This window comes from Parasteatoda tepidariorum, chromosome 8 (assembly GCF_982258835.1).
Source record: "Parasteatoda tepidariorum strain Cologne lab strain chromosome 8, Ptep-v5.0, whole genome shotgun sequence".
Lineage (NCBI taxonomy): Eukaryota > Metazoa > Arthropoda > Arachnida > Araneae > Theridiidae > Parasteatoda > Parasteatoda tepidariorum.
The window spans coordinates 23,558,609-23,819,902 of record NC_141762.1 but is presented as its reverse complement, the minus strand read 5'-3'; the positions used below and the strand labels follow the sequence as shown (position 1 = coordinate 23,819,902).

Below are 261,294 nucleotides of genomic sequence, written 5' to 3'. Positions count from 1 at the left end.
CCTTAGTCGTTCACCAGTCGAAGAAAGAATTTGCACACCATTGCATGAAATAGACATTACGAGTCCTGTGGAACTAACAAGAGAGCCTACGGTATTTTACATCTCTACTGAAGAAGACAGGGTAGCCCTCATACAAGCTCAAGATCAAGATTTGCAAAAAATTGTATTTTCCTTAAGAAAACCGAAGACAAATATGTAGATCACTAGAAGAAAAACAACTAGCCGATAATTTCGAGTTGATTAACGGAATACTTTATCGCCTCCATTATGAATCAGGTGATAGAAACAGGACACGAAAGTTGTTTGTAATGCCAAAATCAATGAGAAAGTATCTTGCTGTTCGTTTCCACGACTTTTCTGGTCATTTTGGAGTTGAGAAAGTAATTCAAATGATATGTCAACAGTTTTGGTTTCCTCGTATGGCAAGTTATATCAAGCAGCATATACGACAGTGTGTCGTATGTGCATTTACAAAAGTACCAGGTGGGAAAGCTCAAGGTAAACTTAATGCCATTCCACCTGGTAGTCGCCCGTTTGAAGTTGTGCATATGGATTTCCTTGGCCCATTTGTAACAAGTTCAGCTCGCAACAAGGAGCTTTTGGCTTCTGGATGGCTCAGTTGTAGAACCGTCGGTACCTGTGAAAGACGCCAGTGCCGAAGCGGTCAGTGAGTACAACAAAGAGCTCGTATCCTTCACAAAGACGAATGCAAAAGCCGCAATAATTATTAGATCAAATGTATCGGCGGATATTTTAAATCTAATTCGTATGCATGGTAACTCTGCACAGGAAATATGGAAGGAGTTGCTGAACAACTTCGACAAAGTGTCGAGTGTAAAATTGGATACTCTCCTTCAACAATTTTTCACTTTCAAAATAGAGAAGGATGAAGACGTAATGAAGTCTCTCGCACGTTTGCGTACGCTATGGGTTGACCTGCAACGAGAACAGGAGGCGAGCGGCGAAGGGAAGTTGCCTCAAAATCTGCTTATGCCGCGCATATTATCGATTCTTCCGGATGACGAATACAGGGAGTTCGAGTCACAGTGGGACTCCATACCAAAAGCCGAAAAGTCATCAGAGAGACTGATGGAACAAATAAAGATGCGCCTTCAAAGGCAAAGTGTATGCATGAAAGAAGATGCTACAACAGCTTTTGTAACAAGCGGTGCAAGGTACAGTGCCAACGGAGAAAAGAAATGGAGGAAGGGGACCAGGTCCCAGATGGCGAGAAAATTTCAACCTTCAACAGCTACATGTATGAAACTTAGTAAGGCCAATGACGGCGTGAAAAGCTTCCGTGGCAACTGCTTTAGGTGCAATAAGCCAGGGCACATGGGAAAATTTTGTCCTGATTTTCCAGACAAGCCGAAGATGTCAGGTAATAAAACCGAAACTTTTCTTGCTCATTGTAGTGCTTTTATTTGCCAAAATGACAGTAGCCGAAATGTGTGGCTCAAAGACGATGGAGCTACAGCACACATCACAAATTCAGCCGATCATTTTAAGACGTATCGTCATTTTGACAAGCCAGTGGAAATCGTAGTTGGTAACAAACAGACAATGCCAGCGTATGGCTGCGGAGAAATTGACATGTGCGCAACTGTTGGAACCCTGCAAAAGTATAGTGAGCTCAGTGATGTATTATATGCACCAGACATCAGCAAAAATTTACTATCAGCGTCAAAGGCTATGAAACGAGGAATATCAAACTTCGGAGATTCGGATGACATGGTTTGTCGTTTCTTTCGTAAAGAAAACCCTGAAAATGTACTTTTAGACGCTCCATGTTCATCTAGTGGACTTTTTGAATTACGTGCAAAACCGGTCAAGCCAGAAGGAGGTTCTGCTGCTTCAGCTTACCTAGTCGACGATGACGTAACAACACCTTACCCAGATACAACAAAAGTGACAACGACAAAGTTGCCATTTTCAGTTTGGCCCAGAAGACTTGGGCATCAGGGAGTACAATATGTGAAACAGTACTTGCGCCAAAATGGTATAGACTTCACTGATGATGGACTCTTTTGTGAACCTTGCAGGTATGGTAAACAGTGCCGACGGACTTTCAAATCAAAACGATTTAAAACGAAGGAGCCAGGTGAGATCATACATGCAGATTTACTCGAATCGCCAGTTTTATCAAGAGGAGGAAAGAAGTACATGCTAGTAATCAAAGATGATTATTCAAAATTTCGAAGTGTAGAATTTCTGAGACACAAAGATGAAGCTGTTGATAAAGTTAAATCGTTTCTTGCTCGGGCTAGTAAGGACGGCATAAATGTGAAAGAACTGGTTACAGACGGCGGCCGTGAGTTCGACAATGCTAAGATGACAAGACTGACTGATGATGAAGGCATCAAGTTAAGAATCACTATGCCGTACTCGCCAGAACAAAATGGTGCAGTTGAGAGAGAAAACCGCACAATAATGGACTCAGTTCGTACTATGCTCAAAGATACAGGCCTACCGCAGTTTTTATGGGCAGAAGCAGCATCGACGGCTGTTCACATTCTTAATCGAACTGGACCAAGTAAGGTCACAGGAAAATCTCCATTCGAAGTATGGTTCGGACGCAAGCCGAAAATCGACAAGTTTCGAATTTTTGGATCAACTGCTTTTGTGCATGTACCGGATGGCAACAGAAGTAAACTGGACGACAAGGCTGTAAAGGGATATTTGGTTGGATATTGTGATTGTGATGGCTATCGTGTTTTTATACCATCAAAGAATGACACAGTCAAGAGCGCCAATGTGGTATTCAACGAACAGCAGATAGGTCCCACTTCCCTGTCTTCAGAAACTACTTCTAGTGCCAGTACATCAACTGGTATGCAGTTTGAAATTTCAGGCAGTTCTGACGGTACTGACTTGCAGGAGGGTGAAAATCTTCGCAATGTAGAAGATGAACCATCACAGATGACGACGCATGGATTGCGTGACCGATCAACTATACGCCGCCCACCCAGATTTAACGACTATGAAGTCTACAGCAGCATCCTGAATTTGACAGAACCCCAATCATATGCAGAAGCTATGAAGTCTTCGATGCATGTCAACTGGAAACGAGCCATGGACGAAGAGATGTCTTCGCAAAACAAGCACTGTACGTGGAAACTTGTTGAACCACCTGAAGGAAGAAAGATTCTTGCAAATCGCTGGGTTTACAAAGTGAAGACCTACCCAGACGGCTCTATCGAAAGATTTAAGGCTCGATTAGTCGCGAAAGGATATACGCAGACGAAAGATATCGACTACGGGGAGGTTTTTAGTCCAGTGTGTCGCTACGACACTATTCGAGCTCTAATTGCAACAGCAGCTAAGGAGAAATTAAAATTATTTCAAATTGACGTGAAGACAGCTTTCCTTTATGGTGATTTGACTGAGGATATATACATGTATCAACCCGAAGGATATGATGACGGAAGCGGACGTATATACAAGATGCTCCGACCTTTGTACGGTCTTAAACAAGCTGGTCGATGTTGGAATGCTAAGTTTACAGACGTGCTAAAGAAACATGGTATGTCCCAAAGCAAATCTGACCACTGCCTGTTCACTCGTAAAGACTCGGGACACAAGATGCTGATGGCAATTTATGTAGATGATGGTATTGTTGCTGTACAAGACGAAGCATCATTCCTCACCTTTATGAATGAACTCAAGCAACATTTTAACCTTAGAGTGACAACGTTGAATTGTTTTCTTGGTCTACAAGTTGAACAGTTGAAGGACGGCTCAATCTTCTTGCACCAAGAAGCATTTACTAAAAAGATGCTAGAGCGTTATGGGGATGCTACTAAGACATCGCGCATTCCGGTGAAGAAGGCAAATCTGAAGGTTGAATATGAACTTCCGAATGCTGATGGGATGATAAAGGTCAAGGAGGCAAATCCTCTTAGCAGTCACATTCCATATAGATCAGCAGTAGGTAGCTTGCTTTATTTAGCGATGGGAACCCGACCTGACATTGCTTATGCAGTAAGTTTAGTATCTCGTAAATTAGACAATCCCACGGAAACTGATTGGGAAATTGTGCAGACTACATTCAGGTACCTTCGTACTACCGTTGCACATGGCATCGTATATAGCAATACAGATGATAGAAGCCTTATGTTGTTTAGTGATGCAGATAACAACAGTTGTGCGGAAACTCGGAGATCTCGCACAGGTGTGATATCTTTCTACGGTGGAGGTGCAATTACTTGGAGAAGTAAATTGCAGGAGGCTATATCTAATTCAACAACAGAAGCAGAGTTTATGGCAGCAGCGGATGCGACAAAAGACCTGATATGGTTAAAGCGCCTGTTTGCCGAGATAGCCAACGACGTCTCATTACCAATCCTCCAGATTGATAATCAAAGTACCATCAAGTACATCAAAAATCCGATGTTTCACGCTCGCACTAAGCACATCGATCAAAGATACAAGTTTGTCCAAGATGAGTTTTCGAAAGGACATTTTGAATTAGGTTACGTCAGAAGTGATGAGCAGCGAGCAGACATTCTGACGAAGGCACTTCCAGCACCTCAGTTTCATGCTCAAAAGACATTACTTAGTGACTGCAGTTCTTTGAGTGACAATATTGACTAGTGACAGTTTTCATGCTCGAAGGAGGCTGTTATAAATCGAGCATGCTATCAGCGAGCCTCACGCTATTTTTGTTTATCTTGTAGAGTTGCACTTTGGTAATCTGGCAACTTCTATTTCTTGTATATTCCGAGTTTATTTTTCTAATCGTTCTTTTCCTTTTTTTATTTCTAAGTTCATATTAAATACTATTTAAAATAGCTGTCACCTTTATTTTGCTAATATTTACAACAGTAAGCAATTAGGAATCAAGCATACATTAAATTCCAGTCAAAGACCACAAGCTAATGGACAAGTTGAACGCATCAATCGTATACTTATTCCAATGATATCTTCCAATGTCCAAACGGAATCTCACAAGGATTGGGATAAAATATTACCAGAAGTACAACAGTGTATTAACTGGTCTCCGAGTAAGTCGACTGGAAAACCTCCTTTTGAACTCTTGTATGGATACACGCCAGTAAAGCCTGGATATTTTCCTCAAGATCTACTACCAGCATCAAATGACTACGTAAATTCAACGAAACTGCAAAGAGATGCCCAGGAACGTATTATCATTGCACAGGAAAAGATGAAAAGGAATTATGACAAACATCGATGTGATGCATTTAAGTACAATATAGGTGACGTTGTGGTCGTAAGACGATTACCTGAACAAACTGCCTTATCTAACACTAAAACCCAAGTTAAGTACAGAGGTCCTTTAACAGTCATCAAAATATTACCATCCGAGACTTATCAAGTAACTGATTTACGCGCAGTTGGACAAGGAAGAAGAAGGCAACATAATTATACGACTACCGCCCCCGCTTCGCAAATGAAACTATTTCATCTGGTCAACGACGAAGATCTGTCTGATGATGGGGGCAATATTACTGGAAGTAAGGAAAACTTCATTGCTTGTGAACTGTAAGCAGTCAAATGTTTCATGGGCGAGCATAAGTATGACTTGTCGTAAATGTTGTTTTTGGAATTATTATGTTTTTATGTCGAGTTTAGATTCGAATACGATTGAATAAAGATATATTTAAAATATACGTTAAATATCTCTTACAATTCAGAAGTGGGATTAAAAGAACGGTAATTTGTAGTTTATGTTTCTTTTCTTTCTAAATTTACGATGTCCTATTTATGTAAAGTTCGTAAGTCAGAGTTACAGGTTATTGCAATGGAACTTGGCGAAGAAGTACACGATGCTTTTAAGGTTGTAGATCTAAAAAACTTGATTTTAAATAGTAAAAACTATGATGAGGATTTGGTACAAGGACTGATATTCAATTTAAATGCGGATAGAGAAGCCGCCGCTGCTGAGAAAGCTGCTGAGAGAGAAGCCGCCGCTGCTGAGAAAGCTGCTGAAGCCGCCGCTGCTGAGAAAGAAGCTATGCGAAATCATGAATTAGAAATGAGAAAATTGGAACTAGGGAACGTTGGCACTGGCACTTATTTGCCTATTGATTCTCCAAAACCGAAAATAGACTGGCAATCTCAGTTAAGATACTTTGATTCGAAAAATGACGACATAAGTTTATTTTTAGTGCATTTCGAAAGAGTAATGAAACGAGTTAAAATGGAGCTAAATTTATGGGTGGCTTGTTTGACTAGTGCTTTACCAAGAGATATAGTTGAAATAATTATGCGAGAATCAGAAGAATTAGCGGAAAACTATTCTCATGTAAAGGAATTGTTACTAAAACGATATAAATTAAGTCCTGAAAAATTTAGACAGTTGTTTTATTCGCATAAAATTAAAATTAATAGCACTTGGCGAGAATATTACTATGAACTTGAAACATTTTTTGACGGATGGATAAAAGGTTTAAATATAAAAACAGTGGAAGATTTAAAAAATTTAATTATATCAGACAGAATTAAGCAAAGTGCACCAGCAGCAGTTCAAGAATATTATGTCAGTGAGTGGTCCTTGTTGAAGTCACCAATGTTATTAGTGAATAAAATTGACGATTATATTGAACTGAAAGAGTTGTACAAAAATAACTCTCAGGTACCCTCTCTATGTGATCAATATGGAGTAAAAGGAAATGATCAAGTTATTAGAATCAAAGGGTTAGAATCCATAATATGTTATAATTGTTCTGAAAAAGGACATTATTCTCGTGACTGCTCTAAGCCAAAGCGTCCAAAATTTTGTACATTTTGTCGCACAGAAGGACACGGTACGAAAGATTGTCCAAAAAAAATTAGCAAACCGTCAGTAAATGTTTCAACGTTATCACCTCTTGAAAATCTTACTACTAGTAACACTGTTCTTGTACATGGGATAGCTACAAGTGCTTTAATAGATACAGCTGCCGACATATCAATGATTAAATACACATTCTCTAAAGAGATAGGAGTCTATAATACGCATAATGGTGACGTTATGATCATACGAGGAGTTGGTGGCTTGAGAAAATCATTAGGCGCTTGTGCAGTAAATTTAACCATTGACAGACTGGTACTAAATGATGTAAAACTACATATTGTTGCAGACGAAACGTTTCCTGGACCTAACATACTCATTGGAAAAGATATCCTAGATATACCAGATCTAATGATGGTTAGAAAGGAAGGAAAATCAATGCTGTTTAGTGTAAATGAATTTCCATGCTTTAAGAATTTTGAAATTGAAGACTTCAAAGACGCTGTTCTCAAAATATCAGAACCAGTAAAAATTCTGCCAAACACAGTACAAATGGTAGAAGTAATCAGCAATAGTAACCAAACCGGTAGTGAGGAAATTTTTATAAGTAAACATGAAAGTGATTATGCCTACTTGATAAAAGACGGAAAAGCTAAATTACCAATCGCGAATTTCAGTGAGAGCAAACTTCATCTTAAGAAAGATCGCATTCTTCTAAGAGGCAAATGGCTGACAGACTTTACTCCTGATAATACAGACATCTGTGAAGAGAGTAAATTGGTTTTAGTTAACAAAAATATTAAAAGAGAACCTATTCGATGTGACGATATTAAAGTTGGTCCAACTGTAACAACAGATCAGAAGCAGCATATAAGTAATTTGTTAAATGAGTTTAGAATGTGTATAGCTCTGAAGCCTGATGAGCTAGGTTGCGTTAATAATACAGTTATGCACATTGCTGAAAAATCTGGAAGTTCACCAGTTTCTCGGTCGCCATACCGTACTTCACATCATGAAAGAGAGATTATGCGTGGCATAGTTAGCGATATGAAGGAACAAGGTATTGTTCGAGATAGTTCATCTGAATATAGTAGTCCTGTATTGCTTGTAAAGAAGAAAACTGGAGAATATCGAATGGTTATCGATTATAGGAAACTTAATTCTCAAACCGTGAAAGACAAGTTCCCTTTACCGTGTACAGATGATCTTTTAGATCAACTATCAGGATTCAACTTATTCTGCATACTTGATGCTTGTCAAGGTTTCAATCAAATACCTATGGATAATGAATCATCTCGAAAAGCCACATTTACTACACCTGATGGTCACTTTGAACCCACACGTTTATTTTTTGGATTGTCTAATGGTCCAGCTGTTTTCCAACGATGCATGTCAAAGGCACTCGGTGACCTACTGTGGAAAGGCGTTACATGCTTTATTGACGACATTTTTTTCGGATCTGTGGATTTTAAGGATATGATTTTAAAACTTAGAGCAGTACTTCAAAAAATAAGTGATGCTGGAATAACGTTGAAGCTGTCCAAATGTGAATTTGCTATGTCTGAAGTTGAATATTTGGGATTTATTGTCAGTTCAGAAGGAATTAAACCGGGTCCAAGAAAAGTTGCTGCAATTGCAAAATTCCCTGCTCCGCGATCAAAACATGAACTTCGACGATTCTTAGGCTTAACTAGTTTTTTTCGCCGTTTTATAGAAAGATACGCTGCCATCGCATCCCCACTTACACGTTTGCTTAAAAATGGTCAAGCATTTGCATGGAATCCCGAGCATCAGATGGTGTTTGAGAAATTGCGGACCATGTTAACGTCTGAGCCAATTTTGAAATTATTTGACCCTCGTGATGAAACTGAGCTTCATACAGACGCAAGTTCTTCAGGATTAGGAGGAATGTTACTTCAACGGGATTCAAATAATGCACTACGTTTAGTTTATTGTGTAAGCAGGCGCACTTCTCCCGATGAAGAGAACTACCACTCAAGCAAATTAGAACTGTTAGCTGTAGTGTGGGCATGTAGTCGTCTTCGACCATTCCTTCTTGGCATTACGTTTACTCTTGTAACAGACTGCAGTGCGATTATTTATTTAAAGAGTCAACGTAATATGAAGCCACAAATGGCTCGATGGACTGAGCAGCTAAGTGAGTTTAATTATGAAGTCAAGCACAAATCTGGTTCTCAAATGGCTCATATTGATGCCCTTAGTCGAGCTCCAATAATGAATGAAGAAGTGGAGCAATTGTCTGACATCGATAAAATAAACAAGATGAAAACAAAAATGGAATCAGTCGTATTGTATATTAGTACAGAAGAAGATAAAGTAGCTTTGATTCAAGCGCAAGATGAGGAACTTCAAAATATCATCAAGTGTTTGAAAAATTGTAAGCGTCGGACAAAAACCAAGAACTTTGAAAACAAATACCAACTCATAAATGATATACTTTATCGCCTAGAAATAATTAATGGGAAGTATATGAAATTATTCGTAATGCCGAAATCGATGAGAAAATATCTTGCTGTTCGATTTCATGAACTCTCTGGCCATTTTGGGGTTGATAAAGTAGTCTTACTTATCAAGCAACAATTCTATTTTCCTCGAATGAGAGAGTATATAAAGCAGCATATACAGCAATGTGTTAGTTGTGCCTTTACGAAAGTACCAGCAGGAAAAGTTCAGGGTAAATTGAATCCAATACCACCAGGCAAACGACCATTTGATATAATTCATTTAGATTTTATAGGACCTTTCAATATTACTGTAAATCGTAACACAGAACTGTTGGTTTTCGTAGACAATTTAACGAAATTTGTTTTCCTTCGGCCCTGTTCTAGTTGTTCAACAAGATGCGTATTAAGGTGTCTTGAAAATTTTATTAATGATTTTGGAAGCCCCAACAGGATAATAACGGATCGTGGAACTTGTTTTACGTCTTCTAATTTTAAGGAATACTGTATGACGCATGGAATAAAACATACTTTAAACTGTAGTCAAAGACCAGCAGCAAATGGGCAAGTAGAGCGAATAAACCGCATTTTAATACCTATGATTTCGTCAAGCTCACAATCCGACACTCACAGAGATTGGGACAAATTGCTTCCAGAAATTCAACGTTGCATTAACTGGACTCCAAGCAAATCTACAGGAAAAGCTCCTTTTGAATTATTGTATGGATTTAAACCTAATAAATTTGATAATTTTCCCAAGGAGTTGCTTCCGACTTCTGATGAGTATACGTCTCCCGAGTTGCTGCGCCACGAAGCACGAGACAATATTTTGAAATCACAAGAAAAAATGAAATTATCTTTCGATAAAAGACATTGCGACGCACATAAATATTCGGTCGGAGATGTAGTCGTTGTAAAGAGACTTCCGGAGAAAACTGGATTGCGTACAAAAACTCAATCTCGCTATAGAGGCCCTCTTGTAGTAATGAAGGTCTTGCCGTCCGACGTATATCAAGTCACAGATTTTAGAAAATCTGGACAAGGCCGCACAAGACGAGCTTACACTACAACTGCTCATGCATCTCAAATGAAATTATTTCATATTGTAAATGATGATGACGTATCACAAAATGATGACTCATTGTTTTACGAAGATGACGATGATAATGAACCATCGATAATCACCGACTCGCTAAATCTGTCTCAGATTTCCGAAGACACATCTAGAGATGAGTTACATGTTCAACAGAAAAGACCAAAAAAATTGCCTTCCTATTTAAAGGACTATATACTTTAGTTGACTCTTTTGATTTTTGTTGTTTTCATGGATGGGGTCATCCATTTATAGGATGGCCGAATGTAAGCAGTCAAATGTTTCATGGGCGAGCATAAGTATGACTTGTCGTAAATGTTGTTTTTGGAATTATTATGTTTTTATGTCGAGTTTAGATTCGAATACGATTGAATAAAGATATATTTAAAATATACGTTAAATATCTCTTACAGAACCCATAAACGACAACAACAGTACAAATCAATACAACGACGATCCAAATAAAAATTTAAGCCGAGATAACAGTAGACCAAAGAGATTTAAAAAAGTGCCGCATTACTTGAAGGATTATAACTTGTTTTGAATGAACGAGGTCGTCCAAAAGTCAGGATGGTAAAGTGTAAAAGTGTGCACGTGAACATTAATTATATTCTTATTACATATTTAGTATTCCATGTTTTGGCAACAGCAGTTCTTGTGTACGATTTAGAATTTGAGTTTTTAGAATAACGGTGTGCGTAAATTTTAATAAAAGTATTGTTTTGTGTTTCTTTTAAAAGTTGTTTCTTACACAAGTAACGAAAGTAAAAGTACTGCCATATATGGTGAAGATGCAATTTGATTTCTGTGAAGAAGACTGCTGGCCATGAGTTGTTCATGAGATCCAATACCGATATTATTTAATGCTTCCGGTAGGTGTTTTAAATGTTTAAATGCGTTTTTTTTCTATTTGCGATATTTTCGTCTGGCTTAAGATAAATTTCGCATTAAGATGGCGACTGTAGGCTCTATTCAGGAATTTGTCACTTCAAATTCATTCGAGTGATATGCTTATCAAATTACTTACTTTTTGGAGGCTAATTCTATCGTAGATGATAGTAAAAAGCGTGCGACTCTTTTAGCTGTTTGTGGAATTAAAACTTTGTTTATAATTCGGACTTTAGTTTCGCCAAAGAAAGTTACAGATATTAAATTTCAAGAAATAATTAAACTTTTAAAAGAACATTTTTGACCTAAATCTTCAGAAATATTTCGACGTTATACGTTTCATAAAAGATTTCAATCAAAGTTAGAATCTGTGAATGCTTACGTTACCGAGTTAAGACAACTGGTCGAAGATTGTAATTTCGAGGAAACTTTGTCAGAACGTTTACGAGATCAATTTGTCTGCGGTATTCGTGATGAAGAGGTTCAAAGAATATTGTTGGCTGAACCCAAATTAACTCTTGAAAATGCAATTTCTGTTGCCGTAGCATCTGAGGTTGCGGCTTCCCAATCAAAGCATATTCATACCCAAAATTCTTCTTATTCTGAGAATTCGGATGTAGTTAATTTCGTACGTGGTAGAAACAAAAGAAATAATGCGCGATTTAGTAAACAAAATTCTAATGTTTCAGGTAGTAGCATAGCGCAAATTCAAAATTCTAAAGTGTGTTTCGGTTGCGGTGGTAAACATGAACGTTCAACGTGCAAATTCAAAAATGCAATGTGCCATTATTGTTGTCTTAAGGGTCGCATTGTAAAAGTTTATCGGAAGTAAAATAAATTTGAAAAACAGCGTGCAAATGAAATTGAAGTTCAACCTGAATATTTGAATGCTTTAAGTTCTCAATCTCAGTTTAAGAAAAACGTTATTGTTGAGGTTGATAAGACAAAATTAGAAATGGAAATTGATTCGGGTTCCTATTATTCAATTATTTCTTTGCAAACGTTGAATAAAGTTTTCTGTTCTAAGAAACCTGCGATCGAAAAAACTTTAATTCGACTTTTCTAAAAATGGGAAAAAAAGTATGTAAAGTTGAAGTTGTGCATAACTTTTTCAAATCTAAGTTAGAATTGTTAATTTCAAATAATCACTGTTCGAATATTTTAGGGTATTCTTGGTTTGAACCTTTAGAAATTTCAATAACAGGAGTAAACGAAATGAGAACTGGAATTATCGAAAAAGTTCTTAAAAAATACGATGATATTTTTGATAACAAATTGGGTTCGTATACAGGTAATCCAGTATCGCTTCCTATAAATTCGGATATGGCGCCTGTTAGATGTAAAGCAAGAAGCGTGCCTTTGTCAATGAGGCTCAAGATTGAAGCCGCCCTAGCAAAACTTCAGTGTGAAGGAGTAATTGAGGAAATTTCAAATCCAAAATGGTCAACACCAGTTGTTCCAGTGATTAAACCGTCAGGTGAAGTACGTTTGTGCGGTGATTATAAAATCACGTTAAGCAAAGCAATGAACGCACATCCTTATCCAATTCCCGCGGAAAATCATCTTTCTAACCTTAAAGGAGGAGGTTATTATGCTAAGATAGATTTGGCTCAAGCATATTTACAATTACCGGTTGATGATGCTTCCGCTGAAGCTCAGACTATAATCACTAGACAGCGGATTATATGCACTAAAAACGGACAAAATATGCATGCAGATATGCACTAAAAACTTTAATATATGCTCTTAAAACTAGAAATATGCATTTAAAATAGAAATTAAAAGTTCAACTTATTTAAATACTACTACTTACTTTTTCCAACAAACACAGCTAAAACATTTTTTTGTTAAAAGGAAGAAAATCAAAATATTTCTTACTTGAATCTACACATTTCTGAAGAAAAAGCCTAAAACTGAAGTATGATAAATGAGAGAAGAAAAATCATCGCATTTTCCGGAAAGATTTTATTAAACTGAATAATTTTTGTTGCAATACACAACTAAGTGTTTTTCCAAATTTTCAAGGGTGAATTGATGTCGTCGGTCATCAAAGGTAATTTTGAAAGCAAAAAATGACCTCTCCACGTCAACCGATGTTATTGGACAAAACTTGTACAATTTCGTACTCATTGGTTTTACTTTCTCTGGAAGTTCAGTTCCGTTTCCATTAAGAAAATCATTTATCTTCTTCACTGCTGCAAAACCCGAATTTTTGTTTTGAACGAAACACCATTTTTCTTTTACTTTCTTCCCAACTGAGTCTGGAAGAGCATTGATGCACTGTTGAATTTTTTCAATTTCGGATATGGCCTCAGCCAGGCGAAGACCTCGTGTTTCGAGCTTTGTTATTGCTCCACTTAAGAAAGAAAAGTGAGTGTCAATTATGGCCAAGTCCTTTTGCAAAGAGATATCCTGTAGTAATTCTTTTGTGACATAAACTGAAGAAGCACAGGAACTGTCAATTGCATCTACAACTGACTTTATTGCATCAAAATTATTAGCGTAAAAACGTGCAGCTTCAATCCATGTACCCCACCTAGTTATCACAGGCTGTGGAGGTAAGGGCAAATCAGGATACATTTCTTTATACAATTTTATGCGCACAGGAGCCTTGAGAAAAACTTTCTTGATACTAGAAATAAAATCATTCACAGAGGAGAATACTTCTCGAACAGTCTCAGCCAGTCTGTGAACAGCATGAGCCAAACATGTAATATGAAGCATTCAGGGATAAAAAATTCCCAGTGCTGCTGCAGATTTGACCATATACGGAGCGGCATCACTGACAAAAATCAAAACCATCTCTATCAGGCCATAATAATCTGATAGAATCATTGACAAACCTTGCTACGGTTGAATGATTGACTTTTTCAAGGGCTTTGCTTGCTAGAAGATGTGGTCGAGTATAAATATTATCCATTTTTCCACAAATAAAATGAGCATTATAGCGACCGCACTTATCTGTCGTCTCATCGATTTCAATCCATATAGGGCCATCTCCAATATCTCGTCGAATATCATCCAGTACTTCTTTATATATCGGTTGAAGGTAGTCCTTTCTTAAAGTCGATTTATCGGGAATGATCTGATTGGTACAATATTTTTTTTAAAAACTGTCTTAAGTTTGGATTATTTAACTTTCTTAAAGGAATATTGCTGCTTACTAAGGCTTTGCATAAATCACTAAAAAATCACTTTCCTTTTTAGCTGCTTGAACAGGAATAGTTAATAAACTTTGAACAAATCCTTTTGTATTCTGCTTTTTCTTCGCGGAGTGAGCATTAGTCTTTATATGTTGATCGATTCACAGGAAATGTGTTTTTGACAAATCACACAAAATACTATTTCCCCATCGGTCGTAAAGTCCTTCCCATAGTCCGAAATCCATGTCTTCATTAAATTTTATTTAGTCGACTTAATTTTTGGCATCTATATATATATTTCTCTTACACGGCGATAAAAAAAAGCCTCATTACAACTCCCCGAATGGCAACGATAGAAAATCTACCAATGATTGCTACTAAAAATGTCACATGCCAAATTTAGCTGAGATGGCTCAACATATAGCGCTTTTAAAAACGGAAACTGAAATAACCAGAGAGAGCATAAGCTAGGCAGAAGTGAGTTGTCTTTGTCGACAGATCTCTATTTTAGTATTTTGTCGAAAGCGCTTTTGTTCACGAATTTATTTGACGATTTTTGATTTATATCACGAATTTATTTGTTTTAATTCACTTATTTATAGCCAAAATTTTAACCTTCTTAAAGAGATATCAGTCTTAGAAATTTTATCTTAAGATTTTATATTATAGCACATTTCTAATAGGTTTTATGAATTACATGTCATGAATTACATGTACCTAAGTCAGTAGCGAGCGAAGCGAGCTTGGTTTGCGAAGCAAACCATATAAGATTGCGTAGCAATTTTCGGGGGTTGGCGAGCGTTAGCGAGCAGGGGGCGCAGCCCACTAGTATTATAAAATTCAGCAGTCAAAAATCACGTTCGAAGCTTCACTAACTACGTATTCAACTGATGGATGTCGAAACTATCTATCTATCGGATGGACTATCGAAATATGTTAGAATAGCAGCTCTCTCCGAAAATGTATTCACTCCACCTTTTAACTAATCAATCACAGGAAAGGGAGGTCATTTTCTACCTACCACAGAAGCCTTATTTTTCCCACACAGATTGACAATTATTTATTCCAGGAAAAGACATCCCTTCATAGAATATCTGACCATCCCTTTCTGAGGTTTCTAAGACGAATGTCTGTTTGAGTGGGCCCTTTGTACCCCCCTTCCCGACACACCTCAGTTCTACATCTTTTTCACGTGATTGCAATCACCCCCAGCAACATCAATCCAGCTGACCCTTTCAGGTGATAAAGAACGACAAAACAAAATTTAAAGCGTTCCTTACGCTAACATAAAAATAATAGTGATATGGTTTTAGGAGGGAAAAGCCATAAAATGCTGAAAATATGCATTTATAAGAGCAAATATACCTTTTTATGCATTTATATGCACAAATGGCAAAAGGTGCTGAAATATGCAATTGCATATGCACGTATGCAATTGCATATTATCCGCTGTCTTATAATCACGCATAAGGGTGCGTATAGGGTAAAAAGATTTCAATTTGGAATTAACGTAGCCCCAGAATTTAATCGAAGATTTGTTTCGAAATTTAGAAGGGGTTGTTCCTTGTTTTGATGATGTACTTGTCAGAGGAAGTTCGGAAGAAGAGTTAGCCGCTCGCTTGGAACAAGTAAGATCATTTGAGAAAAGCGGGACTTAAGGCAAATGGAAACAAATGCTTATTTGGGGTAACGGAAGTAGATTTTTTGGGTTACCATGTCGATGCGAAGGATATCCCCTCCAAAAGTAAGGTAGAATCGATTCATGCTTTTCTGGTACCTAAAAATAACGTTCAGTTACAAGCGTTTTTGGGTTTCATAAACTTTAAAATAGTTTCCTAAAGGGCAAAGCTACTAAAGCTGAAGTATTACATAGGCTTCTAGATAGGGATTCAGTGTGGAAATGGTCTGAAGTCCACCATGAAGCTTTTCGATATTTAAAAGAATTGTTAAGTTCCGAAGCGGTTTTGGTTCCGTTCGATGAAAAATTGCCGATAACTTGCGTTGGAGTTTGCGATGCATCTCCGTTTGGCGTAGGAGCTGTCTTAAGTCATGTTCTTGAAAATGGTTGCGAAGCATCAATAGCTTTCGCATAGCGTACGCTCACGTCGACAGAAAGAAATTATGCGCAAGTCGACAAAGAGGCGTTGGCAATTGTGTTCGGTATAAAAAAATTTCATAATTTTGCTTATGGACATAAATTCACTATTATAACTGATCATCAGCCTCTGCTAGGAATTTTTTCAAAAAATAAGCCTACTAAAGAAATTTTGTTTCCGCGTATGCTGAGATGGTCTTTAATACTTAATGCATATGAGTATACTCTAATTCATAGACCAGGGAAAAAGATTCAAAACGCAGATTCTTTAAGTAGACTTCCAAAAGAGACTGATAAATTTGAGGTTCCCGCTCCTTTAGAAGTATTGTTTACCGAGGATTTAAGAGATCCTCCGTTTCAGGCAGCAGAGATTGTAAAATTAACATTGAGTGATCTAATTTTGTCAAGAGTAACAAATTTGGTTTTAAGAGGATGGCCAAATGAAAAACCGGATAAAAAATTTCAGACTTTTTCCTCGAAAAGCAACGAACTTTCTACCCATGGAAATTGCTTGTTATGGGGTAATAGAGTAGTTATTCCAGTGTGTGGAAAATCACGTGTTCTCCAGGCTCTATATCTGGGACACCCAGGGATCGAAAGAAGGAAAGCTCTCTCACGTTCATACGTGTGGTGGCCAGGCATGGACCTTGACATAGAAGTGCATGTTCAAAGATGCCAGGAATGACAGCAGACACGACATGCCCCTCCTAAAGCTCCAGTGAATCCTTGGGAGATTCCAGAGAAACCTTGGTCTCGTTTTCATATAGATTTTGCAGGTCCGTTCCAGGGACAAGGATTTCTCATCTTAGTAGATGCCATGTCAAAATGGATAGAAGTGCGTCATGTGACTTCTACGTCTGCTTCTGCAACAGTCGACGTCCTGCGAGAAATCTTTGCTACCCATGGGATACCTGAAGTCATCGTTTCCGATAACGGAGGCCAGTTTCGAGCATCGGAGTACCAGATTTTCTTAGAAAAGAATCTCGTCAGAAGGGTTATGATTGCACCAAGACGTCCGTGCGGAAATGGTCAAGCTGAAAGAACAGTTCAGACCGTGAAAGATTCCCTAAGACGTATTGTGAAGGGAAATTGGAGTAGGGAAGGGAATATATATATATATATATATATATATATATATATATATATATATATATATATATATATATATATATATATATATATATATATATATATATATATATATATATATATATATATATATATATATATATATATATATAACATAAAAAGCTTCTATTATTCTTTTTATGTTCGTTTCTTTGCTACAAAACAACTCCTACTTTATTACTAATTAATTATTCTATTCGAAATACTTTCTCACACTTTTAAAAGCCACATCGTGTTCTTAAATCTATTTTTGGCTCAACTATGCATTTAATTAAGAGCAGGACATATTTCCCTTTGCTCTGTGTGGCAAACGCTCGATCTCTTTCATAAACCAATAGTAATCCTTGGGATTTCCCTTTCCCCCTCAAATATAATAAAATAGAGGGAAATTCCTTTGCTACTTTCCCTAAGATAAAAACTTAAGCACACAATTTTTGAGTGCGAATTTGAGCTCCGCCTTTGCTAGAAAATGTCTTAAATATACTATGTGAAGCTAACAAAATATTTTTTGCCTTCCAACTGCTATCTGCGTGGCCTAACAACACTCACCATAACTACTACCCTTTCAAGCCTTGCAGGATAAATTTTGCAGTTGGTTTGGCATTTTTTTTCACTGGTTCCATTTTAAAAATGCTTTTTTCAAATAAGTAGAAAAAAAATATATAAATACAAAAGGAAAGAAGAAAACAATCGAATGAAGTTTTGGGAGATGCCGGCGTTGCTCGTGAAACAGATATTATCCTACTAAAAGAATATGATGCCATAAAATTAAAAGAAGAGAATTTCGGGACCTTCCTTCATAATGGGTCCAGACGTTGCCTCTATCGTTGTACCGGAATCGCCGTTAAAGAATTGATGTCTTCGCTGTTTTGGTTTCGTTTTCGCCTACCGTGTGTTACCATCAACAATTAGCCTCTTGCGGATTTACAGCAGGTGCTTGCTGTGTTGCTCTACTTGTTGCTGCTTGTCGGTCTCATTGAGGGTTGATAAAGCTTCAGCATAGGAATTGATTTCGTTTTTCGGCGATTTTCTCAAATGTTCTTCTGTGTTTCCTTGAACGGAAGATGACCAAAAATGTGATCTCAAGTGGTGTCTGTGATTCCGCTCGCGTGTGCGCGTGATTCATCAAATATTAGATGTGATTTATTGGTGATTAAATGCAGATGTGATTGGTATTTACTCTCAAAATTTTCTATACCAGTTTAAGTTTTAAACGTAAATACTTTTGAATCATTTACGCTCATATCTTGAAATAGGAACATATAATTTTATGTTTATTGTTCCAAATATTTATTCCAGAAATTTTATATTTATCTATTGATATTTATATTTTGATAATAGTTCCATTTATTGATGCTATTATTCAATGGTTTATCATATTATTTGTTAAATTAAATAATGATATTAAAATTTAGTGCTATCACATATTTTTTCTTCACTTTTGATTCAGTATGATTATAGTTTTAATTATTATTTAAGGAATCACTTTTTATATTGCATTATATATCACAGTGTATATTATATTGATTGTAGGAGTAAAATTTAAATTTTTATTTTATTATGGTTTTTAAAAAAGCAAAATATGTGCTATTCATATATTTAAATTTTTTCTTTTTAAATGTTATATCTAGCTAATGAAATTTATTTTGGTTATTTGAATGCCCTTACGGAGTGGCAAAAACTACAAATTTAACATGGATGAAAACGCTAAAAGCAATGCAGAAAATTCTGTAAATGAAGTAAATGATAATTTACAAAAATGAAGTATAGATCAAATGTACAGGATAAACCAGACATACTAATCTTTGAGCCGGACATTGGTGTTCAATTCACAGCCTGGCTCAAACATTTCGAAAAACTAACTATCGATGCTAAATTAAATGACGATTGGAAATTTAAAAATTTTCAAAAATTCATTAAATGTTCAGCTTTGAAATTGTATATTAATAACTGCCTTAATTGTAAGACATATCAAGAAATAGTTGAAATTTTTCAAGAACATTATTTTTCACCTCCCTTTGGCTTCAACGATTTTCAAAATTTAAAATTTTCTGGGCAAGCTAATGACCTAAATTCATATTTTACTGAAAAGGTAGAGTTAGGTCGAAAAATAAATTTAAGTAATGATCATATAATTGAGGGTCTATCTATAGGTTTGCCTCCCCAAATTAAAACACTTTTGGTTTTAAAAGAACCCAAAACCCCAATTGAATGGCTCACAATTGTTTCAAAAATAATACATGATGTACCCACGGTCTTACCCCAAACTGAAACTGAAAAATTACCAGAATCCAAATTTAATGGATATAGGCCACAATATCAAGGCTGGATACCAAGGCGGCCATTCTTTAACAACTCAGGTAATCCAAATTTTAATCCTCGACAAAATCAAAATTTTCCCTGGCCAAGTCAAAGTTATAAACCAACAATCCCAATTTAGACCTAAAATTCAAAATGAAAAGTTTCATAAAAATAAACAACAAACTAGTCATTTCGCCCAGGCTTCCCAGAGTTGCCTCCTAAGCCATGTAAATACTGTGATAAGCTTGGTATAACCAATGCTTATCATTGGGGCGAAAACTGTATAAACAAACCTAATTCTTTTATGACTGAGAATCAAACTCAGCATAAACAAGAAAATGACCAACCACGAAATTGACAATTAATAGTATCCGGATACATACAAAATACTTATGACAACTATAAAAGTGACAAATACCCGATTTTGACAAATAAAACTATCCTGTTAAATACTGATACAGGTTGTACTTTAAATATCATCCCAACTAAACTTTTTGAAAAACTTAATGTCCAAAAAGAAAGGAAAAACTTTGTTAATGTAAAACAAACAAAAGGTATTTTGCAACTTAACCACACTTGTACTTTAAATTTAAGAATTGGAAAAATAGCTAGGTCAGTGGAATTTTATATTTTAAATACTGATCTACCTTATGCCATATTGGGTTTAAAGGAATGTAATGGGTTTAAATTTGTGATAGATTGTGTTGAACGAGTTGTAAAGCAAAATCAGAGAAAACTGATCACTTTTTCGGATTATAAAAGCAACTTGTCTGTACACATTTCTCCTGAAAACCAGGTTAATGATTGCAATGAAAATACCAATAATGAGAATAAAGATAAGAAGGAAAGTAGAAATAAAAGAAAAATGTTAACAAAGTTAGTTTAAAGAAAAATAAAACAAAAGATAGACTGAAAATAAAGATTTAAATAGCAAAACTGAAAAAATCTTGAATTTTTAAGTGTTCTTGAGACTGATTGTGACATGGGTGAAAGCCGTTATATAGCAAGACGGAAAAGAGAAAAACCTGGTACGAAAAATATTTCATTCCAGCATTTTTTTCGAAAAAAATGAAATATCTGTAACTATCAAGATTTCTTTTATAATTCTGGCATATATATAAAACTGCTTCTTTTCCAAGATAAAGTAGATATTGTTGAAAAATTTAAAAAAAGAATAAGTAAACTCCTCCCCAAAACTAGCTATAACTGAAATGGTTTTACTACCAGCCTTTCCTCTTTTCCGTCTCGCTTTCACCCCTGGATTGTGATAATGTGGGGCCGCATTGTCAAAATCATGTTGACGGAATTATGCAAATTCAAGATAATGAAAAAATTTTCCAACTTCAAGAAATTTTTCAGATATTTTTGCTAAAAACAAATAGTATATAGAGACAATAAAAGTTGAACCTCAAAGGGTAAAATAACTATCAAGTTTACCAGTGTCAAACTTTTTATTCTCTCATTGAAGTAAAAATACTGAAGTCTGAAACTTCAGATTAAAGACCATTGTGTCAAACTTTTTTTACATTTTATATTGAAATTTTTTTGATAAAAAGTGTCAATTTGTATTTTTATATCTCATATCACTTGCATTTTCATACTTTTTTTTTATCTTTCATGTTGTTGAATATGAATATTTACATCTTTTAGAAAATTTTTATAGATTTTCTTGTCTTAAGTGAAAAGTTTATTTTAATTGTGTTAGTATGAGGAATAACTTTATTTACTGTGATTATCAAGAAGGACTGAAAAAACTTAATCACAAAAAATTATTGAAAATGGAGATCTAACACTTCATTTTGATAGTAGCGCTACTTCAAAAAATTTTTTTCCTCTAACACTTTATGAAATTTTTTTTACATAGTGTGCAAATGTGTTCTTTTTTATAATTCATGTTACTTTATATTTTGTTGATAGTACATTATTATTTTAATTGTGTCATCATAAGGAAAGTTTTGCAAAGGGATAATTTTAAAAAATTTTTTTGATGTTAGCTAAAATTTTTCGGCGAGGGGGGATGTAACATAAAAAGCTTCTATTAATCTTTTTATGTTAGTTTCTTTGCTACAAAACAACTCCTACTTTATTACTAATTAATTATTCTATTCGAAATACTTTCTCACACTTTTAAAAGCCACATCCTGTTCTTAAATCTATTTTTGGCTCAACTATGCATTTAATTAAGAGCAGGACATATTTCCCTTTGCTCTGTGTGGCAAACGCTCGATCTCTTTCATAAACAAATAGTAATCCTTGGGATATCCCTTTCCCCCTCAAATATAATAAAATAGAGGGAAATTCCTTTGCTACTTTCCCTAAGATAAAAACTTAAGCACACAGTTTTTGAGTGCGAATTTGAGCTCCGCCTTTGCTAGAAAATGTCTTAAATATACTATGTGAAGTTAATAAAATATTTTTTGCCTTCCAACTGCTATCTGCGTGGCCTAACAACACTCACCATGACTGCTACCCTTTCAAGCCTTGCAGGATAAATTTTGCAGTTGGTTTGGCACTTTTTTTTTCACTGGTTCCATTTTAAAAATGCTTTTTTCAAATAAGTAGAAAAAAAAATATATAAATACAAAAGGAAAGAAGAAAACAATCGAATGAAGTTTTGGGAGATGCCGGCGTTGCTCGTGAAACAGATATTATCCTGACTAAAAGAATATGATGCCATGAAATTAAAAGAAGAGAATTTCGGGACCTTCCTTCATAATGGGTCCAGACGTTGCCTCTATCGTTGTACCGGAATCGCCGTTAAAGAATTGATGTCTTCGCTGTTTTGGTTTCGTTTTCGCCTACCGTGTGTTACCATCAACAATTAGCCTCTTGCGGATTTACAGCAGGTGCTTGCTGTGTTGCTCTACTTGTTGCTGCTTGTCGGTCTCATTGAGGGTTGATAAAGCTTCAGCATAGGAATTGATTTCGTTTTTCGGCGATTTTCTCAAATGTTCTTCTGTGTTTCCTTGAACGGAAGATGACCAAAAATGTGATCTCAAGTAGTGGCTGTGATTCCGCTCGCGTGTGCGCGTGATTCATCAAATATTAGAGTTGATTTATTGGTGATTAAATACAGATGTGATTGGTATTTACTCTCAAAATTTTCTATACCAGTTTAAGTTTTAGTTTAGTTTTACTTTGCTAGAAAATGTCTTAAATATACTATGTGAAGCTAATAAAATATTTTTTACCTTCCAACTGCTATCTGCGTGGCCTAACAACACTCACCATGACTGCTACCCTTTCATATATATATATATATATATATATATATATATATATATATATATATATATAAGTTCAAAATGAAGAATAAAACAAAGAAAAATTATAGACATATGAAAAAAAGGGGGGTGGGAAATAATAAGTAAAAAAAAAAAAAAAAAAAAAAAAAAAAAAAAATAAAAAAAAAAAAAACAACAAACAATATTTTATTTAAAAAAAAAAAAAAAAAAAAAAAAAAAAAAAAAAAAAAAAATGAAATGTTAATTAAAAAACCGGAAAAAAAGCCGGAAAAAAAAGATATAATCTTTTCTTCAGCCCACACGATTATATCCGCAAAACAGAGTGCTTTCTGATATTGTATCAATAAAGCCAAAGCAAAATATATTAATACAATAGTGTGAGGAGCACTCAAAAAAATTTTTATTAAATAACTACGTAAAAATAGATCATAAAAAGTAAATATAACATGTAAAAACAGATAATAAAATAAAATAAAAAGAAAAAATAAAATAAAAATAAAAAACATTAAAAAGGGGGGACTATAAAGCGAGTAGCAAAATCATAACAACTTACTTGGACAGTTATTTTTCAAGAATGATTTAAAAATGTTTTCGCAGAAAGATTGCCAGATTACAAAATATGAAAACAAAAGATGAAAACAAAAGCGCAAATTGAGTGTAACAAAAGGGTTCTAAAGTGTCGTTCTTACTGCACTGCTGAAGTGATTTGTTATTCTGAGTTTTGATTTGTTAGTTACCAAGGATGGGCCCGAAATGGATGTGCACAAAGTAATATTATACTGGATAATTTTAAAAATTGATCATAAATAGTTTTAGAAGATAGATGTTTATTTAAGAAAAAATATAAAAGAGAAACATAAATTGCCTGCTTTGTAAATAATTTTAGCCGCGGATTTGCACGATATGGATTAGTACATAGAAAAATGATTTAAATTATCAAAGAAAAAATTTTAATAGATAATTTTTAACACGGATTTGCCCGAAATGGATTTGCACATGGAAAAACTAACAAAGAAAAAATCTTAGCAGATAATTTTAACCACGGATTTGCCCGAAATGGATTTGCACATGGAATTGTATAAATTAATAAAGAAATATTTAGCAAACAATTTATCCACGGATTTGCCCGAAATGGATTTGCACATGGAAAAACTGTATAGATTAACAAGGGAAATTATTTAGCAAAGGAATTTTTAGTAAATAATTCTAACCACGGATTTGCCCGAAATGGATTTGCACATGGAAAGATTAACAAAGAAAAAATTTTAGTACATAATTATAGCCACGGATTTGCCCGAAATGGATTTGCACATGGAAAAATTACATAAATTAACAAAGAAATTATTTAGTAAATAATTTTGGCAATGAATTTTGGCCTGAAATGGATTTGCACATGGGAAAATCATAAAAATTAACAAAAAAATGTTTAGAAAATATATCCACCAAAATATACGATTAATTCAATGATTTTATATAAAATTTTATTACATTAGTTGGGTATCCATTGTTTTTTATCAGATTTTGAAAGAGTTTATCGATTTGTTTTTTGGATAAATAAATATTACTACATATTCTTTTAATTCTGTTCATTTCATTAAAAGTGGTATTTAAATAGATGCTCCTAGAAACATTAGAATTCCAAGTAACTAGTTTATTAATATTAAAATTAAAATCATTTCTTTTATCGTATAAATCAACAAAGCAGATATTTTCAACTTTCATAATACCCAAATCCAAAAAATTGAAATTAATATTATCATCATGATTACGAAGTAAGATTAATTCCTCAGGGTATATATCACTCAATAAAACAGTAAAATCTTGGAAATTGTTTATATATTGTTGTTTATTATTGTTTTTCTTAATTTTCTTAGTGTTTTCTTGTATTTATTTATATATATATATATATATATATATATATATATATAATGTGGAGAAAACAAGGGGAAAAATTACAGAACAATGAAAGAAGAGAAAAAAAATTATTTTATGTTCCGGATTTTGTTAAAACATTTATCCTTTCTTTTGGATTGTTTTTTTCCGGTTTCTCGTTATTTTTATTTTTATTATTATTTTTCCTTCTTTTTTCTCCCTTCTTTCACTGCTGTGTAATTTTTCCCTTGTTTTCTCTACATTTCGAACTTATTTTATGAGTTCTATTTATTGCAGCTTATGCGCAATAAATATAACTTATTGTTTTTCTTAATTTTCTTCGTGTTTTTTGTATTTATTTATTATGTTACATACAAACATATATATATACATACATATATATATATATACATATATATATATATATATATATATATATATATATATATATACATATATATATATATATATATATATATATATATATATATATATATATATATATATATATATATATATATATATATATATATATATATATATATATATATATATATATATATATATATATTTATATACATAACACATCGTCTGACAAGTTTCCGGTCTGACATACAGATGGTGCCCTAAATGCAGAATTAGTATTTTGTTTAGCAAGTCCTAACCTTCAAATAAAAGGTATCAAAATTTTATAACGATCTGCCGATTGATTTTAAAGTTACAGTAATTTAAATCGAATACCAATTTATATTATTGAAACAATGGATAACAAAGAATTTCGTGCTCTTATTAAACATTGTTATTTAATGGGGAAAAAACGGTAGAAACTAAAGCTTGGCTCGACAGGTGTTATCCGGGTTCTTCACCAGGAAAATCGACCATCATTGACTGGTTTGCTGAATTTAAACGTGGTCGTACGAATGTTGAAGATGCGCCAAGCTCTGGACGCCCTAAAGATGTGGTTAATCCGGAAAACATATTAAAAGTCCACAAAATTGCTATAGAGAACCACAAAGTGAAGTTGCATGACATAGCTGATACTCTAAATATACCAAAAGAGCGTGTGGGCTTTATTTCGCACGAACATTTGTTTACGAGAAAGCTGTTTTCGAAGTGGGTGCCGCGTGTGCTAACAGTTGACCAAAAACAACAACGAATTGATGATTCCGAGAACTGTTTGACGGGTAAGAGATTTAGCACGAATATCGAAGTGATTGCCGAAGCAAACGCCAATTTTGAGGCCAAAGATGGTACTTTTTTTTAAGAAAGGTATAGAGATGTTAGAAAGGCGATGGAGTGATCGTATATCTCTTAAAGGAGACTGTGTTGATGAATAAATTTGAATTTTACTAAAAACGTTGTGTTTACTTCATTAGACCGTGAACTTATCAGCCGGTGTGTGAGTGTGAGTGCGTGCGTGTGCGTGTGTGTGTGTCATAACAGATAATTTTTTTTCCTCTTTTCGAATTTTTTTCCGGATTATTTTTATTATTATTTCTCTTTTTTCCTTTTTTCATTGTTCTGTAATTTTTCCATGTCTTCTCTAAATTTTAAAAGACATTTGAAGCTCTTTAGTAACATAATAAATAAATTTCCCTCAATGTAAAAAAATACCATTTGGAGGGTAAAATAACTATTACTTAAAAGCATGCTACTATCCGATATGATCTAACCAGAGCAGATAAAATTGATCGGGTTTTCATTAAAAGAAGTTTAAAAATAAAAAAAAATTGTACAAATCCGGGTTTTTAAGTTTACTATTTTTTCCTAAGCTGCGTGAATGAAATCTTTAAATATTTATGTAAAGGGTAAATTAGAGCTCTTTAGTTCTAAAAATAAATTTTACTCAACTAAAAATAAATACCATTTGGAGGGCATAATAATTATTACTTGGAAACATGTATATACCCGATTGGATCTAACCTGATAGGATAAAACCGGGTTTATATTAAATTAATGATAATAAAGAAACGGAGTTTGATTTCATCCGACAACGCTGTTTTTCAGAAAGAAGGCATGGCACATTTTTAACGTAATGCAAAACCTGCTTTTATGAATAAAAATTATAATGAAAGGTGCTATGACGAGATGTGGAACTTACCGAAAGTAAAGCAATTTGAAATTACAGCAATTTGAAACTACTAAATTAGATCAAAGGTATAAAATTCGGAACTTTTCTAAACAAATTTTTTGTATACATTAGTTTTACTAAATAATTCGCCTATTGTGTCTTTCGTTTATCTCTAAAATGACGGTTTTTGATATTTTGGAAAAATGAGAGCAGTAGATAAGTTTAAAGTGCTTACCTGGTTTAATATAACTCTTTCTTATATATTTTATAAATTGAGCAATTGAGTGCAAATCCTCCAACTTTGGTGGCAAGTTTTGTTGTTTCAAAATTTGCAATTTAGTTGAATTTTTTATTTTTACTTGAGGTTGGTATTGTTTTACTGCACCATATCTCTTTTTTTTAACTTGTGTTATTTTACTTGTGTTGTGCTATACTATTGTCCTTCTTTTTCGCATTATTAATTTTATAAGGGCCTGTTGGCCTGATTTGTCATTATCTTCTGTTTTACTTTCGGTTTCAGTTGGATGTGTCACAACTATTTTATATAAGCACTGGTTTATTTTTTCACTGAATATTTATAATTCTGTTTTTGTTTCCACATCCTATTCTTATTTTTATGCTTGTTGTTTTTAGAGTTTTATGTATGTCTAATGTATTATTTTTGCATTTATAATGTATGTATCTTCTCTCTTATGCCCTTAAATGGGGCGGGTCGAGAGCCAAATAAGCATACTTGAGGAAGAAGTCCCTCAACTGTCAAATTCTTATCCAAAGGCAAAATTGGTTTAGGTCTAAATTGTCTAATTGCATGAATCAAATCTATTTGCCGAAGTCAAATTGTCTAAAGGCAAAAGGCTATTAAAGTGTCATGAAGGCTTAATAATTTGAAACCAATTGCATGATGGATGGCTGCCTTTACTTTCTATATCAGCGGGGGCCCATCGATTGGAAACTGTTAATATAGAGAATAGAAATCCCGTCTTTACGATTCCGAGAATCACAGTGGCTCAAAGGATATGCCTCTCAATGAGGAGAGCAGTATTTGAATGGTCGCTACGAATTCTGCACCCGGTTCACACCGACCAAAGTGCTTATGTAAAATATTCTTAGCGGTAGACGGATCGTGGATTAGAATCCTCTTGCCGCAAGGCTAACCATATGGAATTTTTGTGGTGTTCCTTTCCATTTAACGTGAATGCGGGTTAGTTTCATCAACCAAAAAAAGCTCTCCATAAAGGCTAATTTGTCTCATTGGTTGATCCAGGAGTTCTTTTATCTTAAGGACTCTTCTCAAAATTACTAGGTTAGGGAATTGAATATTTATAGTCGTAAACTCAAAATTGGGTCAGCTGTTCAATGCCGGTTGTAAAATAAAAGTAAATGGCACTTCTGAGTATTATAATTGATGAAGGTAATATACAACTTTCATAAGTTTTGAAATGCTTCTCACAGTTTTTAAATAATCAATTTCAAATTTCCTCAATCTTTATTGTTTTATTTTATTTATTTTTCGAATTGTAGAAAAATTATTTATCAGCGGATATAACGGAAATCATTGTATTTTTACAATTCATAAAGCATTATTTATAATCAAAAACTTTAAGAATTACAAATCAAAAATTTTATCATAATTAAAAAAGATTTTCATAAATCAAAAATTTTATCACAAATCAGAAAGTTAAATAATTAAATCGCAGTTTACTTGAGCATCGAAGACTTCCCAGCATTCTTTTTCTTCTTTGTGTACTTCTACAATAATAAGATAAGAGTAATTTTGAGTTTTTTTTTATTTCTAATGCAGCAGGCGATACAGACATTACCCTAACGCAGTACAGATATCAAAAGAAAAGAAAAATGCAAATACAGAAAGAGATGAAATATACAAAATACAAAAACAAAGGCAAAAACATCAAACACAAAAATTAAATCTAGAATTTAAATTGAACAAAAGGTCTCTGGCCTCCCAGTATCGGGAGTGGATGCAGTTCTTTGTGAGAACTGAACAGTTGAGGAGATGTTCAGCATTCATCGTCGCACCACTGCGGCAGAGGGGGCAGGCAGGATTATCCACTATTTAAAGACGGAAAAGATGAGCGTATAAGCAATCGTGCTTGGTAGCAAGACGAAAGGTAGCTGCAGCACTACTTCTTGGGCAATCGGGGAGATTAAGGATGTCATTTCTCCACGATTTTTCTTTTGTCCGTTATTTTATCAATGATATATGTGTGGTCTTAATTGCATGATTAATCATTAATGAAGTGGACTTATAGCTAACTAAGTTATTTGGGGCTTGATTAACAAAGCAACGGCCAGTGCATCCGCTTTTTCGTTGCCGGGGATACCACAGTGGGATGGGATCAATTGTAAGGCAATCGTTTTATATTTTTCACTCATCTCTGTCATTAAAGATCTACATATCACAATGGACAAAGAGCTAGGGGCTTGAGAGTAGTTGGCAATGACCAGAATCGCAGCTGCCAACTACTCTCAAGCCCCTAGCTCAGAGGTCGCCAAAGTGGTCTATATAGACCCCCAGGGGTCTATTTAACAAAAGCGGGGGTCGATCTGAGACAGGGGGGCGAATGGGGGTCAATCCGAATCGGAAGGGTCGATTGTGGGTCGGAAAAAAAACAGTTCTCAATACGCAAATCACACATACCTAATTAAGTATGTGAAATTTGTGATTTTTTTTTATAATTGACTCAATATCAGCTTCTTTATAAAACATAAATTAATAAACGTATATTTATTGGGGTGAAACAAGTATTTACGTACTACCGCGCAGTGGCACGAACTCAGCGCAGTTTATAAGTCATATGCATATGTGCGCTTGTCCAAATGTCACGTGTGACGAGCATTGACGTTACAAATGCAAATATCATACGCAGTTTCAGCTATCTTTGCAAACTGTGTTGAATATTTGCAGTGTCATTTTTAAAACTTTTGCAGTTTTGGATAATAAGTTATTGCCTCAATAAAACCATTCGTTTGGTTTAGATATCAATTTTAATTATCAATGCACAAAAAAGGTAAGCATTAATAATATGGATTAGTACAGCCAGCGACAAAACTATAGCACACTTGTATTTTTTTACGAAAATTACAAAATTTACCAATTTTGACTCAAATTAAAATTGACCAATTTTGAACCCAATATAGCGAACCTTGCAAAAAAACACCAGGCACACCCATCTCATTGATCAAGAAGCAGTAAATCTTTAGTTACTTTACTTATTATATCTACTTATGCATAATTACTTATTATTTAATAACTAGCTGTACCCTGCGTGCGTTGCAACGCTTTCAGTTTGAATTTGAATTTTGTATTTAAGTGTGTAAATGACATTTGCGATTATGATTTGAAATGCAAATTTTATTTAATGGTGAAAAAAACCAGTGATAGTCTCAGCAGTTAATTCTCTAGGATATCATTAGTGCATTTTCAAACAGACATGTATGGTGATGCACACGGACCATGAAACATATTTTGGACAATGATCTGAAATAAGACAGGATCTATGGCGACATCAGGAATTTCTGCTGATATCTAATCAATTTGGCATGGTGGGATTTTTTTAATAAGCCAAATCAAAATGTGTGCCTGTGGCAATCCTGTTTTTTGCCATTCAATAGAGTACATCCAACACAGTGTCTCTCTAAAAACATGACGTTTCGCAATGAAACCAAGTAAAGATTTTAATTTTTGTTTGAACACACGTGCTGTAATATCATGACGATCCGATGATGATTGTTCTGGTAACAAAAGCTCTTTAATTTCAACCCAAGCAGAATTGCATGCAAATGTAATAAATAAATCTGGGAGCCCATATGCGTTATTGCATCCTGTGAGTATTCATACATGTGCCTTGGACTCCCTGCAAATGTAGTCGGCAATATAATCATTTTCCCCACATCATTAGGATTATCGTTACCATCATTAATTATTGCATCCCGTAAATGAATGTATTCTTCTGAAGGTAATTTGGTTTGATTTAATTTAATATACAGTAGGCGTTCAGTTTAAATTTTTTGCATACATATCGACAATGTATTGATGAAATAATTGTCGACATATTAAAATATGATTATCAGCGTTTTGGCAATCATTAATCTATAAGCATAAAAACGCATTGCACTTGCTTTCTTATTGGTTTTCTCTCCTGTTTGTGGATTTCTCAATTTTATGTTAAAATAATATCCCTCCTCTCCTCCCCAAAATAAAATAGGATATTGCAATGCATCATAGGATCGATACGTTTCTGAGAACTCTTTGAACGTCACCATTTCTGCAATGAAGAACTGTATCGCGGGAGGTAAATTCTCCGCCAACTATAACAATAGCCACTTCATCCAATGTTGGCGCGTTGTATTTTCCTTTGTGGTGGCCTACATGTGTTTTTTCAGCTCTAATAACAACTTTGTAAATATCGTATGGCATTTAGTCAAGGGCAATTCTGAACAGCCTAATTAACTGATTATGTTGATCGAAAATTTTTTGTAATGCGGTAACAATTTCTCGTTTAGTGCCATTGTTTACCTGACATCGTTGATTGATTTGATCATTTGTGTTATCCATGAAATAAATCTGTGGTAATTTATGATCTGCGCCAGGCAAGGGAAGAAGTGATCCTGCACGATGATAAATTTGGCCTTGCACTTTGAATGTTGGCATGTAATTCTCGTTCACGATACGTGTAGCACCGAATGAAATCATTTAGAAACACGAATTGTACCGGCGTATATTCGTCAAAAAATGTTTCGATTGGTTTGTTTGACCTTATAAGAAGATTGGTAAGGGCTCGGCAGGCGACGTAAAATCTTGTAGTTTCAGTATGCCTCTGGAACAGCAAATTCCAGCTGTTTCACTTTTAAATTTGAGAGCATTACAAAACATACATAATTGATCTATTTCTCCGATGATGACACTTGGGGGAAGACTAGAGGAGAAGGTGTAAAAATGGGCACAGGTGTAAATATGGGCACCCCTCCCTAGTAGCTATGGGAGGTACTGAAGACTGGCGGCAAGGACTGTATATGGCGCCAGTTGCTAATATAAGATTGTACAGAGCAGTTGAAACCATTTTTTCAAGTAGTGTGGATGCAGCGTGAGTTATTGTGCAGATTGGTGCTTATTCTGGACTGCAAACTTTTGAGAGGTATGTGAAATCGTTTTCTTTTCATGTACTTATGTTCAGTTAAAAATAATTTGACAGTAATATCCGGAAAGCGGAGATCTTAAGCTATTTTTTGAAGCACATCTTTAGTCACGCACGCTTTTAGGTTACTTGTGATAGTGTCCATCCTTCTTAGGTGGGGTTGGTGTAAATATGGGCCCCCATTTAAAGGGTGCCCATAATTACACCAACTTTTTTTAGTGGAGTTTAGCACATCAGGCTCTAGTTATGCCAATTGATAAGGCTGCTGAAATACCTCAATGTTCCCCGGGAACTTCAAGTGCAATTTCTCCGTTCGACATATCTCCTGTTCCCAACATTAAGAAGATAATCTCTACTCGTGGACGCAAAGCAGCAAGGTCCAGCCTCATCACCGGATTACCATACAAGGATCAGTTAACCAAGACGCTTGACAAGTGCACTCAAGAAGACGTCCTTGAGTTTTCCCGGGGTAAGAGACCGGCCAGAGGGCAGGGTGGGAAGACGAAAGGCCTTCAAAAAAAGAAAATTCGGCCCACGCAACGATACGATTCATCATCGGACTCATCAGACTCGATGACCCTCCTCTTATCTACAGCGATGATGATAGGAATCTAATAAATGTCAACGGTGGGGATAAACCAGACTCAAGCGATGCAACTTGCACCTTTTGTGAAGGAAAGTTCTCTGAAGACACTCGAGGAGAGGTGTTATGTGCCAAATGTGGGCACTGTGCCGGGGGTGAAAGAGCCAGTTATGTTTGCGATTTCTGTAAATAATTTTTTTCCTGTAATAAATAAATTCTCTACCATTTTGTATTGTTTTATCCTGTTTTTAAACTATTTTTGGTGGCTTTTTTGATGAGGGCCCATATTTACACCCCATTTTTTCTGGTGCTTTTTAAAAGATTTTTGAAAATCGTCGTTTTTGAAATGAAATAATTGATGTTAATCATTGTTTTGCCTTTTCGCATTTAGGAAACTTGTTATAGTTGTTAATGAAAGAGAAAAATCTAGAAATTTTCAAATTGAAAGTAACTTTATCCAAAAAACAAAAGAGGGTGCCCATATTTACACCTTTTCCTCTATAGTTTGTTGTCGGATCATAGTGAAATGCACTGAGATTCAAATCAGAGTATTGGCAGCGTCTGAATAGCGAAATGCGTTCTCGATCGGTTTTCATTCTTGCTTCCCGTTGCTCTGATGCTTCCGACGAACTGGGCTTGAGTTGTGCGTTCTCGATCGGTTTTCATTCTTGCTTCCCGTTGCTCTGATGTTTCCGACGAACGGGCTTGCGTAGTGCGTAATTGATTTGTTGACAGTCTTCTTTCCTGTTGCTCAGACGTTTCTAAGGAACGGGCAAAAGCATTCTGTTCTCGTTTAGTTTCAAGTCTTTTTTCCCGTTGCTCCGATGTTTCTGAAACACGGGTAGTTCTCTTTTTGCGCGCTTGAGATGTCGATCGACTAAGAGCGATTTGCTTAGGCGGCATATTTTTGCAAATATTCTTTCGGACAAACAAAAAGAAATGTAAGAGTTGACAGTGGTCGCAAATTTGCTAAGCAGAAATATCACATATATATTTTAAATAATAAAAAGAGCAATAAAAATGAGAGGAATAAGAAATATGAAAATTATGAAATTTAAAACAAAAATCTAATTTTTAAATGAAGGAAATAAAATGGATGAATTCGAAAACTTTGCGTAAATAAACAATCTAATAGTTTTCAAATGATAACTGTCACAGCAATGAAATCTTCGAAAACTATATTTAATTGAGCTAACCTAAAATTACATACTAAATATAAATATTTTTGAAAACGTGCAATTGGGTATAATATAAAAAAAACACAACTACTTCCACTTAGTAGGAATAACATTTACCGTGACGCAATGCTAAATTCTATGCCACTATCCACATAAATGCCACTATCCACATAAATCAATTATTAATCAAAAATCGAATATCAATTACTTTTCTTTATAATGCAATAAAATCTGGCGAGCAGCTATTTGAACGATCAAACACTTCGTTTGTTTATTTGTGGCTTGAAGTTAGGCTCGCAGAAAATGCCGTTCGTGGGTTAAATTTAGTACGAATAACACAACCTGTGACGTAGGCTATAGTATACCCAATTTGAGTGAAATTTGCTTTTGTCTTTATATTTATTAAACAGTTTTCACAGTACTAAATCCGTGATACGATCAATTCGCGATCGCAACGCTCGAGTACGCCGTCTAGCGGGAGCCTGTAAATATCAGACATTAATTTATCACGTTTTCATTTAGTTCTATCAAAATCATTGACTGAATCAGACGCCATTTTTTAGCAGCAAATAAAAAACAAAATTTCCCTAAGGAAAAGGCCGAAGAACTTGAAAGAAATCTCCAGAATATTAGTAAATCTTTCAAGAACAGAACACGCCAAACATTTGAAGAAAAATTCCTCAATAATTTTTAATTTCTATTATCAACAAACTTGCAACTGATGACTTCCGATTTCGGATACTGTTACAGATGTGTGTATAAAGGTAAAATGCATTTCTTCTGTCTTCAATTCATTACGAATTAAAGTGAAGTCAACATTGCTTTCGTCATTCCAGTGAATAAATATGAATTCAGAACATAAAGAATTGTAATAGTTATAGCATATTCTTCTTCGTTATGGAATAGTATATATTTCTGTATCCATATAATTCGGAAAACAACAATAAAAAATTATCCAAGTTACTTGAAATAGTGCCGTTTGTGCTGATTCTTAATTAATTTTAATCGTTTTCTTGGTAAGTATTTTCTAGTTTTGAAAGAATAAGTTCAACTAGAATTCAGCTATTCTGTTTTTAGCTCCATATTCAAATTCACATCAATTATAAAATTTTGCTGTGTAATATGATATCTAAAAGTAATGAAGGGATAAACTATGTATCTATTATTTGAGAATAAAGTTTTCAAACAAGGAACTTATCATTTTGGAATTCTCCGGGAATTATAAATCAGGTAAGTGCAATGATTTTTACAATAAAAAATTTGCTTGTAAATATTTTTTTTTCATTTGATGATGGTTCTCTACAGAATGGTTTCTTAGGTCTGATTAAGAACTATAAGAATAATAAAAAAAGAAACAATATGAAAGTTTTTATTTCAATGTAAAGAATTCCTAAAATCGTTTTTTTATCCTAAGAATTCTTTATTTTCCGTTTTTTTAGTTTATAATTTTTTGATAAAAATTGTTCTAAAAATGCTTTTTTTGAAAAATTAAATGGTATAACATTATGTGTTTATGTATACTTCTTGTATATTCCAATGTTTGAAGTAATATGATTCAGAAAAGTATGGAATAAAAATTCGGTACTTACGTATTAACGCCACCGCCGCTACAGATTTGGCGGTTTTTAAGTGCCGCCAATCTACACATAAAATTTTTGCGACAATTCCTTAAAATAAAACACTTTATTTAAAATCAAAATAGTCAATCGGATTTCGGTGGAAAATGAGCCGATATAGAGTTTAGCATAGATTCAAAACAATCGTATCGCCATATGAACTCTGATAAATAAGATTCCAAATGAAATAACATTTCCAAAACGTACGTTTACCAAGATAAAGTTTCATGTTGTGGGAATTGGTACATTTTCGTGTTTTCGGTAAAATATTTCCCTCCTGAAAAAATAAAATTGCATCTTGTTTTGTTTTTGGCAAATCCCAAAGACGAATTTTCGTAGCACTAAAAATGGCGACAAAAAAGAATTGATTTTTTGTTTTTGTTTCGTCAGCATTCTTTATTTTACGTTTCTAAATAATGATTTTTATTGAAACTTGAAATTTTTTGATAAAAATTGTTGTCAAAAAACTTTGTTTACAAAATTAAATTTCATAAAATTATGAGGCTTATGTATACTTTTTGTTCATTTTAATTTTTGAAGTAATATGATTCTTAAAACTATGGAATGTAAAGTTTAAATAGGCCTTTCATGTTATATCATTAAATTTAGTACAACTATTTCTCGGGCATTAGGTTTTAACTCTTATAAGAATATACATATTTTTTTCTGTTAATGTACAAATATTTTTCCGATGTGTTTTGGATATTCCTTCTCTAATAAAAAGAGATACCATTTTGTTTTCGTTTGCATAAGTAAGAATATCAAGCATTTTTCTTTTTTAAATTTAATTAGCCACAATAAAGAAGGAACGTTGCAATGCTACGTGCTGCATTAACGACGTCTCTAGAATAACTGAATGACTGTTCATATAGAAATCGCAGGTATTAGTATCATACAACAACGCCCCCTATAGTTCGTTGCGATCGCGAATAATTAAGAAATCTATTCTCGTTGATTTTACTTGCTTGTGCTCACCTGACATAAAGTAACGCACGAATTAAAAATTAAAGTATATGCAATTTACTTTAATTTACTTTTCTAAATTAATAGAGCTATAAGATGGAAAATATCACTGTTGTTATCTTCAAGATATTTGAAAACTGAATCGTATATAGCAAAATTTAAAACAATGGCCAGCTTTTAACCAATCAGAAAATTCCACTTCGATTTTCGCTGATACCGCTGGAACGGCTTTTTGCATAATGTTCTAATGTCGACAGAAACCTTCCTCGTGCTTTGAACTATCTGTATGCCAAGTTTCATAGCTTTCTGTCGGATGGTTTAGGAGTCTATAGAGGACAGACGGACAGACACACATTCTCTTTATATATATAGACTAGCTGTACCCTGCGTGCGTTGCAACGCTTTCAGTTTGAATTTTAATTTTGTATTTAAGTGTGTAGATGAGATTTGCGATTATGATTTGAAATGCAAATTTTTTTAATGGTGAAAAAAACCAGTGATAGTCTCAGCAGTTAATTCTCTAGAATATCGTAAGTGCATTTTCAAACAGACATGTATGGTGATGCACACGGACCATGAAACATATTTTAGACAATGATCTGAAATAAGACTGGATCAATGGCGACATCAGGAATTTCTGCTGATATCTGATCAGTTTGGCATGGTGGTTTTTTTTCAATAAGCCAAATCAGAATGTGTGCCTGTGGCAATCCTCGTTTCTGCCATTCAATAGAGTACACCCAACACCGTGTCTCTCTAAAAACATGACGCTTCACAATGAAATCAAGTAAACATTTTAATTTTTGTTTGAACTTACGTGCTGTAATATCATGACGATCCGATTATGATTGTCCTGGTAACAAAAGCTCTTTAATTTCAACCCAAACAGAATTGCATGTAAATTTAATAAATAAATCTGGGAGCCCATATGCGCGAACATATGTCATTACATCCTGTGAGTATTCATACATGTGCCTTGGACTCCCTGCAAATGTAGTCGGCAATATAATCATTTTCCCCACATCATTAGGATTAACGTTACCATCATTAATTATTGCATCCCGTAAATAAATGTATTCTTCTGAACGTAATTTGATTTAATTTAATTTACAGTAGGCGTTCATTTTCAATTTTCGCATACATATCGACAATGTATTGATGAAATAAGTATCGACACTTTAAAATAATGATTATCAGCGTTTTTGCAATCCTTAATCTATATGCATAAAAACTCATTGCACATTCTTATTCTTGCTTTCTTATTGGTTTTCTCGCCTGTTTGAGGATTTCTCAATTTTATGTTAAAATAATATCCCTCCTCTCCTCACCAAAATAAAATAGGATATTGCAATGCATCATAGGATCGATAAGTTTCTGAGAACTCTTTGAACGTCACGATTTCTGCGATGAAGAACTGTATCGCGGGAGGTAAATTCTTCGCCAACTATAACAATAGCCACTTCATCCAATGTTGGCGCATTGTATTTTTCTTTGTGGTGGCCTACAGGTGTTTTTTCAGCTCTAATAACAACTTTGTAAATATCGGATGACATTTAGTCAAGGGCAATTGTGAACAGCCTAATTAACTGATTATGTTGATCGAAAAATTTTTGTAATACGGTAACAATTTTTCGTTTAGTGCCATTGTTTACCTGACAACGTTGATTGACTTGATCATTTGTGTTATCCATGAAATAAATTTGTAGAAATTTATGATCTGCGTTAGGCATTGAAAGAAGTGATCCTGCACGATGATAAATTTGGCCTTGCACTTTGAATGTTGGGATGTAATTCTCGTTCACGATACGTGTAGCACCGAATAAAGTCATTTAGAAACACGAATTGTACCGGCGTATATGCGCCAAAAAATGTTTCGATTGGTTTGTTTGACCTGATACGAAGGTTGATAATGTCTCGGCAGGTGACGTAAAATCTTGTAGTTTCAGTATGCCTCTAGAACAGCAAATTTCAGCTGTTTCATTTTTAAATTTGAGAGCATTACAAAACATACATAATTGATATATTTCTCCGATGATGACACTTGGGGGAAGACTATAGTTTGTTGTCGGATCATAGTGAAATCCACTGAAATTCAAATCAGAGTATTGGCAGCGCCTGAATAGCGAAATGCGTTCTCGGTCGGTTTTCATTCTTGCTTCCCGTTGCTCTGATGTTTCCGACGAACGGGCTTGTGTAGTTCGTAGTTGATTTGTTGACAGTCTTCTTTCCTGTTGCTCAGACGTTTCTAAGGAACGGGCAAAAGCATTCTGTTCTCGATTAGTTTCAAGTCTTTTTCCCGTTGCTCCGATGTTTCTGAAACACGGGTAGTTCTCTTTTTGCGCGCTTGAGATGTCGACCGACTAAGAGCGATTTGCTTAGGCGGCATATTTTTGAAAATATTCTTTCTGACAAAGAAAAAGAAATGTAAAAGTTGACAGTGGTCGCAAATTTGCTAAATCGAAATATCACATACATATTTTAAATAATAAAAAGAGCAATAAAAATGAGATGAATAAGAAATATGAAAATTATAAGATTTAAAACAAAAATCAATTTTATAAATGAAAGAAATAAAATGGATGAATTCGAAAACTTTGCATAAATAAACAAACAAACTAATAGTTTTCAAATGACAACTGTCACAGCACTGAAATCTTCGAAAACTATATTTAATTGTGCTAACCTAAAATTACGTAGTAAATATAAATATTTCTGAAAACGTGCAATTTGAATGAAATTTGCTTTTGCCTTTGTATTTATTAAACAGTTTTCACAGTACTGAATCCGTGATACGACCAACAATTAAGAAATCTATTCTCGTTGATTTTACTTGCTTGTGCTCACCTGACATAAAGAAACGCGCGAATTAAAAATTAAAGTATATGCAATTTACTTTAATTTACTTTTCTAAATGAATAGAGTTATAAGATAGAAAATATCACTGTTGTTATCTTCAAGATATTTGAAAACTGAATCGTTTATAGCAAAATTTAAAACAATGGCTAGCTTTTAACCAATCAGAAAATTCCATTTCGACTTTCACTGATATCGCTGGAACGGTTTATCGCAGAATGTTCTAATGTCGACAGAAACCTTCCTCGTGCTTTGAACTATCTGTATGCCAAGTTTCATAGCTTTCTGTCGGATGGTTTAGGAGTCTATAGAGGACAGACAGACAGACACACACACATTCACTTTTATATATATAGATAAGGTATTTAAATTTCAATATTAATATATTTTACATAAAACTATTGTTACACAATGAACTATTACTTTAATAAATGTTTAAAATCATAAAATAAATGTACAAACACAGTATCTAATATAGTTTTATTTTAATTAACAGAAAATTACTTTTGCGGGGGTCGATGGAGATTTCGAAAAATTATATAGGGGTCGATGATCAAAAAAGTTTGGCGACCCCTGCCCTAGCTCTTTGTCCATTGTGATATGTAGATCTTTAATGCAGAGTAATTTTGAATAGTTTGCATATATTTATGGCATCATACTATCATATATCACATCTAAAATGTCATGGTATGATGTATGTCGTAGGTCAGGGGTGGCGAACCTTTAAGCACCAACGTGCCATTTTTTTCTAAAAAAAAAAACGCTTAATGAGATCATGGACGTGCCGTCAAATAATTTTGACTTCGTGATTTTTGGGAAAATAATGATACAAAATAGTATCAACTCAAAACTATTTATTTACTATGAAAAAAAAACATTTTGCAATGTCTCAGTTATACGCGTAGTTCAACTTAAGTAACATTAGTGTGACTTCTGTTGTTGCAGATCAGATGACAAATAACTTATATTAGGTTGTAAAACGTTAGTTTAAGCAGGATTGTTAATTTTTTTTTTTGCTAGTCATTTATTGTTAGCTTGTTTTTTATGGTTATTAATTGTTTTTTGACATTAATTGTTACATTTTTTGTCAATAATTGCCTATTTTTTTGTTCTTTGTGAAATTTAATCTAATTGTTAATATGCTTCATAGTGAACTTTGTGATCGGTGGCGTGCCCAAAATACTGTGTCGCGTGCCATAAATGGCACGATTACCATTGGTTCGCCATCCCTGTCGTAGGTTAATTGAAGCCGGGATAGCCTGGTTGGTAAGACGTTTGGACTCGAGTTCGTGAGAATGGGATTTCGAATCCCGAAGAATTAAATGGTGACTAGTAGAAGTATATTAAATGGTGACTAGTGCACATTAATTCTGTTAGAGCCATTAAATCCTCCTAGTTCCAATAACAAATTGATACCTCTAGGGGTATTGAGTTGGAGATAGATTGTTCTGTGGTTCAGGTCAAACTTATGATCTGTGGATGAATGATTGGATGGATGCATGAATGGGTTCGTCCTGTAAAACGGGCTGGGATTAGCGTGCGTGTGACTGAAACTGTATTCTTGGCGACAGATAGCGTCACTGAAAAACAGGAAATGCACCCTCTGCTTTAAATTATTTTGCAATGTACCAGGCTAATTGGAAAGGTCCACAAATTTTTTTAATCACCCTGTTACTTTTTAGGTTTAGTTTAGGTAAATATTAGTTACTTTTCAGACTTTATTAGTTACTTTTTAGACTGCGAAATCTATTTTTCATAGCTCAATTAACATGGTTTATCACTGAAAACTTGCTGTAATAAGTAAGGAGCAAAATTCGGAAATTATGTTACTGGTCAGTGATCAGTTGTAGCATTTTTAGCCGGGGCCACTTTTTTCAATTTCTTTTGTGATTACTAGGTATTTATAATTGTGTAAACTCGGTACTAGATTGATATTTTGATATAATATTCTTCATTCGAGAGTTGTGGTGTTATCCAGTGACTCAGAAATTTGCATAGTTTGATTTTTTTGTAAAGGTTTTCATTATTCATGTCTTATTAATTCAAAAACTTCTTCGATTAAATGTTCTTTTATTTTATCATGTAACCGTCATTAAACAGCCGACCTAATTTTGAGCTTACGACTAACAAAGTTCAACGCCGTAGCCTTATAATTTTGAACCCAATCCGGAAGACGAGGGAACTCTTGGATCATGTTTTGGGAGAAATTTGTCTTCGTGGAGGTATTTTTTATGGAACTAACCCTTATTCGACGTTATATGGAAAAGAAAACCATGAACATCTCACAAGCTTAGCCTTTTAGGATCATGGGATAAGGTCGCAAGCAAAGGGACCCTAACCCATGATCCGACTACTACTGGGGATATTTTTCATCAGCACTGTGGTCGGTGCGAGTCGGATACGGAATTCGTATCAACCAGCAATCCCTGGGATCGAACCCGGGTCACTTCATTAGGAATAGGGTGCTCCCTCCCCAGAAATTTGAATTTAAAAAAATTGTGAATACTCTGCAGTCAGTTCAGGGGATAAACAAATATTTTTTAATAGATGAGAGCTGGCAAAATGCAAATATAGAGAGCGATTCTCTGATCAAAGTATAATAACACGCAAAATAAAGGGAAAATAATAACACTTAAATTGAAAATTTTGAGTGCTCTTTTTTGTTGTTGTCTTTTCTCATAAGAGAGTTTGACTATTTCAGGGTAATAGAAAGCCCACAATACCGAGTGATATTTCATATTCAGATGTTACTCTATTTTCCCGTTTATTCAGATGGAATAGAAAAATATTTTGATCTGTTAGGCTGAAAATGTGTTTCAGAAATTCGCAGAAAATAGGTCTAATCATACTACCCGGTTTAATTATCGCGTTTGTTTGAGGTTAATAGGGAGGTTTCTCTAAATTTACATTAGATTTAAAGTAACTGCGCATGCTCGTAATTTATTTATTAAGTTCTGAGTATCTTCACATTTTATTCGCGCTGTTTTACAAAGCCACAATCACGCTGTTCATAGCTGTTGAATGTTGTTTTAAGCAGACCTTCTAATTAACAGCTTGGACATAATACAGATAGATCAAGAAGAACGTCAACGCAAAATGAAGATGGAGGATACGTTATTACTAGAGCCCGGATTTTGATGACCTAAAAAATCTCAACTAATGACCTTAAAAAGTGCAAAAAATGCCATTAAAAAGGACAAAAAATGCCATTAAAAATCCAAAAATTGCGCAAAAAATGCCTTAAATAAAGTAAAAATATTGAATTAAAAAATGTTTTGCTCTTTAAAACTATTATGAGTCATTTAAAAAATATAAAGCAATGCAATACTTGTTCTGCGTTCATTAAAGTTTGAAAAATTTGTTTTATATCCTAAAATAACAAAAAAGGGAAAATATATTGACACCAAAATATTTTTATTTTGTATAGAAACTTTAATGGATATAACAACTTCCATCTCATAATATTACTGAATATCAGAATTACATTGGATTATTAAGTGTTTTTTGATAATTTGAAATGTAAACGAGAGTCTCTTGTCTGAAAGTAAATTTTCATTCCTGCAGAAGCTTCTTTCAACGTCTACTGATGTTATAGGTGCGTACTTGAAAAAGACGGTCTCACTTACTGACAATTCTTCTTCAATTTGAAAAGATTTTGCTTCACCTGTTAATATTCTATAGATTTTCTTCATTGCTTGGAGGCCAGTGTAATAATGAAAATTGATAAAAAATAATAAAAATTAGAAAAAATTAACAAAAAACTTTAAAAAATGCATTAAAATGCAAAATACGCCCCAAAATTTAAAGAAAAATGCCCTATAAATCTAAAAAAATGCTCCAAAAGACAAAAAATGCCCAAAAATGCAAAAAATGCAAAAAAAATGCAAATGTCTTCAAAATCCGGGCCTTAGTTATTACTAAGCTTTTGAAACGAACCGTATGATTTTACACTAATTGGTTGATTTAATAAAATGTTTTTTATTAGTTTATTCAGTTTAGAATTTTGGTTGTCTAATTCACTAGATTCATAAGAAACTAAATATTTTTTTCGTTACTTAAGTTTATAGAATATATTTAATTTAATTAAAATTTTTAGTTGGAAAAAGTGTAACCTCCATAATGTCCACTTAAACTGTAAATGTTGGTATTGGTTTTGTGATCGATGTTAAGATGATATTCCACAACGTTACAGCTTTTAACTTACGGGTTCTTTCAAAATATCTTATTTTCATAGTTTGATATTTTTTCACAGGAGCATGCGCATTTCGCGAAAATTGACACACATGCATTTCAATTGCACATGCGCAATTACTTCAAATCTTACGTACGGGAACGTACTAAATGTAACGTAAAGGAGCGAAATCTCCCTATTATTGAAGCAGGGAACACTCATGTTGAAATTAATACTTTTAAAACAAAACTCTTACTACTTTCGTTTCAGATAAATATGCAAAATAAGGGCCGGGATAGCCTGGTCGGTATGGGGCTGGGCCCATATCCAAGAGGTCGTGGGTTCGATCCTCGCCGGCCGAAGACTAAATGGTGACTGATGCACGTTAAATCTGTCGAGTCTCAAAGTCCTCCATGTTCCCACAACAAATCAATACCTCTGGGGGTACTGATCCAGGAGTTTCCTTGTCTTCTGGATTGGTTCAAAATTACAAGGCTACGGAGTTGAATGTAAGTAGTCGTAAACCCATGAAATTGGTTCGGCTGTTCAACGACGGTTATAAAATAAAATAAATATGCAAAATAAGAGACGAGGCGGCTCAGGGGATAGAGTGCTCGCCTTCCAATGAGATGAACCGGTTTCAAATCCTAGCAATGACTGGTCGATATGAATTTATCAACCGGCCCGTACAGACCACAGGGCCCACATAAAGTATCCACAGTGGTAGACAGATCAGGAGTTTGAGTCTCTTTGTCTTCAGGCTAACCGAAGGAGGTTTCTGTGGCTTTCCTCTCCATGCGGGTTAGTTCCATCAAACAGACCTACACGAAGACGAATTTCTTCTAATACTGGATCCAGGAGTTCCCTTGTCTTCTGGATTAGGTTCAAGATTTCAAGGCTACGGAGTTGAACATTAGTAGTTGTATAAAATAATTGGGTCGGCTGTTCAACGACGGTTATAAAATAAAATAAAATGTATAGTATAAAATAAAATGCAAATGTTGACGAATGCAGCAGAATCAATGTAGAACCACTGTGTGTTATAGTATTGCAAATGACACTACCTTATAATCGGGCAGCAAGAACAAAATGAAATTTGTGGAAATCCCCTGATCATTTTGAGCCTTATTTTGAAAGAGTACAAAAACTACATAGAAAATTACTCGAAAATTTTTACGTTTTCAAGATCTTCAAATAAGACTATTTTCGTTAGTTGCCAAATACGATTCCCTACAAAATTATAAAAAACTAGTGGGCTGCGCCCCCTGCTCGCTAACGCTCGCCAACCTCCGAAAATTGCTACGCAACCATTATTTTGGGGTAGTACAAATACAGTAATAAATACAAATACAAATTTGTACTTGAATCTTATACCTTCTAAACTATTAGTCAGATTGATTCGAAATTGCCAGTCTATTGAGAGTAAACGATACATCGGAAAATATACCTTACTCGCCTGTTTCGAAAAAATTCATTTCTCCCTCTGAAATTACCCCAATTTAATCTCTTAAAAGGGGGAAGCGTACTGAAAAGAGATAGGAAATATTCAGGTATTGTTTAATAACATGTTAAAGGCTTTTAATCAAAGAAATACACTTTGATATTAATTATTTCAAATAATGATTCTTTTTTCTGCTATGAATATATATATATATATATATATATATATATATATATATATATATATATATATATATATATATATATATATATATATATATATATATATATATTAACTCTGCTTAAATAAATAATCCTAAGAAACTGAAGTGGTAAGGTACAGCTTGATTAAAAATTTCATTCACTTCAAAAATATATGAATAGGAAATAACAGTTGACATACTTCAAGCTCTCAAATACAGGCCATTTCAAAACGTCTCTGTCAAAGACGTGAATGACTCATTCACATCTGGTAGTCTTGAAAATGGGCACCTATTTTCGAGCGCTTAAAAAATATCGCCAGCCATTTCCTATTTATTAATTCCTGTTAAATTTTTGAATCCAATGAAATTTTTAATTAAGTAATATCGGGCCGGGATAGCCTGGTTGCTAGAGCGCTGGGCCCATGTCTAAGCGGTCGTGGGTTCGATCCCAGCTGGCCGAAAACTCCCCGTATAGTAAATAGTGACTGATGCACGTTAAATCTGTCGAATCACAAGGTCCTCCATGTTTCCACAACAAATAGTACTTTTGGGGGTACTGATCCAGGAGTTTCCTTGTCTTCTGGATTGGTTGAAAATTATAAGGCTAAGGAGTTGAACATTAATAGTCGTAAACCCAAAATTGGGTCGGCTGTTCAACGACGGTTAGAAAATAACATAAAATGATGCAGTAACTGTTTTAATCGTATTAATAATTTAATAATTTCAATGATACTATATAAAGTAAAAAATTTATATTGTTACTAAATTTTAAATATATTTTTTCTTAGTCACATGAAGATTTTTAAAGCGTTTTATTTTGATTGAATTCCATTTTTTGCTTAAGTAAAGCTTCATAAAGTGCCCTTTTTTTAAGAGTGACTGCAAACAGGCTAAATGATATAAGATCTTTTGCTGTTTTTTAAAGCCTGTTCCAGTATCAATGAGAGTACATTGCAATTTCCAATAATATAATGCCATCAGATTGATTCAATAACGAAATTAATTGTGGTCACTAACGATGACAAGCGAAATATCAGCTCTAAGCATTTGTCTATCATTTCTAAGTCTCCATCCCATCGTTTAGTAATAATCCTAAAAATTTAAAAATGGTTAGAAAGTACTGGAGACTTTTCTAATCAGTAAATTTTAATACAAAGTTTTCAAGGATACAGATTTTTTTTAAAAATTAGTCTAATAGGAGCCGAGGCAGCTCAGGGGATAGAACGTTCGCCTTCCAATGAGGTCAACCGGGTTCGAATCCCAGCAATGGCTTTTCGATACGAATTTCGCATACAGCTTGCAACGACCACAGTGCTGACATGAAATATCCTCAGTGGTATACGGATCATGGGTGTAAGAGTCCCCTTGCCACCAGGCTATCCGTGAGAGGTTCTCGTTACCTTCCTCTCTATGCAACGCAAATGCGGGAGGGTTCAAACAAAAAGTCCTCCACGAAAGCAAATTTATCCCAATACTTGATCCAGTAGTTCCCTTGTCTTCTGGATTTGGCTCAAAATTGCAAGGTTACGGAGTTGAACATTAGTAGACGTAAACCAAAAATTGGGTCGTCTGTTCAACGATGGTTATAAAATAAAATTAGTAAAATAGAGAGCAGTGGTGGCTTAGGGGATAGAGCGTTCACCTTCCAATGAAGTGTACCGGGTTCGAATACCAGAGATGGCTGGTCCATACGAATTCCTCACCAGGCTCGCACTGACCACAGTACTGTGATAAAATATCCTCAGTTGTACGCGAAGCATGGATTAGAACCCCATTGCCATCACGCTAACCCTGAGAGGTTTTCGTTGGTTTCCTCACCATGTAACGCAAATGCCGGTTAGCTCCCTCAAAAAGTCCGGTGATGGTTACAAAATATAAAATAAAATTATTCTATTATACATGCAAATCCTGAATGCAATAAAAAATAATGGAAGTAAATGTATACCACAGTCACAATATTGGTGCAAAGTACATTTTGTCATGGTAGTTGCAGCTATGAGAATTAGTTGATCACGTGCACTTTTAAATAATTCAAATGCTCCACACAACTGTTGAAACGAGAATGCAACTTAATCTGTATTTGAGTAACATTTCTATATTGAATTCCAGTTTAAAGCGAGCACTGATTATAAAATCTTTATGCGAGAAATATGATGAAGGTTTTAGTTTAAATATTATTTTATTTCTCAACCTCCCTTTGAATTTTTGAAATGAGATACAACTGAATAAACGCATGTTTTTTTCCTAAAATAAAAAACGAAGGAAAAGAAAAACGGTGGGAGTTTTCATCGTTTGAATCCACCTCCCGAATTTCATCCAATCGCTTTAAAGTTCTGTTTGTTTCTCATTGTAAAAAGTCTTCTTTAAAATAAAATTTCAAAAAAAATATATAAATATTATATTTGAAGTCTCCCTCCAATGACTTAAAAAAAGAAGACAGCTTGACACTGTGGAGCAACAATATTTTTGTTTTCTATTGCACCAGAATTTTTTTTTTTTTTTTTTTTTTTTTTTTTTTTTTTTTTTTTTACATCGCTGATTTCAAATCTGCAATCAGTTTCTCTCTCCAATCTATGGTTTTTTAAAATGATATATTAGATCTATAGGTAATATATTTTGGTCGAAAGGTACAGGTTTAAAAACGTTATATTTAACAGAGGATAGCGCAAATCTTGCAACACGCTTCTAGGTGAGTAAGGGTGCATCATCAGGATTAAAACTACATAGGAACCGATGTCCGGAAACGTTGCCTTATGACGCTAGGTTCGTTTCCCTTTTATAAACTGTTTCTTCGTCGAAATTCAGAATTCCGATTCAGATATCCGAATCCGTTGAAAAAAAAGGTAATTTGATTCAGAGAAAATAATACGTTTTAGTGTGTATTTTCTTAATTTAAAGTATCGTCTGCGCTACTTCATAAGCATATTTGAGGTCACCCCTCCTAACTATAAAGAAACAGTTCTAGAATAAGAAGATCCGATCATTAGATCAAAAGTTAGTCTGGGTGGTCCGTTTTTTTAGAGCACTCTGCAATTTTCTCACATTTATTGCTGTTAAAAGTACTTGGTACCGTACTGAGAGGTTCTGAGAAGTACGATGGCAAGCAAAAGTACAGCAAGGTAAAGTGAATTTGAAACACTTTAAAAGCTACTGACTTGGAAATGGAAAGCAGGTCCGAGGGTTGCTATTTATATTTCTGGCCTAATAATGAAAAAACAAACATGTAGGATCGAAATTGGTTTTATTGTTTTTCAAAATATTCTCCATGATGATCAATACACTTTTGAATGCGTTTGAACCAATTTTCAAAGCACTTTTTCCAGTCCGATTGAGGTAACTCCAAAACATGCGTTTTGAATGCATCAACCGCTTCTTCTGGGGTCGAAAATCGTTGTTCACGTAATTTATTTTTGATGTGTGGGAATAAGAAGAAGTCATTGGGTGCCAAATCAGGGCTGTACGGTGGATGACCCATCAGTTCGATCTTTCGCTCCATCAGAAATGCCTTTGTTTGAGTCGATGTGTGAGAGCTCGCATTCTCATGATGAAGAATGATTCGCCTGTTCTTCTGCTTTCTTCGAATTTCTCCGATGACTTCTGGCAAACAAATGGTCGTGTACCATTCAAAATTGACCGTCCTGCGTTGCTTTAACGCCACTGTTGCTACATGACCGTTAATGCCGAAGAAACAGGCAATCATTTGTTTCTATGTGCTTCTTCCTCGAACAACTTTTGTTGGTTTTGCCTCGTCTTGGAAAACCAATACAGTTGATTGCTGTTTTGTTTCCGGCTCATAAGCATAGATCCATGATTCGTCACCTGTGTAGATGTTATACACAGCCTTTGATGTACCTTGAACTTATTTTTCCAACATTTCCTTGCACCAATCGACACGAGCCTTTTTTTGAGCGTTTGTCAGATTATGCAGGATCCAACCGGAACAAATTTTTTTTTATGCTCAAATTTTCATGCAATATTTTATTGATGCTAGACATACTAATGTCCAAAGACGCCTCTATCTCACGGTATGTCACATGACGATCTTGCTTTATCAGTTCACGCACAGCATCGATCTTTTCTGGCACAACAACGGATTTTGGACGACCTGCACGGGATTCGTCCTGGATCGAGCATCGACCACGATTAAATTCGTTATGCCAATTTTTTACAGTGCTGTAGGATGGCGCTTTATCACTGAATAAAGAATTAAGTTCATCGAAGCACTCTTGTCTTGACAATCCACGTCGAAAGTTATGAAAAATAATGGCACGAAAATGTTCACGATTCAATTCCATTTTTTGAAAGAGAAGAACTTTTCAATTTACTGTTAACAACACAAATGAAGCTATAATGGTAAATCGTCTGCTGAATTTATGTTTAAAAATATCAAACCTTCGATTAAAATCGTTTGCGGTCGCCTAGCAACACTTGCTGTTGCCAAGGCCAGAAATATAAATAGCAACCCTCGCATGATGGTATGATGAATCATTCCCCGAGATTAAGAAGATAGTATACTTTTAGCTTTGGGCCATTTGCATCATGAACAGTAATAAAGACTTGGTGTTCAGTATCTCTCATTACAGGCATTTTATAGAAATTATGAAAGTTCAACAGAAGTACATCCATCACCCATACCATAATTTGCTTTATCGCAAATTACAAAATCTTTCTAGCTACTCGCTTCCTCGTGAGTGGCTTTTAGAGTGGAAATTGGTGTTGTTTGTTGGTTAGCTGGTTAGCGAATATCCGTTTTTCACTTTCAAAGCATCTAGCTATAACCAATTTGACGTCATAAGAGATAGTTTCTGAAAGGGTACAGCAACACGACTCAAGGGAGTTCTTCCTGCTTCCTATGAGGGATATGAGCGTGAAGAGTTTGACTAATTTACGCCTAAAACAGATAATAGAGCCTCGTTCCTGTATTGACCCAAGAAAATTCAAATGTGTAAATTTCCTCTTAAGTTGCCTTCCCCAATAACACAATGATACCAGAATAAAATTTCTAAACTTTTTTCTAAATAGCAATTTAACACACTGAAACATTTAATTGCCTACATGGAAACCGTGGTATTTTTTATATCAAAAACGCTTTTTTGCACAATTTAAAAATGAGACCTTTTACTGTATTGTCACAAACAAATACAAAGACTAAAATTTCCTTTTAAATTTCTTTTCCCAAGGGAACAATGCATTAGGAAGAAAGTTTCTGGACTTTCTTCTAAATGGCAAGATAAAGCTCAAAAACGACTATTTGCCTACATGGAAACCGTTGAATTTTTCTATACCAAAAAGGCTTTTCTGCACAATTTATAAATGTGCACTTTAGCTGTAATGCTCCAAGCGAATTCAAATATGAAAATTTCCTTTTAAGTTACCTTCTCCAAAGAAACAATGTTTCAAGAAGAAATATTCTGGACTTTCTTCTAAATGACGAGACAATGTACAGAAACATCTTATTACATACATGGAAACCATGATACTTTATTTATAAATTTTTTTACTTAATTAGTTATAATGTTTTTTTTAAATCAAAAACGCTTTTCAGTTAAACTTGTTAAACCAATTTAAACTTGTGACATATTGCTGTATTGCCCCATGCAATTTAAGTAAGTATATTTCATTTTAACTTTCTTTTCCCAACGCAATAACAAAAAACGAAAAATTATCTTAATTTTTATACTAGTGGGCTGCGCCCCCTGCTCACTAACGCTCGCTAACCCCCGAAAATTTCTACACAATCTTATATGGTTTGCTCAGAAACAAAGCTCGCTTCGCTCGCTACTAACTTAGGTACATTGCAAATGCACAAAATTCTAAGAATTCAAAACAATCATTCAAATCCATATAAAAACTTTTTTTTTAAAAGAAAATTACTTCTTATTAGTAAATACTAAGTCATTAAAATAAATTTGAATTCAAATAAATGACATGTAATTCGTTAAATCTATTAGAAATGTGCTAAAGTATAAAATCTTAAGATAAAATTTCTAAAACTGATATCTCTTTAAAAAGGTTAAAATTTTGGCTATAATTAAGTCTATTAAAAATTGAAATGAGTTGCAATTAAAAATTAAATGAATTGCAATGGGAAAACCTGCATAAACAAAACATTATGTTTTTAAAAAATAATAACATGAGCGATTCACAACCTTGTTAAAAACGTAAGTATAAGTCTTAGAACTTTGACATACAAAGCTCTCTCTGGTTATTTCAGTTTCCGTTTTTAAAAGCGCTATATGTTGAGTCACTTAAGCTAGATTTGGCATGTGACATATTTAGCAGCAATCATTGGTCGATTTTCTAGCGTTGCCATTCTTGGAGTTGTAATGAGGCTTTTTTTGTCGCCGAGTAAGGGAAATATATATATATATATATATATATATATATATATATATATATATATATATATATATATATATATATATATATATATATATATATATACTAGCGGACCCTACAGACGATGTCCTGTACACACGTCTTTAATTGGAAAATTTAAAATTTTTTTGAATAAGCTGTAACTATCTGGATCGTTTTGATGCAAATTTTTATTAAAAAGTTATCATAGTATCTAACGTCATTACATATATCTTATCACAATTCGACCAATCGATAGCGTGTGAGTATGTGTATACTATCAGCGAAGTTAAATGTAGAGGTTGTTTTAAATCAAAACTGAAACTTATTTTAATTAAAGGTAGTGAAAACTTAAACTATTTTATAACAGATATATTTTTTCAATTAAAAGAAAATTAAGTTATCGTAATGCCATTAGATGTACAATATTTTTGGTTAATCCTTCAGGAGCATACACAAGCAAATTCGAGGGTTTTCCAACTCTGGAACACGCAACATATAATTGACCGTGAGAAAATCACGGGTTTTCTAAATCTAAGCCACAAATTGTCATTGTTTGACCTTGTGACTTATTAATAGTCATAGCAAATGCTAAGCGGATTGGAAATTGCAAACGTTTGAATGGTATTAGCGAATCTGAAGGAATCATTGGGATCCGCGGTAGAAGTACAACTTCACCATGAAATTTTCCACTTAAAATAGTGGCTTTCAAAATGTTACCCATGATTTATTTATGACCAGTCGCGTGCCATTACACAATTTTGGAGCATTCAAATTTCTAGGCAAAATTATAGGTGAACCAATCTTCAATCGCAAATTATGGGGTGGCATTCCAGGTAAATCCAGTGAATTTAAAAACTCGGCAGGATAGTTGACAACTTCATCAGGATCAACAACAGTGTCAATCGATTTGAATGTAATTTCACTACCAGGCAATGATTGTTGTACTTTAAAATTGATTGCGTCAACATCTAAATTTTTTGTGGCTAAAATAACAAATAACTCGCTCACGTAGCCATGCATGATTAGTATAATTATGTGGCAAATCCAGAAAGATACTTTTGATTAACTCCTCTTTGGTAGGCACCATGTTGCAAAAATTCTGTGGGAGTCGAATATATTGTGTATCTTCATACAATTGAATTTTATCATTGCCAATGTCTAACAGTTGTTCGGAGAATCTTGACGCTAATGGATCATTTTGAAGTTGAACACGCATATTAAGAGTAAGGCATAGTTTACTGACACTTCGCCACAGATAATATTCTTTCAAACATGCGTTTATTTCGTCCGCATATGTCGCACGTGGAATGACGGGTAATATTTGTCTGAAATCACCTGACAGCAGCAGTAGAGCACCACCAAAAAGCCGAGTATTATCTTTGATATCTTTTAGGGACCTGTCGAGAGCTTCAAGCGAATGCTTGTGGGCCATTGTACATTCATCCCAGATAATAATTTTAAATTTTCTCAAAACTTCAGCCATGCCTGAATGCTTCTTTATGTTACACATTGCTTCGGGATTGGTATGAATATTCAAAGGTAATTTAAGTGCTGAATGCGCTGTCCGTCCACCATCAAGTAAGGTTGCTGCAATGCCTGATGAAACAATTGCCAATGCAATATGATTTTGAGATCGAATGCACGCAAGTATTAGTGAGATGAGGAATGTTTTACCAGTGCCACCTGGTGCGTCCAGGAAAAAAAATCCACCTTGTTGTGCAGCAATTGACACGTTAATTTGATCATATATATTTCGTTGCTCAGCAGTAAGCAATCGTTCATTGTTAGCAACAAAAGTAGCCAGAGAAGTCAAATCGAACTGGTGTTCACGTTGAACGTCGCTGTTGATGATATCTGCTGCTTGGCGGATTGGAGCTGGCATGCCAAAATTTATGAGCGTCATGTTCGAAATAAGAATACAAATATCCTCAATCATTATTAATGCCTCGTTATATATTTCTGCGGAGAATTCAATACTGAGATTTTGATTAGTAATTCTTTGAGTCTTTATATTTATTCCACAGAGCAGATACTTCAGACGAAAAACACGTTGTCAATATTATTGAAAATAATTGACGAATTTGCTGTGGAGATGAGCTCTGTGCTGCATCTGCAAGTGTGAGGTCCCAGTGGTTATCAAACTCCAATAAATGTAAATGCCGTATAAAGTACCGTTGACTTTTCGCAAGTATTGGAAGGATGTCGGTCCAGGAACGTTAACCAATAACAAACGCAGAAAAAAGCATTCGCGTTGCTTAGGATGAACTGTATATAATCGTCCTAAAGTATTTGTCATAACTATGCCGGCAAATCCTGGGACTGGAGTGCCTCGTTTCCGTGGTTCCCAACTTTTTGATTGTTTATTCCATGTAAAAAATTTAGGAACATCAGTATACATTAATGTCTTTGCAAATTCACCAACAATATCTTGTCGATTACAAAGGTTGAAAAATTCAGTAAGAGTTGTTTTTGGAGCTGTTAAAGCTTGTTGTAGTGCATTCTGTTCTGTGAAATAAACAAGCTGTCCATTTTCAAGATGCACAGCCAAATGTACAACAGCAGGATCCCTTTCATGTATAGGAAATGCAAAAATTCGCCAAATAGCTTCATTACTACTTATGTATCGTCCCATTTTATAATGTGTTATTTCGTCATTCTTATTTACATTTTGAACAGCAAATGTAACTTTATCACTGCCCTTATGAACGTCCTTACAAATGTACTTGATAGACTTCAATGAACTGCATAACTCAACGTTTATGTGTGCTTTATAGGTTTTGCACAGCAATGGTCAGTATGGAACCACCCAGCGATTATCGATGTCAACTGTTACACCGTTTGATAGACGCAATTCATATGATTGACCGCCATTGTCTTCATCTCTACGACGGTTAGATAACCATCGATATTGGTGATAGTGTCAGTTTGACATGGTTTAGTAAAACGTGTCGTACATTTTCCATTATCCATACATGGTGACATCATGTTGAGAGAACCACATGGACCATGGATCATATTAGTAGTCACAATGTCAAACAATTCTTGATCAACATTCGGATTTGGAATTTCCGCTGAAATAATTTTGTCAATTGATTCTGGGCGTACTTTGTCCACCAACCAAATCAAAATATGCGCATGAGGTAAACCTCGTTTTTGACATTCAACAGAATAAAGCCAACATCGTGTTTCACCAAATACCGAGTGATGTGTAATCAATTTCATCAGAGATTTCAATTTTTGTTTGAACACACGTGCAATGATATCATGGCGCTGTATCGATGTTTGACCTGATAACAGCAAATTTTTAATTTCATCCCAGTTTGGATTACACGTAAATGTGATAAAAAGATCTGGTCGGCCGTATGCACGTACGTAAGTCATGGTGTCTTGAATATATTCTTGCATATGACGCGGACTACCAATGTATGATGATAGAAGAATATATGCGGTACCGATGTTGTTGATACCATTCGTTGCATCTACGTTACCGATTATGGCGTCACGCAAATGAATGTACTCCTCAGAACGAAGTTTCGCTTGATTGAATTTTATATAACGCAATCTCTCACTTTCGATTTTTACATACATATCAACAATGTACTGATGAAATAGCTGTCTGCATCGGAGAATGTTATTATCTTCATTTTCACGAATCATCAACCGGTGAAAAAAGGTTTATTCGTCTCGGGGAAATTAATCACTTACCATGCCGGTTTTAATTACACAACTTTATTGAGACAAACACATAGAGAACTAAAACTACATATACATAAAACAAAAATTAACATTTACTATTCACGTGACTTTATACTGCCATCTATATTTCATTTTGAAAACTACTTTAAGCATAAACATCCTCCCCCGCCATGAACCCTTAGGGGGTTCATAAAATGTTATACATTCATTCAAACTTTAATTTCAAAGATAAAGCAGCAATAAATCAATTACAGAAAATTTTAAGTTTAAGAATCTTCACACAAAACTAAATCAACTTTAAATGAAATATATGTGAATCGTAGACAAACAATAAACAAATTAACTATAACAAAAACAAAATTGATCTAATGAAATGCACTTACAGACAAATATCAACCATCATAAAATTTTGATTTAAAATGAAAATTAAATTTGACTGAAAAATTAAAATTAACAGTTCAAAGTTCGTATGAGTTCAAAGTTTGTATTCTATAGGCAGTGGGCAAAGTTTAACAATAGGACGTTTTAACTCACCATTTGCAGTTTTCAACCTTACCACTCTGATTTTACCATCTGCTCCAGGATAAGTCTCTAGCACACGTCCCAACTTCCACTTCAGTGGAGGTAAATCATCTTCTTTGATTAGCGCCAGTTCATTTACAGCAAGATTTTTCTTTACTTGGAGCCATTTCGGTCGCCTTTGAAGAGTGGAAAGATAGTCAGTTGACCACTGTTTCCAAAATTGTTGTTTCATTTTTTGCACTAACCTCCATCGTTGTAAAGGTGTAATCACTTCCTTTGAAAGATCAGAATCCGGTACTAATGTCAATGAAGTACCAATAAGGAAATGACCAGGCGTCAATGCCTCACAATCAGCAGGATCATCCGACAGAGGGGTAAGTGGCCTAGAATTAAGGCAAGCTTCTACTTCAGCAATCAGGGTTAGGAATTCTTCGTAGGTGAGGATCTGTTCACCGACAGTTTTTTTAAGGTGTGACTTCATAGATTTAACAGTAGATTCCCACAATCCTCCATGATGAGGTGCCGCAGGAGGATTGAATTTCCAAATGATATTATCCTTTGCAAGATAGCATTGAAAACCTTCATCTGAAGAGAGTGATGCAATCAGGCGTTTCAACTCTCTATACGCACCAACATAATTTGTCCCACAGTCACTGTGTATCTGATCAGGTTTTCCACGTCGAGATGTAAATCTTCTTAAAGAAGCTAGGAAGGCATCAGAAGTCAGATCACTTACAAGTTCTAAGTGAACTGCTTTTGTGGATAAACACACAAATAAACAAACATAGCATTTCATAGTCTTCACACCTCTTCCTTTTCTGGATTTCACTTGGAAAGGTCCGGCATAATCAGTTCCAACAATGGAGAAAACTCGGGAAGGTATTACTCTTACTGAAGGTAAATCAGACATAAATTGTGTCAAAATTCTAGCATTTTGACGATGACATTTTACACAACTGGAGATAGTCTTTCTGACAAGATTCTTGACACCAATTATCCAATATTCTTGCGTTAATGCTGATAATGTCATTTGAATAGTTCCATGTAGATGGCTTTCATGAAAATATCTCACAATTATCGTTGATAAATGATGACCTTTTGGGAGAAGTATTGGATGTTTTCGAAGGTCAGAAAGATTGGAATTCTTCAATCTTCCACCAACTCGGAGCAGTCCCGATGAGTCAAGAAAGGGTGCCAAAGGCAACAGATTGCTATTTTTTGGGAGTGTCTTCTCTTTATGCAGATATTCTATTTCAGTACCAAAAGCATATTCTTGAACTATCTTCACCAGAGATTTTCTAGAATTTTGAATCTCTGCAGTTGTTAAACAACCACTAATCTTTGCAGCTGGAAACTTGCAATTTAAAATAAATCTTCTACACCAGGCAAATACTCTTTGCAATTTAGTCCATGACGAAATTTTATTTATGACGTTCATAAAATCAGGCTGGCTTTCTTCCTTGCAATCATTCATATTAATGTTCATGGGCTTGATTCGTTTCTCAATACGAACTTCATCGTCCAAGTGTTCGCTATTCCAAGAGCTAAAACCTTTACCATTATTCCATTCTGACTCTTCAAGTGTCAGCCAAGGAGGTCCATGCCTGTATTTATCTCCTTCTTTCAATTCGTTTGCATTGCACCCACGTGTCAGCAAATCAGCAGGATTATCGATACCACAGCAATGTCTCCAATTTTCTGGTTCAGTTTTCGTTTGGACTTCCATTACTCTGTTCCCTACAAAGGGTTTCCAATTGTTAGCACACCCCTTGATCCAATGTAGAGTCACCATGGAATCACTCCATAAATAATAATTGTTCGTTATGTGGAAAACAGTTCTCAAGGAGTCTAGCACTCTTGCACCAAGGACAGCGGATAAAAGCTCTAGTCTCGGTAACGTAATTTTCTTAACAGGTGCAACTCGAGCTTTTGCAAGGACAAAGCTAACTTCATACTGTCCTGATTCATTGATGTATCTGAGGTAAGCTATAGTACCGAAAGCTAATTCACTGGCATCGCAGAAAATATGTATCTGAAAATCGATGTTTTCTTGACTAGACCTAGGAAAGTACCAACGAGGTATAATAATGTCTTCCAGTTTCGGAACTTCAAATGTCCATTTCTTCCATTTTCTTCTCAAATCATTAGGCAACTCATCATCCCATCCAAGTCCTCTTTGCCAAGTAACTTGCAACAATATCTTTGCTCGAATCGTGAATGCAGCTATAAACCCGATAGGGTCAAAAATCATGCATGATAGTTGCAAAATGGCACGCTTCGTGCAAATAGTACTTGAGAGAGAACAGTTTATGGAAGATAAATCCAATTTCAGTTCATCTTTCACGGTGTCCCATATGACACCTAGTACCTTAATAGGAATCAAACTATTTTTGGAAGGTTCTTCGAATTTCGTTTCTTGCCAATATTGCGACAGTTCGATGCTGTTAGTTTTAAAGGCACGTAAGTTCATGTTGGCAGACATAAGAATGTTCTTTGTGTCGTTACACAGTTCAATAGCGTCTTCTAAATTATTCACACTTGTAATTAAATCATCGACATAGAGGCAATCGTTTAACGCCGCGTATGCTAACTCGTGTGACCCTTTAAATTTCTCAATATGGTGCTTAACTGTAGCGGCTAATAAAAATGGCGAAGACTTAACCCCGAACGCAACTGTAGTGTTCCGAAAAATCTTAATCTCATTTGGCGGCATCTGATCAAACCAAAGAAAGCGCTGACAATCTCTATCGTTTTTATTTAAAGAAATGCGCAAAAACGCTTTCTCAATATCTGCTATAATTCCAATAAAATTCTGTCGAAACCGCAAAAGAAGATTTAACAAATTAGGGTTAAGATTTGGACCTGCCTCTAAATTATCATTCAATGAATAACAATTTTTATCTTTAGAAGATGCATCGAATACAATGCGTAGTTTTGTACGCGATTCCTCTTTATCCTTTCTGATAACTGGATGATGAGGCATGTAATACATATGGTCTGACGAAATCCCTTTCTCAATAGCAATAGGTTCAATTACACCCGATTTTAACTGTTCTCTAAACACTTCATTATAATCCTGAAAGAGAGCCTGATCTTTCTCAAAACGGGTAGTCAAACTCCAGAGCCTCCTCTTAGCATTCGAAAAATTATCAGAAAGATTCATGTTTTCCCTAAAAGGCAACCTAACCACATATTTTCCATTTTCAAATTTTATTTCATTTTCAAAGCGTCGCAAAATTTCCATATCATTAGTTAAAATGCTATTATCATCCTTCCCAATAAACAAATTATCTATTTCCCAAAGTTTCCTTAAATTAGCATTTAAATCACCATCTGAATTCGTAACATTTTTTCTTTCCGAAATACAAACGTTAACTGATTGAGTTCTTAAATTCATAGATTGCGTAACTCCACTAATACAATAACCGAATAAAGTTTCAATACAATATAGCCCTTTAGAAAATTCTAATTTATTTCCGGTATAAAATTTCCACATTAAATCGCATCCCAATAAAATGTGAATTTTCTCTTTTCCCTCAAAAGAAAACAATTCTTCAGATGATAAATTTAATTCCTTTAACATTCTTTTAATCATATCATTCGGAGCCTGCACGTGGCAATGAGAAATAGAATCAGTAATAAATAATTCTACTTTCGCGCATCTGCTTGGATTATTTATATGAGATAGGTTAACTGTCGTGACCCCGAAATCTTTTTGAATTGGGTTATTTCCAAATGTATATACTTCTAATCGCTCAGTTCGAGAAATCAATAAATTAAGACTATCTGCTAATTCCTTCGTAATGAAACTACAGCTACTAGCTGAATCATAAAGCATTAAAATATTTTTAGAATTACATTTTTTATTTGGATTACGCGCAGTTACAGAACACGTCGGCAAAATTATACTCTTGTTTTGACTATTGGCCTTATGCGCAATACTAGAAATAATTGATTCAGGATTTTGAGGCGCGGCTGCTGGCTCCTCATTTCGCTTTTCTGAGTGATTTGTTATTATCGGTTTCTCTTTCCCAAAACAAAACAGTTCGTTATGAATTTGACTCATACATTTTTTACATCGAACATTTTCCTGGCATTCTACACTCAAATGACCTTTACATAAGCATTTAAAGCAGCGACCTTCTCTTTTTAATTTGGCCCTTTTCTCAAAAAGTGATAATAAGCGACAATTTAAAGAATCGTGTCCCTTAAAACAAAATATGCATTTTTTATCTTTTATGATAGTAGTTAAGGCGGAAGTGTGCGGATTATTTCTTTTCGCGTATGATTCGTTTGCCGAACGATGATATGGAGGGGAATAATCAATTTTTGGTTGTGTTAGCTGTAATGACGATTCTCTCGATTCTAATTCGATTTTGATAAACTTCATTAATTCATTTACATTAAACTGACCTTTAGATTCTTTTATTTTGTTATATCCCAAGCTAACATCAGGAGGTAATAGTTTTAGAATTATGGGACACAAAAGCTGGCCATACGAACCAGATGCGACCTTCAAACTTTCAAGGGAACGAATATTAATTTCAAGTTGATCATACAAATTTCGAAACGCTCTCAAATTAGAAGAGTTTTTCACGGGTTCTAAATTAAGGAGCTTAGTCATGTGACCATTAATTACAAGATCCTCTCGTCCAAATCTATCAGATATTAATTTTATGCATTTGTCATAATTAGAATCTGTCAAACAAAAACCCTTAATAGAATTTAATGCCAAACCACCCAACGAATTTTTTAAGTAATGGAATTTTTCGACATTTGATAATTCGGTATTTTTATGCACTGCATCTTCAAATTGGGCCCAAAATTCAAGCCATAAACAGGGGTCTCCAAAATATTTAGGCAAAGTTAATTTCGGTAAAGAAATCAACTTTTTGTGTTCTATCATGGGAGTTCTATTTAATGAACTTAGAGGTAAATTTTCGTGACTAGAAACCGATTGCGTTTCTTCATTAATTTTATCAATTTTTCGTTTAACTTTACTTTTCCATTTTAAAATTTTCTCCGAATATTCATCAACCGAAATTATTTCCCTTTCAATTTCGTCAACGGAAATAAATGCCTCTATCTTTATGTTAAGTTTTACAAGCTCATATTCTTTTTCAATCAATTGATCGTATAAGGTTTTTAGTTCTTCATTTTTATTCTCATCATCTAAATTTTCATCTTTATAACAGGATTCTATTTTATTAAGCAGTTTAGTCGTTAATGCTCTATATGTTGTTCTCTTTTGAATGGTTTTTTTCTTCGAGTTTTCATCAATTTCATCTGTCTCATTATCACTGACCGACATGGTTATTCAAATTCAATTCTAAAGTTCCCAAATTCAAAATTCAATTCTATTCAAGTTTCAAACAAATTCAAAATTCAATTCTATTCAAGTTTCAAACAAATTCAAAAATCAAAGTCACTTACATGAGTCATCCACATCTGCCCCACGTAATGGCGCCACAAATGAAAAAAGGTTTATTCGTCTCGGGGAAATTAATCACTTACCATGCCGGTTTTAATTACACAACTTTATTGAGACAAACACATAGAGAACTAAAACTACATATACATAAAACAAAAATTAACATTTACTATTCACGTGACTTTATACTGCCATCTATATTTCATTTTGAAAACTACTTTAAGCATAAACAACCGGTATGCATAGAAGTTCATCGCACTAACTTTCTTGTAAATAAAACTATTTATAAGATACCTGTAAATAAAACTATTTATAAGATAAACAGAAATAATTGGTTCAAAAAGAATTATAAAATAATCTATAAGTTGTGCCTGTTGTTGGATTCCTTTGTTTAATATTTAAATGATATCCATCTTCTCCATCCCAAAATATCAACGGATATTGTACTGCGTCGTAAGAACGATGATTGTCTTGAATTATTTGTATTGTATTATCTCTGCGTTGTATGCGAATATCTCGACGTTCACATGGTTCGCCAGCCCTAACAACTGCAACTTCAGTAACAGTTGGAACATTATATGTGCCTGCGTGCTCTCCATAGGGCACTTTGTCTGCTTTAATAACAATGGCGTAGTTGTCGTTTTGCAGTCTGTTGGAAAGAGTCTTGAACAATCGTATCAATTGGTTATGGTTTTGCAAGAACGTTTCCAAAATGTCGACAATTTCTCGTTCCTCCATCTGCTCTATATGGTTGTATACGCATCGTGTATGAGTTTGTTGCTCCTCATCGCCCATAAAGTAAATTTGTAAGAATTTTGGATCGACATTAGTCATTGGAAGCAATGAACCAATTTAGTGGTATACTTGACCTTGAATCTTAAATGTAGATTCACAATTACGACCATCCTCATTATGAACAATTTTTGCTGCTCTAAATGATGTCATTTGAAAGCAAGAATTGAATTTACGAATTTTCCACAAAAACAATTTCGATTGAGATGCGGTTCCAGCTAATAATGTTTTCAAAGGTTCTGGTGGTGGATTTAACGGTGGAAGTGAAATTTTTCCAGATGCGCAACATAAACCAGCTGATTCACCTTTGTACTTTAAAGCATGACAATATTGACACTCGTTGTCCATACTACCGATTAAGATTAATGCATCTAACGAATAGTCTATTTCAGGGTCATATTCAAACGCAAGACGATTAACGCCCGTATTCACCAACACGGATTACCTCCGGGTAATCTATGGGTAAGAGTAAAATCACGAGTTTAGTGCGAAACGTTATTCTCCAGCCGAAATTTCGCCAAACTCGCAGATTTCATCGACAGTTCTGACTCTCCGGGTAACCCTCCGTTTTTGCCGAGTTATCGGAGGGTAACCTATTCACGAGGAGCTTGTAAACAAAAAAGATGGAGAATTCTATCGCTGCGTTTGAGCTTGAAAATCTTGAATTTCTTGAAACTGTTGAAAGAAGGGAAAGATATGTCCCAACTATCAGAAATAATGACCTAGAAGAGTTAGATGAAATAGACTTTTTTGAAAGATATCGTTTCTTAAAACCGACGATTGAAGAACTGATCTCCAAAATTGGCAGTATAAGTTGGAATCTGATACAGATCGGAACAATGCCTTAACTCCAACGGAAAAAGTTTTAACTGCTATAAGATTTTATGCATTTGGAAACCAGCAAATAACATGTTTATATTATATAACAGCACGTGTTTATATTATATACAAAGTCACATGGTTTTACCTTGCCCAATCAAAGGCCTCGTTATATTTCCTGCAAGAGTTAAACTCGAGTTGTGAAATCCTGTGTTGAAAACGGTTGGAGAATAAAAAGCGAGGGTTAATCCGAGAGTAACTCTGAACCTTGGATATTCCGATCCCCGAGTTACTCTTGAATTTAACTCGGCGTGGTGAATACGGGTGTAAGTGATGCTCCTATCAATGCTCGATTATCTTGCATTCGCCGTTGGTTACGTTCTCTATTTTCGTTGGTCGCTCGTTGGCGTGTCTGTCGTTGTGTTAATGCATTTGTACGAAGACGTTGATTGCGTTGCTCTGAATTTTCATTTTCACGTGAAGATGCAACTTGATTTCTTGAATTCACATTATCCGTCAAGTGTTCTTCAACTGTTCTATTCAATCGACGATCATGGACCAATTGTGCGTTTCGAGTGCGTCGACCAATATTTCTTGCTCTTCCACGAAGACGTTGCATTTCTTTGTAAAACAAAATACTGTAAAATAGTACACGAAAAATATGGGTAATTTAATGAAAATGATATTTTAATTAAGTAACAGGACTGAAAAAATTTATTGTACCAAATTTTAGATAAAAAATTTGTAATTTTATTTTTTTGCTTTTTTTAATTTAATATTTCAAATAAGAAATTTTAAATAAAAACAATTGAAACAGTTTTATATGAAATCAATTAGCTTCACAAATAAATTTATAGGTTAGAGTGGTTGTTAACCAACGCACGTATAAATTCGATCTAAAATTATACAAAATACTCACTTCAATTCCGCACTAAATCTACAAAATGTGTAGTTTTTTACATTTTTAAAATGCACACTTCAAAACTCTTCAAACACAATAATAACACGAAACTACAAATTCTATTCAACGACTCTTTTTCCTGTTCCCTATTAAATTATATGTGTATCAAAACAAACTAAAAAAATATTTACAGAAAAACAAAAGTTTTATGACTTTTATTATTTTTATGCTAGTGAGAACTGTGGTGTAACTACCACTATAAATAATAAATACCAATTCACTAGTATATAAGACATGTTAACTTGATTCTATCATGAGGTACCTTTTGATAGATGAAGGTTGACATAGTCGATAATTAATTCCCCCACAGAACCAAAACAATATGGAAATGAATGAGGGAAAACTGGATCCTACCACGTGATTTCCCGGCCAATAAAAATGTAGCGTTAAACGTTTAACGCTTTCTTGTTGGAAGTCGCATAAGAAGTATAACTTTTAAGAAGTAGAATTTTTCCCACTCAATAAAAAATTAATTAAAAAAACAATTGAAATTGGACCGAATTGTGAATCTAAACCATTCTCGAATCCTTCTGAATGTACAGTCAGCAAAAAAAAAAAAGATATCACCCTGAATAACTTTTGTTATAATGATCGGATTTTCACGATCTAAGTGTCAATCTTAATGGTTCCCGGGGGTGACCTCAAATATGCTAATTAATTAGTGCTAACTATTAATTAAGTTACGAAATCTGACACAAAAACGTACTTTCTCTGAATAAACATGTATTTTTTTTCACATATTTGGATTCCTAACCTTCAAAATATAGGGGGTAGCTGCAATCTGGGAAATGTGGTCCCCATAGTTTGGTCAGGAGAGCGATCCAAAGTTCGTACCCCTTAATGTTAATTTCGCTTTTTGCGTTTTCAGTCATATTTTCAAAACTAATGAAGCAATTCAAAAAAAATTGCACCCACTCATAAAACTCATTTACCTAAAGATAATTTCATGAAAAAAATAATTTTTAATAATTATTAATTATTTTTTATTATTTAATTAAATTGAGGATGAAAAAATTTTGAATTATAAGGTATGAATTTTTTTATACCATAATAATCTACATATTTTTCAATAGAAAAATCTAAAGTTTCAACTGTTTTTATTTATTAGAAGCTGAAAAAAATTAAAATTAATTATTTTTAAAAAAATAATTTGGCGACAATAAAAAAATGATTAAATGGGGCGATTAATATTAAAATGTGATAAACTTGCGAGGAACTTGACTTCGCGCGCGTAGTGTAAAATTTCATTCATATTTTTTTCGCTAATAATCGTTTGCTAATCTTTTTATTTTTATTTCTTTCAAACTATAAAATACGATGTTTCTTTTTAGTCATTTAATAATGTATTTGTAATTTAGTAAAGAAATTATGAATAAAACATTTTGAATAAAAAACACTTTATTCAACGAATGTCTAGTTTTATAAAGGCGTGCTTCTGATAGAATATGATTATGCACCAGATTGTGCTTACTTAATGTGATTATTTTTTAATTTTTGATTTTCTTTTTCAATAACTGATACAATTTCAATAATATACACACGTATGCATAGATTTGGAATAATATATTTATCAATTTCTTGAATATATATTTTATAATTATTAATACGAATGCGTAGTCAACATTTTTAATCATCTTAAAACTTCCCCCGGTGGCTAAGCGGTAGCGCTTCGCCCTGTCGTTCCTCGGGCCGGGCAAGGCTGACTCAGCCTTTCATCCCTTCAGTGGGTCGATAAATAAGTACCAAGCATGATTGGGAACTAAACACTGGGGGTTCCGCGTTCGGCTGACCACCTGACCGGAACATCTGCTCCTGCACCCCAGAGCCCTAGGTCCAGAAAACTGAGATGGGCATAGTAGGCCTTGGCCCTCCATGGGCTGTCGTGCAGCTGAGTTTAGAGTAGAGTTTTTTAAAACTTCTTTACATCTTATATATCGCCTTAATCTTAAAATAAATTTGTAAATTACCTGTCTATGCGTGTTTCGCAGAATTATTTTTCTAACTTTTTTATTGAATTTTAATGCAATTTTTTTTAAAATTCTATTATGTATATTTTTTTCCAATAATATACTAATCAATTGTTTAAGTACTTTAATTTATGTTTTTCTTTAAAATAAAATTACTTTTTAAATTATTGCTAAGTTCTTATTGAAAGAAAACTTAAAATTATTGCCAGCTATCTGAGAATTAAATCTTGTTAAGAAATTAAAAATATTCTACTGATCACACTCAATATCATTCGAAGCAGAACAGCTGACTATTTACTAAAAATACTATTTTTACGAAAAATGAAGATAAATTATTAATTATATTTTTTTTATTACTTCTTATTTATTCGAGTAATGAAAAGTAAATGCGTATGTGCGCACAGGGGAAAAATTTAACAGATTGTTTTGTTTTTTAAATGAACAAAAAACAATGGGCATGCAATTTTAATTCAACATTCAAAGTTAATCTTGTGCGCTAACCCTTTTAAGTTACCCTTTTGTCTTAAAAAGTTGAAAATATTTTCTTTAAAAGTTGTTTGTATAATTTCTCAACTTTTGCACAGTTCAAAAAAATATTGCTATATCAGGAAAATGTTCGATATGCCTTGTTTTGTTAAACAACTACTAAAATAAAAAATTGCAAAAATATTTGAAAAATGTGCTATTTTTAGAATCATCATCTCAAAAATTGTTCTTTTACTCCATTTGACTTTTTTCTTCTTAAATAACTTATAATCATAGTTTTAACACACGTTTTGAAGAAATTATGTATACAAATTTCTCCTAATATTTCGTAATAAAAAAACAAGAATATTAATGATTTATTTATACAGTGAAACCTGCCAAGTTGACCACACTTGTAAGTTTTACACCTGAATAAGTTGACCTCAATTATCAAGAACGGAAATTTTCCTACATAATAAAGAAGCAAAACCTTTGTAACTTGACCACCTGTCTATCTTGTATGTTAACCACTGAAATAAGTTAATTTTGTCTAGGAGTATTATGAAATTCTATTCTAAAACCCTCATAAATTGACCAGAAAAAAAAAATTCAGAAAACTTTCTGTCATTTCGCAATGTATGTTAATATTTCACTTGTTTGGTGAAATAGTGTAAAAAGCTAATCTAAACCTTTTTGTGAGTTGACCATCTGGGGAAACTGTAGGGAGTCAGCTTTTGACCATTTCTTTCATTCATTCATTGAAAACAGGTGTGTTAGTTGAAAAGTTGGTCTTCCAGTTGCAATAGTGAGCAAATAGGCTTGTATGCGTAGTAATAACAGAATAAATTTTAAAGTGTTAAAATAATTTTGTTTTGTTAAAGTTTTCAATGTTTTCGTGTTCTGATATTTTAAGAAATTATTTTTATTAAACACTTCACATGCATAACTAACAAAATAATTTTTTTTAAGAGTTAGTTAAATATTAAAATTATTTCTGTGTAACAAATTGAAGTTCGTTTAGGTTTAAACACATTTCTTGAGATATTCATTTGGCCATTTGCTAAATCAAATTTTTAAGTCAAGTAAAAAAAAAAAATTTAATGTATAGCAACATGTAGGAAACGAAAAAGTAAACAATGTCCCACCCCTTCTATAAGTTGACCACTTGTCTACGTTGGCCACTAAAACAATGCACATGAAGTGGTCAACTTACCCAAGTTTTACTGTAATTGTTTCATTGAACCAGAGTAGTTAATTGTTTTCGTAATAATCGGCCTTACAACTATTTAACTTAGATTCTTTGGACTAGGCGTCACTTCATGCATGTCTTTCGAGATTGAAATTTCAAAGATAAAATGTAAAAATTACAAGAATGCGTAAGCTGGTTTCAACTAACAAAAAAAAGGGACAAAATCGTTGGCAAAAGAAGTTATCTCATGAAAAGAGTGTCAGAGTTGAAAAATTATTGTAAAAACTGTAACAATTGTTACTCTTGTTTAATTAAGGGTATTATAAACCTAATTTTCGTTTAATCATGTTTTTTAAAGAACTAACGAAAGGAGTGTGTAAATAACATCAACTCTTTTTACTGCAAACTAAGTTTACTTAATATCATTTGCAAATATTAAGAAGTACAAATTCTTGACTTGCTCCTTAAAATAAAGTTTTATTTTAATCGTAGTTGAAGAAGTACGGATATAGTTAAGGGAGGTATGCGACATTCGGAAAAAAAAAGTCGTGTGATAGAGATAGTTTTAAACAGAACGAATTATTTCTTTTAATTGAAATGCTGACAATATCATTACAGCATTTTGGTTAACAAGTGCCATGAAAAAAGGTTCTGAACTTAAGATATGGATTTTAATATATTTTCCTATTTACATACCTCCTTGATCTCCGCACCGTTTTAATATTCTGTAAAGCATAAAATGAAATAATGTTGAATAAAAAAATAGATTTCAAATGAAATATTTTATTTTCCTTAATACAGGGTATCTGTTACATTTTAGATTTTCAAATTCATAACTTTTCATGTCTAATTCCAAGAATTTTCATGATTTAACGAAGTTACTATTTTCTCCGATAAAAACAGAATAATAAATTCAAAAAGCATTATAATCACATTATATAAAATAGGTATAACCAAAACACTGCAGTAAGAACGCACTTTAATACAAAACCCCTCTATTTAAGCTTTTAGCTCAATTTCCGCTTTTGGTTTCATATTTTGTAATGTGGCAATCTTTTTCGAAAATATTTTAAATAATTCTTTAAAAATTTCACGTTCATGTAATAAGTTCATTTGAATTCGCAGCTCGCTTTATAGATTTCGTTTCATGTTTTATTCTGTTTCTTCTTTATACTTAATTTTCTGATTTCGCTTGATATTTTTACTTATTGTGTTCCATTATGTTTGTAATTTTTTTGTAAAATTTTTTTGAGTGCTTCTCAAACTATTGCATTGATATATTTTACTTTGGCTATATTGATACAATAATAGAAAGTACTATTTTTTTGCTGATATAATCGTGTAAGCTGATGAAAAGATTATATCTTTTATTTTCCGGATATTTTTAGAATTTTTTTTTCCGGTTTCTTGCTGTTTTATTTTTTATTATATTTCTTCCCCCCTTTTTTATTGTTCCGTAATTTTTCCCAAGTTTTTTCTACATTTTGAACTTATTTACTTATTTTATGAGTTCTATTTACTTGCAGCTTATGCGCAATAAATAAAACTTATTATTTTTCGTAATTTTCTTCGTGTTTTTTTTGTATATATAAATATCAAAATGCTTTTAAAATGCCTTATAACATTTATTAAGTTTTACAATTTTATCGAAAATAAATACCGTGATTTCTATAAAATTTTGCGATTATGCATCAGAATAGCTATCTTTTTTCAGGTCCACCTTTGCTTGATCACTTTTTTTTCCTTTCCTAAGAAACTCGAAGTGCGGGGCAAAAGCATTTAACCCTACAACTCTTCATAAATTTATGATAACTTATGAAAATTTGGTTTTAATTCAAAACTGTCATACAAATTACATTAAAACAGCTTTACAAAAATAAATAATGTCAGATAAAAATTCAAAGATTCTATAATCTTGGAGAATCAAAAATAATTTATTAATTTATTTAAATTTCCTTTTTAAAGGAGATTTAAAAAAAAAAAAAAAAAAAGCCCAGAAAGCAACGTGAAAAATTCTTTTGGTTGCTTAGCAACGAGAAGCACTATCTTTTCCCATCTTGTCATTCATTCAGCTTCTTTATGGTTGTTATAAATTATTTCCCCTTCTATGGCGAGGTAATTTGGCATATTTTTAAACCATCGCCAGATATATAAATCCCTATTGCGACCTAATTTACAACCCATTTTTTTCGAAATTTTGTCTACCCCCCCTATTTTAAGGGTCAGGATTCCAAATATGTAAAAAAAAATACATGTTTATTCAGAGAAAGTACGTTTTTGTGTCTGATTTCGTAACTTAATTAATAGTTAGCACTAATTAATTAGCATATTTGAGGTCACCCCCGGGAACCATTAAGATTGACACTTAGATCGTGAAAATCCGATCATTAGAACAAAAGTTATTCAGGGTGATATCTTTTTTTTTTGCGGACTGTACACAGAAAATTTCATTTAAATCGGTCCTGCCGTTTAAGAGGAGTTCAGTGACAAACCCACGCACAGAAGAAATGTATATAGAGAGATGATATTTGTACTGTTTCGTGACACAATTGTCATTTTTCGATAAGCATGCACAATTTCCCTCTTTTCTATATGTTTGTATCAATGCAAAAGATTTTATGTCAAAGACATCATGCTATAAAAAGATAAAATTTGTCTACAGCGTGACCATCGTGTGTGAGTATTTTTTACAAATTAGGATAACTATTGTAATACATTCAAAGGAGATTTGTCCATTTCAAACAGAAGCATTCTTTTCAAGGAAAACTCAGTTATTTTCTTGTAGTAGTCCGTTGTTCGTAATCACGAACAAGTACCGTTTTTTTTTCCTACCAGAGCAGAATTTATACTAAAAAAATTGATCCCAATTATTAGAGTTATAGTTCATAAATTCAATAACACTCTGAAACAATTTTTTTAAATTTATACAAATACTTGATCTTGCTTTAATCGGGTGAGAGGATTTCAAATTTGGAATCAGTTTTTCTCCTAATACTACAGAATATTTTTTAAATGACATTTTTTGTAGATTTCGTGTCGAAATATTGAAGCTTAAAAACGTCGTGAAAAACAGGGAGTTGCGCAAATCTTGCGAGAAACTTCTTAAGGATTTAGAGCACATCATCAGTATTATAATTTAATAGTATTTTTGATTTTGAATTTTTTGAAAGAATTTTTTTCTTCTTCTTTTCGGATTATACAATAATCCGAGCATTTAAATTACAAGGACATATAAATCTATCCAATGAGTAGATTTAAGTATAAAAAAGTGTTCTATATTCATAATTTTATTTTTGATTATGAATGGGTTTATTATGGCATATCTTTAGCACACCCTCATTAATTTTAAAAATTTTCTTTGTTTAAAATTTACGAACAAAAATCTGTTGACGTTTGAGAACAAAATATAATTTTTTATATAGTGAATTTCAAGGGATACATATATTTACATATCATTTTAAGATATGATGTTTAGAAAATTTTCACAATAGGCTATTTTATTTTTGAACTATAGACACCGAAAGTAAAAACGAAATTTCGTAACATTTGGTAATTTTTTTATAAGACCTGGTATTTTTATCTGATATTTATGTTTATTTTTATATCTGACATGGGATATTGATTTTGGTTTAGTTTCTTGATATTTCCAATTATGCCAACTGTTACAATGAATTATTTAACTTACTTATATATTTTACAATTTTATAAATTTTAAGAGAAGTCATTTTTAAACCCTTTTCTGATATTCTGAAAATAAGAAAGCACTTTCGCATTTGTTTCTTTTTTTTTTTTTGAAAATTTTTGAGGAAGGACTTGGCCCTTGAGCTAATACGGTTAACCGGCGATCGGATAATCAGTTCTCTACTGTATAAGAAATGACTATTTTAACTTCATTAAAGAACCGGAAGAATGAGGGAATTTTAGTCATAGCAATTTCGCGTAAATGGCTATGCACCCTTGAAAAGTTGCCATTATTTGTTAGACGATCAATCATCTATTTGGCTTACTTTACCAATCTTCTACAAATATTGTATGGAAAAGGTGGTCGTTCATATTTAAAGCGCCATTGTCTTAAATTGCCGGATCTCCTGATTGCCACCGAGTCCAGGAGATTAAATTTAATACCTGAACTTAAAAAACGACTGTTTTATAATGTTTTATGGAATTTACAACTGTTTACTGCGCGGAAAACTCAAACATGTAACCTCCATTTTTACTTCACCCACAACAGTTACAAGAAAAAATAAGTAAAAGAGGTTGCGGTATCCTCAGTATTCGTCCAAACTGCCAAACAGCAACTGTCCCCTGACGCAGTTGTAAAATGAGACTGTATAATAATTCAATTTCTGATAATCTAACTTTGAACTGAAGTGAACTGTAGTTTGTTGTGAATTATTCATTCACGCACAAGTTCGTTCGCAAGATGTTGTTTATCTGTAAACCACATATTTCCCACTCGCAATCCTCGGAAAGATATGATTTTTCATTCAATGTAAGTTTTAGCCATTTAATTGTAATTACATTAAAAAGTAACATATTGGAGCAAAATTTGAGTGAGTTATTTTTTCATGTTTACTGCATAAAAGGCAAGATTGGACTTGATGATTGGATCTGAACCTGTAGTGGTGATCCTTGTGAAAATTATTCAAGGATGCAGTAGCGACAGAGGATCTTGTTGCATCCTCACTTTAATTCGAATCTTCCACTGTTAAAGACTTTCAAAGGACTGAGATGGTGCTATTGCTACTAAACATATATTCATTTTTTACACTTCACACGTTGTTTTCTCCACGAATGGATAATTTCACACTCCAGATGTTCTCCAGATGATGATTCGATAAACTGCATCGTCAAAGCCTCTTCAATAAAAGGTAGGACCTCATATCTGTCCCTTTTTCTTAACAGTTATTTGAGCTTTATTACCACGCCGAACGACGACATTCAACAAACGCAGGTTAACAGAATAGGGTTAAAATTACCACCCTTTTTGGATAAGCACGCCATACTTTGGTTCGCCAATATTGAAGCGCAGTTCGTTGTATCCAGAATTACTCAAGATGATACAAAGTTTTATTGCGTAGTATCGACCCTTTCCTCCGACATCTTGAGTTATTTTAGCGATATTGTGTTCTCGCTGACAGCCACGGACAAATATGCTACTCTTAAATCGCGGTTAATAAGCGAATTTTCAGATTCGGAGCAGAGAAGAAATAAAGCTGTACTATCAGAATTTACCTTGGGAGACGACAAACCTTCCCATTTATTGCGAAAGATGAAGCAATTGGCTGACAAAATTCTTAGCGCTGATGTACTTAAAACGCTTTGGCTACAGCGCTTATCAAATCAAGTATAGGCAAAATACTTTCAGTCTCTGACGATAATACGAAAAAGCTCGCAGTAATGGTAGACAAAATCCATAAAACCGTGGGTGGTAATGATGACGCAGTACGTTGCTCAAATCAATCTTCCGAAATGAATGATATCGAACACAATTATCAGAACTTACTAAGCAAGTTGAACGCCTTTCCCGAAATCGCGAAAGTAAAAATTCTTTTCGCCAGCGTAATCGCTCATAAACACTCAAAAAGTATGACCAGTATTGGTATCATTTTAAATTTGGAGATACAGCGAAACGCTGTAAGTCCCCTTTGCTGTTTAAAAAGCAGGAAAACTAGAGAAGAAATCACATACTTTGGAGCAATGTGATTTCAAACGCGATAATAAAAGTCGCCTTTTTCTATCTGACCCTATTTCAAAATTAGCATATTTAGTGGATAGTGGTAGCGATGTTTGTGTTTTTCCGTACAAGCGACCAAATTTTAAAGTTAGCAGCGAAAATAATATATGTTATATTGCACGAATGGTACAACAATCAAAACATATGGCGTTAAAATGGTAACGCTAAGTTTAAATTTACGTCGTAAATTTCAGTGGACATTTATTCTTGCTGACATAAGTAAGCCTATCATCGGTGGTCCCGCAGTGGACTGATCGTTAAGACACGGTTCCCAGAGGATCATCGAAGTCAAGCATCACTGGTTACGGTCAGTGTGCGGGTGGGTGACCACTTGGATCAGTCTGCGTAGGGACCGAGGGTGTGCGGTATTGGTCCTCGTTAAACTGTGCTACCGTAAAGTGCTCGACTTCACGCCCAGGTCGTCGGGCTACCGAAGCGGGGGTGCCGTCCCCTCCGCAGAGGATCAAAATTGTGATGGCATGTCTTCGGATCATCCTACAGGATGTTTCCCAGACCGTCGCCAATAGCCCATTGTGCAGCTCTAGTGCGACGTAAATTAACAACAACAACCTATCTTCGGGGCAGTTTTTTTGCGACATTACGGTTTGTTTATTGACCTTACGCACGGTTGTCTTAAAGATCCGTTGACCAATCTTGTCAATTAGGGCACTAAGTCCACGGATGACACAACCAAGGTGACTTTAATTGCAAATGATGCTGCTATCGGGGTATTTTGAACAAATACAGTGAGGTGATACGCCCCTATCCCTAATATAAGAGAGGTAAAGCATAATACCGTTCACAGAATCTCAACTCGCGGACAGCTGGATTTTGCGCGACCGCGTAGATTTTACCTTGCGAAATTAGCGGAAGCCAAACGCGAATTCGATTATATGTTAGAACATGGTATATGCCGCCCTAGTACATCAAATTGGTCTAGTCCTTTGTACCTACTGCCTAAATACAATGCAAATGATTATAGACCGACTGGAGATTCCAGAGCATTAAATCGGATCACAATTCCGGATAGATATCCTTTGCCCCATTTACAAGACTTTTTCAGCAAATTACATGGTAAAGTTATTTTTTAGAAAGTAGATTTAGTTCGGGCCTATTACTAGATACCAGTACACCCAGACGATATTTCCAAAACTGCAATAACATCCCCATTCGATTTTTACGAGTTTTTATTCAAGCCGTTTGGATTGTCCAACGCGACGCAAACATTCCAAAGATTCATTAAAGAATTTTTGCAAAGTTTTGAATATTTGAAGTATTTGGACGATATTCTTATAGCAAGCAGTGCAAAGGAAGAACATAAAAACACATCGCAATGGTTTTGAAAAGACTCGCGGATTACGGTATTCGCATTAATTTAAACACGTGTGTTTTTGGTGTCCCGGAATTATCCTTTTCAAGTTATTTGGTAAATAAAGATGGAATTAGGCCACATCAGGAACGCATTGAACCAATCTTAAAGTGTACATTGCCTCAAACGATAAAGGAATTGCAGCGTTTTCTTCAGTTATTAAATTATTATCGTAGAAACGTTAAATATGCCGCGCATATTCAAGCCCATCTTTACGATATACTTAAAGGCAAGAAAAGTAAGGGGAAAAATCATCCCAAGTGGAACGCATCTCAAAAGTTAGCATTTGAGGCATGTAAAAAGCAAATAGCCGAGGCCGCCATTTTTGCTTATCCTGACCCGGAAGCTCATTTAACGCTTTTGAGCTTCACTTAATCAAATTACAGATACTAACAATGAACAAGATATCTAACCTTTGGCATTTTTCTCTTCAAAATTATCACCGGCACAGCAAAAATAGTCTACTTTAGATAGCAAACTTTATGCGATTTACGGTGCCATTCGTCATTTTAAACATTTGCTTGAAGGCTGTCAGTTTACGATTTTCACAGATCATAGGCCACTCACATACGCCTTTCTCCAAAAATCGAATAAGTGTTCCCCAAGACAATTACAACATTTGGATTATATCGGTCAATTCAGTACTGATATTCGGTTTGTTAAAGGTTCCGAAAATATACCAGCTGATATGCTGTCGAGGTTAGATGCGTTAGAGCTTTCAGATATTTTAGATTTTGCATCCGTGGCACAAGCTTAAAGTACGGATTCCGAATTACAGGACCTCGTGAATTTCAAAAAATGATAGTGCCAGGAACTAATGTCCAACTCTTTTGCGATACTTTCACCCAAAACGTTCGTCCTTACCTTCCGCTCGAATTTAGAAAAAACATTTTTGACGTATTATATAATCTCGCTAACCCAGACATAAAAGCCACGGTGAAACTTCCCACATCGCGATTCGTGTGGCTAGACATAGAGAAAGATATCACAAGGTGGACACGATCGTGTATACCGTGGCAGAAAGCTAAGATATATAGTCAAACAAACAGCCCAGTTCAGGCTATAAAGGTCCCAGACAAAAGATTCAAACATATACATATGGATATTGTAGGGCCCCTTCCACCTTCTCGCTGTTATTCGTATTGTTTGACAATTATCGACCGTTTCACTCGTTGAATTGAGGCTCGTCCGATTTCAGACATTTCTGCCGAAACGGTAGCTAGTGCGCTATACGAAAGTTGGATCGCTGTTTTGGAATACCTAAAGTGGTGACAACAGATCAAGGTAAACAGTTTGAATGCCAACTATTTAAATCATAAATGACATTACCAGGTATTAAACACATCCATACGACGTCATATCTTCCCTTTTCTAATTGCTTAATCGAAAATTGGCACCACACATTAAAAGTCTCATTAAAAGATCATCTAACTGATCGTTGGACAGAGGTCTTACCCACAGTATTATTATTGGGAATGCGTTGTGCATTTCGTGAATCCATAAAAGCTACAACAGCTGAACTGTTTTACGGAACTACCTTGAAATTACCGGGAGAATTTCCATCGCCAACACCAAAGGATTTCAATGCAAGTGAATTTGTGCAGCACCTGAAAGAAACCATGACAAAATTGTCCCCTTCACCAACCAGGAATCATGACACCAAGGGTCGAACATTCCTCTCGACCGACCTCAAGTCGTGCAAGCAAGTTTTCATCCCACGCGATGCTGTTCAACCGCTACTTAAGCCAGCTTACGATGGACTCTTGGAGGTACTTGAAAGAACAGACAAAGTATACAAGGTTCAAGTCTGCAACAAAACCAAGTTTGTGACCATAGACCAACTAAAGCCAGCTTACATCTTGAATATTCCAGAGTCAGAACCAGAGCCTGCGGCCAACCTTCCTAGCCGAACTCCGGAAGTTGCTGAGCCGACAACAACTAATGTTGAACATTCAGAAGACAAGGCTCAACTTACACGTTCGGGGCGTAAAGTATGTTTCCCTGCACATTTCAGGTAACGTTACACTAGGAGGGGCTACTGCTGTATCTTCACTACTTATCCAAACTGCCAAACAACAATTACCCCCTGACGCAGCTGTGAAATGAGACTCTATAATATTTCAATTTCTGATAATCGAACTTTGAACTGAAGTGAACTGTAGTTGTTATGAATTATTCATTCACTCACAAGTTCGTTTGCAAGATGTTGTTTTTCTGTTAACCCCATATTTCCCACTCGCAATCCTCGGCGAGATATTATTTTTCATTAAATGTAACTGTCAGCTATTTAATTTTACTTATATTAAAATGTAATAAAGAGACAGGATTGGACTTGATGATTGGGCCTGAGCCTCTAAGGTTTAATTTTTATTTGCAAGTCAAAAAGTCACTTTAACCTTAAAGTGCCTCTGGCGCGAATTTGAAGGGCATAATAAGCTGATAATTGATTAACAAATACTAACATAAGCGATATGTTTATAATTCCTAGGGGATCTAGTAAACAGAGAAAGCAAACAATTAGGTTTTTTAAATGTGGTGAAAAAAAATTGATGATCCTAAATAACAACCTATTTATGCGAGTACTGAAAAAAAAGGCGTCTGAAAGCAGTTTCTTAATATCACAAGTTTTAAAAAAGGTTAGTCAACAGCATTCCTGGTGCTAAGAATGCCACATTGCCAGCATTGACGAAAAATAAATATGGATCGAAAATAGTCAATCATCAAGTGCCTGAATTCCAGCTTGATTCGAAGTCTTTTCGCTTGCAAAGCTTACATGAAACCAGGCTAGGAGAATCAGAGGACTTCACGAGATCTTGTGACGTCATGAACCTGATGTCATGCCCTGAGGGTAATTAAACGGAGAGTAAGGGAAACTGGACGAACCTTGCCGTGGATTGGACCAAATGGCAGAAACTACTTGGGATAGCCTGGACTAGTGACAGGCTGTAGTGACTCAGAAGAATAAGAAATGAGATGATTTTCAAATATTTTTCTGTTAATTGGCATTGAAATGCTTTGCATACTAAAACTATGTGCATTGAACGTTTAACTATGTATAAAATGAAAGATCGAACATTTTTATACCACATTTTTATTATCAAGTACTCTAATTTGTTTTGTTATCCTTAGTAACAAAATCTGTACGGAAAAAAAAGGAAAGAAGCTTAGGGAAACAGAAGATGTTAAAAAAGTCAAAATTATCAAAGATAGTTAAATCGTTTTCTGTGTATAATTTGAAATTCAGTTTTATGTTTATTCAGTTGCATTTGAATTCACTAACAATTAGGAGGAAAAAGTGTTCGTATTTAAGCGATACTCCTCTTCGTCAAGTCTGCAGAATTTTTTCTTTTTCAAAAACAATATTAATATCGACATAGGAGTACGAAAATGCTAACCATTTGCAAATTAATTTCCATCTTCGTTACTGTCGCATATGTCAAAGCATTTGATTTGGGTTTTTTGAAAAGTGCATTTAATCAAGCTATGGGATCTGCTATGGGACCTTTCTTAGATTGCGTAATATTACAATATTGTGATTGCGGTAAGATTTTTTTTCTTTTCTATTTATATCTTGTAAAAATGTTTTCTGTAGGTTTGTAAGAAGATTTTTATTAAATTGTTAGGGTTCCTGCCCCATGCTTACTTCGCTCACCAATCGCTATGGTTGCTATGCAATCATTTTTTCCCTTGACGATAATTCGATAAATTAAAGAAATTAATTATTAATGAATAATTAAAAATAATTTGTTTTCGAGAGTTTTTACATGGAAATTAAAAGTCATTTAATTTAAGGATCCCAAAAAATTCTCCTATAATAATAACAACACAAATTTAATTCCTGAGATAAATTATTTTATTTAATCATTTTGTTTATGTTGATTATTATTTTAATTGACTATTATATTATTTTTGACCGTTATTTAAGTTGCATATGTTGACAGGACACAGTTTTCTCAAACCTGATTTTGAAGTAAACATAACGGATCGCGTTCATTGGAGTAAGTCGATTCATTATGACAATGATATTTTGTCGCCGCTAGTTCATTTCATCGATAAGGTCAATTCATCGACAGGATTGTTTTTCCGACAGGGTCATTCAGTCGACAAGTTGATTATTCAACATGTCATTTCGTCGAAAGGGTAATTTCTTAAATATGACTATTTCGTCGACAGCGTATTTATGCAGATATGGTCATTTCGTCGACAAGATCATTTGTTCGACAGGGTCGTTTCATCAACACGGCATATCTATTTCATTGAGATCTTTTTGTCTATTAAAACTGCGAACATGAAAAAATTAAAACATTCATGAGTACTCTATCTTTAAAATTTTTAATTTGTGAATATTTAACTGAATTTGAATTTCTTCTTTAATATTCTTAAATTAAATGCAAACTATCTTATTAGTGTGAAATTTATTTGACGGAGTTAACTTAATAAAGTAAAATAGTATAGAAATTTATAAAAATAGCATAATGTTTAATAAAAACATAAAATGTTTATTATTCTTAGTACATGAGGTGAACAAAATATAAAGATACTAGGGTTATGCTGGAGTGAGGAAAAGGGGGATAGATTTACAGTGCTCACGTATGCTTGGTGACGCAATTCTCCTTTCACGGCCCACGGTTTTAGATATATGAGACGAGCCTTTCCAACTCCAGCAGTCCTCATGATCACATGGACGTGATTTCAATTTGGAACGTTTTACATCAGTTTTTTTAAGCGACACTAGAAGGTGTTTGAAATGCGTTATAATTTCGAATAATACCTGACAGGCATTTAATCTTAAAATGTGATTCCGGTTCCTAGTATTTGTTTTTCTCCTGATCTGGGAAATTTAGACAAGCAAACTGCGCGTGTTCAGTTTTTTCGAAAGGATAATTAAATTAGTCTAGTAAATTACTGCGTACCTGATTTAGTATTGAATTACTGCGTTTTATGTTTTTGTTTATATTTTGACGGAGTGGGAAAAGTGTAGAATGCTTATTTGGCGCAGATTTGTTTATGAATTATGTTATATATGAATTATGAATAATTCCTAATAAAAATTCCTAAATAAAAGTAGTTTAATAAAAAAAATCACCTGGTTACGAGAGTTATATTTATCTTAACAAAAGTGGAATTGTTCCTGAGATATGAGTATATTATTTTAAATATGAGTTTTTTTCAAGGAAAAAAAATTGATTTCTCAAGAACTGTTCGATTGATTTCGCTCAAATTTTGTATTTTGCCATGTAATTACCTTCTTTAAAATTATATGAATAATTGCATAATTAATTCAAAATTTCTTGACTATTGTTGAATAAAATAATAAAAATTCAATAAAAGTTTTAATTAGCATAAAATTATCTTTGGATAAGCGAATTTTACATCTGTGAGTAAACTTTGCAAGATATGCAAGATAAACTGTGAGCGAGATATGGCAAAATGCTCAAGAAGTAAAATTAACATTAAATGAGTCCAAACTTAGACCATTCTCCTGCCCAAACTATTGAAACCATATTTCTCAGATTCCTATAATTTTGTGGTCAGAAATCTGAATCCATCGGAAAAAAAATATTTAATCAGAGAAAGTGACTTTTTGTGTCTGATTTCATAACTTATGATATCGTCTTCATAACTTATGATCCTCATAAGTTATGATATCTTTGGTACCCTAAAATGTATTAATTATAAAAGCAAATTATAATAAAATAATAAAATTATTTGCTTATTTCTATTTTCATAACTAGGAGACAACTAAGAAAAAATATAATAGTATGTAGCGGGTTCAGAGAGGGACGCAACCATCATATCTTCATAATTCTTTCACAAATTTATAATTTCCTTTAAAAAAAAATTTAAAAATTAGATAATTTTTGACAATTTCAGTTATTTTTTAAAATTTATCCTTATTATTTTTCATGTTTTTTGGTGTTATAAACTTGAACAAAATTTATAAACTGCAAAATTAGTTTAGTTTTTAATAACACCGCTAGTTTTTACAATTTTAAGTAACTCAGCAATTTTGCCTGTTTTTAATTAACGTTAAAACTATATTTAGTTTCCAATGTACGCAGGTGTTTTCAAAATTTTACTGGGATTCAAAACTTTCCTGATGTCAATCATATTTCTTTAATTAGATATATAAATTTTATAATAAGATATTTTTCTGTTGAATTTTGCCAGTATGAAAAGTTTTCACCTTTTCTAAGAAATAACTAAACATGAAACAATGCAGAATTTTCCAAATTACTGTGTAAAATAATTTTTATATACTATACATATAGTTATAAATTTAGATACCATACGTAAAACTATAACAATTTTAGATACCATAGATAAATATATAAATATTTTAGCTACCATACATAAGTATATAATAATTTTGGAAACCATGTCTATATGTATAAATTTAGTTACTATAAATAAATATATAATAACTTTAGGTGTATTGCATATAGAGAGTTGCCAGTTTTGATTAGAAACTTAGTATTGTTAAAAATTATAGATGCTTTAATAAAATTATAAATGTTAATAAATGCTTTTATTATACATTTGTAGAAGTACTTGAAGAAGAAAGAATATGTTGGGATAAAGTGCCTCAAAATGTAAGTAAAAGACAGTTCTGTTTGAAATTTTCGAAAAAAAGCATTATTTACTAAAAATCTATTATAATTGCGAAGCATATAAAAGAAACTATTTTTCTTTTTTTAACGTTTTATTGCAGATTCATTTAGTTTATATTTCTTAACATAGAATCCCATAAAAGCATGAACTGTTTAAGTTAAATAACAAGCATTTAAAGTTATCAAACAAGGAAAAAAATCAAATCTGATGATACTTAAAAGCTGCAAAGTTGTAGATTTGATGCAAATGCTTGAAAATTCCAGTACTAGGACTCAAGCTTAATGGCTTATATTTTCATTTATTACACTGTTAAAAATTCCAAAAATTCCGTGCCACGTTATACTAAAAATTGGTATCAATTTGCTGGCTACCTAAAATGGAGCTCAATTTTACCATATTTTAGTGTTTTCTCTAGCTCTAAATATTGGTAGAAGGTTGCACCAAAAGTAGGAAATTTGAAGAAACAAAGCACCTTTTCATTCTTTTTTCTTCTTCTTTCTTTTACAAAAGCAGAGGAGGGTTGCGCCATTATTAGGTATTTTCAAATGGCTCCAATGCAGGTTGCTATTTACCGTAACAGAACTGTTTACCGTAAGTAGGTTATTTCATGACATACATCTAACTATTTTATCCCGCCAACCAAATTTAAGAAGGCAACATAAAGTAAATGAACTTTAATTAAACAAATAAAACATTTACCCATCTTTACCTAAGTTAATACTTGAAACAACATGCATTAGTCGTCCCGATACACCGACACAGAGTTGTAAAAAAAACATGGCGTCGTAAACAAATATCGTTCAGTTTACAGTCACCGTCAAAGTTTTGCGTCATTTATTAAATTTCGGTGCAGTTAATTGCACTATAGAAGTATTTCACAAATTATGTAGTACTATATAATTATTATATATGTATAGTGTATAATTATTATATACTTCACAATTTATGGTGCAACAAAAATAAAATGATTTTTCATTTACTATACTTTGGGATAATGAGACACTTTCCACCAAATACTGGCTAAAGATTTACCGAGTTTTCTTACCGTGTATTGTACTTTCATGTTATCATTTTCGTTGATTCCAGAACCATGCATTAAGGGTGGTATTTACGGAACACCCTTTACTTAAGCCATTCACTGATACTTTATGATTGTTATTGAAACTGTATAACATTTTTGAAGCTATTTATTGACTTTTTAAATTATATTTCAGGTCATTAACTTTGCTAGAGATACAGTGACTGCGCAATGTGATCTCGAAGGGGAACCTGAATTGCCACTTTGCGAAGAGGGAAACGTAACTTCATGCCTTTTGCCTTATATGTGTCCGTACAAACAGATATTCGTAAGGACGTTTCAAGCTATTTATTACCATTTCCAAAAATATATATTGTCAGTTTTTTTAAACCTAATATAACTAAATATTTATTGAACATTTTATTATCTAAAAAGTGAATCAAATTTCAGTACGCATTTCAAATTTTCCAACGTTAAATTATAAATAAATAATTTGTAATTACTATTTAACCTAACATTGTACTACAAAATAGTCTATAACTCAAGCATGAAAATTAGTGAGCCAAGATGGTTTTTTCCTTTTCTTTTCACTTGGGAGCATTTTTAAAAGTTTTCTTTTTCATTTACAGGATAATCGCATTCCTTTTTATGATAATAATTTATTTTTGTTTGTTACCACAGCTTTTTTTAACAATATTAACACTAACTATTCGTAGTAAAGAAACATTACACATGGTTACTATAACTTAGTAGAGAATCAATTTATATTTTAAACAATAGCCACTATCAAAAAAGAATTAACACCAAAATCAATTAGGTTGACTGATGAAGTTTGAATGTTTTTCTTATAACCACCTTTCAGTTTTTTTTCTGCTTCTTGTCTTAAGTATATATTCAATCAAGCAGATTTCAATCCTTTCAGTTCGGCCGATCATAGTTGTGATCTTATATATTTATTATTATATATTTTTCATATTTGAAATTTTATTTTATTTATGCTTTGCTTTAAATTTTCTACAGAAAAGTCACTTGATGGCAATTTTCGAGCCTTTGGTTCAATACAATGTAAGTAATTCTTCTTAAAAATGCAAAATCTTAGATACTTAACGAATAGTTTTTTATGCAAATTTTATTTGTAGTACGATCTTTCAAAGTCAACTGATCCAATAAAAATTGCGGACAATGATAAATTGGAAGAGTTTAAGGTAAGTTAAATTTTCTTTTAGTTTCCACAAACGTGCCACATTCAATTAAGCACACTTTAAGCATGCATTATGTGCAAAATCTTCAGATATGTCTTCTTAACAAGACAAGGAGATACTTTGCCAGTAATTGAAAATAAATAAATAAAATAAAAAAAATGAAAATACAAACAAATTGAAAAGGAGAAAATAATTTTATTATTGCCAATCTTAAAACGAAAAGCATAGAGGACATTAATTTTGAAAAAAAGACGTAAAGAAGTTTCGAGTGATGCTCCCTACATTTTCCATTTTCAGTTACGCAAAAACAAAATTATCTTTGGTTTGTTCTTAAGTCTACTTTGAAAAAATTGTTTTAATTATTTTCCGATTTCAACTATAAGTTTGTTGCTTCAAGTCAGAAAGTGGTTAAAGTGTTAATTTGTGAAAAAACTAGCGCCATTTGAAAAACAATTACTGCTTGTATCAGCATAAGGCTTATAGTTCTAGTTGTAATTTGAGTATTATTATGAATCCTTATTTAAGACTTTATTGTCCTTCAGAGCACCAGTTAACATTTTAATATACTTCCTGATTGGAAAATAGTCAAAATTTTGATGAACTATAAATTCTCTTTGGTTATTACATGAAAATAAATAAAGCTCTTTGAAAACAACTGAAAAGGCATTGTCATTAGACATTGAGTTCAAAGAGCTATTTGAGTTCTCTTGCTAGTTTGGAAGTAGTCGATAATTTTATCTAAAGATTCCATCCTTACAGAAATGAAAGCGAGCTTTTAAAAAACGTAGTGAAAATTGTTTGGCATGCTGACAAGTTATCAGTCCTATACAATATAGAAACAATGTTTCGAAATTTTTGATTCACGAAAATGATATTTTAATAAAGTTGGTGTTTAAATTTTTCGACTTTACTAGGTGTTTATATATCTTCATTTGTCCTTTGTTCGTGAATTGTAAAGTAATATTCTTTGGTGTCTGAAAAATGTGAAGCAGCTAAGTAATCTGAAATCCATTTGTTTTATTTAATACAGAGTAAAATCCCCTTCTAAAATGGAAAAAAAAACTAGCATTTGTTTTATAATAATTTAAGTTTTATACAATGTGCAAAATATATCGACTTACAATTATTAGACTTACAATGGACACTAAACAACTTTTGGAAGTGAAAGAAATTTTTGATCTATTGATTAACATTTTCACGTACCAAGATAAAATGTTTGAGTTTCTAAGGGTTTAACTTTACCATTAATAGTTGGCTCGGGAACGTTTGCCTTTCAGTGAGGTATTTGAAGTCCGAATCGTGACGATGACTGGGCTATACGAAATCCACACCCTCCTCGCACTGCTGACGTAAAATATACTCAGTTGTAGACAAATCATGGGTTAGAGTCCCCTTTCTGTCAAACTAACTGTGAGAGGTTTTCGTAGTTTTCCTCTCCTTGTTACGTAAATCTGAGTTAGTTCCATCATAGATTTCCCTAAGAAGGTAAATTTCTTCCTTAGCTTCAACCAGGAAATCCTTGCCTTCTGTATTGGATTCAAAATTACAAGACTACGGAGTTGAACATTGGTAGTCGTAAACTAAAAATTGGGTCCGCTGTTCAACGATGGCTATAAAATAAAATTACAAAAACCTCACGTTTCAAACTGACCTGAATACACAATACCTCAATTCATACAATTCAGGCGATAGAGCGTTCTCCTTTCAATGAGGTGAACCGGGTTCGAATCTCGGCAATGGCTGGTCAATACAAATTCCACATCTAGCTCCGATCACAGTGCGGACTTGAAATATCCTCAGTGGTAGACGGATCATGGGTTAGAGTCCCCTTGCCAACAGGCTAACCATGGGAGGTTCCTCTCCATGTAACGCAAATGAGGGTTAGTTTCATCAAAAAGTTCTCCAAGAAGGCATTTTTCTCCTAATACTTGAACTAGGAGTTCCCTTGTCTTCTAGATTGGGTTCAAAATTACAAGGCTACGTAGTTGAACATTAGGTTAAACATTATTAGTCGTAAACCTAAAAATTCGGTCGGCTGTTCAACGACGGTTATAAAATCAAATCAAATTCATACAATTGGGTGAGTAGGAGCCACGATGACTCAGGGGATGGAGCGTTCGTCTTCCAATGAGGGGAACCGGGTTCGAATCCCAGTCGATACGAATTTCGCATCCGTCCTTCACCGACCGCAGTGCTAACGTGAAATATCCTCAGTGGTAGACGGATCATGGGTTAGACTCCCCTTGCCGTCAGGCTAACCTTGGGAGGTTCTCGTGGTCTTCCTCTCTATATAACGCAAATGCGGGTTAGCTCTATCAAAAAAGTCCTCCACGAAGGCAAAATTTCTCCCAATACTCGATCCAGGAGTTCCCTTGTCTTCTGGATTGAGTTCAAATTTACAAGGTTACGGCGCTGTACATTAGCAGTCGTAAGCCCATAAAATTGGTTCAGCTGTTCAACAACGGTTATAAAATTATAAAATTGGGTGAGTAGCTATTAAGGGTAAAATGTGTTAAGTTGTAAATATTGACGATAGTTCATACTGTGAAATCAGATTTAAAAACTTTTTTTTGAATAAACTTATCTTTTTTTTTCCTCTTTTCAACATATTTGGATTCTTAAGTCTCCGATATATGAGAAGTAATTGTAATTTGAAAGATATTATCAAATATTAAATGCAAGAGAGAGATAAATAGCTTGGGTTCCTTAATGTTATTATATTTTTAAGCACTTCGCTTGATTCTATACATATCGTCTTAATAATTTAGTCAAGAGCGCGTTCGAATGCTTGGACCATATTAAGTTATTTTCAATTTCTGCAATTCAAAATATTTTCCAAAATTTTTTTTATATAATTAATAACTATTTTACATTATTAAATTTGATAATCGTCAAAAAAAAATTTATGTAATTTTTTTGTGTATATTTTCTTATTTAGAGGCTATTGCGGTAATTTCCTTCAAGTTTTAATTTTATTATTCAGAAATGTATAGCTGAAAATTATGTACAAAACTTTACGCCATAAAAGACAAAGTGTTTTCGATAATTATTAAATTAAATAATATATAAAAGATAATCAAAAAAATTATTAAAAGATTCATGTTTTTATAAATTAACCATTGACTAAACGAGTTTCATAATTGCATGAAAAGAACTTTTCAATTCGCATAGATAGTTCGGGAAACAAAATGAAGGGACTCGAAAATTGAAATTAACATTACAAGGTCCAATCCTACAATATATTGTTTTTTATTTGCGTAGAGGACCTCGCATAGAGACAGTTGATTACAAATAGATTTTTTGATATGAAAATCATAGACTCAAAGATAGGTTCTCTGTGGTTTTCACTCAAACACACCAGTAAATCAATATCATTTAACGTCGCAATATTGATTTTTTGAAGAAGAAAAATTAAAAAATTTTTTAATTATTCATTTATTAATTATTAAAAACAGTACATAATTTATTATTTAATATTACTTTATCAAATACGGTCTGTTCAGTACTAGCCAATATTTATATGGATTTTAAGTTTTCGGTAGAAATGCAGGGTGTTTCGCTAAAGTCACCCTTAATGTGCTTTTTCAGAATTTACATTACAAATAGAACAAAAAATATACTCATTGGGTGTCGCAAATTAATAATTACGTGAGGTAAAAATAAGAATGTTATCGAGATCAGACAGGTTACAGTAGCGGAAACCGCATTTAATAAACATCAAAAAAGGTTTAATTGGAGGTTGGAACTTGAAGGCGTTTATAATAATCGTCTTTTAACTCAGCTTAGTGTCTTCTAGCAATCAAAATGGTCTTGTTGCATATTAAATGCGTCTCCTGTACTGCGATATCGGCTTTGTTTTTTCCCAGTCAAAATATTACTTTGAAAACTCAAATATGCATACTTTTTTATTTTAATTTTTATATAAGGAATTTAGAAATATATATTAAGAGTGATCTCTGAAACACGCTCTGCAATGTTTCCTGTTCAATGCTTGAGAAGTAAATTTTCGATTTCTTTTTAGATCTGCTTCACCCCATTTGTTAGCTATTGCATGATGTTTCCCACATACTGCAAAAGGTAGGTTAACAAGTAAAAAAAATCTTTCTTTAAGTTTTTTCTTGCTTGATTAATATTTACAATAAATGTTTAAAATATTAAAAGTGTTTAGTGCACTTTCATTTAAGGAATAATTACAAAAAAGTGGGTAACTAGATTATTTAATTGCATTTTTGTTTGGAGTTAAAGTACATTAGTAACTAGGTTAAAATGGGGAATGAAATCTCGAAAATATGAGCGTGCATTATGTTGTTACCTATGCAACTTGCCAATCAGCAAGCCGGCTCGAAATCAAGCGAATTTTTTAAGGAAAGGGTGCTTCTTCTGTTTTTTATTATTGAATTTATACAATTTAGGAGATAGAGCGTTCGCCTTCCAGTGAGAGGACCCGGGTTCGAATCCCGGCGAAGGCTGGTCGATACGAATTCCGCATCCGGCTTGCACCGACCGCAGTGCTGACGTGAAATATTCTCAGTGGTAGACGGATCATGGGTTAGAGTCCCCTTGCCCGTCAGGCTAACCGTGGGAGGTTCTCGTGGTCTTCCTCTCCATGTAACACAAATGCTTGTTAATTCCAGCAAAAAAGTTCTCCATGAAGGCAAATTTCTCCCAATACTTGATCCAGGTGTTCCTTTGTCTTCTGGATTGGGTTCCAAATTACAAGACTACGGAGTTGAACATTAAGTAGTCTTAAACAGAAGAATTGGGTCGACTGTTCATTTCTGCTCTTTTTATTTGCCTAATTTACTTTTACATGTTTTTTTTTCAATTAAAGAAACGATAAAAAATATTATATATTTGAAAACGACGAAAAAATTCATCAGTATTCAATAATTAGTTGTTCGATTTAGGCTCACTCATAATTATTTGATAAAAAATTTCACGAATTAAAATAATTAAACTTTTTTTTCTTTCACCAATGTCTCATTGCAGTAGATAAATGGATAATAATTATTATTTTTTTATGACATCATTTCTTTTTCTTTTATTTGCCCAATTTAAATTTCTGTTAATAAGCGATTTCGGTTTTAATAATTTTCAAAATAAGAACTAATCAATATTATTTTTAAATTTTTGTACTTTTCGGAAGAAATTTTAGTGATACAGATAGTATTTGTAGTTTATGTTCTGAAGCTACTTCAAAAAAAACTATGAAAAATACTGTTTTCCTTGAATCAAAATAGTCAAGTTTGCCAATAATTTAGTAAAAGCGTTATACTTTCCTTTGCACATTTAGCATGTTTTATTTTGAAATTTAAAAAGTTGCCAAACTAAGCAAAAAGAAATAGCTATTTGGAGAAACTACTAGAAAATGATTTAAACGAGCTGTAGTATCCTTCAGAATGCTTAAAGGTTAATTTTGTTGTATTTACAGAGATTCGCAATTATGTTTTTTATTTCAGTCATTTGAACTAATTATTTAACTAATATTTTAAGAAAGAATTTTTTTGTTGCTTTAATTGGCCTAAGTGTAGCTAAGAAATGCATTATTCGCTACTATCAGAGTCACAGGTTTCGAAAAGGTCCAAAAAGTACTTTTCATATACAAGTAAATTTTTTTAAAACAGGCGGTCGTAGCCTTGATAATGCTTAAAGGTTAGTTTTGTCGTGATTATAGAGATCCGAAATAAAATCTTTTTTTTATTTCTGTTGTTTCAACTAATAACTAATATTTCGAGAAAGATTTTTTTTTCTTGCTTTGTATGGGCAAAAGCTTAGCTGAGAAACGAGAAATGCATTATTCGCTGCTATAAGAGTCACAGGTTTTGAAAAGGTCCAAAACGTATTTTTCATATGCAAGTAAGATTTTTTTTTTAGAAAAAAAGAAACCCCTCCTGTTTTAAAAGATTTGAAAATGAAAATTCAGTGTATGACGATCATTGTCTTACTACTATTTACTAATTTTATTTTTATGAAGTTTTCTATTGTCTTTCAGTGAAATGGGTTGAAGAATTGAGAGCAATCGTCTAGTCTATTTGAAGACCCTAGAGAAAACGAATGAAATGTCTGAAAACCCCTTCTTCCCAGATACTATTAAAGATAATTGTTCAGAATATATTTGGGTTGTGTAGTGTTTTCTTTTTACATTATGCAGATATAAAATTAGAATATAATTGATATGTTTTTATTTCTTCATAAATTTAAATAGTTTCAAGAACTAATGTATGACGCCCGGTGGCTGAGTGGTAGCGCTTCGTGCTCCCGTGCCACAGGTCCTGGGTTCGATCCTCGGGCCGGGCAAGATAGACTCAGCCTTTAATCCCTTCAATGGGTCAATAAATGAGTACCAAGCATGCTTGGGAACTAAACACTGGGGGTTCCGCGTTCGGCTGACCACCGGAACATCTGTTCCTGTACCCCAGAGTCCAAGGTCAAGAAAACTGAGATGGGCACAGTAGGCCTTGGCCCTTTATGGGCTGCCGCGCCACTGAGTTTAGTTTAAAGAACTAATGTATACTAGTTTAAAGAGCTTGTTGGTATGAGATGGGTATTGACAAATTAAAGATGCATTGGGATTAAGGAAACAGACATTTATTCAACAAACAAGCAACACCTGCATGCTTGGGCTATACATGAACACACGTTTCTCGGTAATACCTGTAGCGCCCTGTTGACTCCCGACAAGGGAAATTATTGGTCGTTCAAAAGACACGCTGTGCTTGCTGCTTACAGCGAAGGTTAATTGTTGCCGTCTAGTGGCAGGTTTTATAATATTATCATGAGCTTAGGGTTGCCACATGAGTATCCCCTCAGTGAAGGAGAGAATCGACAGAACGACACAGGCCTTACCGAGACATACAATGATACAATGTTAACAAATACAAAGCATGCTGAAAGAAGAAAAAAAATATATGAAAATTTGGAATGCATGCTACATGACATAATAGTTTGAGTAATAAAAAAAAAATAGAAAGTTGAAATTTCCGAATAAACATTATCATAATAGGCTGGTAAAGTATGAAACATATTGGTTGGTGAAGAAAATATCACAATATTATCACATTTTGGCAAAAAAAAGAATGGAAAGTTTCATTTTGCTTTTACTCAGTGATAAGTCTCTTAGGGAAACGTACACGTCTTCCAGATTTTGTCAGTTGTCGTGAGGGCAAACTTGGAAAATCACTCGTTGAAGTTGTGGGCACAATTGGAAAATCACTCGTAGAACTACCAATGACTGAGTCATTAGTTTCACTAATTAAATCATTAAAAATAAATGCGGGTTTAACCCTATCTAGTGACACACAAGTTTCCTTCCCATTTTTCTCGTTGGTAATGTGTTTATCAGTTCTTGACAAAACTTCATGGGGGCCCGTGTAAGGCTGTGTTAACGGTGGGACAATTTTATCCACACGAAGAAATACATGGGTGCAGTCCTTTAGTTGAGGATGCACAAATATTTTGTGTTGACCATGAGCAGATGTTGGTGTTGGTCTCATGCTGCTCATTTTCTCCCTTAATTGTTGCACAAAGGGATAATCACAAGGCACTGAAGGGGTGTCTGAGCATATTTCAGCTGGTAGCCGAAGAGGCATACCATATACTAATTCAGCACTGGAAACTTTTATGTCAGGTTTGACAGCAGCTCGTAACCCGAGTAAAATCACAGGTATGGTTTCAGTCCACTTAACATTTTCTTGAGCTTTAATGGAGTTTTTTAAAACTCTGTGGAAACGCTCTATCAAACCATTAGATTGAGGGTGGAATGATGTGGTACGAATGCGATTTGTCCCGATGAATCTGGTTAGTTCTTTAAAAAGAGAAGATTCAAACTGGCGTCCTTGATCCGTTGTTATTGTGGCAGGACACCCAAAACGAGATATCCAGCCATGGAACAGTGCACGACACACAGTTTCAGCCACCATGTCTGCCAAAGGTATTACCTCAGGCCACCTGGTGTATCTGTCGATGATGGTGAGACAATGCACTTTTTCGGAGGCAAGGGACCTATCAGGTCTATGTGTGTGTGTGAGCAAATCTTGCATCAGGTAAGGTGAATGTACCAAGGGGTGCTTTTGTATGCCTGTGTACCTTTGAACGCTGGCAGGCAGAACAGCTTTTGACCCATTCTTTGACATGTCTTTTCATGTTAGGCCAAACATATCTGGATGCAATTAAACTGAAAGATGTTGCAGCACCAGGATGAGCAAGATTGTGAAAATGTTCAAACACAGTTCTTCGAAATTTTTCAGGAACAAAAGGTCTAGGGGATCCGGTTGACAAGTCAGCTATCAGCTTAGTGACTGACACTGGAGATGGAATGCTTTTCAGGTTGAGAGAAGATTGGTTGCCTTTCTGGATACTTTGTAACTCTTCATCACTTTACTGTGCTCTGGCCAGTGCTTCAAAATAGAGAAATGAACTTGAAATTTGATCAATTTCAATTCGGGAGAGAGCATCAGCCACTGTGTTGCACACACCACTAACATGGCGCACGTCCGTACTGAATTGTGAGGTAAAATCAAGATGACGCCATTGACGTGGGCTACACTTGTCTGAATTTTGCTTGAAGGCATAAATGAGTGGCTTTTGGTCAGTGTATATTGTGAAGTTTCTCCCTTCCAGCATGTGACGAAGGCGCTTAACTTCTCTGGCAAATATGGCAAACTTCTCGCTTAACATGGCAAAGAGCTCTCTGTCATAGGTGGACCATTTTTGCTGACTTTTCGATAGCTTCATTGAGAGAAAGGCAATAGGCTCCCAGTCTTTGCTGTTAAGCTGCATAAGAGAACCTCCTATGGCTCTATCACTTGCTTCTATCCATAGGCCTAATTGTGCTCCAGGGATCGGATGACGTAAGAGAGTTGCATTGGCTAGAGCTTGTTTGGCATCAGCAAAAGATTGTTCAGCCTCTTCTGTCCAGTGAATCAATTCGTCTGACTTTTTAACCGCATGTTTAGATTTCGTTTTAGAGTTTTTGATTCCTTCCAAAAATTTATTTAACGTAGCTAATATATGAGCTGCTTTAGGTATGCACCGCCGATAAAAATTATACAATCCGAGAAATCGTCTTAATTGTGTGAAAGTGTTAGGTTGAGGAAAATTTATGATACAATCGACACGATCTGATAAAGGCTCTATACCTGATTCCGAAACTTTAAAACCTAAAAAATCTATTTCCGAAACACCAAATATGCATTTTGACGGTTTTAAGCTCAATCCAAAATCTTGTAAACGTTTGAATAAAATTTTAAGATGTTCAAGGTGTTCTTCGGGTGAGCGAGACGCGACAAGAATGTCATCGACAAAGACATAAACAAATGAGAGATCACGCGTGACTTGGTCCATAAATCGCTGAAGCGTCGCTGCGGCATTGCAAAGGCCAAATTGCATTCGTTTGCACTCAAATAAGCCAAAAGGTGTAATTATGGCACTTTTATGAACATCGTCTGGGTGGATAGGAATTTGATGGTACGCTTTAATTAAGTCGATATGAGAAAACACGCGAGTACCATGCAAATCGGCTGTGATATCTAAAATGTTTGGTACGTTATAGTTATCTTTAACCGTTTGAGCATTTAGCGCCCGATAATCCCCAACTGGCCTCCACTCGTTACTGTCTTTTTTAGGCACCATGTTCAAGGGAGATGCATAATTGCTTTTAGAAGGCTGTATATGGTCTAATTCAATCATATTTTGAAATTCCGCCTTAGCAATGCGGAGGCGATCAGGTGCAAGACGTCGAGCTTTGGCAGTTACGGGTGGTCCTGTTGTTTGAATATGGTGAACAACCGTATGATTTACTTCTTGGTCATGGTGAGGTGGTTTTGTAATATCGGGATATTTTTTTAAGAGTTCATGATAAATAGTATCACCTGTCACTGTTTTAATTGAATGAATATTACTGTTACGCACTATACAATGACAGTTAAGATTAGTTTTCAAATCAAGTAATGTTTGTTTACTTAAGTCAGGCACTAAATTAAAATTATAAAGAAAATCTGCACCAATGATTGGTGTCGAAACGTTACCAACTAAAAACGACCATTTGAAAATTCTTCTCAAACCTAAATCCAAAGAAAATGTTTGAGAGGTATAAACTTGTATCGGCGATGTATTTGCAGCCGAAAGCGTCATTTTTGGGGAGTGTCTCTTTTGAAATTTTGATGCCGGAATTATGTTTACATCAGAGCCTGTATCTACTAAAAAACGAACATTACTACGCCTATCCCGAACAAAAAGGCGACGAGAAGTATGTGGCACGGCGCTAGTCGCCACTACGCTTGGCCATTCTCGTTTTTTTTCAAATCGACAAGGAACAGTATATTTTCGGGCTTTTTTACCGAATTTGTAATGATACCAACAGAGGTCAAACTTTTTTTCTTTAGATTGGCTTCGCTGCCGATTAAAATTTCGATCGCGACTTTGATTTCTACCACGCGAAATTTGATCTATTCTCAAATTTATTTTTCGAATTTCATCCAAAATCCTATCTTCACTGGATGTAGAAGAAACTGAACAGGTACTTACTGGTGCTGGTGTTACTTCCAGGATACGATCTGCCACCTCAGCGGCTTTCTCCAGGGTCACAGAGGTAATAGCAGCAAGGATGGATTGTACTGATGCAGGTAAATGAGACAGGAAAAGTTCCAACATCAATTCATTTGAAACGCTATGCGATTCCGCACGCCGCTTCATGATCCTTAGCAATTCACTGGGTCGGCGATCTCCTAGCTTTTCCCCAACAAGCAATTTTCTTATTTCTTGCTGAGATGATTCCCCAGTTCGTTTTATGAGCTCAGTCTTTACATGTGAGTAGGGATCTGTAGCGTCAGGATTCAAAATTACATCTCTGATGATTGCGGTTGCTTCGAGCGGCAGGTGTGCTATGATGTAGTTGAATTTTGTTTTACTCTCTGTAACTGCTTTCGGGCATCCTAGTTGAAAAGTACTCTCACAAATCGTAAACCATGGAGCTGGGTCAGCGAAATTGTATGAAGGTATTTTTACCGCGTCGACCATCTTGATTGCAGAGTCCGGTTACAAGTTGAAATTCACGAAATTGGAGTCGAAATCGAAATTAGTAAGTCATAATTTAGATGTGTATATCTATTGTCCAGAAGGTCACCATTGTTGGTATGAGATGGGTATTGACAAATTAAAGACGCATTGGGATTAAAGAAACAGACATTTATTCAACAAACAAGCAACACCTGCATGCTTGGGTTATACATGAACACACGTATCTCGGCAATACCTGAAGCGCCCTGTTGACTCCCGACAAGGGAAATTATTGGTCGTTCAAAAGACACGCTATGCTTGCTGCTTACAGCGAAGGTTAATTGCTGCCGTCTAGTGGCAGGTTTTATAATATTATCATGAGCTTAGGGTTGCCACAAGCTTATGATCGTCATCGAAGATGTCAAGGCGCAAAATGACAATCGTTTTAACATTTTCCTTCCATTTTGAATAGATGGAAGATATATTATAGATAGAAGATGTATTATAGGTAGAGGATATACATTTTGTATAGATTTTTTTCAATAAAAAAATATCTGAAGATTTTTAATAATCTAATACATTATTTGAAATTTTCAGATTACATTAAGAAAAAATCTAATCTAAATAAGTATGTGGTGAACATCTTAGGAAGCCACTTAGTTCCATACAAATGAGTACATACTTTAGCCGAGAGGGCTAATCTTTCAACCTCATGACCGGCAGAACAGTGGTTCGCATCCCCGTGTTGACACCACATTATTTCCCTATTTGATCTACACATGAGGGGCATCCTGCACTCTTCAATTGATCACCCTGGAGTAATAGAATAATATGAAATTCCAATTCAGGCATACATGACTGTCTTTGAAAAATCCTTAAAGAATTTTTAAAGAATTTTGCGAAAAATTTTAGAGAAATAATTCAGAAGATTTTTTTTGAAAATAAAATCTGTAGATTATTTGAAGAAAAGGTAGACTTAAAGAATGGGCCAAATGCCTACGGATTTCTTTCAGAATATAAAAAAAAAAATTTTTGGTTAATTTTTTTTTTGGTAGCTTGACAGAATGCGATCAAACGCAAGTCAAAAGGGCTAATCTTTTGAAAGTTGCAATAGGGTTTTGTTCAAAATGCATTACTTTTGAACTGTACTTGTTATAAAAAAACACCTTTAAACTTTAAAACTACACTGGTTATCATAAATTAAGGAAAAATCACAAAAATAGCGATAACTCTTTCAAAAGTAAGCCAAACCGTGCAAAATTTGCATATGTTGTCCACTAAGAGTAGCTGAGTAAAATTGCAATATGCAAATTAGTGGCGCTGCACTCGGCTTACGTCATCTGCCTGGAGCATAAAAGTCCAAGTTTGAGAGAAAGCACACAAATTTTACTGTGATTGCGACATTGAAAATCTGAGATAGCCAATTCGTAATAATGACCTCTAGGCATCATTTGCCTGAAGAACTACGATGGAGAGCCATCGGGAGACTAGAGGCAGGGCAGAGTCAATCAGAAGTGGCCAGATGGCTAAATGTGAGTCCATCTGTGGTTCATAGACTTTGGAGGCAATTTCAAACCACAGATTCGGCATCTAGGAGGTTCAGTCAAGGACGGCCAACTGTTACGACCAGTGCCGATGACCGATATTTGACATTAAGTGCACGCAGGAATAGAACCGCTACTCCGACACATCTTAGATCCTCTCTTGCTGCAGCCACCGGAAGGTTGGTGTCAACGTCAACTGTGCGCAGAAGGCTCCACGAAGGTGGTCTGTATGCGAGACGACCAGCCATTTGCGTGCCGCTCACATCACGCCATAGGAGAGACCGTTTGCAGTGGGCCCGACAACATGTCCACTGGACGTCAGATCAATGGAGGCCTGTTCTCTTTACGGATGAGTCCAGGTTTAGTCTAGAAAGTGACAGTAGACGTTATTTGATATGGAGAGAACCTGGGACCCGTTATCATCCATCAAACATCCGTGAAAGAGATGCATACGGAAGAGGCAGTGTCTGTGTTTGGGGAGGCATATCCTTAGGAGGGCGCACATACCTCCATGTCTTTCCAAGGGGAACCGTGAATGCTCAGGTTTATCGAGACAACATCCTTGATGCTTATGTGCGCCCATATGCCGGGGCAATTGGTGATTGCTTCCTGTTACAGGACGATAATGCAAGACCACACAGAGCTCGCATTGTTGATGATTATCTTCAACAGGAAACAATTACTCGCATGGAACAGGAAACGATAGACCGCATAATTGAAAGCATCACACATCGCTGTTTGTGCTGTATTGCTTCTAGAGGCAATCATATTCCATATTAAAGGTACTTTTTCTATTGCAAACCGATACTTCCAATTTGTTTATATTATACATGTGCTAATTTCTATACTACTATTAATGTCTGATAATTTCTTTTTATGTTGTTTAATACCTTACTATGTGTTGTATATTGTGGGTAAGTTTCATAAAATTCCATGTGTAATTTCTTGAGTTATCGCGATTTTTGTGAATTTTCCTTAATTTATGATAACCAGTGTATTTATGCCGTTGACTCGAATTATATCTCATTTAATTCAACCTAAAAATTTACATCATAAAATGTACTTTAAGTGTTCAGATAGCCATTAGATAACAAAGTAAAAAGTGTACATAAACACATGTCAAAAGTTGCACTTTTCGTACATAAAAATATTGCAACTTCAGAATTATTCGATTTTTTTACAAGTGTACAGTTTCATTCGATTAAACGTAAAATAATACATAGGAAATAATGCCTCTAACGTTTAGATAGCAATGTTAGATTCTTAATTACGTACAAGTACAAAAATGTACAGAACTTCTAGTACAAATACAAAACTTCTAAACTGTTAGCCTCTGGGTTGGTCTCGTTCATAAAAAATACATCGGAAACAAAGTTTCACTTGCCCTCATTCGTCCCCTTAAGTCTCATTCGCCCCCTCAAATACTACTATACTCTGTTGCAAGTTAAGAAAAAGCCATTATCCTAATGGAGATAGCCTGTTTGCATCTAATTACACGCCAAATGAATGCCAAACTTCCAGTGCGAACGTATATCAACGTCGCCAACTCTTGAAACGACTTGCTTTTTGTTTGCTTTCTTACATAGTGTGAAGTAAGAAAAAAAGAACTTGCTGAATAAAAACTTTTTTTTTTATACAAGTAGAGAGTTGCACCATATTTAAATTAAACTTTCTGCTCTCATTTAAAGGAACTGATGAAAGAATAACATATATTGTTTCTTGGCGACTATTTTCTTCTGAAGCAAAACTAAAGTCAAAATTCTCAATCTCGCATATGATTTGTTAAGAGCAAGTCAGAATAAGACGGACAATTTTCAGAGGTCCAATCAAATCCAATGCTCTTGCAACGTCATATAGTTGTTTCTTTTTCAAGAATATGTACAAATGGTAAAAAAAACTATTAACAGTTTGAACAATATGATCTGTAGGTATTAAATATTTGCTTATGAATAGACATCTCATTCTGCTACTGTTTTTTCTACTGCCAATTACCAATACCACCGAGCCTGCTGGTGAAACTAAGCAAACTTAAGGCAGAAGGTGCGTTTCTTGTTTTTCAGTGGCACCCTGTATGTTCAAGAATACGACTTCAGTAAGAATCAGTAGACAAGAATACGACAGCCCATTTATAGGGAGGACACTTTATTCAGTTTTATTACCATTTATAGGGCGGAACCACGGGCAAGAGATCACACATCGGGGCAAGTTAACCTCTGCGGAGGAAGTTTTTGATGAAAGTTTATTGTATTTACGTTACATAGAGAGGAAACACACAAAAACCTCCGATCGCAAGTAGATTCTAAAACATAATCCATTATATCAGCTTTGTGGTCAGGGTCATCCGGAATCAGTATCAAGCAGCCATCACTGAGAATCAAACCTGGGTCTCCTCATTGGGAGGCAAGCGCTTTATCCTCCACAGCGGCTAGAATTCCACAGAACAGACCTAGCCTGATTGGTACAGTGTTGGACTCGCGTTCGGGAGAACTCGAGTTCAGTTCCATAGGGCCGAAGAATCCCCTTGCATTAAATAGTGACTGATGCACGCTAAATCTGATGGAGTCATAAAGTCCTCCAAGTTCCCATAAGAAGTCAATGCGTCTCAAGAAGCCGCGATGGCTCAGGGGATAGAGCGTTCGCCTTCCAATAAGGTGAATTCTGGTTTGAATCCCAACGATAGCTGGTCGATACGAATTCCGCATCTGGCTTGCACCGACCACAGTGCTGACAAGAAATATCCTCAGTGGTAGACGGATCATGGGTTAGAGTCTCCTTGCCGTCACTCTAACCGTGGGATGTTCTCGTGGTCTTCCTCTCCTTGTAACGCAAATGCGGGTGGGTCGGTTCCACCAAAAAATCCTCCATGAAAGCAAATTTCTCCCAATACTTGATCCAGGAGCTCCCTTGTCTTCTGGATTGGGTTCAAAATTACATCATTATGGGCGACTCCTTTTGCTAAAAATATGGGAATAAGCAAGCCAAAAAAAGTTTGCTTTATAACCGGAGTTGAACAGCTGACTAATTTTTGGGTTTTCGTCCATCAATCTATTTGCTTATTCGCCCTCCCTCAAGGGACATCCAGGGATTTAGCTTAAATAAATAAAAATCAAAAGATTATATAATTCCAAATATGTTAGAGGTGAATATGTACGGTTAGAAAAATTTAACAGTTTAAGCAACATGATCTGTAGAAATTAAATATTTACATATGAATAGGCATGCCATTCTGTTGTTGTTGTTTCTACTGCCACTTGCCAATACCAGTGAACTTGCTTAGTGAAACCAAGCTAATTTATGGCAGAAAGTGCGTTTCTTGTTTTTCAGTGACACCTTCTATGGTCAAGAATACGACTTCCATACTCATGTAATAGCCCGTTTATGGGGCAGACAAATTCAGACATACATTCATTCTTCCACAGTAATTTTGACCAGAACCAGAGAATGATCAATCTCCAATTCAGCACCACCAGGGGTATAATCTGTTCTGGGACCATGAAAGACTTTGTGACCTGACATATTTAACTTGCACCAGTCGCTATTTACTACACGAGAAGTCTTTGGCATGAAGGGACCGAACTCACAATCTTTTGGATATGGGTCCAATGTCGTAGCAACCAGGATTGATCATGCGTTGTTATTGCGTTGCTATGCGTCAACATTATCCATTTATTTAGCGGAGGGAGTACTTGCGTGACAAAGTTTATCATAAAATGCTCATTTGCTTTTTTTCCATGTATTGATGATAAAAACAAGAGTCACACGAAAGGAAGTTGTGCGAGGCTTAACAATAATTTGGTTCATTTTCATTTTTCCTTGGAAAAAAAGCTCACAGGTGTATCACTAAATACTGTTAGCTCTGCTTGTTTCATAACAGTTTTATTATACAGAAAACATATGGCTCATTTGTATTTAATAATACTCTTGATTCACAAAAAATAATGTATTTTTTGTGTGGATGTTTTTCAAATATTATGCTTATCACTTAGTTACACGCAAAGAAGAATGTTAGAAATAACGAGAATGTTAGTTTTTTTAAAACATGTTGTTGTTACACATGGCTTTATTGGAAATATTAATTCATATACAATGTTCAGCTTTAAATGGACATAAACAAGGAGTAAAAAGGAAAACACTTACATTAACAAACAAAGAAAACCCATGACAAACACATATTAACACAAAAAGAACACAAAGATAAAATTAAAGTAAAAAAATATATGCAGGGAAGAATGAGGAGTAGTCAGAGAGTTCATGTGATTTCTGGCATCCGAGTAAAGTTTACAGAGATCACGCCTCTCTTGAGATTGTTTGTCTAGTAAAGGGCATACAAGCAGGTGGTCAGAGTTCATGGTTCCCGAATTGCAGATTTTTCACTCACTAGATGGAAGGATACCTATTCTGTTGAGGTGCTTGCTCTGCCAAGCAGTCATGATCTGTTGAGAGTCTGAAGTTTGCCATAGCCTTCTTACGAGGACTGTGACAAAATTTCTTCCAACTGGTTTGGATGTTAGCCCAGGGTTTTCAAGTGGATTTTACTGCTTGGTTGCGCTTTAGAGTTTTTAATACAATTTTTTTTAACATTTTACTGCTCAAAAAAATTGTTTCTATATAGTTTGTGTGAAATTACTGGAACATAGCTATATTAACGATCCCATTCTTATATACAAGGGAGAAATAAGTAGCTACTGAAATATGCCGAATATTTATTGAAATCATCACGCAAACTTTGCAATTAAAACTGAGACAAAGTGAAAGGCGATTGAGGAACACATTCGAGTTACACTCGGAAAGTGATGTTCCTGTGCTGATGGATGACTTGGTATTGATGTTTTTAAGCATGATTCCAGTTTGCTTAATCTCGATAATGATTCGTCATACCTAAAATTGGGTCATCTGCTCAACGACTGTTATTAAAAAAAATAAAGTGATTCGTCTAGTTTGATTTTTTTTTTAATATTAGGCCCCTTTTTCCTACCACTCCCCTACTCCAAGGACTGTTTTACAATAAGATCCACGGATCGTAATTTTGACCTGAACCAGAGAACAATTAATCTCGTATTCAGTACTCCCAGAGGTATGATTTGTCATGGGAGCTTAATAACTTTTTGGCTCAACAGATTTAACGTGCATCAGTCACCATTTACTGCACTCTTTGGCCGGTGGGGATCGAAGTCATGACCTCTTGGACATACCAAAAATTGGGTCAGTTTGCTCAACGACGGTTAGAAGATAAAATAATAATGATAACAGTCTTTAACAGCAATAATAAAAATAATAATAGTAAAATTATTAATAATGACGATGGTAATGAGGTAACATCATAGAATTAATTTACAATTAAAAAACAACTCTCTTAGTTTTAAAATCTTTATTTAGAAAGCAATCAAAATCAAAAATTTTATAATATCAGAGTAAAAGAAGTAAAATTAATATTGCAGGTATATCTTTAAATTTGAAATGCAAAAATATTTTTCAGGAAAAAAATGCACAGTTTTGTAACTTTTTCAGATTTACGCTGATGTGAAAATATGTGAAAATTAATATGTGAAAAATATGGGAAAATTAATATGGGAAAACTGGTGACTTTCTGGCCAATAAAAATGCACCGATAACAATGAGGCATTAAATTTTGACAAGCAAGCAGGCTAGGAGAATTAGAGGACGTCACTACATCTTGTGACGTCACTACATCTTGTGACACTGATGTCAGGCCTCGCGGGTAAATAAATGGTGAGTAAGGGAAACTGGACGGACCTTTATGGGACAAGATGGCAGAGACTACATGGGATAGCCTGAGCTAGTGACAGGCGGTAGTGACTCAGGAGAAAAAGAAATGAGATTACTTTCCAAATTTGTTTCGGGGTAATAGGTATTGAAATTCTATACATACTAAAACTACGTGCAGTGTACGTTTATCCATGAATAAAACGGAAGATCAAAAATAACACATTTTTATTTTCAAGTACGACGACCAGGTGGCCGATTGGTTAGCGTGTCTGACAGTGGAATCATTGGCCACGGGTTCGAATCCAGGGCATGGATGTTTCTTTCTCTCTCTGTGTTCTTTGTCCTTTCTCCTTTGTGTGAATGTGACCCGCCCTATAAACGGGTTTGTGGTTGTGTGACGTGGGCGACGCTGCTCCACAGCCGCGGTTTCGCCACAAGTGCCCACTGGGTAACGAGAAGAGAGTAGCAGTTCTGGCATTTCTGTGGCCAATGGGACAAACCCCAAGTGCCCGCCATTAAATAAATAAAATTAAAAAATTTCAAGTACTCAAATTTGTTTTGTTATCCTTAGCAACAAAATCTGTAAGGAAAAAAATAGCGTGGAGGATGTAACTTGGTAAGAGAACGAAAGGAAAGAAGTGTAGGGAAACAGAAAATATTTAAAAAGTCATAATTATCAAATTAATCATTCATCCATTTTCTAAGTATATGTTTATTCAGTTGCTTTCGAATTCGCGAACAATTTAGAGGAAGAAGTGTTGATATTTAAATGATATTCCTCAACATTAAATCTCCAGAATATATTTTTTTGCGAAAACAATATTTATATCGACGTAGGAGTACGAAAATGTTAACCATTTGGAAATTAATTTCCATCCTTGCTACTGTTGCATATGTCAGCGCGTTTGATTTGGGTTTTTTGAAAAGAGCATTGAGTCAAGCATTGGGACCTGCTTTGGGTACGTTCCTAGATTGCATGATGTTACAATATTGTGACTGTGGTAAGATTTTCTATTATTTTCTTGTTATTTCTTGTAAAAATGTTTTCTGTAGGTTCGTAAGAAGATTTTCAGTAAATTGTTAGGGCTCCTGCCCCCAGCGCCAGCTTACTTCGTTCACCAATCGTTATGGTTGCTACACAATCATTTTTTTCTTTGACAATAATTCGATAAATTCAGTAATTAATTACTAATAAAAAGAAAATTTAAGAAATAGTTTATTTTAGACAGATTTAAAAATTATTTAATTAAAAGATCCCAAAAATTCTAATTGTAATAACGTAAATTTAATTCCCGATTTTATTGAGATAAAATTCAAATCTCATCATTTTTTGCGCGGTTGCCATTGCAGCTTCATCTACAGACTTGTTTTCTGAATTTCTATTTAATTTTTGATTACTATAAAAAAAAATTCTTTTTTGCAAAATTTATTATTAGGTACCTAATAGTGTAATTATGAATTACTAATAATTTTTTGAAAGATTCACTTAAATTATATTTTAATTGCATCTGTTGACAGGACACAGTTTTCTCAAATCTGATTATAGATATAAACAGTACGGGTCGTGCTCATTTGACTGAACTAGGTCGATTCGTCAACAGGACTCTTCGACAATAGGGTATTTCGTCGCCGCTAGGTCAATTCATCGATATGGTCAACTCATCGACTGGGTTGTTTCCACGACAGAATCATCGTGTCGACAAGTTGCTTTTTCTACATATCATTTCGTCGAAAGGGTAATTTCTTAAACATGAGCTTTTCGTCAACAGCATATTTATGTAGATATGGTCATGTCGTCGACAGACTATTTCCGTCAACAGGGTCGTTACATCAACACGGCATTTATATTCCATTTTGATCATTTTGTCTATTGAATCTGTAAACATGAAAAAAATAAAATATTCATGAGTTCACTATCTTTACATTTTTTAATTTGTGAATATTTAAACTTAACTTGGATTAATTTGTGAATATTTCTACATTAATTGCGATATATGTAATCAGGAGGGAATTTATTTGACGAAGTTAACTTAATAAAGAAAAATAGTACAGAAATTTATAAAAATAGCACAGTTCTTAATGAAAACATAAAATATTTATTATTCTTAGTACATAATGTGAACAAAATTGAAAGATACTGGGGTTATGCTGGAGTTAGGAGCAGTGGCAAGAAGGAGATAGATTTCATTCCTTCAGAACCGTGCTCACATATACGTGGTACGCGTGGTGACGCGATTCTAATTTCACGACCCATGGTATTATATATATGAGATGAGCCTTTCCTACTCCACCAGCCCATCATGATTTCAATTTAGACGTGATTTCAATTTAGAACATCTTAAAAAAAAATTTTTAAACAACTCTAGAGCGTGGTTAAAGTTCGTTATAATTTCGAATAATGTCTCACAGGCCATAAATCATAAATGTGATCTCATTACCTAGTATTTTTTTTTCTTTTTTTATCTTGATCCGGGAAATTTAGACAAGAAAACTGTACGCGTTCGGCTCTTTCGGAAGGATTATTAAATGACGCAAGTGAATTACTGTGTTCTGTGTTATTAAAAAAAAGTATGGAATGCTTATTGGGTACAGATTTTTTTATGAATTATGTTATGAGTTATGTTACACGAATTCTTAAATAAAACTAGGCTTAATGAGAAAAATTGCCTGGTTCGGAGCGTTATTTAATTGCCTTAAAAAAAATTTGAGTGAAATATGTCGAATTGTTCCTGAGAAATTATATTTTAAATATGTCCCCATTACTTTTAAGCCATTTGATGCCTAATTTTTCTCCGTTTTTTTGCTACCGTTTAAAAATTGATTTTCGGCTCAAAAAGTTGGCCTCAGTACAGACTGCGAAAAGATTTGAGACTTCTTTTTCCGCCATACTCAGTTTAAAACACCGTTTGAACAGATTACAGGCTCAAAAAATTGGTACCAGTACAAACGGATGAAAGATTTGAAACTTCTTTTTTCCCGTCATACTTAGTTTGCAACACCATTTGAACAGATTACATGCTACATAATTATGTTTTGGTTTAGCCAGTTCATGTGCATTGAAACCTACATTTAATATATCTAAAAGTATCTGGTGTCGTTTATGCTTTGCGCAGTATAGCCGATGCTACTGTATTCTCTAAATTATTCTTACTTTACATTCTTTATATCTTACATTATTAATCTTCATACATTTAGAGAACATAAATGCATTTTCTACTCTGACGAGTTCTCAACTCTGTCGAAATCTATTAAGGAAATCTTTGGTACCCTAAAATGTATTAATTATAAAAGCAAATTCTAATAAAATAATAAAATTATTTTCTTACTTCTATTTTCATAACTAGGAGTGAACTCAGAAAAAATATAATAATCTGTGGGTGGTAGAGTGAGGGACAAAACCAACATGTTTTCGTAATTTCTTCACAAATTTATTATTTCCTTTATAAAAATAAAAACATAGATAATTTTTGACATTTTTAGTCATTTTTTAAAATTTATCCTTATTATCTTTCATGATTTTTGTTGGTATAAACATGAAAAAAAATTTAAAACTGCAATTTTTTTAAGTTTTTAAATAACACCGCTTCTTATAAAAATAAAAGCATAGATAATTTTTGACATTTTTAGTCATTTTTTAAAATTTATCCTTACTATCTTTCACGATTTTTGTTGTTATAAAAGTGAAAAAAAATTATAAACCGCAAAATTTGTTTAGTTTTTAAATAACACCGCTTCTAATAAAAATAAAAACATAGATAATTTTTGACATTTTTAGTCATTTTTTAAAATTTATCCTTATTATCTTTCATGATTTTTGTTGTTATAAACTTGAAAAAACAATTATAAACCGCAAAATTTGTTTAGTTTTTAAATAACACCACTAGTTTTTACAATTTCAAATAATGCAGCAATTTTGTCTGTTTTTAATTAACGCTGCAACTATATTTAGTTTTTAATGTACTCAGTTATTTTAAAAATTTTCCTGGGATACGAAACTTTCTTGATGTCAATAATATTTCTTTTATTGTATAAATCAAGTTTATAAGAAGATATTTTTGTGTTTAATTTTGCCAGCATGAATTTTTTTTTACCTTTTCGGAGAAATAACTAAACATGTAAAGATGCAGAATTTTTTAAATTACTGTGTAAAATAATTTTATCTACCATACATATAGAAATTTAGATATCATAAATAAAAATATAACAAATTTAGATACCATAGCTAAATATATAAAAATTTTAGATACCACACATAAGCATATAATAATTTCCGATACCATGGCTACAGGTGCAAATTTAGATACCATACATAAATATATAACAAATTTAGGTGTCATATGCATATAAAGAGCTGTCAGTTTCTTTTAGAAATTTAGTTTTGTTACATTTAAAAAAATTATAAATGCTTTGAAAAATTCATAAACGTTAATGAATACTTTTATTATATATTTGTAGAAGTACTTGAAGAAGAAAAAATATGTTGGGATAAAATGCCTCAAAATGTAAGTAAAAAAAACAGTTCTGTTTGAAATTTAATACGTTTTTTCAAAAAAAGAAACATTGTTTATTAAAATCTATTATGATTGCTAAACATAGAGAATAGAAATTCACATAAAGGATTAAATATCTAAATATCCATGTACGAAATATTTTGTATTGACACCAAACACTCACCACTTACAGAGTTAGTTGGGTTACAATTTTAAAATTTAGAATTGGAAACCCCCCTTATTTTCAATTGTAGATTTAGATTCTCCAGAAAAATTCGCTCTGTTCGACTTCGGCATTACTGAATACATTTTTTAAAATATTTTACACGCGTATTCTTAGAAATTTGATCCAATACATTTTTCTCGAAATATTTGACCGTTTTCATACTTTTTGACACTCTGCATAATATGAGCATACTACATCCAAGGTTTTTTTCCCCACCCGATATTCTTAAAATTCGTATAAAAAGTGAAAAACAAAAGGGAAACACATTAGTGGTTTAAAGTTATTACTTAACTGAGGAAAAAAAAAGCAAAAGCACTTTCGAAATCTGACAAATTACGATCCAATGAGGCGAGAGTAAAAATCCACAAGACAGGATCAACAATTAGAGAAAAGTTTAAAACTGATTATTAAAAACACTTTCAAGTTTCAAACTCCTATAAAACCTGCCTTGTTGTTTATTGTATTCGCCTTCATCTATTGTAATTTGTTAGATTTCCATAGTGTTAAATATTGATTTGCAATTTGTACTTTCATGTTGCGATTTATATTTTCATGTCCTCAACTGTTAAAAAATTCCTTGGCACGTTGCACCAAAAATTGGTATTCATTTGCTGGCTATAAAAAAGGGAGCTCAATTTTACCATATTTTGGTGTTTCCACAAGCCCCAAATATCACTAGAAGGTTGCTCCAAAAGTAGGAACTTTGAAGAAACAAAACACCTTTTCATTCTTTCTTTTTTTTTACCAAAGCAGATGAACGTTGCACCATAATTAGGTATTTCCAAATGACTCAAATTCAGGCCAACGTTGCTATTTACCGCAAAAAAAATTTCCGTAAATAGGTTATTTTATGACATACCTCTCACTATTTTGAACCACCGATCAAATTTAAAAAGGCAACAAAAAAAAATGGGAAAAGGCAACATTAAAAATAATTAATGCAAATAAAACATTTACCCATCTTTACCTAAGTTAATACTTGAAGCAACATGCATTAGTCGTCCCGATACACCGAGACAGAGTTGTAAAGAAAACATGGCGTTGTAAGCAAATATCGTATCGTTCTGTTTATAGTCACAGTCAAAGCTCAGTGAGTGCCTTTTATCAAATTTCGGGGCAGTTAATTGCACTATGGAAGTATTTTTCGATCATACTTCACAATTTATGGTGCAACTGAAATAAAATGATCCTTCCTTTAGTTAAACTTTGGGATAATCAGACACTTTGCACCAAATACTGGTTAAAGATTTACCGAGTTTTCTTTATAGTATTTTCATGTTTTCATTTTTGTTGATTCTAAAAGCGCATATTAAGAGTGATTTTTACGAAACACCCTTTACTCAAGCCATTCACTGATACTATATGATTGCTATAGATGGTATATGAAATTGTTTATAGCTATTTAGTGAATTTTTAAATTATATTTCAGACTATTAACTTTATTAGAAATACAATGATTGCACAATGTGATCTCAAAGGTCAACCTGAAGTGCCACCATGCGAAGAGGGAAATTTAACTTCATGCCTTTTGCCTTATATGTGTTCAGACAAAGAGAAATTCGTAAGAACGTTTCAAGCTATTTATTACCATTTCCAAATACATGTATAATAGTTTTTTTAAATGTATATATATAATAGTTTTTTATACTTAAAGTTACTAATTATTTATTATACGTTTTATAACCTGAAAAGTGAATCAAATTTTAGAATACAACTTAAATTTTTCGACTTTAAATTAAAAATAAATAAAAAAAAATTTGTAATTTTCCATCAAAAAAAGTTTTTATTTTATTTATTCAATTAAAACGTCATGCTAGTACCAGTCTACTTTGATAACTATCATCCCTTAACTCACGGAATTACCATCGCGGGTTAAACAATTAATTAATTACTGAGGTGAATTAATTACGTGCTCAAATTACGTGCGCTACTACGCACGTAATTTGAAAAAACTAAGAAAGAAAATAAGTCGCGAAACTCCTCCCCAAACTACTAAAAATAGTGTCATTTAAAAGAAGGTGACCCATACAGTTTGGAAAAAAATTAAGCAATCCGAATAACTTCTGTTGTAATGATCAGATTTTCACGTACTAAGACTCAATCTTAACGGTTTGACAGGATGATTTCAAATATGCTGAATAATTAGTGCAGACTCGTAATTTCGCTAAACAGACATACCTTTTCTTAAGTTGGATTCGGGTTCCTTACCCTCAAAATATAAGGGGTTGTCGCTATCTGGATAATATGGGCCCGATTGTTTTTGTCAATAGAGCCGTACAAAATTTGGACCTCTTAATGTTAAGTATAATTTTTGCGTATTTTGCCATATCTCTAGAAAATTGTAAGTGAGTCGAAAAATTCTTGTGATTTCTTAGATTTAGATAGTGTTTTTGTTTTCTGTTATCCTTACTTAATTGTAAATTTACGATCCTAAATTTGCATTTTTTTTTAAATGAATGCCCTGTTAAAATGAAAGAAAAAAAAATTCTTAAAAATATGTCTGGAGCTAGTGTATTTTTGTGACCAGAAGATATAGCTCCAATAATAGGGAACATTATAATTTGAAACAATAGTATATAACAATGCATAAGAACAAATTTGCTTAACCTTCCCGGAACCGTTTAGTAAGTCTGGCAACACTAATTCCATAAATGTTACAAACCACTAGAAGTGTATAAATAATTGCTTTTAACGCTGTTTTTCGTTGTTCTGCCTCCAAGGAAATAAAAAAGCCATAGTCTCACTGAAGTAACGCTAGATTTAAAACTATGTCACTGCGAAAGACCGAAATCGGTGGTTGTTGACTTTCACCGGTGAATGTCGACAAACACCAAATACGTCGGTGAAAGATCGAATATTTCATTACATTCTTGTACATTCGGACGCTCACCGGTGTATGTCGACAATCACAGATATGCTTTGGTGAATGTCCGAAATATTTATTACATTCGATTTGATATGAATTTATTCGTGGATATAATTACATTTATTCGATATTTTAACCCTACACTGATGTTTTTTTAAGGTTAAGTGCCACTGCCCGGTATACCCTACACTGATATTTTTTGAAGGTTATGTGCCACTTCCCGGTATACATTTGACCGGTATATCCTACACGGATGTCTTTTTATGGTTAAATGCCACTGCCCGGTATACATTTGCCCGGTATACCCTACACTCATGTTTTTTTAAGGTCAAGTGCCACTGCCCGGTATATATTTGCCCGATACTCCAAACACTGATGTTTCCTCTAATCTATCGTCAGTAAGTATTAAAATATAGAATAAATATATCAAATAAATATAATAATATGAACGAATAAATTAATATAAAATTGGATATAACAAATATTTCGGACATTCACCAAAGCGACTATGTGATAGTTGACATTCACCGGTGAGAGTCAGAAATAAGGGTATTTAGCAAATATTTCGGACATACACCAAGCGACTACGTGAATGTTGACACTCACCGGTGAATGTCGACATTCTCCAGATTTCGGTGTTTCACCGTAACATATATAATCTTCTTGCGAAAATGTATCTGGGAATTAGAACAGACAAGTAACTTAAAAGTTATTAAACTTTTTTAAAAATTGACAATTTGATGACATTTTTCCACCGAAATGAAAAATATCAAAATCACTATCATAATCTCAGTTTTTGGCAATTTTTATGAGCTCAAGTTATCCAGCATTGGAGTAAGTTTTTAAGTATTAAAAAATTCGACCACAACTGCTTTTCATTTTCACAAAACAGTGGCTTTTCTCCATATTGATGATTTGCGCCATTTTCAAAATAGGAGTAGACAGTGCTGGCTTTAGATTTTCTAAATTTTAACCTAACAGTCGTGAGTAACAATTGCATCTTTACAGCAGTTATAAAAGTAGCATATTATTCACAAGAAAGCGTCATTTCATATTACGATGAAGCCTTGGATAATCAGTTTTAAACGTTTAGCCTTCACTATTCTTTAAACAACAAACAGCTTAAGTATGTCACTTCACTTAAAGTGCTCTGCCAAAGGTCATGCTTGCTAATGTCTTGTCTGACTAAAATTTTCAATCGAAATTCGCTGCTCTAAAAAGGGTTGAAAAATAGTAAACCTTTTCGTCAAATGTTTGATTTCCTCAAATGCTAGATTTCGTTAAGTGTTTGATTTTGGTGCAGCGATGGCTCAGGGGATAGAGCGTTCCCCCTACAATGAGGTTAACCGGGAATGAAGCCCAGTGATGGCTGGTAGATACGAATTCCATACTTGGATACTATCTGACAGCCGTAGTTCAATTCAACACCTCAAAAATTGGGCCCTCATTGGAGATAAAACCAGTTTTTCGATCTTACAAAAAGTAAAGCTCATTTCCCAACAGCATGAGGTCCACTTTCAATGGATCCCGTCCCACGTCGATATCCACGGCAACGAGTTGGCTGACACTCTTGCAAAGAAGGGACTAGACCATCCAGTCCCCTCCACCTCAGAGCTTACATACCTTGAACTGTTTGCAAGGCAAAAGTCCCAGAACAAACAAAAGTGGCTGCTTCCACCTATTCACTACTGGTATAAAGCAAAAAGACCAGGACTCTCTTTATCTCTCCCTGGTGACAGGCGAACCAACACCTGCTTATCCCGACTGGCCAGTGGACACCTGAAATGTCTCACATTTTCTGCAAATCAAAAAGTCTTTCCTCTTTGCTCTAAATGCCAACAAAACCAGGCATCACCTGAGCACATCTTGAACTGTTTAGGGCTGGACTGGAATGACATTCATTCCTCTCCCATTCTGGTTTCGGATTTTCTGAATGTCAACGGATTCATTGATCTGGTCTGACCCCGTCAGACCAGATGGGAATTAGCAACAACAATAACAACAGATACGAATTCCGCATCCGACTCGCACCGACCACAGTGCTGACGTGAAATATTCTCAGTGGTAGACGGACCATGGGTTAGAGTCCCCTTGCCGTTAGGCTAACCGTGGGAGGTTCTCGTTGTGCTTCTCTCCATGTAACGCAAATGTCGGTTAGATCCATCAAAAAGTCCTCCATGAAGGCAAATTTCTCCCAATATTCGATCCAGGAGTTCCGTAGTCTTCTGGATTGGGTACAAAATTGCAAGGCTAGGGAGTAGAACATTAGTAAACGTAAACACAAAAATTGGGTCGGCTGTTCAACGACGGTTATAAAATTATAAAAAAAAGATTTGATTTCGTAAAGTGTTTGATTTCGTGTAGTGCTTACTTTTGTCAAGTGTTTGATTTCGTGTGTGTTGATTTGTATTAGATTGAAAATTTAGCTGTTTACTAATTTTAGATTAATCATTTAATTAGGAGGTTAGAATGATTTCATTTTCTAAATTATTGCTATTTTGATTAACAATTTCACATTTATAATTTTATTTTCTTTATGCTTTGCTTTAAACTTGCTGCAGAAAAATAACTTGATGACAGTTTTCGAGCCTTTGGTTCAATACAATGTAAGTAATGATTCTTAAAAATGCAAAATTTTAGATATTTAACGATGACTTTTTTAATCGGTCTGCAAATAATATTTGACGATAAATTTTATTTGTAGACCAATCTTTCAACTTCAACTGATCCAATAAAAGTTGCTGTCAATAAGAAATTGGAAGAGTTCAAGGTAAATTCAATTTTCTTTCAGTTTCCACAAACTTACCAGATTCAACTAAACAGACTTTAAGCATGCATTATGTGCAAAATCTTCAGGTATGTCTTAACAAGACTACGAAATACTTTGCCGGTGTTGAAAATAAATAAATAAAAGAAAATAAATAAAATAAAAATAAATAAAATAAAAATAAATAAAATAAATATAAATAAAATAAAAATAAATAAAATGAAAATAAACAAAATAAAAATAAATAAAATAAAAATAAATAAAATAAATATAAATAAAATAAAAATAAATAAAATAAAAATAAATAAAATGAAAATAAACAAAATAAAAATAAATAAAATAAAAATAAATAAAATAAAAATAAATAAAATAAAAATAAATAAAATAAAAATAAATAAAATAAAAATAAATAAAATAAAAATAAATAAAATATAAATAAATTAAAGAGGAGAACATGTCTTAACATGTCTTATTATACTAATGAATTGGAATTATATCTTTGTATTGGTAGTAAATTTCACAACAAATTTCTTTACAACAAAAATCAATACAAATTTTAATTGACGATAATAATAACGCTGCATGTAGTGGTAAGGAAACGATTGATATTAGTTTTGTCATCCCGAGCACCTGTTAACATTTTAATATACTTGCTGGTTGGAAAATAGTCAAAATTTCGATTAACTATAAATTATAATTGGTTATGACTTGAAGATGAATAAAGCCCTTTGAAAGCTACTGAAAAGGCATTGTCTTTAGGCATTGAGCTCAAGGAGCTATTTGAGTGCTCTTGCTAGTCAGAAAGTAGTCGATATTTTTATTTTAAGATTCCATCCTTACAGATATGAAAGCTAGTTTATTAAAACGTAGTGAAAAATGTTTCGGTGTCTGACCATTTATCAATCCAAACAATATAGAAACAAAGTTTTGGCGTCTTTTATCCTACAAAAAAGATATTTTGAAGTTGGTGTTTTATTTTTTCGACTTTATTAGGTGCTTATATATTTTCATTTGTCTTTTGTTCGTGAATTGTAAAGTATTACTTTTTGGTGTCTGAAAAATGTCAAGCAGCTAAATAATCTAAAGGCCGTTTGTTTTATTTAATGCAGCGTAAAATCTCCCTTTAAAATTGAAAAAAAAAACTATCATTTGTTTTATAATAATTTAAGTTTTATACTATGTGCAAAACATAGCGACTCACAATATTTAGACTTACAATAGACTCTAAACAACTTTTGATCTATTGATCCACATTTTCACGTACCGAGAAAAACTTTTTAGAGTTTCCAAGGTCTAACTTAACCCTGAATAGTCCCGTCTTGGCTGGGTTGATAGAGAGCTTGCCCCTCATTGAGGTGACTCGGGTTCGAATCGTAACAATGACTGGTTGATACGAATTCCGCACCCGACTTGCACTGACCACAATGCTGACGTAAAATACACTCAGTGGCAGACAAATCATGGGTTAGAGTCCTCTTGTTGTCACACTAACTGTGAGAGGTTTTCGTAGTTTTCCTCTCCGTGCAACGTAAATGCGAGTTAGTTCCATCATAAATTCCTCCAAGAAAGTAAATTTCTCCCAATGCTTGATCCAGAAGTTCCTTGCTCTCTGGATTGGATTCAAAATTACAAGGCTACGGAGTTGAACATTGGTAGTCCTAAACTCAAAATTGGGTCAGCTGTTCAACGACGGTTATAAAGTAAAATAAAAAAAACATTAATTGCAACCCACGTTTCAAAATGATCTGAATACACATCAATTCATACAATTGGGTGAGAAGCTATTAAGGGCAAAATGTGTTAAGTTGTTAATATTGATTATACTACAAATTATGAAATTATATTTAAGAACTTTTTTCTGAATAAACATATTTATTTTCTTCTCAACTTACTTGGATACATTAATCTCCGATATATGAGAAGTAATTGTAATTTGAAAGAAATGGTCCCTATATTAAATGCATGAGAGAGATCAATAGCTTGGGTTCTTTAATGTTATGTGACTTTTCACGCATTTCGTCATCTCTCTCGATTCGATACATATCGTCTTAATAATTTCGTCAAGAGCGCGTTCGAATGCTTGAACCATAGTACGTTATTTTCAATTTCTGCAAATCAATATATTTTGCACAAAATTGAAGAAATTTTTTTCATTCTAAGATAATTTCATGTAAACTTTTTTTTTAATAATTAGTAATTATTTTACGTCATTAACTTTAATAATGATCGAAAATTTCTTTAAGTGTACGGTGCTTAAATTTAATATTTTGAAATAAATTATTTTAAATGACCACGTCCAAAATCTATAAAAGATAGGACGTGTAATCTTGAAATTTATCAACTCTTGAAACACAGGATTTCTTTCTTTCTCTTTTATTTCCTTATTTAGATGCTTTGTGGCAATTTCTTTCACGTTTTAACTTTGTTATTCAGAAATACATACTTGTAAATTATGTTCAAGATTTTGCACCATAAAAGATAAAGTATTTTCGGCCATTATTAATTTAAATAATATATAAAACATTATAAGCATTTTTTTAAAAAATTTATGTTTTTGTAAAATAATCTTTGACTAAACGAGTTTTATAATTGTATAAAAAGAACTTTTTAGTTGGCATAAATAGTTTCGAAAACAAAATAAAAATACTCGAAAATTGAAATTAACACACACACACACACATTACGAGGTCCAAACCTACAACCTACACAGCTATTACAGTATATTGTTCTTTATTTGCGCAGAGGACCTCGCATAAGAGACAGTTGATTAGGAGCCAGTACAAACAAATTTTCTGATACGAAAAACATAAGTAAAATTCTCTGTTGTTTTTACTCATACAAACTAGTAAATCGGTAACATTTAACGTAATATTGGTTTTTTGAATAAAAAATTTTTAAAATTTTTTTTTATTATTCAGTTATTAATTAATCAAAATGTTGCAGATTTTTTTATTTAATATTACTTGAGCGAATAGGGTCTGTTCAGTACAAGCCAATATTTATTCGGATTTTAAGTTTTCGGTAAAAAGGCAGGGTGTTTCGTAAAGGCCATCCTTAATGTGCATTTTTAAAAATTAACATTACAAAAAGAACAAAAAGTTTACTCATTCGGTGTCGAAAATTAATAATTACGTGGGGTGAAGACAAAAAAGTTAAGTTTTCAAGTTTGATAAGGATTTAAGAAATGTATATAAAGAATGGCTTCTATCAGGGTATTCAGTGTTTCCTGTTCAATGCTTGTGTGTTAAAAATTCAAGTTTTTTCAGGTTTGCTTTTCTCCATTCATAAGCTATTGCATGATGTTTCCCATGTACTGCAAAAGGTAGGTAAAACAAGTAAAAAAAAATTACTTTATTCTTGATTGATTAATATTTGTGATAAATGTTTAAAACATAAAAAAGTGTTTTGTGTTCTTTCATTGAAAGAATAATTACTAAAAAATGAGTAACTAGATTATTTAATTACATTTTTGTTTGGAGTGAAAGTGCATCAATAACTAGATTAAAACGGGGATTAAATCTTGAAAACATTTAACATTTGAAAACATCTAGCACTTTGTGAGTATGTTATGTTGTTACTTATACCGTACCACTTGCCAATCAGCAAGCCTGCTCGAAATCAAGCGAATATTTATGGGAGAAAGTGCGTCTTCTGCTTTTTCAGTGGCGCCATCTATGGCTGAGAATACGACTTCAACCAGTTTTACAGAGAGGTCCCTATGACATTCAATTCATTAATCCACAGATAGTAATTTTTATCTGAACTAGAGAACTATTAATCTCCCATTCAGTACCCCCAAAAATATTGATTTGTTACAGGAACTTGAACTTTGTGACCCCGACAGACTTATTATAAGTATATCGATCTTGATTATAAGTATATCTCATGAACATTTCATTTCTGTCATAGAAATAAGCAATATACAATTACTTTTTATAAATAAGTGCATAAAACATGACAAAAATTTCTATATCCATCTAAAGTACTGTTTTCTTTGAATGAAAATAATTGTTAAGTAATGAATATTGGTTTATGTTTGCCATTAATTTAGTAAAAGTGTTATATTCTCTTTTGTATGTTTAGCATGTTTTATTTTTAAATATAAAAGGTTTGACAAACTTAGGGAAACTAACCTCATTTGGGAAAAACATCAGAAAATGATTTAAACAGGTTGTCGTAACCTTGATAATGCTTAAAGGTTAGTTTTGTCGTGATTATGGAGATCCGTAATAAAATCTCTTTTTTTTAATTTCTGTTGTTTGAAGTAATTATTTAACTAATATTTCGAGAAAGAGCTTTTTTCCTTGCTTTAATGGGATTAAATTAGCTGAGAAACGAGAAATGCATTATTCCCTGCCATCAGAGTCACAGGCTTCGAAAAGAATCAAAAAGTATTTTTCAGACTTAAGTTAATGCTTTTATTAAATTATTGCAAAAATGTCATTTTTTTTTTAAAAAAAAAAAGAAGAAAGAAAGGAAAGAAACCCCTGCTGTTTTAAAATAATTTGAAAATGAATGACACTGTGTGAAGATCATTGTTTTATAACTTTGAACTAATTTTATTTTTATGAAATTTTCTTTTGTTTTTCAGTGAAATGGGTTGAAAAATTGAGAACAATCGTCTAGTCTCTTTGAAGATCTTAAACTAAAAAGAATGACATTCTTGAAATCCCTTCTTCCCAGATACTATTAAACATAATTGTTTAGAATATATATATAGGTTGTGTAGTGTTTTCTTTTTACTCTATGCGGAAATAAAATTATAATATAATTGACAATTTTTACATAACTAGTCGGTTTGCTCGCAAGGCGTCAAGCCTGTCTCTACTTAGAAATTCCACCTAGCAAGTAGGATAGTGGTCATAATAACAGATATGATTCATCAATGTGTCAAAAGGCAAGTGTGTTAAAAGCAGATTTTTTGAAGTGCAGACCCCTGAGTTTTAAGTAATGCCCATCGCCAAACATTTGCCAGCTTTGATTTGTATTCCTAAAGAAAACTGTTCTAGAAGAAGGATTTATATCATTAATGAAAATTATCAAGGTTCTCTTAATTTTCACATCCACTAGTTTTTAATTCCCACATCCAAGAACATAGTTTTTTTTTTTTAATCCTAGAGATAAATTTTTGCCTTTATTGCAGTTAAGTAAAGTAAATTATACCTTTTTTAGCTGATAGTTTTCCCTTTTTAAAATCAGTAGGGGATAGTGGGGTCAATTGTAACATTTTTTACTTAAATATTTTTAACTAACAAAAAATCCAATACATTATTAGCATTAATTGACAGACGAGTAAAGTAGACTATCCTCTTCTAGAAAAAAAAATAAATACCTTATTTTAAATGTTATTATATTAGTTATTAACAATTTTTGACAGTCGAGCACTTGTTACAATTGTCCCCACTTACGGGGCAATTGTAACAGTTCATTAATTCAACTAAAACATAGTTAATTATACATATTATCATAGTTGTGATACATAGTTGTGATAGTAGTTATACTTTAGGAGTAAAAATAATAATGAGCAGAGACCAAAAGCGTTAAACTTTTAACTTTAAGGGGTTAAAAATTTTAATTTATGCTGTGAAAGGTGACAAATAAAATAATGCACATACAACATAATATAAATGATATAGGAAACTATTGGTGGTTCTTAAAGAGTTAAGTAATGGTTTGTAATCATAAGATTATTTATTTTCAGCTGTTACAATCGTCCCTTTACTTATTGTTACAATCGTCCCCAAGACGCCATTTCAGCTTCATTTGTAAAAAACCAATGCTAGTTAATTAACAAAACTAATCTTTTTTCTTGTGAAATGTTATTTAAGGTGTCCACTTACATATTCGGTTAATAATTTTTACTTGTTTAAACAAAATTACTTTGTTACAATATAATATTCTAATACCAAAAAAAGTACTTACGTAGCGTGAAAATATCTTTTGTGTTGTAACTCTTTCAAAAGTACATAAAAATGGTTGCCAGCAGGGGTGTACATGTAGATTTATTAAATACACTTTGTACGCCACCTAGGAACCAAATCTAGAACCTGACACTCGAAATTTTTGCTCTGTTACAATCGTACCCTGTTACAATTGACCCCACTCTCCCCTATGGTGTATGTATACTGTTTCAAAAAAATGTCCGGATTTTTTTTTTCTTTTACGAAGGCCTGATATTGTTTCCCTTGAAGTAAAGACAGTTATTTTTTAAAAGGAAAAGAAAACTAGGACCCTCTTTCCAAAGAAAAAATATATACTATACAGAAAGAAAGAAAAATTAACAATAAAAATATTGACAAATATATTATCGTTTTTTGAATAAATAAATTAACACAATTAATGTAAGATACTTTGCATCTCGATTGTAAAAAATCATATCTGTGACGACAGTTTTGAAGTAGTCAATAGTTTCACCTGTTTGGGCTCTGAATTGAACACCATTAATGACTTAACACTAGAAGTACGTAATAGAATAACAACTTGTCTCAAGTGTGTTTATGGAGTACACAAATATTTAAAATCTAGTCTCCGTAACAGCAGGGAAAAAAACTATAAAATTTTAATGCTGATTAACGCAACCCACTTTTATTAATAACGTTTTTAAACTTTAATATTTCAACATGAAAAAGGCAACAAAAAATTTAAAAAACAATATCTAGTATTAGGAGCAAAACTAATTTCAAATTTGAAATCCCCTCAATCGATTAAGGCAAGATCAAGTATTTGTATAAATGCAAAAACTCTGTTCCCGAGTGTTATTGAATTTATGAACCATTAACACGAATAACTCGGTTTATTTTTTTTAGGATAAATTTCGCTCTCGTAGAAAAAAAAAGTACTTGTTCGTGATTACGAACAACCGACTACTACAAGTGAATAACTGAGTTTTCCTTGAAAAGAATGCTTCTGTTTCAAAGGAACAAATGTCCTTTGAATGTTTTACAATAGTTATCCTAATTTGTAAAAAACACATACATACGATGGTCACGCTGTAGACAAATTTTATCTTCTTTTTTTTAAATGATGTTTTTGTCATGAAGTCTTTTGCATGGTTACTAATATATAGAAAAGGGGAAAATTATGCATATGCTTATCGAAAAGTGACATTGCATCACGAAACAGCACAAACGCCATCATAGAAATAAAAATAAAAATTTCGTTTTACATTACGAAATATTGTTGCGTTGGGAAAGGAAACTTAAAATAAAATTTATCAATATAAATTAAATAGGGCAATTCAGCAATATGTCACTAGTTAAAATTGGTTTAACAAGTTCAATTGAAAAGCGTTTTCAATTAAAAAAATGATAAATAATTAAATAAAAAATAAATAAAAAAATATCATGGTATCCACGTAGGTAATAAAATGGTTCTGTAGATTGCCTTGTCATTTAGAAGAATATCCAGATTTTCCTTCTGGAAACATTGTTTCATTGGGGAGGGAAACTTGAAAGGAAGTTTGCATATTTGAATTCGCTTCGAGCAATACAGCAAAAAGGCATATTTACAAATTTTGCAAAAAAGCGTTTGTGTCAGAAAATTTAACGGTTTCCAAGTAGACAAATTGTTGTTTCTGTAAATAATGTCTTGCCATTTAGAAGAAAGTTCAGAAACCTTCTTTTAGAAACATTATTACCTTGCGAAAGGAAACTTAATAGTAAATTTAAATATTTGACTTTATTTGAGGAGATACAGCATAGATCCTCATTTTTAAATTGTGCAGAAAAGATGTTTCAAAGTGTTTTGCTGCCATTAAGAAGAAAGTTGAGAAATTTTGTTCTAGAAACATTGTGTCATTGGGGAAGGAAACTTGTAAAAGGAAATTTACGCATTTGAATTTACTTGGTGAAATGCAGCAAAGAGGCTCATTTTTAAATTGTGCAGAAAAGCGCTTATGATATAAAAAATACCACAGTTTCCATGTAGGTAATTAGAATTGTAATTGAATGTGTTGTGCTGCCATTTAAAAGGAAATTCTCAAATTTTGTTCCAGAAACATTGTTTAATTGGGGAAGGAAACTTAAAATTAAATTTACATATTTAAATTTTCTTGGGATAATAGATCAAAAAGGCACATTTATAAGTTGTGCAAAAAAAGGTTTATGTTATAAAAATACCATGCTTTCCCCTATCTAAAAGTTTCTATCAAAAAATCCTGCACGAAGGCAAATTTCTCCCAATACTTGATTCAGAAGTTTCCTTGTCTCCTTGAATGGGTTCAAAATTACGAGGCTACGGAGTTGAACTTTAGCAGTCGTACACCTAAAAAAGTGGGTCGCTGGTTCAAGGATGGTTATAAAATAAAATATTAATTATAAGAGCCGTGGTGGCTCAGAGGATAGAGAGCTTGCCTCCCAGCGAGGTGACCCGGGTTCGATACCAGTAATGGTTGGAATTCGAACTCCGCATTCGGCTCGCATCGACCATAATGCTGACGTAAAAAATCCCCAGTCTTAGACAGATCATGGGTTAGAGTCCCCTTGTTGTCAGGCTAACCGTGGGAAGTTTTCGTGGTTTTCCTCACCATGTAACGCAAAGGCGGGTTAGTTCCATCAAAAAGTCCTCCACAAAGATAAATTTCTCCCAATACTTGATCCAGGAGTCTCTTGTCTTCTGGATTGGGTACAAAATTTCAAGGCTACGGAGGTGAATATTAGCAGTCGTAAGCCAAAATATAGGGTCGACTGTTCAACGAAGATTATAAAATATTATAATAATGATAACAGTAATAACAATAAAGAAAAGTTAATAATAATAAAATTAATAACAATACGTAATCCCAAAAAACTGAAGTGGTAAGGTATTACTTGATTAAAAACTTCCTTCACTTCAAAAATATACGAATACAAAATAACATTTGACATACTTCAAGAGCTCAAATACAGGCCATTTCAAGACTTGCCAGACATGAATGACTCATTCAGGTCTGGAAGTCTTGATAATGGGCTCCTGTTTTTGAGAGCTTGAAACAATTTCTTATTTATTTATGCCTTTTAAATTTTTGAATCGAATGAAATTTTTAATCAAGCAATAATCTTTAATCAAGCAATAATACAACCCAAACTTGGGTCGGCTATTCAACTACGGTTATAAAATAAAATTAGTCTAATAGAGAGCCGTGGTGGCTCAAGAGGGTTCGCCTTCTAATGAAGTGAACCAGATTCGAATCCCAGCGATGGCTGATCCATACGAATTCCGCATCCGTCTTGCCCTGACCACAGTGCCGACGTAAAATATCTTTAGTGGTAAAGGGTGCATGGGTTAGTGTCCCCTTGCCGTTACTCTAACCATGGTTGATTTCCGTTGTTTTCCTCTCCACGTAAAGCAAATGCCGGTTAGCTCCCTCAAAAAGTCCGGTGATGGTTATAAAATATAAAAATAAAATTATTCTATTATACATACAAATCCTAAATGAAATAAAAAAGAATGGAGGTAAATGCATACCACAGTCACAATATTGGTGTAAAGTACATCTTGTCATGGTAGTTACAGCTACAAGAACTAGTTGTTCACGTGCACTTTTAAATAAATCAAATGCTCTACAATATACACCTGTCTAGACGAGAATACAAATTAATCTGTATCTGAGTAACATAACCATATTGAATTCCAGTTCAAAGCTGGCACTTAAGCGAGAAATATGAGGAAGCTTTTAGCTTAAACAGCTTAAATATTGTTGTATCCCCCCTTTGAATTTCAGAAATGAGATACAACTAAATAAACACATGTTTGTTTTTTTTTTACGGTAGGAGTAGCGGTAGGAGTTTTTATTCACTAAATCCACCCCACCGATTTAAACCAATAGCTTTGAAGTTCTGTTTGCTTATTATTTAAAAAGTTTTCCTTATAAAATAAAATTTTAAAAAAATTCATTGTACACGAAGTCTCTCTTCAACAACTTTTAAAAAAAAAGAAGAAAAAAACGTCAGCTTGACATTAGGTAACAACTATATTTTTGTTTTCTATTGCATGAGATTTTTTTTTCATGGAATCTTGGAAATTTTTACATCGCTGATTTCAAATCTGCAATCAGTTTCAAAATTTTAATTTAAAAACCAAAAATTTAATTTAATTCTACCAAAATTAAATTTTACTCTAATTTAACCAAAAATTTAATTAATTCCTATGACAAATAAAAATAATTTAATTTTAATGTATCAGCAATCATTGACGATAAATTAGTATTACGTCACTAAAGTCCTCTTCCAACATCCTTTCCAACAGTACAAGTTGTTATCAACAGTCACGTGACCTCCCTATTAGACCCTCCTCCCGTAGACTCACTCACCTTGCTATAGGTGATGTCATCCTCCCTACCCCCTCCCCAACAAGACATGTTCTTATCTGTATATCCTACCTAGCAGTATAGACAGCATCTGCGGCGCAAAGGGGGATAAAGCGCTTCACCCCCCCCCCTTTGTGCTAGTGCTGCCAATACTACTCACATCCGAATTTTATTTTATTTTATTTCATTTTATTTTATTTTATTTTATTGTATTGTATTGTATTGTATTGTATTGTATTGTATTGTATTGTATTGTATTGTATTGTATTGTATTGTATTGTATTGTATTGTATTGTATTTTATTTTATTTTATTTTATTTTATTTTATAACAGTCGTTAAACAGCCAACCCAATTTTCGCGTTTGAGATTACTAATGTTCATCTCCGTTGCTTTGTAATTTTGAACCAATCCAGAAGACAAGGGAACTCCTGGATCAAGTTTTGGGAGAAATTTGTCTTCGTGGAGGAGTTTTTTGATGAAACCAACCAGCATTTGGGTTACATGGAGAGGAAGACCACGAAAACCTCTCACAGCAAGCCTGTCGACAATGAGACTCTAAGCCATGATCTGTCTACTACTGAGGGTATTTTACATAAGCACTGTGGTCGGTGCGAGCCAGGTGCGGAATTCGTGTCGACCAGCCATCGCTGGGATTCGAACCCGGTTTACCTCATTGGAAGGTGAACACTCTCTCCCCTGAGCCACCATGGCTCCCCATATCTGAATCAGGCATGACCAAGTATTTGCATAAATGCAACAAAAAAAAAATTCCCCCAGTGTAATCTAAGGAAATGACTACTCTATTTAGCTTCGTCGATTTAAATTGATAAATAATAATTTTATAATGTATAAATATAATGTATAAACACCGTATATAAACATAATTTTATAATGTACATATAATATATAAAGACCGTGATCCTATACATAAAAAATAATTTTATTATGTATAGTATCGCGGTGAAATTGTTCACAAAATAAAATATTCCTAGAAATGCTTTTGTATACACCTAACGCCACATACTTACGAAAAGCATAAAATTTTTTTAAAACAGCAGCTTGGTGTACTTTCAAAGTGAGATTTAAATGTTCTTTAAATTTACAATGAAGGAAGAGACAATATTTCAATATTATGGCATTTGTGATGCTGTTTTTTATCAAGCGATTTAAATAACATGTGATTTTAAAACAACTTCCAATCAGTGAGAAATTAAAACAAAAAAATTTAAATATTTTATATACGTACTTACCTATCCTATTCACGCCAGCTGGCCGATAGGGTTCTTCTTTTTCCTGGGCCAGTCATTTTGTCTCATCCCATCCATTACGTATATCAAAATGCACATATCTTTGCCACGTAAGTATCTGCCCTTCCTCTTTCACGTTTAAAATGTTTTATGTAAGTAACATTTCATTGATTCATCAAATGAAAAAAAAAGTTATTTTTCATTTGAAATTAATTATTAATAATCATTAAAAAAAATTTAAAAGTTAGTTTAAAGTTGTGTTGCATAAATATGATTTACAGGTTTTTCATATTCAAATCAAGATATTTTTTAAATACCTGTGCAATATAATGAAATAAATAGTTAAACCAAAAGATACATTACGCAATGAACAAAAAAAAATTTTTTTTTTCAAAATTCCATTGCATGATCTCGTAATTGAAGAATTCTTAAAAGTCAATACTTTTGCAAAAATATTTTCATTGATTTACTTCTTAATTGACTGATTGGGATATCAACTATTGCTGATTTATTGACTGTTCGATATTGCAATATCACTATCAGGCAGTCCAAATTCCAAATTACGTCACGCTTTTCAAGTTTAAGAAACATCGTAAAAAAAAAAGGTGCGTGGAGTCCCTCCGCGCGGAAGAAGTTAAACTTCGCAACCTGCGACGTTAATTGTAGAAGAATCAGCAGTAGTAAAAGGATCACTAGTTCTATTCAACGACTCTTTTTCCTGCTCCGCTCGCTTCTGTGCTCTGCAATCACGGTAATATTGTGCATTTTTCCCTCGTGGACCACTTGAACCAGTGGAAGTGCTTGTGGTTGCCTCATCGTCTCGCCCTGGAAAATCTATTTGTATTAATAATGTATGTGAATGCGTCATAATGTAATTTCAGAAGAGAAAACCTAACAATCAATTGATATTCACAAGAGACGTACCTTCACATAACCTTAAATCCGTCGCATTGTCCGTGGGATTGTTTTTACTCATTTTTTACAATTCGCGATCGCAACGAACTATAAGGGGCGTTGTTGTATGAGACGCATACCTGCGATTTCTATATGAACCGTCATTCAGTTACTCTGGAGACGTCGTTAATGTAGCGTGTAGCATTGCAACGTTCCTTCTTTAATGTGGCTTATTAAATTTAAAAAAGAAAAATGATATTCTTTCTTGTACAACCGAAAACAAAATGGTATCTCTTTTTATTAGAGAAGGAATATCCAAAACACATCGGAAAAATATTTGTACACTAACAGAAAAAAATATGTATATTCTTATAAGAGTTAAAACCTAATGCCCGAGAAATAGTATTACTAAATTTAATGATATAACATGAAAGGCCCATTTAAACTTTACATTCTATAGTTTTAAGAATCATATTACTTCAAAAATTAAAATGAACAAAAAGTATACATTTGCCTCATAATTTCATGAAATTTAATTTTGTAAACAAAGTTTTTTTGACAACAATTTTTATCAAAAAATTTCAAGTTTAAATAAAAATCATTATTTAGAAACTAAGAAACGTAAAATAAAGAATGCTGACGAAACAAAAAAAAAACAATTCTTTTTTGTCGCCATTTTTAGTGCTACGAAAATTCGTCTTTGGGATTTGCCAAAAACAAAACAAGATGCAATTTTATTTTTTCAGGAGGGAAATATTTTACCGAAAAAACGAAAATGTACCAATTCCCACAACATGAAACTTTATCTTGGTAAACGTACGTTTTGGAAATGTTATTTCATTTGGAATCTTATTTATCAGAGGTCATATGGCGATATGATTGTTTTGAATCTATGCTAAACTCTATATCGGCTCATTTTCCACTGAAATCCGATTAACTATTTTGATTTTAAATAAAGTGTTTTATTTTATGAATTGTCGCAAAAATTTTAAGTGTAGATTGGCGGCACTTAAAAACCGCCAAATCTGTAGCGGCGGTGGCGTTAATACGTAAGTACCTAATTTTTATTCCATACTTTTCTGAATCATATTGTTTCAAACATTGGAATATACAAGAAGTATACATAAACACATAATGTTATACCATTTAATTTTTCAAAAGTATTTTGAGAACAATTTTTATCAAAATATTGTAAACTAAAAAACGGAAAATAAAGAATTCTTAGGATAAAAAAAAACGATTTTAATAATTCTTAACATTGAAATAAAAACTTTCATATTGTTTCTTTTTTTATTATTCTTATAGTTCTTAATCAGACGTAAAAAACCATTCTGTAGAGAACCATCATCAAATGAAAAAAAAAATATTTACAAGCAAATTTTTTATTGTAAAAATCATTGCACTTACCTGATTTATGATTCCCGGAGAATTCCAAAATGATAAGTTCCTTGTTTGAAAACTTTATTCGCAAATAATAGATACATAGTTTATACCTTCATTACTTTTAGATAACATACTACACAGCAAAATTTTATAATTGATATGAATTTGAATATGTAGCTAAAAACAGAATAGCTGAATTCTAGTTGAACTTATTCTTTCAAAATTAAAAAAAAACTTACCAAGAAAACGATTTAAATTAATTAAGAATCAGCACAAATGGCACTATTTCAAGTAACTTGAATAATTTTTTATTGTTGTTTTCCGAATTATATGGATACAGAAATATATACTATTCTATAACGAAGAAGAATATGCTATAACTATTACAATTCTGAATTCATATTTATTCACTGGAATGACGAAAGCAATGTTGACTTCACTTTAATTCGTAATGAATTGAAGACAGAAGAAATGCATTTTACCTTAATACACACATCTGTAACAGTATCCGAAATCGGAAGTCATCAGTTGCAAGTTTGTTGATAATAGAAATTAAAAATTATTGAGGAATTTTTCTTCAAATGTTTGGCGTGTTCTGTTCCTGAAAGATTTACTAATATTCTGGAGATTTTTTTCAAGTTCTTCGGCCTTTTACTTAGGGAAATTTTGTTTCTTATTTGCTGCTAAAAAATGGCGTCTGATTCTGTCAATGACTTTAAAGGAACTAAATGAAAACGTGATAAATTAATGTCTGATATTTACAGGCTCCCGCTAGACGGCGTACTCGAGCGTTGCGATCGCGAATTGCTATCCACTAAATTTGAAAATAAAAAAAATACTACCCTACTAAATTATATGTGTATCAAAACAAACTAAAAAAATATTTATAGAAAAACAATACACTTATGACTTTTATTATTTTTATGCTAGTGAGAACCAAAACATTATGGAAATGAATGAGGGAAAACTGGATCCTACCACGTGATTTCCCGGCCAATAAAAATGTAGCGTTAAACGTTTAACGCAACCTTGTTGGAAGTAGCATAAGAAGTATAACTTCAAAAACTTAATATTTATGTAATTTACCAAAAAAGATGAAAAGTATGGATAATCTTCCTTCATTAATTTCTTAATGTATTTAAATTGTCCCAAACATTAGAGTTATATTTGATGATATCAAGAAATAAAAATGGAGCTTTATCTTTGCAATTATTAGTTTTAATAAGTTGAGAAATCACTGGTTATTTTATAATTAAAATACACATTGAATTGGATATAGATTAATATTTTAACTTAATTTATGAAAAATGGTAATAATTTAATTTACAAAAAAGTGGATTGTATCGAAAATCTTCCTTCAAAAATTTCCTAATGTATTTATATTGTCCGAAACATTAGAGTTATATTTGATGATATTAAAAAAATTTCATTTTGTGTATATAATTATTAATATTGATTAGTTGAGGAATCATCAGTTATTTTGTTCTGCCTACATATTAAATTAGTTATGAAACTTACATTTATAGCTTAATTTATTAAAAAAAGATAGTAATTCAAATTACAAAGAAAATGGAATGTATTGAAAGTCTTCCCTCATTAATTTCTTAATTTACCTAAATTGTCTACATCTTTATAGTTATATTTTATGATTTTTAACAATTAAAAATACAGTTGTATCTGCCTAGTTATTAATATTCCTTAGTTTAAAAATAATTTACATTAACATAGAATTAAATATGGAATTAATAGAACCATTCTATGGTTCATGTTGAAAATTCCATATCAAGAAATTCGGAGAGTATAAATTTTTACTGAATTATTACTTATTATTTCCAGAATTAAACTTAATAATTTGCTTCTGGCAGGCTACGCAATAATAGAAAAGGATTATTTTAAATTTTTTAATGATAAAATAAACTGAATTATCTCAGAATAACATTACAGAATTATTGAAACCTTGACCTAAAAAAGTACGGAAAAAGTTGTTAATTATTATGTATTTATTTGTCTCCATATTTAAAAAGAGGATAAGTGACGCTGCTGTTTACATTATGTTGGGGTTGGTTTACATTATGTATGGGTGTTTACATTATGTATGGGTGTTTACATTATGTTTTTCTACACAGAAACCATAACATTTAGAAATGAGAAATTATCACGGTTATACTAAAAACCGACTGGTAGTAAAATGGAATTACTAAATATATATATATATAGATATAAATACGAAAAAACACGAAGAAAATTAAGTTTCATTTACTGCGCATAAGCTGCTAGTAAATAGAACTCATAAGATAAGTTCAAAATGAAGGTAAAACGAAGGAAAATTACAGACATATGAAGAAAAAAAAAGGGGGGGAATAATAATAAAAAAAATAACAAACAACTGGGGGAAGAAATTAAAAAAATCGGGAAAAAACAGATAAGTTTTTTTTAAAAATCCGGAAAATAAAAGATTTAATCTTTTCATCAGCCCACACGATTATATCCGCAAAAAAGAGTGCTTTCTAATATTGTATCAATATAGCCAAAGCAAAATATATCAATACAATAGTGTGAGAAGCACTCAAAAAAATTTTACAAAAATTACAACAAATAAAATAGAACACAATAAGTAAAAGTAACACGCAAAAACAGAAAATAAAATACAAAGAAAAAACAGAATAAAATATAATCTATAAAGCGAGTAACGAATTCAAATGAACTTACATGAAAGGGAAATTTTTCAAGAATGATTTAAAATATTTTCCCAACAAGATTGCCATATTGCAAAATATGAAAACAAAAGCGCAAATTGAGCGTAACTAGAGTTTTGTTTTAAAGTGCGTTCTTATTGCATATGATCTTGTGGGCTGATGAAAAGATTATTTCTTTTATTTTCCGGATTTTAAAAAAAAAAATTTATCCTTTTTTTTCCAGATTTTTTTAATTATTTTTTCTTTATACCCCCCCCCCCAGTTGCTTGTTAATTTTTTTATTATTATTTTTCTTTTTCCCCCTTTTTTCAATTGTCTGTAATTTTCCTTTGTTTTATCTTTGTTTTATTTTTATATATATATATATAAGATAACACTGTGCACGCTTTTTTTCTGCGATTTGTTTAAATAATTAAATCGCTACGTTATTTGACTGTTCAATTTGAATGCATTTCTATTCCAATGCTGGAAAAAAATTCAATCACAAAAATTAGATCACAAACACTTTTCGTTTTTTTTTTTTTTTTTTTTTTTTTTTTACTAAACTGTGGCTTTTCTACATATTGAAGCGTTGCGTCATTTTCAGAATAAACATAGAGGGCTCCGACTAAAGATAGGCTAATCCACTGTTGTTATAATATAAATAGGCATATAAATTGGCGAACCAGGCTTGAATTCCAGTAATGGCTTGTCGATACGAATCCGCATCCGGCTTGCACCGACCACAATGCTGACGGGAAATATCCTCAGTGGTAGACGGATCATGGGTTAGAGTCCCATTGAAATCAGGCTAACCGAGGAAGGTTCTCATGGTCTTCCTCTCCATGTATCGCAAATGCGGGTTAGTTCCATCAAAAAGTGCTTCACGAAAGCAAATTTCCCCCCAATACTTGATCCAGGAGTTCCCTCGTCTTCTGGATTGGGTTCAAAATTACAAGGTTAAGCATTAGTAGTCGTAAACTCAAAAAAATTGGATCAGCTGTTCAACGACGGCTGTAAAGTAAAATAAAATATAGATAGGCATGGGGGCCGGGATAGCCTGGTTGGTAGGGCACTGGGCCCATGTCCAAGAGGGAGTGGTTTCGATCCCTGCTGACCGAAGACTTCCCGTGTAGTAAATGGTGACTGATACGCGCTAAATCTGTCGAGTCACAAATCCCTTCATGTTCCCATAACAAATCATACATCTGGGGATACTGATCCAGCAGTTTCCTTGTCTTCTGGATTTGTTCAAAATTACAAGGATACAGAGTTGAACATTAGTAGTCGTAAACCCAAAATTGGGTAGGCTGTTCAACGGCGGTTATAAAATAAAATAAAAAATATAGATAGGTGGTTCGATCCCTGCCGACCGAAGACTTCCCTTGTGGTAAAGGGTGACTGATGCACGCTAAATCTGTCAAGTCAGAAAGTCCTCCATGTTCCCATAACTAATCATACCTCTTTGGGTACTGATCCAGGAGTTTCCTTGTCTTTTGGATTGGTTCAAAATTACAAGGCTACGGAATTGAACATTAGTAGTTATGAACCCAAAATTGGGTTGGCTGTTCAACGACGGTTATAAAAAAATAAAATATAGATAGGCTAATTCACTATTTAACCACTGTTGTAAGAAAAGTTATTTATTTCCCTTGGGTTTTTAATTTCAAAACCTTATGCTTGAGTTGTTGTAAAAAGTAACAAAAAAAATTAAATAAAAAAGATTAGATGTTGCCAAACTTAAATCTTAACATTTATATGGAAGTTTTAAAAAAATATGAAATCTTAATTCAAGCAGGTTAAATACCATTTACTATTTGAACTGCTATATTGATGGCTGGAGCAAATAGTTTTGCTCAGCAGCGTTCTCCGCAAATTTATTTTTTATCTTGCAAACAAAATAAACAATATATTAAAATTAAAAGTCGTCATATTGTCTATTTAAGTTTCAGTTAATTAACTTTAAGTTCTTTTTTTAATAATAGCAATATTTTTATCTTGTTTTGTGATAAACATTCTTGCCTTTAAAAATATGAGACTTTACCAAGTACACTATTTAAATACAAAAACTACAATTTAAAATAGACCGAATATAAATTATAGAATATTTTCATTATGCTGCTGATAAATACGAAGCATTTTTTCTCACTTGGTGATGATAAAAGTCTTGTTCCCGAATCAAATAGATTATTTCGCTTTTACCCATTTTTATCGTTACACTTTCAGTATTTCTAAATGTAAACTTATTTTTAAGTACAGTTGATAATTTTTGAAATTCAGGTAATTGTTTATTTCATTACGATTTCAATATTAACAAGTTGTTCTTACAAGAAATCATAATAACTACATGTACTTTATCAGTGAAATGTTCTTTGTTTCTTGTGGAAAATATTGACCTCTAATAGCAAATAATGAGGAATGCGAATTAATTAAGTGGGTCGGTGAGCGGAGTTTCCTTAAATTTTTAGACTATTAATATTGTTGGATAGGAAGTATCATTGGCAAAAATTGATAGAAATTATTGCATTATGTGTCGCGTTTTTCATGGTATCTGATGAAAAAAGTATCAATTAAAAAAATTAAAAATAAGGGAAAAATAATTGCCTAAAATACATACACCGAAGAGCCATTACATTATGACTACCCTGCTAATAACATGTAGGACCACCTTTAGCCCTCAAAACTGCTAGCACTCGCCGTGGCATTGATTCCACAAGGTGCTGATAGGTAGTCTGAGGTATCTGGCACCAAGCGCTCACCAACTGGTTCTGAAATTCCCTCACATTGCGAGTGGGTAGCGTGGCAGCACGAATTTGGTTTTCCAAGTAGGATCACAAATGCTCTATTGGATTAAGGTCAGGTGAATTTGGGGGCCAAGACATGACTTGAAAGTCACTGGAATGTTCCTCGACGACTCGACCCTTATGAGATGGTGCATTATCCTGTTGGAAAACACCTTCCCCCGAAGGAAAAACTGTTGCCATGAATGGGTGAACCTGGTCTGCAACTATGTTCAAGTAGCTTACAGACGTCAGGGATTGTTCTATGACGATTATGGGTCCTAATGTGCCCATGAAAACATTGTTTCTGGGCGAGAAACTATGAAAACCTGGGCGAGCCCATTGTTATAGATGGAGGATAGTCATAATATAATGGCTCTTCGGTGTATAATTGGTTCAGAAAAAGTATAGGTGATTAATTGTTTTTAAAATTACACATTCTTTAGTAACTATACATTTTTATGAACTCTTTTCAATTTTGAAATGTCACCGAATTTTAAGTTCCTTACTTTCTTCTTGAAAGGCTTCTTACTTGCTTCTTACTTTCTTCTTGCTATTTAGGGAAAGCTGGGGCCCTGGACTAAATACAAATTAAAAACTCAATCGTTTTCACTTTCAATGTAATTTTTACCGTTTTTATTTTAATCTCGTATCTGCACTATATGATTTTTACTAAGCGCCCAGATTCTAAATTTATCTGATAAGTACCCAGTGATGAAGAAGGTGATTAGTATGCTGCTTCTACTCATCATGGTGTATATTGGTATGGATCGAATTTTGCGCACAAGGGTGTGAATGCTGCCTTAGAGTGTTGGTTGGTTTGTTTTTATCACGGAAGTTTTCATTGTGCTTTAAAGTATGTATTGTCATGTCTTTACTTTTTGGTCTTTTTGGAAAAAAATAAGATTAATCATTAAGCAACAATCATTAAGGCACAACCCTAAATAAAGTGCAACATTAAAATATCAAAACCCTTTAAAAACAAACATTAAGAGAGCCCCAGACAAGTTTCTTTTCTGCCTATGCGGTAATCAGACCCTGATTTTTGAGATATTTTTTTTTAATTTTATGCTCAATGAAAGTGCGCGAATTATCAATATGTATATTACTTGAAAATTATTATAAGGGATAAAAAAAATCAGGGAAAATAATTTAAAAAACAAACTTAATTAATCTAGCATAATGTAAAATTTTTGCAACAATAAAAGTTTTGGAGAGATAAAAATAAGAACAAAACAAATAAAATCACCTTCCCTTCCCAAATGTTATCAACGTTATATGAATTATAAACTTACTGCACATGTTATATTAATTAGAATCCCAGAATTACTCTATTTTGCACAATTTATATATGGGTCATTCTCACTGAAAAGGTATAAATAGACTAAAAAATTTTCTTAAACTAAAGTAATTAAAAATGTGCTAAAAATTACATAAATGTTTTTATTTATTTTTGTTATATGTCCTTATAATAATGGTCAAGTTTTCTATTTTATTTTGCAAGATTTAAAATATTTTAAATTCTGCCTTGTCCACGGAGGAGATGTAATAGTCAACGGAGGAGACATTTTATGTTATAAAATGTCAATGAAGACTAATTCAATAATTATTGGGTACAACTGACATGAGTTTAGCATTAATAATTAAATAATAAAATATTTCATTATTAGAGATAGAGCTACTTCCGATTAATCATGCTGCTATGAAAGGAAACATCCATTTTTAACCTAGGTGTACAATTTTTTAAGTAACTCTTACTGAATATTAATAAATTAAAATGTAAAGATTATTGAAATAAGAATTCAGACTCCACATGAAAGTTGAGTGTTGAGGGTACTCTTTTATGAACATTTTATGCAAGTCAAATATACTGTCATCCAAATAACGTTTTTGTTTTTTCTTTTTTCTTCTTGTTCGTTTCTTTTTTCCCTGGGCACAAACGGCTTGCTCTATCAATTTCTAGAAATTTAAGCACATTTAATCACGATTTTTCTGTTAAATCTTTTTCTGATACAGATTTTAAAGTTTCTTGCTCTTTTTTCTTCTTTTTTTTTTAAATTTTCTTCAAACAATATAGGGTTTTCTTTTAATTTCTGTCTAGCTTGTCTCATACTAAATTTTTTCTGTTCCCTTCTCTTTTGCATTTGAACATTTGATTGCTTTCTTTTTTTGCATTTTGGTTTCGCCATTTTTTTCCTAAAATTTGAAGAGAAAAAAAAATGTTTAACATCACAGAAATTATTTAGAAACATTGCCAATATTTACTTCTCCGATAAGAAAAAGTTAAACTTCATTGATTTTCTTTAAAAATACAAACAAATTAACACATTTGTTCCATTTTGAAAAATATCACTTAAAAGAAAATAGTTTTTTAATTGTATTATGGTTATCTAACACATTGTCTCTTCCATTGACTGTGTCTTCTCCTCCGTGAACTTGTTATGTCCACGGAGGAGACAAAAACTAATTCTTGAATTTTACTGATTTTTAATTTTAAAGTTAGAAAAATGGGGTAGTTCTTTTTATTAAATATACTATTTTTGCAATCCAAAATTCATCTTACAAAAATAAAATAATTTTCTCTTACCTTCTTTATGATGGCCACGGAGTACACGGTGAGAACTTTGCCAAACCCCAGTTTAACACAACAATCCAAAACTGACACCAAAGAGAACAAAAACAACTGATAGTTAACTTTAGAAAATGAAATGGTTACCTTTCCCAGCAGCTGTCTTACAGGGATTTCGCATATGCTGCTCTTTATTGCATATTTACCGAACTATATTAATTGACCATGGAGGGAGATTTCATTTTTGATGGACAAAGTTTACTAGTCATTTATTTTATAAAAACAATTTTTTTTTAAATATCAAATAAAAAGTTACTATAAACATTTAACTAGGTAAAACTACAAAAATCATTAAAATAATATTTAAATTGTTTAACAGCCATTAAAAATTATTTTGTGTCACAGACGTAGGCACGTCCACGGAGGGGATTTTGAAGTTATGTTTATTAAAAAGTAAGAATGAAATATTAAATACATTTAGCAGAAATGCATATGATTTGTTAGTTAGAACTTTACAAAAAATGATGAAGAAAAATATTAAGAAATCTGCTGTATTTCCTAATATTTATTACTAAGGGACTTAAAGAGTCACCTTTTTGTGAGAATGACCCATATTATTATTGCAAAATTTTTTGTGCCATATAATTGAAAAAAAAATAATATCAAAAATATTAATAAAATAGAGATTACAGCCTCTTAGGGATAAAACTTGTTTTTCTATTACAGTATTTCAGGATGCATCATTTTTTTTAAAACTTCTTGAACCACCTTAGCATGAAAATATATTATAATGAGATGTAAATGTAATACGAAATTCATGTTCGTTAAGATTTAATTTAGATTTCGTTGTTTGTGAGGTTTTTATTTTCGATATCAAAGCAATTACAATCGCATTCATGAAAATCTATCAGAATTCAATCTCTTCTAATCAGCGTAATTATTCTTTTGCACAACTAAACCCATTAATTTAAAATTTGTGATGACTTTTTAGAAAGGGAGCTATTTAAATATGATTCATTAATAAATTGGTACAAACATTTAATGTCATAGAAATATTAAATATTTAGTGCTTGGTGTTTTCAAAAAAATGAGAATTATAGATTTTGGATAGCATTTGTAAGTGCAGTCTGTTGACGGGTAAACAAAATTTGATTAAAGAAAATTCGATATCAAAATTAGGAATAAAAATTTAATTTTCTTTTAAATTGGTTTAGAAGAATATAAGCATGGGCTATCCCCATAAACTTTTAGTGTTCAGTTTTTTCTAAAATAAAATTCGAAATATCGATTATGGATCGTATTTACAAGTGTGATCCATTTATTGGTAAATAAATTTTGATTAAGGGAAATTACTTGTAAAAAAAAAAAATCAATTTTCGAATATGTAATTTTCTTTTTTAATAGGTTCAGAAAGAAATGAGATGAGAAATCTGAACACTTTACCCGCGATATTCAGTATTGATGTACGGCTCACTCTTTTCTCTCGTCATTTGAATAATTTAAGTTCTGCTGGTCAAAATGAATCTTGGACATATTCCAGTTAAAAAACTTATAACCTGGCCAAGTTCTAAGGAAACATTAAGAGTGTGTTGTCATGAAATTCGTTCTGCTGTTAATACCACCATGGGACCACCGCCTAGCTATATAGGAGGACACGAAGGAAAATTACTTCAAGTCGTCTTTGAAGCTTTAGGGTTAAATTTCGATATTGTGATCCCTAATGATGATGCATGGGGAATGCCAGATGAAAACAATGTTTGGTCAGGATGCCCGGGCATGATCCAAAGAAATGAAGCCGATGTAGCAACGTCTGCTATGCTTCAAAACTATTGGAGCTTTCAATTTTCCGACCAGTCATTCAGCTACAGAGATGAAGGCGCCTACTTTGTAGCCAAGACTCCTGGTTTTGTTCCGAAGCCTTTCGTTATTTTCCAGACATTTAAAGTCGGTGTATGGATATCAATTTTGATTACGCTTTTCGTTATTGCGTTGGCGTATTATTTCATTATGGGTAAGAAGTACTCATACGGTAGCCAATTGTACAGCAGAGTCGCTGAGTTATTGCTTCAAGAGCCAACGGTCAAAATCATTCCTAAAGCTTCTCAGGAAATAATAACTTTGTTTTGGTCAATTGCAGTTCAGTTTTTAACATTATCGTATGTGGCGGTTATTTTGACAGCTATGATGGCACCCAAAACGGAGCGGCCTATCAACAATGAAGAAAGGGTCTTAGAAGCTGTGCGATCAGGAAAATATCAAGCAGTTACGCCTATGGACATGCCAATGTATCTGGATAACTTATTAAATAATGCTAGACCCACTTTCGTGAAAATTGGTGAAATTATACGGGATAACAACTGGAAGTACGCAATAACCAGGAAGAACTATGCAAAGCACCTGAAAGATAATTGGATCATTGCCACATCTATGTTTACGCGCCAATTGAACAATCCACTTGGCAACCCGATTGTGGTATCCGAAGATCCGATTTATCATGCTAGATTGTGTTATCTAATGCGAAAGAATTTTCCCTTTAGACACAAATTAGATAATATTATGATGCGAATATTGGAGGGTGGAATTTTCACAAAATTATACGAGCATGATCTCTTTCAAAGGAAGTTGAAAGACATAGACGATTTTCGCGACACACATGAAGAAACTGGATCTTTTAAGATTCTTTCACTGGTAGATCTCCAGGGTGCTTTCTATGTACTCATTTTTGGTTACTCAATTTCCGCGATTGCTTTGTTGTTTGAAATTATCGTTGATAAATGCGTAAAAAAAATGGAAAACGATGATGGATCGTTAGAAGTTTCCGTAAATAAGCCTTCGCCAACAGCAGAAAACAATGATGATTTAATTTTAGAATAGGCCAAAATAGAATTATTGGCATAGTCACTATTAAACGTTATCAATGCCTTGCATAAACATTGTAGCACCATGTATTCGATTCTTATTAATATTGTTATTTACATTCAGAATTTTGAAAAAAATCCTTTTGAAACTGCCAGCGATTTGTAAAAACTGGGCAAGAAGTATAAAATTGGAAGGCGTGTCAGTTGTTTTTTTATTTTTTTTATCAAGATTTATATCTGGATAATAAGAAAATAAAAATTGAAAATAAGTATTATTAAAGTGATTTTAAATGAAAATTTCTGAAAAATATATGCAACACATTTCACACGCTTCAAGTCACTGAAACTAGACACCTTTTTCAGCAGCACTTTGTATCCAATTATTATTGATATTGTGGTTGATATTTAGAATTCTCAAAAAATCCATTCAAAACTGACAATGTTATGCAGAAACTCGACAGAAAGTACAACACTGGAGGATGTATAGGTCACATTTCTTTTTCTTTTTTACTTTTTTAATCGATTAAAATTTAGATAAGAAAACAACGACTGAAAATAAGTATTATTAATACATTTTTAAAGGAAAATTTCCGCAACATATAGGCAACTTTATAATTTTAAACGTTTCAAATATGTAATACTAGACACGTTTTTCTGCCAACTGCGTGATCTATGTTTAGAAATTGAGACAATAGACATAAAAAATTTCTCAAGTGGGATTTTGATTTAGTATAATATTCAGGGATTCTGCGGTATAAGTATCCCAACAAGCATACGACTTTTGGACCAGTGAAGGTACAATGTCGATTCACCCAAAGTGCCATTACGGCGGAATTTTCATCGCCGTATCGGTTCCGTTAATAAAGTGAAATTTGGCCCAAAAATGAGGTCCGTGATGGTATTTCAGGTAAAACTTCTGGCAATCGTTAAAGGACCGGAACTACTTTGTTGCCTTTGGATTGCTTTGCCTGTCAAATACTGGAAAACAAATTTCATTTCACAGAATAACGAGAAAATTGCCATAAAAGCTTTTATTGTACCTTTATGATGTCTTTTTTGCCTTTTTATCATAAGCTGAATACGTTCACTGGCACACGTCGTTGTCTCGCTTGATGTTAAACCACCTTAACTCTGGGCTGATTAGAAAACGTCTATGCCGTCTTTGCCGCTATCGCACCTTTATTTCAGGAGCTTAAGCGAATTTCTTTGCCTTATTTGCCGATATACCACCCTTAACTCACCTTACACTTGGTTCATTAGAAAACTTTAATGCCGCCCTTGCTGGTATCACACCTTTATTTAAGTTATCTCAGCAATTTTTTTTCACTAACTTGCCTTTTTTTATTAGAACTTCTCGTAGCTTTTAATTTCAAATGCTTCAACAAATTTACTGTATGTTGTTGATAACAATTCTTATTTAGGGAACATATATTGTCACGAGCGTTTGTTTTACTCTGCTGATATCAGCGATAGTAATTTCTTGTATTTTAGCTACTTATATTGTAATAAAACAATAACTATCATTTCATGCAAAATATTTTAAGGCGATATAAAAAGCAAAATGATGTGTAAAAAATTTAATTCATATTCAGTTATCATCCAATGAATCTTCTTACATAATAAAATAGATTTCTTTTTTATTTCATTTTAATCAATTATAAATGCAATAACCTAAAAGAAGAAGCATATAAAAACATTGTGTGCTTAATTGAGTGTTCACATTTTTTATACATTATGAAGTAAAATTAAATAAAAAATTTTATTCTAAGATAAAACATACTGAGACTTAATGCATAAGTTATTTAAGTTATGAAAAAATTGAAAATAATGCATATACTATATGGGTCATTCTCACAAAAACAGTCATTTTCATGTCCCCAGTATATTTTATGTTTGTTTTACAGCTTACGAAAAAAAAAAATTCTGGGAAAGTGTCCTTCAGAATGCAAGCTAACAAAAGAATAAAAATAAAATTATCAATTTTTATTTTTTTATTTATTTTAGGTAATTAAAATATACCAATATGTCATTCCCTCACTTGTCCCCACTGCTGATTTAAAAAAAAAAAGAAATTGTTTCTGAAATTATTATTATTTTTTTTTTTTTTGCAAATTCATGTTTTTTATTTCAGAATACTGAAATATAGAATTCAGAAAATCAATTTTAAGTTTAATTTCTGATAAAAATATTACCACAGCACTATTTTAAACTTTGTCTCCAGTGTTTCGCGTCATTCCCTCACAACAATGTTCTTATCCCCTGCAATCTTCTTAGAATAAAAATATTTTAATAAGAACTTCAGAAGTTAACAACTGGCATCATAGAACAAAATTGCAGTATGTTTCCATCTTCAACTTAAAGAAGCTTTGCTGTGGAATAAATTTGAATGTATCAAACCAGGTAAAATTTTTTACATTCGTCATTCCCTCATGTCATTTTTTAGAGTAAAATAAAATACAACTTAATCGAAAAAGTGGATAATTATATGTTGCTTTCTTGTATGAATATAATTGTATGCGATTGACTTCAGAAATTAATTAGGCCTAACTGTTATTTTTAAATTTTATTGAATTCGTAATTCCCTCACTAGTGTATAAAGTGAGGGAATGATTCAAGATGAGTATATTATCAATTTTTTTTTTGCTCAATCGTGCCAGCCAATTTTATTTCCCAAACCTGTAAAAACTATTAAATATATAAGACTAAATTATAATAAATATTAGATATACTTAGTATGTTATCATTTTCAAACTTTAGATAGATGTAACTTAGATAAAAACATGTATTAAAATAAAATATCATTCCCTCACTATTAGTGTCATTCCCTCACTTTTTAAATAGTGAAAATAATTAATTAACTTATTAATTAATTTGAAAAATAAATTAAAAAATTAATAAATTAATTTATTAAATTATTAATTTATTTATTAAATTAATTTATTTATTTATTAAATTAATTAATTATTTATTAATCATTATAAATTAAGTAATTATAAATTAATTAATTATAAATTAATTATTTGAAAAATCAATTAATTTAAATATTAAGTATAATTTATAGGATATATACTTTCTTTATAATGCCATTACATATTTCTATTAATATAAAAAGTATCAGAGCTATTTATTCACTTTACTTTTTTGGGATTTTATGAACTGAAAAATGACAGTTTTCGTGAGAATGACCCATATACTAAACCTACTATTAGCTGTTCTTGATAGAAACAAACCCACAACCCAGTCATTATTTTTCTATTCAATATTAGATAACTTTTTATTCAATAACTTTCTATTTTATTCAATATTATTCATATTCAATAATAGATAAACAAGATATATCAAAGAATTTTTAAAAAAAAAAATACTGGGTACCTGTAAATAACGCATCAATTTCTATAATTTTAAATAAATAAAGCAAGAATTTTCGCAAGAGTAAAATGCTTAAAATTTAAAATAAAACATGACCTTAAGAAAAGAGTATTATTTTATTTCCATGTAACAAACCCAAAATACAAGCAAATACATAAATACTGTATAATAACTTCGTACAATAACTGTACAATAATAGGCATCCAATTCCAGAATGAACCCAGTTTTCCTGCAAAAAATTAAGCAATTTATTTTACTACAGATACATAAAATAATATGTACAGAAACAAAATATCTAATTAATTTCTGACTCATTTTAATTCTGAGTTAAGTTATATCATCAATTAATTCTAACGATTCAAAATACTTTTATTGATCCCAGGGAAATATTCCAAAAAAATTCTATCCAATAATTTTTAACAATTTAGTTTGTCTTTTTTAAATATCCTACGTTATAGAATTTAATAAAGTTACTCAAACCACCTGGTTTTTTTTCTTATTATTATTACTAGCACGCATTGATTGTCACAAAAATAAATTTTAACTGATTGTAACAAAAGGTAATAATAGCACAAAATGAATAATCCATTTTGTAATAAAACTAAGAATTATTTTCTTTTAAAATTCCATAGCACTTTGTAATATCTATTGCAAATGTGTGAAATAGCGGATTTATTTGCATGGAACAAATTGCAGCATCAAATATTAAAGCAACTATGAATAATATCCTATGAATTAACGAAACAACCTGAGTAAAACTTCTCTTTATACTATTATGAGACAATTAATTAGTTTAAAAATAGAGAGAACTATGATTTACTTTAAAAAAGTTAAAAGTGGTGACCAAATTTCTTTACTTTAAACTCATCTGTTATAAACTATTAACTTTTAAAATGCTACCATAAGTTGGAAAACTAACTGAAGCGATGCATATCACTTAACACTGTTTATATACTGCATTTTGTAACTACAGATTGATCCATTTAATAATTGAACATAAAATGTATTTTAAATAAAGAATTTGATAGCAAAGCTTTAATATTTTTTTAAATTAGAAGGAATATACAACTTTATTGTTTTTACGCAGATGTAACCTGCCTGCACTTGTTTGCGATCGTGCATCAATTGGTTAACATTGTAATGCAATACGTTAAAAATAAATACAAATAGGAACTATATAAAAAGTCTCCTTAATAAAAACCCGTTACATGTATGTTTAAATATAAAAGTATAGCATATAAACACGTGCAAAACATGTAATTATTAAAAAACTTCAGTGTATCTAATAATTTTACCTAATTATTATAATATACGAATATAATACCTGATATAATAAGGATTCCATATTTATATTATCTAATTTATCCAATCATCGAATTTATATTATATATCGTCTAGTTTAACCCATTGATACACGAACGTAAACAAGTGCAAACCGGTTTCAGTCATGTAAAAAAATAAAGCGGTATATAATTAAGATTTTACGTACAATCTTTTAGTACGTCTAATAATTTGGCCTGGGACTGTATATATATATATATCTTCCTGGTGACTGTTTTTGTGAATAGTGAGGAAAAATAAATCACGTAAAACTGCTGATTTTTCTTCAGGTATAACGACAATAAAAAAATAATGTTCTGACAAATTAATTAATTATTGAAGTTGTGGCAAATAATATATAGCGGATATTGTTTCATTAACATTAAACAACTAACACTAAAAAATGGAGTTACATATTTATTATGAGACAATTAATGGTTTGATAGTGATATGACAGAGAATATGATTTTATATGCATTCGCTTTCGATCGCAAAAACAACAACATTCTCCAGTAAATCAAGCAGAGCTAATATCTGTGGATTCAATTCATCTTGGAAAGAGTGACCAGTCTTCTGCTCCAGAATTAGTGACTTTAATTCTGTGACTGTATTTAGGGATAGAGGCGACGACCACGTGACAATTTCCTTCACATGATTCCAGTCAGCATCAGTTAGTGATTGCTTTAAGATTAGATCCCTTTTAATTCCTTTCTCAGATAATATCAGTTCGTTTTTGTATCGCTTTACTTCATTGATATTATCGAAAGATGCATTCAAAAGTAGGGTGGCACTTTCAAGAAAACTTTTACCCAGTGCATACTCTATGCAACTACGACAAATAAGTCGAAATTCTGCAACGTTTTCAAGAGAAGACAAGTTATATTTTATAAATTTTTGCAACACATCGCCTTCTCTTTTTGATAAAATGAATGGCATGTCTATGAATCGCTTGAAAAAGTAATTACCACTTACTCGTAAAAAGTCTGCTTTAAATTGTTGAATTTCCTCTCCCGTCTGGAAATACCAATTCAGAAACTGGTCCACACGCTCATAATTGGATAAAAATATTAATGTCAAATAGATAACATGTGGAGATGATATTGTTTTCTTAAATGTTTCGATTCGCACCGATTGATAAACCCATCTTAAGAAGGACTCAGCTGCTTGGATGTTGCCATCGCATATCCATTCAATACAAATATGCCAATCGCTAAATCTAATAAGCCATGATATTATCAGTCTATCTTGCTCTCTTTGCTCTGTAAGGTTGATTTTATGGGGATAACATTCTGGTGGCAAGGTAGATTTTGATAATAACACATGAAGCAAATTCAGATTGCTTGGGTAAATAGCATGACGAAATTCAGGCCGACCAAACATATAGCAGATAAATAGTTTAATCTCTTCTTTGGAAGCATCATTTAATATCCTAACAGCCATGTTCAGATTTTCTAATTTCAGCAACTGCAATAACACTTCGCGGCAAAAAAATTTATTTTTCAGAAAGGATTGTCTCAGACTTAATGGACTGGCACTCCATATTTCTTTAAAAATCTTCATTTCATTTCCCATTTTACTCATCTTAGAACTAATTTGCAGCATTATAAGTGAATAAATGTCTTCTTGAAGATCATCCAATACCTTAAAAAAAATGGACAAAAATATTCTTTGACATGGCCAACTGTCGAACAAAAGCACTATTACGTGAGAAAGATTCCGAAAAAATTCGGTTATTTGAGTTTTACGATGGACATGAGATAATAAAAAACATAAAACATCTAAATAACAAAAATTGACGGAAAACGGAGAGTCGGAAGGGTCTTGATCTAGAAAACGTAGATATCGAGTAGCTTGCAAAAGCCACTTACTCAAATGATCGTTTTTCTCCTGCTCCGACAATTTCTTCCAGAAATACTTGAGGGCAACTATGTTACCACTTTGAATCGAGCAAGCAATCATATTTATATCAATACTAAACTTATCATCGTATATGTTTTCAAAATCTAGTAGTCTAGTTAGTAAACACCCTAAATTATTCTCGAAGACACATGTCCAATATATTGACAAATTACCGCAGTGCATTCTAAGGTTGTTTCTAAATTGTTCTGGAACTTTCTCCCACAAAATTGAAGCATATTCCCCTAAAAAGTGACAGCAGACTGTTCTATACACATCACAAATATCTAAATTTCTCAAGCTGCCATGATCGAATAGTTCCGTAAGTAATTTCACTGTATCAACTGTTCCCTCAACTGTCCAATAAATTGTACCACGCTTCATGTAATACTCACAGAGATTTCTTGTCCACTTACGGTAAATACGAAACAATTTATGCAACTGCAACTTAATGGGTCGAATGACGTATGAGATTTCGGTCTTCAGCGATGAGGGTAAAGAGCTATTGGACAATTTTTTTAATATTCTTCTCTCCAACTCAGCCGTATATCCGCTATAGTTTGAGAAAGAAGATAAGAAAGAAGATGTCATTTCATTCCTTATGTCAGGCGCCGTCCATAGCCCAATTGCAATCGACACTACTGCAATATGCTGCAGAGAAGGAGGTTCAGGAAAATTGTTTATGAAGTCGATTTCAGTCGATTCTGTTTTAAAAGTTTGTGTCCAGCTTCCAGATCTTTTTTCCTTACTGACGCCACCTGTAAAATACAATTCGAAATTTAGTTTTGAACTAAAGATTCGAATGAAAACAGTTCAAAGAACGTAATGCATACATAATTAATCACGATCCTAGGTCATACATTTAATCTACATGTTACTAGTTAAGGAGAAATGAAGCATTGTTTACAATACTTAGGCTATGTCTAATGCACTTTAGCAATTTTTTGCTTTTAAACACAACTTTGTATACTTTTTTTAACTTAAGATATTTTTCAAGAATCGGTTATTGAATACATTATTGAATACCAATTATTAATTACTTCTTTGTGGTATCGCGCAATGGTAATTTCGTGTAGTTCAATCAACTGGTATTTGCAGGTGGCACAAAACATGAGTTGTCATATATTGATAAGTAAGACATCTATATTTTGTTTGAACTTGCAGTATGATGAAAGATTTTAGTTTTTAGCTATGAACATTTCAATAAGAGTGATAAGCATTAAGAAATCTTATTAATCGTATTTAGTTAGACTAAAGGCTATTAATACATCTTAATAATTTAAAAAAAAAAAAGAAATTGAATTCAATGAACTATGCGCATTTGTATTCAGAAGTACATGATTTTTTAAGAAATTCAGAAAAAATACGTTTTAGTGTCTGATTTCGTCACTATAAATATAGCCTGCACTAATTGAATAGCATATTTAAGTTCACTCCCTTGAACTACTAATAAGTTATTCAGTATGATTCGTTTTACATTATTTTTTGCGCATTGCATAGTGTGCAAAAAAAAAGAAAAAAAAAACCTAAATAACTTTCTTCCTAATGGTTGGATTTTCACGTATGCAATCTTAATGGTTTCTACGGGTAACCTCAAACATGAATAAACATAAATTATTTTTACATATATTTGGATTCTAGACCTGCAAAATATATGGGGTAGTTGCGATTTGGAAATTGTGACCCTAATAGTTTTGGTTTGGAGAGTGGATGAAATTTTGTTCCCCTTAATATTAATTTCCCCTGTTGTGTTTTTAGTAATATCTTAATAATTAAATGAGCAAACTTTCACTCACTTATGAAACCCATCTACTGAAAGATAATTTCACTTAAGCAAAAATTTTTAATAATTATTTATTAATTAATTTAATTGTGGATGAAAAAATTTTGAATTATGAGGTATAAATTTTTATACACCATATAACCCCAAGTATTTTTCTATAGCAAAATTAAAATTTTAACTGTTTTTATTTAGTAGAAGACGAGATAAAATAAAATTAAATACTTTTTACAAAATGATTTAGTGTAGAAATATTTAAATGTGGTTAACGTACGAGGAATTTACGCATGCGTGGCGTAAAATTTCATTAATATTGTTTCCGCCGAGAGCCGAAAGTTAATCTTTTTTTTTTAATTATGAAATACGATGTTTCTTTTTAAGTGATCTGAAAATTTACTCGTAATTTAGCAAAGACATTCGAATAAAACATTATATTTAACGAATGTTGAGTTTTATAAAATTATGTTTCGAATAAAATGAGGTCATACATCTGCTTTTTTTAAAAAAAATTTTAGTAAGTTCATTGAATTGAAAAGGGCACTATGGTTTATAAAAAGGGCAGCAAGTTTAAAAAAGGGCATTGTATTTTATAAAACGGGCAAATACCTTAGCATTCTTCGCATAATTTAAATGAATAATTATGTATAAGTTTATTTTTATCACTAATAATAATTATTATTATCAAATGCATAACTACAATTTTCTGAGGAAAAAGGCTACAGTTTGAATTGAAAAACTAAAAAAAATCAAACAATGTTTTTTTCCTTTATCTCAATATTTCTTAGTTCTCTAAAAATATATTTAAAATTTTGCACATGCCTTTAAAAGACCTAGGGAAACAACTAAAATTTTTCAAATATGTCTTTCTTTCTCGAGTTGATGATTAGAATAACTATTTTCAGATAAAAAAAATTAATATTAATCTTGAAAATAAACTTATTAAGTATCTGGCTCACGTGGGTGCCACTCTTCAGTCCTGAGGACTGAAATCAGTCTTAAGGAAGGATCCAGATTATTGAATTTAGACCTTCATTCAATATATATTTCTATTTTATTTTTTAAATTAATTTTTCAGAAAAAAAATTCAGTTAAAATAAATAGAAAAAATAATTGCTTCTTTTTTTTAAATATTGTTATTTTTATATTGAGTGTTATTGACTTAACTTGTGTAAATAATATTTGTATTTTTAAATCAGAATCTACTTGAGTTTAAATTATTTTTCTCAATATTTTGAAATGCAGGGCAAAGTTAAACGAAGATTATGTTTTAAAAAAATTATTTAGGCGAAAACATTAATGATGCAGTGAAAGATAGAGGTATCAGTGACTCTATGAAAAATTTAGAATTTAGTAATTAGAGTAAAAAGATATACAAGGTTTATCTGTAATTTTTTATTTGTTCGTTGTAAGAAATAAGTTAATAAAATAAAATAAAAAGCAAAATTTAGAAAAAATAATCAAGTTAATTACATAATACATAGACCATTCTCATGGTGGGGGATCTATAATTTTCTGAAATATTCTGCTTAATAACAGACCGGGTTAATTGGTCAGAAAATAAGTTCAGTCTTGAATTTTTTTTTTACAGTGGTACCCATGTTGACTCACCATTATAAACAAATAAAATAAGCTGCTGTTGAAAATGAAGTTCTGAACAAAAAAAAATTTTACAATAAAAAACAATATTTACAAAAAAAAAATGCAAAGTAAAATTCATATTTTCAGTCATTTTAAATAAAACATACTGGAATTTTTGTACTTTAATTCAGTAGCAGCAATAATATCAAACTTATAAAGAACTTCACATTCATCTTTAACTTAATATCAGATCTGATAATTGCAATGAATCCATGAAAGGGTAAATAAGGCTAAAGGAATTTACAGAGCAATTAACCCCTTAACTGCAGCGGGCGTATATATACGTCTCGGCCAGACGATGTGTTAACTGCCGTAGGCGTATATATACGCTTTCCCGAAGTACGATGCTTTGCATTGCGCTGCTATAAATAGAACTACACCCCTACTTCAGAATGCAGTAAAATGACCTTGAAAGTGTTTGCTTTGCAAATATATTACTAATTTCGGAGGAGGGGGAATGGGTAAAGGATGTTATGGAAAAGTGATATCGTATTAATCGTTTGCTTGTCTCTTTTTGAGTAAGGCCGGGTTTATTCTTTATTCGATTTCATTTCCCGTATGTATTTGGTGCTTTTTATTCTTTCCATCAACGTCTTCAAATGCATCGCGAAAATGTGCTGTTTGTTCAACAAAAAAAAATTCATCGTGAATCCCGCTATCAGTGCAATGAATGTGATGTTGGTTTATGTGTACAACCATGTTTCAGGATTTATCATACGACAGCTAAGTTTTAACATCTTTTATATTGTATTTTTATTATTTAATTTAAATTTTGTATTTTCTTTCTTTCCTTTTTCTTGTCTTGTAAAAGTAAACTGTTTTTAAATTGCAACGCGTGCATCATTTTACCCCACCAAAACACCGCGTAAGAAAGTTCACTTGAGCGAAAAACGGTGGCACTGGGGAGTGAATCACGTAAATTTTACTCGGCAGTTAAGGGGTTAAAAAAAATATGTAAAAAAAATTTTTATAGTTATGAAGTTATTTAAAAAAATAATACAAATAAATAATCTGTGTGCAATCAAAATTAAATCCTAATTAATGTAAGAATATTTTTGAACGCAAAAATGCAATAAACAGTTTAAACATCTAATACATTAGCATCGATTAGAATATTAATTACAGGAAAATAAAATTGTAATAAAGTATTACTATAAAAATAAATTATGTAAAAAAAAAAAAAACTTTAAAAAAGGCTTTTTTTTAATCGATTCTAGGAAAAAAAGGTACGGAAAAAAAGGTCCCAGAAAAAAAGGTACCTGTGTAGGGAAAATTCTGTAGGGGAAAATATTTGAAATGAGAAGATTAGATTGAAGCGCTTTTTGCTGTTCAGTGCATGTTTTTTTTTGTTTTTTTTCGTGTCGCGCGCTTTCAAAGTGCTTTTAATCCAACTTTTGTTTCTTACTCATGCATTTATTCTTAAAAAGTTAATTAAATATGAAAATGCTCAATAAAATTGTTTATTTATTTATTGAACATAATAAATAAATAAATAAAATAAATAGAGAAATTAAACATACCCAGCTTATAAAAAAGAAATACCGCGACTCTAATTAAAAAAAGACAAATACTTTCCTTTCACCTCAATTAAAGAATAAGCATCCGACACAGAAATCCGCCCACCTTCCTCAATCGACTAATCTGAATAACAACACCCTTTTCAAAAAATAATCTTCCCCTTAGAAAAATAAAAACAAAAAAGAAATTAAATACACCCAGCTCATAAGAAAAGAAATATCGCGACTCTAATTAAAAAGGACCAATACTTCCACCTCCAATCACGAATAAACATCCAACGCATAAATCCTCCCAACTTCCCCGATTGGCAACTTTAAGCCTCACATTAGCAACTTCTTCACAAAATATAATTTAAAATAGAAAATAACACATTTTTCACTTAAAAAAATTACAAAAAAAAAGTAAAACATTATTGAAAAATATAAATAGTATCTTCCCGCTTTAAAAAATAATCAAAGAAGAATAAATAAATGAAATAAAATTTTTTTTTAAAAAAAGCGTAATACAACCAGCCCATAAGTCCCCCCCTTACCCTTCTCCTTACCTCAATGATCTAATCTGAATTATTACAGATAAAAAGAATATTCATTGAAACAGCGAGAAGCATTCATGCTGTCCAGAAAGCGAGAGGGGAAATATTCCTACAGATTTTCCCTATGGAAGAACCTTTTTTACCGGGACCTTTTTTTACTTACCTTTTTTTCCGTCTACCATTTTTATCACCAAATATCAAATCACCCTAAAAAGAAACTGACAAATCAAAGTACAAGCAAAAAAACGAATAAAGGATATTATATATATATATTATCTTTATCGTAGTATTTTAGTCTTTGTTAAAAAATGAAATAAATTATCCCAAAATATGAAACAAAGTTGCAAGATTACAAAAAATAAGCGGCGAAATTATTAATAAAAAATAAACAAACTAATAAATAAAAAAGCAACTTTTCAAAAACTAAGTCATTCTAAAGAATAGTAAAAATACTACCCAATAATCTACATTGTATCGAAGTAAAATCGTACTTCATCAATTCATGAACGTTTGCAAGAACAGAAAAAAAAAAAACCCGGAAAAACTAATAAAAATGCTATAAGTCAAGATTTTCTGTAACATAATAAAAAAAAACTAATTATAAATAAGATGGATTAATAGATAAAAAAAATAAATATAAATCACGATGTTAAAACAACGAAATTAATAATAAATAATTAAGCAAAAAAAAATGCTTTAATGATAAATACTAAATCAGCACAAAAACTAATACTGAATTCAACGATAGGATTAATTAGACAATAAATATAGAATATTTATCATATCAGGTATAATATTAGTATATTATAATAGTTAGAAAAAATTATTAGATTCATTGTAGTGTTTTAATAATGACATGCTTTGCACGAGTCTATATGTAATACTATTATATTTAAACACACATGTAATGAGTTTTTATTTCGGAAATTTTTTATTTACTTCCTATTTATATATATATATATAAGAGAGAAACAACATCTCAGATTTATATGGAAAAAAAATCGAAAAAAGCTCTTTTTCAAAAGTTCATAAGGAAATACTTATCTAATTCGCAAAAAACAATTCAGTAAATTTTATTACGGAAAATAAATCTTCACATTAAAAATTATTTATAAGTATTTTATTATAATTCAGTTAACTATATATAGAATGGTTATAAGTACTTACCATTATCATTTCCACTACCATAACTTTCCATACTTACAGTTTTAAACACCTACTCTGAATACACTAAACTATATTTCTTTTCTTGGGCATCCTTGAACTCATAAGATTGACCCCCGTACATTTCAGAGCAGTTCATTCTTAAGTGCATATGTTGCCCATTCATCAATGTCCGATATGAATTGTTGACTTCCTTGAATAACCACACCTTACTAACTATCAAAGGAATGGTTTCTTATCTACTTTTTCTATTGCAGAATTCCAAAACAACAATACTTACTGGTAAAATGACATTCATCCTGAATACTTTTGAGAAGAGGGCCTGGGGAAAATCTTTTCATGGCATATTGTCAGAAAATTAATTATTATTTGACTGTGGAAAAAAAATTTTTTTTTTGCAAATTAAGCACGAGAAAAATAGTAAAGTAATTAAACTAAAAATCATGGAATTCAAAAAAATTAACTTTGAATAGGAAATTAAGATTCCTTTCAAAGTTAAAGTTCATTTAATTTAAATCAATTAATTACCATAGAATTTGATTTTAATATATTTTATTTAATGAGTCGTTTAGTATTTGACTGTGTAATTTATTATTTAATCTTAAATAGAAAAAAATAATAATAGCTAACAAAACTAGTTAATTAAAAAACTATTTGCAATATGTAGAATAAAACTAAGCAAATTATAATCTGGCATTTGATTGCGTAAAAAAATTCAAGTAATATTGATATAGAAGCCAAATTTGTGAGCAAAATCCGAATAAAAAATTGGAAGGTAAAAGGACGAAAAAGAACATGAAATATGCAATAAATAATTTTGCTTTATTGTATATTTTAATTGTATTAAAGACAGAAATATCATAATTATTGTTCCATTTCAATAATAAATTATAAATAACGTTTAATGTTAGTTACTTATCGGGATTATTCTAATACAATTATGAATTTGAATTTATTAAAATTATATAACAGATAAATTTTTTCTATTAAAATCAATGCATAAATTAATTATAATTTATTGCTAATCATTAATGACTACTTGAAGTTTTGTCCTGTCGAAGTTATGTTCACGCGAATCTTTGCTCTCGCGAAGTTTTGTCCGGACAAGGTTCGAGCGTGAAGGTCTGCTCCATTACCTTTGCCTCAATTAGGGAATCAGAATCATATCTGTTAAAAAAGCGAGAAAAGCTTTCATAATGCAAGAAATAATTTCAGTCCCTTTTTCAAAAAATTACATAAAATATAACGTATATTTCATAAATAAATAAAAACATTTTACATTAAAAACCCCTCCTTAAGAAATAAGTCGCACTCAGTATCCTCTCCCTTTTAACCTCAATTCACAAATCTGAATCGTACCTATTAAGAAAGCGAGAAAAAGTTTCATGATGTAAGGAATCGTTTTTGCTCCTTCTATAAATAAAAAAAAAGTATTTAAAAAAATCTGTCACAAAAATAAACACTTTTACACCTCCTAAAGAGGAAGTTCCACTCAATATCCCCTCCATCTTACCTTAATTAGCGAATCTAAATTATATATATATTAAATTAGTGACAAAAAAATTTTTTATATATATACTCTTTACAAAGACTCTTATAGTGAGTCTAATAAGTTAAGACTGTAGAATAAAAAATAACAGATCCTGAATAATTAAAGGAATAGAAACATTTTAAATAACCCGCTCTTAAAAAGTTACCTTAACTATCAAACTTGGATCATAGCCATAAAACTCGCTAGAGAAGTATGCTTGCCGCAGAGAATGCCTCACATGAAAATTCCCTACGCATATGCGTAGGGAATTTTAACGGTACCGGTAAAATTCGTAGTAAACGTAGTATGCGTTGGGAAAATTAACGGTACCGGTACATATGCGTAGGGAATAAAACGGTACCGGTAAAAAGGGCGTTTCTTCCTGGGGTCTTTCCTACCAGACATTTTTTATCCACCTAATAATTATATTTCAATCATAGCAAATTTTCCAAGTTCTATCTCTTATACATACATAAAATTCTTGAGGTACAAATCTCTTTCCTCAACTGGCTATAGCGACGGTGCTTTGCTTTTTATTTTGTTAGTTCTATATTGAAATTAATAAACTATGACAAAATTAATCAAAATGTATGAATAATATTGGCATTCTGAGTTTTTAACTATTTCTTTAAAATAAATATAGCTTTCAAAAACGAATGCTAAATATTTTTTTCAACTACTGCACTTTTTTTCTCTGTAATTGGAATTTTTTTTTCACACGTATGATTTTTAATTTTTTAATTTGCTATCGTTAGATAGAGAGTTATAGCAAGCAAGAATGCCACTCTTCGAAAATTAAACAAATATATATATATATATATATATATATATATATATATATATATATATATATATATATATATATATATATATATATATATATATATATATATATATATATATATATATATATATATATATATATATATATATATATATATATATATATATATATATATATATATATATATATATATATATATATACATATATCTATTATATATAATTCTCTTACGTGGCTCCCAAATTTTGGCTGAAGTACTTTGTACAACTAAATAAGATTTTTTTCACAACAGTTAAAAATACTTTATTTTCTTCATTCATAGAGAAAACAGTCGGCAAAAATTCTGTTAGGTTAAAAAACATTTCGCTAAAAAAATAACGAATTCTAAAAGAAATAAAAATAAACAACTTAAAAAATAAAAATGCTGTTGCCAGCCATAGAATTTTTTGAAAGTTAACTTAGCAACATAAATCAAAATGACATAGAAGCGTAACTAGATCAAAATTATGATACCTGAGCGCTTCACGTAACAAATCCTTCAATTCTAAAAGTGTTGTATCGCTAAATGCCAAATTAACAATTGTGTTCTTAAAGAAATTCTATAAAAGTTTTAAATAAAAAACCTACTTCTACAACTGCTTCTTGAAGAACTTGGCTCATTGATTAAAAATATTGTTTTAATTTTACAGTACTAACTTTACTTCTACTTTCATTATTGCTATGACCCTCTTTCATTACATTTTACAACTTCATGCTAAATTTGAGGACTTTAAGTTGTTTGGTGGTTGAATACTGACATTTAGAAATGTGTGCATAAAAAAAATAATATTTAGAGGTTAAGAGTTGCCTCAGAAAAATTTGAATTGTTGACATTGAACTTAACAATGGAAACAATCGTTTTTGTGAAAAATTTAATTGTATTGTTGACATCAAAACTAAAAATATTGTGTTTCAACTTAACAATACTACCTTAATTTATACTTTAGAATTGCCTCGGAGAAATTTGAATTGTTAGCAATGACTTAAACAAAAAGTTTTACTTTAACTGACAGATACTATATTATAATTTTAACTTTTTCTATGACTATACTCATTTTCTAACTCTTTTCTTTGTTTTTTATACATTTTATTTTTTTGTGATAAAATAAAAAGCTTATAGTTGTTCTGCTTCTGAACACTGATGAAAACACAAAATGATGGGCTTCATCAACAATCAAAAATATATACATTTATTTTACAAATTCCATATTATTAAGGTGGCGCCCTTCAGAGAATTAAAAATACAAAATTATTTTCATCAAAGCCGATGCTTTACATCTGGCGTTCAGTGGCAGACTACTATTTCATATTGTTTTACAACACATGGCTTTAGCCCTCTGGTGGGAAAGACTTTAAAACAAAACTTACAACAGTTACTTTTCTCAACAACTGAAATTTAGAATAGTGTGATTAAGAAAAATATGTGAACTGTTTGCAATTTCAAATTAATATTGAAATGCACAGGTTTAGAATTTTCTACAGTGAAAAGTTTTCGGAACTTAAGTATTTAAAAAAGTATACAAAAACTAGACGTTAAGAACGTACCCAATGAGCGAGCAAAGCGAGCATTGGATTGCAAAGCAATCCGAAATGAACTGTGAAAGCAGTTCCGGGGGCTGGTGAGCGCCAGCGAGCAGGGGGCGAAGCCTCTTAGTATATATATATTTGTTTAATTTTATATATATATATATATATATATATATATATATATATATATATATATATATATATATATATATATATATATATATATATATATAAATTTTATAAAAATTCCTATAGATTTACAACAATCACTTGTGTGTCTATTTCTTACCTAAACAAGCACCATTTTCTCTCGCTTAAAGAAAATTATTAGCAATATTATTAAAGAAAGGGGTTTTCTTTTTTAATTATTTCACACTAATCAACCTATTTTAGAATTTATTAACCAAAAATAAGTAATTCTATCACGATTTCTGATGTCGAAGATTTTCTAGCATTCACTATAACTTTTTAATCAAGTGCCACCTTTTATATTGTAATTTGTAGTTGTCAATCTCTTTCGTTTTTTTTTTTTGTTTTGTTTTTTATTTAATACCCTAACATTAACGGTACAAATATTTATCCCGAAGAATTAATCTTCCTTCATGATCATACAGATAATATTCACTTTAAATTTTTTGCATTTAAGTATAATATAATCTAGTATTATATAAAATATCCGCATTGTTAATTTATACGATTTTAAATTTGATATAAATAAACTCATTGCATGGAATTTTAATGTTTCTGATAGCAGTTATTCAAATAACATTTTTAATCAAATGAATGGAATTAAAAGAATTTGTAGTAATGTTTATTAATTGAAAAAACAAGCTGACGTACTCGTAAAAAATTTTTATGAAGAACTATGGATATCCAACTAATGTTATGATTAATTGCGTGTTATGATTAAAAATTTCTTTGTTAACTAAATTCATATTTTTCTATTTGCAAATCCAATTCGGATAAATCTGTGGCTAAAAAAATCTTCTATTATTAAAATACAATTTTACGCAGTTGAGGTATTTGGGTACATTACTAAGGAAACTTTTCTTGCGGTTCTTTCGATTTAGAAAACTAAAATTGAAGTGGTTTTAAAAGATCTAAATTCTTACAGCGTAAGTTTTTAATACCACCGTTACACTCGTGCCAAAACTTTGAAAAAAGAACTGTTGATTTTTAATATCTTTTCAAAATAGAGTGATTTTTTCGTTTTTTAAAAAGCGTATAATAGAATTTTGGCAAATGGCAGACATCATATTACGAATTTCTCTGAATATTAGTTTATTCTCTTTTTATATATATATATATATATATATATATATATATATATATATATATATATATATATATATATATATATATATATATCCGCCGTTGCACAGCTGAACCCGGTTAAGTATAAAAACTTTACTTCATTGGAAGGTGAACGCTCTATCCCCTGAGCCATCGCGGCTCTAGTTTATTCTCTTGAAAAAAGTACAATTTTCACAAGAGAAGTTTAAATACGGAATCAAAATTATTTCATTTTGATCTGTGTGCATTTTCTAAAAATTGCGTCTTTCGAACAGTGTCCATGATTTAAGTCCAGACTAAAAAGCTAACCGACGTTCTGTTGAATCATCATTCAGACAGATGGGCTGAAAAACAAGAAAGCCACTTTGATTAATGAAACTCAGGTGCGTTTATAATCGGTATTCATCTCTTTTTTTGTCAATTTTTTTTTTCTTAAAGTTTTGTCTCTTTCAGAGGAGAAAAAAATATACACATTAGAAATCACAAATTAATATTTAAACTAAAAAAAATTAAAATTGAATCTATCGATAAATTTCAAGAGCATTTTTTTCTTTGTTGCTTAGATGTTAATTTGAAATTTTTAATGCGTTCACTGAATGTAATCTTTTCGTCATTTCATCACTTCATTTCTAAAGGTAATCTTTTCGTCATTTCATCACTTCATTTCTAAAGGTAATCTTTTCGTCATTTCATCACTTCAATTCTAAAGGTAATCTTTTCGTCATTTCATCACTTCATTTCTAAAGGTAATTTTTTCGTTTATTCTGTTGATAAAAATTTCTGCTTAACTTTGTAAAGTTAAATATTTTCAAAATATTATTTATCCTGCTTGATTAGATAATTCTTGTTATTTCATAAACTTTATTTTTTTACTGCTTAAATATAACAAGTTTTTAAAATTTAGTCATAGTTTATTATTTAAAATTTAATCAATTTCTCATAAATATTTGCAAAAAATACATTTGGCAATAGGTTTATATTTAAAATTTTTAAAATTTGCAGAAATAATTAATTAAATAAAAATGCATATTTTAACTCGTACATCTTTAAATTTTTTGATAAATTGTAATTAATCACATGCATGCCATATTAGTTAATTTTAAATAATTTAACTATTTATTATTTTTTATTATAGAATTACGTAGATGTAGGATGTTTTAATTTAATTTCGAAGTAGACTACAGCAAGCAACTGATTTTATACCCAACTATAATTCATGTGGCACTGTTAAAATCCTAGCAATTAAAAATGTATGTTTTATAGTGATAATAATTATTTGATAATGCTTTTTTACAGAATTAGTCAGAAAAAATAAACTAATAATTTTTGCATTATAAATTTGATAGAAATTTTTCTGATGGCATAGTCTCTTCTGGTGGTATATTTTCCGTGCATTTGCTTTACAAAGAAGTTTTTCAATAAAAAAATAATTGCGGGAGCAATAATATTCTCCTGAATACCAAACAGATGGATACATAACACACACACATATATATATACACTACCGGTCAAAAGTTTGCGAAAATTTTGAAATCTACAAAGAAAAGGTCTGATTTCAAGTGTTCATAGAACTGCGAAAAATCATTCAAATTGCATGAAAATTTGATATGTTCTAAAGTGAACCCTCTACAGTTAGTTACATATGATCAAATTGCAATACTTTGTTTTTTGCGAACTGAATCCAGCTTTTCATAATGGGTTGTTTTTATGGGAAAAAAATTTGTTAAGTTTGAACACTTGCCAAACTTGCAAAAAAATATTTTTGTACTTTCTGTTAATGGAAAATAGTTATTTGAACCGTTCTATGTAAGCCCTCAAAATTGCAGATTGATTTGATTTTTTTTTACGAAGTTATAGAATTTTGAAAAACATGTGTACTTTTCTCGATTTTTGAGCATTCCACACATGCAGTCTTTTGGTCTACACATCTTTTACCAAAGAATTTTTTAATTTTAATGTTTTCTATGTTTTCAAATAATTAATATTTATTATAAAACAAATATTCTTATTCATTATTGTAATTATTGTTATTACAAAGAATTTATTATGAATATAATTAAAACAATATCTCATAGATGTCACTGTAAACGATTGCACACAATGCGCTGGTTTATTGGATACTAGAAGTTTAACAAACAATACTTTATTTAACAATTGTAAATAATCTAACCAAAATCATTGCACTATTTCAATGGTAGCCCCGACTGGCTCAAACAAGAGTTCAAGAGCAACTGGCTAGTTCGAAACAGTTACAACAGATGGCGTTTCGCTTAAGACCGAACAGTCACATTTCATCGAAAATTTGTTTGTTCTTACAAACGAAACGATATTTTTGTTAATTTGAAGAATGTATTATAAAATTTCATTGACTAATTTTTTTACTACTAAATTATTTTATTTGAAGCAACGTTATAAATATGTCTCCTAGAAAAGAAATATCAACTGAAAAACGTGCAGCTATAGTATCTTTAAGAAAAGCAGGTCACACTATAGACGAAATCGCCGCATTAGAAAACGTTTCATTAGCAAGCATTCATTCTACAATTAAAAGGTTCAATGAAACAGGACTCTACGTTAATCGTACACGTTCCAGAAGGCCAAAGATTACATCAAATCGAGATGATCGAGAAATTAATGTTACAAGTTTAGAAAATAGATTCGATACACCTGCATAACTGAAGTGTAAATTATTCCCAGTTTCAGAAAAAGTTTCAACTTCAACAATAAAACGGCGTTTGCGTAAAGCTGGCTTATGCGGACGTGTCGCAGCAAAGAAACCTCTTCTTAGACCCAAAAGTAAAATACTACGATTAGAATGGGCTCGCAAACATCAGCATTGGTCAATCGCAGATTGAAAAAGTGTACTATGGACTGATGAATCAAAATTTGACATTTTTGGGACCAAACGTCGCATGTTTGTAAGGCATCGTGAAGAAGAACGAATGCAACCAAATTGCATTCGACCAACAGTTGAACACAAAGAGGGTGGCATAATGGTTTGGGGTTGTTTTGGAAACGATACTGTAGGAGATTTAATTAAAATAGATGGAATTATGGACCAGAAAAAGTACCATTCTATTTTGCAACGTCATGCTATTCCTTCAGGTGAAAAAGTTGTCGGTACAAATTTTGTATTTCAGCAAGACAATGATCCCAAGCACACGTCAAAATTATAAAAAAAAATTATTTAAAAAAAAAAAAGAAAATGAAGGCCGATGGAAAATTATGACGTGGCCAGCTCAGAGTCCTGATTGTAACCCGATTGAACTTTCATGGGATCATTTGGATCGAAAAATTCGATGCTCTGATATTTCGAATCGAAATCAGTTATGAGACATTTTATAACAGGAATGGAACTCTATATCACTTGAAGTGATTAATGGTTTGTTAGAACGAATGCCACGCATATGCAAGGCTATAATAAAAGCAAGAGTTGGATAGTTCGAGGAATCTAAGATTTAAATGTTAATTTACTTAATTACAAAATACGAATAAGAATATGTTAAATATTTGACCTGTTGTAAATAAAATAGTTTAGTAAAAATGCAAATTTTTTATACTATTGTTATTATTTTTTTAGAATTATTTATGTAATTATTGTTATAACTTTTTATTTTAATTTAATGTAAAGTAAAAATATCACAACAAAATTAGTACACGTAAGCAATAAATATAAACAATAAATATAAACACTAATAATTACAATGATGAATAAGAATATTTGTTTTATATTAAATATTAATTATTTGAAAATATAGAAAACAATAAAATTTAAAAGCTCTTTGGTAGAAGATGTATAGACCAAAAGACCGCATATGTGGAATGCTCAAAAATCGAGAAAAGTACACATGTATTTCAAAATTCTATAACTTCGTCAAAAAAAATCAAATCCATCTGAAATTTTGAAGGCTTACATAGAACGGTGTTTTGCAAGTTTGGCAAGTATTCAAACTTAACACAAATTTTTTCACCATGAAAACAACCCATGATGAAAAGCTGGATTCAGTTCACAAAAAACAAAGTATCGCAATTTGATCATATGTAACTAACTGTAGAGGGTTCACTTTAGAACATATCAAATTTTCATGCAATTTGAATGATTTTTCGCAGTTCTATGAGCATTTGAATTTAGACCTTTTCTTTGCAGATTTCAAAATTTTCGCAAACTTTTGACCGTTGGTGTATATATATATATATACAGTGACCTCTTTTATGCACCTTTTTCATTTATACAACAATTTTTAAAGGTCCCTGTACATTAGGTAGGGAAATAATAATAGTCATTCTTCGTTTATCCATCACTCTAAAAATAAATTTTTCAATTATGCATCGAAGTTTTAGGCTAATTTTTAATTTTTTTCTTTAAATATTTTATTTTTAAAAAAGGAAAAGGTTTTAGATTAAAAATTGAAGCAAATAAGCAATTCTTGTTACAATCCTTGGTGTTAGATCCTACTGAATAGTTCAAACCGGTATAAAAAACCGGTTAGCACTTAGCTTGCTTTCCAATTTCTGGCAAATAAACTGGTTTTAATTAGATTCATTTTACATTCACGCTGACTGACCAAATGATTCGCCGGGTTTTGAATTTTTTCCTAACTTGAGTATTATTTTACTAATTCAAATCTTCAAGATTGGGAACCGTATAATTTAAGTAAACATTTTTTTTCTACTATTCATTTACTGTTAAGCGTCCAAGGTATGTTATTTTATGTCAAAATCGTGTTTAATACTGTCGTCCTTTTCATTTATTGTGTGACTGCTATGTGTCTGTGTCACCCAGATTTGCAAAAATTTTGTAAAATAGCCGTAGAATATTCTTCTTAGTTAAAACAAAAGCGGATTTTTATAAAAGGAAAAAAATAGGTATTCTCTTGAATAGAATGTCACGGATTGTTCATGATCACAAACAAATGATTAAAACGACTTGGAACAATGTATGTAAAATAAAACGAAAGTGAATTATTTTATCGTTATTCCTGGCTTTATTTCATGTTGTTTATAGCCTCTGAATAATTGGACTTGTTATTACATTTTTATTAACTTGCATTCATGTGTATGAGAGGTTAGAATCTGGCATTTAAAATATTGACAGCTAATATTGATTGAAATAAGACCACCCTGAATATATTTTGATTTAATGATCGGATCTTCACCTTCTGGGATTCAATCATAATAGTTCGAGAAGGTGACTTCAAGTTTTTGAATTATTTAGTGCAAGCCGCGGTGATTCCGGTTAATAGGGATTATTTTTTTTTTAAAATTTGATCAAGCAGGTTGGGTGGTGGCTATTAGTTTCTAGAAACTTCCAGGTGGTTTTACTGTGAACTTCGACCACCCCCATTGTATTCAAATGTAGGAGAAGAAAGAGACGTGTAAACGATGTGTGAAGGGTGAACAACAATAAAAAAATGTTACAAATGACTCAAATATAATTTTTTCCCCTGAAAAATAAAAATTGGAGAAAAAATTAATATCATTTTTTTTTTTTTAAATTTTCTATTTTTTTTTTTTCAAACAGAAAGTAACGAAATCTGAGGGAGCCATTTGAAAAGGCGTACCGGTATCAGGGTTAAAGAGAATAGAAGGGCTAGTTCACTCCGCTCTTAGAGCTGAAGCTACGATTTCCCTCCTCATGACGTCACGGTGTCCACAGATCTCGGAGATCGCAAGCAAAGATATTATAACTTAGCATCTTTCTCTTTGTAAAAATAAGTTAGACTTTTTCTGGTTATTAGCTTTCAAACTTTACGTAATTAACACATTATTTCTGTTCATAAACATAGTTCAAAAAACTTTCTTGGCCATTATATTAAAAAAAATACTATTTTAAACTTATAAAAATATTTTACTAGTTGGCGAAAATGACACTATAAATACTTTATTTTAAAAAGTTCGGTTTTAACTTTAATTATTAAGAAAAATGAAAGCATGTATCGACACTTTTTTTATCTACATATTCTTTTATAACAATAAGTTGAGTTAAATTTAGAATCCCTGATTTTCAAATATGCCGTTAATAGCAATTTGTTCATACTCAATCATTAGGAAACATCAACCTTAAACGCTAATTACTGAAAGAAAATATTAATTTAGGTTCATAATGACATTAGAAATTTTACAATTGTTTATAGATATTTAAATTTACGATGATATAATTTATAGATATTTAAATTTAAGAGAATATAATTTTTAGAAAAAATCATAAATATTTAGAATAACTTCATTAAAAAATATGTTATGAAATTAGGAGAATTCCAACTATATACTATGTATTTTATTTATACTTTTTATTTACATTTTAATTTTCTTTGACTTTATCCATTTTTTAATTTTTTTCACCTGCCTTTCTTTTCGAAGTAACGAGGCAGTTTCTATTTAGATAATGAATTTTTATAAAAGTTCTTAACGACAGAATAAACGTATTGCTGTTTTATATTAACTGTGTCATTTCGGAATCCATTCTTTACATAGTTGTTCATTTACTTTAGGGAACACGCGGAAAATTATATTTTTTCCTTTTGTTTTTCTATCAAAATTTTTTCAAGTTGCAATCGCGCAAACTGGCATTTCGATAATAGTTTTAAATTCTTGAAAATTCACTGCAAAAACTGAGGAAAGTCATTATAGAAAAAAACAAATGTCTTAGAATATCTCGCAAAAAAAATGCTCCAATATTAGTAAGAGTTAGTAAGGCCGAACGCTCCGTTCTTGAAGTAAAAGTACGAGCTTTGCGCCAAAGTGACGTCACTAGAGAAAATCGGAGGATTAGCGCGGCGAGAGCTACTTCAAAGGAGTGAACCAGCCCTTCTATTCTCTTTAGCCCTGTACCGGTATAGGCTCCTCTGTCCCAGTTCATCCGGGTCACAACTGATTTTTAGAAAATAGATAAGGCTTGTCATTCAATGATTTTCGCAAAAAAAGTATATGATTTCTTGTAAAAAGAAGATAGCTGTTGAAGAATATATTATTCATTTTATAAATTAAGACAAAAACACTTCAAAAAATACTTTTTTCGATAAAAGTTTTTAAATAATTTTCATAGAAAAGTAACGATTTCGAAGTTACAAAATTGTAACGAGCTACGATTTTTTCGTCTCATTGCAAATGCTAGTACTTTTTTTTCGAATAAGTAGCGAAAAAACAAGTAAATTTAAAGAGTAACGAAGTACAAGTAAAAGTACGTACTTTTTATTTTTCCTTTCGTTACAAGTAACGAAAGTAAAAGTATTGCCATGCATTACTATCACTACTAGTAATTGACTACGTTTCAGCAGCGTGTGTAGCTATGGGCCTGATTAACGCTTTGCAGAGCAGTAATTTTGTTTTCCTGCTGTTGTGGTGACTAGATTTTAAATATTTGTGTACTCCATGAAAACGCTTGTTACCAGTTGTTATTCTGTTAAGTATTCCTGACGTTAAGTCTTTAATGGTGTTCAATTCAGAACCAAAATAGATGAAAACATTAACTACTTCAAAACTCTTGTCATTGATATAGTTTTTTACTATCGAGATGCAAAGTTTCGTACATTGATTGTTTTAATTTATTTATTCAAAAAAACAATAATATATTTGTTAATATTATTACTGTTTTTTTTCTTTTTGTATAGTAATTTTTTTTCTTTAGAAAGATGCCCCTTGTTTTTTTTTTTTGAAGTTATACTTCTTATGCGACTTCCAACAAGATAGCGTTAAACGTTTAACGCTACATTTTTATTGGCCGGGAAATCACGTGGTAGGATCCAGTTTTCCCTCTTTCATTTCCATATTGTTTTGGTTCTCACTAACATAAAAATAATAAAAGTCATAAAACTTTTGATTTTCTATAAATATTTTTTTAGTTTGTTTTGATGCACATATAATTTATTAGGGAGCAGGAAAAAGAGTCGTTGAATAGAACTAGTGATCCTTCTACGACTGCTGATTCTTCTACAATTAGCGTCGCAGGTTACGAAGTTTAACTTCTTCCGCGCGGAGGGACTCCACGCACTTTTATTTTTCCTTTTAAAAAATAACTATCTTTACTTCAAGGGAGACAATATCACGCCTTCGTGAAAGAAAAAAAAATCAGGGCATTTTTTTGAAACTTTATACATACACCATATTGATTTTAAAAAGGGCAAACTATCAGCTAAAAAAAGGTTCAGGCAAAAATTTATCTCCGATATTTGTAAAAAGAAGAAAGAAAAAAAAAGGAAAAAAAAACACTATTTTTTTGGTTTGGATGTGAGAATTAAAATTTAGTGGATGTGAAAATTAAGAGAAACTTGATAAGTTTTATTAATGATATAAATCTCTGTTCTACAACCGCTTTCTTTAATGATACAAATCAAAACTGGCTTATTGTTTTTTAATTTCGAATGAAACTGATATAGATATTTGTTATGTTCTAGGAATATTTTGCTTAACTTCGAATTATGGAAAGTTATCTCCTCCATTTTATCTAAGTTGTACCATATTAAGTACACTCGGTTGTATAATCTTTAAGGGCTGCTAAAGAGTACTATAATTTGAAACTCGTTTCAGTCGCTAAATGTTTGGCGATGGTCATTACTTAAAACTAAGGGGTCTGCACTCCAAAAATCTGTTCATAACACATTTGCCCTTTGACGCAATGATGAATCATATCTGTTATTATGACTCCTGTCCTACCTGCTAGGTGGAATTTCTAAGCGGGGACAGGCCTAACACCTTGTGAGCAAAACCTTTTAGCAATGCAATGAAAATACTAATTATATTCTAATTTTATATCCGCATAACATAAAAAGAAAACACTACACAACCTAAATATATTCTAAACAATTATCTTTATGTCTTATCTTTAAACAATTATCAAACATGTCATTCTTTTTACTTTAAGATCTTCAAAGAGACTGGAAGATAGCTTTAGATTCTTCAACCCATTTCACTGAAAAGCAAAAGAAAACTTCATAAAAATAAAATTGGTTCAAAGTCATTAAACAATAATCTTCACTCAGTGTCATTCATTTTCAATTTTTTTTAAAAACAGCACGAGGTATTTTTTTATAGAATAAATACACTCTATAACAAAAAATCGACACACCAAGAAGGAGTTGTCCGATTGAAACGAAAATTAGTGGATAGGAAGACAATGTACAGAATAGTAAATGATTAAAATTTCAGAACAATTGAATAATTTTTTGCAGAGTTACAGTAACAAGTTCAATAAGGTGTTGACCCGCCTCTAGCCTGGATACAAGCTGCCACACGGCGTGGCATAGACCGATAAAGCTCCCGGATGGTCTCTTGCTGTATTTCCTGCCAAATTCGATCCAATTGTCGAACGAGGTCATCAGCATTCTGTGCAAGATGCAATCGCCTTCCCATCATATCCCAGACATGCTCGACGGGAGAGAGATCTGGTGATCTGGCAGGCCAAGGAAGAGTTTGACAAGCTTGCAGACAGTTCATAGCAGCACGTGCTGTACGTGGTCTGGCATTATCCTGCTGAAAAACCAGCCCAGGGTGCTGCAAAAGGAACGGTAGCAAAACAGGTGTTAGGATGTCGTCGACGTACCGCTGTGCAGTAATTGTACCTCTAATGATGACCAAAGGGGTCGGCTGTCGAAGAAAATGGCATCCCAGACCATAATGCCTTGTGTAGGACCGGTGTGGCGTGCGATAGTGAAGGCAGGATCCCCCATCTGCCCTGTGCGTCTCCAAACACATCTTCGATAATCGTCAGAACACAGTTGGAAGAGGGATTCGCCGCTAAAGTCTATACGTCCTCAGTCGACATCATTCCAGCCTGATCGAGCTATGCACCACTGTAATCTGTAGCTTCTTGGTGCGTCGATTTCTTTGTTATAGAGTGTAACATAACATTTCTGCATTAATTTAATATATTAAAAGCATTACCTTAAATATGAAAAGTACTTTTTGGACCTTTTCGAAGCCTGTGACTCAGCAGCAAATAATGCATTTCTCGTTTCTCAACTAACCTTAAGCCCATATAAAGCAAGGAAAAAATTCTTTCTCGGAATATTAGTTAAATAATTAGCTGAAACAACAGAAATTTAAAAAAACGATTTTATTACGGATCTCTATAATCACCACAAAACTAATATTTAAGCTTCATCTAGGCTACCGCAGCCTGTTTAAATCATTTTTTAATGTTTTTCCCAAATAAGGATTTTTTTTTTTCGCGCTAAGTTTGTTAAACTTTTTATGTTCAAAAATAAAGCATGCTAAACATACAAAAGGGAATATAACACTTTTACTAAATTATAGGCAAACATAAATCAATATTCATTACTTAACAATTGTTTTGATTCAAAGAAAACAGTAAGCCATGGTCACTTAATGATAATATTAAAAACTAATTAATTTCTGATTAAATTAATTTCTGATGACTATAAAGCTTAGTGGCTCTAAGCGATCGGCTTTAGCAAAAGCATGATCACTTAGTTTGCGAGCCACGTTTAAGTAAAATGACATGTTTTTAGAAATGTTTGTTATATTATATACATCTATTTATAAGAAGTTATTGCATATTTCATATTTCTATGACAAAAAGGAAATGTTCATGAGATATACTTATAATCAAGATATGGCATTAAATCGTGAGATTTGGCAAAAGTTCTTATTCTGCTTTAGCTAATAATGCAACCACCATCTTGAAAAATACTTTAAAAGATTTTCAGTTACGATGAGTAGCAGAAGTGCAACGTGTTTAAGTCGAAAAGAGCCATTTTCTAAAAATTCGAAGAGAAATTCGACAAATTCAAGTAAAGATGACGTTAAGAAATGCCAATTGCCATCCAATTCCACGACACTGAGAGCATAACTCTCAGATGAAGTTCTGGTTTTGAAGTCGTTGATGGCAAATCTTATCTTCTGGTCCAAAACCGTTTACGAAACACGTTGTTGTAAACAATCCACTTCTTATCACCAGTTATCATTACCAAATTCGTTAAAAAAAATATCGTTTTCTTCAAATTTCATGAACATATCGCAAATTTTACTCGTGCTGTTAAATGAACTACTTTAAGCTCATGAGGAACCCAATTTCTACCCCTTCCTATTTTCATTTCCACATTACGAAGTTTCACTTACTCCGCGCGGAGGGACTCCACGCACTATTTTTTCTTTCTGTTCCAGTAACGCGGGTTTGACCGGTGTCTTAATCAGTGTCTTAATTTTGTCATCATCAATTTGTGTAAATCTTCCTAATCAAAGGAGCATCCCTCAAATCAAAATCAACAGCTCAGAATTTCTTTAGCCAGTTTTGGCATTGCCGTTCGTGTAGAGCATTGTCATCGTAAAATTAACGCAATTTTTTATAAGAGTAGTATATGGGGGGGGCTAGAGGACACTTTTGCCCTTTCCATATACTACTATTGATTTCCTATTTTTATATTTAAAAAAAATTAAAATAGGCCTATATTTTACATTTTTATATGAAATATCAGCATATTTAAAAATTCTTATTTTTATATTAATAATTTTTATTTTATTAAAACCTTATTGAAAATATCGTTTTTTATTTTATATGCTTTCTCTCTTACAATCTTACGACTGGGAAAAATAAATCCCTGACTGTAATCTTATCCATTTATTTAAGAACATTTTACTACCTATAAATGGAAAGTATTGAAAAAGAGAGAAATAAAAAGTTGTTAGAGCAATTAAAAAATGATCTAAGATTAGTTAAACTACAATCAGAAATTAGGAAAAATAATGAAATAAAATTAGAAGAAGATATAGGAATACAAAAATCATTAGCCGATTTTCACGAACCTGTACTTCATCAAATGGAAAAACTAGAAACTTCTAGACAACAAAACTTGCTAGGTATAAAAGATGCTGTTGATAATTTATCTTTCACTATGAATGAGACCTATAGATCTTTACCTCAGATAGAGAATCAGTCAGAGGAAGATTATACTGAAGATGTAGGAAGTATGTTTTTAAAAATAGATATAGACAAAAATTTAGATAAAGAATTATTAGAAGAATTAGAATTTGAATTACCTTCAATAATGTGGAATAAAACTGATGAAGATATTGAAGAAGTTATTAAAAGGGCAAAAGCAAAAAGAGATCAATTTAAAAGAGAAAAAGGAAATGAAACCAAAAATAGAAATTTAACAAACAACAAAGATGAGTATCAGAAAAGGATTGATAATGCTGATTATAAAATGAATATGATGAAAAGATATTTAGAAGCTTTATCAGCTATTAAACAAGGTAGACATTACACAGGAAAAGGTTTAGAAGATAAACTGAATATCTTAGTTGATTTGACAAATAAAATTTGTAAAGATTCTAAAAGTAAAAAATTGTATAATAAAACTGTAGATTTGTTGGATTTACTTTTAAGAGAGGGAACTATGACAAACGATCAGGTAAAGGAATACTATGGAAAATTTCTTAGTATATAAATGAGTAATTATATTGTAAAAAAAGTATACTTGAGTGACAGTCAGATTTCTAAATTGAAATCAGCTTATAAAAATGGTGAAGAACTTAGTTTACAAATAGATAAAAGTAAAACACCCAATTTTGATTTACATTTAACAGCTACACAAATTAACCAAATTGATAAAGGTAAAAGAATTAAAATATCAAAGACTCAACTGAAAAAGAATGGAGGGTTTTTACCATTTTTAGTACCTTTACTTTCTACTTTAGCATTAGGAGCAGCTAGTGGAGCAGCTGGTTGGGGTACTAAAAAAGTATTGGACAAAATTTCTGGATCAGGTAAAAAAAAAAACTTGTGGAAAGGGAGTCTATCAGCCATGGGAATATCCAACAAAATGATTGAAAACAATATGAAAAATGAAAAAGGATTTAGAGGTATATTTACTATAGATATGTTACCTAAAAAGATAAGAAAATTTGAAAACGGAATTATAAATTTAGATGTATCTACAGGTCCTGGAACTCATTGGGTTTGTTATTATAATGATCCAAAATATAATTTTGTTGAATATTTTGATCCTTTTGGAGAATATAAATATAACAATAGAATAATAAAAAATGATTTTCTTCCTCAAAACATACTAAGTTATTTAAATACTTCTGGAAAAGAAATTAGATATAACGATAGTTTTTTACAAAGTCCGAGTTCTGTAAGATGTGGTTTCTATTGTATGAAATATATAACTGAAAGAAATAAAAATAAATCACCTATTGAAGTTTTATATTCATTTACTCAAGAACCTAGTAATTTAAATGAAAAAATTGTTCTTTATAAATGAAGTATATTATATTAGATTCGAAAAACGTAGATAAATCTGAAGATTTCACCATTGAGTATTCGAGACCTTTTCATTTTACAGAGATAGCTCTTCAGTCTTTTTCAATGTATATTTCATGGAATAATATTACGGAGAAAAACAATAAATTTTCATATTTTGATGGAGTCAAATGGACAGATTTCATTGTTCCTCATGGTCATTACAATATAAGAGGTTTGAATCGTTATATGGTAAAATATTTTGGAAATGATTCACCTATATTATTTGGAATAATAGAAGAAAGACAAAGGTTTAGTATTAAACTCGAGAAGAATTATAAAATTGATTTATCTAAAAGTGAATTGTACAAAATTTTAGGCTTTGAACCTAAAATATATGAAGAGGAAGAGCAAGAAGGTAAATTTATTGCGGATATAGCTAATGGTAATGATAATATTTATATTCACTGTGATATAGTGGATGGTGCTTATATAAATCAGTTTCAATCTCAAGTTATTTATTCTTTTACATCATCAAATCCTCCTGGAAGTTTATATGCTAAAGAATTTGATAAACTAATATTTTTTCCGGTTAAATCTGATTCTATTAATCGAATTAGAATGAGAATTACAAATCATAGAGGTGAACTAATTGATTTAAATAAACAAGAAGTACAGTACAAATTTATTGCTAAATAAATGAATAAACAAAGATTGTACAGAAAGAGTAAAAAAATACAAGGAAGAGGCTTCTTTTCAGACTTTATAAGTCCAATTGTAGAAGATAAATCTAAGGAATTTGTGAGAGAAAAATTGAATGAAATATTTTCTAAAAATAAAAAACATGGTACTGGATTGAAATTTTTTATTCCTAAATAAATGGATAAAATTTACGATTTGAAAGACACTAGTTATTATTATAATAACGACGTTGAAAGTTTTGAATATAGAGAATTAAAAAGTGAAAATAGAAATAATATTCATGAAAATGCTACATATAATTTCTTTATCAATGATACAAATGCTAATATTTTATATTCTGCGGGATATCTACAACAAGAATTAAAAATTGTAAAAGGAGATGGAGGTGTAATAAGTAATGAAAATGTTACTCTAGTGAATGGAGGAGGTCTCATAAATTCAAACAGGTTGATTATAGGAAATACTGAAGTTGAATCCACTATAAATTATAAAGCCATTATGAATCAAGTATTAGGAATGATACACTTCACCCCTGATTATTCAACATCGGAAGCTACTAACATGTTCTTTTATGTAGATACAACTGATTCTGTAGATAGAAACAATTTCAAATATAATGGAACTCTGATAGATACTACCAAAATAACTGATTTTTTTAAAAACCTTAAACTAAATGAAAGTTTTAACGAAGGATTTTCAAAAAGATGTAAATTTACTAAAAATAGTCAAACAGTAAAAATATGGATTCCTTTAAAGTATATATTTGATTTCTTTAACGAATATAAAAAAGTAATGACAGGTTTCCAAGTTAAAATAGAAATTCAAAGAAATGATAGTAAAAATATGTTGTATACAGATATTCAAAATCCAGATTTTAAGGTTCTTGTTGAAGATTTATCACTTTGGTTACCTTATGTTAGATTTAAAAATTCCGCATCTGTAAAATTCAATGAATTAAAATTATCAAATAGTCCTATAGAAATAAATTGGGATCATTATAACATTATCAAATCAAATGTATTTTATAAAAATTCCAGTGGGTCTTATTCTATTCCTGCTACATCTGATGAAGTTTTGAGTTTATATGTCATTCCTCAATATGAAGATAGAAATGAAAACATGAATCAAAATAATATGATGTTTGATCACTTGGATATGATAGAATGTTGGTTAATGATTAATAACATTAAAGTTCCCACTGTAAGTTATATGATGGACTTTAATAAAAATGATTATAATCGATTATATTATGCTCTTTTAGAATCAGGAATGAATAATATAAATTCTGAAACAGGTTGTATGATAAACTATTCAAATTTCAGTAAGTATCCTATAATTTGTTTTAACTTGGTAAACCATGAAAATTATACGAACTTGAGTAATTTAATGATTGAATTCAATTGGAGGTTGAGAAATAATACTACTAAAAATTATGTTTTTTACTTTATTTTGAAAGAAAGAAACAAATGCTCCTTGAATATGTCAACTCAGGATATAAAAATGATTAAAACTCTGAAAACATAAAGGATTTTTTCTATTTTAATAAATGGCTGCTTATTATCCACTTTACGACAATGAAATAAAAGAAGGACCTTTAGGACCACCAGGTGTAGGATTTAAATTAACGAATGATGGTAATTATGATATGGAAAGTAAACTTTTAAAAAATGTTTTACATCCTCAGGAAGATAATGATTCTTCAACTAAAAAATATGTAGATGATTTAAAAAATAAGTGTTTGATTCGTAATAATGGTTATTTTAATTCTAAAAATAAATGTATTAGAAATATAGCTACTCCTCTAGAGGACAATGATGCTTCAACTAAAAAATATGTCGATGAATTAAAAGACAAAAGTTTAATACATGATGAAAATAATTTTGATGCTAAAAATAAAATCATATCAAATGTAAAAGAACCTGAAAAAGAAGGCGATGTGGTTACCAAAAAACATCTTGATTATTATTGTATACTGTGGGATAAAATTAATAGAAGTTATTATGCTCACAACGAAAGAATATCGAGTGTAAAATGGCCCATAAATGATACTGACGTTGCTAATAAATATTACGTTGATAATAAAACTTTTTGCGCTACCACAGATAGACTTGTTCAGTTTACAGGTGTGGGTTACAAGACTTTTGAATTCAACGAAACTACTTCAAAACTTTTAGATTCAAACTTAAAATTATCACAAAACATGTATATGAAAATTACCATCTTTTTAGCCTGTGACAAAATGAATGAAAAGCCAAAAATACGTTTAGAAAAAGTGAAAGAAGTACTTCTTGATAAAGAGATAAATGTTAATGAAGATTCAATAACTATGTTTGCGTATGGAAAGTTAAATGAAGTTTTAACATTATCAGTGCTAACAGGAGGAGGTTGTAAATTAAAGCCTTATTTACATATTGAAAAGATAAATTTTTCTTCTTAATAAATGGCCAATGAAATTAATTGGAACGACTTTTCTAGAAAGAAACTTTCAGAAGATGTAATTATAAGTTTAGCAGATTATTTAAGATGGGAATATGTGTTTCAATTTTCTGAATTATCTGAAGTTTTAATCGAACGATATGTGCAGCCAAATGATTGGTATATTATTTCTCAATATCAAAAACTCAATGAACCTTTTATTGAAAAACATGCCTCTGATGTAGATTGGGAAAAAATATGTAGATACCAAACCTTATCTATCCGTTTTATTGAGAGACATTTAGATAAAGTGACTTGGTATGAAATATCAAGATTCCAAAAATTGGATTTAAGATTTATAGAAAATTATTCTGACCGTTTAAATATGAATGTTGTATCTAGATATCAAAAATTATCAATGAACCTTATAAGAAAATTTCAAGATTATGTAAATTGGGATTATATTATACAATATCAAGATATTGATAAAGACTTTGTAATAGAATTTGTTTCTAAAATAGATTTCTGTCTTTTAATAAAAAATAAAAGTAATATATTACCAGAAGAATTTTATAATTCAAACAAAGAAAAGATAGTTTGTATACTTCTTGCTGAAATTTGTCATAATACACGAGTACCGCTATATGAACCATTAAAAGAATAAATTATTTAAAAAAAAATATTTTTATTTTAATAATAGTTTTTACTCGTAGTAGATTATTTTTTACTCGTAGTAGATTATTTTTTAATTAATAAATGTATTCTAAAATTGTAATTAAAGACTATAATGAACCAGATGAATTTAAAGATCCAAATCAACATCCTCTATTGCCTATACATCCCTTTAGATTAATCATAAATGGTTCTTCCAACAGTGGAAAATCAAACTTATTAATCAATTTAATTTATGACTATTTACACTTTGATAGACTTTACATGTGTACAAAAGACATATTTGAATCTAAGTATGAAAAATTACAAGAAAAATACATTCAATTTACAGATGTAGAATTAGAAGATATTCAAAAATGTAAAGGCTTAAAGAATAAAAAAGAAGTTTTGAAAGAATATAAAAAATTTAAAAAAGATCAAGTTTTGTTTTCTTCCAAACTAGATGATTTTATTACCGTAGATGACTTGGATTCTTCCTATATGAATTTAGTTGTATTTGATGATTGTATATGTGAAAAAGATCAACAATCTATAGAAGAATTTTTTATACGAGGAAGAAAGAAAAATACATCCCTTATCTATATAAGTCAGTACTATTATAAAATACCTATAACCATCAGAAGTAACAGCAATTATTTTATATTTTTCGATATGAAACAAAAAGAAATTAAACAAATAATACGAGAAATAGATGGTCAATTAACAAAAGAAGAATTTAATAAAATGTATAAGAACTGTATCAAAAAACCATATGATTTTTTAGTTTTAGATTTAGTCAATCCTAATATGAGTTACCGAAATAAAGAATTTCTGTATATATAAATGGAAGAATATTTAGAGAAAAGAATTTTTATTCACAGAAAAAGTTATAATTACTATCAAAAGATTAGTATCGCACTATCTATGAGTAAGTTTTTATTTAGTGCATCTGGCTTATCTGGTTTTATTTTAATCCCTTTATCAGCTTTGAGTTTAGGAGCTGGCGTTATTGAAGTGGTTGACAGATCTTTAAATATATCCGGAAGAAAAGAAGAATATAAATATACTTACAAATTTTATAAACAACTACTGAATTTATTTAAAGCTAATACATTAACTGAAGAAGAAATTCATAAAAAAGAGGCTGAATTTATTCAAAGTTTGAAATATTTTCCTTTAGAGAAATACGTTAAAAAAACTCAATTGAATGGCTACAAATACATATAATTTTTTATTGCCTATAAATGACGTGTAAAAGTAATATATTCAAAGTTGGAAAATTAAGTAAAGACGGAAAGTTCAAATTTTGTTGTAAAGAATGTGGTCAAAAAGGATCTGGCTTTATCAATTCAACAATTAATAATTTACCCTTTGAAATGCATTTACCAGGACATCAATTTACAGGACCTGGAACACAATTATTACATGGAAAGAAAAGATTAAACGATGATTTAACATATAAAGAATGGAGTAAGCCCATTAACAGAGTAGATGAAATAGCATATAAACATGATGTTTGTTACCTTAAAAATAAAGATACTAAAACTAGAAATGATGTATGTGATAAAAATATGATAGAAGAGTTAAATACAATTTCAAATCCTACAATCAGGGAAAGAATAGAAAGAGGAATTGTTAAACCTATTATCAAAGCCAAAAGAACATTCGGTATGGGTATGATTTATTGTTTAAAATGTAAAAATTTTACTAATACTAAAGATGTTTATGAAGAAACTTCTAAAAATGGAAGATTGACGAGGAAAGGTATATGTGAAGTTTGTGGATCTAAAAAAAGTACTTTTTTAAAGAAAACGGGGTCATAAAAACAGTTTATTATGATCCCGAAAAAGGTTATTGTGGTATCAATGAATTAAAAAGAAAAACAGGTTTATCTCAAAAACAAATTACAGAATTTTTACATGAACAAGATGTTTATACTAGACATAAACCAATTATTCGTAAATTTAGAAGAAGGAGATGTTACGTTTCACATATTGATGATCAATGGCAAGCCGATTTATTATTTATAAAACCATTTAGTAAATATAATAGTGGAGTTAATTATATTTTAACAGTTATTGATATGTTTAGTAAATATGCTTGGGTTATTCCAATAAAAAGAAAAACAGGCGAAGAAGTATCAAATGCTTTCAAGTTAATATTTAAAGAACGAATTCCAGAGAAACTACAAACGGATAAAGGTACGGAATTTATTAATAAAGATACTCAAAAATTATTCAAAGATAATAATATTCAATGGTTTACTACTGAAAATGTTGAAATAAAATGTTCTATTGTTGAAAGATTTAATCGAACAATTAATGGAAAAATAAGAAAATATATGGCTACAAATAATACAAATAAATACTTAGAAGTACTAGATAAATTAGTTTATAATTATAATAATTCTTATCATCGATCTATTAAAATGACACCCTCACAAGCCAGTCGGACAGAAAATGAAAGTATCGTATACAATAATTTATTTTCTAAAAAAGAAATAAAGAAACCAAAGTTTAAAATAGGTGATAAAGTTAGAATTTCAAAATATAAAGAAACATTTACCAGAGGTTATCATCCTACATTTACAGAAGAAATTTTTATAATATCTGAAATATTGAAAACAGATCCTATAACTTATAGAGTGAAAGATTTAAATGGTGAAGAAATTAAAGGAACTTATTATGAAAAAGAATTAGTAAAATATAATAAGAAAAATGAAACATATAAGATTGAAAAAGTAATAAAAAGAAAAGATAATAAGTTATTCGTAAAATGGCTAGGTTACCCTGAAGAATTTAATAGTTGGATAGATGAAAAAAATATTATACTAATTTAGGAATCATTTTTAAAAGCCAAAAGGTACAGTATCATAATTATCTAAAAGTCTACGTTTATCGTATCCAAAGGTATAACGTTTATTTGTTTTAATACTTGAAATATTTCTATCTTTTTCGATTTTAAACTGATTGATTTCTACATCCAAATAATCTGTTTCACCTGTTATTATTTTAGCCCTATTATCAAAGTCTAATATGGTTTCACTCTGATAAGACATTTTAAATCCTTTTACTTTTCCATATACAGATTTATCATTTAATTTATACCCATAATCTTTAGAGGCTCCAGCTATCCAAGATGTAATATATTTATCATTTCCCAATTCATCAGTCCATTCTCCTAACATGCATCCCGTTTCAATTTTATTGGTTCCGTCGTCTATATATACTACACTATCTGTATCATAATAAAGTACTTTATCTCCTAATTTATCTAACATTTCATATAATCTAATTCTGGCAGAACTAGTTGTAAAAGCAGCTATATATATATTAGTATTGAAGTTATTTTTTTCAAATATATCTTTCATTTTATAACTCATTTCCACACAATCGTCATTCAAAAAATTCATATTCAAATCTTTAATAGTATCATTTAGAATAATTCTATAAAAATCTTCAATTTCCATCACATATTCAGTTTGTTTCATGTTATTTCTTTGACCAAACTTACCCCATAAAGAATTTAAACATATTTTAGCTATGAATCTCAAACCTGGATTTTCTTCAATTTTATCTAATTCTATATCTAATTTTTCTTTAACTATTTGTCTGTATTCTTCTTCATTTTTGAAATTGTTTTTCCATTTATCGCATGTTTCTAGTTTAATCTTTAAAAACGTTTTAACATATTCTTTAAACAATTCATTTGTTTTATTTTCAAAATGCCAAACCTCATATATATTCAATATTTTATATCCTTTTTTAACAGCTAATCTGATCTCATCGGTAGTCCACGTTCCTATTAGACATCTTTCGTTATCAGTGTGTTTACACTCAGAATTTCTTATCTCATAACACTGCTTACATTTTTTCTTTTCTAAAGTGGTTTTGAAATGATTACATTTTATTGTTTCAGAACAAGTTCTACATAATGAAAATATTAATTTTTCTTCTTTATAAGGTAATACTGGATGATATAATTTTCTAGGTGGAAGTACTTTACATTTTATTAATCCATACCAATTTTCATCGTATTTTTTAGGATTAAATATTTTGATTGGATGACCTTCTGGATAGTTATCAAAATAATTTACAGTAGGATATAAAGAACATACGTCAATATATCTGCCTTTTTCATTACTTTTCATTTCATATTTTAATTTGGTAGGTTCACATCTTCCACCATAAAAAGCATCTCTAGGATTTAAAGGTTCTATAAAATCTCTCTTCCATTCTTTTTTCATGTAATTTTTCATATCCTTATTATTATCAAAATCACACTCCCAGATATTTACCAATTCATAACCTGCTTCAATTATATTTTTATTGATCTTCTTAGTTCGTTTATATAAATCTTCCATGAGCAATTGATTAACAGTGTTTACTTTTGTTCTAGTGAAACATTTGGTACATCCATGCCAGAAACATCCATTAAATTGAAATACTGTATTTTTATAAAATCCATCTACCTTATAACATTTTTCACCTAATTGTAATTTTTTCTCTCCTCCATTCAAAGCATGGCGTATATTAATATTTTCCTTTTTTGATATGTAATCTAACCAAGCTATTGATTTTTTACTGTACTGATCTTTTTGAATGACAATTTCATCAATAGCTATTGTGTTTTCTTTCAAGAATTTATCTCTGTAAGTGGCCATACATAGACCAGCTAAAGTTACATATTTAAACGGATCTATATTCACAGTTACTAAGAATAATCTTCTTAATTCTAAACAACCTTTTCTTAAAATATCTACATCAGATCTACAGTATTTTATAAATTCCTTTTGGAAATCAAAAGTTTCATGTTTAATGGAATCATACCATTTATCAAATTTTTTCCTGTCTTCATCAACCATATAATTATATCCATAGTAATATTTATCTGGATATTTACCAATATAATTTTGATTCTTTTGTTTGTTGAATAAATGAGGAAAATAACCCTTGACCAGTTCATTTAAATTGAATGTTTTTGGAAATTTCTTGAGTGCACACATTGTAAAATTAATAGAATCAATAAATCTTATATAGTAGCCATCAGCATTCATATATGTTTGTTTATTTCCTTGGTAAATTGTAAATACTTTAATATGCTTTTTGAAACAATATTTAGCTAAAAATTGAAAATCAAATCCTTTTCCATAATGAGCTATAACTGTATATCCTTCGTGTTCCTCGCAAAATAACCATTCACAAAAATCGTTTTCATTTTTAAATTCTGTTTCGTTTCCATGAAAATCATGACATATAACTAGATTCACTTCATGAATTCCTGTATCTTGCTTGGTTTCAACATCAAAAAATAAGTATTTTCCTGTTTTACATTTCTTACACCAATCTATTTTATTACATTTATTTTTTACACAATTATCTTCACATACACCTCCTTTACTGTTTTCATATTTCATGAAACACTCATGACCTTTCATAACCCATTTCCAACAATTATTACAACGATATTCACCACATATATGTTCTTCTGTTTTCCTTTCATTTCTATTAATATTTCTTTTACATTTTAGACATTTCCATAGTAATTTGCAAACAGTAAAACCTTCTGAATTTTTCTTGTTATGATTATCAAAACAATTTTCTCCTAAGAATTTCCGATTACATTTTTTACAAAATATTTCCTCTCCTTCACAATTAGATTCTTCAACAAAACACCTATCACATTTTAAAGGGCATTTATGTTGATTTGAACGTTTATAACCCACTTTACAATAATTACAATAATTATTCTTACCTAAAAATCCTGTCATTGATGTAATGACATCGAAATGATTTCTATTCTTATATATAAAAATACATGTTGATTTATAATCACCATTATATATAATTTCATTACCATTTTCTCTACAAACTATATTGATCTGAATGTCTAAACATTTTTCAAATATTTTAACTTCTTCTAAACTACACACTTCTAAAGGAATTTTACATACATCATGTAATTTTATAGCTAATGTTTTTTGTAAAACACGACCTTTTTTAATATAAATTATTTCATTACTTGATAATTTTTCAGTACATAATTTATCACTTAACAGTTCAGGATTTTGGATAGCTAAAGCTGTTACAATTGATCTAGCCAAACATATATTATCATCATTTTTTATTTGACAAATACTTTTCTTTTTTGCTGGATCTGTTTCAGAATACATTTTTAAAGCCTTGTGTCTACCACCATGAGGTAATTCGATGACATTAAAATCAAATATACACTCTGTTATATCGAGTTCTTTATATTCAATTTGGTTGGATAATTTATCAATGTATTCATTAAAAGCAGTTTTAGTTGACATCATTTTATCATGAAAAGGTACATTTAATTTAGGATTATGTATAATTACATCTACTTTTCCTGTAATATTTCCAATAGCCCTTTTAAATATATTTCTTAAAATATTATAATATTGTTCAGGTAAAATTTTAGATCCTGCCACTCTATATTGTTTTCTATAAACTTTATATTTTTCAATATATTGACCTCTGAATTCAATAATTTTATAATCTGGTTTAAAGAAATTTTTAAGATTTACCTCTACTTTTACCTTATCTTTTATTTTTTGAGGCCTATACAAAGCATTTAAATTAGTTTCAGTTATTATATTTTTTTCTTCTTTAGGTATAAATTTACCATCTTTATATTTTAAATTATAAGAATCAAAAACTTTTTTTAATTCATTTCTATACTTAGGATATTTATTAAATAGTTTAGTTTTGTTTTCCATATAATAAGAAGCATCCAATCCTAAATAATCTGATAAAATAGATTTATAATTTCCTGTAATTTTGATATCTGAAACTATTGACTCAACGATATTTGATTTTAATCTCTTATCAGTCAGGACAGGAATTTTAAATTTAGTTATCAATTCTCTTAGTTTTTTAATACTGAAAGTTGAGAGTACATTACTCAAGTGTTTGAACTCCTTTGTCATGTTACTCATTTATAAGGAAGAAAATTTATAAATACTTTTATAAAAAGGAGTTCATACGTTTTATATGAAAATTACTTCTAAAATGTCTTTGTTTATGTGAATAAGTATAATTTTTACCACAATCGCATTCATAATATATATATTTTCTTTTAAGATCACAATCTATACATCTTTTAAATAAATATTTTTTATATTTGTAAAATTCGTCAGCTGATTTCAAAGTCTTACAATCGCAACAAAATTTATCTTCCATTTATTAAATGGAGTTTTTATAAATACTTTTCTGTCTCTTTAAGAAACGAATTCCAAATTTCATCATAAATGTTTTGTTTTTTAGGACTACCTAACTTAATATTGTTAGAAATATTATAATATTCACATATCTTTTTCATAAAATATTTATAATTTAAACTCTTTTTAAAATACATATAATCTAAAAATTTTAAAAACATTTCATCTGTTTCAACTGTAAAAACCAAGTTCAATTTTCTTTTTAACTTTTTAAAAAAACAAATTCTCGAATTGTATCTCTGTTTTAAAAAAATATCGAAATCTTTCGTATCATAAAAAAATTCATCTTCTTCTGAATCGTAACTTATTTTTTTATTCTTAATTTGTTTAAATATCTCTGTATAAACATTTTCCATTTATTTACATAAGATATTTACTGGTAAAATTTTATATTAATAATTAAAAAAATAACATATGAAATTAGAGATTATAAATAGATATAGATAATAAGATTAATTTAATGTCAGTCTTTCTTTTATACTACTACTAGATGACACCACTGTTTCAAAGGAAATCAAAAAGTTTTACATTTTCTCTTGTTAAAATAATAAAAGCTCTTCTTCAGTCTGGGGCCCCGTAGCTCTGTGGTTAAGTCTAAGCTTAGCATCACGTAGTTCGTTGGTTCGATCCCCAGAAGCTTTCGTGAGTAGCAGGAGTGTTATTTGCGTGTTATTTGCGTTTATTTGAGTAGCAGGAGTGTTATTGCGTGTTATTTGCGTTAAGCGTCAATAGGGGGATCATTATAAAGCCATATAAAACATCCCACAGAGCGTCATCGAGGTGGGCGGAGACTTGTGGCTCCATGTCCTGGATGTTTTTATGTATTAATGTTGTTTGTATTGTTTATTATGTTGTTGTATTATGTTGTTGTATTATGTTGTTGTATTATGTTGTTTGTATTATGTATTAATGTTGTTTGTATTGTTTATGTGTTAATATTGTTTATGTATTAATAATGTATTAATAATGTATATGTAATGTTATAACAGTGTCGGCCACGTAGGCTGGGTTGGTGTACTGGGACTCTGGTTCCGGAATTCGTAAACAGCTGTAGGAATCGGAGTCTCAGTACATCAATCCGGTAGGCCATTTTGCTATTTTTTCTAATAATAAAAATTACCATAATTTTCTAATAGTAAAAATTATTAGACTCTTGTGATCAAATCCTAGTTCAACGTCATAACGTATAACTTTATGACCCCATTATTTTTTAGATATAGATAATAAAATTATATTACAAAAAATGTTCTTAAATAAATGGAAGAATTTAATGACCTCAAACGATTTCCTGAAACATATAAATTAAATGAACTCGAGATAGGTAAATATAATTTAATATCGCTGAGAAAAATAAATACAAAATACGGTGACTCTATTATAGCTAGATTAGAAGTAGACAATGATGAGAAAGATTTTTATCTCTCGAAATGTCATGGTGAATTATCTGATAAAGCTATAAGAAAAATTAATAGTGGAAAATATATTTTTGATTTTAAAGGCAAAAATAAATATTACGATTATGAATTACATGTAAAATAAAAAACGATATTTTCAATAAGGTACAGGATTTTTAATAAAATAAAAATTATTAATATAAAAATAAGAATTTTTAAAAATGCCGATTTTGTTTAATATTTCATAAAAAATGTAAAATATAGGCCTATTTTAATTTTTTTTAATATAAAAATAGGAAATCAATAGTAGTATATGGAAAGGGCAAAAGTGTCCTGTAGCCCCCCCCCATATACTACTTATAAGCTTGACGCTCGTTTTTCCTTTTACAGAAGTACCGAATGGGAGATTGATAGGTCTCTAGTTCAGATCAAAATTATAATTTGTGGAATAATGAACTGAATACGATTGGCCCTCCCTGTAGAAAAAGCTGAAGTCGAATTCTTGGCCATAGATGGCGCCACTGAAAAAGCAGAGAGCGCACTTTCTCCCTCAAATATTTGCTTAATTTCAATCACACTTGCTAATTGGCAAGTGGTATAAGTAACAACACAACACACATACACGCACATGTTTAAATGTTTACAAGATTTAATCCCCGTTTTAACCTAGTTACTGATGCACTTTAACTCCCAAAAAAATGCAATTAAATAGTTTATTTACTGCACTTTTTGTAATTATACTTTCCATCAAAGAACACAAAACACGTTTTAATATTTTAAACATTTATTGAAAATATTAATCAATCAAGAATGAACTTTAAAATAGTTTTTACTTGTTTAACCTACCTTTTGCAATACGTGGGGAATATCAAGCAATAGCTAATGAATGGAGAAAAGCAAACCTGAAAGAAACTTGAATTTTTAACACGCAAGCATTGAACAGGAAACCCTGAGTGCTCTGATAGAAGCACCTCTTTATATACATTTCTAAAATCCTTATCAAAATTGGAAACTAAGAATGTGTACTTTGGGGTTTGAAAATTAATATTTAACCTAAGAAAAAGAAAAATCGATATTGCAGAACAGGAGTTGCATGTAATAAACAAGATCGATTTGATTGCTAAAGGACACAGTTAAAAGATGATAATTATAAACGCCTTCAAGTTCCAACTTCCTGTTAACCTTTTTTTATTATTATTACTTGCGTCTTCTTTTACTGTAACTCGTCTGATCTGGATAACATTTTTATTTATACCTCACGTAATTACTAATTTGCGACACCGAATGAGTATACTTTTTGTTCTATTTGTACTGTGATTTCTAAAAATGAGCATTAAGTGTGATCTTTACGAAACTCCCATGATTTTTTTTTATACCAAAACCTTAAAATCCATATAAATATTGGCCTGTACTGAACAAACGCTATTCGATCAAGTAATGTTAAATAAAAAATTCGGCAACATTTTGATTAATTAATAATTGAATGATTAATAATTTTTTGAAATAATTTTTCTCAAAAAATCAATATTTTTAGCAATTTACTAGTGTGTTTGAGTGAAAAGAAAAGAGTGTTTTGCCTACGTTATTCATATTAGAAAATCTGTTTGTACTGGCTCCTAATCAATAGTCTCTTATCAGAGATCCTCTACGCAAATAAAAAACAATATACTGTAATAGTTGTGTAGGTTGTAGAAGTGGACCTCATAATGTTAATTTTAATTTTCGAGTCTTTTTATTTTGTTTCCGGAACTATATATGCGAACTAAAAAGTTATCTTCATAAAATTTTAAAACTCGTTTAAACGAAGGCTATTTTATGGAAGCATAAGTTTTTTTTAAAAAATTATTATGTTTTACATATTATTTAATTTAATAATGATCGAAAACACATAGTCTCTAATGGTGTAAAATTATATACACAATTGTCAGTCATGTATTTCTGAATAACAATATTAAAAATTGCAGCAATAGCTTCTGAATAAGGAAATATATATAAAAAAATCCTGTGATTAAAGCATTATTAGATTATATGTCCTATTTTGGATGTTGTCATTTAAAATAACTAAATTTAAGCACCTTACATAATTATTAATTATAAAAAAGCATTACAAAATAATTATTAATTATTAAAAAAAGCATTACAAAATAATTATCAATTATAAAAAAGGCATTGCATAGAAATATCTTTGAATAATCAAATTTTACTATTTTGTGCAAAATATTTTGATTTGTTGAAATTGAAAATAACTTACTATGGTCCAACCATTCGAATGCGCTCTTGACTAAGTTATTAAGACGATATGTATCGAATCTGAGATAAGGTGAAATGCGTACAAAGTGAAATAATATTAAAGAACCCAAACTCTTGATCTCTCTCTTGCATTTATTATAGGGACCATATCTTTCAAATTACAATTACTTCTCATATATTGGAGATTTATGTATCCAAGTAATTTGAGCAGAAAAATAGATATGCTTATACAGCAAAAAGTTTTTAAGTCTGATTTTATAGCTTGAAGTATAATTAATACAATTAACAACTCAACACATTTAGCCCTTAATAGATACTCACCCAATTTTATAAATCGACGTGTATTCACTTCATTTTGAAGCATGGGTAGCTATTGAGTTTTTTTTAAACTTTATTTTATAATCGTTGTTGAACAGCCGAACCAGTTTGAGTTTACGACTACCAATGTTCAACTCCACAACCTTGTAATTTTGAATCCAATCCAGAGGACAAGAAATTCCGGGATTCAAACATTGGGAGAAATTTACCTTTGTGGAGCAATCTGTAATGGAACTTACTCGCATTTATGTTACATGGGGAGGAAAACTACGAAAACCTCGCACTGTTAGTCTGACAACAAGGGGACTGTAACCCATGATTTGTCTACCAGAGTATATTTTACAGTGTGGTCAGTGTGAACTGAGTGAGGAATTTGTATCAACCAGTCATCGTTAGGATTCGAACCCGAATTCCTCATTGAGAGTTCAACGCTCTATCACCTGGACCAACACAGAGCTGTTAAGGGTTAAGTTAGATCCCAGAAAATTTTATCTTAGTACGTGAAAATGTTGATCAATAGACCAACAGTTCTAAAAGATGATTAAAATCCACATTAAAATCTAGCATTGTTTAACAAGTTTAAACCTTGTAAGTCGCTATTTTTAACACTTTGTATAAAACTTAAATTATTTTGAAACAAATGATAGTTTTTTTTCCATTTTAAAAGGAGATTTTATGCTGTATTAAATGAAACAAATGGCTTTTTGATTACTTAGCTGCCTGACACTTTTCAGACAGCAAAAAATATTGCAATTCAATTCACGAACAAAAGACAAATGAAAATATATAAACAAGCAGTATAGTCGAAAAATTAAAACACCAACTTTAAAATATAATTTTTGTGAAATAAAAAACTCCAAAACTTTGTTTCTATATTGTTTGGATTGATAACTTGTCAGGCAACCAAACATTTTGCACTACGTTTTAATAAACTCGTTTTCATATCTGAAAGGATGGAGTCTTAAAATTAAAATATCGACTACTTTCTGACTAGCAAGAGCATTCGAATTGCTCCTTGAGCTCAATGCTTAATAACAATGCCTTTTCAGTTGTTTTAAAAGAGTTTCACTTATCATATAATAACCGAATAGTATTTATAATTAATCAAAAATTTGACTATTTTCCAATCAGCAAATATATTAAAATATTAACTTGCGTCTTGGATAACAATACTAATTTCAATCGTTTCCTTAGCACTATATGCAGCATTATTATTATCGTCAATTAAAATTTGTAGTGCGTCTACCACTACAAAGATACAGTTCCAATTCACTAGTATATAAGACATGTTAACTAGATTCTATGTTGGGGTATCTTGTCATTGATAAAGGTAGACACTGTCGATAACTACTAACCCTATATTGGTGACCCGGACGTGATGTAAACACGCCTACCTTGATAGAAACTCCTACTTCGATTTGAACACGTCTACTTCTATGTACGGTCCATACAGAACAGTTGACTTGCTTCTTGTGACTGCGACATTATCCCCCTCCTAGAGCCGTTGCTACTCAGTCTCGATCTCACACAACGTACAGCGTATACACTCGACTGCTAAAGGCAACACAGCGACAATTTCCATGAACTTAATGCAGCTCTCGCAATCAGCACTTAAAACTACCGTGATCTTAATACAGCTCTCCCGGCTTCTCACAAAATGACAATTAATCAACCAGTGGTATCCACTTATTGAATTCTATCACAGCTATAATTCTGCTGGGTGAGTACTGTAGTTTGTCTACCACTACAAAGATGCAATTCCAATCCACTAGTATATAAGACATGTTAGCTCAATTCTATGCTGGGATACCTTTTCGTAGATGAAGGTTAACATTGTCGATAACTAGTATCAAATTACAACTAGAACTATAAGACTTATTCTAATACAAGCTGCAATTAGTGCCAGCAAATGGTGTTTTCGTAGCAAGATTTTTCGCCAATTAAAATTTCAACATCTTTCTGACTTAAAGCAACAAGCCTATAATTGAAAGCAGAAAATAATTCAAATGTTTTTTCAAAGTAAACTTAAAAACAAACAAAAATTATTTTGTTTTTGTAACGCAAAAAGTGAGAAGCTTCACTCGAATCTCTCTTATGTCTTTCGATCAAAATTAATGTCCTCTATGCTTTTCGTCTTAAGATTGGCAATAATATAAACTATTTTTATTTTACTTATTTTTGTTTTACTTATTTTTATTTTATTTATTTTTATTTTATTTATTTTTATTTTATTTATTTTTATTTTATTGATTTTCATTTTATTTATTTTTTTTTTATTTTACTTATTTTTATTTTATTAATTTTTATTTTATTTATTTTTATTTTATTTATTTTTATTTTATTTATTTTTATTTTATTTATTTTTATTTTATTTATTTTTATTTTATTTATTTCCATTTTATTTATTTTTATTTTATTTGTTTTTATTTTACTCATTTTTATTTTACTTACTTTTATTTTATTTATTTTTATTTTATTTATTTATTTTCAATAGCCGGAAAAGTATCTCAAAGTCTTATAAAGACATACCTGTGGATTTTGCTCATAATGCATGCTTAAAGTGCATTTAATTGAATCGGGAATGTTAGTGGAAACTAAAAGAAAATTTAACTTACCTTAAACTCTTCTATTTTCTTATTGTCAGCAATTTTTATTGGATCAGTTGAAGTTAAAAGATCCTTCTGCAAATAAAATTTGCCTTAAAAAAATCTTATCGTTAAATATCTAAGATTTTGTATTTTTGAAGAACAATTACTTACGCAATAGTGAACCAAAGGCTCGAAAACAGTCGTCAAGTGGCTTTTCTGTAGCAAAATTGAAGGAAATCATAAAGAAAACAAAATTATAAATAAGAAATTGTTAATCAAAATAGCAATAATTTAGAAAATGAAATCATTCTAACCTCCTGATTAAATGATTAATCTAGAATTAGTGAACAGCTTAAGTTTAAAATTTTCAATCAAACACGAATCAATACACACGAAATCAAAGACTTGACAAAAATAAACACTACACGAAATCAAATATTTTTCTTATAATTTTATAACCGTAATAATTTAATAAAAGGCTTATTTATATTTATAACCGTCGTTGAACAGCCGGCCCAATTTTTGTGTTTACGTTTACTAATGTTCTACTTCCTAACCTTGCAATTTTGTACCCGACCCAGAAGACAATGGAACTCCTGGATCGAGTATTGGGAGAAATTTGCCTTCATGGAGGACTTTTAGATGGAACTAACCGACATTTTTGCATTTGCCTTACTAATCAAAGTAGCAATCATTTAAAAAATGAAATGATTCTAACATCTTGATTAAACGATTAATCTAAAATGATTTAGCGCTTTAGTTAACAGCTTAAATTTAAAATTTGCAAACACAAATCAACGCACACGAAATCAAACACTTGGCGAAATTAAACATTTGACGAAAAGGGTTACACACTTTTTAGAGCAGCGAATTTCGATCGAAAATTTTAGCAACTGTTCTCATGACTGCTAAGTTTAGTCAATCTAAAGCCAGCACTGTCTACTCTTATTTTGAAAATGGTGCAAAATGTCAATATGGAGAAAAGTCACAGTTTTGTGAAAGCGAAAAGCATTTGCGGTATAATTTCTTTAATACTTAAAAACTTACTCCAATGCTGGATAACTTGGGCTCATAAAAAATTGCAAAAACTGAGAATACGATAGTGATTTTGATAATTTTTAATTATGTGAAAAAATTTCACCAAATTGGCGATTTTTAAAGAAAGTTACTAAGAGTTAAATAACTTTTAAAATATTTAAGGTATTTGTCTGTTCTCAAGACCAGATAATTTTTCGCAATAAAATTAGATGCATAGTTTAAAATTAACGATTTGAAATTTTTAATTTATAAAGAAAATCACCATACTCCTTATGCATATGGCAGTGCCGCCCTCCCCACCCACCCTTCTAAAATAAACACCCTAAATAACTTTGGGTCTAATTATCGAATTTTCACGTGCTTCCAAATGCTATTTAGCTTTTTTTTCTTAATGTTTTAAGTGCATAACCTCAAATATGATAATTATTTAGTGCAGACAACATCCTTAGATATGAATTACGGCAACAAAAAAACTTTCCATGAATTCTTTTTCTTGATAATATACTGATACTTAACTGAAATCTCAGAAATATGATCCCATAAGTTTGGTCAGGATAGCTAGCCAAAGTTTCCATCCTTAATATTAATTTTATTTTTTGCGCATTTTGTCATACCTCGAAAATTTTTTAAGCGAATCGAAAATTTTTTGCACGTAATTATAAAATTTGTCTATCTAAAAACTATGCAAACATTAATTTATAATCATTACTTATTATTATTTCATTTAATAACAGTCGAAAAAAACTTTTAATTTTAAAGTATACAAATTTTTTGACCATTTTACGGAACGTTATTAAAGCAAAATACAAATTTTTTTTATGAAATCGGAAGAATAGTTTCAAGAGATATCGAACCTTAAATATCCGACTTTTAAAATATTCTATTTCTTCAAAACTATTTAATCGATTTCATTCAAATTTTGTATTTTTCCTTATATAAAACTAACTTTTTTAAAATGAAGTAAAAGTTCAAGTTTCTTACAGTTCAAAACTGTTCGACTATCATTAAATAAAATAGTAAGTAATTTTTCGTGTAATTATCTTTGGATAAGCGAATTTTATAATTGTGTACAAGAATTTTTCGATTCGCTTAAAACTTTCTCGAGATATGGCAAAGTACACAAAAAATATAATTAACATTAAGAGGTCCAAATATTGGACGCCACTCCTGACAAAAACAATTGGGTCCATATTATCCAAATAGGGACAACCCCTTATACTTTGGGAGTAAGGAGCCCAAATCCGACGGAAAAAAAGGTGTGTCTATTCAGTGAAAGTACGCGTCTGCACTAATTATTTAGCATATTTGAAATCATCCTTTCAAACCGTTAAGATGGTGTTTTAGTATGTGAAAATCTGATCATTACATCAAAAGTTATTAGAATTGTTTAATTTTTTTTTCAAACTGTATGGGTCACCTTCTTTCAAATAAAGCTATTTTTTAATAGTTTTTAATAGTTTGGGGAGGTTTTTGTGACTTATTTTCCTTTACATTTATTTCAAATTATGTGCGTAGTCCCTTTTTTAAGACCTCAGTAATTAAATAATTGTTTATCCCGGTATGGTAATTCCGTGGGTAAAGGGAGGATAGTTACCAAAGTAAACAGGTAATAGAATGACGTTTTAATTGAATAAATAAAATAAAAACTGTTTCTGATGGAAAATTGCAAATTTTTTATTGTTAATTTTTAATTTAACGTCGAATAATTTAAGTTGTATCCTAAAATTTCATCCACTTTTTAGGTAATAAAACGTATAATAAATAATTAGTAATTTTAAGTATAAAACTATTATACATATACATTTGGAAATTATAATAAATAGCTTGAATCGTCCTTACGAATTTCTCTTTGTTCGAACACACATAAGGCAAAAGGCATGAAGTTACGTTTCCCTCTTCGCACGGTGGTAATCCAGGTTCACCTTTGAGATCACATTGTGCAATCTCTGTATTTCTAATAAAGTTTATAGCCTGAAATACAATTTAAAAGTCATTAAATAGTTATAAAAAATGTTATATACCATCATTAGCAATCATAAAGTATCAGTGAATGGCTTAAGTAAAGAGTGTTCCTTAAAAACCACCCTTAATATGCGTTGTTATAATCAACAAAAATGAAAACATGAAAATACAATACACTATAAAAAAAAAACTCAGTAAATTTATAACCAGTATTTGGTGCAAAGTTTCTCATTATCCCAAAGTTTAACTGACTAAAAGATCATTTTTTTAGTTGCCCCATAAATTGTAAAGTATGATCGAGAAATACTTCCATAGTGCAACTAATTGACCCGAAATTTGATAAAAGGCACTCACTGAACTTTGACTGTGACTATAAACAGAACGATACGATATTTGCTTACAACGCCATGTTTTCTTTACAACTCTGTCTCGGTGTATCGGGACGACTAATGCATGTTGTTTCAAGTATTAACTTAGGTAAAGATAGATAAATGCATGCATTTGCATTAATTATTTTATATGTTGCCTTTTCCATTTTTTTTAATGTTGCCTTTTTAAATTTGGTAGGCGGTGTAAAATAGTCAGTGGTATGTCATAAAATAACCTACTTATCGTAAATAATTTTTTTACGGTAAATAGCAACCTTGCCCTGAATTTGAGCGATTTGGAAATACCTAATAATGGTGCAACCTTCCTCTACTTTGGTAAAAGAAAGAAAAAAAGAAAGAATGAAAACGTGTTTTGTTTCTTCAAAGTTCCTACTTTTGGTGCAACCTTCTAGTGATATTTGGGGCTAGTGAAAACACCAAAATATGGTAAAAATGAGCTCCATCTTTTGTAGCCAGCAAATGAATACCAATTTTTGATGCAACGTGGCAAGGAATTTTTTAACAGTTGAGGACATGGAAATATAAATTGCAACATAAAAGTACAAATTACAAGTCAATATTTAACACTATGGATATCTGACAAATTACAATAGATGAAGGTGAATGCTATAAAAATCAAAACAAGTTTTATAGGAGTTTGAAACTTGAAGGTGTTTTTAATTATCTGTTTTCAACTTTTCTCGGATTGTTAATCTTGTCTTGTAGATCTTTTCTTTCGCTTCCCTGTTTCGTGATTTGCCAGATTTCGAGCGTGCTTTTGCTGTTTTTTTCTCATTTAAATAATAATTTTAAGCCACTAATGTGTTTTATTTTTGGTTTTCATTTTTCATAGGAGTTTTAAAAATACAGGGTGGAAAAAAACACCGTGCTTGTAGTATGCTCAGTTTACGCAGGTTGTCAAAAAGCGGTTAGAACGGTCAAATATTTCGAGAAAAATGCATTGGACCGAAACTCAAAGAATACTAGTGCTAAATATTTAAAATAATGGATTCAGTGATAATCAGATCAAATAAATCAAATTTTTCTGGAATCAAATCTGCAATAAAAAATAAGTGGGAGTTCCAATTCTAAATTTTAAAGTTGTCACCCAACCCGCTCTGTAAAGGGTGGGTTTTTGGCATCAAGAAGCCTTTAAAATGCATTTTTGCAAAATATTTCATGCGTGCATTTTTTCAAATATTTAATCCTATTTATATATATGTATGTGTGTGTGTGTGTGTGTGTGTGTGTGTGTGTGTGTGTGTGTGTGTGTGTGTGTGTGTGTGTGTGTGTGTGTGTGTGTGTGTGTGTGTGTGTGTGTGTGTGTGTGTGTGTGTGTGTGTGTGTGTGTGTGTGTGTGTGTGTGTGTGTGTGTGTGTGTGTGTGTGTGTGTGTGTGTGTGTGTGTGTGTGTGTGTGTGTGTGTGTGTGTGTGTGTGTGTGTGTGTGTGTGTGTGTGTGTGTGTGTGTGTGTGTGTGTGTGTGTGTGTGTGTGTGTGTGTGTGTGTGTGTGTGTGTGTGTGTGTGTGTGTGTGTGTGTGTGTGTGTGTGTGTGTGTGTGTGTGTGTGTGTGTGTGTGTGTGTGTGTGTGTGTGTGTGTGTGTGTGTGTGTGTGTGTGTGTGTGTGTGTGTGTGTGTGTGTGTGTGTGTGTGTGTGTGTGTGTGTGTGTGTGTGTGTGTGTGTGTGTGTGTGTGTGTGTGTGTGTGTGTGTGTGTGTGTGTGTGTGTGTGTGTGTGTGTGTGTGTGTGTGTGTGTGTGTGTGTGTGTGTGTGTGTGTGTGTGTGTGTGTGTGTGTGTGTGTGTGTGTGTGTGTGTGTGTGTGTGTGTGTGTGTGTGTGTGTGTGTGTGTGTGTGTGTGTGTGTGTGTGTGTGTGTGTGTGTGTGTGTGTGTGTGTGTGTGTGTGTGTGTGTGTGTGTGTGTGTGTGTGTGTGTGTGTGTGTGTGTGTGTGTGTGTGTGTGTGTGTGTGTGTGTGTGTGTGTGTGTGTGTGTGTGTGTGTGTGTGTGTGTGTGTGTGTGTGTGTGTGTGTGTGTGTGTGTGTGTGTGTGTGTGTGTGTGTGTGTGTGTGTGTGTGTGTGTGTGTGTGTGTGTGTGTGTGTGTGTGTGTGTGTGTGTGTGTGTGTGTGTGTGTGTGTGTGTGTGTGTGTGTGTGTGTGTGTGTGTGTGTGTGTGTGTGTGTGTGTGTGTGTGTGTGTGTGTGTGTGTGTGTGTGTGTGTGTGTGTGTGTGTGTGTGTGTGTGTGTGTGTGTGTGTGTGTGTGTGTGTGTGTGTGTGTGTGTGTGTGTGTGTGTGTGTGTGTGTGTGTGTGTGTGTGTGTGTGTGTGTGTGTGTGTGTGTGTGTGTGTGTGTGTGTGTGTGTGTGTGTGTGTGTGTGTGTGTGTGTGTGTGTGTGTGTGTGTGTGTGCGCGCGCGCGCTCCCTCTCTATTTTTTCTCGTAACTCTTGAGCCGTGGCTTTTCATTAATCATTATTTTGTGGTTTCCAATTTTCGCAGTCATAATATTTTAATTATTTTTAATATCTTTTTCTATAAGGATGGCAACATAATGAATTTTCTATGCTTTTATTGAGAAAAGAATAAAAAAATCTATTTACAATTTATATACAATTGGAGCAGAGCTCCCTGGCACATCTTTATACTTCCATTTCCAAAAGATAAGTGTACACTTTTTTAATGTAACATATGTTTATGTCATGTGATCTATATAACCCAGATGTTAGAACCGGCGTCTGGAACATCTTAAGACTAGATGGAGATGAACTAAAATCTCAACATAGTCTTGATTTTAATGGGAATTTGGTTTCGTTACGATTTTTTACTGCGCGGTGTGGATTTATTTTACAAATAAAGACTTCATCGCTATTCAACGGAACTTATTATATACGCGAAGGGCTAAGTTAAGAACGTGAAAGAGAAATTTAATGTTCTCAGAAACCAGATGAGCTCATCTGCAGATAGATATAATTCTTTTTGAGTTTAGTCTCAAAAGATCCTTTTAATTTTATTAAGCTAGTATTTTATATATATATATATATATATATATATATATATATATATATATATATATATATATATATATATATATATATATATATATATATATATATATATATATATATTTCTATACTATATTATTTACAGACTTCTTTGACGTATACCAGAATTCGAACGATAAATATTAAAGCAAGTCGCGTCTTCGGTCAACTTTATTATTGCAAAAACCACCATATTGGAACAATATTTTACTGATTGCGGCTGTCACCAGCATTTTAAAGGTAAGGAATTTTAATCCGGCTAAAAAAAGGTATGCTTATTCAGAGAAAATACGTTCTTGTGTCTGATTTCGTCAATTAAAGTATCTACTGTACTAATCAATTATCATATTTGAGGTCTGATATCACACATGCAACGATTTTTTCAGACTCACTATCATCCCTCCAGGCCCTGGCTGACCCAGAACCCAGTTCCAAACTCATAGAAGAGATCAAAAAAATTTGGAATAAGAACACAATTTTGAACTGGGTAAAAGCACATGTGGGGATCCAGGGCAATGAGGAGGCAGACAGGGCAGCAAAGGAAGCCATTGGATCTGACAGTGTGGATCTCCAGGTTCTGAAGACCCCCAAACAAGCTAAAACCGAAATCAAACAATATTTAATGGCAAGGTGGAAAACCAATTGGGAAAATTCTGAGAAAGGCAGGCATACATTTAAATTCATTAAGACCCCGTCAACTACAAGGTTGCAAACTAATTTCTATTTTAACCAATTTCTGACGGGGCACGGAGTGTTCGGAGTACACCAAAACAAATTTTTTAATAAATCAGATCCTTGCTCAAACTGTATCCAAAGACAAACCATAGAGCATCTTTTATATAATTGTGATCGGTACCGAACACTCCGAAAAAATTATTTCTTCCAAAAAACAGACCAACAAATTTTTGCAGACAAGGTCTGTAGAGAAATTATCAAGATTATCATTAAAACTACTCTTGAGGAACAAATGGAATTAATAAACAAAATTGACAATAACTAAAATTTTAACCTGCTTAATATAACCACCTTGCCAAAAGTTTTTTTGGACCACATTGCCATTTTAGTGTTTTAATTTGACTTTTAACTTGACTTTGCATTTTATACGTGCTTTAGGTTTGTTTACAACCTTTGGAATTTAATACATTTGGTATTTTACATTGCGATTGTATTTTATACACGGTTTTTAGATTGTTATACACCCCTTTTAACTCTTCCCTTTTAGTATCTATTGGTATTTTATCCTCTGTTTTTTTGTACTTTAATTGAATTTACTCTGCTTTACTTGTTGTCTTCATTTTAACTACCTGTTACTACTTCACCCTCACTATTTTACGCCACTCAGCAGGATTCAAGCTGACTTGATTGGCTGGATCCTTTCAATGCCCTATTGGCAAGTGTATACATCTGTGATTTTGTCTCAGTTTTAACTTTTCAATTTTAGCACTATATTCATTTATGTCATTTTATCCTTTCACCTTTTGACGGTTTTATAAGTTGTATCTACGGCTGTTTTAGGTGAATAGTTAGATTTTTTGTCATGTATTGAGGGGTCCACCAGCTCCTGCTCACAGCTCACTCAGTTTTTACTGGTTGTCTCAGGGTTCGTAATTTTTGTATTTTATATATATATAATTTTTGTATTTTATATATACATATAATTTTTGTATTTTATATATACATATAATTTTTGTATTTTATTTATATAAGGGTCTGTTGACCTTTTAAATGATCCATTGTATTTGGCGTATGGGCCTATTGGCCTAGGCCGCTGTTTATGAAATATCATATTTGAGGTCATTCCCGTGAGCCATTAGGCTTGAGCCCTAGTACTAAAACTTTCACGCATTTGCATCTTGGAGATCAAATCTGCATCTTTTAGATTTCATCACATTCGATTTTTTCTTTCTTTGATAATTGTAATTGTTTGTTATCTAGCTTAAGGGGTCACAGTACCCTTGTAACAATTATTTTAAATAAAGGTATAATCATTCTTTTTGTGACTGATTTGCATGCTCATTTAACTTAAAATCAATATCTTCATCTTATCAAATTTATCTTCAAAAAATGATTAAACTTGGTGAAAGTTATGTTGAAAAATGAAAGTTATATGTAGAAAAATGAAAGTTAAACCAAATGGTTTAACTTTCTAAACATTGAAAAAAAATTGAAAAAATTTGAAATTTTTGAATATTTAAACAAATTTTGTTATTTTAAAAAATTAAAAAATAAAATATATATATAAAAAGAATTTTGTTATATAAAAAAATTTTGTTATATTAAAAAATTTTGTTATTTTAACAAATTTTCGAAGAAAAAAATTTTTTTGTGCTTGCAATATTCATTTTAAAAACTTTGTACATTCATTTGTTGATATATCCATTAGAATATTTTTTATAGATTTATTTTGTAAAGAAGTAGAAAAAAAAGGTTAAAAATTCTTGCTTGGTATATATAACATGCTGTAAAAATTGTAATACCTCATTAAATGCTTATTCCATTCACAGTTTAAATAAGTGTATTAATTATACTTAAGATAAAAAAGTTTACTTCAAAGCTTTATCTTAAATAGAAAGAACTCCTTTTGGATTTAATTGAAATTAAAACACAAAATTATCATCCATGAGAAAAAGCACTTTAAAGTCTGTCTTCTGAGCAAGCTTCTGTATTAGGGCAATTTAAAATCATTCATAACTTTTTTAACAATGTAGATAAATAAATGATTTGTTTCGGTGCATTTGAAATAGTTTGAAGTTTTATTATAAGCAATTAAAAAATGTCAATATTTTGATCATTTTTGGGTACTGTGACCCCTTAAAAAAACGGCTCATACTTTTATGGGTCTCTATGTTAAGAAACATACACTAAATGAAGCTGAATAAAAATGAAAAAAAATAGATATAATTTAATTTTATATGCTTTGCAATTATAATAGATTTGTAATAAACAATGTTACTTTTTTTCGAAATAAGCTTATCAAATTTCAAAAAGAACTGTTTTTTTACTTACATTTTGAGGAATTTTATCAAAACATATTTTTTCTTCTTCGAGTACTTCTACAAATATATAATAAAAGCCTTTATTAACATTTATGATTTTTCTAAAGCATTTATAATTTTTCAAAATATAATAGTACTAAATTTCAAAACGAAGCTGGCCGCTCTCTATCTGCATATGACACCTAAAATTGTTATATATTTATGCATGGTATCTAAATTTACACCTGCAGAAATGGTATCTAAAATTATTATTTGCTTATGTGTGGTATCTAAAATTGTTACATATATTTATCTACGGTATCTAAAATTGTTATATTTTTATGTATGACTTCTAAATTTATACCTATATGTATGGTGTATAAAATTATTTTACACAGTAATTCAAAAAATTCTGCATCGTTTCATGTTTAGTTATTTCTTAGAAAAAGTAAAAAAATTTCATGCAGCAAAAAATCAACACAAAAATATCTTTTTATAAACTTGATATATATAATAACAGAAATATGATTGTCTGATTGACATCAAGAAAGTTTTGAATCCCAGGAAAATTTTGAAAATAGCTGAGTACGTTAAAAAAGAAATATAGTTGCAGTGTTAATTAAAAACAGATAAAATTGCCGAGTTATTTAAAATTGTAAAAACTAACGGTGTAAGTTAAAAACTAAGCAAATTTTGAAGTTCATAAATTTTTTTTTCAAGTTTATAACTGTAAAAATCATGAAATGCAATAGGGATAAATTTATAAATAAATGATTAAGAATGTCAAAAATTGTCTATGTTTTTATTTATATAAAAGAAATAATTAATTTGTGAAGGAGTTATGAAGACATGTTGGTTGCGTCCCTCACTCTACCACCCACAGATTATTTTATTTTTTCTGAGTTTTCTCCTAGTTATGAAAATAGAAGTATGCAAATAATTTTATTATTTTATTCGAGTTTACTTATGCTTGCTCTGAATGCATTTTAAGATACCAAAAATTTCCTAAATAGATTTCTGCAGAGTGGAGAACTCGCCAGAGTAAAAAATAGATTCATATTCTTTAAATATACGAATATTAATAATGTAAGATATAAAGAATATAAAATAAGAATAATTTAGAGGGTTCCTTGGGCTATTCATCCACTTTTCCTTCGAGGTTAATATCTTCCTTACCTGTACTATGCATGATTCTTTATCGCCTTACGAGATCATCACCAACAAAACCAATTATTTTTATTTTTTGAAATGGCGGATGCTATTTAGGCAAAGTATGAAATAATCGTCCTGATGAGGTTATTATGTAAATGATGTGCATGTTACTGTGAATGACAGAAATCGGTGGTTGTTGACTTTCACCGGTGAATGTTGACAATCAAACTAGTCGCTTTGGTGAATGTCCGAAATATTTATTACATCCGATTTGATATTAATTTATTCGTAGATATAATTATATTTATTCGATATTTTAATACTTACTGACGATAGATTAGAACAAACATCAGTGTTTGGAGTATCGGGCAAATGTATACAGTGGCACTTGACTTTAAGAAAACATTTAGATTCATTGCCTGTGAGACATTATCCGAAATAATAACAAACTTTAACCACCTTGATGTAAGATGTTCTAAATTGAAATCACGCCCCTGTGACCATGAAGGGGTGCTGGAGTAGGAAAGGCTTGTCTCCTCTGTATAATACCGTGGGTCATGAAGGGAGAATCGCGTTACCATGTATATGTGAACGCGGTTCTGAAGGAGTTAAATTTATCCCCCTTTTACCACTACTCATTACTCCAGCATAACTCCAGTAACTTCTAGTTTTGTTCATGTTAAATACTCAGAATAATAAATATTTTATATTTTTATTAAAAACTGTGCTATTTTTATAAATTTCTATACCATTTTATTTTACTATGTTAACTCCGTCAAATAAATTTTCCAGTGATAACATATCTCGCATTTAATGTAAAAATATTCACAAATTAATCCACATTAAGTTTAAATACTCACAAATTAAAAATTTTAAAGGTAGTGAACTCATAAATATATTTTATTTTTTTCATGTTTACAATTTTAATAGACAAAAAAATCCCAAAGAAATAGAAATGCGGTATTGATGAAACGACCCTGTCGAAGAAATGATCCTGTCGACAAAAATAGTCTGTCGACGAGATGATCAAATCTTTATAAATACGCTGTTGACGAATTGATCATGTTAAAAAAATTAGAATGACATGTTGAAAAAGCAACTTGTCGACGCTGCGAAATATTCTATTGTCGAAGAGTCCTGTCGACGAATCGACCTAGTCCAGTCAAATGAACACGATTCGTACCGTTTACATCTATAATCAGGTTTGAGAAAAACTGTGTCCTGTCAACATATGCAATTAAAATAACAAAGTGTATCTTTCAAGACACTATTAGAATTTCATATTTGGACTATTTGGTACCTAATAATCCCTTTTGCAAAAAAATAATTTTTATAGTAATCGAAAATTAAATAGAAATTCAGAAAACAAGTCTGTAGATGAAGTTGCAATGGTAACCGAGAAAAATAATTAGATTTGAATTTTATCTCAATAAAATCTGGAATTAAATTTAGGTTATTACAATGAAAATTTTTGGGATCTTTTAATTAAATAATTTTTGATTTCCTTGTAAAAATCTGTCTAAAACAAATTATTTTTTTATTTTTTTAATAATTAACTACTTTATTTATCGAATTATTGTCAAAAAAAAATGATGGCTTAGCAACCATAGCAATTGGTGAGCGAAGTAAGCTGGGGCAGGGGGCAGGAGCCCTAGCAATGTAATGAAAATCTTGCTACAAACCTACAGAAAACATTTTAGCAAGATGTAACTATTACCGAAAAAAATCTTACCACAGTCACAATATTGTAGCATCATGCAATCTAAGAAAGGACCCAAAGTAGATCCCATTGCTTGTTGCAATGCACTTTTCAAAAAACTCAAATCAAACGCGTTGACGCATGCAACAGTAACAAGGACGGAAATTAATTTACAAATGGTTAACATTTTCGTACTCCTACGTCGATATAAATATTGTTTTCGGAAAAAAAAATTCTGCTGATTTATTGTTGAGGAATATCATTTAAATACTAACACTTTTTCCTCTTAATTGTGCGTGAATTCGAATGCAACTGAATAAACATAAAACTCAATTTTAAATTATACTTAGAAAATGAATGAATGAATAAGTTGATAATTATGATTTTTTAAATATTTTCTGTTTCCCTACACTTTTTTCCTTTCATTCTATTGCCAAGCTTCATCCTCCACGCCATTTTTTTTTCCATACAGATTTTGTTACTAAGAATAACAAAACAAATTTGAGTACTTAAAATAAAAATGTGTTATCTTTGGTCTTCCATTTTATTCATAGATAAGCGTACAATGCACAATTACAATTAGTATGTATGGAATTTCAGTACCTATTAACTGAAACAAGTTTGGAAAATAATTTCATTTCTTTTTCTTCTGAGTCACTACAGCCTGTCACTAGCTCAGGCTATCCCATGTAGTTTCTGCCATCTGGTCCCATCAAAGTCAAGGTTCATCCAGTTTCCCTTACTCCTCATTTAATTACCTGAGGCCTGACATCAGGCTTGAGACGTCGACGTTCTTTAATTCTCCTAGCCTGCTTGCTTGTCAAGATTTAATGCCTCATTGTTATAGGTGCTCTTTTAATGGCCAGAAAGTCACCAGTTTTCCCGCATTAATTTTCACATCTTTTTGTCGTCATCAACGTAAAACTAAAAAATCGCACAACTGTTTTTTTTTTTTTTTTTTTTTTGAAAAATATTTTTGCATTCCAAATTTAAAGGCATTCTAGCAATATTAATTTTTCTTCTTTTCCTCTGATATTATTACGAGGGTTGTTTTTTTTTTTTCAACCTCCTATGGGCTGTAAAGAAAAGACGGGTCAATATACAAAAAAGATTTTATTACCGAAAGTAATGTACAATACAGGTTATTTCTCTACATAATCACTATGACGATTAAGGCATTTGTCATATCTGTGAACAAGCTTTGCAATACGCTCTTCATAAAGTGTAGCCGCCAATGATTGGAAGTGAGTTGTGACGGTTTCTTTGAGCTCCACGTCAGTTTGGAAGCGCTGCCCTCCACGCCACTGCTTCAATTCAGAGAAAAGATGATAATCAATCGGTGCTAGGTCGGGACTGTACGGTGGGTGTTCGAAAATGTCCCAATTAAATTGCTGAAGAAGTCGTTGTCCTGTATCAGAACAATTCCAGAAGTCAGATTGCTTCTTCGTTTGTTTTGAATAGCTCTCCGTAAGCGTCGCAAAGTTTCACAAAATGAATCTGCATTAATTGTTGTTCCAGGCTGCATAAACTCCACAAGCAACACACCTTTTTGGTCCCAAAAACAGTTGCCATAATCTTACGGCTGTTGAAGGTTCGTTTGAATTTTGTGGGTCTCGTTGGAGAGTTTGTGCGCATCCATTGTTGTGATTGTCGCTTCGTTTCGGGAGTGTCATATTGAATTTCTGTCTCAGCAACTGTCACAATGGATTTCAAAAAATCTTCTCCATCAGTATTGTAACGGTCAAGAAAATCCAAAGCTGCACCCATTCGGCGAGTTTTGTGGTTGTCAGTCAACATCCTTGGGGCCCAGCGAGCGTGCGTTGTGGGTCTCGTTGGAGAGTTTGTGCGCATCCATTGTTGTGATTGTCGCTTCGTTTCGGGAGTGTCATATTGAATTTCTGTCTCAGCAACTGTCACAATGGATTTCAAAAAATCTTCTCCATCAGTATTGTAACGGTCAAGAAAATCCAAAGCTGCACCCATTCGGCGAGTTTTGTGGTTGTCAGTCAACATCCTTGGGGCCCAGCGAGCGCAAACTTTTCTGTAGTGCAACCGTTCAGTAACGATAGAGTACAGGGCAGATCTTGAAACACCTGGAAATTTCATCGATAATTCACTTATGGTGAACCTTCGAGTTTCCCTTACCGCTTGCTCAACGTGCTGAACAATGTCGGCCGTAGCGACAGACTTGCGTCCTAGACCGCCTTCGTCATGAATATCAGTTCGGCCATCTTTAAATTTTCGACGCCATTCACGAACAACGCCATCACTCATAAAGGTGTCTCCATACACTCGACTCATTCTTCAATGAATTTCCGCATCACTGTTCCCTTCTGCCTGAAAGAAACGAATAACAGCTCGCAATTCACAGTTGCGGGAGAATCAATAGCGACAGCCATATTTATGTGACTACAAATCAACTGGAAATGACCTGTTGGAATCGGCATGACAGAGCGTTTGAGCGGGGAAGATGCGCAGTCACCTACTGCGCACATTAATTACCTGCTGCATTCTTACCCATCATACTGTGCGATCGGAGGTTGAAAAAAAAAACATTTCTTATTTTGATTGTTTTCTGACTGTTAAGAAGATTGTTAAGAAGAGTTTAAAACTAAAAGAGTTGTTTATTTATTGCAATGTAATTCTATGATATTACCTCATTATCATCCTCATTATTATTATTATTATTAATTTTATTATTGTTATTTGTATTATTATTATTTTTATTATTATTTTTTTTATTATAACTATTAAAGACTGATATAATTATTATTTCATATTCTAACCGTCGTTGAACAACCAACCCAATTTTTGTTTTCGTTTACTAATGTTCAACTCGGCAGCCTTGTATAATTTTGAAACCGATCCAGAAGACGAGCGAACTGGATCAAGTATTGGGAGAAATTTGCCTTCATGGGGGACCTTTGAATATAACTAACCTACATTTGCATTACATGGGGAGGAAAACCACGAAAACCTCCCATGGTTAGCCTGACGGCAAGGGGACTCAAACCCATGGTTTGTGTGCCCTTGAGGATTTTTTACGTCAGCACTATGATAGATGCGAGCCGGGTGCGGAATTTGTATCCCAGCTATTACTGGTATTGAATCCAGGTCACAGTGTTGGGAGGCGAGCTCTCTATCCCCTGAGCCACCACGACCTTTATCATTTATTTCTTTTATTTCTGTACTGCTTAAGGTCCTGGATAGCCTGGTTGCCTGGTTGATATGTCCAAGAGGTTATGAGTTCGATCCCAGCCGTCAGAGAGTAATGGTAACTGATGCACGTTAAACCTGTTGAATCACAAAGTTCCTATAACAAATCATACCTCTGCGAGTGCTGAATTCGAGATTGATTGTTCTCTGGTTCAGGTCGAAATTACGACCTGTGGATTTCACTGCAAAGCAATCCTTGGAGTTAGGCAGTGAAAAAGGGCCCAATAATAAAAAAAATCAAAATATGACAAATCATTTTATTTTATTTCATTTTATAACCGTCGTTGAACAGCCGATCCAATTTTAGGTATGACGAATCATTATCGAGATTAAGCAAACTGGAGACATGTTTAAAAACATCAACACCATCAGCACATGAACATCAATTTCGAGTGTAACTCGAAGGAGTTCCTCAATTGCCTTTCACTTTGTCTCAGTTTTAATTGCAAATTTTGCGTGATGATTTCAATAAATATTCGTCATATTTCACTAGCTGTTTCTTTCTCCTTTGTATATCAAAATGAGATTTTTAATATAACTATGTTGCAGTAATTTCATATAAATTATATAAAAATAATGTTTTTGGGCAGTAAAGTGTAAAAAAAAAAAAAAACATTCTCTTCATTTCTAATGTTCTTCATTGCGTGTAACAAACTGATCAGCGCAATGTTCGAAAAAAATCAAAAAACTTTATTTTTTGTGAATTAAGAGTATTATTAAATAAAAATGAGCCATATATTCTTTTGTGTAATAAAACTGTTATGAACAAGCATAACTAACAGTATTTACTGATACACCAGTGAGCTTTTATTCTTAGGAAATGTTCTATTCTGTGAGCTTTTATTCTTTGCATAACTTCCTCTCGTATGATACTTGTTTTTATCAATCATTGCATGTATAAAAAATCCAGTGAACATAATATGATAAACTTTGACACGCAATTACTCCCACCTCCCCCAAACAAAAGGATGATGCTTGCACATGCCATAGCAACACACGGTCTAAAAAAATAATTAAAAACTAGTTAAAAACGAGAAAACTATGATGCAGCAAATTAGGAATATTAAATACGGGAGAATGGGTCAAATCTAGCAAACAAAGTGAGTTAGTATTTAACTTTTTTTTTTTACTTCCGTCAGCAAAAAGTGCTTTTATCACTGTACTTAGTACTTATTTATTAAATTAAGAATTATCGCTATTGTAAGACCACCTAAGAATGTAAAGACATGTTGTTTTTAGTTTGTGCATAGATGTTTTTATAGTTGTTAATTTTAATTATACTGAAGACAACATCAGACCAATACAAAACGCTATTTGTGTGCTTTTATTTTATAACCGTCGTTGAACAACCGATCTAAATTTTAGTTTATGGCTACCAATTTTCCTCTCCACAGCCTGCCTTGTAATTTTGAACCCAATCCAAAAGACAAGGGAGCTCCTGGATCATTTCCCCTAGAGTATATTGTCTATTGATTTGTTATCAGAACTTGGAGGACGACTTTGTGACCCCGATAGATTTACCGTGCATCAGTCACCATGTAATACAAGAGGAGTCTTCGGCTGGGTGGATTCGAATTCCCGTTCTTTTGAACACGAGTCCAAAGCCCTACCGACGTCTTTTCAGCGGAATTTTAGCCGTTTTGCAGGATAAAGCACTTGCTTCTCAATGAGTTGTCCCTGGTTTGAATCCCAGCAATATCTGCTTGATATGAATTTTGATTCCGGCTAGCTCTAACCACAATGTTGATGTGAAATATCCTCGATGGTTGATCTATTAGATTTTAAAATTTCCTTGCCATCAGTCTTGCAAGGGAAAAATTTTGGGTTTTTCTTCTTCATGTAAAGCAAATACAATTTAGTTTCATCAAAAAATTCTTCCAGTAAAAGCTAACAGACTTCCTCTGGGCTGTTAACTACTATCCTATATACACTCTATAACAAAAAAATCGACGCATCAAGAAGCAATCTTCCGATAGCTTCGAAATCTCGTGTGCATGAATGTTTTGAACAGATATGGCTGAAATGATGCCGACTGGGGACGTATAGTCTTTAGCGACGAATCCCGCTTGCAACTGTGTCCTGACGATCATCGAAGACGTGTCTGGAGACGCACAGGGCAGAGGAGGGATCCTGCCTTCACTATTGCACGCCACACCGGCCCTCAACGAGGCATTATGGTCTGGAGTGCCATTTCTTTTGACAGCAGAACCCCTTTGGTCGTCATTAGAGGTACACTTACTGCACAGCGGTACGTCGATGACATCCTAAGACCTGTTTTGCTACAGTTCCTTTTGCAGCACCCTGGGCTGGTTTTTCAGCAGTACAATGCCAGACCACATACGGCACGCGTTGCTATGAACTGTCTGTAAGCTTGTCAAACTCATCCTTGGCCTGCCAGATCACCAGATCTCTCTCCCATCGAGCATGTCTGGACTATGATGGGAAGGCGATTACATCTCCCACGAAATTTTGATGACCTCGTTCGACAATTGGATCAAATTTGGAAGGAAATACCGCAAGGGACCATCCGGGAGCTTTATCGGTCTATGCCATGCCGTGTGGCAGCTTGTATCCAGGGTAGAGGCGGGTCAACACCTTATTGAACTTGTTACTGTAACTCTGCAATAAATTATTCAATTACTCTGAAATTTTTAATCATTTACTATTCTGTACATTGTCTTCCTATCCACCAATTTTCGTTTCAATCGGACAACTCCTTCTTGGTCCGTCGACTTTTTGTTATAGAATGTATATGTAAGTAATCATCGGATATGCTTGATTTTTTCTTTACATCCGTATTCTTCACAATTTTGAATGAACGACTCATCTCTACATCTGTTATTTTCTCACTTTGACGAATGTTTGAATCATCTTTACATCTGCTACTCCATTTTGCTTTGAGAGTATCTTGCATACGAGATTTTTTCCACTATGATAACACACCGTGTTAGTTCACTGCTTTTCAACTATATCGATGTCATAAACGCTTTATAGAATGAGATGTATGGACCGGCATAGCCAGGTTGATAGGACACATGGCAAATGTCCAACGGGGCGTGAGTTCCATGCCTACCAGCAGAAGACTCACTGTGTAGTAAATGGTGACAGGTGATGATTAAATCTGTTGGGTCACAAAGTCCTTCATGTTTCAATAACAAATCATACTTCTGGGGTACTGATTGATCGTTTTCTGGTTTTGGTCAAAATTACGCTCTGCCGATGAATGAATAAATGTCTGAAGGGGTCTGCCCTATAAACGGGCTGTCACGTGTGTGTGGCTGAAGTCGTATTCTTGACCATAGAGGGTGCCACTGAAAAACAAGAAACACACCTTCTGTCTTCAATTCGCTTGGTATCCCCAAGAAGGCTCTCTGGTATTGGCAAATGGCAGTAGAAGCAACAACAAAAACAGCATGTCTATTTATACGTAAATATTGCTAAATCTGCAGATCATACTATCCAAACTGTTAAATTTTTCTTACCATTTGTACATATTTAGCTCCAATATATTTGGAATTCTGTTATCTTATGGTTTTTTATGTATTTAAACTAAATCCCTGGATGCCCCTTGGTGGTGGTTAAGCAAATAAATGGATAGACAAAAACCCAAAAATTCGTCGGCTGTTTAACTCCGGTTACAAAATAAAAAAATTTATGAAATTTCATTGAGACTGTCAAATGTCATTGAAAAACGTCGTTAAAATTTTTTAAGTAACTTTTGACACAGGATCTATAACACAAGAACTATAATTGCTCGAATTTAGTTTATGTAATATAAACATGACATGCGACAAAGTTGGCAAGCTTCAGCATTGAGAGAGCAAGTATTGTGATCGTGAGACCACCTCAGAATTAAGCAGGATGTAAAAATTTACTGATTTTATTTTGTGCGCAGTTAGTTAAATGTAATTTGAGGTGCAGTCCTACTGTACTGCAAAATTACGAAAATTTGTTACTCTCTAGTGGAAGCACTTTTAACAGAGGCCACTTTCTAAAACATGTGACCATTTTTTTCATTCAAAAATTGAAAATGTAAACGATTATGAAAACTGTTAGCATTAATAATGTAAGACTTTTGAAGTATTTGTCAAAATGTGTTAAACATTACAAGGTTGGTTCATTTCTGAAATGATGTGTTAAGCATTGCAAGGTTGGTTCATTTCTAAAATGATGTGTTAAGCATTACAAGGTTGGTTCATTTCTGAAATGATGTGTTAAGCATTGCAAGGTTGGTTCATTTCTAAAATGATGTGTTAAGCATTACAAGGTTGGTTCATTTCTAAAACGAAGAAAAATGTTTAGAAATAAGCGTAAGATGGTAGCAATTTTCGGAAAGTTATCAAATATTCTCGTAATAGTTCCATGTTTATTTAAAAATAATAATGATAAAATGCATAGGTGGTGTATTTTCAACAAAAAAAATGTCGCGATTGGATGACGATTAGCAGAAAACCTTTTAATCACCACTTCTTATATTTAGTCACCCTGGCGACCATTAATTTTGCCCCATACTCTCAACCTTCTTTTGTAATCTAGATAAAAGACACTTCACAGGCTGCTACATCACACATACCCACTTTCCTTTTATGCAACTCTTAATATTAAGGGTGATTTTTACGGAACTCTTTTTATGATGCACAAGCAATTAAATTTTTAAGGTCATTGCATTTATTTGTTGGTCATTACAGTTACAATTTTTTTAGCTCAACTTATTATACGATTACTTAAAGGATACATATTTAAACAACAACAAGGAATTAGTCGAGAAGTAACGAGGTTCTATTTTGTTTCGAAAACCTGTGCTGGGTACTACCATGACCAGGTACTGTTGTTGTTGTTGCTTATCCTCTCTGTCTGACTGAGTCAGACAAGATCCACGAGCTTGTTGACTGAAAGGAAGTCGAAGACTAGGAGAGGATTGCTAAAGAGGTCCTCCTTAGAGAGTCCCGTCCAATCCAAGAGGTGCTCAGGAGAAGCCTGATGAATTTGGCACTTGGTGCAGGTGACGAAGGTTTTCCTGCCCTCCTTGAAAGTGAGGCACTTGATGTGACCTCTAGCAAACCTTGATAGAACAGTCCGGGTACGTCTGTCACATGGTAGGTCAAGGGACAGACCCAGTTTTGATCCCTTGTACTAGTTATGGGTTGGGGGATGACCAGATACTACCACCGACATGTAAAACCGATTTAGAATACCGGGATAAGATAGGTTGAACTCTAACCCACCCCAGGGGGTATACAGAGATAAAAGTTAAATTAGTATTACATTAAAAAAAATTCTCCAAAAACTAAAATTACAGTAAAAGTTTGCCTAATGACAGTGACGGTGATCAGTTAAAAGTAAATTAACTAAAACTTTCGACAATCAAAAACATGTTTTTAAAAGCAATGAAAGCCAATAGCGCCGGTGTAAATATAGAGAATTAAATTATTATAATAATGGGAAACAAGAGATGAAAATAAAATCTCAAAACTAAAATTAATGAGAGCTAAAAGTTCTAAGTGTCTAAAAGTAAAAGTCTGAATAGAAGTCGATGAAGTCTAAAATCAAAAGTAGATAAAATTTCAAAATATAAGGCAAAAAGTTGATCAATATAAAATAACGATGACATGTTCGATTGTTGGTTCATGACTGGGGTCAGTTGATCAGGGGCTAAAATGTCCTCAAGGGTTTGTTTTATAATTTGAATCACAATTTTTTCTTCGGGCCAATCTAGCAAAGAATTGGTGCTCCTCTTCGTAGTTATTCATGTGGGTTCCACGAAGTGCCCGGAATCTTGGACAGTGCTTAATTTGATGTTTAATGTCTTGTCTCACTCCTCAGATATAAATAAAAGAAAAAAGAACATTCCCAAATTTTTGCTATCGAGAAAGAGAAAGCTGTTTTTGTAGTGACACAAAAAAGGGGGGAAGCCGTAAAGCAAGGATTTGACTTTTTCTAAAAAAATCATTTATAAATAAACAAGGACGCCGGCAGAATAATGTAAAAGGGGGTGCAACCCTCTAACAAACTAACCCCCCAAAAAAAATTACAGATATTTTGTTATTACATTTTGTTTTGTTATTACATATACCTTCATGTGTTAATTTTTTTCACGATACATTTCTCTTCTTCTTCTTCTTCTTCAGGAGCGCAACAGCCCTTTGCAGGCCTTGGCTGCCTCAACAGCACGCCTTCTCCAGCTCCCTCTGTCCATGTCAACTCCCCTCCAGTTCTTAAGTTTTAGGACTTTGAGGCCGTTTTCGGTGTCGTTGAGCCATTGAGTAGATGGTCTACCTCTAGAGCGGGACCCCTGAGGGTTCTTGAAGGGGGCAATTTTTAGCCTCTCCAGATATGGCCGAGCCATCTTAGTCGGTTGCTTCGGATTATCTGCATAGTTTGAGGATGTTTATAGAGCCCATAAAGTTCAAAGTTGTACCGTGTTCGCCAACATCCACCCTCTAGTATGGCACCAAAGATAGTTCTAAGTATCTTTCTTTCAAACGTTTCTATCGGGCGTTGGACGTCAAGGTTTAAAGTCCAGGTTTCGTTTCCGTATAGCAAGACAGGCAGGATGAGTGTCTTATATAATTTTAGTTTTGTTTTTCGGCTAATAAGATTCGATCTTAGTTGACTTATTAGTCCAAAAAAACATTTGTTGGCCATATTGATTCTATTGTCAATTTCAGATTTCAGTTTGTTTTGGTCATTGATAATTGTACCAAGATACTTAAATTCTTTAACCTTTTCAAAGGAATGTCCGTTTATCTGCAAAGGTTCACTATAGTTTACAGTTGAGCTTGAAAACTCCATAAATTTGGTCTTGTCTTCGTTAATGGAAAGGCCCATATTTATAGCAAAGGCCTCAAGGGCTTGAAAGGCATCTTTAACAGCCTCAGTTGCCTTATGGCAGTCTTCATCGAACCATTCGTTTTTGGAAGGACGCCCCAGTTCTGGAATAGTATCACTTGCAGGTTTCAAAACAATTTCTTTTATTGTATTCCAGTTAAAAACAATGTTCGGTCTTCCTTTTTCTTCAGAAAGTCGGTTGGGTAGCTTGATGTTATACTCTTTAAGAATTTCGTCGTTTTTCAGTTTAGAAATGTCAAGTTTAAAGTCCTTGTTTTCCTTCTTTTGATAAAAACTTTTACTGAGTCGAAGTCTCACTTTGGACACGACGAGTACATGGTCTGTATCTACATTTGCACCCCTGCAGCTTCTCACATCAAGCACATTGCTGCGATGTCTCTTGTCCACAAGTAGATGGTCAATTTGATTATGTGTAGATCCATCTGGGGATCGCCAGGTGTGCTTGTGGACTTCTTTATGTGGGAATGCTGTGCTAGAAATAAACAGATTCTCTGAGACTGCAAGATCAAAGAGTCTCTGTCCATTTTCACTGGTGTAGTGGTGCAGGCTTTCAGCACCCGCGTGGTATCTAAGGTGTTGTTCTTTTCCAATTTTAGCGTTGAAGTCTCCAATAACGATCTTCATGTCTTGTGCTGGGCACTAGTTAATGCTTCTCATCAACAGGTCATAGAAGATATCTTTTTCAGAAGCATCTTTTTCTTCAGTTGGTGCATGAGCACAGATTAAGGTGGTATTGTAATGTTTTCCTTTTAGCCTGATTTTACAGAGTCTCATGCTAATAGCCTGGAAGTCGATGAGAGTATTTCTCAGTCTTTTGCTCACGACAAAACCTACACCGAATTGGTGAATTTTGTCCTGGCAACTGTAGTATATTCTGCAATCCTTTTTATCCATAATTCCATTGCCCAACCATCTGATTTCTTGGATTGCGAGGATGTCAAGTCTGTAGTCAACAAATACATCTATCAGGCTCTTTAATGCTCCAGCTTTATGCAAGGTGCAAATGTTCCATGTTCCAAATCTCATGTCCTTTTTCGTTCCGAGTCGTCTGGGTGGATGTGAGCCGGGTTTTGCATTTTGTTGAGGTTTCTTAACTCGAGCTTTTTTTATCCGGGGTGGGGTAGTTAGCCCCACGCCCAACCTGGAGGAGCAGGGTGTTCCTCTTGGTCTGGTGTCTCCCCTCCGACCTGTCCGGCTTGGGTGACCCTGCCAGTAGTTAAGCTACCGCCGGCATAGCTCTCGGGATCGACAACGATACATTTCTCAGGCAATCAAAATTGGTCTAACTCTTCCAGCTGCTACTTGCACTATTGAACGCACGTTTAGTACAATGCGACGCATCAAAACATGGAATCGGTCTACAATGTCTCACCAGAAATTAAGTAGTTTGTGCATCCTCAGTGTGCATAAGAAAAGAATCAAAGATGACTCAGAATTCATTGAAAAAGTTTTAAACAGATTTGGACAGCTGACAAGACGATTACAGTTCTTGTTTGATTAGGCAATTTTTCAATTGTTATGTAGCAATAATTACTTAATTATTTTTTTTGAATAAAAATATTTTTAATAAAAAAAATTTATAACAAAATTGTTTTTCTGTATCTCTTTAATTGTTTAAAAAAAGCCAGGGGGTGCAAGTGCACCTCCTTGCACCCCCCTGCCGGCGCCCTTGTAAATAAAGTAGTGCAATGAGTTTTCAAGAATGATGTATTGTACACAACTAAGAAACAATTATCTTGATTAAATCTGACAGTTTCTGGGTCGAACAGTTTAGCTGTAACAAGTCTTCGAATCTTAACTTCTTCGAATTAGCTACCCGGTCTTACCCCACTTTCCTTCAATAAGTTCAATAATATTGAGGTCTTTTCAAGTAAAAGTTTTTTTCCCCTCGTCAATCGGTACCGTGTATTCGCCCTATCCGGCATCTTGACCGGCATCCGGCATTCGTCTCAATTTGAAAGGTGCTTTATCAGTATTTTACCGTCTTTGATTATTGTAATGTATGGAATTTTCCAATCCAGCGGCATTTCAAGACGAACGGTGCGCCTGACACACCCAACATTAAATTTCATTAACGTCATCAAGAATTACTGTAGTGCTGCCATCTTTAGATCGATTTCATAATGACAAATAATTTCTTTTAATTTCAAAACCATAATTAACTTAGCATCATTTGACAACCATTGCTTTTTCTTTTCTGTTTAAAGTTTTCTTTTCTGTTCTTTTCTTGCTCTCTTCTTCGCTATTTAGCTTATTTCTTTTTTAAAAGAAAAAAGTTCTTTTCAAAACTAAACCTCGAGGTTTAGTTTTAATAATTATTTAGTTTTAATAATTATTAGTATTTTTAAATTATTTTCGTTTGCTTTCATAAGATAAAAAAATGTAAGAATTGTTATAATTTCAATACAAATCTGAATACATATATATCTATTTCAGAATAGATAACTGTAGAAACACGCAGTTAAAATTTTGACTCTTTTTTTTTTTTTTAATAAGTTCCAAAACACATATATATATCTGAAGAATATTTCTATCTTAAATTACATCAAAAACAAAAAAAGAATTATCTTACTTTTTGAAAATATGTAGTATGTTGGAAAGTTCTTTTTTAATAAAAATTTAAACAGAGTTTCTTCAATATGATCAAACTAAAGTCAAAAATAACATACTTCGAAATTGTTGACTTTGCAAAATATGCAAAGTAAGAAAAACAATTATATTGATTACTTCTAACAACTTACCTCTTGATAATTAGAAAAACACATACGTTTGCAGCGTGCCTACCACTAAAATTCTTCAATTCCAATTTACAAATATATAAAACTTGTTAACTGGAATCTATGTTGGGCAGATGAATAAGGTTGACATTGTCGAGAGATTGTTTAATGAAATTTCAAACCCCACGCATTGTTTAATGAAATTACAAATTTTTATAATCTTAAAATAAAAAAAAACTTAATTTTTTTTAATTAAAATTGAAGAGTAGAAAGAAAACAGTTTGTACCTAATAAAAATAATACGTTACACTAAGATAAAAAAGAAAAAAAATTTGATTTTTTTAATATCATAAAATATTAACCCTGTGTAAAACCAAGAACATTTCTCGATTTTTTAATAAAGAACAATATTATATTAAAAATACAATATTATATTAAAAAAATACATCTAATTTTTTTATTCTTGAATTCAATCCATGTCGGATAATTTTAAAATTTATTTACAGTTGAAAAGAAATCGTTTTACGTAGCTTTTTCTTTTTTAAAGAAATATGAAAAATGTTCTTAGTTTTACACAGTTAGTTAAGAAAAATATTCTTAGTTTTCAGTTTCGAAAAATATTCAAGTTTATATTCTTAGTTTTCAGTGAATATTTTATGATATTAACAAATTTAACAAATTTTCTTTTTATTTCATCTGACCTGCTATTTTTATTGGGGAAATAACTGTTTTTATTTTACTGTCTTTTTCTTTTTTATTGTAGGAATATTAAAAATTAGAAATTTCATTAAATATATGGGTATTTTTATAATTATCTAGTGGTAAGCTGTTAGAAATAATCAACAAAATTGCACAATTTTTATTCTGAATATTTTAAAAAGTTAACAATTTCAAAGTATGTTATTTTTTAATTTGGTTTGAACATATTAAAGAATCTTTTTGCTTGGATTTTTATTTAAAAAAAACTTCCAATGAGCTATACATTTTCAAGAAGTAAGATTTTTTTTGTTGTTGTTATAATTAAAAAACTATTCAAACTAGAAATATTTCTTAAATTGCTATATATCTATTTAAAAAAATATTTACACATATGTATTTTTGAAATTATTAAAAAAAGAGTCAACGATTTAAGTGCGTGCTTCGTCAGTTATATATACTGAAATACGTATATATTCAGCTTTGTGTTGAAATTATAATAATTATTATATGGCTTAAGCCTTACATTTTTTTTATCTTATGAAAGAAAAGAAGGAAACAGTTTAAAAATTTGAATCAGAGAAAAAAGATTTCATTCTGAAAAGTCCTGTTTTGTCTTTTAAAACAGACATAAACCAAGTAACGAAGAAGAGCTTTAAACAGAACAAAACAAAAAGTAATGGCTGTAAAATAAAGCTAAGTCATTTACGGTTTTGAAATTTTAAAAAAATTATTAGTCATTACGAAGTTAATCAAAAGATGGCAGCACTATACTAATTCTTGATGATGTTTTTGAAACGTAATGGTTGACGCGTCTGGTGCACAGCTGGATCTGGCGCTGGATCTGGCGCTGGATCTATTTGCTTGTCATTCATTTCACTAACCGTTCTCTTGCTTAACTGAAGGAGTTTTTCTGGTGAACGACACGTTTGCAGTAGCACTGATATAAAATTGTATAGAAATTTGGATTGATATAGGAATTTCTCGGAAAGATTAGGTATAGGAATTCCTAGGAAAGATTGATATAGGAATTTCTTAAAAGCAACTTACATGCGTCTCCTTCCTCTTCATTTAATCATTTGTTTTGGAATACTCAATTATGTATCAATAACTTTTCAAACAAAGTAATTTACGGATTGTATCTTTCTAAAGATATAAACATTAAGCTACACAAATCTGCTCAAAACATTTTAATTATCCTTAATTATAAATGAAAGTTTAATGACAAGCACTACATGGATAAGAAATTTTAACATTTTAATAATTTTTCTCTTTTAATTTAAATCTAACTTATGATCAGCATTTTATTGTTATTAAATGTATATAAATTAAACGATTACTTTTTTTTTTTTTTTGCAGGAAATGTTTTGTTTGCTTGTTAGTTTAAATCATTTTCAATAATATTATATAAATATATATTTATCCTTATTCTTTATTGCATTTCTTAAATACAGCAATTAATAAATTAGGATGCATTTTATAATTGAAGCTTGTCATTCAATGATTTTTGAAAAAAGTGTGTGATGTTTGGAAAAAGAAGTTAGCTGTTAAAGAATATATTATTCATTTTATAAATTAAGAAAAAAAGCAATTTGAAAAATAATTTTTTCGAGAAAAATTTTTAATTTAGAAAAAAAAAACAAGTCAGTTTAAATAGTAACGAAGTACAAATACCTACGTTATATTTTTACTTTCGTTACAAGAAACAAAATTAAAAGTATTACCATGCAAGCTTATCAATATCAGTAACTGTCCATATTTCAGCAGCTGATGTAGCTATGGGCCTGATTTACGATTTGCAAGAGCAATAATTTTGTTTTCTTGCTGTTGTGGAGACTAGATTTTAAATATTTGTATACTCCATAAAAACACTTGTGACCAGTTGTTATTCTGTTGCGTACTTCTGGCGTTACGTAATTAATGGTGTTCAATTGAGAGCCCAAATAGGTGAAACTATTGACTGCTTCAAAACTGTTGTCACAGATATGATATTTTACAATCGAGATGTTAAGTTTCTTACTTTGAATGTGTTAATTTATTTATTCCAAAAAACAATAATATATTTGTTAATATTTTTATTGTTAATTTTTTTTCTTCTTGTACAGTATATTTTTTTTCTTTAGAAAGAAGGTCATAGTTTTCTTTTCCTTTTAGAAAATAACTGTCTTTACTTCAAGGGAGACAATATCAGACCTTCGTAAGAGAAAAAAAATCAAGACATTTTTTTTTAAACAGTATACATGCACCATACTGATTTTAAAACCGGCAAACTATCAGCTAAAAAAAGGTATAATTTACTTTACTTAAGTGCAATCAAGGCAAACATTTATCTCTAAGATTAAAAAATATATACTATTTTTTGGATGTGGGAATTTAAAACAAGTGGATGTGAAAATTAAGAGAAACTTTATAATTTTCATTAATGATATAAATCCTTGTTCTACAACCATTTTCTTTAGGAATACAAATCAAAACTGGCTTATTGTTTTTTAAGTTCGAATGAAAGTTATATGGATATTTATCATGTTCAAGAAATTTTTTGCTTAACTTCGAATTATGGAAAGTTATCTTTTCCATGTTATCTAAGTTGTACAATATTATGTACACTCAGTTGCATAACCTTTAAGGGTTGCGAAATTCGTTTCATTCGCCAAATGTTTGGCGGTGGGCATTACTCAGGGGTCTGCACTTCAAAAATCTATTCATAACACACTTGCCCTTTGACACATTGATGAATCATATTTGTTATTATGACCATTGCCCCACCTGCTAGGTGGAATTTATAAGTGGGGACTGACCTGAAACCTTGTAAGCAAAGCCTTCTTGTTATGAGAAAAAATTATTAAAAAAAAGTTCTCGGAGTCTGCAACAGATATATTCTAATTTTACATCTGATGACTTTAGAAAAAACAGAAGAAAATAAAACACTACGCAACCTATATATATTTCAAACAATTATTTTTAATAGTATCTGGAAAGAAGGGGTTTTCGGACATTTCATTTTTTTTTTTCTTTTTTTCTTAAGACCTTCAAGAGACTAGAAGATACCTCTGAATTCTTCAACCCAATTCACTGAAAGACAAAAGAAAACTTCATAAAATAAAATTAGTAAAAAGTAATAAAACAATGATCTTCACACAGTGTCTTTGATCTTGAAATTTTTTAAAACAGCAGGGGTATCTTTTTTCAAAAACAAGCAACATTTTTGCATTAACTTAGTTAGATTTAAATACTTTTTGTAAATACCTTTTCTAAGCCTGTGACTCTGATAGCAGGGAATAATACATTTCTCGTTTCTCAGCTAAACTCAAGCTCACATAAAACAGCTCTTTCTCGAAATATTAGTTAAATAATTAGTTCAAACAGCAGAAATAAAAAAAAAGATTTTATTACGGATGTCTATAAACACGGCAAAACTAACCTTTAAGCATTATCAAGGCTACGACAACCTGTTTAAATCATTTTCTAATGTTTTTCCCAAATAAGGATTTTATTTTCTTGCTAAGTTTGTCAAACTTTTTATATTTAAAAATAAAGTATGCTGAACATGTATAAGAGAATATAACACTTTTACTAAATTATAGGCAAACATAAACCAATATTCATTACTTAACAATTATTTTGATTCTAAGAAAACAGTACTTTAGATGAAAGAAGAGCTAGATGGGTGATGGATGAAAACCAAAGGTATGGTCACGTAATGATATTATTAAGTACTATATAAAGATCTCACACATTAAATTAATTTCTGGTGACTCTAAAGTTTAGTGGTCCTGGCTTTAGCAAAAGTATAATCACTTAGTTTGCGAGCAAGGTGATGCCCGCCCGCTCTCCCTGTTTAAGTAAAATGACACGTTTATAGAAATGTTTGTTATATATTATACAGTTATTTATAAAAAGTCATTGCATATTTCATATTTCTATGACAAAAAGGAAATGTTCATGAGATATACTTATAATCAAGATATGGCATTAAATCGTGCGATTTGGCAACAGTTCTTATTTTGCTTTAGCTGATAATGCAACCACCATCTTGAAAAATACTTTAAAAGATTTTTAGTTACGATGACTGACAGAAGTGCAACGAGTTTATGACGAAAAAACCCATTTTGTAAAAATTCAAGAAGAAATTCGACAAATTCATGTAAAGATGATGTTGAGTAGTGCATATATTTTGCAAGATATAATCTTCCAATCCCATGTTAAGTATTTTTTTCACTGTATGGCGCTGTTTAAAGTTTCTACAATGCATTGGGTTGAGTAAAAAGTCATTGCGTTTTTTTTCTGAATTTTTCAAAGTCAAGCTAAAGGTTTATCCATTTTCCAAACCGCAGGCCGATTGCCTACAGTACACATTTGGATTGATTGTTCCATTCCTTTGTTGGAACCCCCCCCCCCAAAAAAAAATTATGATATCCTTCCAATCCAAATGGGCCCAACGTGAGCGTTATTAATACGGTTTCGGACAGGAGATTTATTTCTATTCATAACAGAAAATAATTGCTTGCACTGATAAAGTACTTCCAAACATAGAAATAATTTCATATGCGATTTTTTGAGTTTTTTCAAACCTTGCCGGTAAATATTTGTAAAATTCAGGCACACCCACTTCAATGAATTTTGCCTTCAAATTTGAGTCGCACTGAATCTCTATCACTTCCATTTGCATATTACTGGGTACTGAGTCTATATTTATTGAGAAAATAGAAGAAAACAAACAAAATTTGTCTTCCAAAGAATTAAAATTTTTAAACCTTGTTTCTAATTCTGCTTTAAGATATAAAATTTTTTCTGCGTATTTTTGATACGATCCAGTATCCCTGGAATGGTAGGTGCCGCAAACCAATTAGAGTTCTTTAAAACATAGCAGGAAATCTGAAGATTAGTGGACAATTAAAGTGTTCCTGTCCTGCAATTTTGTCTTCATATCCAGTTCTGCTTCAGACAAAAGTTAAACTTTTCTCCACTTTGATAAATGTAAACTAATGCGAACCTTACAATTAAACTATTAATTCCTACGTATATTATTGGTTTGAGTTGTCGAAAATTAATATTTCAGTTGTAAGGTTCGCATTAGCATACATTTATAAGAGTGGAGATATATATATATATATATATATATATATATATATATATATATATATATATATATATATATATATATATATATATATATATATATATATATATATATATATATATATATATATATATATCTATATATATATCTATATATGGAGATATATATTTATAAGAGTATATGCATTTTTTAATAGTTTTTTGAATATGGCTCTTTGAAGACGAAAAAGCATAGATTTTCTTACAAAATGACTGATAACTAAAAAACTAATCCAAATTTTTGAAAAAGAAAAAAAATACTTCTTCATTATGTCAAAACACAATTATGTGTCAAGTTTCGTGCCTGGGCGAGGCTTCTGGGGCGATATATTGTGATTACAGACAGACAAACAAACACACACAGCCGCGTTTATTATTATGTATAGATAAACTTATATTTAAAGAGGCAATTTCTATTTATGTAAGGCGAGTAACTCAACAAATCTAAGTATTGCAAAATTTCGTTGATGAAGGCACGCCAGTTTTATTTTTTTTACTTGTCTTCAATCTTTGTGGAATCTCTCGTGTGTTTGACTGGATCAAAGTCTTAATTTTGTCATCCTCAATTCTGATAGGCCTTCCTGATATAGGGAGCATCCTTCAAATTAAAATCACCAGATAGCTATTTCCTCAGCCTGCTTTGGCATTGTCGTTCTTGTAGAACATTGTCACCGTGAACTCTTTCTGTAAAGCATTGTCACCGTAAACTCTGTAAGGGGAAAAACGCACTTTTTGACACACGTTTCTCCCATTACAGAAATAAAATTGTAAAATTTGGCAAAAAAGAACACTACGGTATTCTTTATTAAACGTGCTGTAAAAGGACCAAAATTCAACTAAATACCCCAAATCATTCTTTACAATGAAGCTTAAACTGTTAGATATCAATGACGAACAAACTATTGTTGCAAATACTCCAAGTCATTCAGAAACTGCACTACTGCCATTTATTGCAAAAAGAAAAAAAATGCAGTGACATTTTACTCAGCTAATATACTGTATTCAAACTTTCAATGAGTTTCAATTTCATTTCATTAATTTTGTCAAGAACATTAGATCTCAATCAACATTAGATTGGTGATTTAGAACATTAGATTCTATGCATATATTTAATAATAAAATTATATTTTAAAAGGCAATTTCCATTTTTATAAGGCAAGTAACTCTACAAATTTAAGTATTGCAAAATTTGCTTGAAGGAACAACACACTAGAGGACCAAGGTGAGTGACTTATGACTTTTGCTATCGTTTATTAAAGCATGTTTTTTTTTTTTTTTTTTTTTTTTTTTTTTTTTTTTTTTTTTTTTAAATAATGCTCCACAGATATAATAGGCAAAAATAGCAAAAGACTTACCTAATACATACGGAAAGATCATGGGTATCTAATAAATGTTATTTTTGGTGAAAAAAAATTTTTTTATAAATATTAAAACGAAATGTTTTTATATTTATAATGTGTTCTTACGCATTTTATGCAAATCTTTTTCAGAACACTTATAAAATCTCCAACACTACAAAAAGCTGTATGTATTTTGTTTTATAACCGTCATTGAACAGGCGACGCAAACTTCAGTTAATGGCTACCAATTTTTCGCTCCGTAGCCTTGTAATTTTGAGCCTAATCCAGAAGACAAGGGAACTCAGAGATCAGTACCGCCAGAGGTATTGATTAGTTATGGGAACTTGGACTTTGTGACCCCGATGGATTTAACGTGCACCAGGCTAGATTCGAAGACTCACCATCTCTCTTAAATATTTGCTTGATTTCAAGCAGGCTTGCTGATTTGCAAGTGGTATAAGTAACAACATAGCATACACACAAAATTCTAGATGTTTTCAAATGCTAAATGTTTTCAAGATTTAATTCCCTCTTTAACCTAGTTACTGATGCACTTTAACTCCTAACAAAAATACAGTTAAATAATCTAGTTACTCATTCTTTGTAATTATTCTTTCAATGAAAGAACACAAAACATTTTTTAATATTTTAAGCATTCATTGCAAATATTAATCAATCAAGAATAAACTTTAATTTTTTTACTTGTTTTACCTACCTTTTGCAGTACGTGGGAAACATCATGCAGTAGCTAATGAATGGGGAAAAGCAAATCTGAAAAAACTTGAATTTTTAACACGCAAGCATTGAACAGAAAACAGTAAGTGATCTGATAGAAGCCACTCTTTATATACATTTCTAAAATCCTTATCAAAATTGAAAACTAAAAAATATGCACTTTAATGTTTGAAAATTAATATTTAACCTAGGGGGGAGCAAAATCGATATCGCAGAACAGGAGACACATATAATAAACAACAAGACCGGTTTGATTGCTAAAGGACACAGAGATGGGTTAAAAGACGATTATTATAAACGCCTTCTAGTTCCCCCCACCTGATAACCTTTTTTTGATGTTCATGACTAGCCCTTCCCTTACTGTAACTTGTCCGATCTCGATAACATTTTTGTCTTTATCTCACGTAATAATTAATTTGCGACACCGAATGCGTAAGCTTTTTGTTCTATTTGTAATGTGAATTCTAAAAATGCACATTGAGGGTGGTCTTTACGAAGAACCCTGCATTTTTCACCGAAAACTTAAAATCCATATAAATATTGGCTTGTATTGAACAGACACTATTCGATCAAGTAATATTAAATATAAAATTCTGCAACACTTTGATTAATTAATAATTTAATAATTCATAATTGAAAAAATAATATTTCTTTTAAATATTTATTTCAAGAAATCCATATTACCACGTTAAATGTTACAGATTTACTAGTTTGTTTGAGTAAAAACAAGAGAGAATTTTGTCTTTGTTTTGTCAGCATTGTGGTCAGTGCGAGTCGGGTACGGAATTCGTATCAACCAGTCATCGTTGGGATTCGAACCCGAGTCACCTCAATGAGATGCAAACGCTCTATCACCTCAACCAACACGAAACTATTAAGGGTTACGTTAGATCCTAGAATCTCTAAGATTTTTTCTTAGTACATGAAAATGTGGATCAATAGATAAAAAATTCCAAAAGTTGTTTAGAGTCCATTGCACGTCTATACATTGTAAGACGCTATGTTTTGCACATTGCAAAAAACTTAAATTGGCATAAAAAAAGTGCTAGTTTTTTCCATTTTAAAAGTGAATTTTACGCTGTATTAAATAAAACAAACGGCCTTTAGATTATTTGGTTGCGTGACACTTTTTAGACACCAAAAAAGATTACTTTACAATTAACGAACAAAAGACAAATGAAAATATATTAACACCTAGTAAAGACGAAAAATTAAAACACCAACTTTACAATATCATTTTTGTGGAATAAAAAAAGTCAAAACATTGTTTCTATGTTGTTTCGATTGATAACTTGTCAGGCAGCCAAACAATTTTCACTACGTTTTTATAAACTCGCTTTCATATCTGTAAGGATGGAATCTTAAAATAAAAGTATCGACTACTTTTCCGACTAGCAGGAGCACTCAAATAGCTCCTTGAGCTCAATGCCAAATGACAATGCCTTTTCAGTTGTTTTCAAAGTGCTTTATTTATCTTCATATAATTACCAAATAGAATATATAGTTAATCAAAAGTTTGACTATTTTCCAATCAGCAAGTATATTAAAATGTTAGCAGGTGCTCTCGATGACAATACTAATATCAATCGTTTCTTTACCACTACATGCAGCTTTGTTATTATCGTCAATTAAAATTTGTAGTGTGTCCACTACTACAAAGATGCAATTACAATTCACTAGTAGTTATATAAGACGTGTTAACACGATTCTATGTTGGGGTATGTAGTATGGTATACTACATATTAAGTAAAATCAATTGTTAATTCTAATTTAATTATCTAATTTCATTATCTAATCATCTTAATTTATTTAATCATCATCATTCATCTAATTTAATAATCATTTGTTAATTGTTAATTTGTTAATAATGTATTAAACGCTTAAATAATTGTAACTGTTAAATTTGTGATAAACTTTTAATTGTATGTTTTTTTAATTTTTTCTTTTTACACTTGTAATTAATGTTATTTATTTATCAGTATTCAATAATTCCTTGCAATATATTTCATGTAATATTTAAGTTTTAAGCCTCAATTTGTTTTGTAACCTTGGGAAAGTAATCTTTCTCTGCATTTATGTTCTTCCTTTAAAGGAAGATTCCTCCTTTTGTTACTTGCTGACAGCAAGATGTATGTCCATTCAGCAAACCCCTTTTGTTGGAGCGAGAAGGAGTGACACCAAGTCCCCTTTCCCACGTTTCGGCTTGCATCAAATGCAAAGCGCCCCTTTTGATCTTATGATGGCGCCAAGAATGTTCCAGAACATTCCACAAAATTCTTTACCAGGTGTGTCACCACTTTAGACAACACCGCTTCATGTTTGGCATGGAGCTTAACAATTAATTTCGCCAGTTGGCCAATATTTGCAGCTCTGTGATTTGCCCCTCTGATCCTTCTCCAACCAACCGAGGCGTTATTCGCAAAAGTTTAATTTTTTTTGGCGAGAGTTTTCTCCCCTATCTTCATAACGAAGAAATAGTCAGTAGCAGTTGTTTTTCTCTCAATTGTGTTTTTTTTTTTTGGTTTTCGGCTTAGGCCGATTTTTGGTGTTGGCATGTTTGCCAAGCATTTTTACCTTTTTTATAAATGTTATCTTATAAATAAACTATGTTTTTCTGCATCCTTAACTATGAGTCTGGTGAGTAATTTTACAGTATAAGTTGTTTTCTCTTCCTTTTTTTCAGCATGCTCCATTGTCGCGCTTACCTAAAAATTTGCACCCACTTCCACTGTTCACCATTATCACCTTTTCGGCCTTTACATAATTACTTTCTAAATTTTATTTAATCTTAAGTTGACTTAATGTTAGTCACCCCCCTTTTTGATTTAGCCACACCACAGGTTACCTTTTCAAAGATGAAGGTAGACATTGTCGATAACTACTAGCCCCACATTGGTGACCCGAAATTTTTATAAACACGCCTACCTTGACAAAAACTCTCACTTCAGTTTGAACACGCCTACTTCGATGGGTGAACATATTGAACAGTTGACTTGCAACTTGTGACTGCGACACTGCTACTCAATCTCGATCACAAACAGCGTACACCGTATACACTCGACTGCTAAAGGCAACACCGGAGCGACCACAACCGTGAACTTAATACAGCTCTCACAATCTGCACTCAAAAGTACTGTGATCTTAATACAGCTCTCCCGGCTTCTCACAAAACGGCAATGAATCAATCAATGGTATCCCATCATCAAATTCTATCACAGCTATAATTCTGGTGGAGGAGTACTGTAGTGTGTCTACCACTACAAAGATACAATTTCAATTCACTAGTACATAAGACATGTTAACTCGATTCTATGTTGGAGTACCTTTTCATAGATAAATGTTGACATTGTTGATAACTACTATCCCCACAAATTTTTACCGCTTTGCCAGGAGCAAAGAATGAGTATGCTAAAATGTTAAATGGTACTCTGGAGGACAATGAATAAAGTCTTAAGTAAGGATTTATAATCTAACACAGTAGGAATTCAGTGTCAATCTAAATTTCGAATATTATTCGACTAATTAGAGTACTCAAATTACAACTAAAATTATAAGCCTTATGGGCCTACGACTAGAATTATAAGCCTTCTTAAATACAAGCTGCATTATTTCTTAAATGACACTAGCAAGATTTTTGCTAATTAAATCTTCAACCACTTTCCGACCTAAAGCAACAAACCTATAATTGAAAGCAGAAAATAATTAGAATATTTTTTCAAAATAGACTTATAAACAAACCATTTTTTTTTTTTTTTTGTAAAACTGAAAACGCAAAACGTAGGGAGCATCACTCGAAACTCCCTTACGTCTTTCTTTCAAAATGATTGTCCGTTGCTTTTCGTTTTAAGATTGACAACAATAAAATTATTTTCTCCTCTTTAATTTATTTATATTTTATATATTTTTAATTTATTTATTTTTATTTTATTTATTTTCACTTTATTTATTTATATTTTATTTATTTTTATTTAACTTATTTTAATTTTATTTATTTACATTTTATTTATTTTCATTTAATTAATTTTAATTTTATTTACTTATTTTCAATAACCGGCAAAGTATCTCGTGGTCTTGTTCTGACATACCTACAGAATTTGCACATAATGCATGCTTAAAGTGTGTTTAATTGAATCGGGCATGTTTGTGGAAACTAAAAGAAAATTTAACTTACTTTGAACTCTTCCACTTTCTTATTATCAGCAACTTTTATTGGATCAGTTGAAGTTTCAAGATCGGTCTGCAAATAAAATTTGAATTTAAAAAAAAACTTAACGTTAAATATCTAAGATTTTGCACTTTTAAGAACAGTTACTTACGCAGTAATGAATCAAAGGCTTGAAAACTGTCATCAAGTGGCTTTTCTGCAGCAAAATTGAAGGAAATCATAAAGAAAATAAAATTATAAATAAGAAATTACTAATCAAAATAGCAATCGTTAAGAAAATGAAATGATTCTAACCTCTTGATTAAACGATTAATCAAAAATGATTCAACGTTTTAGTTAGCAGCTTAAATTTAAAATTTTCAATCAAACACAAATCAACACTTGCGAAATCAAACACTTGACGAAGTCAAACACTTTCTTTTATTTATTTTTTTATAACCGTCGTTGAACAGCCGACCCAATTTTTTGTGTCTACGACTACTAATGTTCAACTCAGTAACCTTGTCATTTTCAACCCAATCCAGAGGACCAGGAGACTCCTGAATCAAGTATTGGAAGAAATTTGCCTTCGTGGAGGACTTTTTGATGGAACCAACCCAAATTTGCGTTACATAGAGAGGAAGACCACGAGAACCTCAAATGGTTAGCCTGGCGGCAAAGGGACTCTAAACCATGATCTGTCTACTACTGAGAATATTTTACGTCAGCACTGTGGTCAGTGCAAGCCGGATGCGGAATTCAAATCGACTAGCCATCACTGGGATTTGAACAAGGTTCACCTCATTTTAAGGCGAACACTCTATCCCTTGAGCCATCACGGCTCAAATCAAACACTTGACGAAATCAATTGTTTGACGAAAAGGGTTACTATTTTTTTACAACGAATTTTGATTGAAAATTTCAGTCAGTGAGGACATTAGCAAGCGCGACCTTTGGCAGTGCACTTTAAGTGAAGTGACAGCATACTAAAGCTGTTTGTTGTTTAAAGAATAGAGAAGGCTAAACGATTAAAACTGTTTTTCGAAGGCTTAGCAGTAATATGAAATGATGCTTTTTTGAGAATAATATGCTACTTTTATAACAGCTGAGATTAACTGTTACTCACGACTGTTAGGTCAAGTTTAGCCAATCTGAAGCCAGTACTGAGTACTCTTATTTTTAAAATGGCGCAAAACGTCAATATGGAGAAAAGCCACAGTTTTGTGAAAGCGAAAAGCATTTGCGGTCGAACTTTTTAATACTTAAAAACTTACTCCAATGCTGCATTACCTGGGCTCATAAAAATTTGCTAAAACAAAGAATACGACAGTGATTTTGATAGTTTTCATCTAGGTGGGAAAATGTCACCAAATTGGCGTTTTTTTTAAAAAAGCGTAGTAATTTTTAACATATTTAAGTTATTTATCTATTCTAAAGCCCAGATAATTCTTCGCAGCAAGATTATATATATAGTTTAAAATCATAGCGTTGCTTCAAGAATAAGGAATTTAAACTATGGCTTTTTTATGACGAAAACAGGGTTAAAAGCAATTATTAATACATTTCTAGTGGTTCGTAACATTTGTTAAATTAATGTTGCCAGAGACTTACAAAACGGCTCCAGGAAAGGGTAAACAAATTTGTTCTTATGCATTGTTATACACTATTATTGTAAATTATATTGTTCACTATTATTGGAGCTATATCTTCTGGTCACAAAAATACATTAGCTCCTTATATATATTTTTTCCTTCATTTTAACAGGGAACTGTCCATAATATGTATTTTTAGTAACCTTGTCAAAATTAAAATTAAAAATATACGCACATGCATGGTCACAAATTAACATTTAAGCAAGGATAACAGGAAAAAAAAACAGTATCTAAATCTAAGAAATCACAATTAAGATAGGCAAGATTGAAAGGATCGAAATCTGTTTGACTAATATAAAGCTGTCTTAAGAAGTAGAACATAACTGAATGGTGGTTATTAGAAATGCATTCAAATTTCATTAGTCAACCTAACTGATTTTGGTGCTCATTGCTATATGATGAACGCTTTCGCCCACAGTGAGCTATTGGGCCAGGCATGATGATAAATATTATTGAATATATTGATCATAGATTTCCTCATATGTTCTTTTTCTGAGGGTAGTGACTATATCCTCAGTAAACATTGTTTGTTCCTCTACTAATAGTTTGCTTTACATCCTTTAGAAAAGAGGGGGCAACGAACGAAAAATAAATTGTATTCATTAGAATTGTATTCATTTTAAATTATTTGATCGAAAAGCAAGTGATTATCCTTTAAATGAAAAAATATAGCAGTGCTGCCTAGTGAAAATAAAAAGAAAAAAAATTGTGATCTCCTTTCGGCTGTCACAGGTTACTCACTAGCAAAATGGCTGTTGGCTAATTTTTTAAATATATCGTTCGAATGATAAAATTCTGCTTTACTCTCAACTCAAGAAGTATTTATGGGATCTCTCTAATCCCATATCTCACAAATAAACTCACCAACTTAATGCATAACAAAATTGAAAGTGAAAAAAAGAATTCTAAAAAAATTAGCAAACAGCAGCGGTCTCCATAGCAAAGCATGCAAAGACGACGCATGCGCACTGTTTACTATTACTCTCGAATACAGTTGAAAAGAGTGATGACGTACAAATAAGATGCGCACGCCAACAAATCCAAAACAACACCCATTTTGTCAATGGGTAAAAATTATAAACCATTTTAAATAATGCGCTCACTAATTGCGGAAATTCTCTCGTAGTTTGATATTTGCGAATCAAATTCTTGATTGTTAGCACATCAGGTCCAGTTGACCATTGAGGTTCAACCTTCGTTTGAACCACAATGAGGAACCATCGTGGTATTTTTTTAAAAATGAAACTTCAAACCATTTTATGACGATAGGCACCAATTTCAGTTCAGTGGGTTAACTAGTTATTTTGTAATTAATATTTAAAGTTGCTCGATTAGCCTAAAACGCAGTTAGCTTTCCCATCTCTGTTGATGATGTCAGAATTAAGGACTAATAGAACTCCCATCACCTTCTGATACATGCCGTCGCTCGTAGTACATTGATAAAAATTCTAAAAAATAACTCCAAGCACTTACAACAAGTATTGCTTTACATTTAAGACACCATATAAACAATTTTTAATGTACCAAAAGGTGAAGAATTGGTGCAAAGTCATCAAACGTGATGACCAAAAAGAAAGAAAAAAAAATCGTGAACTATCTGAAACTTTATTATTTTGTAACAAAGACCATTTTACAGTAGGGGAGAGTGAGGTCAATTGTAACAGGGTACGATTGTAACAGAGCAAAAATTTCGAATGTCGGGTTCTAGATTTGGTTCCTAGGTGGCGCACAAGGTGTATTTAATAAATCTACATGTACACCCCTGATGGCAACCATTTTTATGTACTTTTGAAAGAGTTACATCACAAAAGATATTTTCACGCCAGTCAAGTACTTTTTTTGGTATTAGAATATTATATTGTAACAAAGTAATTTCGTTTAAGCAAATAAAAATTAGTAACCGAATATGTAAGTGGACACTTTAATTAACATTTCAATGAAAAAAAAGATTAGTTTTGCTAATTAACTAGCATTGTTTTTAACAAATGAAGCTGAAATGGCGTCTTGGGGACAATTGTAACAATAAGTAAAGGGACGATTGTAACAGCTGAAAATAAATAATCTTATGTTTACAAACCATTACTTAACTCTTTAAGAACCACCAATAGTTTCCTATATCATTTATATTATGTTGCATGTGCATTATTTTATTTGTCACCTTTCACAGCATAAATTAAAATTTTTAACCCCTTAAAGTTAAAAATTTAACCCTTTAGGTTTCTGCTCATTATTATTTTTACTCCTAAAATATCACTACTATTTTGATCAATAAAAAAATATATCACAACTATGATAATATGTATAATTAACTATGTTTTAGTTGAATTTATGAACTGTTACAATTGACCCCGTAAGTGGGGACAATTGTAACAACTGCACGACTGTCAAAAATTGTTAATAACTAATATAATAATATTTAAAATCAGGTATTTATTTTTTTTCTAGTAGAGGATAGTCTACTTTACTCGTCTGTCAATTAATACTAATAATATATTGGATTTTTTGTCAGTTAAAAATAGTTAAGTAAAAAATTTTACAATTGACCCCACTCTCCCCTACTTAGTAATATAATAATTCTATAAGAATGTTTTGCTCTTGATTAAGTTTCTCGGAAAGAATCATTCATTAGGCTGAATTAAAATGTTTATGAAATGATCTTTTTGTGAAATGCTTTTTTTTTTCTTCTCTGAAATGAAAAGATTTTATTTTTAAACAGTAATCGTGTACAGTCCGCAAAAAAAAAACGAATCACCCTGAATAACTTTCGTTCTAATGATCGGATTTTCACGAACTAAGTGTCAATCTTAATGGTTCCTGGGGGTGACCTCAAATATGCTAATTAATTAGTGCTAACTATTAATTAAGTTACGAAATCAGACACAAAAACGCACTTTCTCTGAATAAACATACATTTTTTTTCACATATTTGGATTCTTAACCTTCAAAATATAGGGGGTAGCCGCAATCTGGGAAAAATGGTCCCCATAGTTTGGTCAGGAGAGCGATCCAAAGTTCGTATCCCTTAATGTTAATTTCACTTTTCACGTTTCTAGTCATATTTTTAAAACTGATAAAGCAATTTAAATAAAATTGCACCCACTCATAAAACTCATTTACCCAAAGATAATTTCATGAAAAAAATAATTTTTAATAATTATTAATTACTTTTTATTATTTAATTAAAGTGAGGATGAAAAAATTTTGAATTATAAGGTATGAATTTTTTTATACCATATTAATCTACTTATTTTTCAATTGAAAAATCTAAAGTTTCAACTGTTTTCATTTATTAGAAGCTGAGAAAAATTAAAATTAATTATTTTTAAAAAAATAATTTGGCGACAATAAGGAAATGATTAAATGGGGCGATTAATATTAAAATGTGATAAACTTGCGAGGAACTTGACTTCGCGCGCGTAGTGTAAAATTTCATTCATATTTTTTTCGCTAATAATCGTTTGCTAATCTTTTAATTTTTATTTATTTCTAACTATAAAATACAATGTTTCCTTTTTAGTCGCTTAATAATTTATTTGCAATTTAGTAAAGAAATTTGAATAAAACATTTTGTATAAAAAACACTTTATTCAAGGAATTTCTAGTTTTATAAAATAGGATATGATATGATCTTCTGATAGAATATGATTATACACCAGATTGTGCTTATTTAATGTGATTATTTTTTATTTTTTGATTTTGTTTTTCAATAACTAATACAATTTCAATAATATACATACGTATGCATAGATTTGGAATAATATGTTTATCAATTTCTTGAATAAATATTTTATAAATATTAATAAAAATAGGACTTTTTTAAGTATCTCTCACAACATCGCTAATTTCTCAACATCTTATAGAGTAAATTAACGAATGAAGGAACACTTAAGCTTAGCTTGCATTTAAGAAAAAATCATAAAAATTACAAAATTTGTAATTTTAGCTAAATGATGGTGTCGACATATTTGTTATTAAATACAAATTATGTAAAAAAAAATTAGATAACTTACATAATATTGTTTTAAGCTTTTGGTGGTTTAAATAATAAGTAGTAAGATAACCAATAAGTAGTAAGATAACCAAGTGAAGGAACAGTTCTTACCAGTGAATAAACACTAAATTTTCTAGTGAATGAACACTTAATTTAGAAAATGTTTGATGCTCGTTAGGAATCCAATGGCTACACAAATGTCTAAAAACAAGATTTTTCTTGGAATTACAACATATAACCACAGTTAACGTAGAAAATGTTACTTTTTTTTCTGTCATGGAATGGAAAGTAAAATATGTTTGAATACATAATTTTAAAGAAAAAAATTTCTTTTTTTTTTTCTCACAGTTTAATAGTCCGTTCTAAATTATGAATGTTTATCATTGCGTAATCCGATGATGTTTTTATTATTATTATAATTAGATCACTTTTTTTTTACTCTTTTCCCCATATTTTTTAAGCTATTTTTTAATCTTTTCAAGTATTTTTTTTTCTCTTCGTCATATTTTCTCCTTTAACTTTTTTTTCAGCTCTTTCAATCTCTTTAAATTTTCGTTCTTTTTCTGAAGTTAATGCAAAAAAGTAATTTTTTTCTTTTGATTTAACCCTCCACTTTTTTTCAAATTTTTGGCCAATGTAAATGTATCTTCGAAATTTCTTTTGATTTTCCAATACCATTTCTAGAATTCCTCACTGGATAATAAATGAGAAAAAGGAGTTTCGAAGTTTGAGTCAAATCCATCTCTCATTGACTTATATCTAGTGGGTCTTCAGCAGTACTTACCATTTACTTATGGAACCAATTGTTTTTGCAACTAACAATGCCTCAAGAGGACTTATATCAAAATCAGTTTTCAAGATACTTTCATTATCAATGTTAGTTGCATCAGCTTCAGTGCCAAAATTTGATTAACCAAATGTTTTTTTTTAAATAAATTCTTCAATATTGAGAAAAGCACAGGCTATTGGTTATTTGGGAGATTAAACTTTTCAGTCGTCAATGTTCCTTTAAAAATTTGCAACATAACTTGTGAGATTTCCCTCTCAAGCTTCTGAAGAAATAGTGCATCGTAACTCTCGAAGCATGTATTTTGTTGATAAGTTGTCTTGCTCATTAACTCTTGGTGTCTGTTTTGCATTGTGTCAAAGAAAGAAGGCGTTGACCAGATACTTACAAATTCAAAACTTTTTCCAGAGAAGACTCTTAGACCAGGTAACTCAATGCATTGTTAGATGACTTCCTATTGTTAGGTAGTAAGCTACTGTTACCAATCAATCTAAATTAAAACGTTTAAAATCTTATCTTTAAAAAATATCTATGAAATGTTTCTTCACTGGGGTGTGTTCCATCACTTATTGGTTTACCCTATATCGTCTTAATCTTAAAAGAAATTTTCGGAAGTGTTTCACAAGTGTTTCGCAGAACTATTTTACCTATTATTTAAGTAAATTTTGACATTTTTAAGAATCTTATTCTTTACCCTTTTACGTTTATTATTTCTTCATTAATATACTAATCAATTTTTTCAGTTCTTTAATTTAGGTTTTCTTTAAAGTAAAGTTCCTTTCTAAATTATAGTCATTTTTCTTGAAAAGAATTATTGTCTGCTAGCTAAGAATAAAATCTTGTAAAGAAATTAAAAACATTCCGCTGTTTAAAATTATTTAATGCAAAACAGCTGATTATTTACTAAGTATACTATTTTTTTTTAAAAAAAAGAGTATAAATTATTGATTGTCTTTTTTTTTGTTTCTCGTGAATTCAACATAGATTATCTAAAATAGCGTTGATGTATTTTAAGTCACTACAAAAAGTATGAAGATACCGAACATAAAAAGCTGTCGAATTCGTAGCCAAAATTTTTAAGCGTCTTAAAATATCTCAGTATCCTAAATGTCGTTCTAACATCTTAGTTGTGAAATTAAATTTTTAATTATCTGACCACGAGTGATTAACTTATTATTTCATTATATATTTTACTCTTTCTTTATGATACCAAATAGATTTTTTTCCTGACAATATACTAAACTATTTTGTTTAATTTTTTACTTTGGCACGATTCCCAAGATATTATTGTAGTATAATTTGTTATCAGGAAAATGCCTTATTTTGTTTAGCAGGAAATACTAAAAATTGAAATTTGTAAGAAGATTCCGAAGCCGTGCCAATTTTAGAGTCATCTGATTTTAAAAAAATGCTATAAGAAATACGCAATTTCCGAACTCATTTTAATAAAAATAAATAAAAAAAATGTGGCAAGAAGGCTAACATACTTTTTACAGAAACTGTGAAAACTAATTTTTCCCATATTTCGTCAAAAGAGGATAAGAATGATATTGCTCCAAGGGACCTACTCAATAATTTCGCTATTTCCAGAATGAAATCTGTTTGATCGAAACATATTATTCCTTGAAAATTAAAACGAGGAAAAAATTAGCTTTTATTATTTATCTAAGCTTATTCCATTTATTTAATTATACCGGTTTTAAGGTTAAGAATATGCGATGGAAGCCCCGTTTACTATTATACTATAAATGCATTAAATCATGTAGCTTGAATAATTTATTTTAAGCAAATTATCAAATAATTTAAGCAAATAAGGGTATAAAAATAAACTCGATCAAAATACTCCGAAAGTATACCCTAAAATATATGTAGAATAAACTTTGGCATCGATATATATAAAATATAGCTTTTCAAAACTTATTTTAATATCGAGTGAAATAATTTAATATGTTGTGTAACTAAATGGATAATACCAAGAAACTGAATCGAAAGTATAAAAATTTCATTGATTTAAAAAAATAATAGATGATAATAAAAATAGACATGTTTTGAGCGTCCAATAATGAAAGTCACAACTTATTCAAGCCTGACAAGTCTTGAGAATGGGCGATTATATTTGAACGCTCAAAGCATGTCGACTTTTACTTCCCTTTTCATACGTTTCGAAGTCAGTTGAGTTTTTATCGTCAATTATACTGTTTTACATTTGAGTCTTGATCATTATTTTGATAAGGATTTTACACTCGTTAAAGTAAACATATGCATTTTAATATTTTAACAGGATTCATGTGGTCTTTAAAAACGTAAGAGCATCAATATTGTAAAAGTTATATTTAACTTAAAAATTAAAATTTTGAGACCGGATATTTTGAGTTAATGAAATTAAGTATTTTATCTTTTAAGTTTTTCAGTATCTTAAGGATCTTACTAGCTCTGTTTAAAAGGAGAGTATCAGATATATATAAGAAAACATAAATAATCATAGTAGCAGTATTTGGTGGTAAATGTAGCTTATCGTAATTGAAGAATATGCTGCGCGACATTGTATGGTGAATTTGCGAACGTAAGTTTCAGAATGCATCGAAACACGAGGAAGCAATTTGCTAATCATCTTTATCCAAAGAAAACCATGTAACCTAAATATCTAGCAGAATGAAGCGATTTTATGAACAACGAATCATACAATATGCAACATATTATTTCAATATCTTATTCATAAACATAACATATTTCAATGTCTTTAAAATGCCACTGAACATTCACCAATTCCTTGAGTTATAGAAAAAAGAACTATCGTAAATTACAGAAAAGCTTGTGAATGTGCATTAGAATTACTATACAATCTGCATTTTATTTTTCAAGCACTTTTTTTTCCTTCAAACTTTCTTGCCTAGAAGACTCGATTAACCCTTTCGCGCCGACTGTCACAAATACGTGACAGCATAAAACAGTATCTACCAGTGTAAAAAGATAAAACTGGTAATCAAAGTAATTCTTTAGCAGTTTATTTGTGGGCAGGGTTATAATTGTTTGATTTATTTAATTCACCATTACTTAGTTCAAAATAAAATTATTTAGTTATACTTTGAACTAGCATTGATTATATATATGATTAAACTAACAATAATTATTATCAAGGAAATTCCGTGAAATTAGCAACGCCTGCATTTAAGCTACCGTTTTTTATTTATTTACGTTCTGGTTCTGATTTTGTACGAATGCTTTCATGAATCACCCGTCGCCAAGGGGTTAAAGCTGTAAAAATGATTATCCCTAAAATTTTGTATATAGCTGTAATAAGTTATGTCAATTTGATTTTAGTATGAAATACTCGAATAAATTTAGCAAAAACAGCATAATCTAAACAATATAAGGTAAAAAGTTCATGTATTTAAATTCTAACAACTTAGAAAATCATAAATAATTTATAAATCGATTCAAATTTTCTTTTCAAAGGACATTAAAATAATTTTTTTTTGCTTTTTAGACAGAAACCAGTTTAAAAATTGTCAATTGCCTAGAAACTTCGGGAGATTTTCTATTAACAATGAATTAAACCTCTCTGAGCAATCACAAAACATTATTTCAATTTTTTTACAGTCATAGTATGGTTGCCTAGCAACCTAGTAAAATTAAGCATTCCTCTTTTGAATTAGTCAATGGGTTATCTTAAAATATTCATTTGCGCAGGCGACTTTTTTTGGCGGTTTTCTGGACTATCGCCAAATATATAAACCTTTATTGCTACCCAATTTACCACCCAATTTTTTTGAAATTTTGTCTACCCCCCCTAATTCAAGCATCCAGATTCCAAATATGTAAAAAAAAATATATGTTTATTCAGAGAAAGTACGTTTTTGTGTCTGATTTCGTAACTTAATTAATAGTTAGCACTAATTAATTAACATATTTGAAGTCACCCCCAGGAACCATTAAGATTGACACTTAGTTCGTGAAAATCCGATCATTAGAACGAAAGTTATTCAGGGTGATTCGTTTTTTTTTTTGCGGACTGTACAGGTTATTCATTTTTATGAATATTTCCTTTCATTAAGCGACCTATTTCGTTTCGTTCCGGTTTAACTTCGTTATCTTAAACATACGTTCTTTTGTTTTTTACTTTATTGAAATCGAAATCTTAGAGTTCAAAATAATTCATTTTATTTTTGTGTAGTTGGGCGGCGGAGAAAAAATATAAAAAAAATTAAAATTAAAAAAATGAAGGGACTTAAAATCAATTGCATCTCTTTTAATAATAATTAAATAAAATATTTTTGAAGTAAACAATAAAGAAAGAGACATTTTTTAAGAGCGTTTTTAAATGTTATTTCTCTTTATCTCTTTTAAACGTTATTAAACTTCATCTCTTAAAATCTATTCATATCCTTTTATATAATATATTAATTTATTTACTTAAACGTTGAACTTTCATGATATTCAAACAGTTGATTTCGATTTTTTGTCTGAAGTTAGAAATGAGTTGAGGAGTGGAAACGGAAAATCTATAAAATAAGAATAATAATACCCTCCTTCTTTAGTACACTTTTATTTTCTTGTGATGTGTTATACTTATTACATTTTGCCATATCTCGAGAATTGTTTAAGCGAATCAAAAACTTTTTGTACGCAATTATAAAATTCGTTTATCTAAAGAAGAATATGCAAAAATTAATTTTTAATCAGTATTTGTTATTATTTTATTTAATAATAGTCGAAAAAACTTTGAATTTTAAGGTATAAAAATTTTTTGACCATTTCACATAATGCAATTTACCATTTTACAGCAAAATACAAACTTTTTTATGAAATCGGAAGAATAGTTCCAAGAGATATCGAACTTTGAATATCGGATTTTTAAAATATTCTATTTCTCCAAAACTATTTGATCGATTTCGTTCAAATTTTGTATTTTTCCTTATAAAATTAATTTTTTTTTAATGACGTAAAAATTTAAGTTCCTTACAGATCAAAATTTTTTCGACTATCATTAAAAAAAATAAAAAGTAATTTTTTGTGTAATTATCTTTGGATGCGCGAATTTATGTAATTGTATACAAGAATTTTTCGATTCACTTAAAAATTTCTCGAGATACGGCGAAATACGCAAAAGATATAATTTACATTAAGAGGTTCAAATTTTGAACGGCTCTCCGGATCAAACAATCTGGTCCATATTATCTAGATAGCTCCAACCCCTTACATTTTGAGGGTAAGGAACCCAAATCCGACGGGGAAGAAAGGTATGTCTATTCAGCATGTTTGAAATCATCCCTTCAAACCGTTAAGATTGAGTTTTAGTTCATGAAACTCTAATCATTAGATCAAAAGTAATTCGGATTGTTTCATATTTTTTTTATTTCAAACTATATGGGTCACCTTTTTTTTAATAAAACTATTTTTAGTAGTTCTTAGTAGTTTTGGGAGGGTTTTTGCGACTTATTTTCTTTCACATTTATTTCAAATTATGTGCGCAGTCAGACATTTTTTAAGACCTCAATCTATATATATATTTCTCTTACACGGCGACAAAAAAAAGCCTCATTACAACTCCCCGAATGGCAACGCTAGAAAATCGACCAATGATTGCCGCTAAAAATGTAACATGCCAAATCTACTGAGGTGACTCAACATATAGCGCTTTTAGAAACGAAAACTTAAATAACCAGAGAGAATATTATCAGCTGCGGCAATCTCATACTATTAAGCTAGGCAGAAGTGAGTAGTCTTTGTCGATAGATCTCTATTTTAGTATTTTGCCGAGAACGTTTTTTTTTTCACGAATTTACATATTACGAATTTATTTGACGATTTTTGATTTATACCACGAATTTATTTGGCGATTTTTGATTTATATCACGAATTTATTTATTTTATTATTGTTATTAGTTGTTCATTGAAAAATGAGTCTCAGTCGTGCTGTTACGCTTTAAGATTTTATACTATAGCACATTTCTAATAGGTTTAACGAATTACATGCCATTTATTTGAATTCAAACTTATTTTAATGACTTAGTATTTATTAAAAAGATGTTGTTTTTTTTTTAAGAAGTTGTTATATGGATTTGAATTATTGTTTTGAATGCTTAGAATTTTGTGCATTTTCAATGTACCTAAGTTAGCAGCGAGCGAAGCAAAGATTGCGTAGCAATTTTCGGGGATTGGTGAGCGTTAGCGAGCAGGGAGCGCTGCCCACTAGTAATTAATTAATTGTTTAACCCATCATGGTAATTCCGTGAGTAAAGGGAGGATAGTTACCAAAGTAGACTGGTAATAATAAGACGTTTTAATTGAATAAATAAGATAAGCACTTTTTGTGGTGGAAAATTACGAAATTTTTATTATTTATTTTTAATTTAAAGTCGAAAAATTTAAGTTATATACTAAAATTTGATTCACTTTTTAGGTAATAAGTCGCATAATAAATAATTAGTAGTTTTAAGTAAAAAAAAACTGACAATATATATTTTTGGAAATGGTAATAAATTGCTTAAAACGTCCTTACGAATTTCTCTTTGTTCGAACACATATAAGGCAAAAGGCATGAAGTTACATTTCCCTCTTCGCAAAGTGGCAATCCAGATTCACCATTGAGATCACATTGTGCAATCACTGTCTCTCTAACAAAGTTAAAAACCTGAAATATAATTTAAAAATTCACTGAATAGCTATAAAAAAATTTTATATACCATCAATGTAATCATAAAGTATCAGTGAACTTCTTGAGTAAAAAGTGTTCCATAAAAACCACCCTTAATATGCGTTTTTTGAATCAACAAAATGAACGTACTATAAAAATTAAAAATAAAAAAACCCTCGGTAAATCTTGAAACCAGTTATTATTTGGTGCAAAGTGTTTCATTATCCCAAAGTCTAACTAAAGGAAGGATCATTTTATTTTAGTTGCACCATAAATTGTGAAGTATGATCAAAAAATACTTCTTTAGTGCAACTAACTGCCCCGATATTCGATAAAAGGCACAAAACTTTGACGGTGACTGTAAACTGAACGATATTTGCTTACGACGCCATTTTTTCTTTACAACTCTCTCTCGGTGTATCGGGACGGCTAAGGCATGTTGTTTCAAGTATTAACTTAGGCAAATATAGGTAAATGCACGCATTTGCATTAATTATTTTATACGTTGCCTTTTCTCATTTTTTTATGTTGCCTTTTTAAATTTGGTCGACGGTGTAAAATAGTTAGAGGTGTGTCCTAAAATAACCTACTTACGGTAAATAATTTTTTTACGGTAAATAGCAACTTCGGCCTGAATTTGAGCCATTTGGAAATACAGTGACCTCTCACTTATGCACCACCTCTGTCATGCACCTTTTTCATTTATACGACGATTTTTATAGGTCCCAGTACATTAGATGGGAAAATAATGATAAACATTCTTCGTTTATGCGTCGCTCTAAAAATAAAATTTTCAATTATGTGCCGAAACTTTAGGCTAACATTTTATTTTTTTAATCCTTTAAATATTTTTTTTTTAAAAAAATGTTTTAAATTAAAAATGAAGCAAATAAGCAATCCTTGTTACAGATAAAAAGAAATATATGTTGTTAGATCCTATTGAATTTGCTTCCCCCTGTGTCCTTTTCATTTTTGCTGTTTCTGGAAAGACATTCTTTCTAGAATTTTGAATAGGGTGTCTTATCTGCTACACCAACAACAATGAAAGCTCATTCATCTTTCAGAAAATGACCATTCCTCTTGTCCAGAGGTTAGTTTTACTCCCATGCTGTTTTCTAGAAGAAAAAAAAGACACCTGGAATACGAAAGATGAAAGAGACCGCGATCACTTACTTGCAGTCAGATGGACATTATGAGTAAATAAAAGGAGGTGATCTGTTTAGTGACAAAAGTACTTGAACAACTTATTGTGCAGCATATTATGACGTCAAGTACTTTTCTTAGAAACTTATCATGTGATGTATCACCCCCTCCCATAAAAACTCAAATTTTTTGTGAAGAACTGTTTATTTATATCTAACTAAAACTTGTGAACGATGAGAACGTGGTAGATGATACTGACGAGATGATAAAGTTCCTCCAAATCACACAGCAGTATTGAAAGCTTTAGACACTATTCCTGTCCTGACTATTTACAATTTAATTTTGCTTCTGTAACTCCCCCTTATCCCATTTATATGAACTGGAAAAAACTGTTTTTGAATAACGTCGGCAAAAACAAATACAAACATGTATTATGATTATTTTGTAAGAAAATAAATTGTGTTAAGGTATGTTAAATTTTTTCTTTGTATGATTATAGTAAGTACCAAAACATATTTATTCATATTGTCACTACAATTTACGATGTGTTTTAGAATTCTGAAGTTTTTCACTTATGCTCCTCTTTCACTTATGCGCGTTTTTCTCTTGGCCCCTTACACCGGTGCATAAGTGAGAGTTCACTGTACCTAATAATGGTGCAACTTTCCTAAAAGAAAGAAAAAGGTGTTTTGTTTCTTCAAAGTTCCTACTTTGGGTGCAACCTTCTAGTGATATTTGGAGCTAGTGCAAACACTAAAATATGGTAAAATTGAGCTCCATTTTATATTGCCAGCAAATGAATACCAATTTTTTGTGCAATGTGGCACACAATTTTTGGAATTTTTAGCAGTTTAGGACATGAAAATATAAATCGCAGCATGAAAGTAGACATTATAAATCAATATTTAACACTATGGAAATCTGACAAATTACAGCAAATGTAGGCGAATACAATTAACATCAAGGCAGGTTTCATAGGGGTTTTGAAACTTGAAGATGTTTTTAATAATCAGTTTTAAACTTTTCTCTGATTATTGATTCTGTCTTGTTGATTTTTACTCTCGCCTCCCTGTATCATGATTCGCCAGATTTCGAAAGTGCTTTTGTTTGTTTTTTTCTCGGTTAAATAATAATTAACCACTAATGTGTTTCCTTTTGCTTTTCAATTTTTGCAGAAATTTTAAAAATACAGGGTAGGAAAAAAAACACCTTACATATAGTATGCTCATGTTATACAAGGTGTCAAAAAGTATGAAAACTGTCAAATATTTCGAGAAAAATGCATTGGATCAGAACTCTATGAATACGAGTGTAAAATATTTTAAAAATGCATTCAGTGATAACAAAATCAAATAAAGCAAATGTAAGAGTTTAATAAAATATTATATTTTGGTTTGGTGCGCATAAAGTAAAGTAAAGTTATTTATGTATTGTTATTAAAATGGATGGGTTGCATAACTGGATGTATCTCTGGATATAGTCATGATTAAAAATAGGTAAATGATTGAAATGTCATGATAAATAAATTAAGGACCGAAACATATAAAAGATAATTAAATTAAATTAATTGGGATGTGATCGTTAAGGAAAGTGGTAGTACAATGCTAATGTGGGATAACAATAACCCAATAGGTTCAAAGGGTCACAGAGTGTGAGGTTTGAACAAATTGGATGAAATTGGTATCACCAAATTTGGAAAAAGGGCGAAACTAAAATAAGTTAGATATTAAAGATAAATACGATAAAGTCATGCTATATCTAGATACAATTTAACATTTAAGATAAATGGAATGAGCTGATGTTTCCAATATAAAAAAAGAAAGCATGCCCAAAACAGAATTACAAACTCACCCGCCACATGCAGTAGAATTTGACGAGAACAGCAAATGAAGAGATGAACACATAAATTTTAACGACCGTGAACATTTATTTCAAAACAACTCACAATATATTTAGTGGAAAATTGGATAACACAATTAACATTAGGAATGCCATTTAATAAAAATGGATGACAAGAGAATAAAGAAATAGGAGGTGTCATGAATAAGATTAAAATAAATAAAACGAGAAATTTAACTATAGAAAAGATATTCATAGCTAGAAAACTTAAATTCGAGAGGGTCTTTAATAAAAAAAAAAACTAAAGGTAAAAATGAAGCTATTAAAAATACAGAAATTAATTTCACAGATTTAATTTAAATTATAGGCTGGCTGAGAAAAAGATGTAAAACATAAATGTCCTTGATACGGACCGAAGTCCGCATCTCGGAGAAAAAAAGGTAACCTGCCCGAAGGCTGGAGAGTGAGAATGTATTTTTAAAGGACTTAAAAAAATTCCTTAACTGGGGTAGATCAGAAAAATTACGGCTAATTAAATTTAAAGAGGCGGAGAGTTTGAAATTTAAAGGAAAGAGATTGGTTAGTTAGCCCCCCTAAAATTAAAAGAAGAAAAAGAAAGGCGTGAATAGAGGGGTTGATTGACTTCCCCCACAAGAAGTGCGATGACCGCAATGATCATGAGAAAGGTCAATAAGAAAGTTAAAATTGCTAAATTGAAAAAAAGAATAATGTTTAAAGAAAAATTAAAGGCTTAGGTAAAATTAGAAATTAAATTGCCACATTACATTAAGTTTAAATGTGACAGCAAATTTTTCTGGAGAATCCAAATCTGCAATCAATAATAAGTAATAAGTGGGAGTTCCAATTCTAAATTTTAAAATTGTCACCCGACCAGCTCGGTAATGGGTGAGTTTTTGGCATCAAGAAACCTTTAAAATGCAATTTTGCAAAATATTTCATACTTGCATTTCTAAATATTTAATCCTTTATATATATTTCTATGCTATAATATTTACAGATATTATTTTAGATATATTATTTACAGACTTCTTTGATGACAAGTATTAATGGCAGGACTGAGAAAGCTAAGGATGCGTATTGTTTAGATTTTTATTTATAATTACTATTAACTGAATTATGAATAATACAATCAAAAATGAAAAAAGAGAAATGAGATGGAATTTTATCTTCACCCTAGAAGATTTCGATTATGCAGATGACGTAATCCTGATTTCATCTAGATTTATCTGTCTTGAAAAGAAAACCAAAAAATTTAATAAATAATAAAAAATCTAACCTGAATACAAATGAACAAGAATAAAACAAGAACCATGAAAATGAATGCAAAATCTAATAAGATGAAAAATAAATTCGAAGGAAGACAATTTTTGTCATTAACGGCCCATCTACGATGATAAGAGCAATAAAATGTACTTACGCCCACCTTGCTGAACATAACGTAAATACATACATAGACGACATTTCAACTTCACATGATAATTTTGATTACCACCTCAAAGTTATTTACAATACTTTTCAAGCTACTCGTACAGCTGGATTCAAGCTAAATCCAGGAAAGGGGCAATTTTCTGTATCAGAAATTTCTCTTTTTGGTCGAATTCATTCCCAAGATGACGAACGCCCTGATCCATAACGCACAGCTGCAGTTGAACGTTACTCTACTCTAAAAACAATTTATGAAGTCAGCAGTTTTCTTGGATTCGCCAATCAGTTTAGAAAGCACATTCGAAATTATGCAGTTGTTGCAAAAATACTCACAATTATTCTCAAAGGATTAGAAAAGTACACAAGTAATGCGACAATCACTTTAACTGATGACCAACATCAAAAATTCGAGACTTTGAAAACCATGATTACTACCTCTCCTATTCTTGCGTTCTTCAAACAAGGACAACCAACCTTTGTAGAAACGGACGCATCTTATTCAGGATTAGGTGCATGTTTATCTCAAGAGCAAAATTGAAAACGATGAATCCTTGAATATGCATCACGGACTTTAAAAGATGCTGAAACACTCTACCACAGCAATGAGCTGGAGTGTGCTGCTGAACACTGGGCACTTACTGAAAAATTCCGTCTATATCTTATTGGTCACAAATTTCAGCTGATAACAGACAACTATACGACTGCATATGTTGTTACGAAATCATCGCTCAATCGGAAATTCGCTCGCTATTTGGTGGATTTTGCTCAATTTGACTTTACGACTATTTATCGACCGGGAAAAGAAAATGTTATTGCCGATTATCTCTCACGTTATCAAAAACCAGCTATTTGTGTAACTGTTACTGCAAGCCGTGAATCTCAGATTTGTGAAAAACAGAGCAGAGATGACTTTTGTCAGTATGTTTTTCGCCTGCTCAAAGAAGTTAGCCCTAATAAAAAGACTTTGTCGATTGCAATATGCAATTACAAGATTGAGAACAATACGCTTGTAAGACTTAAGGATAATGGATTGAAAACTGTTGTGGTGATACCGAAATCCATGAAAGACAGGACATTGATTGCTTGCCAAGATGATGTCGGATATATAGATGCAAGAAAACTCTTCACAACGTGCAGCAGCGCTTTTGGCTGCTGCAAATGAGAAAGGATACCAGAATATAAGTTCGAAGTTATCATAAATGTCAAATTGTTAATCGTCGGACTGCCAAACCTTATGGCTTATTACAGCAATTGCCGATTGTGTCTAATGGTCACATCATTTGCTTTCAGCAATCAAAATCTGGTAACGCCAATATGCTAGTTCACATTGACCATGCCACGCGTATCTTTTAGTAACCCAAACGTAGCGACATCTTTTTTATTTTTCCACCTATGCGCAGTTTATGTTCATTACGTCGGACTACTAAATTGATCCGTGGTGAGGCCTTCTTTGTTCTAGAAGGTGTTGATGATACACGAGATAAATGTGTGTCGTATTGATAAGTAAGAAAGCGCGCATGCTCCTGAAATTTAATTTGCGAGATCCGGTGTCATCAGACAATCATCACGGGTCTAATTTGTCAGTGTCTTGTCATAATATAAAAGCATGTTTAATTTTTATTGTACAAAAGAAGAAAGAAAAAAAAAGAAAAGTAATTTCTGCTTTCAGCCGATTTCGTTCAAATTTTATATTTTGCTGTGTAAAATTACTTTTTTAAGAAAGATGCAAAAATTTGTAAATCTTACATTTGTAAACTTTCATTCTTGTAAAGTTTCATTTATTATTAAATAAAATAATAGATAACTATTAAAAATTATTTTATCAAATCAATTTTCGTACTAAATTATATATAGTTTTTACTTACAATTAGAAAGTATTTTATAATTTTGTTCCTAAATTCGCTTAAAAAAGGTCTCTAGATATAGCGAAGTACGGAAAAATATATACTTAACATTAAGGAATCTTAACTTTCAACCACTGCCCTGATCAAGTTATTATTTTTTTGCTAAAATTTTTTACACGACTACTCGTTCTCCGTCAAGTATAACATGAGACTTACAGATGTAAGTGGGCGAAGTACAATTGTCAATTAAAAAGAAACAGAACAAAATTAAAAAGTTTAAGTAGTGAACAAAGTTGCTTAAAATATTTAGGTTTTCAGTACATTTAACAAACAAGAACAAAACAGGTGGCCAAGAAATATCAGAGTGTCTCAGTTCCTTTCTCAAGCTTTTTCTTTGATTTGAATATAAATTACAATAAAATATAATGTGTTCTACAGTTTCATCCTGACTACAAGAGCAAAAACTACAATTCAATAAATTAAACCTAAACAAGTGAAGCAGTAAGAATCTGAATTAATTTAAAGTAAGTAAACAATTTCCTATACTTCAACCGCTGAAAAATGGTTGGAAAAATCTCTCTGTCCTTTATTATAACACTATTACTATTTTGTATTACAACATGGCCCAATATCTCCCCTTAATATTAATTCATAATATTCAAACTGGACTATGTATTATATCAACGGGTATTACTGTACCCTACCGGAGGAAATAATTATAGGCTTAATAGAGGGTCTACAATGTGGGCCTATAGGTTACTATGCATGTAGCTAGCTTTAGGTGAAGCTAAGAATTCTGTGTCCCAGTCTAAAACAATTTTTGCCCCTGATATATGTTTCCAGTGTGACAACGGGACAGACATCGAGAGATAAATATCGAAGCAAGTCGCGTCTTTGGCCAACTGTCATTATTGCCGAAACTATTACAATACGTCTATTATTGCTGAGTTTATTACAATACGTCTATTATTGCCGAGACCACCATATTGGAACAATATTTTACAGATTACGGATTATATTTTTCAGATTACCAACATTTTCACCCACACCATTTAAGAATAACATTCAACAAGGAATTCAAATCCAGCTAAAAAAAGGTATTTTTATTCAGAGAAAATACGTTTTTGTGTCTGATTTCGCCACTTTAAATATCATCTGCACTAATAATTAATCCCTGTGAGCCCTTAAGCTTGAGTCCTAGTACTCGAATTTTTACGCATTTGCATCAGATTTGCATCGTTGAGATCAAATCTGCATCTTTGATTTTTTTGCATCTTTGACAGTTGATTTTTTCTTTCTTAGATAATTTTAATTGTTTGTTATCTAGCTTAAAAAAACAGCTCATACTTTTATGAGTCTCTATGTTAAGATATATAAACTAAATGATGCTGAGAAAAGAAGGAAATAATTACTTTTATATTTTTTGCAATTATAATAGATTTTTAATAAACAATGTTTCTTTTTTTGAAAAAAAAACGGATTAAATTTCAAACGAAACTGTTTTTTTACTTACATTTTGGGGCATTTTATCCCAACATATTTTTTCTTCTTCAAGTACTTCTGCAAATATATAATAAAAGCATTTATTAACATTTATAAATTTTTAAAGCATTTATAATTCTTCAAAATGTAACAATACTAAATTTCCAAACGAAACTGGCAGCTCTCTATCTGCATATGACACCTAAAATTATTATATACTTTTAATCTAAATTTATACCTGTTGGCATGGTTTCTAAAATTATTATATATTTATGTGTGGTATCTAAAATTGTTAATTATTTATCAATGGTATTTAAAATTGCTATATTTTTATGTATGGTTTCTAAATTTATACCTATATATAGGGTATCTAAAATTATTTCACGCAGTAATTTAAAAAATTCTGCATCATTTCATGTTTAGTTATTTCTTAGGAAAGGACAAAAAAATTTCATGCTGGCAAAATTCAACACAGAAATATATTCTTATAAACATGATTTATGCAATAAAAGAAATATTACGTCAAGAAAGTTTTGAAACCCCCAAAAAATTTAGAAAATAGCATAAAAGTAAATTAATAAAAGAATAATAATTAAAACAAGTTATTTAAAAAAGCATACATAAAAGTTAGCAAAAAAAATATGTTAGCTGTACAAAAAAAATCAGAGCACAAACATGAAAATATTTATTAATTATTCATAAATCTAGTCTAATAAAAATACATTCGTTACACCAACCATGTTACAAATAGTCACTTATTTGAATAAATCATTTTCAGTTAAAAAATATTTTTTGTTAAATTTGTTAATGACAATGTATTTTAAATCTAATTTATAATGTGTGTATTTATATATATTTTAAATTGGTTGTATACAGAGGATACACAAAATACGAGAAACACTTCTATATTAATACATTTTATCGTATTTCTCAAGAAATACTTAAAAAAATCATTTTATAACTTCAGAAGTGCTTAGAACATGTGATTTCGCATGCATATCAATGAAGTTTAAATCTCTTAGAGGTTTGAGGGACCGACTATAAACTACAAATAGGAAATATTGTTTTTATTTTATTTTAAAACAATGGCTTCTGCTAAGCCAATCAGAAAATTCCATATTTTAAATGTCTCTGTATTAAATATAAAGAATCAAAAATCCGTATTTTTAGAGAAGTAATAACACGGAAGTCTTATGATGAATTTCAACCCCTCGCGTCACCTGTGCTTAACTTTAAATGATTATCCATCCATTTTAAAAATTATTCGTATTTCTCGAAGTAAGTTATTGTTTTACTTTTTTAATTTAAAGTTAGATAGATATATACTTTATAGCTGATATCGATCTATAAAAAAATCGTAAGTACAGCCGCCGCCGTTTTGGGTGTTCAACTTAATGTTACAGTTTTTTTTTCCTAAGCAAAAATTGTAAGACTTAGAAATTTAAAATTACAATGGAGGGAATAAGATCCGTGAGGGCTTAGGGGATAGAGCACTAGCATCCCAATGATTTGAACCGGATTCGAATCCTAACGTTAGCTGGTCGATACGAATTCCGCATCCGGCTTGCACCGACCACAATGCTGAAGTAAAATATCCTCTGTGGTAGACGGATCATGGGTTACACTTCCCTTGCCGTCAGGCTAACCGTGGGACGTTTCCATGATTTTCCTCTCCAAAGCAAATGCTGGTTAGTTTTATCAAAAAGTCCTCCACAAAGGCAAATTTATCCCAACACTTGAACCAGGAGATTCCGTTGTCTTCTGGATTGGGTTCAAGGCTACTGTTAGTAGTAAACCCTAAATTGGGTTGACTGTTCAACGACGGTTATTGAATAAAATGCACAGGGAATTAAGCTTTACGTGGTTTTCCATATTAAGGATTTCTAAGACATGGTGCAAGATTTGCGGAAGTTTTAGTTGCGATGACATTCGGTTTCGTAAGTAAATAATTCATGCAATATTTTTTTCAACATATTTAAAGGTCCGCAGTAACATAGCGTTTCAATGGAAGATGCATAAATAAAAAGAGATGCAAATTGTAAATGAAACAGTTTAACATTAATGAAGAACAAAAATTATAGATTCGTGATCTTCTAAGACCATGATTCTCTTTAAGTGCAGCTTCAATTACACATAAATTGCTCATAGATAGGACGTCAGCTTGGCAAAAACGTTTATCCCTTTGTGAGAAAATCATAGCATTTTTATCATTGTTAGTAGCTATTATATACATAATTTTAAAAGAATGGAGCAATTTATTCTAGGGAAAATGGGCACAAACTTGAATATCGATATCTGGACAAATGAGGTATTTCTATCGCGTATTTTTTTACGCTGAATTGAATATAATCAGTTTAAAATCGATATTACTAACAATTTCGAAGTTATTTAGATTTCATACATAAAAGGTATTGTTTTATATTTAATCTATTTATACAGGTATACAGGTAAATTATTGTTTCCCAAGTTAAACAAAATTTAATGAGAGAATAAAATTAATAATTCACACCTTGTAAGAGCTTTGTTGAGGTTTGAGTTCGAGATTAGTTAGATAGTTTGAGTTTCCTGTGCTGGCAACATCTTATTGTTTTTATATTCTTTTTTATGTAAATAAAGTTAAGTTTTCAGTTTGTTCTACGTGACTTTCAGTCTGATTTGCTCTCAACAAAATCCAACATTTGGTGCCGAAATAACTCGGTAAGTCATACTGAACCTTTTATAATTACTTTCGTCAAAAATCTGAATTGGAATGGCTACCGGTAGTGAAAAACTTCTAATATTTAAACGCAAACGAACAACGCTACGTACCGCCATTACGAAACTAACGACGAAATTGAACGATGCTGCTAGTACACAAACTGAAAAGGAATACAACATTGAACGTTTACAAGATAAAATAAAAGAAAACAAGCTTTTACGTGCAAAATGCACAGTTTTGTGCCTATACATATTTACACGTTGGACATTATTGTACAAAAAAGTGGCGCATTATGTCAGAGGTAAAAGAAGGAAACGTTTGATCTAGAAGGATTGTACTTGCCAAACGGGAAGAGTATTTTGCTCTCTCTTTGGAACACATATGAGATTTAAGATGGACATTAATATTTGTGATGATGATTAGTTTCTTTTAACGCTACATCAAATTAAAAAAAATTAAACGTAATAAAACTATTAGTTTCGAAAATGTGTTTTATAAGTAGGGGAGTAAAGGTCAAAAATTACAATTTTCATAAATGAAACCGTCATAATTTCTTAACTATTAGTTCCATCGGCATAATATTGATTTGATTCATTTCCTTCAACTCAATGTGAAAAAAAAAAAGCATTAAACGAAACCTAACTTGTCTAGATTTCAATATCTGACTTGTTCAAGACCGGCGAGCAGAGAACGAAGGTGCGCGATCCGAGAATATACGTACGCTCAGAACCAAGTGACTTTTCTCATTTAGCCTAATTTCATTAAAGAATTTATATAAATTCATTACTGCAATCAATAACTCTTAAATTTACAGTTGATTTGTAATACCTGATATAAAAAGTAAATATACTGCATTAAAATATTCGTGACATTTAAATAAATAACCGCAAATCTTACCTAAAACATTCAAAATACTATGTAGCTAACCCCAAATTGCAAATTACAAATTTGCACTCAATGAGCATTGTTCATTTTTCCCACCCTGTCAGAATATAAACGAAAACATAGAATGCATTGATTCACGTGCCTAATAGTAAAGTATTAACCTTCCGAAAAAGCCGAACGTGTGCAGTTTGCTTATTTAAATTCCTGGAAACAAGTGAAGGAAAATACTAGGAACCGAAATCACATTTAAGATTAAATGCCTGTAAGACATTATTTGAAATTAACCTCAGTCACCCTCTAGTGTAGTTAAAAGAATTAAAAAAATGAAATAAGGCGTTCCAAATTGAAATATCAACCATCTGCTGGAGTCGGAAAGGCTTGTCTCATATATATATATATATATATATATATATATATATATATATTTATATATATATATATATATATATATATATATATATATATATATATATATATATATATATATATATATATATATATATATATATATATATATATATATATATATGTAACATAAAAAGCTTCAATTAATCTTTTTATGTTAGTTTCTTCGTTATAAAACAACTCCTAATTTATTACTACTTAATTCTTCAAATCGAAGCACTTTATGATACTTTTGAAAAACCACATCCTGTTTCTAAATCTATTTTTAGCCAACTATACATAAATTTAAATGAAGATATTTTTCCTTTTAAGCCTTGTGAGAATCGCGTGATCTATTTAATTAACCAATAGTAATTTCTGAGATTTCCCTCTTTTCCCTAAATATAGACATTCTAGTATTTTTTGCAAGATTTTCCCTACCAGAAAGACTGTTTGCTGATGGAGTAAACATCACTTCTTCGCTCCCACTCAACTAAGAATGATCAAATAAAAGTTACTCTGATTTAATTAAAATCCTGTGTCTGTTTTCCTGCTCGGTCCGACTGCATCATTTTACAGGGATGTAACATAAAAAGCTTCAATTAATCTTTTTATGTTAGTTTCTTCGTTATAAAACAACTCCTAATTTATTACTACTTAATTCTTCAAATCGAAGCACTTTATGATACTTTTAAAAAACCACATCCTGTTTCTAAATCTATTTTTAGCCAACTATACATAAATTTAAATGAAGATATTTTTCCTTTTAAGCCTTGTGAGAATCGCGTGATCTATTTAATTAACCAATAGTAATTTCTGAGATTTCCCTCTTTTCCCTAAATATAGACATTTTAGGATTTTTTGCAAGATTTTCCCTACCAGAAAGACTGTTTGCTGATGGAGTAAACATCACTTCTTCGCTCCCACTCAACTAAGAATGATAAAATAAAAGTTACTCTGATTTAATTAAAATCCTGTGTCTGTTTTCCTGCTCGGTCCGACTGCATCATTTTACAGGGATGTAACATAAAAAGCTTCAATTAATCTTTTTATGTTAGTTTCTTCGTTATAAAACAACTCCTAATTTATTACTACTTAATTCTTCAAATCGAAGCACTTTATGATACTTTTAAAAAACCACATCCTGTTTCTAAATCTATTTTTAGCCAACTATACATAAATTTAAATGAAGATATTTTTCCTTTTAAGCCTTGTGAGAATCACGTGATCTATTTAATTAACCAATAGTAATTTCTGAGATTTCCCTCTTTTCCCTAAATAGAGGCATTTTCGGATTTTTTGCAAGATTTTCCCTACCAGAAAGACTGTTTGCTGATGGAGTAAACATCACTTCTTCGCTCCCACTCAACTAAGAATGATCAAATAAAAGTTACTCTGATTTAATTAAAATCCTGTGTCTGTTTTCCTGCTCGGTCCGACTGCATCATTTTACAGGGATGTAACATAAAAAGCTTCAATTAATCTTTTTATGTTAGTTTCTTCGTTATAAAACAACTCCTAATTTATTACTACTTAATTCTTCAAATCGAAGCACTTTATGATACTTTTAAAAAACCACATCCTGTTTCTAAATCTATTTTTAGCCAACTATACATAAATTTAAATGAAGATATTTTTCCTTTTAAGCCTTGTGAGAATCGCGTGATCTATTTAATTAACCAATAGTAATTTCTGAGATTTCCCTCTTTTCCCTAAATATAGACATTTTAGGATTTTTTGCAAGATTTTCCCTACCAGAAAGACTGTTTGCTGATGGAGTAAACATCACTTCTTCGCTCCCACTCAACTAAGAATGATAAAATAAAAGTTACTCTGATTTAATTAAAATCCTGTGTCTGTTTTCCTGCTCGGTCCGACTGCATCATTTTACAGGGATGTAACATAAAAAGCTTCAATTAATCTTTTTATGTTAGTTTCTTCGTTATAAAACAACTCCTAATTTATTACTACTTAATTCTTCAAATCGAAGCACTTTATGATACTTTTAAAAAACCATATCCTGTTTCTAAATCTATTTTTAGCCAACTATACATAAATTTAAATGAAGATATTTTTCCTTTTAAGCCTTGTGAGAATCGCGTGATCTATTTAATTAACCAATAGTAATTTCTGAGATTTCCCTCTTTTCCCTAAATAGAGGCATTTTCGGATTTTTTGCTAGATTTTCCCTACCAGAAAGACTGTTTGCTGATGGACTAAACATCACTTCTTCGCTCCCACTCAACTAAGAATGATCAAATAAAAGTTACTCTGATTTAATTAAAATCCTGTGTCTGTTTTCCTGCTCGGTCCGACTGCATCATTTTACAGGGATGTAACATAAAAAGCTTCAATTAATCTTTTTATGTTAGTTTCTTCGTTATAAAACAACTCCTAATTTATTACTACTTAATTCTTCAAATCGAAGCACTTTATGATACTTTTAAAAAACCATATCCTGTTTCTAAATCTATTTTTAGCCAACTATACATAAATTTAAATGAAGATATTTTTCCTTTTAAGCCTTGTGAGAATCGCGTGATCTATTTAATTAACCAATAGTAATTTCTGAGATTTCCCTCTTTTCCCTAAATATAGACATTTTAGGATTTTTTGCAAGATTTTCCCTACCAGAAAGACTGTTTGCTGATGGAGTAAACATCACTTCTTCGCTCCCACTCAACTAAGAATGATCAAATAAAAGTTACTCTGATTTAATTAAAATCCTGTGTCTGTTTTCCTGCTCGGTCCGACTGCATCATTTTACAGGGATGTAACATAAAAAGCTTCAATTAATCGTTTTATGTTAGTTTCTTCGTTATAAAACAACTCCTAATTTATTACTACTTAATTCTTCAAATCAAAGCACTTTATGATACTTTTAAAAAACCATATCCTGTTTCTAAATCTATTTTTAGCCAACTATACATAAATTTAAATGAAGATATTTTTCCTTTTAAGCCTTGTGAGAATCGCGTGATCTATTTAATTAACCAATAGTAATTTCTGAGATTTCCCTCTTTTCCCTAAATAGAGGCATTTTCGGATTTTTTGCTAGATTTTCCCTACCAGAAAGACTGTTTGCTGATGGACTAAACATCACTTCTTCGCTCCCACTCAACTAAGAATGATCAAATAAAAGTTACTCTGATTTAATTAAAATCCTGTGTCTGTTTTCCTGCTCGGTCCGACTGCATCATTTTACAGGGATGTAACATAAAAAGCTTCAATTAATCTTTTTATGTTAGTTTCTTCGTTATAAAACAACTCCTAATTTATTACTACTTAATTCTTCAAATCGAAGCACTTTATGATACTTTTAAAAAACCATATCCTGTTTCTAAATCTATTTTTAGCCAACTATACATAAATTTAAATGAAGATATTTTTCCTTTTAAGCCTTGTGAGAATCGCGTGATCTATTTAATTAACCAATAGTAATTTCTGAGATTTCCCTCTTTTCCCTAAATATAGACATTTTAGGATTTTTTGCAAGATTTTCCCTACCAGAAAGACTGTTTGCTGATGGAGTAAACATCACTTCTTCGCTCCCACTCAACTAAGAATGATCAAATAAAAGTTACTCTGATTTAATTAAAATCCTGTGTCTGTTTTCCTGCTCGGTCCGACTGCATCATTTTACAGGGATGTAACATAAAAAGCTTCAATTAATCGTTTTATGTTAGTTTCTTCGTTATAAAACAACTCCTAATTTATTACTACTTAATTCTTCAAATCGAAGCACTTTATGATACTTTTAAAAAACCATATCCTGTTTCTAAATCTATTTTTAGCCAACTATACATAAATTTAAATGAAGATATTTTTCCTTTTAAGCCTTGTGAGAATCGCGTGATCTATTTAATTAACCAATAGTAATTTCTGAGATTTCCCTCTTTTCCCTAAATATAGACATTTTAGGATTTTTTGCAAGATTTTCCCTACCAGAAAGACTGTTTGCTGATGGAGTAAACATCACTTCTTCGCTCCCACTCAACTAAGAATGATCAAATAAAAGTTACTCTGATTTAATTAAAATCCTGTGTCTGTTTTCCTGCTCGGTCCGACTGCATCATTTTACAGGGATGTAACATAAAAAGCTTCAATTAATCGTTTTATGTTAGTTTCTTCGTTATAAAACAACTCCTAATTTATTACTACTTAATTCTTCAAATCGAAGCACTTTATGATACTTTTAAAAAACCATATCCTGTTTCTAAATCTATTTTTAGCCAACTATACATAAATTTAAATGAAGATATTTTTCCTTTTAAGCCTTGTGAGAATCGCGTGATCTATTTAATTAACCAATAGTAATTTCTGAGATTTCCCTCTTTTCCCTAAATATAGACATTTTAGGATTTTTTGCAAGATTTTCCCTACCAGAAAGACTGTTTGCTGATGGAGTAAACATCACTTCTTCGCTCCCACTCAACTAAGAATGATCAAATAAAAGTTACTCTGATTTAATTAAAATCCTGTGTCTGTTTTCCTGCTCGGTCCGACTGCATCATTTTACAGGGATGTAACATAAAAAGCTTCAATTAATCGTTTTATGTTAGTTTCTTCGTTATAAAACAACTCCTAATTTATTACTACTTAATTCTTCAAATCGAAGCACTTTATGATACTTTTAAAAAACCATATCCTGTTTCTAAATCTATTTTTAGCCAACTATACATAAATTTAAATGAAGATATTTTTCCTTTTAAGCCTTGTGAGAATCGCGTGATCTATTTAATTAACCAATAGTAATTTCTGAGATTTAACTCTTTTCCCTAAATATAGACATTTTAGGATTTTTTGCAAGATTTTCCCTACCAGAAAGACTGTTTGCTGATGGAGTAAACATCACTTCTTCGCTCCCACTCAACTAAGAATGATAAAATAAAAGTTACTCTGATTTAATTAAAATCCTGTGTCTGTTTTCCTGCTCGGTCCGACTGCATCATTTTACAGGGATGTAACATAAAAAGCTTCAATTAATCTTTTTATGTTAGTTTCTTCGTTATAAAACAACTCCTAATTTATTACTACTTAATTCTTCAAATCGAAGCACTTTATGATACTTTTAAAAAACCACATCCTGTTTCTAAATCTATTTTTAGCCAACTATACATAAATTTAAATGAAGATATTTTTCCTTTTAAGCCTTGTGAGAATCACGTGATCTATTTAATTAACCAATAGTAATTTCTGAGATTTCCCTCTTTTCCATAAATATAGACATTTTAGGATTTTTTGCAAGATTTTCCCTACCAGAAAGACTGTTTGCTGATGGAGTAAACATCACTTCTTCGCTCCCACTCAACTAAGAATGATCAAATAAAAGTTACTCTGATTTAATTAAAATCCTGTGTCTGTTTTCCTGCTCGGTCCGACTGCATCATTTTACAGGGATGTAACATAAAAAGCTTCAATTAATCTTTTTATGTTAGTTTCTTCGTTATAAAACAACTCCTAATTTATTACTACTTAATTCTTCAAATCGAAGCACTTTATGATACTTTTAAAAAACCACATCCTGTTTCTAAATCTATTTTTAGCCAACTATACATAAATTTAAATGAAGATATTTTTCCTTTTAAGCCTTGTGAGAATCGCGTAATCTATTTAATTAACCAATAGTAATTTCTGAGATTTCCCTCTTTTCCCTAAATATAGACATTTTAGGATTTTTTGCAAGATTTTCCCTACCAGAAAGACTGTTTGCTGATGGAGTAAACATCACTTCTTCGCTCCCACTCAACTAAGAATGATCAAATAAAAGTTACTCTGATTTAATTAAAATCCTGTGTCTGTTTTCCTGCTCGGTCCGATTGCATCATTTTACAGGGATGTAACATAAAAAGCTTCAATTAATCTTTTTATGTTAGTTTCTTCGTTATAAAACAACTCCTAATTTATTACTACTTAATTCTTCAAATCGAAGCACTTTATGATACTTTTAAAAAACCACATCCTGTTTCTAAATCTATTTTTAGCCAACTATACATAAATTTAAATGAAGATATTTTTCCTTTTAAGCCTTGTGAGAATCGCGTGATCTATTTAATTAACCAATAGTAATTTCTGAGATTTCCCTCTTTTCCCTAAATAGAGGCATTTTCGGATTTTTTGCTAGATTTTCCCTACCAGAAAGACTGTTTGCTGATGGACTAAACATCACTTCTTCGCTCCCACTCAACTAAGAATGATCAAATAAAAGTTACTCTGATTTAATTAAAATCCTGTGTCTGTTTTCCTGCTCGGTCCGACTGCATCATTTTACAGGGATGTAACATAAAAAGCTTCAATTAATCTTTTTATGTTAGTTTCTTCGTTATAAAACAACTCCTAATTTATTACTACTTAATTCTTCAAATCGAAGCACTTTATGATACTTTTAAAAAACCATATCCTGTTTCTAAATCTATTTTTAGCCAACTATACATAAATTTAAATGAAGATATTTTTCCTTTTAAGCCTTGTGAGAATCGCGTGATCTATTTAATTAACCAATAGTAATTTCTGAGATTTCCCTCTTTTCCCTAAATATAGACATTTTAGGATTTTTTGCAAGATTTTCCCTACCAGAAAGACTGTTTGCTGATGGAGTAAACATCACTTCTTCGCTCCCACTCAACTAAGAATGATCAAATAAAAGTTACTCTGATTTAATTAAAATCCTGTGTCTGTTTTATTACTACTTAATTCTTCAAATCGAAGCACTTTATGATACTTTTAAAAAACCATATCCTGTTTCTAAATCTATTTTTAGCCAACTATACATAAATTTAAATGAAGATATTTTTCCTTTTAAGCCTTGTGAGAATCGCGTGATCTATTTAATTAACCAATAGTAATTTCTGAGATTTCCCTCTTTTCCTTAAATATAGACATTTTAGGATTTTTTGCAAGATTTTCCCTACCAGAAAGACTGTTTGCTGATGGAGTAAACATCACTTCTTCGCTCCCACTCAACTAAGAATGATCAAATAAAAGTTACTCTGATTTAATTAAAATCCTGTGTCTGTTTTTCTGCTCGGTCCGACTGCATCATTTTACAGGGATGTAACATAAAAAGCTTCAATTAATCTTTTTATGTTAGTTTCTTCGTTATAAAACAACTCCTAATTTATTACTACTTAATTCTTCAAATCGAAGCACTTTATGATACTTTTAAAAAACCACACCATGTTTCTAAATCTATTTTTAGCCAACTATACATAAATTTAAATGAAGATATTTTTCCTTTTATGCCTTGTGAGAATCGCGTGATCTATTTAATTAACCAATAATAATTTCTGAGATTTCCCTCTATTCCCTAAATAGAGGCATTTTCGGATTTTTTGCAAGATTTTACCTACCAGAAAGACTGTTTGCTGATGGAGTAAACATCACTTCTTCGCTCCCACTCAACTAAGAATGATCAAATAAAAGTTACTCTGATTTAATTAAAATCCTGTGTCTGTTTTCCTGCTCGGTCCGACTGCATCATTTTACATATATATATATATATATATATATATATATATATATATATATATATATATATATATATATATATATATATATATATATATATATATATATATATATATATATATATATATATATATATATATATATATATATATATATATATATATATATATATATATACTAGCTGTACCCTGCGTGCGTTGCAACGCTTTCAGTTTGAATTTAAATTTTGTATTTAAGTGTGTAAATGTGATTTGTGATTATGATTTGAATAGATAATTTTATTTAATGGTGAAAAAACCAGTGATAGTCTCAACAGTTAATTCTCTAGGATATCGTTAGTGCATTTTCAAACAGACATGTATGGTGATGCACACCGACCATGAAACATATTTTGGATGATGATCTGAAATAATTCTGGATCAATGGCGTCATGAATATTTCTGCTGATATGAGCTGACCAATTTGTCCTGGTGTGAGTTTTTCAATAAGCCAAATCATGTGGCAATTCTCTTTTTCTGCCGTTCAATAGAATGCATCAAACACCGTGTCTCTCTAATAACATGACTTTTCGCAATAAAACCAAGTTTAGAGTTTAATATTTGTTTTAACTCACATGTGATAATGCATCATGAAGATCCGATGATGTTTGCCTAAGTTACTAAAGCTCTTTAATTTTAGCTCAAGCAGGATTGCATGTGAATGTAATAAATAACTCTAGCTGTCCATATGCGCACCGATACTTGTAGCAGCACCAAATGAAGTCATTTGGAAACACGGATGTACTGACCTATATTCGCCAAGAAAAGTTTCTATTGATTTGCTTGACCCGATAACAACGTTGATAATGGCTCGGCTGGCGACGTTAAATCTGGTAGTTACACTTTGCCTCCAGAACAGCAAACTCCAGCTGTTTCATTCTTAAATTTGAGAGCACTACAAAACATACATAATTGATCCATTTTTCCGATGTTGACGCTTGGGTGAAAGACTATAGTTGGTTGTCGGATCATAGTGAAATGCACTGAGATTCAAATCAGAGTATTGGCGTCTGAATAGCGAAGTGCGTTCTTGATTGATTTTTATTCTTGCATCCCGTTGCTCTGATGTTTCCGACGAACGGGCTTGATAAGTGCGTTGTTGATTTGTTAACAGTCTTCTTTCCCGTTGCGTCTGATGTTTCCAAGGAACAGGCTTGAGTAGTGCGTAGTTGATTTGTTAACAGTCTTCTTTCCTGTTTCTCAGACGTTTCTAAGGAACGGGCTAAAGCATTGTGTTCTCGATTAGTTTCAAGTCTTTCTTCCCGTTGCTCCGATTTTTCTGAAACACGGTTAGTTCTCTTCTTGCGTGCTTGAGATGTTGATCGACTAAGAGCGATTCGTTTAGGCGGCATATTTTTGCAAATATTCTTTTTCAAACAAAAAGAAATGTAGAAGTTGACAGTGGTCGCAAATTTGCTAATTCGAAAACGTATTTATTTTAAATAATAAAAAAGCAATAAAAATGAAATAAATTAAATAAGAAATATAATAATGATAAAATTTAAAACAAAAATCTATTTTTGGTAAAAATATACTTGTGGGTGCCCCTTGACGAAATTGGTAACTTATGTTTATCACCATTCCTGTTTGCGCGGAACACCGCGGTAACAGGAATGGCTGCCAAAGCATAATGATATTTTAATATAATATATTGGAAAATTTCAGCAAGACATCGGCCAAAACTTTATAAAATTGCAATGAACCCAATGTAAGGAAAATTAATAAACCCAATAAAATGCATTTTGAATCGAAATAAAAATTAATGGAGTAAGCACAGAAAGAAAAGGAAAAAAAACATCTCACTTATTCATTAAGCTTGAATTTCCTCAGTTTTAGGTGCACAGAATTCTCTAATAGCAGTTAGATACTGTCTAAATTTATCATGAATAGAATCTGTGTTCCTCCATCGCCACATAAATTCGGCGAAATACGAATTAAAAATGGCGTCTGTGGTATCGGAATGGCGGTGACATTTTTTTCTAAAGTCCTTTTTTTATGACTGCCCACATACCTTCGATCCGATTGATCAGAAGCAAAAGTAACCTAACCAGCCGGTATCCAACATAGAACTAACGGACTTCTGAAATTACATATACCGTTGAACATTTAAAAATAACGCTGACATTTAAACGAATCATTTCACGATTGGGATTCAACATCGGCCAGCTTGGAGATCAACCGCTATCACAACTTGGTGAGAATCAAGGGGCACCCTCAAATATAGTCTACTCCTATTTTTTAAATGAAGTAATTAAAATGAATGTGAATTCGCAAACTTTGTAATAATAAACAATCTAATAGTTTTCAAATGACAACTGTCAGCAATGAAAAATTGCATACTAAATTGAGCTAAAGCGTGCAAGATGAATAAAATTTGCTTTTGCCGTGATTTTTATTAAACAGTTTTCACAATACTAAATCCGCGATACGACCAATAATTACGAAACTTATTCTCGTTGATTTTACGTGCTTGTGCTCACCTGAAATAAAGAACCGAATTATGATTAAATATTAAAGTATATGTAATTTAATTTCCTAAAAGAATAGAGTTATAAGATAGAAAATATCACTGTTGTTATCTTCAAGATATTTTAAAACTGCTTCGTGTACAGCAAAATTTAAAACAATGGCTAACTTTTAACCAATCAGAAAATTCCATTTCGATTTTCGCTGATACCGCTGGAACGGTTTGTGGCAGAATGTTCTATTGTGAATCTAAACCATTCTCGAATCCTTCTGAAGGTATACAGAAAATTTCATTTAAATCAATCCAGCCGTTTAGGAGGAGTTCAGTGACATACACACGAACAGACGAAATATATATATATATATATATATATATATATATATATATATATATATATATATATATATATATATATATATATATATATATATATATATATATATATATATATATATATATATATATATATGAACCTTGACCTCTACCTATTATAGTGAATTCCCCTCTACCTACATATATATGAACCGTGCATATATATATATATATATATATATATATATATATATATATATATATATATATATATATATATATATATATATATATATATATATATATATGCACAGTTCAGAAAGAGTTAAATTTCTATTTTTTCCATTTTCCATTTCTCCTCATTCCAGCAATTCGTATCTTTACATTTTGTTCTCATCATGTACAAAGAATAATAAATATTTTATTAAAAATTGTGCTATTTTTATAAATTTCTATACTATTTTACTTTATTAAGTTAACTTCGTCAAATAAATTTTACACTGCTAACATATATCTCATTAAGAAATTAACCTTTCGATGAAATGACGTGTTGAATAAGCGACTTGTCTCATAAATGACCCTGTCGTAGAAGCAACCCCGGCGACGAATTGACCCGATCGATAAAGTGTGCCTGCCGAATGAACTCGAACAGTAATGTCTCCTTCTATAATCAGGTTTGCTGAAAACTTTGTCCTGTCAGCACATGTAATTAAAATAATGAATCGAACGTTTCAAAACATTATTAAAAATTCACTTTTTACACTTTTACCTAATAATCTCTTTGGCGAAAAATTTTTTTTTTAATTTTATTGCAACCAAAATCTAAACAGGGATTTAGAAAACAAGTCTGTAGATGAAGTTGCAGTGGTAACTGAGCAAAATTATTAGATTAGAATTTTATCTCAATATAATCGGGAATTAAATTATGTTATTATAATGAGAATTTTTGGGATCTTTTAATTAAATAATTTTTAATTTCTAGCTAAAAATTTCTCTAAAAAAAATTTTTTAGCATTTTTTTATTAATAATTATTTATTTAATTTTCATAGAATTATCGTCAAAGAAAAAAATAATAATTTCGTAGCTACCAAAGTGATTAGTGAGCGAAGAAAGCTGGGCACAGGAAAACTGACAATTTAATAAGAATCTTCTAACATACCTGCAAAATTTTTGCAAGAAATAACTAGTAAAGAAAAAAATCTTACCACAGTCACAATATTGTAGCATTATACAATCTAAGAAAGGTCCCATAGCAGATCCCATAGCTTGATCATATGCACTTTTAAAAAAACTTAAATTAAGTGCGGTGATGTGTGCTACGGTAACCAGGATACAAATTAATTTGCAAATGGTAAACATTTTCGTTCTCCTACGTCAATATAAATATTGCTTTTCAAAAAAAATTCTGCACACTTAGGGTAGGGGAATATCATTTAAATAGGAACACTTTTTCCTCTTAATTGTTCGTGAATTCAAATGCAACTGAATAAACATAAAACTGAATTTTAGATTGAATGTACTTAAAAATGAATCAATTGTCCTTGTAGATAATAACTTTTCTAACGCTTTCTATTTACCTACGATTATTTCAATTTTGTTTTATTAGCAAGCTACAGCGTCTAAGCCTTTTTTTTCTACACATCTTGTTACTAAGGGTAACAAAGCAAATTTGAGTACTTGATTTAAAATGTGGTATTTTGATCTTCCAGTTTTACTTTATTCATAGTTAAACCTGCAGTGCTCATAGTTTTAGTATGTATAGAATTTCAATACTCATTAACTGAAACAAATTTGGAAGGTAATGTCATTTATTTTTCTTCTGAGTCCCTACATCCTGGCGCTACCCCAGTCCATCCTATGTAGTTTCTGCAATCTGGTTTCACCTATGGCAAAGGTTTGTCCTGTGTCCCTTTATACCCATTTAAACGAAGCCTGATTTATCAAGCCCGGGACGACACAAGATCACGTGATGTCCTCCGATTCTCCTACCTTGCTTTCATGCATGCTTAGCCAAGCTATGAAAACTTCGAGTCAAGCAGAAATTCAGGAGGCACATGATGATTGAGTCTTTTCGTCTCGTGGTTAGTATTTGACAATCCGTTATTCTTAGCATCAGGAATGGTGTTTATTTGACGAGCCTTTTATAAAACTTGCGACAACAAAAAACTGCTTTCAGACTTCTTTTTTTTCTCCAGAACTCGAGTAAATAGGTTGTTATGGATGATCATCAAGTTTCTTTCAGCACATTTGAAAAACCTGAATGATGGCCTTCTTTGTTTTCTAGATCTTATGGGATCTATTAAAATTACAGAAGAATTATGCATTTGAAGCTTTCTTTTATAGCTTAACAAAAGAAGCAATTACTGCCGAATGTTTAATAATAAAAACTTCAGATTGATAAATGAAGATCTCTACTAATGAAAAAATGTAATGATATACATTATTCTTCATATATATAAAATCTTTATATTATATTCTTTGTATAGTGATCTTAAAAATTAATAAACTTGGTGGACCATATAACACCTCACATTTGGGAATAGCATAAAAATCTATACCTAAGGTTAAAAAATAATTACCTGAGGTCGAGCATAATACACTTCACGTTAGTAAAAAATTATCTTTCCAAGTGTTAAAAGATACACCTGAGGTAGATTTATAATAACCTGAAGTGTGAACACCACAGGTTGATAAATAAATACCTCTACAAGCATAAAATTAGATACTGGTTGAAAAATAATTACCTGAGGTAGAACAAAATACACCAGAGGTATATTTACAATTACCTGAAGTGTAAAACGACACACCATAGGTTGAAAAATACATACCTTTACAAGCATAAAATTAGATACCTGAGGTTGAAAAATAATTACCTCAGGTCGAACATAATACAATTAATACACTTCATGCTAGTAAAAAATTGCCTTTCCAACTGTCAAAAAATACACCTGAGGTAGATTTATTATAAGCTGAAGTATTAAATGAAACACCTTGGGTTGTTGAATAAATATTTCCCCAAGTGTAGAAAAATATACTTCAAGTTGATAAGTAATAACCTAAGGTTGAAAGTGCAACACCTTAAAGTAGTAAATATCTACCTCTCCACAGATGTAAAATTAAACACCTTAGGTTGATACATATAAACCTCTGGAGGTATATTTAAGGTATATTTGAGGTTAATTTTGAGGTATCCATTTGCACCCTTCTCAACCTAACGACGTATTTAAATAACAACCTCCTTTATACCTTTAAAATATACCTCATTTATACCTCGATTTTTTTCGTAAGGGATTCCCTATATTATCTTTTTCATGTGTTACTTTTTTGATAATGATCGTGATATTATCGTATTCTATAATTATGTTTATCGATAATTTTCACGA

General features: G+C 31.7%; 14 protein-coding genes across 17 annotated transcripts; 5 read left to right on the top strand and 9 right to left on the bottom strand.

Annotated features, from left to right (window-relative positions):
• The first annotated feature begins 5,576 nt into the window (after nt 1-5,576).
• LOC147805942 (uncharacterized) lies at nt 5,577-8,853 on the top strand. The gene is made up of 2 exons (XM_087149492.1): nt 5,577-8,732; nt 8,843-8,853. Exons 1-2 carry the CDS (start codon nt 5,714-5,716, stop codon nt 8,851-8,853), a joined length of 3,030 nt encoding a protein of 1,009 aa, XP_087005618.1. The 5' UTR covers nt 5,577-5,713.
• Nucleotides 8,854-16,598: 7,745 nt separating this feature from the next.
• On the top strand, nt 16,599-17,099 carry LOC147805941 (uncharacterized). The gene has a single exon (XM_087149491.1). It carries the CDS (start codon nt 16,599-16,601, stop codon nt 17,097-17,099), a length of 501 nt encoding a protein of 166 aa, XP_087005617.1.
• A 35,160-nt stretch (nt 17,100-52,259) lies between these two features.
• Nucleotides 52,260-53,457, bottom strand: LOC147805940 (uncharacterized). The gene is made up of 2 exons (XM_087149489.1): nt 52,611-53,457; nt 52,260-52,537 (listed from the first exon to the last, which is right to left on the bottom strand). The coding sequence occupies exons 1-2, from the start codon at nt 53,455-53,457 to the stop codon at nt 52,260-52,262; spliced, it is 1,125 nt and encodes a 374-aa protein (XP_087005615.1).
• A 156-nt stretch (nt 53,458-53,613) lies between these two features.
• On the bottom strand, nt 53,614-54,186 carry LOC147805939 (uncharacterized). Its single transcript, XM_087149488.1, has one exon. It carries the CDS (start codon nt 54,184-54,186, stop codon nt 53,614-53,616), a length of 573 nt encoding a protein of 190 aa, XP_087005614.1.
• A 1,539-nt stretch (nt 54,187-55,725) lies between these two features.
• On the bottom strand, nt 55,726-62,037 carry LOC147805938 (uncharacterized). The gene is made up of 2 exons (XM_087149487.1): nt 61,575-62,037; nt 55,726-60,470 (listed from the first exon to the last, which is right to left on the bottom strand). Exons 1-2 carry the CDS (start codon nt 62,035-62,037, stop codon nt 55,726-55,728), a joined length of 5,208 nt encoding a protein of 1,735 aa, XP_087005613.1.
• A 13,784-nt stretch (nt 62,038-75,821) lies between these two features.
• On the top strand, nt 75,822-76,520 carry LOC147805937 (uncharacterized). Its single transcript, XM_087149486.1, has one exon. The coding sequence runs from the start codon at nt 75,822-75,824 to the stop codon at nt 76,518-76,520; it is 699 nt and encodes a 232-aa protein (XP_087005612.1).
• Nucleotides 76,521-77,816: 1,296 nt separating this feature from the next.
• On the top strand, nt 77,817-89,504 carry LOC122272316 (uncharacterized). The gene is made up of 7 exons (XM_016061161.4): nt 77,817-78,043; nt 81,049-81,095; nt 82,329-82,460; nt 83,153-83,197; nt 83,272-83,337; nt 87,356-87,411; nt 89,327-89,504. Exons 1-7 carry the CDS (start codon nt 77,890-77,892, stop codon nt 89,337-89,339), a joined length of 513 nt encoding a protein of 170 aa, XP_015916647.1. The 5' UTR covers nt 77,817-77,889; the 3' UTR covers nt 89,340-89,504.
• A 927-nt stretch (nt 89,505-90,431) lies between these two features.
• Nucleotides 90,432-91,466, bottom strand: LOC147805936 (uncharacterized). The gene has a single exon (XM_087149485.1). The coding sequence runs from the start codon at nt 91,464-91,466 to the stop codon at nt 90,432-90,434; it is 1,035 nt and encodes a 344-aa protein (XP_087005611.1).
• Nucleotides 91,467-135,301: 43,835 nt separating this feature from the next.
• LOC107456839 (uncharacterized) lies at nt 135,302-136,657 on the top strand. Its single transcript, XM_016074804.4, has one exon. The coding sequence runs from the start codon at nt 135,302-135,304 to the stop codon at nt 136,655-136,657; it is 1,356 nt and encodes a 451-aa protein (XP_015930290.2).
• A 3,447-nt stretch (nt 136,658-140,104) lies between these two features.
• On the bottom strand, nt 140,105-150,079 carry LOC122272142 (uncharacterized). 4 transcript variants are annotated; one of them, XM_043055386.3, is made up of 3 exons: nt 149,862-150,064; nt 142,303-143,984; nt 140,105-140,239 (listed from the first exon to the last, which is right to left on the bottom strand). In XM_043055386.3, the coding sequence occupies exons 1-3, from the start codon at nt 149,890-149,892 to the stop codon at nt 140,108-140,110; spliced, it is 1,845 nt and encodes a 614-aa protein (XP_042911320.2). In that variant the 5' UTR covers nt 149,893-150,064; the 3' UTR covers nt 140,105-140,107. The 4 variants fall into 4 exon arrangements, with proteins under 4 accessions (XP_042911320.2, XP_087006122.1, XP_042911321.2 ...); XM_087149996.1 differs by having other exon boundaries at nt 140,108-140,239; nt 141,500-143,984; nt 149,862-150,068; XM_043055387.3 differs by having other exon boundaries at nt 140,108-140,239; nt 143,643-143,984; nt 149,862-150,046.
• Nucleotides 150,080-163,726: 13,647 nt separating this feature from the next.
• On the bottom strand, nt 163,727-198,274 carry LOC107455252 (uncharacterized). The gene is made up of 7 exons (XM_087149998.1): nt 198,057-198,274; nt 195,204-195,250; nt 188,672-188,803; nt 185,966-186,010; nt 185,822-185,887; nt 181,485-181,540; nt 163,727-163,940 (listed from the first exon to the last, which is right to left on the bottom strand). Exons 1-7 carry the CDS (start codon nt 198,208-198,210, stop codon nt 163,928-163,930), a joined length of 513 nt encoding a protein of 170 aa, XP_087006124.1. The 5' UTR covers nt 198,211-198,274; the 3' UTR covers nt 163,727-163,927.
• A 9,283-nt stretch (nt 198,275-207,557) lies between these two features.
• On the bottom strand, nt 207,558-208,712 carry LOC147805935 (uncharacterized). The gene has a single exon (XM_087149483.1). The coding sequence runs from the start codon at nt 208,710-208,712 to the stop codon at nt 207,558-207,560; it is 1,155 nt and encodes a 384-aa protein (XP_087005609.1).
• A 15-nt stretch (nt 208,713-208,727) lies between these two features.
• LOC147805934 (protein CFDP2-like) lies at nt 208,728-209,114 on the bottom strand. Its single transcript, XM_087149482.1, has one exon. The coding sequence runs from the start codon at nt 209,112-209,114 to the stop codon at nt 208,728-208,730; it is 387 nt and encodes a 128-aa protein (XP_087005608.1).
• Nucleotides 209,115-214,446: 5,332 nt separating this feature from the next.
• LOC122269920 (uncharacterized) lies at nt 214,447-259,302 on the bottom strand. Its single transcript, XM_043045300.3, has 7 exons — nt 259,117-259,302; nt 243,691-243,737; nt 235,771-235,902; nt 223,011-223,055; nt 222,866-222,931; nt 218,675-218,730; nt 214,447-214,573 (listed from the first exon to the last, which is right to left on the bottom strand). Exons 1-7 carry the CDS (start codon nt 259,268-259,270, stop codon nt 214,561-214,563), a joined length of 513 nt encoding a protein of 170 aa, XP_042901234.3. The 5' UTR covers nt 259,271-259,302; the 3' UTR covers nt 214,447-214,560.
• Nucleotides 259,303-261,294: the final 1,992 nt, after the last annotated feature.

Coding starts and splice junctions, on each gene's coding strand:
- LOC147805942 (XM_087149492.1), top strand. CDS start 5,714: ATGTCCTATTTATGTAAAGTTCGTAAGTCAGAGTTACAGGTTATTGCA.
- LOC147805941 (XM_087149491.1), top strand. CDS start 16,599: ATGCTGAGATGGTCTTTAATACTTAATGCATATGAGTATACTCTAATT.
- LOC147805940 (XM_087149489.1), bottom strand. CDS start 53,457: ATGACGCTCATAAATTTTGGCATGCCAGCTCCAATCCGCCAAGCAGCA. Junction 52,538..52,610: donor CAAAGAGGAGTTAATCAAAA/GTATCTTTCTGG, acceptor TTGTTATTTTAG/CCACAAAAAATTTAGATGTT.
- LOC147805939 (XM_087149488.1), bottom strand. CDS start 54,186: ATGGGACGATACATAAGTAGTAATGAAGCTATTTGGCGAATTTTTGCA.
- LOC147805938 (XM_087149487.1), bottom strand. CDS start 62,037: ATGACTAATGTCGATCCAAAATTCTTACAAATTTACTTTATGGGCGAT. Junction 60,471..61,574: donor ACAAAGGAATCCAACAACAG/GCACAACTTATA, acceptor TTTGTTTGACAG/ATTCTAATTATGACAAATGC.
- LOC147805937 (XM_087149486.1), top strand. CDS start 75,822: ATGACATTACCAGGTATTAAACACATCCATACGACGTCATATCTTCCC.
- LOC122272316 (XM_016061161.4), top strand. CDS start 77,890: ATGCTAACCATTTGCAAATTAATTTCCATCTTCGTTACTGTCGCATAT. Junction 83,198..83,271: donor AGCCTTTGGTTCAATACAAT/GTAAGTAATTCT, acceptor TTTTATTTGTAG/TACGATCTTTCAAAGTCAAC. Junction 83,338..87,355: donor ATAAATTGGAAGAGTTTAAG/GTAAGTTAAATT, acceptor ATTTCTTTTTAG/ATCTGCTTCACCCCATTTGT.
- LOC147805936 (XM_087149485.1), bottom strand. CDS start 91,466: ATGTCAAAGAATGGGTCAAAAGCTGTTCTGCCTGCCAGCGTTCAAAGG.
- LOC107456839 (XM_016074804.4), top strand. CDS start 135,302: ATGAATCTTGGACATATTCCAGTTAAAAAACTTATAACCTGGCCAAGT.
- LOC122272142 (XM_087149996.1), bottom strand. CDS start 149,892: ATGGAAAGTTATGGTAGTGGAAATGATAATG. Junction 143,985..149,861: donor TGGTAGTGGAAATGATAATG/GTAAGTACTTAT, acceptor TGTATTTTACAG/GTGGCGTCAGTAAGGAAAAA.
- LOC107455252 (XM_087149998.1), bottom strand. CDS start 198,210: ATGTTAACCATTTGTAAATTAATTTCCGTCCTTGTTACTGTTGCATGC. Junction 188,804..195,203: donor TTGATAAAATTCCTCAAAAT/GTAAGTAAAAAA, acceptor ATTGTATTTCAG/GCTATAAACTTTATTAGAAA. Junction 185,888..185,965: donor AGCCTTTGGTTCACTATTGC/GTAAGTAATTGT, acceptor TTTTATTTGCAG/AAGGATCTTTTAACTTCAAC.
- LOC147805935 (XM_087149483.1), bottom strand. CDS start 208,712: ATGAAGATCGTTATTGGAGACTTCAACGCTAAAATTGGAAAAGAACAA.
- LOC147805934 (XM_087149482.1), bottom strand. CDS start 209,114: ATGAGATTTGGAACATGGAACATTTGCACCTTGCATAAAGCTGGAGCA.
- LOC122269920 (XM_043045300.3), bottom strand. CDS start 259,270: ATGTTTACCATTTGCAAATTAATTTGTATCCTGGTTACCGTAGCACAC. Junction 235,903..243,690: donor GGGATAAAATGCCCCAAAAT/GTAAGTAAAAAA, acceptor ATTATATTTCAG/GTTTTTAACTTTGTTAGAGA. Junction 222,932..223,010: donor AGCCTTTGATTCATTACTGC/GTAAGTAACTGT, acceptor TTTTATTTGCAG/ACCGATCTTGAAACTTCAAC.